This window comes from Budorcas taxicolor, chromosome 5, assembly GCF_023091745.1.
Source record: "Budorcas taxicolor isolate Tak-1 chromosome 5, Takin1.1, whole genome shotgun sequence".
Classification (NCBI taxonomy): Eukaryota; Metazoa; Chordata; class Mammalia; order Artiodactyla; family Bovidae; genus Budorcas; species Budorcas taxicolor.
In genome coordinates this window covers 54327885-54616242 of record NC_068914.1, presented here as the reverse complement: position 1 = coordinate 54616242, position 288358 = coordinate 54327885, and the positions used below count along the sequence as shown (strand labels likewise).

General features: G+C 38.1%; 1 protein-coding gene and 1 long non-coding RNA gene across 2 annotated transcripts; one reads left to right on the top strand and one right to left on the bottom strand.

The window, feature by feature from the left end:
* Positions 1 to 46000: 46000 nt before the first annotated feature.
* LOC128047356 (uncharacterized) lies at positions 46001 to 65430 on the bottom strand. The gene is made up of 3 exons (XR_008199337.1): positions 65392 to 65430; positions 46148 to 46200; positions 46001 to 46057 (listed from the first exon to the last, which is right to left on the bottom strand). It is a non-coding gene; the product is annotated as an uncharacterized LOC128047356 (long non-coding RNA).
* Positions 65431 to 72485: 7055 nt separating this feature from the next.
* Positions 72486 to 239236, top strand: PPP1R12A (protein phosphatase 1 regulatory subunit 12A). Its single transcript, XM_052639588.1, has 25 exons — positions 72486 to 72859; positions 133252 to 133382; positions 155268 to 155386; positions 164566 to 164725; positions 169388 to 169532; positions 170849 to 170923; positions 171954 to 172042; positions 172209 to 172366; positions 178966 to 179093; positions 185734 to 185949; positions 187163 to 187257; positions 189757 to 189861; positions 190738 to 190905; positions 191302 to 191478; positions 208093 to 208183; positions 209257 to 209451; positions 209693 to 209861; positions 211611 to 211732; positions 214788 to 214853; positions 222036 to 222052; positions 223296 to 223431; positions 225706 to 225810; positions 231607 to 231654; positions 234584 to 234634; positions 237090 to 239236. Exons 1-25 carry the CDS (start codon positions 72623 to 72625, stop codon positions 237174 to 237176), a joined length of 3090 nt encoding a protein of 1029 aa, XP_052495548.1. The 5' UTR covers positions 72486 to 72622; the 3' UTR covers positions 237177 to 239236.
* The last annotated feature ends 49122 nt before the right edge of the window (positions 239237 to 288358 follow it).

Sequence of the window (288358 nt, the reverse complement as noted above, 5' to 3'; positions counted from 1 at the left end):
GGAGTGGGTAGCCTTTCCCTTTTCCGGGGTATCTTCCCAACCCAGGAATCGACCGAACCCAGGTCTCCCGCATTGTAGGCGGATTACCAGCTCAGATACAGCAGAGCCACGAGGGAAGTTAAGAAGTACCATCAGATAAAATTCAAAATGTGTGGGATAGCTTTATATCTCATCAAAGAAACTGCTGAGAGCAAGTAGATTGATGTTTTCTCAGAAGAAACACGACTTGCTTAAAAAGACACTGAAGAAAATACAGATTTTCTTTACATAAGGTTTTCTTTTCATTAGAATGTTACATACAGAAAGCAATTTTTCTTTCCCTTCCTCCTTCTTTTTCTGTTTTTCTCCTTCCTGGATTCATATTAAAATAATCAGATATAGAGTACTTATTTATGCCAGGAACTTTCACATATATATTATCCAACTTAAGCTATACATCAATTACATGAAATAGATATTACCCTTAATATAAAAATGAGGAAATTGAGACTCAGAGAAATTGACTACCTAGCTCAGGATCACATCACTAAGTCACAATCACACTATGGTACGGGCTTGTTAGAAACTTCCAGGAAGCCATATATCTCTGCCCCAGCCTAAAACAGGTGATCTACTATGTAGCTTTCGGTGAGAGTATCAAACACTGCAACCCCATCAGTCATCAGTCAGTTCAGTCGCTCAGTCATGTCTGACTCTTTGTGACCCCATGAACCGCAGCATGCCAGGCCTCCCTGTCCATCACCAGCTCCTGGAGTTTACTCAAACTCATGTTCATTGAGTCAGTGATGCCATCTCATCCTCTGTCGTCCCCTTCTCCTACCAACTTCAATCTTTCCCAGCATCAGGGTCTTTTCCAATGGGTCAGTTCTTCACATCAGCTGGACAAAGTATTGGAGTTTCTACTTCAACATTAGTCTTTCCAGTGAATATTCAGGACTGATTTCCTTTAGAATGGACTGGTTGGATCTCCTCGCAGTCCAAGGGACTCTCAAGAGTCTTCTCCAACACCACAGTTCAAAAGCATCAGTTCTTCAGCACTCAGCTTTCTTTATAGGCCAACTCTCGAATCCATACATGACTATTGGAAAAACAATAGCCTTGACTAGATGGACCTTTGTTGGTGAAGTAATGTCTCTGCTTTTTAATATGCTGTCTAGGTTGGTCAAAACTTTTCTTTCAAGGAGTAAGTGTCTTTTAATTTCATGGCTGCAGTCGCCATCTGCAGTGATTTTGGAGACTGAAAAAATAAAGTCAGCCACTGTTTCCACTTTTTCCCCATCGATTTCCCATGAAGTGATGGGACCGGATGCCATGATCTTCGTTTTCTGAATGTTGAGCTTTAAGCCAACTTTTTCACATTACTCTTTCACTTTCATCAAGAGGCTCTTTAATTCCTCTTCACTTTCTGCCATAAGGGTGGGGTCATCTGCATATCTGAGGTTATTGATATTTCTCCCAGCAATCTTGATTCCAGTTTGTGCTTCATCCAGCCCAGCGTTTCTCATGATGTACTCATAAGTTAAATAAACAGGGTGACAATATACAGCCTTGATGTACTCCTTTCCCTATTTGGAACCAGTCTGTTGTTCCATGTTCATTTCTAACTGTTGCTTCCTGACCTGCATACAGGTTTCTCAAGAGGCAGGTCAGGTGGTCTGACATTCCCATCCCTTTAAGAATTTTCCACAGTTTGCTGTGATCCACACAGTCAAAGGCTTTGGAATAGTCAATAAAGCAGAAATATATGTTTTTCTGGAACTCTCTTGCTTTTTCGATAATGCCATGGATTTTGGCAATTTGATCTCTGGTTCCTTTGCCTTTCTAAAACCAGCTTGCATAGGAATACCCAATCACTAGATCAGAGAAACTGATTTGAAGAGCAATTTTAGGACTTCATTGGTGGTCCAGTGGATAAGAACCCACCTGCCAATATAGGGAAAATGGATTTGGTCTCTGGTCCAGGAAAACTTCCACATGCCATGGGATAACTAAGCCTTGGCACCACGACTACTGAGCCTGTGCTCTCTGGAGCCCGTGCTCCACAGGAAAACCCACAGCAATGAGAAGTCCTTGCACCACAACTAGAGAAAATCCACGTGTAGCAAAGAAAACCCAGTGCAGCCGAAAATAAATAAAAAGAAAAAGTTGACGTTTCTCTCTTATCTGTCCCTCCCATTTTTTATTCTCCAGAAAAGTTACTGGTTTATGATATTCAAAAGATTCAGACCCATTCAACTAGATTTTATGTTGTCTGAGAGCACAGCCCATTCCTTATATTTCTTTTAAGTATATAATATGAGGAACTGCTCAAATGCATTGATAATATACATGTTTCTCTTTATAGTTTTTTGTAAACTTGTTGCTATGCTTCCATGGTAAAATGCAATAAGCATATTTCTGCACAGCTATTTGCTTCAGTCAGTTCACTTCAGTCACTCAGTCGTGTCCGACTCTTTGCAACCCCATGAATCGCAGCACACCAGGCCTCCCTGTCCATCACCAAGTCCCAGAGTTCCCCAAACTCAGGTCCATTGAGTCGGTGATGCCATCCAGCCATCTCACCCTCTGTCGTCCCCTTCTCCTCCTGCCCCCAATCCCTCCCAGCATCAGGGTCTTTTCCAATGAGTCAACTCTTCGCATCAGGTGGCCAAAGTATTGGAGTTTCAGCTTCAGGATCAGTCTTTCTAATGAACACCCAGGACTGATCTCCTTTAGGATGGACAGGCTGGATCTCCTTGCAGTCCAAGGGACTCTCAAGAGTCTTCTCCAACACCACAGCTCAAAAGCATCAATTTTTTGGCTCTCAGCTTTCTTCACAGTCCAGGTATCACATCCATACATGACCACTGGAAAAACCATAGCCTTGAGTAGACGGACCTTTGCTGGCAAAGTAATGTCTCTGCTTTTGAATATGCTATCTAAGTTGGTCATAACTTTCCTTCCAAGGAGTAAGCATCTTTTAATTTCATGGCTGCAGTCACCATCTGCAGAGATTTTAGAGCCCCCCAAAATAAAGTCTGACACTGTTTCCACTGTTTCCCCATCTATTTGCCATGAAGTGATGGGACCAGAGGCCATGATCTTCGTTTTCTGAATGTTGAGCTTTAAGCCAACTTTTTCACTCTCCTCTTTCACTTTCATCAAGAGGCTTTTTAGCTCCTCTTCACTTTCTGCCTTAAGGGTGGTGTCATCTTGCTTAATACCATTAGTAATGTTAATTAAAAGTCAGACTTCTAAAAATTAAAATAATAAAGAGCAATTTTAGACCACATGGCAGAGATTGCTTGCTGTCACTCAATATGAATTCATTTCTTCTCCCTTAGTAACAGAATCTCCAGTTTAGCTGGTCACAAAGTTGGTCAACATCCTTTGCACCCAACTATGACCAGCGTAAGCAAAACTTTTTATCTACCATATAGAAAGCGTCTTTAGAGGAAAGAATCATAGCTTCTTTCCTTATTACTTTTGCAGGATGGAAGGTAAATAGAATGTTGGAACCTGTACCTCCTTCTGAAAAAGAAGATACAGTGAATTCCTAACCCTCAGTCCCTGTGGATGATACTTTATTTGGAAATAAGGTATTTGCAGATGTAAACAAGTTAAAATAAGGTTGTTAGAGCAAGCCTTAATCTAATACAACTAGTAAGAGGAAACTCTGAACACAGACATAAAGGAATAACACCATGCAAAGACACCCTGACAGGCACAGCAGGAAGACAGCCCAGTGACAACAGAGGCACAAATCAGACTAACACATCTGCAAGCCAAGGGAAACCAGAGACTACCCACAAGCAGCAGAAGTGAGAAGAAGCAAAGAAGGATTCTTCACCATGTGCTTTGGAGAGAGCATAGCCATACTCCTTAATTTCACATTTTCAGCTTCCAGAAATGTTAGACAACGAACTTCCATAATTGTAAGACACCTAGGTCATGGCCTTTGTTACAGCAGCCCTAGGAAATGAATACCGCACTTAACCAGTCATCTTGGGTCATGAAATGGCTTGCTACGGACGTCAGAAAAGCAGGAAACAAGCCTAGAGTCTTGACGATTTCATACAATAGGGTCTGAGCTATCTGTCTCTGGATTTTTACATGAAAGAGAAACAACTTTCAATCTTGAAGCAACTATTCTTTTTGGAGTTCTTACTACTCACAGATGAACCTAATTCTGATATGAGCTACATACCTCTCCTTTAGAAAGATATTATAAATGACTGTGGTGCCTAATACTAGCGTTCATGGAATATTCTGCTTCTCCATAGATTTTCTCAGTGGAAATAATTGGAAGTATGATCAATCTAATTATAGATTCCAGCTTTATCAAGAAAGAGAGGAAAAATAAGGCAGTATTTTAAAATTGCTGGGAACTGGAGGCAAATGTCTCACGGTTGAAATCGGGTTATTCAGGTCAAATATGATAGTAGCATAGTATGGTGAATAAAAGAACAGACTGTGGCATCAAATAGTCTTGGAATCCAATTTTACCCCCTACCAGACAGCTAAGTGATTTTGAGTAAGTTATTTCACATCTCTACTCCTCAGTAATAATTAATAAGTAATAATTAATTATCCATTAATTCAATGATAAAAAGAGGTATATTAATGTATTGCTTAACTGAGGACAGACAGCATGAGTAAGAAGATAATGAACTTGCAGGATTGTTAAAGGGAATAAGTGAAAAATTCACCAGTTTGTTAAGGGGAATAAGTGAAAAGTTCAGCATGGCCACAGGACTGGAAAAGGTCAGTTTTCATTCCAATACCAAAGAAGGGCAATGCCAAAGAACATTCAAACTACTACACAATTGCACTCATTTCACGTGCTAGCAAGTTAATGCTCAAAATCCTTCAAGCTAGGCTTCAACAGTATGTGAACCAAGAACTTCCAGATGTACAAGCTGGATTTAGAAAAGGCAGAGGAACCAGAGATCAAATTGCCAACATCTGATGGCTCATCAAAAAAGCAAGAGAGTTCCAGAAAAACATCTGCTTCTGCTTCATTGACTACGCCAAAGCCTTTGACTGTGTGGATCACAACAAACCGTGGAAAATTCTTTAAGAGATGGGAATAGCTGACCACCTTACCTGTCTCCTGAGAAACCTGTATGCAGATCAAGAAACAACAGTTAGAACTGGACATGGCACAACGGACTGGTTCAAAACTGGGAAACGGGTACATCAAGTCTGTATATTGTCACCCTGCTTATTTAACTTCTATGCAGAGTACATCATGTGAAATAATGGGCTGGATGAAGCTCAAGCTGGAATCAAGATTGCTGGGAGAAATATCAATAACCTTAGATAGGCAGATGACACCACCCTAATGGCAGAAAGTGAAGAGGAACTAAAGAGCCTGTTGATGAAGGTGAAAGAGGCGAGTGAAAAAGCTGGTCTAAATCCAACATTCAAAATACGAAGATCATGACATCCAGTGCCATCACTTTGTGGCAAATAGATGGGGAAAAAAGTGGAAACAGTGACAGACTTTACTTTCTTGGGCTCCGAAATCACTGCAGATATTGACTACAGCCATGAAATTTAAAAATGCTTGCTCCTTGGAAGAAAAGCTATGACAAACCGAGACAGCATATTCAAAAGCAAAGATATCACTTTGCTGACAAAGGCCCATATAGTCAAAGCTGTGAATTTTCCAGCAGTCATGTATGAATGTGAGAGTTGGACCATAAAGAAGACTAAGAGCCAAGGAAGTGATGCTTTTGATCTGTGATGCTGGAGAAGGCTCTTGAGAGTCTCTTGGATAGCACGAAAATCAAACCAGTCAGTCCTAAAGAAAATCAACCATGAATATTCACTGAAAGGACTAACACTGAAGCTGAAGCTCCAACACTTTGGCCACCTGATAGAAAGAGCCAGCTCATTATAAAAGGCCCTGATGCTAGGAAAGATTGAAGGCAAGTGGAGAGGGGGGTGATAGAGGATAGGATGGTTGGATGGCATCATCGACTCAATGGACATGAGTTTGAGCAACGTCTGGGAGAAAGTGAAGGACAGGGAAACCTGGCTTGCTGCGGTCCATGCAGTCGCAGAGAGTCAGACACGACCAAGTGACTGAACAACACACATAATGTGCTTAACACGGTTACAAACATGTATTAATTTCCTTCCTACTACAAGGTTTTTGCACAAGTAATTCTATTTCCATAGATCCTGTCTTATTGAAATCAGATTCTGGTAAAAGTATACTCTGTATGATTAATTCACATTCATGCAATAACCTCAGCTCAGATCTCTTATCTTCAGAAATTCCTGCTTTGATCTCCTCTGCAACTAGGTCACATATAATTTGATGATTTTTAATCATAGCTGTTACTGAAATTTAATCTAGGATAATTATTTGGGTTATTATTTGACTGATTTCCTTCTGTAAATTCTAATTTCCAGAGTAGCACTACTTAAAGTATGGTCTACTGGCCAGTGCTGATCTGCAAATTATTTATTACTTATCCTCCAGGAGATAGAAATAGAAATTAAAATTAAGTATTAGAAACTTTTATAGCAATATGATGGATAATTGTGGCTTGTATTTTTCATATTTGACTTTTTGTCTTTCTAGTAATTCATTTTTATTATAATGTACAAAAGCATCTGTCCACGATTGACTTTTTAAATTTTTAAAGTCATCTTAGCAGAAACAACTAATAAAATGGTAACAGTAAAATTTTCCATAGCAATAATTACTTTAAATGCAAATGGATTAGATTCTCTAATCAAAAGATATAGCATGGAGGAATGAATAAATAAACAAGGCCCAACTACATGTTATCTATAAGAAATTCACCTTAGATTTAAGGATACACATAAGCTGAAAATGAAAAGATGGAAAACGATATTCCATGGAAATGGTAACCAAAAGAGAACACAGATTGAAAAAGATATTCCATTTAAAAATGATAACCAAAAGAGTCACAAGTGACAAAGGATATTATATACTGATAAAAGGATTGATCCACCAGGAAGATATAAGAATTATATATGCATTCCCATATCTTCCTGGTGGATCAATCCTTTTATGGTACGGGGAGGGAGGAGGGAGAGGGGTTCAGGATGGGGAACATGTGTATACCCATGGCGGACTCATATTGATGTATGGCAAAATCAATACAATACTGTAAAGTAATTAACCTCCAATTAAAATAAATAAATTTATATTAAAAAAAGAAATATATACGCATCCAAGGTCACAGCACCTGAACAATACGTACAAATGTCTACATAACTGAAGAAGAAATAAACATCAGTACAACAAAAGCAGAAGACTTCAATTTCCTACCTTCAGTAATGGAGGAGAACATCTGAACAGAAGATCAGTAAAGAAATAGAGGGCCTGGGGCTTCCCTGGTGACACAGCGGATAAGAATCACCTGGCAGTGCAAGGGACACGGGTTTGATCCCTGGTCCAGGAAGATTCCATGTGTCATGGAGCAACTGAGCCCATGCACCATGACTATGGAGCCTGAGTTCTAAAGCCTGCAAGCCACAGCTACGGAAGCCCACGCGCCCAGAGCCCACGCTCCGCAACGAGCAGTGACCACAATGGGCAGCCCATGCAATGCAACAAACAGGAGCCCCCACTCACTGCAAACCAGAGAAAGCCCACACACAGCAACAAAGACCCAGCACAACTGAAAATAAATAAGCCATTTTTTAAGAAGAAAGAAAGGGAAGGCCTGAAGAACACTACAGAGCAACCATATGCTAACAGATATATGTAGAACATTCTACCTGCAAGAGTAAAATGTATGTTCTCCTCAAGCACACACAGATCTTTCTCCAGGATAGCTCATATGTTAGATCGAAAAGCAAGCCTTAACAAAATGAAGATTGAAATCTCACCACAAAATATTTCAAATAAACAATCTACCTTGACATGTCAAGGAACTAGAAAAAGGAGGAACAAGCTAACTAGCAGAAGGAAGGGTACAACAAAGGTAAGAGCAAAAATAAATGAAATAGAAAATAAAAAAGCAATAGCAAGTATATTTAAAATGGATAACCAACAAGGACCTGCTGTATAATACAGGGAACTCTGCTCAATGTTATGTGGCAGTCTGGATGGGAGGGGAGTTTAGGGAAGAATGGAGACACATATTTGTATGGCTGAGCCATTTTGCTGTACACCTGAAACTATCACATTGTTAAGTAGCTATGCACCAATGTAAAATAAAAAGCTTTTTAAAATAAAAAAGAAAAACAACAGGAAAAAATAAGTGAAGCTAAGAGTTGTCTTTTTGAAAAAAATAAAGCTAGCAGCATTTGGCCAGTCTAAGAAAAAAAAGAAGTTCTAAATATTCAAATCAGAAATGAAAGAACAGGGACTTCCCTGGTGGTCTGGTGGTTGAGAACCCACCTTCCAATGGAGGGGGGACAGAATGCACTGCAGCTACTCAGCCTGCACGTTCTAGAGTCTGTGCTCCACTGGGGAAGCCTCTGTGTGCCACAACAAAGACTCAGCCAAAACATTTTTTTTTAATTTTCTTAAGGAATAAAAGAAGAGACACTGCAGCTGATGCCACAGAAACAAAGGATCATAAGAGACTATGATGCACAACTGTACGCCAACAAATGGGATAACCTAGAAGAAACGGGTAAATTCCTAAACACACACTATAAAAAATCACGAAGAAATAGAAGGTATGGATAAACCTCTAACCAATAAAGAGACTGAATCAATAATCCAAAAACTTCTCAAAAAACAAAAGTCCAGGACCAGATGGCTTCGCTAAAGAATTCTACCAAACATTTAAAGACAAAATTAACACCAATCCTCCTCTTTCAAAAAGCTGAAAAGGAGGGAACACTTCCAAACTCATTTTAAGAGGCCAGCATTACTCTGATACATAAGCCAGACAAAAACTCCCCAAGAAAACTACATGTCAATAGCCCTGATGTGTACAGGTGCAAAAACCCGCAGCAGACTTCTAACAAACCAAATTCAATAGCATAGTGAAATGATTATAAAGCATGACAAAGTGAGGTTTATTCCTGGGGCACAAGGATGTTTCAATATACAAAAACCAATTGATGGGATACAAAACATTAATAGAATAAAGAATGAAAATCATATGATCATCTCAATAGATGCAGAAAAAGCATCTGAAAAAAATCCAACAACTATTATGATAAAAACTCTTAATAAACTAGGTGTAGAAAAAAATGTACCTCATCATTATGACAAGCCCACACCAACATACTCAATGATGAAAAGCTGAAAGCTTATTCTTTAAGATCACAAACAAGATAAGGATGTCCACTCTCTGCCTTTTACTTAACACAGTATCAGAAGCCTTAGCCAGAGAAATTAGGCAAGAAATGGAAATGAAAGCCATTCTAATTAGAAAAGATGTAAATGTATTCATGTTTGCAAAAAATATGATCATGTATGTGCATGTATGCATTCTAAGTCGCTTCAGTCATGTCCAGTTCTTTGTAACCCTATGGACTATAGCCTGCCAGGCTCCTCTTTCCATGGGATTCTCCAGTCAAGAATACTGCAGTGGGTTGCTATGCCCTCCTCCAGGGGATCTTCGTGACCCAAGTACCAAACCCATGTCTCCTGCATCTCCTGCATTGGCAGGCTAGTTCTTTACTACTAGCGCCATGTGGGAAGACACATCTCATGTACAGAAAACCCTAGAGAGTCCATTTTTAAAAAAATTATTAGAAAGAGACATATCTATACTTATGGTTGATTCATGCTGTAGGTCAGAAGCCATCATAATATTGCAAAGCAATTATTTATTGCTCCAATTAAAAATAAATTTTAAAAAAGTTTAGAAGGAAAAAAGCTATTAGAACTAATAAGTTCAATAAAGTTGCAAGTTGCAAAATCAGTATACAAAAATCAGTCACATTTCTATAGACTAACAATGAACTATCTGAAAAGGAATATAGGAAAACAATCCTATTTATAATAGCAAGAAAAAGAATAACCTTAACTAAAGAGGTGAAAGACCTGTATACTGAAAATTATCAATACAAATCACTAATGAAAGAAGTTAATAAGATACAAACAAATGGAAAATATTCTGTATTCATTGACTGGAAGAATTAATATTGTTAAAATGTCCATACTACCTAAAATAATCTACAGATTCAAGGTACTATCAATATATCAGAGGCATTTTTTACAGAAATAGAAAAAGTAATCCTGAAATTTATATGAAACCACAAAAGACAATGAATAGGCAAACCAATATTGAGAAAGAAGAACAAAGTTGCAGAATCACAGTTCCTAATTTCAAAACATATTACAAAACTAGAATAATCAAAATAATTGGCACAATATCATTTTAATTAAAACATAAAATCAAAACAGAGTAGAAAGCCCAGAAATATATCTATGAATATGTGGTCAGTTAATATTTGACAAGGAATACACAATGGGAAAAAGACAGTTTCTTCAACAGAAAGTGTAGGGAAACTAGATATCCACATTCAAAAGAATGAAACTGGATCCGTACTTTACATACACAAATAGCAACTCAAAATAGATTAAAGGTTTAAACATAACACCCCAAACTGTAAAACGCCTAGAAGGAAACAGAGGGGGAAAGCCTCCCGACAAGGGCCTCGGAAATGATTTCATAGATATGACGCCAAAAGCACAAGCAACAAAAGCAAAAATAAACAAGTGATACTACATCAAACCAAGAAGTTTCTACACAGTAAAGGCAATAATTTCTTTGCCTTCCCTGATATGGTAGCTCAGTTGGTAAAGAGTCCACCTGCAATGCAGGAGACCCCAGTTCAATTCCTTGGTTGGGAAGTTCCCGTGGAGAAGGGATAGGCTACCCACTCCAGTATTCTTGGGCTTCCCTTGAAGCTCAGCTGGTAAAGAACCCACCTGCAATGCGGGAGACCTGGGTTCCATCCCTGGGTCCAGAAGATCCCCTGGAGAAGGGAAAGGCTACCCACTCCAGAATTCTGGCCTGGAGAATTCCACAGACTGTATAGCCCATAAGGTTGCAAAGAGTTGGACACGACTGAGCAACTTTCACTTCACTTCACTTTCACTTCACAAAGGCAATAATTAACAGGCAACCTATGGAATGGGAGAAAATATTAGCAAATCACATATCTGAAAAGTGGTTATTCTTTAAAATAACATGAGGAACTCCTACAACTCAATAGTTAAAAAAACAAACAAACTAATAACCCAATTTGAAAATGCACTAAAGGGCTTCCCTGGTGGCTCAGTGGTCAAGAATTCACCTGCCGATGCAGGAGACACAGGTCAGATCCCTGATGCAGAGCAACCAAGCCATGTGCCACAACTACTGAGCCTGGGCTCTAGAGCCCAGCGGCCCAGTGCTGAAGCCCAGGTGCCCTAGAGCCCCTGCCCCACAACAGGAGGGGCCACCTCAATGAGAAGCCCTCACACCACAACTAGAGCATGGCTCCTGCTCTCCACAACTGGAGAAAAGTCCCCGCTCCCCAAACTAGAGGAAAACCCACATACAGCAAGAACAAATAAATAATATATTTTTAAATGAACTGAAGACTTGAATAAACATTTCTGTAAAGAACACATACAAAAGGCCAATGGTATATGAAAAAATGTTCAACATCACTAATCATCAGAGAAATTCAAATCAAAACCACAATGGGATATCACCTCACACTTGTCAAGTTGACCATCATAAAAAAAACACACACACACAAAGATAAGAAGTATTGGTTAGAATACAGAGAAATTGGAACCCTTGTATGTTGCTGGTGGGAATGCAAACTGGTGCCACTGCTATGGAAAACAATAAGGAATATTTCCCTAAAAATTTAAAATAGAACTACCAAATAACCCAGCAGTTCCACTTGTAGGTATTAATTCAAAAGAATTTAAACTGGGACCTCTGAAAGATACTAGTGCTTTTATGTGTATTATAGCAATATTCAAAATAGCCAAAATGTGGAGATAACACAAGTATCAACCAGCAGAAGAATGGATAAAGAAAACGTGATATATATGCACAATAGAATAGTCTTTGACCTTAAAAAAAGGAAATTATGCAATATGCAATAGCATAAATGAACCTTGAAGACATTATACTAAGAAAAATAAGCCACGCACAGAAAGGTAAATATTGAATACTTCCACTAATATAAGGTATCTAAAATAATCAAATTCATAGAATCAAAGAGTGGAATGGTGGTTGTCAGGGTCTAGAGAGAGGGGGAAACGGGGAATTACTAATCAATTCCAGTCAAGAACGATAAAAAAGCTCTAGAGATCTGCTGTTCAACACTGCACCTGCAGTCAACAATAATACGCACTTAGAAACCGGTTAAAAGGGTAGATCTTATGTTAAGTGATCTCTTACTACAAACAAAATACAATCTATAGTAAAACTGGTCTTTGATTATAGACAGTTCAAGAAGCACTGTTCTGGACCAGGGATCAGCAAACTTTTCCTGTAAAGAGTGAAACAGTAAACGTGGGCTTTTCAGGCCTATCAGTCTCTGTTACAACTGCACAGCTTTGGAGTTACAGTATGACAGCAGCCATAGGTAGGACATAAGCAACGTGACTATGTTTCCAAAGCTTTATGTTCCAAAAAAAAAGATGGGCCAGACTTGATCCACAGGCTGCAGTCTGCCCACCCCTGTCGCAGCCGTGAACGTCCAGGGAACAGATGGCTCATTTGTTTTACTCTCCTTTTTCTCTTCAGTGTCGAAAACATCCCTTACATAATAGGTACTCAATAATTATACATCAAACAGATGAATAGCCTACTTTATGAAGCAGGTGCAAGCCTTGCTTGAACTGACATAGATGTCGTATGTCCAGGGCTATCCATGCCATGGCTGACAATGGTAAGAATGTTAGGTGACTTTGGTTAACTATGGATAAACAGATAAAACCCTCAGATACTCCAGGGATCAAATACAGTCTGGGAAGCAAAGGCAATCACCAGTTCCTTGAGAAAAGAAAGAAACAGGGTGTGGGCACTTGGTAGGGCTTTAAGGAAGCTGTGAAAGTTTGGGAAGCATGGTGCATGTGAGCTAGTCGTGTCTGACTCTCTGTGACCCCATGGACTGTAGCCCACCAGGCTCCACTGTCCATAGCATCTTTCAGGCAAGAATACTGGGGTGGGTTGCCATTTCCTACTACAGGGAGTTTTCCCAACCAAGGGATCAAACCTGCGTCTCCTGCGCTGGCAGGCAGATTCTTTACCACTGAGCCACCTGGGAAACTAAAAGTGGTGTGTGATGGCTACATCACTTAGCTGAGATTGGAGAGCATGAGTGAGTGGTGGCAATGACCCAGATGGCAGCAGTGTCCTCTAACAAGGCTCTCGACTTAGTGTTCCAGGTAGACTGCCTAGAAGGAAGACTACTGACTATCTCCTTGTCCTTTTCCTCTTTATAAACCTCTGATGATACCACAAGAGTGTGGTGGAGGAGATAAACATTCCAAGGCAGCTCTAAACACCTTGAGTAGACACCACAAGCAAGGCTTACCAACCCAAGTTGAAAAAATACAAGGACAAGAAGTTATCATTAAAATTAAACAGCAGCAGATGTGCCCAAGGAGTGTGTGAAGATCACATCTGGGGCAAGAGAACACTATTGGGAAGGGAATAACAATGCAACTAAACTGTATTATCCTCTTATTAATAGAATCCTCAGAAGTATAAATCATGGCTGTATTCAGCAGAAGAACTCAACGCTTCCAAATGTCCCATCTCCAAGTGTTGTGTCTGTCGCTCAGTGTCCGACTCTTGTGACCTCATGGACTACAGCCTGTTAGGCTCCCCTGTCCCTGGAGTTCTCCAGGCCAGAATCCTGGTAACTATTCCCTTCTCCAGGGGATCTTCCCAACCCAGGGGTCGAACCCAGGTCTCCTGCGTTACAGGCGGATTCTTTAGCACCTGAGCCACCAGGGAAGCCCCTAAATTGCTAAGGTTGGGTCCAAAATCCTCTGATGCTGCTGCTGCTGCTGCTGCTGCGTCACTTCAGTCGTGTCCGACTCTGTGCCACCCCAGAGATGGCAGCCCACCAGGCTCCCCGGTCCCTGGGATTCTCCAGGCAAGAACACTGGAGTGGGCTTTCATTTCCTTCTCAAACGTCCTTCATCATTTGGTTCCAACCTGCCTTTCTCATCACTTCATGCCAGAAGCCTCTTCCCCAGTATATACTGTTCCTAGAGCCACACCAGACCATTTATGCTTCCCCTCAACATGCCTCTTGCTCGACACCTTTGCTCTAGCTAGTCTCTTCCCCGCAAAGCCTTTCTCTTCCTCTTCATCCAACAAATTCTTAGCTTCCTTGGAGAACTAGACTGTGAAACCTTCATGGCTCACTTAACCAGACAGTTTGTTGCTCTTTCCACTGCTCTGCCATTACATTCTACCCCAATTATTTGTCTGCACATCTGCCTATATACTGAGACAAGGAGCTCCTTGAAAGCTAGATTTAATATATGCTGTTGCTTAAGCAGAACTGGCAAAAGTCAAACAGTCCATGATCTGCATTTAAAGCAATTATAGCTGTATTTTGTCCTGCATTCTCTCTTACTACATTGATTTTCCTTCCTGCAGTCATCCCTTCCCAGCTGAATCTTTCCTTTTGCTCTTCTCAGACCCAGACCCAGGAGTCAAATCTGTCTATGCAAGGTTGACAAGCTTATCTGTAAGAAGGGCCAAATAAATATTTCAATTGTATTTTAAAATTATTGAATGTGCAAGCCCACAAAGACATTTTATGGAACTTTTCAATCTCATGGGCGTTTTCAGGGAAGAGTATCTAATATATTCATCTAATGCACTTTTATTAGTTAATTTATATATAACTTATCAACATAATGTACTCTCAGTCATTATACCCCAAATTTAACACATTTCCTTCAGAGGCATAACAATCTATTTTTTCTCTATTAACAGGGTGTTGTTTTTGTCAACCGTAACTTGATACCTAACAATATTAGTTACACTGAATTTGCAGTTTCTTCAGAATAACATTTCCAAATGAACCAACAGAGTGCAAGAGCTTAGTGCCATCCATCCGCGGACTGCAGTGGAATCCAGTGTTTTCTTCCCTTCCTTCCATCTTTCCTCACTTCCTCCCTCCCTCTTTTCTCCCACTCCCGTCTTTCTCCCGCCCTTGGTTTTCCTCTTTCTTTCTTTTCCTTTCTTTCTTTCTTACTTTGTTGTGTCATGAAACAGTTTAACATCAAAACACTTTACTTTTATCCTGATTTAAAAATATATATTTTAAAGCTATTTGAGGTTACATGGAACACACTCAAAAGCTGTAGCACCAAAATGAAACAGTCTGGATTTTGCAGTTAATAAACATCCTTTTGACATTTTATTTCATAATAAGTCTTGAAAAAGCAGATTCATTCTTTCCAAATTTTTCTCACTTAAAACAGTTACCAAGGTACAAGTTTTCCTTTTGTGACCCCTCAAACAAAATGACAACTGTGACAAGCAATGCAAATTTTCAAATGGGCATGCTTGTTTAACAACTATTTCCTGAGCAAAATACTGTACTGAACATAGAGAAAGAAAAAAAAAAGTTTCATGTATCTTGAGAATCTACCAGATGTGGTCCAATTAACAGCAGAGTAATGAAGGTGAGGCGAGGATCTGGCGATAGACTCAACCTTGGGACAGGGACAGGCATTTGGAACTGACTCCGCCACAGATGTTGGGAAGAGATCCAGTGAGAGAACACCACTCGGTATCTGCAACACTGTAGCAAACAATAAGGGGTAGCCTAGGAAAGAGTCCCTCAGGTGGCCTTTACAGGGAAATAGGAGCACTTCTTACCATGAGGTGCCAAATGACTGGAGGGCGGTCCTCCAGGAGTTCACAGAAAGGCAAGTAAGTCATGTCAGCAGTACCCGTGAGGTCAGACAATTAACGTATTCATAATCTGTATTTCTAGATCCAAGCAAGAATAAGGCAAAGCATCAGATTTTCAGGGACAAGTTACATACAGTGGCACAGGCCCCACATAGCAAGGGGGTGGCCTATTAACAGAACTGAGGCACAAAGTCAGAAACCAGTTTAGGAGGAAAATCATGATGATGTATCACAGGACTGTTAAGGTTACTGTTCCCTCTCCTCAATATTGGTCCTGAAGTTCAGGATGAGGCTGAATAGACTTGGGGGTTCAAGGGCAATCAGCAGGGGGGAGGAAAGCACCTCAGAATCCAACAAACAAGGCTGAGAATTGGTCCCTGATGTTATGATTTTCACTGTAAGAACTGAGAGAGGAGCAGGGGAAATGGTCTCCAACAAGAAATGTGAGTTATTGTTCATGGAGGAAGTTCACGGATATCAAGTTGGCAAAAACGAAAACTGTCCTCTGCTGTGAGGTTTAACACAGTGCTGTTGTCTAATGAATAAAAAACAGGAAAATGATACAATTATTCATGTAAGATTTTAAGTATTGGACAGAATTAAAGCTTTCAGTATGTTGAAAGTTCTAAGTGCACTTTGAACTGATGATTGAGTCTCATGTTGAATACACTAATGAACTTTGCTCTCTCTTGGTTTCTTTCCCTCTCCCTCCCCCGCCTTCTCCTCTAGCTACTGAAATCTAAAATCCTAAAGCTATTAAATATATACTTATAGCTGATAGTATACATACAGAATGTGCTTCAAGAACTTGCAACCATTCTTTCCAGTATGCAGGGTCAATACAGCTAATTAGTGACATCAAGAAATTCTAGAAAGATAAAAAGATAAATGCTATTTGAGGTCAAATTCATGGCCATTGTCCATCTAGCTCAGGAGCAGAGAATGGGTTGATTCTATGACAGTGACCACCAAAGCCTAGGAACTGATACCAAAACCATCCTCAGCTTCCTTTTACAGCAGATAGGGATTTTCATCATAAGCCAATGGTATTTTTTCCAAAATCATGCCTTTACTGTGAGTTTAGACCCTTAAGAGGGTTTGTAAAATCCTTTCAGTGGATTGGGACTAGATTTTTAATTAAGCAGAAAAGAAAACAGAGCTGAAGCATGAAGAAGACAAGTAAGACAAGAAAGAAAACATATGTTATAGTTATGTGTGTGCATGTGTGTGTGTGCTGGGTCCCTACACAAATGCATTTTTTTCTATGGATTACATTTTTTAAAATACAGACATAGACTAGACAGGGATATAAATATATATAGCTATGTAAAAGATATAGCTGGCAAAGTCACCCAAAATACCACCATCAATCCCATGGAAGGCCACCGTATCCCCCATAATATTCATGAGTATCTACAAAAATACAATTATAATAAAAAATGACTACCTTTGACAAGGCCAGGGATAACTAAAAGTTAAAATTTAAAACAAAGAACAAGTCACTTAGTTTTGAAGACAAACTTCAAACTTAAGCTGAACTTCTCCAAACTTAATTTTCTCATCTTAAAAAAAAATGGAGATGATTTAAAGAATGTCTAAGATCTCAGAATACTTGATTCTATTCTATTCTTCTGTTCTGCCAATCCCAAATCTGAGCATTGTCATTCACTTTCCTCCAATAGTAATATTCAACATTTTTCATACAAAATAAGTATGATGACTTTCTTACTTCAAAGAAGTTTCTTTTTCCCTAAAGAATGAATTTTCATTCAACAAAGAAAATGTGGAAAAAAAAATCATTCTGAGGCTTAACATTTGAAACAAATGTTGAACATTTTTCTAAGCAGCATAAATTATGCAATTCTTTCAGAGAGATTTACTTTAAACTGTAAGATAAGAACAAGTTTACAAATTACAATATATGGGGTCTTCTCTTTTGACTTGTACCTTTGAGTTATGCAGGCTATACAAATGTTTCCTGATAAAATAGAAAGCCAATCAGTATAACACTGCAATGTCAGCCTGTGTGTTGGCAGAAATGCCCGTTGATATTTTGGAGTGGGGGTGAACACCGGAATTCCTTTTAAACAGAGTATCAGCTGCATAATTCTTCTCTGAGCTCACACCTACTTGCGCTGATCTTCCTTTTTCTCTGCCCAGGCGCAGAGGGGAAAGAGATCAGAACACAGTTCTTACACTCCCATTCTGCTCAACTCCAGTTCAAAGACAGAAAAGAAATCCAAGCAGGGTGTGGTTACACTTGTAGGATGTGCCTTTGGCCAGAGCCTGAGCATTGTTATCTCATCTGTTTTATCCACTCCCTGCGCTCTCCTATCTCTGATTCATTCCTTCTCAACCCTCTGAACCCTGAACAGAAAGGACTGCATTTTAGGACTAGAGCAGAGTGACGAGTATCATCTAAATCCCAAGTTCTTGCTATGGTCCATAACGTGCTCCACCATCAGGCGCCTGCGTGTCCTTGTGGCCTCCTCTCCTCCCTTGCACTGCCCTTCCTGTGAGCCTCAGACCCTTCCAGCATCCTCCTGCCACACATGCGGCTCCCTTAGCGTTCTGCACGGCCTGATTCAGATCTCTACCTCTGAATCCAGAACTTTCTGGGGCCCATCACTCTGGATCCCATATACCTTGCTCTATTTTTCTTCACAGCTCTTAAGTGCTTAGTTTGATATCTTCTGCTACAAAAACGGGCTTCTGGGTCACATGCACTTAAGTCAGAACCCTGTCTCTGCCTTTGCTCTGATCTTAAACAAATTACATAACCATATAACTTGGAATCCATTTCCTTACTGGTAAAAATAAGTCATTGTATTATTAAAATGGAATTACATGTAAAAGTTCTGAACTCAATGCCTTATTAATTTAGAACTCAAGTTTCATAACAGCAAATACTTCGTATGTATAAAGCTGTTCTTTATCACCCAGAACACCACCAGGAAGTAGTTTAAAGAATATCCCACTTTGAAGGAAGGAAAAAGGAGAGGGAGGGAAGGAGAGGGAAATACAGAGGAAGGAAGGAGAAAGAACGATTATGTAATCAATTTAAATTATGATTATTGTCATTCAATTTCTTCTACCAAAGTAGCTCTAAAATGTTTCTCTGAAAGAAGACATGCATGGTAAATGAATACAAACCTAACTTTTCCTAATGGACAAGACGTCCTCATCTTCCTTCTCACCATCTGATTCCTAAAGGCTATTCAATCCTTATTCCCAATGACATATGAAAATAAACAAATAAAGTAAAACATGAGAAATAACATACTGAAGCTCAAATAGCAGTGATACAGGTTAGACAGGCAATAGTTGAGACCCAGAGTCTAGACAGACCTGCTAAAATGAGATGGTCCACATAGCTGATAACCCATAGCTATAAAGGTTTCCAGACAAGAGAATGAATTCTTTGCAAGTTCTACATTAGGGACTCTGTGGCAGGCAAGAAAGCAAAGCTCAGAATCACAGGTATCTGTCAATAGGTAATGGGAAGAAGTCCAGATAGGCATGAAATCAGCATCATGGAAATCTTAACAGTGGTCCTCCAACTAAACGTGAGTTCCACGAGGTCAGGGACTTTCTCTTCCATATCCACACCACCTAACCAATTATTGGGTATTGTGCATCCTCAAAGATCATTTACGGAGTAAATAAATTATGAATCAATTAAGATTATTTTTCAATTGAAGGCAACTGCTCTAACTTCTTAAACAAAAAAATAATAATAATATAACTAAGCAAGCCAGCTTTAGGTCTGACTACAGAAGCAGGGCCCAAACATTAACATCAGTTTGTAGCCTCTTCATTATTTCCTTTGAATGACTTCATTCTCAAACTATCAACACTTCCTAGGGCTACATGTTTTGTAGACATGCATCAGGAAAATTCACACATATGAATGGGGTGGGCAGGGGATACAGAAAGCTAAGGGACAAACTTCGTAGGCAGCGGCGGTGGTGATTTAGTCACTAAGTCATGTCCGACTCCTGCGATCCCACGGACTGTAGCCTGTCAGGCTTCTCTGTTCATGGGATTCTCCAGGCAAGAATACTGGAGTGGGTTGCCATTTCCTTTTTCAGGGGATCTTCCTGACCCAGGAATCGAACCTGGGTGTCCTGCACTGCAGGCAGATGATTTACCAACTGAGCTATGTGGCAGGAGCATGCTGGAAGGGTCTGAGGCTCAGAAGGAGGGTGGAGCATGTTGCATTGTCTCCGCTTGGGACATATACCATTTTTGAGCCATTCACTGGAGCACTCGAGTTAAGGAAATGCAAAGCACTGATTTTCTGAAGCCTCTTAGAGGATAGCATACAGTATTCACAGTAACCACCTGTGCTGACAGAAAAGATTAGAAGGTAGGATTCACCAAAGGGAAATCTGGTTATGGTTATTGCTGAGAATCGGTGTGAATGAATCTGGGCTCCATAAACAATATATGTAACATTGAGGCAGTGGGACCAGGCATGAGGGTGCCACCTTGAATCAGGGTAGTTCTGCAGCAGGGACCCAAGAGAGAGGTCTAGAACAGGTTGCAGTCTCCGGGAGCACTGACTGGAGTAAGGCAGTGCTGGAGGTCTTGGAGTGAGACTTAGGTTAGCCACAGAAGTGTGACTCAGTCGGGAGCCAACCTGATTAAGAACCGTTACTAAAACTAACGGGAAAGGCAAGACTGCAGGTGTAGCTGAAGTGGGATTTGACGTCAAGCTCTCAAATGCTTCCCTTGAATGAGAATATGGTTGGCTTTGGTAAAGTTGAAAAGGTGGTAGCATTCATTGATAAATTAGAGTATGTGGGGTATTTCCACTCCAGTATTCTTGTATGGGGGCTTCCCTGGTAGCTCAGCTGGTAAAAAGTCCACCTGCAATGCAGGAGACCCTGGTTCACTTCCTGGGTTGGGAAGTTCCCCTGGAAAAGGGGTAGGCTACCAATGCCAGTATTCTTGGGCTTCCCTGGTGGCTCAGACAGTAAAGAATCTGCCTGCAATGCGGGAGACCTGAGTTTGATCCCTGGGTTGGGAAGATCCCCTGGAGGAGGGCATGGCAACCCACTCCAGTATTCTTGCCTGAAGAATCCCCAGGGACAGAGGAGCCTGGCGGGCTATAGACCATGGGGTTGCAAAGAGTTGGACACGACTAAGCACAGCACATGTTTCTGAATTAGTGAACAAAATTCTATTTTATTGGAATCTTCTCATTAGGCTACATGATTTACTTTAATCAGAGATTTGCAGATCCAGAGGCCTGAAGTTCAGTACGTGCAGATTATACATGTGACAATGGGAAAAAAAAAAACATTCCAAACTTGGGCTGTCTTCCATAATTATAATTATAGATAGCCTACTTTACACTGTCATTCTGAAGAAGACCCAGAATATCTCTCCATCAATTTGAAAACTCTATCATAATAGTGTAACTGCGTTACATTCATTGCTTAATCAATGAAAAGCTCTGGGTAAATAGTAACACAACATTCTTACCATGAGAAAACAACAAACTTTCTTCTGAATTTATGGATTGATAGACTTGGTTATATGTAATAATTTTGGCTCACCTACTTAAATGGTGCTTTGATTATGCAAGATAATAAAATTTTTAATCATGTTTCTAGGTTACCACATATGTTTATCTTTGTTTGGATTATGATATATGACCTGCTTTAACTATTCAGTCAAGAGACATTATGTTTATAAGTATGTGTTTACAGTAAAATTGCTTAGATGAATCTATAATAGGCTCTGATTCTAATACCTAGAATTTTTATTTAATGTGCCTTCTTCTTACTCTTCTTTGCAAAAACCTTCATTTAGGGGGAAAAAGTTATCATTTTAAAAAGGTAAAATTACCTGTTGATTTTTTACATTTTTATAATGTAACCAAATGGTTATATTAAAATGGTTACATTTTAAAATATAACCAAAACCTCTTTTTAAGGACTATTTTTGTCTTTCTTTTTTTTAAAAATGTATCATTTTAGAGAATATTGATCTTGTAATTCCAATGTATAATCCAGAAGTGATACTGATGAATCTGCTCAAGACATAGCCTTAGTGCTGTATGATGAAAAGACTATAGGTAATGGATGCTTTACAGAAACAAGTGATCTAAAGTTTAACCAAAAGCTCAAGGGCAAAAAAGAGGCACAAGTTAGGGATAATGTTATGTTCAGAAGCATACTGGTATACTTAAGAACTGACCAAATATGCAAAATGAACTGTCAAACCATTCCAAAAGGTTTAGAGCTTCGTTCTTGGAAAATAATACATTAAGCTATTTAATGATTTTTGTATTCTTCTGTATGTATGCATTATACTTTAATTTAAAAAGCTGACAATAATTTCACACCCTCTAACACATATAATTGTGTTTGAGCAAGTTTGAGCAAGTCCACTTGGACGGCAAGGAGATCAAACCAGTCCATCCTAAAGGAAATCAGTCCTGAATATTCATTGGAAGGACTGATACTGAAGCTGAAACTCCAATATTTTGGCCACCCGATGCAAAGAGCTGACTCACTGGAAAAGACCCTGATGCTGGGAAAGATTGAAGACCGGGGGAGAAGGGGACGACAGAGGATGAGATGGCATCACCGACTCAGTGGACATGAGTTTGAGAAAGCTCCGGGAGTTGGTGATGGACAGGGAGGCCTGGTGTGCTCCAGTCCATGGGGTCACAAAGAGTCAGGCATGACTGAGTGACTGAACTGAACTGAACACATATAATAGACACCTGATATGACCAATTCTAAACTATCAATACACAAAAAAATAAAACTCACTGTTATTTTATCTTTTTCTCAACATGCAGCTCTTAATTCACGGCAAGGACTGCCTGTTTCTACTAATGATTTATAATGTGCTAGCCATTCAGGTATGACCTAAATCAAATCCCTTATGATTAGACAGAGAAAGTGAGAAATAGATTTAAGGGACTAGATCTGATAGACAGAGTACCTGATGAGCTATGGACAGAGGTTTGTGACATTGTACAGGAGACAGGGATCAAGACCATACCCATGCAAAAGAAGTGCAAAAAAGCAAAATGGCTCTCTGAGGAGGCCTTACAAATAGCTGTGAAAAGAAAAGAAGTGAAAAGCAAAGGAGAAAAGGAAAGATATAAGCATCTGAATGCAGAATTCCCAAGAATAGCAAGGAGAGATAAGAAAACCTTCCTCAGCAATGAATTCAAAGAAATAGAGGAAAACAACAAAATGGGAAAGATTAGAGATCTCTTCAAGAATATTAGAGATACCAAGGGAACATTTCATGCAAAGATGGGCTCGAGGAAGGACAGAAATGGTATGGACATAACAGAAGCAGAAGATATTAGAAGAGGTGGTAAGAATACACAGAACAACTGTACAAAAAAGATCTTCATGACTCAGATAATCATGATGGTGTGATCACTCACCTAGAGCCCCACATCCTGGAATGACAAGTCAAGTGGGCCTTCGTTCGAGCATCAAAAAAGCAAGAGAGTTCCAGAAAAACATCCATTTTTGCTTTATTGACTATGACAAAGCCTTTGACTGTGTGGATCACAATAAACTGTGGAAAATTCTGAAAGAGATGGGAATACCAGACCACCTGACCTGCCTCTGAGAAACCTATATGCAGGTCAGGAAGCAACAGTTAGAACTGGACATGGAACAACAGACTGGTTCCAAATAGGAAAAGGAGTTATGTCAAGGCTGTATATTGTCACCCTGCTTATTTAACTTCTATGCAGAGTACATCATGAGAAACGCTGGGCTGGAAGAAGCACAAGCTGGAATCAAGATTGCCAGGAGAAATATCAATTAACCTCAGTCATGCAGATGACACCACCTTTATGGCAGAAAGTGAAGAGGAACTAAAAAGCCTCTTGATGTAAGTGAAAGAGGAGAGTGAAAAAGTTGGCTTAAAGCTCAACTTTCAGAAAACTAAAATCATGGCATCTGGTCCCATCAGTTCATGGCAAATAGATGGAGACACTTTGGAAACAGTGTCAGACTTTATTTTTCTGGGCTCCATAATCACTGCAGATGGTGACTGCAGCCATGAAATTAAAAGACCACTTACTCCTTGGAAGAAAAGTTATGACCAACCTAGATAGCATATTCAAAAGCAGAGACATTACTTTGCCAACAAAGGTCCATCTAGTCAAGGCTATGGTTTTTCCAGTGATCATCTATGGGTGTTAGAGTTGGACTATGAAGAAAGCTGAGCGCTGAAGAATTGATGCTTTTGAACTGTGGTGTTGGAGAAGACTCTTGAGAGTCCCTTGGTCAGCAAGGAGAGCCAACCAGTCCATCCTAAAGGAGATCAGTCCTGGGAGTTCATTGGAATGACTGATGTTGAAGCTGAAACTCCAGTACTTTTGCCACCTGATGTGAAGAGTTGACTCATTGGAAAAGACTCTTATGCTGGGAGGGATTGGGGGCAGGAGGAGAAGGGGACACAGAGGATGAGATGGTTGGATGGCATCACCGACTCGATGGACATGAGTTTGGGTGAACTCTGGGACTTGGTGATGGACAGGGAGGCCTGGCGTGCTGCAATTCATGGGGTCGCAGGGTCGGACATGACTGAGTGACTGAACTGAACTGACCTGAGCATGTATTAAAAGTTAAATGGAAATAATAACTGTAAAGTCAAGATTTCTGTCACTGTCAAATGGCCTGATCTAATAAGTTCTGCAAACTCTAGTCATTCAATGCTTACTGGACACCAGCACTGATATACTAGACTGATTATTACAGCTTTATCTGTAGAGATATGGACCCTGACCTTTCAGATTTTCAATTGCATAGTGACTTCCACCAAGGCATATACGTTACACAGTGCCTCTGGGTGTGTAAGCATATGTGTGCATGTAATGAGAAAGAGAGAGACAGAAGGCAGTTTTTCTCCCCAGTGAATCAGTGGTGTTGGGTCAGTAAAATTAACATTACTGTCTCACCCATTGAGTGGAAACAAGTTCACACGCCAATGGGTGTGTGTGTGTGTTGATACCTGGTGAAGCCTTCGTCCAAATATACAAATTATATTAGTTTTCCTAAATAATATTTAACAAATATTAAATAGTTGTGAGTCTTTTCATTATTTGTACAATAATATGTAATCATCTACATCTGGCATTCAATGTTTTATGCAGCAGAGAAAGCTGAGAATACCACAATTGAGGGTAAAGGGTCACAAACTGGGGTCTCACAGGAAAAATCTATTCAGCAGATAGATTTGTTTAACAAACTCTATTATTTTTAAAACTCCCAGTATTAAGCAATTTGGAGGTTTTGTAAAAAAAAATCTACATTAGAAGTTTGTCTCAACAAACAAAAGCTCTGGGAATACTGGATACTCACTATTACATGGCTTGAGCTATGTGCTGCTCGACGCTTCAGTTCAAGGTCGTCTCCATGCTATCCATAGCCCGCTTCATCCACATAGCCCTGCCTGGCTTCTGGAGACATGTGAGGCTGCAATCTTTGGTTTCCAGGGAGAGTCTAATTTATTTTGGTAAATTGCTTAATCCAAAATGTATCTTCTCTATTTCCTTCCCCCTATGGGCTCCTCCAGCCAAGAATACTGGACTGGGTGGTCATGCCCTCCTCTAGGGGATCTTCCCCACCCAGGCATCAAACCCATGTCTCCTGTGTCTCCTGTATTAAAGACACATTCTTTACCCACTGAGCCACCTGGGAAGCCCATAGTGGAGGGTATTGATACCTTAACTATTCTGTTCATTAGATTTCAAAATGATCCTTTGTAAGTGTCTTACAAAACTGTAAACAGAAACAAAACAAAATCCTTTTCATTGGTTATTTTTCAACCAACCAGTCAAGTATTTCTATTTAATCATATATAAATAGAAATAGGGTTATCATATTTTTAAAACATATAAGTTCAGATGTCCATATAATTATTTACCACTTTACTAGAAAAAGCAGTTCTTAACAACAGTTGACAATGTTATCTTCATATACAAAGTGTAGCATATTTCCATGAAGGTAGCCCAAAATCAAAGCACCCAGCCACCAGCTTGCGGGAGTATCTAGGTGTATTCATATATTCTGCCTTTTATATTATTAAACATGATTTAAAAAAATAAAAGCAAACTTTTGGGTTTTTTCTTAAAGCATGTAGGAGAAATTCTCAGTATTGAATGATGATGGGAAAACATAAAGAAAATATTTTTGCTACTGACATCCAGTATTATTATTATGTCCACTATAAAATTCCTATTTGTTTAAACACCAGATGCAGGGGAAAACCAATCATAAGAACATTTTACACACTGTCCATATTTACGGTAACTTTAAACTCAGAAACTTTATAAAACAGTCTACTGAAAGACAGATACAGTATTCAAGTTTTACCTTAAGGCGTTTTCCTAAGGCTGAGTTAGAAACAAGTTCTGCTATGGAAACACTGAGGCATCCTTAGCTAGTGTTGGTGGATGTAGCCTGCTATATTTAAAAATTAGGCAATTTTTGTCTCCTTATAAGGATGCAGGAGATTAACATCTAAATTTTTTAAAATAGCTTCAAGATCTATTTAATGTGCATAGAAAGAGAGCTACATGTTTACATGGTGATACAAATGTTTTAATAAAGTAATTTCACCAAATGAGGCATTTTAGAAATTAATATAAAAATTATAATAGCATTAAGTAAAACATTACCAACCTACCTTGAGACGTTATTATGTTCTTTCTCCACAAAGGTAAATTTGTGTGAAAAGAAAAGAAAAAAAACTCTTTGTACCAATTAAAGCTTTGAGAAAGAGTTTGAGAAATTTACCATTTATTGTCTACTACCTCTTACAAAGATGGTTCTACCACAAACGTTGAGCAGCCTTTAGCTGTTCGCCCAGGAATAGGAATGTGTGATGATTTACAATCCTCCCAATGCCCCATGCCACCTGTACTTGATGACTTAAATTGTGAGTAGGATGTTGACTGTAGCAAGAACAAGAATAATTTAGCAGGCTCTGTAGGGAACTGAATCTGTGACAGAACTCTACCCAGCTGAGTCCACAGGCTAAGGCTAGATAAAACTGCTTATCCGGATAGTATAGAATTTAAATTTTCCCTTCAGACCAGATCATCCCAGTCCTGCCATCTCTTCCACCATTCCACAATGTTTTTACTAGTAATTTTTTCTGAGTATAAAATAGGACAGGATCTTCTTTTTATACTCTGAGTCTGAAAACTCTGTCTTCAATCACATCAGGAGCTGTCTGCCCTTTGCTACAAATACATATGCCATTTCAACCTCTTCACCTTTGGTTAACATGGTTCACCCACTCATACCCACAGACCCAAACGTGGGAACACGCAGAAGCTGGAAAGACAGGTAATAATAAACGTCTGTTAGAGCTTTTTGCATAAACTCTGTCCTATGTTCCGCATTACCACCCTCTGAGCAAAGATTGTTATATTATTTTTTGTGGATCATAGTACGCAGAAGGTCTTTAAACAGATTTGCTGACTTAATAAAAGAAAATGGGGAATTTCATGCCTTAGAGTGGTTCCTAAATTTTAGTATGCCTAAGAAGTCACCTGGTGGAGTCGGGGAGGGGGGCAGTGGAGGGTGTTGCTAAAACACAGATTCTTAGGCTCGATCCTAAGAGTTTCTGACTCAGGAAGTCTGCGCGGGGCCCCCAAATCAGTCCTTTTACCCGGTCCCCAGGTGATGTTCCTGCTGCAAGTCTCAGCATTACACAGTGAGAACTATTACCTTAGATCATGAGGATGAATGACTACTAGACTCCAGGGTGCTCCATTCCGGTACGCATTAATCCCTTTCCACTACTAGCCTAGTTCTTGTTCTCACTATGATACAAATGCTACCTAGGACTTAACACACATGTGGCAAGACTATAAAATAAACTGATTTCTCCAAATCACACAAGAAAAATTGTTATCTTACAGTAGTGATGATGTATGCCAATCAGTGTTGGGGTGGGGGGTGGGGGGAGTTGGGGAGTGGCACAGTTTGAAAAGAGGGGAAACTGGAGGGTGTTTCTGGGACCAAACAGCCAGGGTGGAGCTGCCAGTGGCAAATATAGGGCAGTTCTGCTCAGAAGCTATGCTGCCTGGCAGCTTTAAAAGGGTGAGCCTGAAGTTTCTCCTTACCCAAAAACAGATGGAGCTGCTCTGCCATCTCCCCAATTCTCTGTGCTCTGAACCAAGGAAGGCCCTTAGCTTAAGCTCTCTCCATTCTATGGGGAAGGAAGAAATCATATTCTTCTTTACTATTTCGTCTAAGCTTTAATATAATTTAAGAGAAGTTGATTTTCAGTGCCATTCACTGAGCCCAAAATGCCATAGTGTAACAGCATCAACGAAAAAGGACCCAGTTAGAGGTCTAAAGAACATTTGAAAAATCGTGTTGGGGATTAATCTGCTTTCATTGCAAAGAAGGCAAGTGCACATTCAATGAGAACTTAATGTAGCAAGCAGCAAAAAGGGCTCAGTGGAAGTGAGCAATCAAAATGCCCGTATTTAGACAGAAACAGTGTCTTCTTTTATTTAGAAAAAGGTCTCCAATTCTAGGTAGAGCTCAATGTTTCTCAAATTAGAATTGCTGTCTCATGTAAGAAGTTGGAATTGTTCCTATGTATAACATTTTTAAAAATTCATTTATATTGGATAAAATGCCTAGACCAGCAGCTTCAGCAAGTTATGCATATAAAGGAAAAGGGTTTTCAATAAAATCTGAGGGAAGCCATCCCTGCTTAATCCGTCTTCAAGACTAAAAGGTCTTTCAGGCTTCTCTAATCAAACCCTTTGGTAGCTACACATTAAAAAATGGCCTTTTCCTAATTTGACCTGCCTTCTGGTGTCATTAGATTTGTTCTTTTTTTAATCCTCCTTTCTCCTGTAAAATGGAAATTGTATCTAAAAACTTAATATAGATCAAACACTTTTGACACAAACACTTCATGATACTTAACACTACAATCCTGTGACCACACCTGGAACCATGTAATTCAGTTTATCTGTCAGTGACACTAAGTTTGACAGCTGTGTTAATAGGTGATAGCTATGTTAATAGGTTAACAGGTGATCAGGGGTCTCCATTGCAAAGATAAGGTTTTCACTCTTTGCAAATAATTCACTGGAAGTAAGTTTTTATTCTCTGTGTAATTATGTTAGCAATTTGATACAGTCAAGGTTTATTTGTTTCTGTTTCCAATTTTAGAATTTTTTTTTAAATTAATTGTTTCTACTATATAAAATATGTATATGATTTAAAAGCTAAGTTAAATTGAAAAGCATACTTAGATTTCTAAGTCTCATCTCTCCTTTTCCCCTTCATTCCATTTCAGAATCACGCTATGAAAAACAACTATCATAGTTCTTTGTTTATATTACCTGTGTTTTGTTTTGCAAAAATAAACAAAATATATGCATGTTGATTTTTTCCCTTAACTATATATCACAGATCTCTTTCTCATTCTTTTTTTAAAGCTGTATAATAATTAAAATGGTGATATCACCACTAATTTATTAACCAACTAGTCACAGGTGTTGATTCCTAGAAAGATAATTTCTGGGCCAAAAGACAAATACAAATATAATTTTTCTGAGTAAGATTCTGTATTTTTTTTTTAAGTTTTCCAGAAAACTCTAAGAATCAATTAGGAACCAATAATCTACATATCAATAGCCATTTCAATCAAAGCAACAAGTTTTAACTTGAGACACAACTCTGAGCTGAGCATTATGGGAGAACACAAAAAGTAGTATTCTCTTGCCTTCAGTAAGTTTTTAAAAAGTAGCTGTCCTGCTCTAATCCCCTTACGGAGACAAAATTAACATGCAAGGGGAGCATTTAGATCATACCTCTCTCAGTGGTATCTCTCACTGCCAGAATTTTCACAATAGAAATTAGATACACAGTACTTGACAGTTTTTGCATTTGACTTCACTCAGTGCTAAGAGTTGTATTATTCTTACGAAGGAAAAGCTGTTCTCTGTTGCAGAGATTTTTTAACTTGGAAATGACCTATTAGTGGGCTATGAAATCAATTCAGCATGTGGTAAACAATACGAAATAGAATAGAATAGAAAGTATCAGAATGTATGAAAGGTAGTAAGAATGAATACTGTTTCTTGCAAACGTTTTATATGTAAGCACACACGTTCGTAAGAGTACATGTAAAATTAATATTCTTCAGGTGAACTGTAATTTTTAAAAATAGAGAAACACGACTCAACAGAAAAGGAACACCTGTTTTCTCTGAATACGAGCTGCTCAATTTTCATGTTTAATATTGATCATCACACACTGCCACAACCTAGTCTTAGGGTCTAAAAATATGGGACTGGTATTACATAATAGGATTTGTTCACTGATTTTCAATTTTGACAAAACAATTTACTCTTTTTAGCTTATAAAAACAAAATATATCTAAAGCAGAAATGAAAAACTGTTGACAAAATTTGCTCAGAAGCTAATTCTAGTTTGATCAGTTGAGTGCTTTAAACTTAAACTAGTTTCTGACATTCAAAAAATAGAAAATGTCATTTAAATTTTGGATTTCCAGCTTCTCAAGGGAAAAACAGATGATGTGGAAAGTCTGAGCCATCCAGAAAGTGCGTGAGATAGGTTCCCTGCTTCCCAGCTCACCACAGTCTCCCTGTTAAATCCCAGCTCTGAGGCTGTCACTCGCATTCACTGCCTTACTCTTCGTCTGCCCCCTTCATTCTATTCCCTACAAAATCTGACAGACACTTCAGTTTTCTACTCTGGACTTGCCTCAACTATAAAATGGAAATAACAACTGCACTTACCCCATACAGTTGTGAGAAATAAATATTTTAATTCATGAAAGGACTTAGAAACTGCCTCATAGATGCTATCCAGTATTACTGGAGTCAGGTTATAAGCATATTGAAATCTCAAAACTGATAATTTAGGCAAAAGTTCTTAGACTATGACCGTGATGTGAAGAAATTCTCACATTTCTGTGAGAAACTGTTAGGCCCAATGCTATGTAAATAAATTACTGAGAGGTTCTTTTCTAAATATAGACCAAAAATCATGGACAAAACCACCTGGAGTTCTCAGGTAGGACATTATTAATATCTGCTGCTATATATTTTCAAAGTGATGTTTCTACTTGCCCATCATCTTTTACACCATTTATCCACCCAACTATTGCCTAACAGTCACATTTGCTCAAATCTTTGTCTGCTCAAAGGTCGTGTTACTGCTTTTTCCTCTTCACACACTATCTCTGGGGCACCTGCCCCTATAGGACTGATATCATCTTCACTTGGGCTCTGAAAATCTTCAGAAAACAATTTATTCATCTCTACATTATCCAGCCCCAAAGTCTCCATCTGGGGATAGGAGATATCTGCACATGTTGCTTAAATTGAACTGAATTTACAGGGAACATGGCCTAATCAATTGAAAAATCCCTTCTAGCTGCAGCTTCCACAGCACAGAAGTTCTCATAATCTTTGTGTTCTTATATGAAATTAAATCACTATCATATGATGGCTGATTTTCCAGATTTAGCAAGTAAAAATACAGAATGTCCAGTTTGATTAGATTGTCAAATAGATAACAAAATTTTTGCTAGGACTGTTTCAAATGAAATGCTAGAGACATGCTGATGCCAAAGCATTCACTTATTTTTATTGAAAATTCAAATTTAATGAAGTCTCCTGTGTTTTATTTGGTAACCCTAACACGAAAGGCACTTTACCTTTGCTTACTCTTAACATTTACTAACTTATGCCATTTATGCATGTTCACTATTGTTTCAAGTATCTATCACAGGAAGTTTCAATAAATGCCTTTTACAGTGATAATCACCGGGCTTTCCTCTTGGATTTAGGTACTATCTAAACAAAGCCAAATATGCTATAAAATAAAGATAATAAATACCTGAGTAATTTTTTTTATTTATGGAAGATTTATATGCAAACTTGGTAGTTATTTCTATCTCAGTATTTCTAATAGAGCTTGTTGGTCAGCTGTGAGGTTTACTGTTCTCAGAACATGTTCTGTAACTTTTTAATGTGGGTTTTCATTCCCTAATGATATGGAGAAATAGTTGTACTCTAAGACACACTGGGGAACAGAACTGGAAACAGGGCATCAAAGCTCTAGCTGTATGACAACTTTGCAAGAATAAGGCCTGGCAAGAGACAGTGGCAAACATGATCATCACCTAATATGGGAACATAATTTCAATTCTTTCACATGATTTGGCTCCTGGCTACTCTGTAAACAAGTATAATGTACATGATCATGGATTCTCAGGCTTTTAGAAAGGAGATAAACTTATAGCTGTGTCTGCAGAATCCATTTAATTAGACATTTTAAAATATTTTATGAAAAAAAAAACAAAAGTTAATGCACGCTCTATAAAATACATGATACCACTTCACCCTACCATGACTTACATTCTTAGTATGCTGAATGTAAGTCACTAAAAGCCATTCAGATCATTTGGACCACAGCAAATTCAGTCACTCAAAACTCAGTATTCCAGTTACAAGTTAGGCTTCCATCGAGTCATACAAACAGGGAATCCCATGGTGGTCCAGTGGTTAGAACTTCGAGTTTTCACTGTCATGGGCCCTGATTCAATCCCTGGTCAGGGAACTAAGATCCTGAAAGCCACGTGGGGTGGCAAGAAAGAAAAAAGAAAAGAAAACTGTGGAACAATTTTTTTTCAAGTTACACATACAGAGTTTGTTTACATTATGGAGTGGACATCTCTAGTTTTATCAGTCCAATATTTTGTGTATCTTTTAGTAACAATACTCTGACTTTCCCTGGAAAGTCACCCTTCCTGTATGGTCAGTACATGTACCCCCAGTCACAGCTCTCAGTTCTAAGGAAGCATAAATGCCACAGAATTGATCCATCAGTGCACATCATCCTCCTGTCCATCATGAACTATTTAGAGATGAACATGGAACCCAAGCTAGGCCAATGGGATTCAAGTGTCCACTAAGTTTTAAGTCCAATGGATGAAAACAGATGCCCCCTAGGAAAAACACTATAAAATTTCAGAAAATTAGGAAAAAGGTTCTGGGAGGAAATATCTGGTCAAAAACAAAGGATCAAGAAATAGAATGACTTTGGACTTCTTCTCAGCTAACGTGGTCACTCAGCAGTAAAGAATTTTCCTGCCAATGAATGACACATGGGTTTGATCTCTGAGTTGGGAAGATCCCCTGGAGGAGGAAATAGCAACCCACTCTAGTATTCTTAGCTATGAAATCCCTGGACAGAGGAACCTGCAGGGCTACAGTCCATGGGGTTGCAAAGAGTCAGACATGATTTAGTGAGTAAACAACAACAAATGCTAACCTAGACACTACAAGATGTTGGGGCAACACCTTCAAAATTCTTTTAAAAAATTATTTTCAATGAAGAATGATATAGCATACCAAACTAATTAGTTGAGAGGGCAGAATACAGATATTTAAATAGGCAAGATATGAAAACTTTATCTTTTGTGCACTCTTCCTCAAGGAGCTATCAGAAGATGTGATCCTCCAAAATGAGGAAGATTTGGATGCAAACTTAGTAATTATTTCTATCTCAGCATTTCTAATAAAGATTGTTGGTCGGCTGCAAGGGTTATTGTTCTCAGAACATGTTCTGTAACTTTGTAATATGAGTTTTCATTCCCTAATGATATGGAGAAATAATTATACTCTAAGACAGTTTCTTGGGGATAAACCAAGAAACAGAAAGCCACAGCACGTTAAGAACAGATTCAAGATTCCAGTGAAGAAAAGCCCTAGAATGATAGTTGTCTTCCTCGTAGAGCTAACAAGTCCAGATTAGGGCAAGTCAGAAGACTCCAGGAGAGATTACGTCAGGAGCACAGAAATGAAAAGGACACTTAATCCATCAGAAGGTATCAAGAAGCTGAAAATTACAGAATATTTCATTTATCTAAAAGTACTGAGTTATTTGGATAACTGTTAGAGAACTGAAATTGAATTCATGAAAAAAACATTCTAGCTTGAATGACACAATGCCAATATTTAATAAAAGTGGCAATTTCATATACTTCAGCTTAGTAGAAAGCAAAGGGATCAAAAAGTATCTTCAGAGGAAAAGCTTGTGCAGAAAGGAAATGTAATACTAGATATTTTACAAACCTCAGTTATGACTAACATTTTCATAGTCATAATAATGTAAACAACGAATAGTGACTTAATTAGAATAAAAGTATAAGGATATTGCTAGACTCAGTATTCAGAAGGAAGTCCTGTGTGTAGTAAGTATGAAGAAGATAAAAAAAGAAATTAAATCTTCATCTTTTAAAATGACTAGTATATAAATAAAGCCTAAATCTGAAAAATCTGGAAGTAGCTATACAAGCTTGCTGCTACTGCTGCCAAGTCGCTTCAGTCGTGTCCGACTCTGTGCAACCCCAGACGGCAGCCCACCAGGCTCCCCCGTCCCTGGGATTCTCCAGGCAAGAACACTGGAGTGGGTTGCCATTTCCTTCTCCAATGCATGAAAGTGAAAGTGAAAGTGAAGTCGCTCAGTAGTGTCCGACTCCTAGCAACCCTGTGGACTGCAGCCTACCAGGCTCCTCCTTCCATGGGATTTTCCACGCAAGAGTACTGGAGTGGGTTGCCACTGCCTTCTCCCGTATACAAGCTTATTATTATATAAAGCTTGATATCCAAGGAATAAGATGAAAGAATTAAAAGTAATAGACAGCAGGCTGGCAATTTCAAATATTCAAGAAAGAGATAATGAATAAGGATTCTAAGACATAGGCTGAGAAAGTGGGGGGAAAGAGGGAATGAGAGAAATTACCAGGATTGTATAAATAGCTATTGGTGATTAATTAGAACCCCACATTTCTGGCTTGATCCATTAGATAGATGATGCAGTTACTCACTGAGTCAGGAATTAGGAAGAGTAAACCCTGGAGTAAGGGGATACAGTATGGGATATGTTACATCTGAGGAACATGGAGGACAAACAGATGTGAATATCATAAAAGCAATGAACATATGAGTCTAGTAACTCAAGAGTCCATCACAGTCCAGAGCAGCAGATATGACTCCATGCACTGTGACTGGCTTGAGGGCAGAGGGAAACCGACCTTACTGACATGAATCGCCAGCATCTAGCACAAATAGTGCCTAACATGTTTATTTATTCATGCATTCACTCAACAACAACAACAACAAAGTGTCATTTGAAATACCAAGGCTGGGGAAAATGGAAATGAGAGTAGGAAGTTGAGGGAGTTTATGTGAGAGAAATCAATAATATTTACTCAGTGAACAAGGAAGGCTGGTGGTTTTTTGGAAAGGAAGAGGGCAAGGAGCAAAGGAAGATGAAACACAAGAAAAGGGCTAAATTACATAAAGGATTTTGAATGCTGGAATAATCAGCGAAAAGAATGGAAGAAGCTGCCGGATAAGGTCTAAAGTCAGAATGTCAAGAAATACTGTGGGAGAAGCTGAAACTGGATGCCTTATTGTAGTAGGAACGATCCCCAAAGTTACTTTTCTCTAGTACTGCTCTCCTTTTCACCCAGAAGAATTACGCCTCCCTGTTCTGCCTTCTTTGAGGACTGTGCTCCTATAGTATTTATCAATATTTTATTATTATAATTGTCTGGTCTATCTACCAGGTGGCGCTAGTGATAAAGAATCTGCCTACCAATGAAGGCAGATGTGGGCGCTGAGTTGGATGCCTGGATGGGCAACATCCCCTGGAGGAGGAAATGGCAACCCACTCCAGTATTCTTGCCTGAAAAGTTCCACGGACAGAGGAGCCTGGCGGGCTAGAGTCCATGGGGCCAAGAAGAGTTGGACGAGACAGCATACACACTATCTACCCTTACACATCACTGTGTATTCCCGGCACCTGGCAGATGGCCTGCCACGTAGCGGGCACAATGTGTGTTCAATTGAACACCTAAATCGAGTGATTAACTCCTACATATCGTAAGCTGAAAAGCAAGCTAATGAAAAACGCTTGGTTTCACGGGAGTATAAAAGTGTGGTCGGGGGGAACCACTGAGGTTTGACACACAACAATTTATGAGACCGATGTAATTCCCAACGGGTAATCTTCGTTCGGCCTCTCCAAGGACCCCAACAAACACAATGAGCACACGTGAAGGCGCAGCCCTTCCCCCCACCGCTTGGCCAAGGACTTCGACAAGGGTGAGGGGTCTGCCGCGGGGAGCTCAGGTTGCAGACCTCTACCGGGCCGGGCGGTACGAGTGGGCCGTGGCCGAGGCCCGAAGGAGGCGGTGGTTGGGGCCCGCGCCGAGGGCGTCTCCCTCACACGTCTGCAGGGGCGCTCTCTACCTGCTGGAGCCGGGGACAGCGGGGCTGACGGCCTGCAGGGGGCCCCCGGCGGCGGCGCGCGGCGGCGACGTGCGTGCTGACGCCGCTCGGCCCGACCCCGTCGTCGCCGCGGCTTCCACGCCGCCCGCGGGCCGCCGGCCCCGCCCGTGCGGGTCGTCTGCCGGCGGACCTCCGGCGTTTACCACCGGGGCTTGCTGGCGACCACGGGGCCCCGCGCCGCAAGCTGGGCCACCTCTTAGCGGGGCCCCAGGCGGCGGGAGCCTCCATGTTCGTCGCGAGGGCCCGTCAACAAGCCTGTGACTTCGTCGCCGACCTGAGGGCCGCACACGCGCGGCCGGGCCTCCCCCTTTCTAGCACCTTCGGACCGTGCCCGCCCACCCCTGCGACCACACCGGGCCCCCAAGCCAGGTCGCGGGGGACACGCGCAAGCACAAAGGCCAGAAGGAAGGCTTTCCAGCCCGCACAATTCCCGGGCCAGATTGTAGGTGGCCTCCCCGCGCCCCTCTGCCTGGGCAGTTCTGGGCACAGCACCCGTGTCCAGCCTGAGGACCCACATGCCTGCAAGCCTGGCGGTCTCCTCACGACCCCTCAGGAGACTCTCCACGCCCGAGATGCTCCACCTGCAAGGAGTCTGGAGCCCCCTGCGCGCCTTCACTCAGTATGAACCCTCGACCATTTCTTTCCATATCTATTTCAAGATTTCGGAGGAACCCAAGTGCCCTCGCAAAAGGTTTTATTTTGCTAGTGGATGTGGCAGAGGAAATGAAACACCCAACATTTTTTTTCCCCCAGAGGGAAACTCAAATATCACTCTCCCGACCCCCGTCCCCGTCAACCCCAGCATTTTAAAATAAACGCATTAGGAGGTTTATTTGTTTTGTTTTTTTTTAAAGGGATAAACTTAAAAAAGCAAATACCCTTGTATTATGGATTGCTTTGAGCATGATTATGGAAAAATTAGATTAAAAGCAAAAGTTGCTATGTTGTTGCTTTTTGTTGTATGTATCTCTATACTTCCTCATGAGATAATCATCAGATTCTGTCACACTGTCCCTTTCTTGTGCAATGTCACCGTTAACTCAGCGAATGAGTTTCAAAAATAAAAATGGGGTTACAGCAGAACTGAAGTGCTGTAATCATTCAAAATGTTGGTGCCACTTCCCATGAACCATCTAAAACTATTTAAAGCTCTTATATGGATGGTCAGCTCCTCTGTCAAAATTTTCGACTCTTCTGTTAATTCAGGAGAGTAAACTAAGTATCTTAGGTGTTTATAAACATAATAGGAGATAGGATCTAATGAAATGGATTGATCCAAATCTGAAGACATTTTTTTTTTAAGTTTTGTAAATAAAATTCAAATTAAGTTTTTGAGGAGATTATCTGATAGGAAGAAGGGAAAAGAACACTTGGGGAGAAAATACCTATGCAAGGGCACCAAATTGTCCAAGTAAAGAGGAAGGATCGATTCGATTTAAAGTCACTGTTCAGGGACTTCCCTGGTGATCCAGTGATTAAGATTGCATGCTTCCACTGCAGGAAGGCAGAAGGTTCAATCCCTAGTCCAGGAAAAGATCACATATACAACCACCACCACCACAGGAAAAAAAAATAGGTAGGGCCCTCTGTGATTCTCTCCGTTCCAGACCTATCATTGTATTAAACTGTGGCTGGTTTAGCATGTCAGAGACCTAAACAGCTAGATTACCTTCAATCTCACACTTTTGTTACATGTGACCAGAACAAACGTGGGTGTAAGTGTTGGATGGTACTTTGGCCTAAGGCCATTTAAATCTAACTAGATTAGGAAAGTGGTTGCTCCCCTAAAATAATAGGTCAGAATATCATATTCCTCTGCATTGAGGTTAGGAGTCACAGTGCTGACTCTGTTTACCTTGCCTTGGTTTCTTTTACCTATTTCTGCCACAGGAAGTTTTTGGAGGGTGTTGAGTAGGATTTAACTTATATGCAGATTTAACTTATATGCAGAGTACACTATGAGAAATGCTGGGCTGGAAGAAGCACAAGCTGGAATCAAGATTGACGGGAGAAATATCAATAACCTCAGATATGCAGATAACACCACCCTTATGGCAGAAAGTGAAGAGGAACTAAAAAGCCTCTTGATAAAAGAGGAGAGCAAAAAAGTTGGCTTAAAGCTCAACATTCAGAAAACGAAGATCATGGCATCTGATCCCATCACTTCATGGCAAATAGATGGGGAAACAGTGGAAACAGTGTCAGACGTTATTTCTGGGGCTCCAAAATCACTGCAGGTGGTGATTGCAGCCATGAAATTAAAAGACGCTTGCTCCTTGGAAGGAAAGTTATGACCAACCTAGATAGCATATTCAAAAGCAAAGACATTACTTTGCCAACAAATGTCCGTCTAGTCAAGGCTATGGTTTTTCCAGTGGTCATGTACGGATGTGAGAGTTGGACTGAGAAGAAAGCTGAGAGCCAAAAAATTGATGCTTTTGAACTGTGTGGAGAAGATTCTCCAGAGTCCCTTGGACTGCAAGGAGATCCAACCAGTCCACTCTAAAGGAGAACAGTCCTGGGTGTTCTTTGGAAGGAATGATGCTAAAGCTGAAACTCCAATACTTTGGCCACCTCATAAGAAGAGTTGACTCATTGGAAAAGGCTCTGATGCTGGGAGGGATTGGGGGCAGGAGGAGAAGGGGATGACAGACGATGAGCTGGCTGGATGGCATTACCGACTCAATGGACATGAGTTTTGGGTAAACTCTGGGAGTTGGTGATGGACAGGGAGGCCTGGCGTGCTGCAGCTCATGGGGTTGCAAAGAATTGGACACAACTGAGCAACTGAACTGAACTGAACTGAGTAGGATTGGGGTAATTGTGCCCTAGCCAAACTACCTTAAAATTAACAAAATTTTTAAAAATAATAATTTCTAAATATTGGAATGCATTTTCCTAGGCATTGGTTTGGCTGTGTAATGTCCCTGAAATTCTTTCCTTATATGTTTATTTCCTCTGTAGTTTCAGTTCACTTCAGTCGCTCAGTTGTGTCTTGACTCTTTGCGACTCCATGAACCACAGCACGCCAGGCCTCCCTGTCCATCACCAACTCCCAGAGTTCACTCAAACTCCTGTGCATTTTGTCAGTGATGCCATCCAACCATCTCAGCCTCTGTCGTCCCCTTCTCTTCCTGCCCTCAATCTTTCCCAGCATCAGGGTCTTTTCAAATGAGTCAGCTCTTCGCATCAGGTGGCCAAAGTATTAGAGTTTCAGCTTCAACATCAGTCCTTCCAATGAACACCCAGGACTGATCTCCTTTAGGATGGACTGGTTGGATCTCCTTGCAGTCCAAGGGACTCTCAAGAGTCTTCTCCAACACCAAAATTCAAAAGCATCAATTCCTCTGTAGTTTAATATAAATACTAGTTTCTTTCAGAAAAAAAAAAGACTGTTTTCAGTCTACTTTATATTCCTAGGATATAACACAGAATGAGGCACATAGCAAGCAATCAAATGTTTGTTGAGAGGGACTATTTGTCCAGTGCCAGTTGTATAATTAGAATTTCTTTTGTTCTTGCAGAATTAGGAACAAAGCTGCACTGACCTCCTGCTATTTTGAAATGCTGACTATCATGGAAATTTTCCTGATCCACTTTGTTGGGATATCTCAGCCATAAGCGCTCTAGTTGATGTAAAAACTGTACCAAGTATCTTTTGTAAAATCTTGAGGTAGGGATCATGAGGCTATGGAAGGAATACCAAACTTGAAACATTCTCATATTGGCTCTACTACTTACCTATTGACTATGAGAAAGCTGTTTAATCTCTCAGAGGCCTTAATTTCCTCCTGTCTGTTGAGAGATTTGTATTAAATTATCTCCAAATTACTTCTCAACATTAACATCCACATTAAATTAATCTTTGTGTTCCTAAAACAATGCTGGATTCATAATATGAGCTTAATATTTATTCCTTAAATTAGATTGAAGTTCCCCAGGGTTTCTAGTACATTGCTTAATATTACTTTCAATGTTAAGGTTTTGCAGTTTTTGTTTTGTTTTGTTTTTTGGCGTGCAGCGTGTGGTATCTTAGTGCCCAACCAAGGATGGAACTGGCACCCTTGCTTTGGAAGCATGGAGTGTCAATCACTGCACTGCCAGGGAAGTCCCTCAATGTTAAGTTTTAAATTAACTAATTTATCTCAGAGAAAAGGTTATTTTCCCCACATTTTTCTTTACCCAGCTTATATTAAAAACACAGTGAAAAAAATCATTGTAAGTGAACCTGTACTTTAAAAAATCTGAGTTGACATATTTTGCCTTTAGTAAGTAAGGGATTCTCTTACAGTAGGGGTCTCCAGCCCCCAGAATCTAATGCTTGATGATCTGAGGTGGGACTGATGTCATAATAATAGAAATATTGTGCACAAGAAATGTAATGTACTTGACAGCTCATGCAGCTCAATACCAAAAAAAAAAACCCAATCAAAAAATGGGTAGAAAAAAAAAAGGGTAGAAGACCTAAACAGACATATCTCCAAAGAAGATATACAGATGACCGATAAACAAATAAACAGATGCTCAACATCACTCATTATTAGAGAAATGCAAATCAAAACTATAATAAGGTATCACTTCACACCGATCAGAATGGCCGTCATCAAAATATCTACAAACAATAAATGCTGGAGAGGAGGTGGAGAAAAGGGAGCCTTCTTGCACTGTTGGTGGGTATGTAAATTGATACAGCCACTATGGAGAATAGTATGGACCTTCCTTAAAAAATTAGGAATAAAACTACCACATGATCCAGCAATCCCACTACTGGTCATATACCATGAGAAAACAATAATTGTAAAAGACACATGTACCTCAATGTTCTTGCAGCACTACTTACAATAGCTATGACATGGAAGCAACCTAGATGTCCATCATCAGGTGAATGGATAAAGTTTTGGTACATATACACAATGGAATATTGCCACTGCTGCTGCTGCAGCTAAGTCGCTTCAGTTGTGTCCGACTGTGCGACCCCATAGACGGCAGCCCACCAGGCTTCTCTGTTCCTGGGATTCTCCAGGCAAGAACACGAGTGGGTTGCCATTTCCTTCTCCAATGCATGAAAGTGAAAAGTGAAAGTGAAGTCGCTCAGTCGTGTCCGACTCTTCAAGACCCCATGGACTGCAGCCTACCAGGCTCCTCCATCCATGGGATTTTCCAGGCAAGAGTACTGGAGTGGGTTGCCATTGCCTTCTCCACAGTGGAATATTACTCAGCCATAAAAAGGAATGCCACTCTGCTTATTTAACTTATATGCAGAGTCCATCATTAGAAACGCTCGGCCGGAGAAAGCACAAGCTGGAATCAAGATTGCCGGGAGAAATATCAATCACCTCAGATATGCAGATGACACCACTCTTATGGCAGAAAGTGAAGAACTATAAAGGTTATTTTCACTTGATGAAAGTGAAAGAGGAGAGTGAAAAAGTCAGCTTAAAGCTCAACATTCAGAAAACGAAGATCATGGCGTCCGGTCCCATCACTTCATGACAAACAGATGGGGAAACAGTGGCTGACTTTATTTTTCTGGGCTCCAAAATCACTGCAGATGGTGATTGCAGCCATAAAATTAAAAGATGCTTACTCCTTGGAAGGAAAGTTATGACCAGCCTAGACAGCATATTAAAAAGCAGAGATACTACTCTGTCAACAAAGGTCCGTCTAGTCAGGGCTATGGTTTTTCCAGTGGTCACATATGGATGTGAGAGTTGGAGTATAAAGAAGGCTGAGCACTGAAGAATTGATGTTTTTGAACAGTGGTGTTGGAGAAGATTCTTGAGAGTCCCTTGGACTGCAAGGAGATCCAACCAGTCCATCCTAAAGAAGATCAGTCCTGGGTGTTCATTGGAGGGACTGATGTTGAAGCTGAAACTCCAATACTTTGGCCCTCTGATGTGAAGAGCTGACTCATCTGAAAAGACCCTGATGCTGGGAAAGATTGAAGGCAGGAGGAGAAGGGGATGACAGAGGATGAGATGGCTGGATGGCATCACCGACTCGATGGACGTGAGTCTGAGTGAACTCTGGGAGTTGGTGATGGACAGGGAGGCCTGGCGTGCTGTGGTTCATGGGGTCGCAAAGAGTCGGACACTACTGAGTGACTGAACTGAAAAAGGAATGCATTTCAGTCAGTTCTAACGAGGTGGATGAACCTAGAGCCTGTTATGCAGAATGAAGTAAGTCAAAGTCAGAAAGAGAAAAACAAATATTGTATATTAATGCATGGGCTTCTGGGGTGGTGCTATTGGTAACGAACCAGCCTGCCAATGCAGGAGACATGAGATGCAGATTCCATCCCTGAGTCGGGAAGATCCCCTGGAGGATGGCATGGCAACCGACTCCAGTATTCTTGTCTGGAGAATCCCACTGGATAGAGGAGTCTGGTAGGCTACACTCCATAGGGTCACAAAGAGTCAGACAGGACTGAAGCGAGTTAGCATGCATATTTATGCATATGTTGAGTCTACTGATGAACCTATTTTCAGGGCAGGAATAGAGACACAGACGTAGAGAATAGACTCACAGACAAAGCAGAGGCTGGGGGCACAATTGAGAGAGTAGCATTGAAACATATACAATACCACATGTAAAACAGATAGCTAATGGGAAGCTGTGTTATACAGGGAGCTCAACAAGGTACTCTGTGACTACCTAGAGAGATGTGATGGGGTGGGAAGTGGAGGGGCAGTTCAAGAGGCAGGGGACTTATGTGCACTTATGACTGATTCATGTTGCTGCACGGCAGAAGCCAACACAGCACTGTAAAGCAATTATCCTCCAATTAAAAATAAATTCAAAAAGTAAATGTAACACACTTGAATTATCCCGAAACCATCCCCCACCCCAGTTCTTGGAAAAATTGCCTTCCATGAAACCGGTCCCTGGTGCCCAAAAGGTTGGGGACTGCTGCCTTAGACAATGAAATCTCACTGGGAGGAAACCTTTTAAATTACCTGTGCAGATACAGCAAGACGTTTCAATAGCACATAAAAACATCAACAATCTACAAGTGAAAAAGTGCTCATTTTTCATCTATAACAAAAGGTATTCCCCAAAGGACTCACTGAAAACTCTTCTTATAGTTTAATTATTAAATAAATTTTAAAGTTATGCAACTATCTTTGTTGCTGTTGTTCAGTCGCTAAGTTGTGTTCAATTCTTTGTGACCCTATGAATTGCAGCACACCAGGCTACTCTGTCCATCACCATCTCCCTGAGTTTGCTCAAACTCATGTCCATTGAGTCAGTAATACCATCCAACCATCTCATCCTCATGTCGCTCCCTTCCCCTCTTGCCCTCAATTTTTCCCAGCATCCGAGTCTCTTCCAATGAGTCAGCTCTTTGCATCAGGGGGCCAAAGTATTGGAGCTTCAGCTTCAGGATCAGTCCTTCCAATGAATATTCAGGGTTGATTTCCTTTAGGATTGAATGGTTAGATCTCCTTGCTGTCCAAGGGACTCTCAAGAGTCTTCTCCAACACCACAGTTCAAAACCGTCAATACTTCAGTGCTCAGGATTGGAGAGTTATGTCCAGTTCTCACATCCATACGTGACCACTGAAAAACCATAGCTTTGATTATAAGGATCTTTGTTGGCAAAGTGATGTCTCTGTTTTTTAAAACATTGTCTAGGTTTGACACAGCTGTTCTTCCAAGGAGCAAGCATCTTTTAATTTCATGGCTGCAGTCACCATCCACAGCGATTTTGGAGCCCAAGAAAATGAAATCTAACACGGTTTACACATTTTCCCCGTCTATATGCCATGAAGTGATAGGACCGGATGCCATGATCTTAGTCTTTCACATGTTTAGTTTTAAACCGGCTTTTTCACTCTCCTCTTGCACCTTCATCAAGAGGCTCTTTACTCCTCTTCACTTTCTGCCATTAGAGTGCTATCACCTGCATATCTCAGGTTGTTGATATTTCTCCTGGCAATCTTAATTTCAGCTTGTGATTCATCTAGCCTGGCATTTCACCTGATGTACTCGGCATAGAAGTTAAATAAGCAGAGTGACAACATACAGCCTTGACGCACTCCGTTCCCAATTTTTACCTGTCCATTTCATGTCCAGTTCTAACTGTTGCTTCTTGTCCTGCAAACATACAGGTTTGTTAGGAGGCAGGTAAAGTGGTCTAATATCCCCATCTCTTTAAGAATATTCCACAGTTTGTTGTGATCCACACCGTCAAAGGCTTTAGCATAGTCAATGAAGCAGAAGGAGATATTTTTCTGGATTTCTCTTGCTTTTTCTATGATACAATGGTTGTTGGCAATTTAATCTCTGGTTCCTCTGCCTTTTCTAAATCCAGCTTATACATCTGGAAGTTCTCAGTTCACATACTGCTGAAGTTTAACTTGAAGGATTTTGAGCAAAATCTTGCTGGCATGTGAAATTAATGCAATTGTACGATAACTTGAACATTCTTTGGCATTGCTTTTCTTTGGGAGTGGAATGAAAACTGATCTTTTCCAATCCTATGGCCACTGCTGAGTTTTCCAAATTTGCTTTACTTATTTATTCATTTTTATTGGAGTATAATTGCTTTACAATGTGGTGTTAGTTTCTGCCGTACAGCAAAGTGAATTAGCTATATGTATACATATATCCCCTCTCTTTTGGATTTCCTTCCCATTTAAGTCACCACAGAGCACACAGCAGAGTTCCCTTGTTATACAGTATGTTCTCATTAGTTATCTTATACATAGTGTAAATACTTTTTAAAAAATCTGTAATTCATGCTTTTTTACTAATTCAGGTTTTTTTCTAACAATAAAACTAGTGTGAATCTACATATTTATATTACTCAAAATTATGCAGAATACTACATGAATATGAAGTTAAGTGGTCATTGTTAATATTTTGAGGTTAAACACTCCTTTCAACAGCATTAATGAGTATCTGCTGGATGTAAAGCATCATTATGATTATGAAGAACTGAGATTTGTTTGACTAATTACCATATGACAGGCACCTTGAAGTATCCCATTTAACCCTCTCAACAGCCCTCAGATTATTATCATCTTCATATTTTTAATACTTAACGAGGTTGTTATATACCCCCAGAGAAAAGAGTGAAATTCAATATTAAGGTTGTCAAATATCAAAGCCCATATGTTCCTAAACATTATGCTCTATCAACTTAGTTAGATTACCTGTCTTACATAACATTTTCCAGGGGATTTCCAGGTGGCACTAGTGGTGTAGAACCCACCTCCAATTCAGGAAACATTAAGCGACCTGGGTTCGATCTCTGGGTCAGGAAAATCCCCTGGAGGAGGATATGGCAACCCACTCCAGGTATTCTTACCCAGAGAATGCCATGGACAGAGGAGCCTGGCGGACTACAGTCCATAAGGTTGCAAGCAGTCAAACACGACTGAAGCGACTTAGCCCGCATGCAAGGAAGTATAATACTTTTCAAGGATTCATGAATTTTTCTAACCATAAGTTTAATGAAAAACTTTCTCTAAAATTTAGCTAACTAGGTAGTCCCTTAAGGGTAAAATGTCAATATTTGCCCAAGATCCTTGAGTTACCAAAGAGAGGCTTTAATTTCTAATATGAATTTACCACATCTTCTGATACGTGATAACCAAACTACGAAGATAAAGAATCATTCTGTCACTGGTAGAGACATTACTAATGCTTAGCACAGCTGCTACCACAAAATCAACTTTGGTTTGGTATTTAACCTTGGCAGATATTGATATCAACACTTTGATGGTTAACAGTTTATTGAGTTTATCCAAAACTTTAGACCACAAAGATTATCAGAAGTTTCTTTACTAAGTAACAGTTTCGAAATACTTGGCAGTGGAGCGACTTAGAAGTACTTCGGAAATATAGTTGTACATCTTCATTATGGCTAAAAGATTAACAGTTCCAAATTAGCTAAACAATTGTTGTGTCCCCGTAGGCAGTAATATAGTCTGATGATGAATAAATAGGTACTCACTGATATACTTGAAGCTCAAACTTCTGTTATGCAATCCATTTCCAGGAATTTTCCTTTAAGAAAGATGAATGAAATATGTCCAACTGTGCATTTTTATGACTGAAAATTTACAAGACATGAAAATCATGAAAAGAAGGTTGATGAAATAAAGCACACAGAATGATAGTCATGTACAGTAGACCTACATTTGTTGATGTGGGAACATATCCATGATATATCACTATGAAAAGATAGGTACTAGATTTATGTATAAAGCAAAATAGCTTCTCTCGGAGTGAATGATCCTTGAGAATCACAGAGGAAACACCCTGGGATTTCCTCAATATGCTGTTGGTTACACAGGTCAGACCTTTGGGTGGTGGGTGTAAACTACACAGAAATATGAACCCAGGCAGTGAGAATCACTGAGGCCATTTTGGTGTCTGGCTCTCCACCGCACTTAGTTAACCAGTTGGACACTGTTAACTGAACTTTAAACTTCTGAAAAGCAAGTGATTGAACATAAGATGGCTTTTAAGAATAAATCTGTTTTCTTCAAAGTTTTAAAGAGGAGAATAACTAAGCTATATTGATGGTTATATTAGTAATATTCACTACCTTAACAGGAATATTACCAACCGAATGTGACTTTATCAGCATTTTTTTATTTTGGTTTTAACTTTGACAGTCTTAAAACTTAATTCATTTCTCTTTCCATTTTTTTTTTACCAATAGTAAATCTCACTCTTTTCCATGTACAGTTCTATAATTTTCGACAAATGTACACTAAAGAAAGGCAATGCCAAAGAATGCTCAAACTACTGCACAATTGCACTCATTTCACACACTAGTAAAGTAATACTCAAAATTCTCCAGGCTAGGCTTCAGCAATATGTGAACCTTGAACTTCCAGATGTTCAAGTTGGTTTTAGAAAGGGCAGAGGAACCAGAGATCAAATTGCCAACATCCGCTGGATCATCGATAAAGCAAGAGAATTCCAGAAAAACATCTATTTCTGCTTTATTGACTGTGTCAAAGCCTTTGACTGTGTGGATCACAATAAACTGTGGAAAATTCTGAAAGAGATGGGAATACCAGACCACCTGACCTGCCTCTTGAGAAACCTGTATGCAGGTCAGGAAGCAACAGTTAGAACTGGACATGGAACAACAGACTGGTTCCAAATAGGAAAAGGAGTATGTCAAGGCTGTATATTGTCACCCTGCTTATTTAACTTCTATGCAGAGTACATCATGAGAAACGCTGGGCTGGAAGAAGCACAAGCTGGAATCAAGATTGCCGGGAGAAATATCAGCAAGCTCAGGTATGCAGATAACACCACCCTAGTGGCAGAAAGTGAACAAGAACGAAAGAGCCTCTTGATGAAAGTAAAAGAAGAGAGTGAAAAAGTTGGCTTAAAGCTCAACGTTCAGAAAACGAAGATCATGGCATCCAGTCCCATCACTTAATGGCAAATAGACAGGGAAATATTGGAAACAGTAGCTGATTTTATTTTGGGGGGCTTCTAAATCACTGCAGATGGTCATTGCAGCCATGAAATTAAAAGACACTTACTTCTTGGAAGGAAAGGTATGACCAACCTGGACAGCATATTTAAAAAGCAGAGATATTACTTTGTCAACAAAGGTCCGTCTACTCAAGGCTATGATTTTTCCAGTAGTCATATATGGATGTGAGAGTTGAACTATAAAGAAAGCTGAGTGCCAAAGAATTGATGCTTTTGAACTGTGATGTTGGAGAAGACTCTTGAGAGTCCCTTGGACTGCAAGGAGATCCAACCAGTCCATCCTAAAGGAGATCAGTCCTGGGTGTTCATTGGAAGGACTGATGTTGAAGCTGAAGCTCCAATACTTTGGCCACCTGATGCAAAGAACTGATTCATTTGAGAAGACCCTGATGCTGGGAAAGATTGAGGGTGGGAGAAGAAGGGGACGACACAGGATGAGATAGTTGGATGCCATCACCGACTCAATGGACATGAGTTTGGGTAAACTCCGGGAGTTGGTGATGGACAGGGAGGCCTGGTGTGCTGTGGTTCATGGGGTCGCAAAGAGTCAGACATGACTGAGCAACTGAACTGCACTGAACTGATACTATTGTGTAACCACCACCATAATCCAAATAGAGAATAACTTCATCAATTCAAGATAGTAATACTCTCTTTTTCTCTTTTCTTCCTTTACCTAGGCAAGAAGAAATGTTTGTCTTCAGAATTAAGTCAATAACATACCAGAAATCTTTACAATAAACTATACTTTTATCTCTAGAAATGAGTTACACAGGGTTGAACTATGACAGAAGTGGTAGAGACAAAGCAAGCCTAAGAGAGTGCCACAGTAGAAACACTGAGTGGTTATACATGTACAACACCAATGCTAGAGGAACCAGTTTTCAAGCTTTCATCTCATATCTCAACTCATCTGATGGTGTACCCGTATTTCTTATACCTGAAGGATTAGAACACTGCAATGACTCTTATGCAAATAGCAGAGGAATGGTTATTCCTTATTAATTACCTTTATTATCCATTCCAGGGTTTCTTTTTAACCTATGATAATGAAAAGAGAAAATCAGCTACCTTCCCATATAGAAAAACCTTAGCATATTGCCTACTTGGATTTAATTAAAAAGAGATATTCTCATTTGTAATTTCATGTATTTCTATCTTATGTATCTACCCACCTACCTATGTATATATATGTGTGTGTGTGTGTGTGTGTGTGTGTGTGTATCTGGCAAATATAACCCTCACCCCTCTCAGTATATATTTCATATTTTCTTTTACAACCATTAAGTGTGAATGGAACACATACAAGCTTCTTTAGCTACTCAGATAACCCTGTGTGTGTATTAGTTGGTTAGCAGTATCCAACTCTTTGCAACCCCGTGGATGATAGCCCACCAGGCTCCTCTGTCCATGGAATTCTCCAGGCAAGAATACTGGAGTGCATAGCCACTCCTTTCTCCAGGGGATCTTCCCAACCTAGGGACTTAACCCAGGTCTCTCACATTGCAGGCAGATTCTCTACTGTCTGAGATGACAGGGAAGCCCAATCATGAAATAAGTATTAAACTGGTATGAAGAACATGTTATACAATTATGTCTATAAAAGTTAAAAATAAGATACAAGGAGATAAAATTTATAAGGATTAATGTGAAATAGAATTAAATTAAAATGAAATAATTTTAAAAATAAGAGAAATTATATATAACTCATATATATGATATACATATATTAGTATATGTGTATGTATGTATGAAAGTTTATGAATCAGAGGTTAAACATATGTACAAAGAGTGTAATAACACTGGAGATTTAAGTATAAGTCATATCATTTGGGAAATCTAGAAATATCTAAAACTCAAAAGACACAAGAAGAAAAAATAAGTCACTATGTTGATCACAACAAACCAAACTGAACAGGAAAAAAATGGAAAAATAGAGACTAGGGATAATGTGGAATATACTAAAAGAAAATGGAAAGCTGATTGGAGAAATTGTCAGGCTAAGAAATCCAGTGTCTATCACGTACCTGTCAAGGCAAGGCATCTCAGAAAAACTTTGTATCTCTCAGTCTCTCTACATTGTTCTGACCTAGCTCCAAATTTTTAAAAAATATTTACTTATTTGGCTGTACCAGGTCTTAGTTGTGGCATGAAGGATATTCAGTCTTTGATGCAGCCTGTGAACCTTCAGTTGCAGCATGTGAGATCTAGTTCCTGGACCAGGGATCAAACCCAGGCCCCCTGCGTAAGAACCTTGGAGTCTTAACCACTAGACCAGCAGGGAAGTCCCACATTCTTAAAGCAAACAAACACACAGACAAATAAACTGATGAGCTTAATTGAACATGGCTCATTTTTCAAGAAACTTTAATTGTTCACTCACTTCATGTTCAATTTTCTTTCCTAGACTATTACTCAGAGATGGTGTAATTTACTGATGTATAGTTACTAGGGATACGTGAAAATACATCCAGTGAACTGATCACTCTGAAAAGCAAATCTATTTAATAATGCAAGAGAACTTATCTTTTCCTAGGAAGTGTGATAAAAACTTTTAAGCAAAATTAGACTATCATTCATTACCTATTCAGAAAATCTCCTACACTCTTCCCATGTTTTATACCTCCCAGACAATGGTTAAGTTTATTTCTGGTCCCTCCTCTCCATTGTACGGTCTCAGCCCTGGAGAAGGCTGTCTCCAATGTCAGTCCAGTCCTGAAAAGCTCTTGCCTCCTCTGACCTACCCAGGTGTTTCGGAGGGTAAACAGTTTCTGGGCAAGGTAATGAATCTGTTACCCACCTCTGCTCTAGAATGTATAGATTCATTTCTTTACAGCTCCTTTTCCTATGCTCCAGAATCGAACTTCTATTTTTCTTCTAGAATGATCTTTCTGACCCAATATTTGATGATACTACTCCCTGCTAACATTTCTTCAGTGGCTGCCCAGCATCTGAAGCAAAAGTAGCAATTGTCAGCGGCCACGGGGGCCAGGCAGGTAACATAAGTGATATTTGAATAAAGCAGATCAATAGGGACTATTGCAGAGCACTGACAGCAGAGCCTGTCAAATTCAAGGAAATGTGGCCAGAATTCCCAAACCTTCAGAACAGGCTAGAAGTCCAGGTTCAGTTGTGAAACTTCTCAATTTTTAAATGTTGACAACTAATTCCACTTTTTAAAAACAGGGTAGGAGCCATCCCTTGTATAGTCTGTGGGCAATCAATCTGCCAACTCCGACCTGATAGGACAAAATCCAAACTCCTTAATATGGCATCTATGACTCTTCATGATCTATTTCCTTCCTACCTTTACAACTCTACCAATTCTTCCTGCCAAAAAAGCATGTAAGCTTCACCAGTTGTGAATTACATTCACTTCCAGGAGAAGTGTAGTTTTATTTGCCTTTGTGCTTTTTCTGTTTCTGTTCTTTTGGCGTCTACTCCCTAACTCACTGCATCTCCCCCTCAAATACTTGATTCAATTCCTCCTTGATTAATTGCGACAGTGAAGTGTCATCTCCTTCTAGAAGCCATCCCTATGCTATCCCTTCCTTCCCTTACCGCCTAGGATAGATGCCTTTACAGTAGGTTCCCAAAGGATGAAGTAGATCCAAGTCTACGTGGGAAACTGTTAGATTCCATTTTATAATGGTTAGGCCCAGGTATTTCATGTCAGTAAGCAATTGTATGGGCTTCCTTGGCGGCTCAGTGGTAAAGCAGCCACCTGACAACGCAGGAGAGGCAGGTTTGATCCGCGGGTTGCCCCTGGACAAGGAACTGGCAACTCACACCAGAATTCTTGCCTGGGAAGTCTCGTGGACAGAGGACCGCGTGGGGCTACAATCCAGGATATGACTTAGCAACTAAAACAACAATAAGCAATTGTATAAATAAGTATAGAACTTAGATGCATATCTGGCCTTGAGGTGGGGATCGGAGGAAAGAACTTAGATGAAACAAAAGAGGGCTACGGATAAAATCCTGTTAAAAGTAGTAAGAGAATTAAGAAGAAAACCAGAGGTGAACTGTGTAATGAAAGATGAGGGGAAATTTTCAAGAAGGAAGAAGTATTCATCATGGTCAAATACTGCAAAACGTTCACTGGACTTGGCAATGACATCAGCGGTCATTCTGAGAGGATCAGCTTTTAAGGAATGGCGATTGTGAAACCAAAAAAAAGTGAATTAACCAACGAAAAGAAAATGAGAAAGTTGAAACCATAAATAAATATTACTCTATCATGTTTTTGTTTTTATTTTTGTTTTTTTTTTGCGGATTGAAGAAGATCCATTAGAATTGTATATGGGAGACTTTTGGATGAAGAGCTACTGATTGGTTTATTTTTAGTACTTCTCAACAGGGGAGATAATGGCATTTTGAGAAGTGTAATTGTTGAGTGAAAAATTCCCTCACATTGCAAGTTATTTAGCATCCCTGCCACCTTCCTCCCCACCAAATCACAATGCTCCCCAGATATTTTGATAACCAAAAATATCCTCATTGCATTTCCAGATGCCTCTGGGACAGTGATATTGGCCCATTAGGGAATCCCAGCACAGTCTCCCCACAAAAGGCTCTTTTTCTCACAACAATTTTTTTTCTCAACATTTTAGTATGAGAAATTTCTAACAAAAAGTTGAAAGAATAGTAAAATAAACACTTACACACCCATTAGCTAGATTCAAAAACTGTTACCATCTTGTGTTTATTTTTTTATTTTGCCAAACCATTTGAAAGGAAGTTGTCAACATCATGACATTTTACACATGCATTTCCTTAAATTAAGGACAGATTTTGTAATCACATTATTACCACACATCTTAGAACACAAATAAAAAAATTATTAATATCAATCTAAAACCCAATCCATATTCAAATTTTCCCAACAATCAACTTCAACTTTTTTTTTCCAGATTAGAAACTAGTCAAATTTTACGTGTTTAATTTGGTTGTTACATTTCTCAGTCTCTTTCAATTTAAAATTTTTCACTTTAAAAATTTTTTACAACATTGATTTTTTTTTTAAGAGACCAAGCCAATTTTCCCATAGACTATTCTACATTTGGGTTTTTCTGATTAAATTTTTATGGTTAATTTAATATGTTCTTCTTGCCACCTTTTTTTTTTATAAAATGATATCTGATTTTAAATGGTTGATTAGACTCAAGCTATTCCTTTTTGGCAAAGATATATCATAGATAATACTGATCGTGAAGACCGTTCTATTATTTATGGTGCTATGTTTGATCACAGAATTGAGTTATTGATTGTTGTTGATTTAAGGGGATATATGTTTTACATTGAACAACTGAATAAATGAATGATATAAACTGATTTCTTTATAAATTGATTATAAGTGACAGCTAACAAACAAGAGGTATTTGAGTTCTGATATACAAATTCTAGAATAGCTAGTTATATATCTAATTGAGGGAAAGAAATTATTGAGTATTCTTCATAGTTTAAAATCTTATTTCACAGTGAGAATATAATAGTCTACTCGTTATTATCATTATGCCAGTGTTCAGAAACACATATTCTGATATCATTTGCTTATGAGAAGTGAATGTTTGAAATACTGAACTATGTCCTATGGGGAAAAGATATCTCTTGGTGGAACGAAAGTCCTGGAGAAGTGAAATATTATTAACAACTTTGAAATTCTTCTTTGATGATCTTCACACAATAGCTATAATGTTATTATCAGGCAGAGTTCTTTATTCCAGCACAGAAACTGACTCTAGTTTTATGCAAAAAAATCAATTTGTTAGGATATGGGATGGTTCACAAAATTAAAAAAAAAAAAGCTAAGAAAGCAAATAGTACAGGAACTGATGTAGATGATGACAAGAATACCGGACAGTCGCTTTGGGGCATAATCATCTGGACACATCAACTTTGCTAAGTGCTAGGAGAGCTAATCTGATTGGTTTAGATGGAGTTAAATCATTTTTCTATTGGTTACCTAGAATCTGAGCACCTTTTAATTGGGGACAATTCCCATTTTGTGAGTCTTGTTGAGAGAAAGGACCATGCCACCCACTAGAGAAGCTACATGGGGCTAGACATTCTCTCTTCCAGTTCTTCAGCAGTAAGTCTTGAGCACCTGAGCTAGGTTTAACTGAGCATTCAAACCAAGGACTTTGAATTTGGAGAAAATGTTGGTAAGTTTGTCTTCAGTAATGGTGGTAGGAGGATCAGCAGACCTTATCTGTAGAGGGCTAGATGGTAAATAGTTTAGACATTGCGTCTACATGTAATCTCTTCCCCATATTTGTCTTTGTTGGCTTAAAACCCTCAAAGATGTTAAGGTCCTTCTTAGGTTGCTGGCAGCCAGAGTTGCAGTCATTTATGTGCCGGCTTGACTGGGGCCAGGGGATCTGCTTACAAGGAGGCTCATTCATTTGGCTGGAGGCTTCAGTTCCTCACCAAGTGGACCTCTCCAAAATGCTGCCCAAGTGTATTTACACGATAGCCCAAGTCCCACAGAATGAGTGGTTCTAGCGAGTAATCAAGCAACCAAGATTGAAACCGCAGCGTCTTCTATTACGTAATCTTAAGAGTGACAGATCATTACTTGTGCTGAATGCTGTTGGTCAGTCAGAGCAACACAGGGATGTGAGAACACCATAGAAGGTGTGAATACCACAAGGAGAGGATCACTGGGCCCCACCTTGGAGGTTGTTTACCACAGTTGTCATAACAATTACTATCTGATGGTGGCACCAGCAATGTCATTCTATGAGAGTTTTCCTATAATGTGATCTTGACTACGTTTGTTATTATTGCCTGGCTTACATTTTCTTCCTCATTTTATGGGTTCATTCTCCAGCCTTCTTACTAATTCTGGAACCATTCAATATCTTTTCCATAAATGTCCTTTCTGCTTATGGAATTGTGGTGGGCAAAATTCTAAAATGCCCCCCAAAATTCTAAAATGTCTCTGGTATAAACCATTAACCATGTGTAATCCCCTCATCTTCAGTATTGAGAAGAACTGTGAATATGGTGGATGTCACTCTTGTGATTGTTATGTGAAAAAGGTGAAGGAATTTTGCAGGTATAATTAATGACCCAAATCAGTTAATTCTAAGTTAATCAAAAGCAGATTATCCTTTTGGTGGGAATGTAAAATGGTACAGATGCTATGGAGAACAATATGATGGTTGCTGAAAAATTTCAAAATAGAATTACCTTATCATCTAGCAATTCCACTTCTGACTATATACCCAAGGAATTTAAAACAGGTGCATGTGTATATCTATGATTTCAGCAAGATTATTCACAATAGCCAAAAGGTAGAAGCATCCCAAGTGTCCACAGATGAATAAACAAAATTTATGAAATCTCATTCAGCCTTAAAAAGAAGGCCTGGATACATGCTACAACGTGGATAAACCGTGAAGATACTGAAGTGAAATAAGTCAGTCACAAAAAGACAAAAACTGCATGATTCCTCTCAGATGAGATACTTGGAGTAGTAAAATTCATAAAGATGGAAAGTAGAAAAGTGGTTTCCTGGGGCTTGGGGGTGGGGTGGCTAGATTTACCGTGTAGTGTGTACAGAATTTCAGTTTTTCAGAATGAAAGACAGTGGATGGATGATGATGGTGGCTGCACTGCAGTGAGGAACACTTAGTGCTGCAAACTGTATGCTTGGAAAACGATTCGAACGGTAAATTTTACAGTATGTATATTCTAACCCAAAGAATTTTATTTTTATTTTTATTTATTTATTTATTTTGGCTGCCCTGGGTCTTCGTTGTTTTGCGAGGGCTTTACTCTTTCTGCCACGCGTGGGCTTCTCATGGCTGTGGCTTCTCCTGATGTGGAGCACAGGCTCTGGCACATGGCCTTCAGTAGCTGCAACGCGTGGACTCAGTAGTTGTGGCGCTCGGGCTCCGTGGCACATGGAAACTTCCCAGACCAGATACCGAACCCATGTGCCCCACATGAACAGGTGCATTCCTATCCACTGTGCCACCAGGGAAGTCCACAAGACATTTTTTAATTTAAAATTTTTAAATATGAAAAAATATTTTTTTTAAATAAAGGAGATGACCCTGAGTGGGCTTGAATTAATAGGGAAAGCTCTTTTACAGAGAGGGACTGGGCCCTCCCTAGAGGGAGGTTCTCCTGTGGCCTGGACACCATGTTGTGAGCTGTTTATGAAGGGGCCACATGGCAAGGACCTGAGGGTAGCCTCTGGTTGCTGAGAGCAGTTTCTGGCTGTCAGCAAGCAAGAAAATAAGGCCCTCCATTCTACAACTAAAGGAACTGAATGCTGCCAATGAGTAGCAAGCTTGGAAAAGGACCCCAAGCCTCAGTTGAGGGTACAAATAGCAACGACTCAATTTCAGCCTCAAAAATCCCGGAACAAAAATGTTCCAATTTCTGACCCACAGAAACTATGATTTTAAAATCTGTGTTGTATTAAGCCACTGAATTTGTTGTAATTTGTTGCAGAGCAATAAAAATTGAATACAAATAGGAAGTATCTTGTTTGTAACCAAGAGTCCTGACTGGTTCACATGTCTGCTCTTGGACAAGGAAAGATTCCAAGACTGTCCCATGAAATAAACAATCCTCTCTTCCAAGAAAACCTATGCATCACTATTAATAGAAGGGGAAAGGCATGCCAGACAGGTGAAATTAAAAAAGAGCTGTTCACTATACTGAGGGTGCATGTATGTGTATATATATATATATATATATATATATACACACATACATTTAACTTAGAAGTTAACTAGTTATCTACATATTCTTTTATATCTAGTTTCTCCCAATTTTAGTATTAATTTTTAACCACAAGTCTCCATCATCTTAACAGTGGTATTTCAAGTCTTCATTCACTTTTTATATTTAAGTTATGATGGTACAGTAGAAATAAATCTTCTCTGTAAATTCCAAGGAACTGTGAGGTCATTTAGTCTAGCCAAACACTTTTGACTAAAGCATAACTGAGGACAACCCAGTAGGATATGCCTAATGCTCCAAGATGCAATCAGAATGGACAAATGAGCAGAGGAAGAAAATAGCAGGACACACAGTCCTCATTATCCCATTAGCTTTCCTTTACAAGTCCAGCTGCCATTCAAATTAAGATTTCAAATAGAAAGAAAAGGCTTTGCCCAGTCTGGTCTAGATATCTGAGGGCTTTGGTGGCTTCATTGCCCTGATGCCTTTCCAGGATTTGAGAATTTTCTTTTAAAATGCAATAGATAGGTCACATTTTAAAGCCTTATTAGCTAAGATCTTAATTCTCAGTTTATGCCAATGATTGATCACACCTCTAATAGCAAGAATGAGTCACAGGATAAATGCTTGGGGAGGAGAGAAAAGTTCCAAAGATAAGCTTTCTTCCCATTTTATCTGGGCCTATTTGAGCTACTCTGAATAACTGTGTGACCCTTTAAAAAATCCCCACATTTTAATGATAGATACGCCCCTCCTTCTTTGTAGGTAAGACTTTCTGTGATAAAATTGTTTCTCCAGTTTGTATCCTGCTATGACTTTAATGATGTTTTTTGCTCTGATACTATGTAACTGTCCCTCTTTTAGCCTTTGTACATACAAAATTCCCACTCCCTTTGCTCCCTCCCCCTCCCCTTCACACACACACATCTGTTTGTGCCTGACCAATTCCTACTCTTCCTTAACGTGAGTTCAGGTATCACTGCCTTCTCAGATTTCCTTGACAAGCTGTGCCTGTTTGCTCCTCCCCTTACTCCCCACCCCCAATCCAAAGTACACTCTTCTGTGCTTCAATAGCACACACCACTTTATCTGTATCCCTTCCCTTTATCTGTATCCCTTCCTTTGCCTTGTAAGGTAATACGTTCATGCAGTGCTTATAACAGGAATGGGCCTTTGTAAATTCTAAGTATCAGCTCTTATTATTGTATTAAAATTACCTATTTCAGTATCAATTTCCTCTACTAAGGTATAAACTCCTTAACCTAAAGGGCAATGTCTTATTCGCTTTCTTTAACTTACTTCTTGGATTATAGCAGATGATAAAGAAATGTTCAGTGAAACGGAAGATGGTAAGAAACTATTATTTATAGAACCCTGTGTCAGGCAAGATTTCTAAAATAGTCCCTCAGAGATATTCCTGCTTTAATCCCTGGAACCTGTAGATAAGATATTATGAGTAGGTTCTATTATATGGTCAGTTGATCTTAAAATAGAGAGAATATCTAATCTTCGAAACCAACAGACACCTCTCTCAGGTTGACGACAGAGGGAAAGTCAAGGAGAGGAAGTGAATTACAAGGAGGAGTTGACACTGGCTGTCGGCCTTGAAGATGAAGGGGCCATGTGTAAGAAACAGAAGAGGCCACGAGGAGCTGAGAGGCGTTCCCCGTCCACCACAAGCAAGGAAGGGGGGACAGCAGTCCCGCAACTGAAAAATAACTGAGCTCCCAAGAGCCTCCAGCTAAGAGCCCAGCCCAGCTGATGCCTGGCTTTTGGTCTCCTGAGCCTAGAACCCAGCTGAGCCCACCTGGACTTCTGACTTATAGAACTGTGAGATAGTAAACTTAGGGGTTGTTATGTTTGTGGTAATTTCTTATGGCACCAATAGAAAATGAACTATATGTCAAGCTACATGCAAGACTCTTTATATGTGTATCTGGAATGAATCTCACAGACGCATTTTGCCCAAATTTCTATAAATAATTTAATTTCATCCTACACTCCTGGCCAGTAAGGAATTCTGTATCAGTCCTTCTGGTGACCTTTAACCTCAGCAGGGTGTGTGCCAAGTTTCTGAGATGATACTACATGTCCTACAGCCATGATTACACACAAGTTAACGCGGGAACATCTATCTGAGTCTGCATGATGCCTTCAGCTGGCTTCCTGACGCTGAAGTCCCAACTAGGGGAAGATTCACTGTTAAACTTCAGGGCCTCTCACTTGAATAGGTCCCTTCCAAGGAGGAGGTTCATGACATTGTACAGGAGACAGGAATCAAGATCATCCCCAAGAAAAAGAAATGCAAAAATGGAAAATGGCTGTCTGAGGAGGCCTTACAAATAGCTGTGAAAAGACTGGAAGCGAAAAGCAAAGGGGAAAAGGAAAGATACACCCATTTGAATGTAGAGTTCCAAAGAATAGCAAGGAGAGAAAAGAAAGCCTTCCTCAGTGATCAATGCAAAGAAATAGAGGAAAACAATAGAATAGGAAAGACTAGAGATCTCTTCAGGAGAAAGCAACGGCAACCCACTCCAGTACTCTTGCCTGGAAAATCCTATGGACGGAGGAGCCTGGTAGGCAGCAGTCCACGGGGTCACTAAGAGTTGGCGACTTCACTTTCGCTTTTCACTTTCATGCATTGGAGAAGGAAATGGCAACTTACTCCAGTGTTCTTGCCTGGAGAATCCCAGGGACTGGGGAGCCTGGTGGGCTGCTATCTCTGGGGTCGCACAGAGTCAGACACGACTGAAGCAACTTAGCAGCAGCAGAGATCTCCTCAAGAAAATTAGAGATACCAAGGGAACAATTCATTGCAAAATAAATGACAGAAATGGTAGGGACCTAACAGAAGCAGAAGATATTAAGAAGAGGCAGCAAGAATACACAGAAGAACTGTACAAAAAAGAGCTTCACGACCCAGATAATGACGATGGTGGGATCACGCACCTAGAGCCAGATATCCTGGGATGTGAAGTCAAGTGGGCCTTAGGAAGCATCACTATGAACAAAGCTAGTGGAGGTGATAGAATTCCAGTTGAGCTATTTCAAATCCTGAAAGATGATGCTGTGAAAGGGCTGCACTCAATATGCAAGCAAATTTGGAAAACTCAGCAGAGGCCACAGGACTGGAAAAGGTCAGTTTTCATTCCAATCCCAAAGGAAGGCAAGTCCAAAGAATGCTCAAACTACCACACAGTCACACTCATCTCACACACTAGTAAACTGATGCTTAAAATTCTCCAAGTCAGGCTTCAGCAACACGTGACTGTGAACTTCTAGATGTTCAAGATGACTTTAGAAAAGGCAGAGGAACCAGAGATCAAATTGCCAACATCCGTTGGATCATTGAAAAAGCAAGAGAGTTCAAAAAAAACGTGCCAAAGCCTTTGACAGTGTGGATCACAATAAACTGTGGAAAATTCTGAAAGAGATGGGAATACCAACCACCAGACCTGACTCTTGAGAAACCTATATGCAGGTCAGGAAGCAACAGTTAGAACTGGACATGGAATAACAGACTGATTCCAAATAGGGAAAAGAGTATGTCAAGGCTGTATATTGCCACCCTACTTATTTAACTCATATGCAGAGTACATCATGAGAAACACTGGGCTGGAGGAAGCATGAGCTGGATCAAGATTGCTGGGAGAAATATCAAGAACCTCAGATATGCAGATGACACCACCCTTATGGCAAAAAATGAAGAAGAACTAAAGAGACTCTTGATGAAAGTGAAAAAGCAGAGTGAGGAAGTTGGCTTAAAGCTCAACATTCAGAAAACTAAGATCATGGCATCTGGCCCCATCACTTCATGGCAAATAGATGGGGAAACAGTGGAAACAGTGACAGACTTTATTTTTTTGGGCTCCAAAATCACTGTAGATGGTGATTGCAGCCATGAAATTAACAAATGCTTACTCCTTGGAAGGAAAGTTATGACCAACCTAGACAGCATATTAAAAAGCACAGACATTACAAAGGTCTGTCTAGTCAAGGCTATGGTTTTTCCTGTGGTCACGTATGGATGTGAGAGTTGGACTGTGAAGAAAGCTGAGCGCCAAAGAAATGATGCTTTTGAACTGTGGTGTTGGAGAAGACTCTTGGGAGTCCCTTGAACTGCAAGGAGATCCAACCAGTCCATCCTAAAGGAGATCAGTCCTGGGTGTTCATTGGAAGGACTGATGCTGAAGCTGAAACTCCAGTACTTTTGCCACCATGCGAAGAGCTGAATCATTTGAAAAGACCCTGATACTGGGAAAGATTGAGGGGAGGAGGAGAAGGGGACGACAGAGAATAAGATGGTTGGATGGCATCACCAACTCAATGGACATGGGTTTGGGTGGACTCTGGGAATTGGTGAGGGACAGGGAGGCCTGGTGTGCTGACGTTCATGGGGTCGCAAAGAGTCGGACATGACTGAGCGACTGAACTGAACTGAATCTAATGTGAGTATTTGTAATTTTATAACCTTTTCCTTAAACAGGAATACCCAAGTTGCATAAATGTCGGGCACCACAAAACTGGACACTATCTCAGCTTAGAACTTTCCTTGTTAACTAATCAAAGCTAATTTTTCTTCCCTACCTCACATCCCCCTAACTGCCAGTAACTTAAGACAATTTTTATTTTCTCTCTTGTCCTCATTTGTTTCTTCACAATACTTAGCAGTAGCTAAATTGAAGCTTACTCCTTGGAAGAAAAGTTATGACCAACCTAGACAGCATATTGAAAAGCAGAGACATTACTTTGCCAACAAAGGTCCGTCTAGTCAAGGCTATGGTTTTTCCAGTGGTCATGTATGGATGTGAGAGTTGAACTGTGAAGAAAGCTGAGTGACGAAGAATTGATGCTTTTGAACTGTGGTGTTGGAGAAGACTCTTGAGAGTCCCTTGGACTGCAAGGAGGTCCAACCAGTCCATTCTAAAGGAAATCAGCCCTGGGTATTCTTTGGAAGGACTGATGTTAAAGCTGAAACTCCAATACTTTGGCCACCTCATGTGAAGAGTTGACTCCTTGGAAAAGACCCTGATGCTGGGAGGGATTGGGAGCAGGAGTAAAGGGGACGACAGAGGATGAGATGGCTGGATGGCATCATCGACTCGATGGACATGAGTTTGAGTGAACTCTGGGAGATGGTGATGGACAGGGAGGCCTAGTGTGCTGCGATTCATGGGGTTGCAAAGAGTCAGACACGACTGATCGACTGAACTAAACTGAACTGAAATTGATTTATTCATCTGAAATGTGTTCCTTTTTCCCTCCCTACTAGAATGCAAGTTAACTGAAGGCAGGCATATTGTTTTCTTCCTTCCTATATGCACAGAATGTAAAATGATGACAAATAATGTGTCAATATATATTAACTGATCAGCCTCTGGTCTATTAAACTGCATTCGGGCTGTCTTCATTTAGGCTGCTATAAGAAAAGAATAGCAAGGAGAGATAAGAAAGGCTTCCTAAGTTAACAATGCAAAGAAAGAGAGAAAAACAATAGAATGGGAAAGACTAGAGATCTCTTCAAGAAAATTAGAGATACCACGGGAACATTTCATGCAAAGATGGGGTCAATAAATGACAGAAATGGTAGGGACCTAACAGAAGTAGAAGATATCAAGAAGAGGTGGCAAGAATACAAAGAAGAACTGTACAAAAGATATTCACGACCTGGATAATATCGATGGTGTGTGATCACTAACTTAGAGCCAGACATCCCAGAATGTGAAGTCAAGTGGGCCTTAGGAAGCATCACTAGAAACAAAGCTAGTGGAGGTGATGGAATTCCAGGTGAGCTGTTTCAAATTCTAAAAGATGATGCTGTGAAAATGTAGCACTCAACATGCCAGCACATTTGGAAAACTCAGCAGGGGCCACAGGACTGGAAAAGGTCAGTTTTCATTCCAATCCCAAAGAAAGGCAATGCCAAAGAATGCTCAAACTACCACACAATCACACTCATCTCACACACTAGCAAAGTAATGCTCAGAATTTTCCAAGCTAGGCTTCCAGAGTGTATGAACCGAGAGCTTCTAGATGTTCAAGCTGGATTTAGAGAAGGCAGAAGAACTAGAGATCAAATTGCCAACATCTATTGGATCGCTGAAAAAGCAAGAGAGTTCCAGAAAAACATCTACTTCTGCTTTATTGACTATGCCAAAGCCTTTAACTGTGTGGATCACAATAAACTGTGGAAAATTCTGAAAGAGATGGGAATACCAGACCACCCGACCTGCCTCTTGAGAAAGGCAGGTCAGGATGTAACAGTTAGAACTGGACATGGAACAACAGACTGGTTCCAAATAGGGAAAGGGGTATGTCAAGGCTGTATATTGTCACCCTGCTTATTTAATGTATATGCAGAGTACATAATGAGAAACGCTGGGCTGGATGAAGCACAATCTGGAATCAAGATTGCTGGGAGAAATATCAATAACCACAGATATGCAGATGACACCACACTCAGAGGATGACATGGTTGGATGGCATCACCGACTCAATGGACGTGAGTTTGAGCAAGCTCTGGGAGGTAGTGATGGACAGAGAAGCATGGTGTACTGCAGTCCATGTGGTCACAAGAGTCAGACACGACTGAGTGACTGAACAACAACAACAATATGACCTACAGAATTTTGAGGGGACATAAGCATTCAGACCGCAGCACAGAACAAACCTCAGGCATGCCCACATTTGGGTAGTAGGAGTTCCAGGCTTAGGTTGACTGTGGCGTTCAGCCATTCACTCTGAAATCTTGTCACATTCTAGGGACACTTTCAGGGATCAGGGAGCATATCCCATTGCTCTAGAAGCCCAGTGACTTCTTTCTCATCCTTTTAGCTTAGGCATCACTGTTTATTCTCAATGAAATCTTTGTTTTCCACAGAAGCACCCAAAAGTGGTTGGGAGAATCCCTTTGCTTGATTCCTCTTTCTCCACCTAAATAGAACTAAATTACATAATATTAGGAAATAACAGTTTTTAGAAGTTGGAATAAAAGTAAATTTAGAAAATGTTCCTACTTGCATTGATCTATAATATATGCAGATGTAGTTTCAACAAATCCCCAGCCATCTAGTACACTACTTTAAACCAGATTCGTAAACCAGATTACTGGCTCTAAATGTTATTCAATAGACATTTGGGGTGGTCACTTCAAGCTAGGAAGGAAAGTGTTTTGAAAGCAACTTCTGCTTTCTTCCTTGCCACAAACATCCCCTGAGGCAAGGAAGCAGAGTTGCTATCATCTTAAATGTAGGGACAGAAAAGAGGCAAATACAAGAAAACAAAATCTCAATTTTTTTCTTTCTACTATATATTACTCATTTAATCTTAAAATAACCACGTGAAGCTGGTATCATTCCCACCTGCCGAAAGTGAGCAGAGTCTTTACTGGTGATGTTATCTGTTATCTGCACAAGTTTCTTCTCACTAATTTTACTCTGTCCTTTTTTTTACATTCTGGGCTCTGGGAAAATTTAGACGATTTTCCCAAGAATTCAGTCGAAGGACATTTCAATAAATCCTTCAGCTAAATGTTAGTGTTCCAAAATGGAGCTCACACATGTAAACATTCCTCCCAAATGTTGGAGCAACCGACATTATTACATTTTTGTGTTATTTTGCTAATAGAAAACTTGACTGTGAGCATAATATATTATATGGACTCTTTATTTATATATTGGCCATGACTCGCAGCATGTGGTATCTTAGTTCCCTGATCAGGGATCAAACCTGTGCCCTCTGCATTGAAGGCAGGGAGTCTTAACCACTACATTGTAGGGAAGTCCCATGGACTCTTGAGATAATGTAACAGAGAGAGTTGTAGAGAGAGAACAGAAAAAAAAACACAAAAAACTAAGGTTTGCTTGTGTGTAACTATTTAAATTTTATGATTTAATTAAAATGTCTTCAAGTTGATAATCAACAAGTAAATTCAAGAAGAACATCTACTTCTGCTTTATTGACTATGCCAAAACCTTTGATTGTGTAGATCACAACAAACTGTGGAAAATTTTTAGAGATGGGAATACCAGACCACCTGACCTGCCTCTGTAGAAATCTGTATGCAGGTCAGGAAGCAACAGTTAGAACTGGACATGAAACAACAGACTGGTTCCAAATAGGAAAGGGGTACGTCAAGGCTGTATATTGTCACCCTGCTTATTTAACTTATATGCAGAGTACATCATGAGAAATGTTGGGTTGGATGAAGCACAATCTGGAAGCAAGATTGCTGGGAGAAATATCAATCACCTCAGATATGCAGAAGACACAACACTGCAAAAAAAGCAAAGAAGAACTAAAGAGCCTCTTGATGAAAGTGAAAGAGAGCGAAAAAGTTGGCTTAAATCTCAACATTCAGAAAACGAAGATCATGGCATCCGGTCCCATCACTTCATGGCAAATAGATGTGGAAACAGTGACAGACTTTATTTTTGGGGGCTCCAAAATCACTACAGATGGTGACTGCAGGCTTGAAATTAAAAGATGCTTGCTTCTTGGAAGAAAAGTTATGACATACCTAGACAGCATATTAAAAAGCGGAGACGTTACTTTGCCAACCAAAGTCCGTCTAGTCAAAGCTATAGTTTCTCCAGGAGTCATGTATGCATGTGAGAGTTGGAGTATAAAGAAAGCTGAGCGCTGAAGAATTGATGCTTTTGAACTGTGGTACTGGAGAAGACTCTTGAGAGTCCCTTGAACTGCAGGGAGATTCAACCAGTCCATCCTTAAGGAAATCAGTCCTGAATATTCATTGGAAGGACTGATGATGAAGCTGAAACTCCAATACTTTGGCCACCTCATGTAAAGAGTTGACTCATTGGAAAAGAACCTGATGCTGGGGGGAATTGAAGGCAGGAGGAGAAGGGGACAACAGAGGATGAGATGGTTGGATGGCATCACTGACGCGATTTGTGCAAACTCAGGGAGTTGGTGATGGACGGGGAGGCCTGGTGTGCTGCAGTCCAGGGCATCACAAAGAGTCAGAGACGAGTGAGTGAGTGAACTGAACTGAGGGGATATCGGTAGTGTACTTACGTTTTGAAAAAGATAAGTAAAGATCCTCTACTGAAAATCTCCTCCATGTAACAACTAAAGACTCCAACATGACTGATGATTTGCTGCAACCAAGGAAAACATTCAGCAATTAATAAATACAGCATAATTGAACTTCTATTTCAATGTCTTATTTGCTTTAAATGAGCTGAACAGTATCTTCACAATCCAATCTACTTAAAGGCCATTAATAAATGAAAATATTTGCATTTCTTCAATTTCTTCCTCTGCTTAGATAAATTAAGCTCATTCAGCTATTAAGGTAATTTGAAGTGACTAGTGTTGTATTCCCACTCCAGTACTCTTGCCTGGAAAATTCCATGGATGGAGGATCCTGGTAGGCTGCAGTCCATGGGGTTGCTAACAGTTTGACATGACTGAGTGACTTCACTTTCACTTTTCACTTTCATGCACTGGCGAAGGAAATGGCAACCCACTCCGGTGTTCTTGCCTGGAGAATCCCAGGGCTGGGGGATCCTGGTGGACTGCTGTCTATGGGGTTGCACAGAGTTGGACACGACTGAAGTGACTTAGCAGCAGCAGCAGTGTTTTTTAAATTGTTTTTTAAATAAAAAGTTTTGCCTTTTCTTAAAAACAAAAATAAACAAATGGGGCATAATTAAACGTAAAAGCTTTTGCATAGCAAAGGAAACTATAAACAAGGTGAAAAGACAACCCTCAAAATGGGAGAAAATTATTGCAAACAATGCAACTGACAAAGAATTAATCTTCAAAATACACAAGCAGCTCATACAACTCAATATCAGAAATAAAAACAATGCAATCAAAAAAATGAGTGGAAGACCTAAAGAGATATTTCTCTGAAAAAGACATATAGATGGCCAATAAACACGTGAAAAGATGTTCAACGTCACTCATTATTAGAGAAATGCAAATCAAAACTACAAGGAGATATTACCTCACACCAGCCAGAATGGTTATCATGAAAAGTCTATACATACAAACTGACAAAAATTAAAGACAAAGATAAAATATTAAAAGCAACATGGAAAAAAGACAAATAAGGAAAATCCCATAAGGTTGTCAGCTGATTTCTCAACAGAAACTCAACAGGACATAAGAGAATGGCAGGATATATTCCATGTGATGAAAGGGAAGAAACTACAACCAAGAATACTCTACTCAGCAAGATTCTTGATTAGATTTGATGGAGAAATCAAATGCTTTACAGGAAGCAAGAGTTAAGAAAATTCAGTATCATGGGCTTCCCTGGTGGCTCAGCTGGTAAAGAATCTGCCTGCAATGTGGGAGACCTGGGTTTGATCCCTGGGTTGGGAAGATCCCCTGGAGAAGGGAAAGGCTACCCACTTCAGTATCCTGGACTGGAGAATTCAGTCCATGATGTTGCAAAGAGTTAGACACAATTAAGTGACTTTTAGTGGGGAAAACCATTCAGGTATGACCTAAATCAAATCCCTTTTGATTATACAGTGGAAGTGAGAAATAGATTTAAGGGACTAGATCTGATAGACTGCCTGATGAACTATGGACAGAGGTTTGTGACATTGTACAGGAGACAGGGATCAAGACCATCCCCATCCATGGAAAAGGAATGCAAAAAAGCAAAATGGCTGTCTGAGGAGGCCTTACAAATAGCTGTGAAAAGAAGAGAAGCAAAGGAGAAAAGGAAAGATATAAGCATCTGAATGGAGAGTTCCAAAGAATAGCAAGGAGAGATAAGAAAGCCTTCCTCAGCAATCAATGCTTTTTCTTCAAGGAAAAGTTATCACCAACCTAGATAGCATATTGAAACGCAGATATATTACTTTGCCAACAAAGGTCCGTCTAGTCAAGGCTATGGTTTTTCCAGTGGTCATGTATGGATGTGAGAGTGGACTGTGAAGAAAGCTGAGCGCCGAAGAATTGATGCTTTTGAACTGTGGTGTTAGAGATGACTCTTGAGAGTCCCTTGGAATGCAAGGAGATCCAACCAGTCCATCCTTGAGGAGATCAGTCCTGGGTGTTCATTGGAAGGACTGACGCTGAAGCTGAAACTCCAATACTTTGGCCACCTCATGCGAAGAGTTGACTCATTGGAAAAGACTCTGATGCTGGGAGGTTTTGGGGGCAGGAGGAGAAGGGGATGACAGAGGATGAGATGGCTGGATGGCATCACCGACTCAATGGACATGAGTTTGAGTGAACTCCAGGGGTTGATGATGGACAGGGAGGCCTGGCATGCTGCGATTCATGGGGTCACAAAGAGTCAGACAGGACCGAGGGACTGAACTGAAATGAACTGAACTGAACTGAAGCGACTTTCACTTTCACTTTTCAAACCAGTTTTACAACAAATGCTAAAGGGACTTCCCTGGGCAGAAAACACAAGAGAAGGAAAGACCTACAAAAAATCTACAAACAATAAATGCTGGAGAAAAGGGAAACGTGGAGAAAAGGGAAGCCTCTTGCACTGTTGGTGGCAATAGAAACTGATACAGCCAGTATGGAGAACAGTACGGCTATTCCTTTAAAAACTAGAAATAAAACTACCATATACCCTGAGAAAATCATAATCCAAAAACATACATATATCCCAATGTTTATGGCTTCACAGTTTATAATAGCCAAGGCACAGAAGCAATCTAGATGTCCACTGACAGATGAATGGGTAAAGAAGTTGTAGTACATAAATAAAATGGAATACTACTCAGCCATAAAAAGGAACAAATGAGAATCGGTTGAACTGAGATAGATGAACCTAGAGCTTGTTATACACAGTGAAGTCAGAAATAGGAAAACAAATACTGTTATTAATGCATATATATGGAATCTAGAAAAAAAGGTACTGATGAGCCTACTTGCAGGGCAGGAATAGAGACACAGATGTAGAGAATGGACACAGTGGGCAAAGCAGAGGGTGGAATGAATTTAGAAAGCAGCACTGACATACATACACTATCACATGTAAAATAGCTCATAAGAAGCTGTTATATAACACAGGGAGCCCAGCTTGGTGCTCAGTGATGACCTAGAGGGATGGGATGGGAAGTGAAGTAGGAGCGAAGCTCCAGAAGGTGGAGATATATATATATACAGTTGTGACTGATTCGAGAAACCAATACAACACTGTAAAGCAATTACCCTTCAATTAAAAATAAATAAAAAATTTTAAGTTTTCTCTTTTCTGGAGTTAGTGGTAGATCTTCATTCAGTTTAGTCGCTCAGTTGTGTCCAACTCTTTACAACCCCATGAACTGCAGCACACCAGGCCTCCCTGTCCATCACCAACTCCTGGAGTTCACTCAAACTCATGTCCATCGAGTCGGTGATGCCATCCAACCATCTCATCCTCTGTCATCCCCTTGTCCTCCAGCCTTCAATCTTTCCCAGCATCAGGGGCTTTTCAAATGAGTCAGTTCTTCACATCAGGTGGCCAAAGTATCGGAGTTTCAGCTTCATCATCAGTCCTTCCAATGAATGTTCAGGGCTGATTTCCTTTAGGATGAACTGGTTGGATCTCCTTGCAGTCCAAGGGACTCTCAAGAGTCTTCTCCAGCACATCACTTCAAAAGTATCAATTCTTTGGTGCTCAGCTTCTTTATAGTCCAACTCTCACATACATAAATGACTACCGGAAAAACCATAGCTTTGATTACACAGATCTTTGTTGGCAAAGTAATATCTCTGCTTTTTAATATGCTGTCTCGGTTGGTCATAGCTTTTCTTCCAAGAAGCAAGCTACTCTATCATTAATTCAAAACATTAAAAAAAAAAAAAAAACTACCTAAAAAGGCAAACAGGTGACAGTTTGACAGCACTTCCAATGAGATTAATACAGAACTTCGTGACCCTTATGAGCTGGAGAAGGAAAGGTAACTTCAGTGAAGTTTTCATGCCAGGTGGCTTTTTGTTTTGTTTTTGACCAATAGCCTTTGGGAACTGATACTTAACAATTCAGTTTATTAATAAACTGGTTTTACTTATTAATTTTACATTTTGAAGTTAAGTACCTGAATCAGAAATAACATATTTCCCACCAAACTCTTGCCCAAATCAAAACTTGAGATACCAATCTATATTCCAGGGTACTTTTAAGAGCTACCAAATAGACCATAACATTCTTGGGAAATAGTAAAGATAAGCTGTCAATTTTTCTAGGTAGACAGAAGATCTGACAAGGCAATCCTCAAATTCCTTTCTTTTAGTCTAAGAACTGTATTCTGGAGTTTTTTAAGTGGCTAGTGTTTTGTATTTTAGTGCTAGTCAAAGGTCTAATATTATCATTGGTGTATTTTAGGTCTGTTACACTCACTTTCTATTTCTACAATACTTTTGGAGGATATAGTATTATCCTTGTTTGGGTTCTATTACTATTATCTAGTAATTGCTGTTCAGAAAATTTGCTCTTATAGGCAGGTGGTTTCCTAATCACAGTTTATTCATTTTTATTTCTGGAAATGATGACCTGTAAGGTAGTCTTCTAGGGGCTTCCGTGGTGGCACAGTGGTAAAGAATCTGCCTGCCAATACAGGAGATGCCTATTCTATCCCTGGGAGAAGATTCTCTGGAGAAGGAAATGGCAAACCACTCCAGTATTTCTGGCTGAAAATCCCATGGACAGAGGAGCCTGGCAGGCTACAGTCCTTGGGGTCCCAAGTCAGACACCACAACTAAACAATAACAACAACGAATAGTCTACTGCAGAATAAATAGTCTACTCTGTAGACTGCTACAAATACTACTGGAGAACAGTCTACTGTAGTCTACTGGAGAATAAGAGAAGCTTAATTATTCATTTAAAAGTGGTGGCTCAGACCCTAAAGAAACCACCTGCAATGCAGGAGACACAAGTTTGATCCCTGGGAGAGAGGATCCAATGGAGAAGGAAATGGCTACACAGGACAGAGGAGCCTGGTGTACTACAGTCCATGGGTGGCAAACAGCGGGACACCACTGAGCAAATAAGCACGCATGCACTAACACACACACACACACACAGAGTTGTTCACAGTTGTATCTCCAGCATCTAGAACAATGCCTAACCCAGTACAAGTACATAATATTTGCTGAAGGACTCCTAATCCCACTGCTGAGGAAAATTAGGTAAGTCAATTAGTTCTTCAAGGACTCAGTCTAGATGATCCCTCAAGTTCCATTCAATGAAAAGCTTTTATGACTTTTCTTATTTTGGTCCAAATGCTCTAGAAAATGATGAAAACATTGTATTGTTTAGAAAAGTTATCAGTTGGGGATTACAAATACATGGCTCAAAACACACTAGTATAACATTCAGAAAACTAAGATCATGGCATCTGGTCCCATCACTTTATGGCAAATTGATGGGGAAACAGTGGAAACAGTGGCTGACTTTATTTTTTGGGCTCCAAAATCACTGTAGATGGTGACTGCAGCCATGAAATTAAAAGATGCTTACTCCTTGGAAGGAACGGTATGACCAACCTAGATAGCATGTTCAAAAACAGAGACATTACTTTGCCAACAAAGGTTCATCTAGTCAAGGCTATGGTTTTTCCAGTGGTCATGTATGGATGTGAGAGTTGGACTGTGAAGAGAGCTGAGCACCGAAGAATCGATGCTTTTGAACTGTGGTGTTGGAGAAGACTCTTGAGAGTCCCTTGGACTGCAAGGAGATCCAACCAGTCCATCCTTGAGGAGATCAGTCCTGGGTGTTCATTGGAAGGACTGATGCTAAAGCTGAAACTCCAATACTTCGGCCACCTCATGTGAAGAGTTGACTTTGGAAAAGCCTCTGATGCTGGGAGGGATTGAGGGCGGGAGGAGAAGGGGACGACAGAGGATGAAATGGCTGGATGGCATCACCGACTCGATGGACATGAGTTTGAGTGAACTCCGGGAGTTGGTGACGGACAGGGAGGCCTGGCGTGCCGTGATTCATGGGGTCGCAATGAGTCGGACACGACTGAGCGACTAAAATGAACTGAGCTGAACTGATGTGTGTTGCGGGGGAGGGTGTCATACATGACAAAGTTTAAAAGCCTTTTTTATGATTATGATAAAGTATTTTGAACACGTGACCTCAAAAGGTGGTTTAAGTATGTTGTTATCGTCATTACAACGCCAGCACCTAGAACAATGACTGGCTCATAGTAAGTATTCAATAAATACCGGTTAAATCATTTGCGTAATATTAACATTCCTTTTGAACTCTAGAAGCAGTTGGATCTTTACCCATTATTAGAAAGCAATGGAGCAGGAACCAGAAATCCCTTAAAAAGTCAGGACCAGTAGTAACAAGGCTGCGCTAAACTCAGAGATGGGGGAGACAGGATTGAAGAATTCCAGGGAAAGAAGACCCAAAATACGCGTGAGAGAAGAAAACAAATACCCCCCCCCCCAAAACACACATACACCCCAAAGCAAGAAAAAACAAGCATACGAAGAAAGATGTTTCTATAAGTGAAGGCTGGCAGAAAGCTACTGCAATTACAGCAGGTCAACCCTTGTCACCAGGCGGTCACCTTGGGCTGAGATCTGGCGTAACTACTACCAAAGACCTCGACACACAGACCCCGCTTTTAAAAGTTCATGTGAGTTCCTTGGAAAGGGAAATCACTAGTGCTTAATTCATGACCTGTCTGTCTAGCCTCCATTCCATTCAAACAGCGCAGCCAATAGGAAAATCCTCCGCCCTGAGGAAACGACTCGGCCTAGCCGAGACCGCCCAGGAAGCAGGTCTGTCCCGCAGGGCCGCACTATGGCCCGGCGGTTGGCCTCTGGAACCCCAGGAGCTCTCTGCGGGGCAGGACAACCTTCCTTCCCTGTCTCCGCCCTTCCAGGTCGGCCCCAGCCCCTGCAGACCAGGCGGCCCGGACCACACCCGCTTCCCTCCGGTGGCCTGGCCGCCCCCGCCGCAGCTCGCGGGGGCTCTCTTCCTGGGGCGGGCACAGGCCCAGAGCGCATGCGCACTGACCGAAGGGCGCCTCCCTGCCCGGATCTCGCGAAGTTACGTTAGATTGGCCGCCGGTGACGGGTGGCCGGGCCGGGCCGGGGGCGGGAGGGCTTCTGAGGTAGGAAGGGAGGTCCGTTCGGCCGGGCGCGCCGCCCCAGTGCTCTGTGGGATACTGGAAGTCTCGAGCGTCTCCTCCTGGTTCCCAGCCCTCCTCTGGCCGCACTCATAGAAACAGTCACACACCCCGTGCCTCCCCTCTCTTCCCTCTCCGCCTCCCCCTTCCCCCCCTCGCGATAAGAAGACCCGGCGGCAGGAGAGGGGATGAAGATGGCGGACGCGAAGCAGAAGCGGAACGAGCAGCTGAAGCGCTGGATCGGCTCCGAGACGGACCTCGAGCCTCCTGTGGTGAAGCGCCAGAAGACCAAGGTGAAGTTCGATGATGGCGCCGTCTTCCTGGCTGCTTGCTCCAGCGGCGACACGGACGAGGTTCTCAAGCTGCTGCACCGCGGCGCCGACATCAATTACGCCAATGTGGACGGACTCACTGCCCTGCACCAGGTCTGTGCGCCCCGCCGCCGCTTTCCCGACCCTGCGAGCCCTCGTCGGCCTCCCGCTCGGGCCTCTCCTCCGCTCCTGGTCTCGAGAGGCTGGGGGCGGCGGGAGACTCCCTGCCGCGGGGTGAGGGGGCGGCTTCCCGCGAAGGAGGGAGGGAAAGAGCTGGTGGAGGGAGGGCTCTAGGCTTGAGGCCCCCTTCAGACCGGTTGGTGGTGGAGTAAGGGAACGGGCGATTTCCGGGGCCGAGGGGAAACGGGCCTGTGGTCAGGTTGGGGCCCCAGGGCCATTTGTGGACGTGGGTCTGGGGTTTGGGGTCGAGATGGGGAGGGGTGTAGTGGGGTTGTGCCTGCGTCCCCGGCGTCGGTGATCTGCCAGGGGGACGGAGGATGCTGAAAATAACGACGAACAAGAGGCCCTAGGGACACTTGGGTAGAAGGACGTCTTTGGCTTGTTAGGTGGGCTTTGGATTTGTAGTAGTTTTTAGGACTTGATTACAAATGGTGATAATAATAATAGTAATCAAGTGCCCTAAGCCGAGTGCCCTGATCGGACGGTTTCCTGTTTTCTCTTTTATTACTCTTGGTCTCTGGGGAGGGGGAAACGGTGTAATTAGCTGATCTGCACCGGCTGAAAGGGAGAGTATGAAAGTGGGTAGTGTAAGGAAGCGTTCTAAAAGGGTTTGTCCACCGCGGGACCGGAACGTATGGAAGAGAGTCTTACTCCGAGTCGAGTTTGCCGCAGTGTCAGAGATCCTTTGGCCCCAGTTCCTGGAGTGTGTGTTGGGTTTAGAAAGAGAATAATAAATAACGAGGCAGTCTTTTCAAAGCCAGTTTCCAAGCTCTGGTTTTTCTTTGGAAGGGGGGGTGGGAAAAAAGAAAGCTGGTCACAAACTTTTCTCAAAATGGATGCTTTGTGCATGTTAAAGTTTTATAGTAGTCTGATTGGGATCTCTCAATGTTAGCCAAATAAGGAGAAACTATTGGCAATCCAGAGATAATGTTGCTTTGCCTTTAACAGGCCAAAAGCAACACAACCACGTAGAGTTCTGAATAAAAAGCAATTTTTCAGTGAGGGTGATAGGTGTCAAAACGTAAACTCTTTACATTTTCTTAGTGGGCAACTTGGAATGACTGGAAAACAACTTAAGAGCAATAGCTTCCCCTTACAATGAAAAAGACTTGTAAACTAAGTCAAATTTGCCTTGCTGATAGGTGGAAAGATCCTAGCTTTATTTCGATGAATACTGTAACAAAAACTTGTTTGGGAGGGTGAAACTTAGGCGTTGATATTTCATGCATAATACTTTGCTGCCTTTTTAAAAGAGGTGTGTGGTGGCATTTTTCCTTTTTACTGCTTCCTGTTTAGTGAATGATGACCGTTTTAAGTTTTATTTAATTCAATTCTCATATCAAACTTGGCTTATAGCCTTTGTTTACAAGTTGCCTGGATGAACTATAATGACTGACAAATTGCAGGACAAATCTGGAATTTAGCATGTGGCACCCAGTAAAAATACAGCATGGTCTTTAGCTTTATCTGTTCCATTAATTTAGCGTCTAATGTAAAACAAACTTTTTGTTTGACTGATTTATTTTAAGCTATAGCATAACTCTAGATTCTAAAAACATGATGTTGAAATGAAAGAAACTTTTGGTATTAGAAATGATGATTATATAAGGTGAATCTTTTCAAATTTCTCTCAAGTGTAGTTTACATGGTTTAGTATGAAATTAATTCAGAAAGATTAATAACAGTATGTTTTATTAAAATTGTTCTATAGAAATATAAAGTTATGACGGATGTTGAAGAACCCAGTTATATTGCCTTGGAGGAAGGCAATATATCTAGCAGGATTCTTAAGAGTTTTTTTATTTTCTCCTCTAAATTTGGACATGTTGCAAGAATTATCGGACTTACCAGTGTCTTCCTGATTAACTGAATTCAGTGGTTAGTTTGGCATTATATAGGTGTTGTCTTTATTAGATATTTTGTTTTAGCTGACAAAGGCTTAAGCAGAAGTTTCCAAGTTTATGCATAACTATTTGCATAATATCTTTTTGTAATATATGTATTTGCCCATTCCTTAACTCAGTGAAGCCAAAGTCTTAAAATATCAAGCATTAAAATTTTTACCATGTTTTCTACACCTTCATTTCTCTTTTATTAACTCTTGTACTTTTTTTGCCTTTCTGACAGAGAACAGGGAGTTCGCTTTGGGCAAATTCAGAACAACAGATAGTGAAAGGTGATAAATAAAATAAAAAAATAATCACAGGACAATTTTAACCTTAAAAATCTCTTGAATATTGATTGCTTTAAATACTTAAATTGTAAAAGCTAAAATTGACCCATTGATTTGTTAAATAGCCCTTGAATAATTTTTTTTTTTAATTTAACCTCTTGAAAGCGCGTAGAACAGCCAGAATGGTTTTTTACTAGATTGATTATTGGTTAGTCTTTTGGACTGTTCATTTACATTTTTGGTTCTGATCAATTGTCGTAAATTTCACTGCCAGGAGAAAAATTTTAGGAACTTTACAGCCCACAAATACACTTCTTAATTTAGTATTTTACTTCCATCTTAATGTGACTACCATATATTCAAAAATTTCTTTAATTGGTTGAGTGTTCTTTCTCATTAGAAGTTACAAAAGATAATCAGTTTCATCTTTTTAGGAGGGTATAAAAATAGGTCATTTATTAAAGCAGAAAACACAGTGTTTTCTACAAATTTCCTACCTTGGTCTCTGGAATAGCCCCCCTTTCCCTAAGCCCTTCAGTAGCTAGAAAACAGTACTGAAGTTACAATATAAACTGATTTTTTAGAACTGAGGTCTACAGTAGATTTTCATTTTTACTAGTGGGCAATACTCAGCTTTGATTTAAGACCTACCTGGTAGAGTTTTATACTATATGATCTGTATCTGTATTTCAGTATGCTTTATAAAGGTTTTAGGAGAGTAATAACAGTTTTCTGTAGAATGCTTTATTGCTGAATCTTATTGATAACTGCTGCTGCTAAGTCACTTCAGTCGTGTCCGACTCAGTGCGACCCCATCGATGGCAGCCCACCAGGCTCCCTCGTCCCTGGGATTCTCCAGGCAAAAACACTGGAGTGGGTTGCCATTTCCTTCTCCTATTGATACTGGTGTGTATCAAATATAACACTGAGATTTCTTCTGACAGTTTGAGTTTAGCCTTTTGATTTCTGCTTCCTCTGTATCTGTGACTTCCAAGTCAGTTTCCAGTTCAAACACTGCTGCAGAGCTCCAGCCCTTCATTTCTGTTTTTCGACTGATGAAACAGTGTTAAGTAAAATATTATTCAATATATTGTGATTTTATATTTGAAATATATCTTCAAGTAGAGATACAATAAATAGAGGTCCACCCCCTTTGCCATAGAATAGCAACTATTTATTTACATCAATATCAGGAATTTCTTTATATTCAACCTGAAATGAAATTTTTTCTTTCTTCACCAAGCCTATTCTCATTGATGCCTCTGTTGATGACAATCATGTCATTAATCTCTAGATTAAGCTTTAAACATCTGAATTATCCACTTATCCCCTTGCCTACATATACCCAATCAGTATTCATAACTGCCTTTTCATCAATTCTTGCCACTCCTATCATCAGTCTAGGCCATCCCTTTATTATCTTTATGCCTAGAGTACAGTAACAGCCTCCTTGCTTCCCCTGCCTCTTCTCGTGGTCGATCCAGTCCAGCGTTCATGCTGCTGCCACATTAATCTCCTCACAGCACCGTTTCAGTCCAGCCACTCCTCTCCGAAAGTGCAGATTGAAAGTGTTTCATTCTTTACTTATACCCCATGCATCTCCACTGTGTTACAGCTTTTGCTTTTTTTGTTACTTATGTATCTACGGTCTTGCCTTTTCCACCACTATACTGCTTCCCTCTTTGCCAGTCAAAATCGTGGTCATTCTTTAGGGTTCGACCGAGTTGCAATCCAGAAATGCTCTTTCTGTCCTTCGAGTTTGTGTAATACTGTTTGACTGGAGAGAGTCTCCTTTGGATACTCATTTTACCTTATGTCTTGCTTTTTTGCTGCTATTAAAATGTTTCTTACTGAGTAACATGTGTTTTAAATTTGGTCTTCCCTGTAGGCAACTGTAAGGACCCAATCTTCCACGGTTTTATACTTCCACATCCCGGCACATAGTAGGTGCTCAGTAAAGAATGATTAATTTTATCTTTTACCTCATATCATAGATAGGAAGTTTTATAGTTATTTGTGTGTCGTAAGGTGAATCATTCAAACACTCACACCCAGATACTTAGAGTATAATTCTAGCACATGGTTGAACTTGTCAACCTTCTCCACAGATACTTTTAATATCTTGAGATTTAAACTTTCTAAAGTATTAACCTTCTTCCTATTAAAAAAATACCCTAAACCAGTTTACCTGGAGATAGAAAAATATTCACTTTATCAATTAATTTGCTACCTTTATAAAGATCTGAACTAGGTCCTATGGCAGAATACTACAGAGTGGAATTAAATCCATGTTCTATGCTATTATAAAGAGTCTCTTGTTAGAGAATAGTGTAATTGTTATATATGAGAAATCTCTTTAAAACTGAATGTTAAGTTTATAATTGTTTAATTACTATTTTTTTGGTGGGGGATAGTAAGATCTTAGAAGAATGTATTGGATCTCTTATAAACAATACTAAAATCTGTGTTTAAAAAAGTACAGTATACTTTTTCTACATAACTTAAGTTGCTTATTGCTCTTCAGACCTTTTATTGAAAACATCCTAACCATAAAAAATAAAACCTAAACAAAACTAACCCTGAACTGGCCCCTCACTTCCTGCAAATAGATGGAAAACCCTAGCCATATATGGGGTACACTGGTAGATCACCAGTGCCCACAGCGCCGCTGCTATAATGCCTTCTCTGCAGCTGATGCTTTTGCACTTCCTGGCAACAGTTTTGTGGTCTGACTTTGCAGTGTCATAACCAAGACCATCTTTCATGTGCTTTCAGCTACAGTGTGACTGCAAGCTGTGACTGAGCATTTTCTAGTGCAGCTAGGTAGAAACATTAGGTGGAATAGAGGGAAAAAAGTTATTTTGATTATCTGTTTCTTACATCTTACAGTGCTGTTCACATAGGAGATGTACTTTAAAAACTGCCTAGTTAGATAATTAAGAAAAAATAGAGACCCTTAGAAGCCTTTGGCAGGAGGTAAGATGTAGAATATGGTTTTGTTCCTTCTGTAACATGTTACTTCTTGACATTTCCCAGAGTCGCTATTTTCTTTACCTTCCTGCCTGCTGAAAATTGTAGTTTTCACTCCACTTTTCTTTTGAAAGTTTCGGGGTGGTGGTGTGGGTGTGGGGGTGCTCCATAATCATGTTGGTAAATGCAGTATTGGCATATATCTCCTTGAAAAGTTTAAGATCTCCATCAGTCGTTTTGAGTTTCTTCTAAGTTGCAGTTGACTGTGTAGTGTTACATTATCTCAGTGTTGCGTTGAGAAGGCGGATTGGCTGGTGAACATTTGCTGAGGATTTGTTACTTGTGAAATACTATGATAGTTTTATAACCAAGATCTCACTTAATTCTCACAAGTCCTTTTTCTCTTGCTCAAGGTTACCAAGATAATAAATGGCAGAGCTTGGTTCTGGCACAGGTATATAAGAGCCTAGACTTATTTACCACTGTGCTGTGACTGCTTAGTGACTAAGTCGTGTCCGATTCTTTGCAGCCCCACGGATCGTAGCCCACCACGCTTCTCTGCCTGTGGGATTTCCCAGATAATAGTCCTGGGGTGGGTGGCCATTTCCTTCTCCAAGGGATCTTCCCAGCCCAGGGATAGAACCCTGGTCTTCTGCTTGGCAAGTGGGTTCTTTATCACTGAGCCATCAGGGAAGCGTTAACACTATGCTTCATGGCCTTTAAGTCTGAAGAAGAAAGTATTCTTAAATCTTTCAGTCATTATGGTTGATGATTAGTAATTGGAATTTTCTATGGTAATTAGCAGAGAATCAAATGAAACATGTATACACAGATATAATTTTTCTTCATCTACTTTTATTTTAGCTAGTCAAAACTTTTAAGAGCTTTCTGTGGTAAATGAAATGCAGTAATACTATATCTAAATTAGTTTCAAAATCTATCCTAAATTTTAGGAACTGCCAAGATTGTTTTTCACTGACCATTATGTGCATAATAGTGCTTTGGGAAGGTGCAAAGGAAGTTACAACAGCCACAGAACTCTTTTTAAAGAACAGAGTTTACTTAGTCTTTAAACATCTCAATTTTTCTTTGTCCTAATAGCAATTTATACTAATGCTCTAGGCATTTTTATATACTCATTTATAGTAAATGTTTCATACTACACATACAACTTTTTCAATGAAAAGATGCAAATTATAGGTAAACTGTTTATCAGTGATAATTAAAGGAGGAAAGCAAGCAAGCAAGCACTGACTTGTCACCACCATTTAGCTTAATCTTCTGAAATTTTCTATACAGTGATTATTGGTACTTAAAATTAGGACTTAAGACTTTACATGAAATGCTAGTAAAGTTACCTGAATTAACTTCTGAATTAGTAAAACTTTTAAATATTCATCATGTTTGATTTTAATCAGAAGCCTTTAGTTAGTAGGAATATTCAAGTCATAAGAATATTCTGTTCCTTAAATGATTTTGCAAAATTTAGCGAAATTATATTTCAGATCTTTCCTTGGAAAAGGCAATAGAATTTTCTTTTTTCTTGTTGATAATGAGTGAGAGCACCATTTGAAACATGATTTACTTGTTGCCTATCAAGTCATTGGTTCCCGGAATTTTACATTTCATTGACCAGTAAAATGGTTTTTGTTTTTATGACTGACAGAGGAGAACCTAATTTTTCTGTTGTTGTGTTAGGGCATTAAAAACAAACAGCTTTGTCACCTACTGTCATCATTTCATAAAAGAAATACTTTAACAAAATAAGGATTAGTATCCAAATAAAGGACAGTAGGGACTCATACATCAATCTGTAAGATTATTGCTATACTGAGAACACATGTGCTTGATACTCATTCATGAAGTAAGAGTAATTGAAGGTGAGCAGATTTCACAACTATTCCTGACGTTCTCCATTTGGTAGAAACGGGAGAGAGTACAGGTGGTGGCATACAGTGTCACAGGATGCAAGTGCCTTGTTCCTGATCACTTGAAAAGGAGCAAAAAAGGAGTTTATCTGAAGAGATTCAGGAGATGGGTGAAAGCTTTCTGTAGGAACCACTGGTTTCATATTTATATTTACGTAAGTGGCTGCATGTGTGATCAGTCTCTGGAATGTATTTCCCAGCTTATTTATATTAAGGCACAGCTCAAAGCATTGACCACTGGGGTGCACAGTAATTCTTTTCCCTTACTGTTTAAACCCTAAGTTTGGCACTTGCACACTACCTGCTGTTGTTAGTGTATCTTATCTCCAGACAGAATAGTGAATTCCTTCAGTTGGGAACTTTGATTAATTTTTCTGTAAATCCCCTTTGGTGTCTGCATTTTATTTTAGCGGGTACACGGTAAATGTTGATTTTTTAAAAAATGAACACAGTAGACTAATCTTGGGAAGACCATAGTTCATAGAGAACAAAATGATGACAATTTGTGTGAGTAAATATTAATAGCTAGCAAACATTAAAAATATTCTAATGAAAAAGTGTGTGAAAGTCACTCAATCATGTCCGACTCTTTGTGACCCCATGGACTGAAGACTATATAGTCCATGGAATTCGCCAGGCCAGAATACTGGACTGGGTAGCCTTTCCCTTCTCTAGGGGATCTTCCCAACTCAGGGATTGAACCCAGGTCTCGCACATTGCAGGCAGATTCTTTACCAGCTGAGCCATAAGGGAAGCTCAAGAATCCTGGAGTGGGTAGCTTATCCCTTCTCCAGCGATCTTCCCAACCCAGGGATTGAACCAGGGTCTCCTGTGTTGAGGCGGATTCTTTATACTGATGATTTACTTTATAATTACAGTGTAAAGGTAACCATTATTACAATCAGAACTTAGCAGGATCTTAGATTTTTTTCTTGCAACGAATGTGTTTCTGATTACCAATAAGTAGAATTTTGATCAGTTTATGTAACATACTTTAAGAAATGAATTTCTTTAAACAACTCACTCAGGGTTGATTTAGAAATGGAACCCCTAGCATATTGTCATTAGAAGCTAGTTCATATTTTCTAATGATTTTATTCACACTTTTCCCCTAAACAACGCTTTCACTTTGGATCCCTGTATGTCAGGATTTTTCTGACCTTATTAGTGTTTTGGTTGTTTATCTTTTCATTGTTCTGTTGGCTAACCACAAAAAGACAAAGTTGAGCTCTGTATTACTGCCCTAAGTTTGCTTGCTTGACTTGAATGTTCTTTCATGGGTGGAGACATTCCACATTGTCATGTGTTATTATATAGGCATTTTTCAAATTACATTCAATAGAAACCATGGAAAGAAATGAAGGCATTCCTCAGCTGTCAACTTTTGGGTAATCTATTTAAATGTATTATGTGCATTGAGGGAGATATTCCACAGGGAGAGAGCGTCACTGACTAAAAAGTGTTACTTTGACTTGATTATTAACTTGAGCTGAAAATACATGTTTAACATGTTGCCTAACAAAAGAAAATGATAAGATTGTAGAAAGTTTTTTTTTTTTTCTCTTTATTTTATTTTTTTACTTTACAATATTGTATTGGTTTTGCCATACATTGACATGAATCTGCCACGGGTGTTTGTGAGTTCCCAATCCTGAACCCCCCTCCCACCACCCTCCTCATATCATCTCTCTGGGTCATCCCAGTGCACCAGCCCCAAGCATCCTGTATCCTTTATCGAACCTAGACTGGCAGTTCGTTTCTTACATGATAGTATACATGTTTCAATGCCATTCTCCCAAATCCTCCCACCCTCTCCCTCTCCCACAGAATCCAAAAGTCTGTTCTGTACATCTGTGTCTCTTTTGCTGTCTTGCATACAGGGTTATCATTACCATTTTTCTAAATTCCTTATATATGCATTAGTATACTGTATTGGTGTTTTTCTTTCTGGCTTACTTCACTCTGTATAATCAGCTCCAGTTTCATCCACCTCATTAGAACTGATTCAGATCTATTCTTTTTAATGGCTGAGTAATACTCCATTGTGTATATGTACCACAGCTTTCTTACCCATTTGTCTGCTGATGGACATCTAGGTTGCTTCCGTGTCCTGGCTATTATAAACAGTGCTGCGATGAACATTGGGGTACACATGTCTCTTTCAACTCTGGTTTCCTCGGTGTGTATGCCCAGCAGTGGGATTGCTGGGTCATAAGGCAGTCCTATTTCCAGTTTTTTAAGGAATCTCCACATTGTTCTCCATAGTGGCTGCACTAGTTTGCATTCCCACCAACAGTGTAAGAGGGTTCCCTTTTCTTCACACCCTCTCCAGCATTTATTACTTGTGGACTTTTGGATTGCAGCCATTCTGACTGGTGTGAAATGGTACCTCATTGTGGTCTTGATTTGCATTTCTCTGATAATGAGTGATGTTGAGCATCTTTTCATGTGTTTGTTAGTCATCTGTATGTCTTCTTTGGAGAAATGTCTGTTTAGTTCTTTGGCCCATTTTTTGATTGGGTCATTTATTTTTCTGGAATTGAGCTTCAGGAGTTGCTTGTATATTTTTGAGATTAGTTGTTTGTCAGTTGCTTCATTTGCTATTATTTTCTCCCATTCAGAAGGCTGTCTTTTCACCTTGCTTATAGTTTCCTTTGTTGTGCAGAAGCTATTAATGTAAAAAGTTTATATCATTTTCTTGAATACTTGAATAGTGCGAAGGAGAAATTTAGCGAATTGATACCTTTTTAGAAGTTAACCATATGGGAAAGTATTGTTTCCTGGAATAACTGTTAAAACAAATACACACATCAGTTACCTTTACTTTGTAGTAAACAAACTAAAGTATATACATTTTATTAGCCTTCAGAATTATTTTAGATGGTTCTAAAATTAATCTAGTGTTTCTGCTTTTTGCTTGGAACATTTCTGAAACTTTTATATTGGAGCTTTAGCTCCAGAAGCTTCTTTTGAATATCCTGTGTGTTTACTTTTTAGGGGAGAGTTTGTGAATTTTGAAAATGATAGACATTGGAGACATGTCTGGTGATTAAAGTAGATCTGGGTAATCATGGTTACTAAATACTGTCAGTAATTGAATGGTATTTTCTAAAAAGGTTATTCTTAATTGGAACATGGTCATAAAGAGTCATCTTGGATTTAGTCAACTCTTAATTGCATTGTTTGAACTTTAGTATGCTTCAGAATTTCTTTATGATTAACTTTGTGTACTGTTTGTTTCTGTTCTAAATTTTGCATGAAACAAGTCAGTAGCTTACATAGCTCGTGAATTGACCATGTCTTTTTTTTAATGAATGTGTTTTCCACAAAAGATTTTGACGCTGCTGTTGCTAAATCATGACTGTGTATTTCATTATTGATTTTTCTCAAAGATATGTTCATTTGTACCATTTTTCTTAAAAGATTAGAACAGATGATATATGTTCCACAGTTTATATCCTTTCTAATTGCGTGAAATGATCTGCATAAAAATTTTGCCTCATATTCAAGTTTTTTCCCTTTCAGAATGTCTATTGCTATTTAACTCTTTCAGCCATCTTTTTTTTCTTTAAACACTAAAATGTCTTTAAATTTCTGATTTTTCTCATTGTGGTTGAGAAAAGCATTATCATGAAAATTACTCAAGTAACTGCCTTCTACTCTTGCTCTTTGTCTTCACCATCTCTTTTTTTGTTGTTAAACATGGCTTACTTTCAAGTTTGTTGTTTTATATGTATTTTATCTGAAACAAAAATTGAAGAAGAATAATTATTTAAGTAATTAAAGACTCATAGAAGAATATAAAAAAAGAACAATGCTATTCAAATTTTCAGGCATGGAGCTTAGCTAGCCCCCATTGAAAACTTCAGTAGACTCCCTTTATCTGTCTCTATCCAATATATAATTTTATAAAAGTGAGATATTTAATTTTCTGGTTTATAACCGTATAATAAATTATACATTTTTAGAAATAATTTTGTGATAACGAATATTAGGTCCACTGTGTGAATACACATGCACATTCCTAAAGTTTATTTTCCTAGTTGTCTGATGATGAATAGTGTGGTTTCAATTTCTCATGATAATGGTAGACATTATACTATATCTTACTCATGAAATTATATTGTTCAGACTGTTTCTTCGAGATTTTACTTGCAATTTTATGTTTTGCCCAAGATAGCATGCTGTTCTAATGCTTGTTTATTCACAAGATAGTTTTAGTAAAATCTCTAGTATATGCAGGCTTCCTAGGTGTCACAGTGGTAAAGAATCTACCCGCCAATGCAGGAGACGCGGATTTACTCCCTGGGTCAGAAAGATCCCTCGGAGTAGGAAATGGCAACCCCCTGTAGTATTCTTGTTTGGGAAATCCCATGGAAGAGGTGCCTGGCTAGCTACAGTCCTTGGGGTGGTAAAGAGTTGGCTGTGTCTTAGCGACTGAGCGCTGACACGCTCACTCTAGTATATTTAACACAGAAGACTAACCCTGAAAGTACTCCGGCTGACACGCATATTGCTTTCATAATGGGATGATGTCATCTTCCTTCTCTGAGGTACCTATACGAAAATCTGTTTTATTACTCTGTGTTAATAAAGTTTGTTTGGAAGTTGTTTGAAATATTACACAGTATTTGTATTTACTGATAAATGATGCTGTTATTCATGTAGTGATTAACTCATTCGTAAATTAATATGTAAATCATTATCTATCATCTGCCTAGCACAAGATCCCTCTCTGCATGTAGTGTATAATCAAGAGGAGGCGCCAAAAAATGTAGAATAGAGACCTAGGGTGAAAGGAATTCTTTTACTGGGAGGACTTAACTTAGAATATCAGGAAAGTCATCCCTGAGAAAGCTGTGTTTCAGTTACAAGGAACTTAACAAGTGGCTTGAATCTTTCTTGACCCTGTTCCATCCTCGTTTTCTGAATGCTCCTATTTGGCTTCCTTTTCTGGTCTCTTTCTTTCTTCTTAAATTTTCTGTACTTATTTGTTTATTTTGGCTGTGCTGGGTCTTCGTGGCTGCCCGTGGGCTTTCTCTGTCGCAGGGGTCTCTCTGGTTGAGGTGTGTGGGCCTCTTCGCGCGGTGACTCCTCTTGTGGAGCCCAGGCTCTGGACACGCTGGCTGCAGTAGTTGCGGCAGCTCAGGGGCTTACTTGCCCCGCAGCATGTGGAGTCTTTGACCAAGGTTTGAACCCACGTCCCCTGCACTGGCAGACGGCTTCTTACCAGTGAACCATGTTTTTTCTTTCTTGAAGAAAAATGTTCCAAAGTTTTCTTGCATTGTTTTGTTGTTTACTCGCTAAGTCGTGTCCAGCTCTTTGAGACCCCCATGGACTGTAGCCCCCCAGGCTCCTCTGTTCATGGGATTTTCCAGGCAAGAATACTGGAGTGGGTTGCCATTGCCTTCTCCAGGGGATCTTCCCGACCCAGGGATCAACTCCTCGTCTCCTGCATTGGCAGGCAAATTCTTTTACCATTGAACTACCTGGGAAACGCCGAAGTTCTCTGTGTGTCTCTATTTTTTCTTTTCCATATCATTCATTCTTATAGTTTCAGCTGTTCTGTTTATATGTTCTGTTTTCCTTTTTATGTAATATACATCTTATTTTTTACATCATCTGTCTTCCATTTACTAAACTACAATCTCAGGGTCTTGCGTTTTTTCCTTCCACTTCCAACATACAGTCAGTATCTTAACATGCACACCTGAAAAAAAATACTTCTAAACTCATCCTATCTTTTTATATATTCAGTTAACATAATTAAAGGCGTATTGCGTGTTTCACACTATTAAGAACTGGAAGGATATACTTTAAACAAAAGAGATACCAACACTACCCTCACAGAGTTCAGCATAAAGTGAAATTGCTTAGCCATCAGGAACATGCAGATCACAACCATGATGAGTACACTTCACACCTAATAGAATTACTATAATAAAGACAGCAGATAATAACAAGTGTGACCGGAGTATGGAGAAATCGCACTCCTCCTACCCTGCTGGTGGTAATGGAAGATGGTGCAGCAGAACAGTTGCCATGCAACCCAGCAGTTCTCCGCAGTATGTAATCAAGAGGACTGAGAACAAAATGTGTGTTTAATGTTCATGGATAATAGCCAAAAAGTGGAGCCAATACAAAATGTCTATCAGCCGATAAATAGATAAGTAAAATGTGGTGGTTTTGTTATTGAAATCAGTGGAATGTTATTGGTCAGTAAAAAGAAACTAAGTACTGATACTTGCTACAATATAGATGGATTTTAAAGACATTAAACTATGTAAAAGGCACTACTAACGAAAGACCACTTTCGTTATAGGTTTCCACTATATGAAATGTTCAGTATAGGTGAATACATAGAGACAGATGGTTGATTAGTGTTTGCCAGAGGCTGAAGGTATTGAGGGGAAATGGGGAAATATATGTCTTTTTCCCATATAACTGCTAATAGATATAGCATTTCTTTTTAGGGTGATAAAAATGTTCTAAAATTAATTGTGGTGATGGTTGCATAACTCTGAATATACCAAAACCTTTCAATTACACACTTGAAATCAGTTTAGTTCAGTTGCTCAGTGGTGTCCAACTCTTTGTGACCCCATGGATTGCAGCATGCCAGGCTTCCCTTTCCTTCAGTATCTCCCAGAGTTTGCTTGAACTCATGTCCATTGAGTCAGTGATGCCATCCAACCATCTCATCCTCTGTCTCCGCCTTCTCCCTCTACCCTCAGTCTTTCCCAGCATCATTTCCAGTGAGTCGACTCTTCTCATCAGGTTGTCCAGAGTATTAGAGGTTCACCATCAGTCCTTCCAGTGACTGTTTAGGATTGATTTCCTTTAGGATTGACTGGTTTGATCACCTTGCTGTCCAGAGGATTCTCAAAAGTCTTCTCTAACACCACAGTTCACAAGCATCAATTCTTTGGTGCTCAGCCTTCTTTATGGTTCAGCTCTCACATCTGTACATGACTACTGGAAAAACCACAGCTTTGACTACATGGACTTTTGTCAGCAAATTAATCTCTCTGCTTTTTAGTGTGCTGTCTAGGTTTGTCGTAGCTTTTCTTCTAAGGAGCAAGTTAATTTCATGGCTGCAGTCAACCGTCTGCAATGATTTTGGAGCCCAAGAAGATAAAGCCTGTCACTGACAATATAATTTCCCAGTTTTGAACTAGTCCATTGTTCTGTGTCTGGTTCTGACTGTTGCTTTTTGACCTGAATATAGATTTCTCAGGAGGCAGGTCAGTGAAGTGAAAGTGAAAGTTGCTCAATCGTGTCCGACTCTTTGGGACCCCGTGGACTATACAGTCCGTGGAATTCTCTAGGCCAAAATACTGGAGTGGGTAGCCTTTCCCTTCTCCTCCAGGGGATCTTCCCAACCCAGGGATCGAACCCAGGTATCCTATATAGCAGGCAGATTCTTTACCAGCTGAGCCACAAAGGAGGCAGTTAAGGTGGTCTGGTATTCCCATCTCTTTAGGAATTTTCCATAGCTGTTGTGATCAACAGAGTCAAAGGCTTTACCGTAGTCAATGAAGCAGATGTTTTTCTGGAATTCTCTTACTTTTTCTGTGATCCAGTGGGTGTTGGCAATTTGATCTCTGGTTCCACTGCCTTTTCTAAATCCAGCTTGAACATCTGGAAGTTCTCAGTTCACGCATTCTTGAAGCCCAGCTTGAAGGGTTTTGAGTATTACCTTGCTAGCATGTGAAATGAGCACAATTGCGTGGTAGTTTGAACATTCTTTGGCATTGCCCTTCTTTGGGATTGGAATGAAAACTGACCTTTTCCAGTCCTGTGGCCACTGCTGAGTTTTCCAAATTTGCTGGCATATTGAGTGCAGCACTTTAGCGGCAGCATCTTTTAGGATTTGAAATAGCTCAGCTGAAATTCCATCACCTCCACTAACTTTGTTCTTACATTTGAAATGGGTTGTTATATAATGTATGAATAAATTTATATTAAGCTGTTGTATTTTTTATGTATTTATCACTATTCACCACTAAAAATTGAGGCTGTAATTCTCTTCTACCAGTTCCCCAGGCCCAGCCTAGGCTTAGTATTCATCAGTCTAGTTATGATTACCTAGAAGATGGCCAGTTATTGTTATTGTCCCTGCCCTAACACAGCTTGCAGTGTATTAGATATAGGGATAAATATAAGGATATTATGGGACTTCCCTAGTGCCTCAGATGGTAAAGAATCTGCCTACACTGCAGTGACCTGGTTTCAGTCCTTGGGTTGGGAAGAGCCCCTGAAGAAGGGAATGGCAACCCACCCCAGTATTCTTGCCTGGAGAATTCCATGGACAGAGGAACCTGGCAGGCTACACTCCGCGGGGTCACAAAGAGTCAGACACGACTGAGCAACTAATGCTTTCACTTTTCATACAAGGAAATTACACATTAAATGAAATTATACATTAATGTCAGTTACGTGTAATGATATATAATGGTTGTAGTACATAGTGGTATGGAAGTTGATGAAGGCACATCTCACCTTGTTTTGGGGAAAGGGAAAACTTCCTGAAGAAAGTTATTTTTTTTTTAGCTGTTGAGTGATTAGTAAAAGTTAGCAAAGTTGTAAGAGAGAAGAGAGTACGGCAAACTATTTCAGAGAGAGGGACTAGTATGTGCAAAGAGCTGGAGGTATGTAGAGGCGTTGCAGGATTTTATCAGGTTAAATGAGAAAATCAGATTTTCTCTTTAAGAAGAGTCACTTTGGCTGCAGCGTGGAGAATGCAGCTGAAAAGAGGACAAGACTTGAGGCAGGGAAACTAGTTCAGAAACTTGAGTAGTCTTTGAGAGTTGAACTAGCTTAGTGGCAATCTAGTTGGAAAATAGTAGATGGACTCAGGACATATTCAAGAAATAGAATTGGTAGGAATTGGAAGTGGTTTGACTTGAGGGAATAGAAGCAAAGATGCGTGTGCACTTGGTTTCCAGTCTGGACAACTAGGTGAATGGAGTGCTTCTCACAGAGTGTATTCATTCAGTTAATGCTTACTTTGTGCTTATTCTATAGATCAGAGGCAGAGTATATTTGAATGCTATTTGGGGAGACAGGCAGTAAACAAGAAATTAAAGTCAAGTGTGAAATATATGCTAAAGGATATGTAGGATATTGAGAGGGGGGCTTGCTTACAAATAATACATAAAAAAAAATCGTTAAGAGAGTTTTTTTGTCTTAGTCTGTTTCCTTAGATGTGTCTATTTTCTTAGGTGTATTTGAGTAACAAACAAAAGTGAATTTACAAAGCCGCAGGGAAACCACAGGATAAGGATTCGTGGTTAGAGTTTTTTTTTTAGGGTTTTGGTGAACTATCCAAAAACACATGCGAAATTTTTTGTGTGCCTTTCACTTCAGAAGAATTAATCAAGAACTTTAAGTCAAATTTATTTTTATGATATTGTAGGAGAAGGTAGAGTGTGTATTTTCAGGGGTACAGGGAGAGCTAGAGCACAGAACTGTTGGAAAGCAATAAAGGAGTGGTAGTAGTAACAATCCAGAAGTCTTTTATTGCCTTAAATAATCACTGTGAAAATAAGGTCATAGGTTAAAATGAAAGATGAGAGTACTTTTTCTCAAAGTATGTTTGTTTTTGCTAAAATTGTACAGTTAAAAAATCATTGAACATTCTCTGGGAATTCCCTGGCAATCTAGTGGTTTGGACTCCAGACTTCATTGCAGGGATCATGGATTCGATTCCTGGTTGGGGAACTAAGTAGCTGCAAACCTTGCAGAGTGGCCAGAAAAGAAAAAAATGTCTCTCAACTTTTTTCAGTTTTTAGATTTACAAAGTTGTGTTCTCTGGAAAAATAAAAGTAAAATACTGTTTTTAAGCAAGAAACTTTTACATTGATACATTTTTTCTTTTTTGCTCAAAATATTTCTAGAGTTCCTTTGAGTATTTGTGACTTTTTTTTTGCATATTTAACTGTTTTTTTTTTTTTTTTAAGTTGCACAGTTAGTGAGAAAAGTAGCAGTTCTACAAAAAGATTATGTGGTTTATTTTGACCTGGAGCAGGCATCATTGGATTTGTTTTAGCTTAAATGAAATAGGAAATGGTTGAATGGTGGTTATATACTAAACCTCAACTCAAAATTACCGTGGCATTTACCCCCACACACACACACAGCTTTTTTTTTTTTTCCCTGGCCATGGCATGAGGCATTATCATGGCATTTACCCCTCCCCCCACGGCTCTTTTTTTTTTCCTGGCCGTGTCATGAGGCGGTTGGGCTCTTAGTTCCCTGACCAAGGTAGACCCTGGACTCCGTGCAGTGGGAGCATGGTGTCTTAGCCACGAGACTGCCAGGGACGTCCCTTTTCTGCCCTTTTTAACTTACCCTTGACATTTAAAGCCAGTCTTAGTGACGGAGGAAGATTATGTATATGTTTGTTTTGTGTGTGAGATTGACTGATGATATGTGAATTGTTCCCTTTTAAATACACTTAAGTGACAAAAAGTTGCAAGACAGTATGTATGATATGATTCCATTTGGGGGAAATATTTGCATAGAAAGTAAATCTTAATGGGTATCTCTGAGAGGGAATTATAGATATTTTGGATTATGCCATCTTTGAGTTGTTTACAACAAGCAGAAAAAAGTAATGAAGATGAATCTGGACTGGAGGAAAATGCCTAAATGGCCGCTTCCAGTAATGTATTGAGGATTCAGTATAGAGACATTGACACAATGAATATTAGTGTTTTAGTGTTCAGCCACTCAAGGAAGCTGCTATTGGTGGTTAAGTATTTCTGTATTATGCCAGTCTTTTCTCTGAACCTTTTATTTCATAAGGAAAGACTGATTATCATTAGGATGGTCACCTAGGGAGAGTTTTACACGTAAGAAAATGAATTAGGAGTTTAGTTGGATGTATTTTGAAGCTTTTGGCAAATAGACTACTGAGAAAATAATAAGCATAATTTCCAAAAAGGCAGATAGTTGGAGGTTTTGGTTTGTTTTAGAATATTTATTTGGCTGTGTTGGGTCTTAGTTGCAGCACAAGGGATCTTTCATTGCAGCGCAGACTGTAGTTGTGGCGCTTGTGCTGAGCAGTTATGGCACAACCATAGTTGCTCCACGGCATACGGGACCTTAGGTCGCCAACAAGAGATTGAAACCCAAGTCCCCTGCTTTGCAAGGCGGATCCTTAACTACTGGACCACCAGGGAGGGCCCATGGCAGATAGTCTTGAAGAACAAAGAGATTTTTAAAGCTAGAAAAGCAATTTTTATATGGTGAGCTCTTTTACCTTGTTTCATACGAATATGAAAACCACTTAATAATGAATATCTCTTTTAAGAATGAATTACAAAAATGTCTGCAAATCTCTAAGAATAGAATCAGGAATGTTGAAGCCTAGAGTTACATGGATTTTATGAAAGCATTTTTGAAGACAGTGAAAAGAGGGCTGTTAGGAGTTGTGAAATGGATCAAAACTGGGAAGAAGGAAATGAAATAGCTGGTGGTACAGCATTTAATTTACCTGTGCATTTGTTAGAAATGGTCTACTACTCTGTCTGGCAGAATTCTAGCATCCATTATTAAGTGGATAGTTTTACAAGAGGTTATGTTAATCACTGGATGCCAATTTGAGTTTTCTGAAAACAACTTTTATGTTGACCTATCTTCACTTCCTTTTTTTGGCAAGGTTAGCAAGTTCAAATGAGGGAAGTTTTGCAAATGTAGCTTGATTTTGCAGTACCGCACTTGGACAGGCTCTTGTTAGATCTTTGTGGTCAACGTGACAGAAATCTGACATGAATATTAGCAGGATTATATGGATTAACCGCTGGATGAACCACTGTATACTCGTCACTACTAGTCAGCCTGCTGATGAATCACTCAGCATCAATCCAGAGGGAAGACTAAAGTAGTGGTCCTTATGTTCTTGACCCTATCTCATTCAGCATTGAGTTCCTGAAGTAGTATTGGGTTGGCCAAAAAGTTTTCCTTTAAGATGGTATGGAAACACTCAAGTGAACTTTTCAGCTAACCCCAAATAGATAAAACTGTAGAAGCTGAGAGAGAACTCCAAAAAGTGTGAAATAGTAGGTTTTAAAAAATAAAATGAAAGGATAATGGGTATTAATTTACATTTCTGCATTAAAATATTGATAACTATAGGTTGGTAGAGACCGTCTTTGACAAACGTGAGAAAAAGGTTGCTTGAAAGTTTAAAAGCAAGCCTAGTGTCTGACCAGAGTATAATCATTTTAAAATGTACTAATTCAGTGTAAAGCTAAATTAGTATTTAGTCCAGATTTTTTAAAAAAATCTTGTTTCTTTACATTGTGAAATCACATCTGTAGAACTGTGTCTAGTCCTACAGGTTTTGATTTGTAGGCTGTTTCAGCAGCTCCTACCAATGACAGCTTTTTTTTCATTACTCAGCAGTTAAATGGGTTTGTATAACAAAATTATTTCTACAGAAAAAAAAAACCAAACAAACTATATTCCAGTCCTCTTGCTAAAGTTGTTAACAAATTTTTACATAGTTATAGACACACACCTGTAATTCTTTATATACCCTAGATTCCCCCTCCCTAAATCGTCAGCTCAACTATTTTCTTTTGAGTCCCTTGAAAAAACAAAGGGAGTAGTTTTCAAAACCACAAATCAATATTTAGCCTTGGTATTAGGAGAGCCACTAGCAGGAAAATGGTAGAAGGACCTCTTGCACGTATTAGAATTCTTTGTTTTAAGTAGGAAAAGTCCATTAGAACTAGCCTAAATAAAGTAATTCATTGTAAGATTATAGAGATATTTTATAGAATCTGAGCTTCTGGAATGAATTAGAGCCAAGAAGTCTATGCAACCCAGGAAGTCTTCTGTTCCTCATCATTGTTTCTAACAAATATTTATTCTTTTTTATAGCAAGCTAAGTTTCTTGTTTTCTCAATTCAGAAGGAAAAAAAAAAGGCTACCAACAATTCAGAGTTTATATCTGGTCAGGGTATCCAGAGAGATTGATCACCCTCTGAGTTTTAATTCTGGGTTCCCAGGAAAGGGATCAGTTGATCCACCTTTTAGGTTACTCATACATCATCTGAGGTCATCAACAGTAGCTGGTGGGGCTGATTCTCTCTGAACGAACATACTTACTCTGTCATTCTGACTAATGTATTATGAGAATATGAGGAAGACAAAGCTAGAATTGAGTCTTTATAGAAGCCAATACCGATTATTTCAAATATACAGTCTATAAAAGTGAAAAAGCATAAAAAATTTTAAATCGTAGATCAGCAGTTCTTAAACCTTTCTGTTTCAAAGCCCTTTTATACTCTTAAAATTTGAACAGACTACAGCTCACAGGGTACATTAAGCTGGGGAAATCTCAATTAGATGGATTATATCAATGTCAGCGTCATGGGTATAATATTACTGTATATTGCTTTCACAGAATTTTATCATTAAGGAAAACTGGGCCAGGAAATATCTGTTTCTTACAACTACCTGTGAATCTATAATTATCTCAATAAAATAATACTGATTTGTTGGTTACTATTATTTTTTGACTACTATTATTTTAATGTAAAAAAATAGGGAAGAACCCAAAGACCTTTTTGTTCATGTTGACTGTCTTCCAATATTTAACAAATTAGAAAGTAAAACTCAAAAATCTTTAAAATATTTATTTGTTTTAAAATAACTCATATATGCAGATATACTGGGTTGTCCAGAAAGTTCATGAATAACATGTTAATGGAAAATAAGCATTTTGAAAGTCAAAAAATTTAATGAAGAATGGCATTGTTTTACATTTTGCAATTTTTAATGTCTTGCTTAATAGAAGATAAATGGATTCTTGTAACTATTTCTGCATGTTGTATGTTGTGATTTCACCTATATAGCTTCTGGAAAATTCCACCATTACATTTGTGAGAGAATGAGAATGTTAACCTTGCCAGACTTCCTGTAAGGGTTTCACAGAGCCTGTGAGCTAAATAAATGAAAAGAAACACCAGGTTCATGGTTTGGAAGGTTGACTCTTATAAAGAAGTTAATTCTAAACCAATCACAGATTCAACACAAGCTGAACCAAAATCCCAGTTGTGTGTGAGAGAGAGAGAAATGACAGTCTGATCAATGAAAAAGGCCAAATATAGCCTGGTTAATCTTTAAAACAGAAAGGTGCGGGGGAAGGGACAGATTGGGAGTTTGGAATTGACATGTACATGCTGTTATATTTAAAATAGATAATCAACAAGGACATACTTGATAGCACAGGGAACTCTCTCAATACTGTGTAATAACCTAAATGGGAAAAGAATTTAAAAAAAAATAGATACATGTATTATATATAACTGAATCATTTTGCTGTATACTTGAAACTAATACAATACTGTTAATCAGCTTTACTCCAATATAAAATAAAAATTAAAAAAGAACAAAAAAGGTGAAAGGAGTTATTTACTCTGATGGAAAATAAATGGAACTCACTCAGCCTACCTATATGGAAAAACGGTTGACATCCTATACCTTACATCATACACAAAGATCAATTTGAGACAGATTATCGATCTAAATGTGAAATATGTAATAATATTGAAGAAGGTAACACATTAAGATGTCTTTGTAAACTTGAGGTAGGGAAATATGTTTAAACTGGACACAGAAATCATTAACCATAAAAGAAAAGACTGATTAATTGGAGTACATTACAATGAAGAATTTCTGTCCTTCCAAAGATAACATTAAGAGAAGTAAGCTTCAGAATGGGAAGATACTTGTCTCACATAGAGTTGACATAGAGCTTATCTTCAGGGATATGTATGTGTGTGTATATATGTGTGCTTAGTCACTCAGTTGTGTCTGACTCTTTGCAACCCCATGGACTGTAGCCCGCCAGGCTCCTCTGTCCATGGGAATTCTCCACAAGAATACTGGAGTGAGTTGCCATCCCTCCTCCAGGGGATCTTCCCAACTCAGGGATCAAACCCAGGTCTCCCACATTGCAGGCAGATTCTTTACGGTCTGAGCACTGGGGAAGCCTGGTGTTGCTGCTAAGTCGCTTCAGTCGTATCCGACTCTGTGACCCCATAGACGGCAGCCCACCAGGCTCCCCCGTCCCTGGGATTCTCTAGGCAAGAGCACTGGAGTGGGTTGGCATTTCCTTCTCCAATGCATGAAAGTGAAAAGTGAAAGTGAATTTGCTCAGTCATGTCCGACTCTTAGCGACCCCATGGACTGCAGCACACCAGGCTCCTCCATCCATGGGATTTTCCAGGCAAGAGTACTGGAGTGGGGTGCCATTGCCTTCTCCAGGGGATCGTCCCTACCCAGGGATCAAATCCAAATCTGCATTGCAGGCAGACTCTCTACCATCTGAGCTACCGGGGAAGCCTGTGCCTTTCATACTGAGAGCTCTCGGAATGCATTGGAGACTTAATTGCCTTAATGTAATCAGATTTGCATGGGGGAAGAGAGAAGAGGAAGTTCTACCAGCAGACCAGTTCCAGAGGCTATTGCAGTAGCTCAGACAAGAGATCTTTTCTCAGATGGCTCTTCAGTCGAACACTGGTATTTTTACAACATGTTTAAAGGCATACAAAGTGGGGGAGGGTATAACAATTCTATGGCTTGTATGTTTGAGATGATTCATAAACATGAGTAAGCTAGAATTTTTCACTGTCTTTAAAATGCGCTGAAGGAGGCGAGTGAGAGAGGAGCTAAACCCAAGTGATGGAAATGCAGTCAGGGTTTTGGGTCTGAAGGAGGTTCAGTTTTCAGAAATGGATAATAGTCTGTGAAGAAGGTTGCAAGAATGGATGATGGCAAGCCTAAAAGTGTGTACTTAGTGTATAAAATGGTAAAAAATTTGCCATACTGAAGTTAATGAATTAAAGTCTACTGGAGAATTAATTTCATAGTTATGAAAAATAGCAGCTTGGAAGCCATTTCAGTAGTTCGGCTCAGAGATTAAACTATTCCTTCTAGTCTCCCTTTAATGTTATTTGATACTGTAGGTTTCCTATTTACTGAGAAAGACTTGGGTTTTGGATCAGTATTTTGTAATTCTTATCTTCAGAATTCTGTGGTAAAGTTACAAAGTGATTTTTATTAGATATCATAAGAAGTTAGGAATTGATACATTTTTTTCTGCTTTCCCTTTTCAAGTCAGTAATACTAACTTTCTTAGCTATAGCTACATTCTCTGTTTTGATAGAGTTGCGTAAACTTAATACTAAATTGAGAAATGCTTAAATAATTTGAACTGATAGTATTCATCTTTTATAATGACTAACCCATGAAATTGAAGGTTTGTGGTTTTTTTTATTCATATGTTCTATTAATGCATTAACTTTTTTTTTTTCCCTTAGGAATGAAATTCTTAGTGAACAGCATGAAGTATTTTAATTTTATGTAGTTCTTACAAAGATCAGAAAAATGTTTTTTTAAGGACAAAGTAATTAGTGGAGATTATATTTTGAAATATACTTTGAAAGATTCATTTTAATTGTTATCATAGTTGTCTCATACAGTTCTTTTTCAGTTGGGTCTTATTGGCTAATTCACATAGGCCCTTTCCTCACACTCCAAAAACTCCTTTCTCCTCTCTTTAGTCCCACCCAAATGATAAATATGATTTGTTGTCAGTTTACAAAATGATTCCACCCTGTTCTATTTGAAAGCAATATGGCATTAAGTAGAAGCTATAGTTAGGGCATAGAACTTTTAGTTTGTAACAGGTTCTTATCAAAGGCATGAAAATTCATATCTTTCCATCTTTATAAGGACCTATCTCTGGGAATAATAGTAAACCCAAATAATTATGTTTAACTGTGGCTTAGCTCAGAGAGTAAAGCATCCGGCTGCAATGCAGGAGACCCTGGAGAAGGAAATGGCAGTCCACTCCAGTATTCTTGCCTGGAGAATTCTATGGACAGAGGAGCTTGGTGGGCGACAGTCCATGGGGTTGCAAAGAGTTGGATACGACTGAGTGACTAACACACACAGGTAATAGACACTGTTTTTAGGCACATGTATTGTCTCAGAATAGTCATATGAAGTAAATATGTTTATTCTTATTTTTGTATTACACCAGTGAAGAAAATGCGGAGAAGGCAATGGCACCCCACTCCAGTACTTTTGCCTGACGAATCCCATGGACGGAGGAGCCTGGTAGGCTGCAGTCCAGGGGTCGCTAAGAGTCGAACACGACTGAGCGACTTCATTTCCCTTTCATGCATTGGAGAAGGAAATGGCAACCCACTCCAGTGTTCTTGCCTGGAGAATCCCAGGGATGGGGGAGCCTGGTGGGCTGCCGTCTAAAGGGGTCACACAGAGTCGGACACGACTGAAGTGACTTAGCAGCAGCAGCAGCAGCAGCAGTGAAGAAAATGAGATACAGTTGTAGCTCTGAACCTGGGTGCTGGTGGTTTCAGTCACTAAGTCGTGTCCAACTCTTTGTGATCGCATGGACTGCAGCACTCCAGGCTTGTTCAAACTCAAGTCCATTGAGTTGATGATGTCATTCAACAGTCTCATCCTCTGTGGCTCCGTTTGCCTCAAACCCTCAGTCTTTCCAAGCATCAAGGTCTTTTCCAGTGAGTCAGCTCTTCTCATCAGGTGGCCAAAGTATTGGAGCTTCAGTTTCAGCATCAGTCCTTCCAGTGAATATTCAAGGTGGATTTCCTTTACAGTTAGTTTGATCTCCTTGCTATCCAAAGGACTCTTGAAGAGTCTTCCCCAGCACCACAACTTAAAAGCATCAATTCTTCAGCAGTCAGCCTTCTTTGTGATCCACCTCTCACATCTGTACATGACTGTTGGAAAAACCGTAGGGTGGTTTGACTCAACATTGTTCACAGTGTTACAGTGCCTCTGGGCTACTTGAATCATTACATTCTACCTCTTTTGGTATCCTGAAGACTACCTGGGGCTAATTATAGGTCAGTAGATAGGCTAGAGCCTGTCTGGTAGATCGTTATCTCCTAAAGCTGCACCAGTGGGGTATTCCAAGAAGCTCCCTATATACAGACAGGGAACACTAAGGTTTGCTCTTGCAGCTTATATGCACTACTGTCCTAGAGCTTGCTAGATACTATTAGACAAGAAATGTAAAACCCTGATTAATAGGGGTGTGGTTAGTTTTTGAATAATCAGTCTTTGGTTCTAAATACTTTATCTGAAATATGTAAACTCCTATAATGACTCAAATATAACACAAAGCTAACAGGTCAGTCCTGAATATTCAGTGGAAGGACTTAACGCTGAAGCTAAAACTCCAATACTTTGGCCACCTGATGCAAAGAACTGACTCATATGAAAAGGCCCTGATGCTGGGAAAGATTGAGGGCATTAGGAGAAGGGGACGACAGAGGGTGAGATGGCTGGATGGCATCACTGATAATGGCCATGAGTTTGAGTACACTCCGGGAGTTGGTGATAGACAGGGAGGCCTGGCATACTGCAGTCCATGGGGTCGCAAAGAGTAGGACATGACTGAGCGACTGAACTGAACAGGTCAGTAGTCTTATATTAATGTTTTACCATTCCATTGTGTTCTTTTAGATGTTCTCTTGTCAGAAGACATCATGTAAAAAGCCTTATTAAATGCTTTTATGTCATTTTCAGTTTACATATATGGTATCATATACCTGCTTTTCTGCTAGCTTCTGCTCTTCTATTAAATCATTTTTTCCATTACTAAAAGCTTGTTTGTTTTCATTGGATAATCTGATTCCAAGTTTAGAACTTCTGCGTTTTATAGGACTGTGTATGACAGAAAGATAAAAAATGAAAAGACTACAAGTAAAGCACTTACTAGTTTCAGTAGAAAGTTCAACTCCATCTGTTTTTTTCTATTATTAACTGTTGTCTGCCTGTTTTGGAATAAAAGTAAAACTAGCACCTGGTTTCAGAGAAGGCGATGGCACCCCGCTCCAGTACTCTTGCGTGGACAATCCCATGGACGGAGGAGCCTGGAAGGCTGCAGTCCATGGGGTCGCGAAGAGTCGGACACGACTTAGCGACTTCACTTTCACTTTTCACTTTCATGCATTGGAGAACACAATGGCAACCCACTCCAGTGTTCTTGCCTGGAAAATCCCAGCGACAGGGAGCCTGATGGGCTGCCATCTATGGGGTCGCACAGAGTTGGACACGACTGATGCGACTTAGCAGCAGCAGCAGCAGCACCTGGTTTACGTATGGCAGTTATCATCGATACTTACAGTACCACAAGCATTGTGCCCTTTGAAGGTTTGAAATAAATGCAATGCTTTGGATCATCATCCTGTTTTAAATAAAAGTAAATTTTAGGAAAGATTCCACTTTTCACTCTGCAAGACTCTATAAGATTTAACATTGATTAAAGAAATCTTTACATAGGAAAAATGAATTACGAGTTAGTATCCTGACTAAACATTTCCAGTCCCAGAAACCCATTTATATAAAGATATCTTCTATTCTTTTGGAAGTTTATGGTACCAAGCAGTCTGACTGCTCCTTAGGTTAATGGTGGAGATCATTCCATTTAAAATGCCATGAATCCCCATCCCTAATCTGGAAAGGTCCCACGTTCCCCAGGGCAAATAAGCCTGTGCACCACAACCATTGAGCCTGTGCTGTGGAGCCTGCAAGCTTCAACTACGGAAGCCAGTGTGCCCTAGAGCCTGTGCTCCGCAATAAGAGAGGCCCCTGCGGTGAGAAACCCGTGCACCGCAGTGAGAAACCCGTGCATCGCAGCTAGAAAGTAACACTCACTCTCCACAACCAGAGAAAGCCTGCTCACAGCAAGAGACCCAGTGCAGCCAAAATAAATTAACAACAAGAGTGTTAATAAAAAAATATTAGAATAATACAGAGGAGAAAATATGTTGAATTAGATAAGAGATTTCCTAGCTACAGTACCAAAAGCACAATCCATAAAAAAACAAATTGACAAATTGAACCTCATGATAATTGAAAATGTTTTTCAAAAGTCACTATTAAGAGAGTTAAAAGACAAGCCACAGACCGGGGGAAATTCTTTACAAAGCATATATCTCATAAAAGCCTTGTTTCCGGAATATTTTTTTTAACTCTAAAACTTCAAAAATGTGAAACAGCCTGATTTTTTTAAGTGGGCAAAAGATTTAAACAGACTCTTTAATAGCATATATATATGTGTGTGTGTGTGTGTGTATGTACATATATATATGAATACCTAAGAAGTATAAAAGATGCTCAATATCATTATTCATTAAGAAAATACAAATTAAAACCACAGTGATACAGCACTACACACTTTAATGGCTTAAATTCAAAAGATGGACTATACCAAGTATTGGTGAGGATATAGAGGAACTAGACCTCTCAGACATTGCTGATTGGAACGCGAAATGGTAACACCGCTTTGGAAAACAGTTTGATACCTTCTTAAAAAATGAAGGAGCTTCCTTACATCTACCTTTTGATCCAGCTGTTCTCCCCCTAGATATTTATTCAAGGGAAAAGAGCTATATCCCTACAAAAACTTGGTCAAGAGCGTTCGTAGCAGTTTTACTTGGGATAGCCAGAGCTGGGAATAATCCAGATGTCCATGCGTGCGTACTCCATTGTGTCTGACTCTTTGTGACCCTGTGGACTATAGCCCACCAGGCTTCTCTGTCCATGGGATTTTCCCAGCAAGAATACTGGTGTGGGTTGCCATTTCCTCCTCCAGGGGATGTTCCCTACCCAGGGATTGAACCCACATATCTTGTGTCTCCTGCATTGCCACCAGTGAAGCCTCATCCAAATGTCCATCAACAGGTAAATGGATACAAGAATTGTGGTGTATTTATACAATAGAATATACTTATCAGTAAAAAGGAATGAACTATTAATATATATATATAACATGTTGTTGTTCAGTTGCTCAGTCATGTCTGACTCTTTGTGACCCCATGAACTGCAGCACGGCAGGCTTCCCTGTCCTTCACTATCTCCCAGAGTTCGCTGAAACTCATGTCCATTGAGTCAGTGATGTCATCCAAGCATCTCATTCCCTGTTGCCCCCTTCTTTTGCTCTCAATCTTTCCTGGCATCAGGGTCTTTTCAAGTGAGTTGGCTCTTCTCATAAGGTGGCCAAAGTATTGGAGCTTCAGCATCAGTCCTTCCAGTGAATATTCAGGGTTGATTTCCATTATGATTGCTTTGATCACTTGGCTGTCCAGGGAATTCTCAAGAGTCTTTTCCAGCACCACAGTTGGAAAGCATCAATTCTTCGGCTCTCGGCCTTCTTTATAGTCCAACTCTCGCATCCATGACTACTGGAAAAACCACTGCTTTGACTTTATGGACCTTTGTTGGCAAAGTGGTGTCTCTCCTTTTTAATACACTGTCCAGGTTTGTCATAGCTATTCTTAATTTTGTGGCTGCAATCATGAATGAATCTCATAGTAATCATGCCATTAAGGAACCCAGACTTAAAAAATTTGTAATTATAGAAGCATACTGTGTTGTGGAATCTAAAAAGAAATGATACAAATGAACTTAGAAAACACAGACTCACAGACCTTAACAAGCTAACGGTTGAGAGGGGCAAGGTGTGGGGGTGATGAAGGGATAGTTGGAGAGCTTGGGATGGACATGTACACAGTGCTAAATTTTTTTAAATATAAATTCATTTATTTTAATTGGAGGCTAATTACAATATTGTATTGGTTTTGCCATACATCCACATGAATCCACCACGGGTATACACGTGTTCCCCATCCTGAACCCCCCTCCCTCCTCCCTCCCCGTACCATCCCCCTGGGCGCACCAGCCCCAAGCATCCAGTATCATGCATCGAACCTGGACTGGCAGTTCGTTTCATATATGATATTATACATGTTTCCATGCCATTCTCCCAAATCATCCCACTCTCTCCCTCTCCCACAGAGTCCAAAAGACTGTTCTATACATCTGTGTCTCTTTAGCTATCTCGCATACAGGGTTATCGTTGCCATCTTTCTAAATTCTATATATATGCATTAGTATTCTGTATTGGTGTTTATCTTTCTGGCTTATTTCACTCTGTATAATAGGCTCCAGTTTTATCCACCTCATTAGAACTGATTCAAATCTATTCTTTTTCATGGCTGAGTAATACTCCATTGTGTATATGTACCACAGCTTTCTTATCCATTCGTCTGCTGATGGACATCTAGGTTGCTTCCGTGTGCTGGCTATTATAAACAGTGCTGCGATGAACATTGGGGTACACATGTCTCTTTCAACTCTGGTTTCCTCAGTGTGTATGCCCAGCAGTGGGATTGCTGGGTCATAAGGCAGTTCTATTTCCAGTTTTTCAAGGAATCACCACAGTGTTCTCCATAATGGGCTGTACTAGTTTGCATTCCCACCAACAGTGTAAGAGCGTTCCCTTTTCTCCACACCCTCTCCAGCATTTATTACTTGTAGTCTTTTGGATCGCAGCCATTCTGACTGGCGTGAAATGGTACCTCACTGTGATTTTGATTTCCATTTCTCTGATAATGAGTGATGTTGAGCATCTTTTCAAGTGTTTGTTAGCCATCTGTATGTCTTCTTTGGAGAAATGTCTATTTAGTTCTTTGGCCCATTTTTTGATTGGGTCATTTATTTTTCTGGAATCCACCATCACCCTAGTGCTATATTGTAAATGGTGAACCGGCAAGGACCTACTGTATAGCACATGGAATTCTGCTCAATGTTATGTGGTAACCTCAATGGGAGGGGAGTTTGGGGCAGAATGAATACATGTATGTATATGGCTGAGTCGTTTTGCTGTTTATCTGAAACTTACAATATAGTTTGTTAATTGGCTATACCCCAATACAAAGATAAAAGTTTTAAAATATAAATAAAATGCCATGAACCCTTATAGATCACTATACCATAGAATATAGCAGTCTTCCAGTTGTAAAAAAAAATAGATTTAGGATGTTTATAATTGTAAGTTTTCATTATTCATAGCTCACTCATTCATTCATGCATTCATTCAGCCAGCAAGTATTTATTGTGTGCTTGCTTTGGCACTCATGTTTTGATAAGCACTTAAGGTATAAGAACTTTTTCAATGAAAGTGGAATGATTTCTTAAGCATAGATTCTCGGGACTGAATCTTCTGGATCAAAATGAAGGGATATATTTTTAAACTATTTACTGTAAGCCTAACCAAATTGCTCCCAAAGGGTTGCACCTGTCTGATAGCCCACTTGAAATGGAAGTCTATTATTTTACTCCAGCCTCACTTGTACTGTACACATTACCAGCCCCATTCAGTTGAGTTTAGTGGTACAGATAGTTTTTAGCATCTAAATATATTACAGATAAATTATATAAATTAAAAAAAAAATTAATGAAATCCTTTTCATAAGTATTTTAGTGATTTTTCAGTAGAAAATGCCTGATTCAAAACTCATCATTAAAAATACACACACAGGAGTTAGGAATGAAACAAAAACTTAAACAGATGTACAAACAAAATATGTTTAATTGGAAACATAGTTATAATACCACGTAACAAATTGCTAGTCAAATCTATCACTGCAAGTACAGGGAAGGTATTGATAGCTATACACTGGTACTGTCTTAGGGTTAAGTCTTTCCTGTGCCATTTCTTAGCTGTTCTTACATAGTTTCTCTGAGCTTGTTTCCTCTTTTGTAAATGTGGATAATGTAAGCTTGGAAAATGATTTTCCAGAAAGACAAGGAAGAAGATTTGGAATACACAGGTACTATGATGCCTCCCCTTCAGGTAAAAGGAAGATGAAAAGAAGAAAAACATTCTAGATTAGGATATTTGAGTAGTTTTTCTTTATGTACCTTCAGCACTCAACTGTTGTTACCGTTAGTGGATAATATTAAGCTCTTGTGGTACGGTATTTAGATTAACGGGCTTTTCAGTTTTACTTTTTACACAGATATTTACAAAGAAATTTGGAAAATGACCTGTAAAAATTGTTTGATGGCTTTTAAGTATAGCAAGCAGGAATATAATAGCTATCGTAAAACATGAATAAAATTAGTGAAGAAAGGTTATTTTGATAGCATGGCAGCTGGAAGAAAGATTAACCAAGCCATCTGTGAATTGAATTACAGCATAAGGTGTTAAAGTGGATTTTCAGATATGAATTTTTCTATTTTAAGTTTTAGAAATGTTTTTGTGTTTGTATTAAAGCTTGTGTGGTCTTGGTAGTCACTTCTAGTGAAGTAAAGATGCTCCCATGTGTCTTGAAGAATTAAATAGTAGTTCTTTTCGCACCTTGCTTTCTGGTTTACATCTCTACTACACACTTTTATTTGTCCCTTGTAAGTACCTAAGGCTATTTGCTTTTCAAAAAGATAGATATGAAGCTAGTGAAGTCTGCTTCTTGAGATCAGTAATGCCGAAGAAGCTGAAGTTGAATGGTACTATGAAGACCTACAAGATCTTCTAGAACTAACATCCAAAAAAGATGTCATTTTCATTATAGGGGACTGGAATGCAAAAATAGAAAGTCAAGAAACACCTGAGTAACAGGCAAATTTGGCCTTGGAGTACAAAATGAAACAGAGCAAAGGCTAACAGAGTTTTGTCAAGAGAATACACTGGTCATAGAAACACCCTCTTCCAACAACACAAGGAGAATCTACACACGGAGATCACCAGATGGTCAATATTGAAATCAGATTATTTTCTTTGCAGCCAAACATGGAGAAGCTCTGTACAGTCAGCCAAAATAGACCTGGAGCTGACTGTGGCTCAGATCATGAACTCCTTATTGCCAGATTCAGACTTGAATTGAAGAAAGTGGGGAAAACCACTAGACCATTCAGGTATGACCTAAGCCAAATCCCTTATGATTATACAGTGGAAGTGACAAATAGATTCAAGAAACTACATCTGATAGAGTGCCTGAAGAACTATGGATGGAGGTTTGTGACATTGTACAGGAGGCAGTCAGTGATCAAAACCATCTCTAAGAAAAAGAAAGGCAAAATGGCTGTCTGAGGAGGCATTAGAAATAGCTGTGAAAAGAAGAGAAGGGAAAAGCAAAGGAGAAAATGAACGATAGACCCATTTGAATGCAGAGTTCCGAAGAATAGCACGAGAGTCAAGAAAGCCTTCTTCAGTGATCAAAGAAATAGAGGAAACCGATAGAATGGGAAAGATGAGAGATCTCTTCAAGAAAATTAGAGATACCAAGGGAACATAACATGCAAAGATGGGCACAATAAAGGACAGATATGGTATGGATGTAACAGAAGCCGAAGATATTAAGAGAGGTGGCAAGAATACAAAGAAGAACTATACAAAGAAAGATCTTCATCAATAACCTTGATGGTGTGATCACTCACCTAGAGCCAGACATCCTGGCATGCGAAGTCAAGGGGGCCTTAAGAAGAATCACTATGAGCAAAGCTAGTGGAGGTGGTGGAATTTCACTTGAGCTATTTCAAATCCTAAAAGATGTTGGTATTAAAGTGCTGCAGTCAATATGCCAGCAAATTTGGAAAACTCTGCAGTGGCCACAGGACTGGAAAAGGTCAGTTTTCATTCCAATACCAAAGAAGGACAATGCCAAAGAATGTTCTAACTACCATACAATTGCACTCATCTCACATGCTAGCAAAGTAATGCTCAAAATTCTCCAAGCTAGGCTTCAACAGTATGTGAACTGAGAACTTCCAGATGTTCAAGCTGTATTTAGAAAAGGCAGAGGAACCAGAGATCAATTGCCAGCATCCACTGGATCATCGAAAAAGTAAGAGAGAGTTCCAGAAAAACATCTTCTTCTGCTTTATTGATCATGCCAAAGCCTTTTCTATGTAGATCACAACAAACTGGAAAATTCTGAAAGAGATGGGAATACCAGACCACCTGTCCTGCCTCTTGAGAAATCTGTATGTAGGTCAAGAAGCAACAGTTAGAACCAGACATGGAACAACAGATTGGTTCCAAATTGGGAAAGGAGTGTGTCAAGACTGTATATTGTCACCTTCCTTATTTAACTTCTATGCAGAGTACATCAGGCAAACTGCCAGGCTGGATGAATCACAAGCTGGAATCAAGATTGCTGAGAGAAATATCAATAACCTCACATATGCAGATGACACCACCCTTATGGCAGAAAGTGAAGAGGAACTGAAGAGCATCTTGATGAAAGTGAAAGAAGAGAGTGAAAGATTCAACATTCAGGAAACTAAGATCCTGGGATCTGGTCCGTTCACTTCATGGCAGATAGATGGGAAAATATCCATTTCTGCTTTATTGACTATTTCTACTTTATTGACTATGCCAGAGCCTTTGATTGTGTGGATCACAGTAAACTGTGGAAAATTCTTAAAGATATGGGAATACCAGACCACCTGACCTGCCTCTTGAGAAATTTGTATGCAGGTCAGGAAGCAACAGTTACAACTGGATGTGGAATAACAGACTGGTTCCAAATCAGGAAAGGAGTATGTCAAGGCTGTTTATTATCACTCCGGTTACTTAACTTATATGCAGAGTACATCGTGAGAAACGCTGGGCTAGATGAAGCACAAGTTGGAATCAAGATTGCCAGGAGAAGTATCAATAACCTCAGATATGTAGATGACACCACCCTTATGGCAGAAAGTGAAGAAGGACTAAAGAGCCTCTTGATGAAAGTGAAAGAGGAGAGTGAAAAAGTTGGCTTAAAGCTCAACATTCAGAAAACTAAGATCATGGCATCCAGTCCCATCACTTCATGGCAAATAGATGGGGAAACTGGAAACAGTGGCTTTATTTTTTGGGGCTCCCAAATCACTGCAGATGGTGACTGCAGCCATGAAATTAAAAGATGCTTAGTCCTTGAAAGGAAAGTTATGACCAGCCTAGATAGTATATTTAAAAGCAGAGACATTACTTTGCCAACAAAGGTCCGTTTAGTCAAGGCTATGGTTTTTCCAGTAGTCATGTATGGATGTGAGAGTTGGACTATAAAGAAAGTTGAGTGCCGAATAATTGATGCTTTTGAACTGTGGTATTGGAGAAGACTCCTGAGAGTCCCTTGGTCAGCAAGGAGCTCCAACTAGTCCATTCTGAAGGAGATCAGTCCTGGGTGTTCATTGGAAGGACTGATGCTGAAGCTAAAACTCCAATACTTTGGCCAGCTGATGCGAAGAGCTGATTCATTTGAAAAGACCCTGATGCTGGGAAATATTGAAGGCAGGGGGAGAAGGGGACAGTGGAGGATGAGATGGTTGGATGTCATCACCTACTCAATGGACATGAGTTTGGGTAAACTCTGGGAGTTGGTGATGGACAGGGAGGCCTGGTGTGCTGCAGTCCATGGGGTCACAAAGAGTTGGACATGACTGAACTGACTCTTAGGGTGTAATTATTCATTTGTTTGTTTGTTTGTTTATCCACCAGTGAAGCCGAAGCATTTATCTTAGTGCCTAGTGAATTCCTAGTAAATAATTATTGAATGATTTAAATTTAAAATTCAGTAGCTCCCATTTGGATTTGAATCCAGTTTTTACTTTGCTGCTTTTTCTTTTTCTCGCTTTTTTTTTCCTAACAAATTCATATAGTAAATAAATGTTATTATTACTATCTGCTAATATTTACCTTTGAGAGTGCTGTACAAATTGTCCTATGTTGTCCTTTTTTTGGGCAACACCTCCAAAAAGTGAGCAGCGAGTTAAAGCAAGCTTTCTCTTTTGCCTCTGCAAGAAAAATGAAAACATATGGTCACATGAAAACTCATATGCAGATTTTATAGTGACTTTATTTATAATCATTAAGAACTGGGAACAAATCAAATGCCCTTTAACTGTCATATCAGAATCCAAATGTGTTTTAGTTGTTCTTTGATAACTGTAAGACTTTTCCTGAAGAGGATCAGTTGCTCTAAAGAAAGATGACACTTAAAAGAATGATAACTAGTGAGTTTTTCCTGCAGAGATGACCTCTAGTTTTCTGGTTTACGTGATTAGAAATCTCAGGCAGTCACCTGCCAAGAAGCTTATCCTAACTTGCTCCTGATCTAGAGCCCTCTTGGGTGTCATCCTTGAACTCTTGCATATTTCTGTAACAGTTCTGTAATTGTTTATTTACTTGAGTGCCTCTTCCAGTGAAATATAAGTTCCTGAATTTTGTCTTTGTAGCCTGAGCACCTAGCATATTACATACTGATTACTAGAGATTCAGGCAGTGTTTAATGGTAAGCAGAATTCTCTTCACAATGACTCATTTCAAAGACTTCATCTTAGGACTTTGAATAGAAGTGGACATTTTGAAATTGCTCTCTTTGATTTATTTGGTGCATGGACATACAGGTTAAGTAATTAAGATTTTTAGTCCTATACTGTATCATTGATTGTCAACTTGATTTGGTACATCTGAGGAGGCTATTCAGGAGCCACCTTCTTTCTCTGAAGTTCAGAGTGTATGCTTCCCTAACTTGTATACTTAAAGAGAATTACCATTCCAGATCGTGTGAAGATACACTTTGAAAAATATTTAAAAATCCTAGGCAGAAGCTATTTATAAAAGGATATATTCATAGGTGTTAGGGTTTAAAGTTGTTAAAGCTGTGACTGTAAGAAGCTTTGTTGTTTTAAGTTCCCTGCCGTTAATTTAAAGGCAAATTTGTAGAAAGATGTATATGTATTTGTTCAGCAAATATTTGTATGCTTATTATCAGGTAGTCACAATTCTAGACACTAGGATACATCAGTGAACAAAGCAGAATAAGATTTCTTTGCTTGTGAAGTTTACATGGAGCTTATATTCTGTTTCTGTAAGTTTTTACATGTATGTGTCTAGATATGAAACTATTGTAGAACAAAACAGCGTAATCAATGGTGTTAGAGTTGTTAATATTTTAGTACAGGATTTTGATAAAATTGGAAGAAAATTACCAATCTTTGATTGTCTGTGGCCTCAATTTCACATATGTGTTTTCTGGATTTTTTTTTTTTTTTTAACATTACTTATCCAGAATGGGAAGGACAAATAAATTTTAATAATCAACTAAATTAAACTGATATTTATTGTCCCAGTGTATGCAGATCACTCTGCTGTAAACATTGTAAGGGGAAGGAAGCGAAAACAATTTATAACTTCTTGAAACGTGTGCAGTCCAGTAGGGGCAAGTCAGGTGCACATAATGACTAATGCACGGGATAAAGAAGAAAGGCACAAACGGCTATTTTCAAAAGAGGGGAATGTTAAACTAATCAGTGGCTAATGAAAGTAAAATTCAAATCATCAAATGTTGGTGAGAATGCAGAGCAATGGAAACTCTCCTTAATGGGTAGAGATATAAAGTGGTACGGTAGCTTTGGGAAAATGTTCATCAGTTTCTTAGAAAACATACACCTGCCCAGAAATTTTGTTCTTAGTGTTTGCCCAAGAGAAATGAAAACATATGTTCTTAGAAGACTTGTACCAGAATGTTCATAGCAGGTTTATTCTTAATAGTTGAAAACTGGAAACAGCCTAGGTGTTCATCAGTAGAGGAATGGATAAATTATTATATAACAAAACAAGGAAGTAGCCACTCAGCAGTAAAAAGGACAAACTACCAGTACCTAGTTACATGAATGCATCATAAAAACATTTTACTTAAAGAAGGCTTTCACATAAGAAGGACATACTCTAGGATTCCACTTACATGAAAATTTAAAATAGCTACATCTTACTTTTGGTGGCGGAAAAAAACAGTAGTGGTTGTTTTTGTGGAGGGGGAGCGGGAGTTAACTAGAAAGGGACATGAAGGAACTGTAGTCACGGCAGGTTCTAAATACTGATAGAGGTTTGGTTTGCACAGATTTATGCGTTAGTTAAAACAGTAAATGTGCATTTAAATTCCTTGCATTCCACAGTATGTAAATTTTGCATCGAAAGAAAACTAAACAAATATTAAACAAATGCTAAAGTATTTTGTTGTTGTTTAATCGCTAAGTCACATCGGACTCTTTGTGACCCCATGAACTGCAGCATGCCAGGCTTCCCTGTCCTTCATTATCTCTTGGACTTTGCTGAAAACTCATATCCATTGGGTCGGTGATGCCATCCAACCATCTTATCCTCTGTTGCCCTTCTTCTCCTGCCCTCAATTTTTCCCAATATCAGGGTCTTTTCCAGTGAGTCGAGTTTTCCCATCAGGTGGCCAAGTATTGGAGCTTTACCAACAGTCCTTCCAATGAATATTCAGGATTGAGTTCCTTGAGAATTGACTGGCTTAATATCCTTGCTGTCCAAGGAACTTGCAGGAGTCTTCTCCAGCACCACAATTCGAAAGCATCAATTCTTTGGCGCTCAGTCTTCTTTATGGTCCAACTCTCACATCTGAACATAACTGAGATATTTTAGGGAGGTAATTTACTGATTATCTATACTAATTGCTACAGTTTTACTTTTTTGGTGCTTTTTAAAGTAGCTAGGTTAATGGATGGATAAAGGGTAGTTAGCTATATGCCAAGCTAGTAGTAACATGTTAATAATATACTCTGTCTGATGTATACATAGATAATCACAGTAAGTGTCTTGCAACTTTGCTATATGTTTGAACATTTTTATAATAAAATGTAAAGGGAAAGAGTGGAATACTATATATGTGGAAGGTAGTATAAAGACATTTTTTTGTTTGATGTGGTTTTTAGGATGTAGAAGAATGGAAAGAAGTTTTGCTGGGGAGTGAGTGCAGTCTAGGCAGATACGCAGATAGCATTACCACTCAATGGACATGAGTTTGAGCAAACTCTGGGAGATAGTGAAGGACAGGGAAGCTTGGCGTTCTGCAGTCCAGGGGTTGCGAAGAGTCGGACACGACTTAGCAACTGAATAACAACAGTTTATAGAAGGAGGGAGCAGCATTAGAAGAAATGCCAGGATGAGAATTGAACTAGTGAGTAGTTCAGTTTGGCTGACGCATAGGGTAAAATTTTTGAAATACAAATATAGAAAAGTAGAAAGCGTTTGTGTAGTAAGTCATTAAGAATTAGTTTAGAAATGATGGGACGTTTCTGCTTCCAAACCAGAGAGAAGGAAGAAGGGGAAATGTGGGGATGAAAGAACTTTTAATGTGGAAAAGAGTGAGATCGTAGAAAATTGCCATGAACCATTTCCTTTTTCTTCATAGTGTAAAATTATAGCTCTTGGATGGCATTGCGGAGCAGTAGAATTTAATATCAGAGATCTTGAGACTGGAGGAGATTTGAAATGGTAAATACAATGTTAGGAATTTAGGAAAAAGAGAAGTATGTTATAGTGAACCAAATTGATATGGTTTCATAATTTTTCTAGCATTGCTTGACAGCATCTTTGTAAGATGGAAATGTATGCTATTATTCAGCCCTGGAGATTGGCAGGAAATCCTGGGGTGGTGAATGAATAATTGAAATAGAGCAGGCAAGTAAAGCCTATGAATGGTGAACTGGGAAGAACTGGAAGGAGTCAATAATCACAGCGAGGACCGAAAAAGAAGAGATTCAGTCAGAAGAGAGAGAAGGCTGTACAGTGGGGTACTGTATTTTTCTCTGAGAGTTTCAGAATTCTAAGGTCTTAGAGGTGACACATTTTGAATATGGTGGCATCATCTTCCATCTAATCCCATAAGCCAGAAATTTAGGAGACATTTTTAAGATACTTTTTCTCTTATTATGTCAATAAGAATGTCTAAATTGTGAAGATAATCTAAACTGTATGACCGTGGGTAGCTAGGAACACAGGTAGATAGAATGACTATCCTACAAGTGAATACTGCTTTTCCCCACTCCAGTACTCTAGCCTGGAAAATCCCACGGACAGAGGAGCCTGGTGGGCTACAGTCCATGGGGTCGCGAAGAGTCGGACACGACTGAGCGACTTCACCTTCACCACTTCTTAGTTTCAGTTGAAGACATTTGCATTTGTGTTGGTGTTGGTGCCAAATATAACAGAGTTAACTGTGAGCAACAAATGAGGAAAGACCAAGATGGACTTAGTGAAAATGTCATGTTTGCGATTGGATGGGGAATTGTAATTTCCCAGTCATCACAAACCCCTTTTACAAACTGAAGAAAAAAGTAGTGAGAAAATTTATAAATTTGTTTAGTTTTATTTATATACTAAGGCATGTATTAAGACCTAGGTTTATGCTAGCAGCTATTTAAATGATGGAAAAGTAATTTAGGAAAGATTTCGGGATTTTTTTTTCCCCCTTTTAGAGGGATCCCTTTATATTATTCATGTTTGATAAATACTATAGTACAGAATAAATTAAGTCTCCTTAGCCTGGTTTACAAGGTCAGCTACAGTCTCCTCTCTTATCTCTACTTAATTCTCCCTAATCACTGTCATTCCTTCTTGTTCTTTATAATCCTTTAGCAGTACCAAATGCTCTTTATCTGATATTCTGCTCCCTGACTTTTAAGAAAATAGTTTTAGCTGTCACTCTTTCTTTAAAGACATGTACTCATGGAGCTCTGACTCCTCCCTAGGCTATTCCTATCTTTGGAACTCCTACACAGTAAGGTACTTGCCTTAAACTGTTTATTCTTTGGCTTCCAGTTAAAACTATATATTTCATTTGGATCTGTATCAATCATGATTTATCTTTATATGCCCAGCACACTGTACCGGGTAAATGATATATGCTCACTAGTTATTGAAAAAGATCTGAACTGTGTAGTGGTGCTGGTGAAGTGAAGTGAAGTCGCTCAGTCGTGTCCGACTCTTTGCGACCCCGTGGACTATAGCCTACCAGGCTCCTCAATCCACGGAATTCTCCAGGCGAGAATACTGGAGTGGGTTGCCATTTCCTTCTCCAGGGGATCTTCCCGACCTAGGGATCAAACCTGGGTCTCCCGCATTACAGGCAGACGCTTTACTGTCTGAGCCACCGGGGGTAGTGGTGCTGGTAAAGGGTATTAAAGCCTAGAAGCTGTTTTTGGTCTTCCTAAAGATATTTCCTGGAAAAGGAAGTGTGTTATTATGATAAGACAGAACTTGGGGGGTGTACCTTATTTATATACTCTGTTATATATTATTTATGTAATCTGTTCTCTTATTAACATGAAACAGCTATCAGAAAAGATTTCATTTGTTCAGGCATGACTATTCCACTGAGCTTTACATACTGTTTCATTTAATGAACTTGTACTTTCCCTTTTTTCCTGAATTCTTGAAAATTAAATCACAAAGTAAGTTATCAGGGTGTCTTATTATTTTAAAGACATGAACATGCAGATGTAAGTAGAATATAGAAAATGTAAAAGTAAACTATCATCTGATGATCTTTGCTCGGTTTCTTAGGGTCACCACTGTCTTTTCCAGGAGCTCTGGCATGATCAGCACTAGCTGTGTCCCATGTTTGTTCTTTTAAATCACCCCATATGCAAAGGGCTTCCCTGGTGGCTCAGTGGTAAAGAATCTACGTACAGTGCAGGAGACGCAGGTTCAATCTCTGGGTAGGGAAGAGCTCCTGCGGAAGGGATGGCAACCCACTCCAGTATTCTTGAGTGGGAGATCCCAGACAGAGGAGCCTGACGGACTACAGCCCACGAGGTCGGAAAAAGAGTTGGACACGACTTGGCAACCAAGCAGCAAACAGCAGTGCAAAGAAAATTTGGCCAATAACATATATTAGCTTCTCTTTTTTCATCAGATGTCAGTTTTTATATTACTTGAATAGCCTTCTATGTAATTTCTCTAATCATTTTTCTCTTATTGGAAACTTTATGACTTAAATTGCTGGAAAATAAGCATGATTCATGGAAGTGGAACAGATGTTACGGAACCTACATGCTTAAGCACAAGTACTTTTATTTACTTAGAAGTCCTCACATAATTTCTACATACTCTTATTTTAGGCTCAGGTTTTTTTTTTTTTTTCTTTTTAATGTTTGGCAAATTAAGAGCTACAAATTAAGATGGAGACAGGATACTATCAGGTAGTTCCAGGAGGTGACAGATGGAAGCAAAATAGAAAGCAGAAAGCCTATTAAAAGCACATGATTCCCAGAAAGCACGTTAGGTATCATTTTAGCTGTATATACTATTGACTGGGCTAAAAGGACAATGTTATATAACATCAAGAGTTTAATAGTGGACACCATAATGAGTTAATAGAGAAAAATGAAATTCATTCTTTTGTATGTTTTTTAAATGAGAAAGGAACGTGTTAACAGACTTTAGGAGGATTTCCATCAAAAGTTGTTTTTTAAGGAATTTTCTGTGATTTATATATACTTTTTATATATTTTAACTTTGTGGATTTGATCATAATGGTTTACAGGAACACTTTTGGGATTATCTGTAAGAATATATTTAAATGAAACTAGAAGAAAAAATAACGGTAGAAGATAAATAGTCAACGATAGTTTAGTGCCTGTGTTTCATGTATTTAAAGGTTTTGACTGGATTTGACTGTTGCTTAGGCATTTCTGTCCGTGGGAATCCCAAAGCCTTATATGGTCAAGACTTAGCTTTTAGACTTTCAGTGAAATGCAAGGCACCACTCCAAAAAAGAAAAAAAAAAAAAATCTAGCTGGCCTTCACTTTGTCTTCAGTGCTCTCTTCTTGGCTGCCGTTATTACCACAGTAGCTAAATTACTGAGAACCTTATGTGCATTGGGACTCTCTCTTACACAAAAAAGGAATTCCTTTTGTGGCAGTAGTTTTAGGCTAGAATGCTAATGTTATTTTTAACAAAACATTACATGATATTGGTTATATAATTTGATTTTTCTAAAAGGAAAGTGAAAAGTAGTTTTGGTTTATTTTCTCTAACTATAGAGGAGGGAAGGAGATCATATCTGCATATGGAACAGTTAGGAAGTTCAGGTCTCACTAAAGGCGGGTGTTAGCTAAGTGAAGTGATTAATTACTTGGAGCCTTTCCTGCCTTGGAATTCCTGCTAACTGATAAGGTGAGAAAGGTGTAGCCATTCAAGAGCAGCAGTGGTAACAGCAGAGGGCTGCTAAAACAAAAGCTTATCTCTTAACCCTGGTATGATCATAATCGGCTCCAGTCATCTTTTTGGTTTGAAGAATGTTACTTTTCTGAGTGATCTGTATCACTCATTTGTACATTTAGCTGCAAAATAGTTTAATACTTTGGATTAATAGATACTAAAATTCTTAGTTACATTTGTCCTGTAGTAAAATGAGAAAGTATTATTCCCCCTAACATAAGAAGATTGCAAAATGTTTTGTAACTTATCTACTGTGGTAAGTCAGATATGACATGGAAAAACTGATTTCTGATATAGTCATCTGTTTTTTGTTGTTGTTTTTTTTTAGTACAGTCATCTGTGGGCTTCCCTGCTGTCTCAGTGGAAAAGAATCTGCCTGAAATGCAGGAGACCTGGGTTCGATCCCTGAGTCAGGAAGATCCACTGGAGAAGGGAATGGCTACCCGCTCCAATATTCTTGCCTGGGAAACCCCATGGACAGAGGAGCCTGGCAGGCTATAGTCTGTGGGGTCGCAAAGAGTCGGACATGACTGAGCGACTGAACTGAACTGAATTGAACTGAAACTGAATGCCTAAGTAGTCTAGATACTATCCTGTGAATACAAAATAGGGTCCTTGCTTTTAGAGCTCATAGTCTTGAAAGCAGGAAGAGAGGAAAATGAATGCAGAGGAGAATGGGTAGATAATTATAACACAATGTTTTAAGCATATTAGGACATTTGTGTTCACAGTGCTACAGAAAATGGAAGAAGGGAATAATTTAACTCTATCTACATGAACATAGGCTGGAAAAGTCAGAAATAAAGGATTAAAGTGGCTAATTTGAGGAGAAATCTATAAGGGTTTCCCTGGTAATTCCGCTGGTAAAGAATCCGTCTGCAGTGCAGGAGACTTCTGGTTCGATTCCTGGGTTGGGAAGATCCCCTGCAGAGGGGATAGGCTACCCACTCCAGTATTCATGGGCTTTCCTGCTGGCTCAGACAGTAATGAATCTGTTTGCAATGCAGGAGACCTAGGTTCAGTCCCTGAATTGGAAAGATCCCCCAAAGGAGGGAATGGCAACCCACTCCAGTATCCTTGCCTAGAGAATCCGCATGGACAGAAGAGCCTGATGGGCTACAGTCCACGGGGTCTCAGAGTCGGACACGAGTGAGCAGCTAAGCACAGCACAGCACACTGTAAGGCCTAGTAGTGCTCAGCCATTACTCGTGGGTTCCTGTTGTCTTCCTCACTATGGCAGTCCCAAGCTGCCATAGTTAATTCTTAAGATCTGAAAGAACTGAATTTTTATCAGTTTACTTTTCTTGGTAACTGGGCTCAACCCCTTCTTCCTGTGAACCTGCCTTTTTGTGATGGAGCAAGAGAGTGTGCTTTGTTAGGGTTTTAGCACTGTGTTTTGTTTTATCTAAAGATCCTTTAGCAGAATTTTGTAGCTTCTCTTTCTGACGGAGATGCCTATGTGTGTCAAAGTCTTTTAGGTAGCTGGAAAAGCTTCAAAAGGTGAAAATCTCATTTGCAATGTGTTGTTAGCCAAGTTAATTATTGATTGTCTAGTTTAGATAAAAACAACCAAAAACCTTCCAGAAGTTTCTTGATTCCATGCAGTTATTGGTGCATATAAAATTTTTCCCTTAAAGGTGAAAAGTAGTTTAAAATTGTGTATTTATTCATTATGGAATATCTGTGAGAGACTTGGAATTCACAGTACAGTGGTACACTTATTTATTATGTTACAGATACATTGTATATATGGTACAGTCGTTCCCACACTGGATTGTCTGCCTTAACTTGAACATAAAAATAGATTTTGGTGATAAAAATAGATGTCAGTGGGAAAAAAGAGATTTGCTGGCAAGTTCTGCTGTAAAGAAATCCGTTTAATCCATTGTTTCCTAAATTTAACTATTTTTAAGAACACTTTTACTAAAGACCATTTAAACCATTTCATGTTAGTAGTTTAATGGACATGGTTTGGAAAATAGTACAGTAAATTTTTTTAATGAATTGCTTTCAGAAGGGCTGTGTAGTGACTGTTTCAGAAGGCAAATTGAAAATTTAGGTGCTTTTATTTCTGCCTTTTTACTTTCTCTTTTGACTAGTACATGTAAAGGAATGTCAAAACTCTATAATCTGTAAATATAAAATACATATTTTTGCAGCAGTTTTGGGAAAGTGGTCAAATGAATTAATTATGCAATGGAAAATTCAGTTCCCTGATAGCTCAGTTGGTAAAGAATCTCCCTGCAATTCATGAGACCCTGGTTTGATTCCTGGGTCAGGAAGATCTGCTGGAGCAGGGATGAGCTACCCACCCCAGTACTCTTGGGCTTCTCTTGTGACTAAGATGGTAAAGAATCTGCCTACAGTGTGGGAGACCTGGGTTCGATCCCTGGTTTGGGGAGATCGCCTGGAGAAGGGAAAGGCTACTCAGTCCAGTATTCTGGCCTGGAGAGTTTCATGGACTGTAGAGTCCATGGGGTTGCAAAGAGTCGGACACAACTGATTGACTTTCACTTTCACTCAGTTGTGTCTGACTCTTTGTGACCCCATGGACTGCAGCACACCAGGCCTCCCTGTCCATCACCAACTCCCAGAGCTTACTCAAAATCATGTCTATCGAGGCGGTGATGACATCCAACCATCTCATCCTCTGTCGTCCCCTTCTCCTGCCTTCAGTGTTTCCCAGCATCAGAGTCTTTTCAAATTAGTCAGTTTTTCACATCAGGTGGCCACAGTATTAGAGCTTCGGCATCTGTCCTATGAATATTCACAACTAATTTTCTTTAGGATTGACTGATTTGATCTTGTAGTCCAAGGAACTCTCAAGAGTTCTCTCCAACACCACAGATCAAAAGCATCAATTCTTCGGCACTCAGCCTTGTTTACAGTCCAACTCTCACATCCGTAGATGACAACTGGAAAAACTATAGCTTTGACTAGACAGACTTTTGTTGGCAAAGTAATGTCTCTGCTTTTTAATATGCTGTCAAGGTTGGTTACAGCTATTCTTCCAAGGAGTAAGTGCCTTTTCATGGCTGCAGTTGCTATCTGCAGTGATTTTGGAGCCCCAAAATAAAGTCTGTCACTGTTTCCACTGTTTCCCCATCTATTTGCTATGAAGTGATGGGACCAAACGCCATGATCTTAGTTTTCTGAATGTTGAGTTTTAAGCCAACTTTTTCACTCTCCTCTTTCACTTTCACCAAGAGGCTTTTTAGTTCCTCTTCACTTTCTGCGATAAGGGTGGTGTCATCTGCATATCTGAGGTTATTGATATTTCTCCCAGCAGTTTTACTTCTAGCTGTGCTTCATCCAGCTCAGAGTTTCTCATGATGTACTCTGCATAAGTTAAATAAGCACGGTGGCAATATACAGCCTTGTCATACTCCTTTCCTGATTTGGAACCAGTCTGTTGTCGTTGAAACAGTCCAATTCTAACTGTGGCTTCTTGACTATCATACAGATTTCTCAAGAGGCAGGTCAGGAGGTCTGCTATTGTCATCTCTTTCAGAATTTTCCACAGTTCATTGTGATCCACATAGTCAAAGTTTTTGGCATAGTCAATAAAGCAGAAGTAGATGGTTTCTGGAACTCTCTTGCATTCTCAGTGATCCACCAGATGTTGGCAATTTGATCTCTGGTTCCTCTGCCTTTTCAAAATCTAGCTTGAACATCTGGAAGTTCATGGTTCACATACTGTTGAAGCCTGGCTTGGAGGATTTTGAGCATTTTTCTAGCGTGTGAGATGAGTGCATTTGTGCAATAGTTTGAGCATTCTTTGGCATTGCCTTTCTTTGGGATTGGAATGAAAACTGACCTTTTCCAGTCCTGTGGCCACTGCAGAGTTTTCCAAATATGCTGGCATATTGAGTGCAGCATTGTTAAAGCAACATCTTTTAGGATTTGAAATAGTTCAACTGGAATTCCATCACCTCCACTAGCTTTGTTCGTAGTGATAATTCGTAAGGCACACTTGACTTCGCATTCCAGAATGTCTGGCTCTACGTGAGTGATCACACCATCATGGTTATCTGGGTCATGAAGATCTTTTTTGTATAGGTCTTCTGTATAGTCTTGCCCCCTCTTCTTAGTATCTTCTACTTCTGTTAGGTCCATACCATTTCTGTCCTTTATCGAGCCCATCTTTGTATGAAATATTCCCTTGGTATCTCTAATTTTCTTGAAGAGCTCTCTAGTCTTTCCCATTCTATTGGTTTCCTCTATTTCTTTGCATTGATCATTGAGGAAGGCTTTCTTATCTCTCCTTGCTATTCTTTGGAACTCTGCATTCAAATAGGTATATTTTTCTTTTTCTCCTTTGCCTTTGGCTTCTCTTCTTTTCTCAGGTATTTGTAAGGCCTCTTCAGACAACCATTTTCCCTTTTTGTGTTTCTTTTTCTTGATAATGATCTTGATCACTGCTTCCTGTACAGTGTTTCGAACCTCCATCCATAGTTCTTCAAGTACTCTATCAGATCTAATCCCTTGAATCTATTTGTCACTTCCACCGTATAATCGTAAGGGATTTGATTTATGTGATACCTGAATGGTCTAGGTACCTGATGAACTGTGAAGAGAGATTTGTGACATTGTACAGGAGACAGGGATCAAGACCATCCCTATGGAAAAGAAATGCAAAAAAGCAAAATGGCTCTGAGGAGGCCTTACAAATAGCTGTGAGAAGAAGAGAAGCAAAAAGCAAAGGAGAAAAGGAAAGATAAGCATCTGAATGCAGAGTTCCAAAGACGAGCAAGGAGAGATAAGAAAGCCTTCCTCAGTGATCAATACAAAGAAATGGAGGCAAACAACAGAATGGGAAAAACTAGAGATCTCTTCAAAAAATTAGAGATACCAAGGGAACATTTCATGCAAAGATGGGCTCGATAAAGGACAGAAATGATATTGACCTAACAGAAGCAGAAGATATTAAGAGGTGGCAAGAATACACAGAAAACTCTACAAGAAGATCTTCATGACCCAGATAATGACAATAGTGTGATCACTCACCTAGAGCCAGACACCCTGGAATGTGAAGTCAAGTGGGCCTTAGAAAGCATCACTGCGAACAAAGCTAGTGAGGTGATGGAATTCCAGTAGAGCTGTTTCAAATCCTCAAAGATGATGCTTTGAAAGAGCTGCACTCAATATGCCAGCAAATTTGGAAAACTCAGCAGTGGCCACAGGACTGGAAAAGGTCAGTTTTTATTCCAATTCCAAAGACAGGCAATGCCAAAGAATGCTCAAACTACCACACAGTTGCACTCATCTCACATGCTAGTGAAGTAATGCTCAAAATTCTTCAAGCCAGGCTTCAGCAATACGTGAACCGTGAACTTCCAGATGTTTAAGCTGGTTTTAGAAAAGGCAGAGGAACCAGAGATCAAATTGCCAACATCCACTGGATCATGGAAAAAGCAAGAGAGTTCAGAAAAACATATACTTCTCCTTCATTGACTATGCCAAAGCCTTTGACTGTGTGGATCACAATAAACTGTGGAAAATTCTTCAAGAGATGGGAATACCAGACCAGCTGACCTGCCTCTTGAGAAACCTCAGGAAGCAGCAATTAGAACTGGGCATGGAACAACAGACTGGTTCCAAACAGGAAAAGGAGTATGTCAAGGCTGTATATTGCCACTCTGCTTATTTATCTATGCAGAGTATATCATGAGAAACGGTGGGCTGGAAGAAACACAATCTGGAATCAAGATTGCCGGGAGAAATATCAATCAGGTATGCAGACGACACCACCCTTATGGCAGAAAGTGAAGAGGAACTAAAAAGCCTCTTGATGAAAGTGAAAGAGGAGAGTGAAAAAGTTGGCTTAAAGCTCAGCATTCAGAAAACTAAGATTATGGCATCTGGTCCCATCACTTCATGGGAAATAGATGGAGAAACAGTGGAAATAGTGTCATACTTTTTTTGGGGGGGCTCCAAAATCACGGCAGATAGTGATTGCAGCCATGAAATTAAAAGACGCTTACTCCTTGGAAGGAAAGTTATGACCAACCTAGATAGCATGTTCAAAAACAGAGACGTTACTTTGCCAACAAAGGTCCATCTAGTCAAGGCTATGGTTTTTCCAGTGGTCATGTATGGATGTGAGAATTGGACTATAAAGAAAGCTGAGCGCCAAAGAATTGATGCTTTTGAACTGTGGTGCTGGAGAAGGCTCTTGAGAGTCCCCTGGACTGCAAGGAGATCCAACCAGTCCATTCTAAAGGAGATCAGTCCTGGGTGTTCACTGGAAGGACTAATGTTGAAGCTGAAACTCCAGTACTTTGGCCACCTGATACGAAGAGTTGACTCACTGGAAAAGACCTTGATGGGAGGGATTGGGGGCAGGAGGAGAAGGGGATGACAGAGGATGAGATGGCTGGATAGCGTCACCAGCTTGATGCATGTGAATTTGGGGAACTCTGGAAGTTGGTGATGGACAGGGAGGCCTGGCGTGCTGTGGTTCATGGGGTCGCAAAGAGTCGGACACGACTGAGCGACTGAACTGAACTGAACTGATGCTGAGATAATCCATGTTTAGTAGAATGAGTAGAATTTTAGATTAGAGAGGTTATTGTTTTTTAATTTTTACCTTATATATATGTTTCTGATTAGACTGAATTTATTTTTTTATTTTTTTATTTTTTTTAGACTGAATTTATTACAGGAAGAGGTTGGCTGCTTTTTAACTTTAGACTTGGAAATGTGCTATATACCCCCTTCCCCCCAAAAAAGTAATAATGGATGTTGATTATCCATTAAATAATTATCATTCATTTAGGGAGCTTTATTGTAGAATCTCTCTGTGAATCCTGTGACATACTTTAAATTAAAAGGACATATTGCGTATACTGTTTTAATTCAAAAGGATAAAATTGAGTTTTGCTTTCATTTTTGTCAAAATAAAAAAGCTGCGTACTGAAGTTACGGTTAAATTTTAGATAAATTTTAACCTAAATTTTCTTTGTAATTACGAAGTATTTGGCTATGAATAATACATTGCAGTAGGAGTTTTTTGAACCATGTTCCAGTTTTAGAAAGATTGTACTTATCATTAGGAAAGGTCCGGAATTCAGTACTCATCCATGTTTGCTCTTCTTTCCCCAGTGTTATTTTGTTAATTGTATTAATATTTCTACCTGGTTAGAATTTATAATAGTTGCATTATTTTTGATTCACTTTTAAGAGTTTTGACCATTTTTTCTTGATTTCTGAATTTATTTTAATTGTTTGGGTTTATTGCTAAATAGGGTTTATCATCTTACTTTTTGATCTCTTTTTTTTTTTTTTCCAATGTGTTGGTAAATAGCATCAAAATATGGGGCATTTCCTTTATTTTATCAACTTGCGTTTTCTTTCACACTGCTCTCTCTACCTGGATTTTTGCATACTTGCATACCTATGTAGTTTTTTTTTAAGTTTTTATTTTTTCTTCCCTTTTATTTGGTCTCCCCTTTCTTAAATACTCATAGCTCTGCAGGTTTGATACAGTCTTTTCTGATTACATTTTACATATGCTATTTGGTGCCTTGTTTATTTCTCTAGCTTCAGTTACCATGGATATCTGTGGTTCTTAATATAGTGTGTTTTTACAGTTAGATGGGGAACCAATTTAAAGTGGAAATTCCTGAGCAGCATTCTCAGAGATTCTGATTCCTCCTCTCTTTCTTCCAAATCTAGGTTCAGTACTCTAGTTAAGTCCATAGCATTTATCCTACCTATTGTTATTGTTTAGTTACCTTTCTTGCCTGCTGGACTTTATAAGCTCAGTGAATGGAGAAATCTGGTTTATATCCTTCCCCAGTGTAATCCTAACTGCTGGAATGGTGTCTGGCTATAGTGGGCACTTAATAAATATTTATTAAATTAATGAAGACTCCGGGCTATTTATTAGCCATATATTTTGCTGAGTACTGAAGAAAGCCATTAGTAAACAATGAGATAGCTGACTATGTGAATTCTTTGTTTTGTTTGGAAAGCCATAAGAATTTTACAGGCTTACTGTAGAGTTTCTGGAAATTAGCTCAATAACTGACTTCTGATGATTAACATTTGACATATAGAGGTATATTGCAGGGAAATTGCAGATTCGGTTCCAGGCCGCTGCAGTAAAATGAATATACACATATAGCAAGTCACATGAATTCTTGGGTTTCGTAATGCACATCATGGTTGTGTTTACACTATAGTGTAGTCTGTTAACTGTGGAATAGCACTGTGTCTTTAAAAAATTGTATATACTTTAATTAAAAAATAAATTTATTGCTCAAAAATGCTGTTGTGAGCCTTCAGTGAGTCATAGTGTTTTTGCAATATTAGCATCAAAGATAACTGATTATAGACTATCAGAACAAACAATAATGGGAAAATTATAAATATTGGGAGAACTACTGGAGCATGACACAGAGACACAGAGTGAGAAAAACAGCAGTAACAGACTTGCTTGACTCAGGATTGCCACGGGCTTTCAGTTTGTTAAAAAGAAAACATGCAGTATCTGCAGTGTAAAAGTATTTAGTGTCTTTGAAACACAATAAAACAAGGTATGTCTGTATTCTTCCAGAGTCTTGAATATCAGTTGCAAGAGTTGAATCATTATACATACTCCTTTGTAACCTATTGTTGTTAATTTAATTGAATAAAATAATATGTAAGAGCTTTTATTACTTCCCCTGAAACTATTTTCTTACTGGTATATATCCATTGATTAAACACCTTTAGGTCAGTGTGTGATTATGTCTGATACAGGTATTCAACAAAGAAAATAGGTACTTGTAGCTGTGTTTTATCTCCAGCATTCAGACAGTAATGAAACCTAGCAAAAGATTTTCTATAAAAAGTTTTCTTTAACTCATCTCTGCTCACATGCTGACTTTTCCTGTTTTAATGCTGTGCTGCTTTTAAATTGCTTACTGTTTTCCCTTATCTGCTTATCTTACTTTCCTAAGTATATTATAGGCATCCTGAGAACAGTACTCCATGATTATTTGTTTTAGTCCATTAAGAAAAATTTATTAAGTAGCACTGTTAAGTATTGTGGGGTATATAAGATAATTTCTGTTTTTAAAGGATAATAATCCAGTTGTGAGAATACATGGAAAGTAATAAAGACAGCATGTCTGATATAGTACTTAGTACAGTTTTATGTACGTGTACACACAGTAGGTCATAGACACCTACTCATTAAGGAGAGATTAGCATTTTTTTTATTCATTTTACATGTATTGTGTACTTGCTAAATGACAGGCAGTGTTCATAAAGGAATCGAAAAGAATATACTCTCTAGTGCTGGTCTTTGTATCCATCAAAATGAATGGCTCAATGCTTTATGTGTAGTAGGCAGTCAATGAAAGTTATGTGTCAAAGAATAATCCCAAAGTTTAACATTTTATATTCTTTCTTCCCTTGTGGCACTAGTGGTAAAGAACTCACCTGCCTATGCAGGAGACATAAGAGATGCAGGTTCACTCCCTCGGTTGGGAAAATCCCTTGGAGAAGGGCATGGCAACCCACTCCAGTATTCTTGCCTGAAGAATCCCATGAACAGAAGAGCATGGTGGGTTACAGTCCATAGGGTCCACAAAGAGTCTGGACATGACTGAAGTGATTTAGCACAGCATAGACAAGGATTCTAAACTCTAGAAGTGATATTTTTCCCTTATTAAGTCCTCTAATGAAAGTCTTTGGCATCTAAAGATCTAAGTTTAACTTACTGCTTTATAGATCTCAATAAAGGAAATAACACCTATGGAATAAGAATACATACAAGGTGTGTTTTTAAGAACCAAGTATGGTTCCAAGTTTTGGCATTCTCATTCAGATACTTAGTGTAATACGTGTTGGGTGTATGAATGAATGTTTAAGTAGTGCTTGGATTATAGTCAGCGCTCCTCTACATCCAAAGATTCAACCATTCAGGGTTGAAAATCGTTCACAGAAAAATTCCACAAAGTTCCAGAAAATTGAAATTGCCACAAGCTTTCAACTATTTATGTAGCATTTACATTGTATTTACAACCATTTACATTGTATTATGTATTTTAAGTAGCCTAGAGATGATTTAAAGTATACTGGAGGATGTGCACAGGTTATAATCAACTACTACCCTGATTTTATAGTAAGGACTTGAGCATCTGCAGATTTTGGTACCTGCAGGGGGTTCTGGAACCAGTCTCCCACAAATACCAATGGGTGACTATACTTTTGCCCTAGAAACTTTTTTGTCTTGTGGGAGGAGAGGTCTCAAAAAAAAATGTGCATTTTTGTTATAGTCCCTTTGCCTTGTCCAGTTCATTGAATCCACAAATATAAATTGGATCGTCTCCTTGTCAGGCATTGTATCTCCTATGGATATTGTATATACATAAGTCTGAATTTTTCTTTTTTCAAATGAAAAATTTCCCATCATTTAGCCATTGTGTCTAATCTGTTTTGAATTTATTCTTTCATTTTATAATTTGAATGTTATTTATGATAAGACTAGGCCTTTACTTTTACACCTATATCCTATCTGCTTATATAATAAGAAAGGCCAAAAAATAAAGTCATTTAACTAAAATGCAGTGCTGAACTTACTTTCATAATTAAATATAATAATTGAGCTACCCCAGTGTTCATTGCAGCAATAGTTACAGTAGCCAGGACGTGGAAGCAACTTAGATGTCCATTGACGGATGGGTAAAGAGGATGGGGTACATATATGCAAATGGAAAATTACTCAGCCATGAAGAGGAATGAATTTGAGTCAGTTGTAGTGAGGTAGATGAACCTAGAGCCTGTTACACAGAGTGAAGTGAGAAAGAGAAAAGCAAGTATTGTTTATTAATGCATATACATGAAGTCTAGAAAACTGGTACTGATGAACCTAGTAGAGAATGGACTGGGGAAGGTGGGGGTGGGACGAGTTGAGAAAATAGCGTTGACATATATATATACTATCATGTGTAAATAGTGGGAAGTTGCTGTATAACATATGGAGCCCAGCCTAGCACTCTGTGATGACCTGATGACCTTGGAGAGTGGGATGGTGAGGGGAGGGAGGCTCAAGAGGAGGGGATATATATAACTGTGACTGGTGTTGTATGGCAGAAACCAACACAACATTGTAAAGCAATTTTCTACCAATTAAAAAAAGTAAAGAATTAATCTTATTAGTTAAAAAATATAAAACAGGTGATCTCCTAAGATTGTATATGCTCAGTTGTCAGTCTCAATGCAAGACCAAGGTATTTATTTTTTATTGTTAAGGGAGTACTGCTTGGAGCTCTTCATTGTTTTTCTTGTATAAACTACATCTGTAATTCCTCCTTTGATATGTCCAAATTCAGTTTCCTTTAAAATAGAAAGTTTGTTTGGGTGTCTCCAGTTTACTTCCTCTTTATGAACACTCACTGATTTCTATATCACCCTGAATGCTTAGGCCTTGGACTATTTCCTGGTATATCTACAAATTTCTGTTCCCACCAGTTGAGCAGAACTAAGTTTTCCTTACTAAGAGCCATAAAGAGTTATTTCAAGGAAGTGGAAACTGTTTTAGAGGACTTCTGTATTCAGGTTAATTTGTCTTTTGCCTATCATAATTATGTCACTAATGATTAGATGCAAACTGTATTCACTTCATCTAATTATTATAATTATATATTTTTACCCAAGTTGTTGTATTACATTTATACAACCAAATCATTTCCTTTGTTTTACCCTCCTGCACTGTATGTAATTTGTTGGAAGGAGGTTTGAAATCCCAAAAATTTTCTTAGTGAATCTTTTAAAATTTAATCATCTTCATAGAAATATTGGTGGATAGGACTTATACCCAAAGTGGTACGACAAGGAATATTTGACAAGTCCCTATCATTTAACTTTATTTTGTCATTTATAAGGGATGAAATAGTAAGTTTTGGATTAGAATATAAAAAGAGAATAATTTAAATGGTGATGATTTAGCTTTCAGATTATGTGTTGATATAAACAGAATAGCACCTACTATTTGAAAAGTACTGCAGTAAGCAATTTATGTATTAATTCATATACCTCTCATAGTAAACTTTTGAAGTAGGTACTGTTATTGTCCTCATTTTCCAGAGGAATTTGTGGCATACAGGATGTTATGTATATAATTGACTCAACAACAACTAGCCTACTGGCAGAACTGGATTAATCCCAGTGTGGCTCTAGAGTCTGTACATTGAGCAAAACCACCTTCATGAAAAGGAATATAACATGTTAGAATTTATTTCAAATGCCTCTAATTTTGTAATTGTGATTTTACTTAATTGCATTACAGAGTTGCTAAATACATTTGTTTTTATCTCTTCTAGAAATGAAATGCAGTGATTTTCAACTCCCATGCCTAACCCATACATAATGTCTTTAAGGCATGGATTCTGTCTTTTTAGAGCCAATTTTGTGCAGCTATTTATAATTCAGTCCTTTTTTATTAGGTGTTTCAACTTTTTCCTAAAAATGAGTGGGAAACAAAGTTGTCCTTGTGCTAACTTGCTGAGAAAAATAAGTAGGCCCTGTTTTCAATAAAAACAGATGTTTTATGTACTTGAACTAGTTTTTTGAAATTGATTGTAGCTCAAGTTGACAAAGCTGCCTGTACCTGGAATTAAATGACAAAAGTGTCTTCACATAATCATCTGTTACTGGTAATAGCTTGGGATATGTAGAAAAACTTCAGATAAATCATGTCAGATAAGATTTTAGAAGTACAGTTGAGTCACTCTCTTTCTTTCCATGTATGACTTAATATACTGACCATATTTAGTCAACTGTTTAAAGTCAGCAAGTTCTGTATCTCTTAATGTGCTGCATGTGGTAGCTTTTGATTTTCTTAGCAACAATATTTTTATGGGCATGCCTGCCAGTTTCTTGTGTATGCTTTGTAAATGTTCAGGAGAATTCACTGAACAATTTACACCACAAACTTGAGATTCATTTATAATGTATGTCTTATAACAGTGTTTTAGCATTTAATTTATATTTAAACGTTTCAAAAACATGTAAAGAAAGGCAAAAGCGGATTTAATATTACCAGCTTTAGGTATTTTTGTTGATGTTTCTTACATTATGCTGACCTTAAACATTTAAAATCAAAATCAGCAACATTTCATTTATTGAGAAATAACTTTTTATGTTTTTTTCAAAGAGCTAGGGTAGTCACCTTCTCAAAATAGAGAAACTTTAAAAATTAGTCATTTGTTCTGAGACTCTTTTATCTTCGGTGTCAAAGAGTTACTCATAAGATGGCAAATAAGACCCTGTTCTGGATCCCGCCTTTATGTTACACATATGCCCCATATGTGACTCTGTTACTGGATCATCTGTTAAACTCGTGTGTAGAGCCTCCTCCAGGACATATTCCATGATGACAACCATTCTTCCTTTTCTTAGCTTTCATAATAAATATGCAGCCATATATTTATTATATTCCTTTTTATATTATTATTTACTTGTGTATTTGAATGCCATGCTACATGGTAAGCTTCTTGAGAATGCTCTTTAACTGACTGATTAAAATAACACAAATATCTTTGTCTTCCAGGAAGAATATAATGATTATAACTTAATCTTAACCTTTCTTTTAACTATTTTCATAGAAATCACTTCTCTACATTCTCTCCCTGAATGATTCCAAGTTCCATTATTTTAATTATTACCTTAATGCAGGTAATTCCCAAATTATATTTTCATCCCACATTTGTTTTTAAGCTCTAGATTTGCATATCCAGTTGGCCCCTGGAAATGCATGATTAGAAATTCAGCATATCCAAAGCTAAAATCATCTTTCTTCAACTTGTTTTTCAAACCTGTGGTGTTTATGTTCATGAATGACCTCCTCCTGTTCCTCATCCTTCGTATCCAATCTTTAATTAAGCCTTGTACGTTTTGTCCTAAATTTCTCTTTTAATATATATTCATTCTGAATAACTGTTGCTCAGGTCAGGCTCTTCCCTCTTCATACTGTTCCCAGTAATCTTCCTGAAATACTAATCTGATCATGTTAACCCTCTGCTTGTAAACTCTGAATAGCTTTTTCAAACATCATCTTCCTGAAACTTGACAGTGTTTTCCTCTACTTGCCCCTACTGCCTGAATTGAGCCACTATTACTGATATAAATATTCCAGGTTTTCTTGATGAGTAGAATAAAAAGCAGATCAAAAGCTACCTCTAATGTCAAATCCTGTCACCTGTGCCTTAATGTTTAGATCTTTTACCTGCAATATATTCAGACCTTTTAGCACCTAGCCTTATTCTGTTTCATAATTTACAGATATTATATACCTTTTGCATGACTTGCTGTTCTGTTATTCCATGCATTTTTTAAAATCATAGTGCCTTTACTCAGTGATGTTCTAGCTGAATTGAACAACTCCTATGCAATCTTCAAACTGTTGCTTAAATGTATATTCTTATGAGACCTATATGGACCATCTTAATCACAAGATCTTTTTATGTTCCCAAGGATATTTTAGTACTTCCTACCCACTGCTATTATACCCTTTTGTAATTGTTGTTCATGAGCTAGCATTCTATACTAAAGTGATCTTTTCTATTCTTTTGGCATTGGCATATGTACTTTTTAGCATATATAATTTGAAGAGTAGCCAGATACTTAAAAAGAATATGTGAGAATTTGGGTGGCAGGGAGAACTCATAATATTTAAAGGGTTATCAGTTAAAAAAGAGATTCCATTTGATACTTGGAACTGCAGGAGGCAGGAGATAGATAAAGGAAGACATGTTTTAACGTGTACAATTTATTTTTTTATACTATTTATTTTTAAAATTTGTTAATTTTTTAATTGAAGGATAATTGCTTTACAGAATTTTGTTGTTTTCTGTCATACATCAACTTGATAGCATGTACAATTTAGGAAAGGAGAAATGAAATGTTTTATACTGAAGATAATGCACAGTAGGTTTCTAATACATGCTAGTTCTTAATTTTTTTAGCTTTTAAAATTGAAGTATAATTTACATATAATAAAGTATACGGCATATAATTCAGTGAATTTTTACATTTGTACATGTCTATATAAAAATCAGAAAGCTGGGGAACATTTTCAGTCTTCCCAAAAGCTCCCTCATGCTCTTTCCATTGTTTCCCCACAGAGTTAACCATGATTCTGAGCTTTATAACTGGAGATTAGTTTTGCCTGGAAATTCACAGTTTGTATCCTTTGTGTCTGCCTTTTTTCACTCACATATAGTCTGAGAGGATTACATATGTTGTTGAAGGTAGCATTAGTTTGTTCTTTTTTCATTGATGTATAGGATTCTGTTACATGAGTAGAATCTCCCCATATGCACATACATCCCACCCCATTTATTTAACAGTACTATAACTTGAGTAGATATTGTCAAATGGTTTTCTAAAGGGGTTATATAAATTTTACACTTTTACCAGCAGTTTGGTATTTCTCCATATTACAACACAATAGATTTAATATTTTTAAGAACCAAGGCTTAGATTTTCTTTTTATGTAAGCATTGCCTATGATAAACATTTTGAAAATAAATAAAAATTTAAAGAATAAAAATTATTCATTGTCTCACAACCAGTGATAAGGACTATTAATTTTATTGTATATTCTTCTAATCCTTTGTGTCCTTTTTCAGTAAAATTATAATCAGGCAAACTATTTTACATCTTAATAAACTTATATGTTGTGAGCATTTCCCATATCTCTTTAATGTCTTATTTGAAATTTTCTCCATTTTTAAAAAAACAGTCATATTTGTATTAAACACATTTATCAGGTAGGGTTTTATATTTTTATAGCAGTGATAAACATCAGAGGACTGTTCTGGCGCCGATAGGAATTGAGAGGTTGAAAGAGAGAATAGAATTTAGTATCTTTTCCCAAGGAAAATTAATGATTAAACTTATAAATAGGTCTGTATTATTTAAGTAACTGTGAGTCATTAGCTATCTCAAATAACATTTTATAAGCTATTTCCTAATCGAGTAAAATTTGGATGTTTCTTCTCTTGTTATCAGACAGCTGCGATCCTCACATTTCTCCTACCCTTTAATCACTGCTCCTTGAAAAACACAATTCTTTTCCCAAGCAGTGTATTCTCAAACTTTATATGAATATTCCTTATATATTCATTTACCATTTGCTGTATGTACTATTTGGGCACTTTGGGATCTTGCCATCTTGTTCCAAATGGAAGAATCATAAATATATAAGAATGTAAATATGTCAGGGAATTTTAGAGATATGTAACCCATCAAATTCTTTCCTCCACCTGAAAGACAAAGCCCTGAAAGATTAAATTACTTGTTCCCAGCTACAGTATTTATGGCAGAGTCAGAACTGGAGCCTACATCCAACACCTGTCAGAATTTTCCTGCTTCAGGTGTGAAGTACTTTGTCCTTAGTACTTTTCTTGACACTAACTTTGTCTTTTTCCCCCAAGGAAGAAGCTACTAAAAGTATTTTTCTTTGTTTCTGTGATAGGTAAAGGAAAATTGTTTTACTTATACAGCAAACACTTAAGTGCCTGTGATGTGCTGTGCTTAGTCGCTCAGTCGTGTCCGACTCTATGTAACCCCATGAACTGTAGCCCACCAGGCTCCTCTGTCCATGGGGATTCTCCAAGACAAGAATACTGGAGTGGGTTACCATGCCCTCCTCCTAGGGATCTTCCCAACCCAGGAATCGAACCTAGGTCTCCTGGATTGCATGTGGATTCTTTACTAGCTAAGCTACCAGGAAAGCCCTATTTAGTGCCTAGAATGTATGATACCCTGTTTCAGAAACTGCAAACAGATGAGAAATAGTTGATGAAACAGGAACATCTGTCAACATGGTGTTAAGTGTGGAAGGAGCTTATTTTGGGGAATCTGAACATCTGTGATAGAATTTCAGCTCTGTCATTTCCTACCTCTGTGGCTTATTCAACCTACTTAATTAGTCTCTTTGAATCTTAGCTTTCTTGTTCATTTATTCATTTATGGAGCCCTTACCACATGCAGAGAACAATATAAAGTGCTGAGGATACAGCATTATGAAGGACTTCAAAGAAACTTGTTTCTGTGGTTTGTATATATTACTATTTACAATTTGTTGTTTAGTCGCTAAGTCGTGTCTGACTCTTTTGCGACCCCATGGACTATAGCCTACCAGGCCCCTCTGTCCATGGAATTCTCCAGGCAAGAATACTGGAGTGGGTTGCCTTTCTTTCTCTAGGGGCTCTTCCCGACCCAGGGATTGAACCCACGTCTCCTGCATTGACAGGCAGATTCTTTACCACTGAGCCACCAGGGAAGGACTTTATGTATTTATTAATTCATTTTAAACGAGTTAAAGCAGGGCTTTACCTCTGTTAAGTAAATGTCATTTTTAAAGTAACTAATTCGTTTTCTCCTGAAAACTTGAATTTATCATTAGTAATAAATACTTTTAGTTGTTTTGACAGACCTACTTTGCTCATTTTCAAGAAAGTTTCTGCCACAGCCCAAGCTAGACTAACTATAATTTGTCATTTAAGTAAAAATCATATTCCATTGTAGCCTGTATGGGGAAAAAATCTGAAAAAGAGTGGTTCTATGTATAACAGGTGCACTTTGCTGTACCCCTGAAATGAACACAACATTGTAAACATACCCCAACAAAATTATTTTAGAAAATGGTATTCTATGGAAAAAGTGGCTAGATCAGCTTGCAAATTATACAAGTATTTTTCTTCAGGGCAGTCATTATACTTGGAAGAAATCTTGATGCATGCTTCCTATCTTGTTTCACAAAATATTTAAAAGATGTATAGTTGAGTCAAAATTTAATATGATTTATAGTTTTTACTGCATTGTCAAGGACATACATAAGTAAGAATGGCTTGTGGGAAAAAATAAACCTGTGAGTGTATAGCTGTGAATACAGTGACAGTAGAGTGCCTTGGATTGTGCTTAGACACAAGCATGTTCATAACTAACACTTTTGCACCATCAAGTACACATGTCAACATAGTGTAAAGAGGAAATGCCATCTTAGTAGTAGTATAAAAATAGTTTTGATCTTGTCAACTCTCTGAAAGGATCCCTCTTCCCTAAACAGATCACATTTTGGGAACCACTGCTATAGAGTGTATTATTAGTACTTAATTATAATGTTTTGATTGTTTTCATGTTGGCATGTACTTGTTTTTGTCATGGGGTTGGCATAAGAAGTCTAGTTTTATATAGTATTGTTCTGTGTATCTAAGCAAGTGTTATTAAAATTTATAGTACCATTTACCTGCTTGATAGAAATACAGTCAAGATAGCAGCAGACTGCCTTTTAGAAAGTATTTGTTATGAAAGCTCCAGGATAGTAATTTTATTCTGTTGATGTGTATTGATTCAGAGTTTTTCTGATCCTGCTTTCTGTTCTGTTTTTAGGCTTGCATTGATGACAATGTCGATATGGTGAAGTTTCTGGTAGAAAATGGAGCGAATATTAACCAACCTGATAATGAAGGCTGGATACCTCTGCATGCAGCTGCTTCCTGTGGATACCTCGACATTGCAGAGTAAGCCAGTGCTGTGCTCATTTTCATCCAAACACTGTTTTAGAGACTTGAGATTTTATGGAAATTGTTATAGATAAATGAGAAAACTGTTATATTACCTTAATTGATGAAAATTATTCTTCCCAGGAAGGAGAATAAGTGGGTTGTGGGAATCCAGATATTGTCTCTTGGTGTGAGGTCATCTTCTTGTCTCCCTCCTGTCTTTGACTTTGATACTTGGAACTGATAAGAGTAATTCTCTTGAGTACATGTAGAGTATTGTCAGATGACTCAAGGTTAATATTAGGTTGGTGCGAAAGTAATTGTAGGTTTGCATTGTTGAATTTTGCTCTTTAATATTGGAATACATTCTTAAATAAATGTGGTTATACATCATTTTAATGCACATTTCTTGCTATATGTTTTTTTGCTAGTGACTTATTACTTGCTATTTATTTTATATTTATTTTAGACTAGGGAAATTATGTTAGACAAAAAGCAAATTTGAGCGATTTCTCTTTGGAACTTTCTAAGTTCCAAATGCATCGTAAAACAGTGGAGACAACTCACAGCATCAGCAATGCATTTGGCCCAGGAACTGCTAACCAATGTACAATGCAGTGGTGGTTCAAGAAGTTTTGCAAAGGAAATAATAGCCTTGAAGATAGGGAACACAGTGGCTGGTCATTGGAAGCTGACAACAACCAATTTGAGAGCAGTCACCAAAGCTGATCCTCTTACAACTACACAAAAAGTTGCCGAAGAATTCAGCATCAACAATTCTACAGTAATTTGGCATTTGAAGCAAATTCAGTTCAGTTCAGTCGTTCAGTTGTGTCTGACTCTTTGCGACCCTGTGGACTGTAGCACGCCAGGCTTCTCTGCCCATCACCAACTCCCTGAGCTTGCTCAAATCCATTGAGTCATTGATGCCTGCCATCCAGCCATCTCATCCCCTGTCATCCTCTTCTCCTCCTGCCTTCAGTCTTTCCCAGCATCAGGGTCTTTTCGAATGAGTCAGTTCTTCACATCAGGTGGCCAGAGTATTAGAGCTTCAGCTTAAAGCAAAGTGGAAAGGCAGAAAAGCTCAGTAAGCAGGTGCCTCATGAGCCAAACGCAAATGAAAAAAATCATCGTAATCCCCTACCATTGCAGCAAAAAAGAATAAAATACTTAGGAAAAACCTGCCTAAGGAGACAAAAGAGCTGTGTATAGAAAACTGTGAGACACTGATGAAAGAAATCAAAGATGACATAAACAGATAGAGAGATATTCCATGCTCTTGTGTTGGAAGAATCAATATTGTGAAAATGACTATAGTATCAAATTCTGTCTGCAAATTCATTGTTATCCCTATCAAATTACCAATAGCATTTTTCACAGAACTAGAACAAAAAATCTCACAATTCATATGGAAACACAGAAGACTCCCAAATAACCAAAGCAATCTTGAGAAAGAAGAATGGAGCTGGTGGAATCAACCTTTCTGATTCTAGACTATACTACAAAGCTACAGTCATCAAGACACACTGATCCTGGCACAAAAACAGAAATATAGACCAATGGAACAAGATAGAAAGCCCAGAGATAAACCCACACAGCTATGGCAAAAGAGGCAAGAATATACAATGGGGCAAAGATAAACTCTTCATTAAGTGGTGCTGGGAAAACTGGACAGCTACGTGTAAAAGAATGCCATACACAAAGATAAAGATGGAATAAAGACCTAAATGTAAGACCAGAAACTATAAAACTCTTAAGAGGAAAACTTAGAACAGTCTATGACATAAATCACAGCAAGATCTTCTATGACCAACTTCCTAGAGTAATGGAAATAAAAACGAAAATAAACAAGTGGGACCTAATTAAACGTAAAAGCTTTTGCACAGCAGAGGAAACTACAAACAAGGTGAAAAGACAACCCTCAGAATGGGAAAAAATAATAGCAAATGAAACAACTGACAAAAGATTAATTTCCAGAATATACAAGCAGCTCATACAATTCAATACTAGAAAAACAAACAATCAAATCAAAAAGTGGGCAAAAGATTTAAACAGACGTTTCTCCAAAGAAGACATGCAGATGGCTAATAAACACATGAAAAGTTGCTCAACATTGCTCATTATTAGAGAAATGCAGATCAAAACTACAATGAGATACCACCTCATACCAGTCAAAATGGCCATCATCAAAAAATGTACAAACAGTAAATACTGGAGAGGTATGGAGAAAAGGGAATACTCTTGCAGTGTTGTTGGGAATGTAAATTGATATAGCCACTATGGAGATCAGTATGGAGAGTCCTTAAAAAACTAGGAATAAAACTACCATATGGCAGAATAATCCCAGTGGTGGTGGTGGTGGTGGTGTTCAGTCACTAAAGCGTGTCTTAATCTCTGCAACCCCATGGACTGCAGCACACCAGGCTTCCCTGTCTATTACCAACTCCTGGAGCTTGCTCAAACTCATGTCCTTCAAGTTGGTGATGCCGTCCAACCGTCTCATCTTTTGATGTCCCTCTTTCCTGCCTTCAGTCTTTCCCAGAATCAGAGTCTTTTCCAGTGAGTCATTTCTTCACATCAGGTGGCTAGGTGGCTAAAGTATTGACTAGTTTGATCTCCTTGCAGTCCAAGGGACTCTATTTGCTCACATCAAAGCTTAGCAACTAAAAAGTATTGAATATGATAGTACTACTCTGAGAGTCCAGCTCTCACATCCATACATGACTACTGGAAAAACCATTTCCTTGACTAGACGGACCGTTGTTGGCAAAGTAATATCTCTGCTTTTTCCAGTAGTCATGTATGGATGTGAGAATTGGACTATAAAGAAAGCTGAGTGCCGAAGAATTGATGCTTTTGAACTGTGGTTTTGGAGAAGACTCTTGAGAGTCCCTTGGACTGCAAGGAGATCCAACCAGTCCATTCTAAAGGAGATCAGTCCTGGGTGTTCACTGGAAGGACTGATGTTGAAGCTGAAACTCCAGTACTTTGGCCACCTGATGCGAAGAGCTGACTCATTTGCAAAGACCCTGATACTGGGAAAGATTGAAGGTGAGAGGAGAAGGGGACGACAGAGGAGGAGATGGTTGGATGGCATCAGTGACTCAATGGACATGAGTTTGGGTAAACTCCGGGAGTTGATGATGGACAGGGAAGCCTAGCATGCTGCAGTCTTCGGGGTCGCAAAGAGTGGGACGCGACTGAGCGACTGAAGTGAACTGACTGACTGACTCTGGGAGTCTCTTTTAGTAATTCTTCATATTTTTCTTTCTTTGTTCATTTCATGCACGTGTATACCCCAGCCCATCCTCCCACCCTCCATCCCCTCAGCCATGTGTATTGGAGATACAGTATAGGAGTTGAAGGGAAAGGTAGTGTTTGGTGAAATGAAAAGTGCTTTAGGAGTTAGAAGAGCTGAACTATTTGAGTTTCATTACTGACTCTAATACTCAGTGCACAACATCTTTTGACAGTTTGTTTCCCCTTTCTGGGCTTTGATTTCTTTATGTATAAAACAAAGGAGTCTCCCTGCCATTGTAAGACAGTACTGGTTATTCATAATTTTAATCATGATTTTCAAGTTTTTTTTTCCTTTCTATTCTTTTCATGCTCAAGAAAAGGCTTGGATTTCATCTTCATGAAGAAAAATAGCTAATGTGTATTTATCTTCAGCTGTCCTTAAATATTTGGTATGTAGGCTCTGGAGTCAACTAATGTGAATTATGAATGCTTCCTCAGCCAATCTCTAAGGGTATGACCTTGGGCAAGTTGCTTAGTGTTAATAATCTTCAATTTTCTCCTCTATAGAAAGGGATTAATATTTTCTAGGTTTGTTGTGAGGGTTAACTGATGTAACCCACCAAGCAGAGTTCCTGAAATACTCCATATGTATTAACTTTTGACCATTATCTTATTTATCTTTTCTGGGAAAATGAAAACTCAATTTCTTTCTTCATATGTTTAATCCTTGTATTTCATTTTTTAATTCTGAGTTTGAAAAGAAAATAATTTTTCTGAACAATTTCCTCTTGTAGGCTTGGCTAATATCCACTGTGTCAGTTGGGATGATTTTAGATCCAGGTAATCCTCGCACACGACTGAGCGACTGAACAATAATAAATCGCATCAAACTTAAACTGACCTAAAAAGAAAGGGCACTAGTTGTGCATGATAAGACATTAGAGATAGTAGAGCAAAGAATGGAAGGTCACGGTTCAGTTTCCAGACAGTTAAGAATTTCACATCTGGTCTCTAGCCCGGCAGGAACCTAGTGAGTAGATGAGAGGTGGCTCTTTATATTCTCACTCGTAAGTCATCTCACTTTTTCCCCAAAGTAATTACTTTCAGCTTCTACTTTCATCTTTGTATGAAATGTTCCCTTGATATCTCTAATTTTCTTGAAGAGATCTCTAGTCTTTCCCATTCTGTTGTTTGCCTCCGTTTCTTTGTACTGATCACTGAGGAAGGCTTTCTTATCTATTCCTGGAATGTGAAGTCAAGTGGGCCTTAGGAAGCATCACTACAAACAAAGCTAGTGGAGGTAATGGAATTCCAGTTGAGCTATTTCAAATCCTAAAAGATGATGCTGTGAAAATGCTGCACTCAATATGCCAGGAAATTTGGAAAACTCAGCAGCAGTGGCCACAGGACTGGAAAGGTCAGTTTTCATTCCAATCCCAAGGAAAGGCAATGCCAAAGAATGCTGAAACTACTGCACAATTGCACTCATTTCACATGCTAGTAAAGTGATGCTCAAAATTCTCTAAGCCAGGCTTCAACAGTGCGTGAACCGTGAACTACCAGTTGTTCAAGCTGGTTTTAGAAAAGGCAGAGGAACCAGAGATCAAATTGCCAACATCCAATCAAGCATCAAAAAAACAAGTTCCAGAAAAAATATCTATTTCTGCTTTATAGACTATGCCAAAGCCTTTGACTGTGCAGATCACAGTAAACTGGAAAATTCTTACAGAGATGGGAATACCAGACCACCTGACCTGCCTCTTGAGAAATTTGAATGCCGGTCAAGAGGCAACAGTTAAAACCAGACATGGAACAACAGACTGGTTCCAAATCGGGAAAGGAGTATGTCAAGGCTGTATATTATCACCCTGCTTATTTAGCTTATATGCAGAGTAAGTACATCATGAGAAATGCCGGCCTGGATGAAGCACAAGCTGGAAGCAAAACTGCCGGGAGAAATATCAATAACCTCAGATATGCAGATGACACCACCCTTATGGCAGAAAGCGAAAAGAACTAAAGAGCCTCTTGATGAAAGTGAAAGAGGAGAGTGAAAACGTTGGCATAAAACTCAACATTCAGAAAACTAAGATCAGTGGCATCCGGTCCCCTCACTTCATGGCAAATAGATGGAGAAACAGTGGAAACAGTGACAGACTCTTTTTGGGGGGGCTCCCAAATCACTGAAGATGGTGACTGCAGCCATCAAATTAAAAGGCGCTTACTCCTTGGAAGAAAAGCTGTAACCAACCTTGACAGCATATTAAAAAGCAGAGACATTAGTTTTCCAACAAAGGTCTGTCTAGTCAAAGCTATAGTTTTTCCAGTAGTCATGTATGGATGTGAGAGTTTGACTATAAAGAAGGCTGACATTGATGCCTTTGAACTGTGGTGTTGGAGAAGACTCTTGAGAGTCCCTTGGACTGCAAGGAGATCTAACCACTCTATCCTAAAGGAAATCAGTCCTGAATATTCATTGGAAGGACTGATGCTGAAGCTGAAACTCCAATACTTTGGGCACCTGATTCCAAGAACTGACTCACTGGAAAAGACCCTGATGCTGGGAAAGATTGAAGGAGGGAGGAGAAGGGAGTGACAGACGATGAGGTAGTTGGATGGCATCACCGACTTAATGGACCTGAGTTTGAGCAAACTCTGGGAGTTGGTGATGGACAGGGAGGCCTGGCATGCTGCAGTTCATGGGGTCGCAAAGAGTCGGACACGACTGAGCGACTGAACTGAACTGAACTGAATTCACAGTGGTATGCTCTGAATCATGTCCCCATAAGATTCATATGTTAAAGGCCTAACCACAGAACATGGGAATGTGACTATATATAGAGAGCCTTTTAAGAGATGATGAGGCCCTTAGGGTGGGCCCTAATCCAATCTTGCTGTATCTTTTTGAGAGGAAATTTGCACACAAAAAATGGCATCAAGGGCTTGCACAGAGAAAAGACAGCATAAGGACACTGCTAGCAGGTGGCCGTCTGTAAGCTGAGAGACTCCTCAGGGGAGACCAATCCTGCCAGCACTTGATCTTGACCTTCTAGCCTCCAGAGCTATGAGAAAATGAGTTTCTGTTGTTTGATCCAGTTTGTCTGTGGGTATTTTGTTATGGTAATGCTAGCAGTCTAATACAGGCAGTATAAAATTCTCACTGTTGAATTAAGGTGTTCTTCCTTAAAAGTTACAGTTCGATGTCATTAGACTGTAGAGTAAGAGCAAAATTAAATATAATGACTTTAATACATACTTGAACGATTACGGAGTCCAAGAAAATGTGTTCAATTTAGTATTCCAGTCTAAGATGATCAGTTAATTATAACTAACCATTAACTATAACTGAATTATATATTTAAGTTATTATGTAAGAAGCATTGACGTAACCAAGAAATAATAATGAGTAAAAGAAAGAATAGATGAAAGAATAATTAGAAGAAAACTCAGTTCTTTTTTATAGCTGAAACATTTTTGTAAAGGAAACTTCATGTCTACTATTTGGTTACCACTAGTACAAGTTTTATACGAAATCAGGATATATTCTTTATTCTTTCCCTTTATAATACTGGTTTTCAAAATAGTGAGTTGGCTTACTTAACCTTCAGAAAGGACTAATTGATTTTGTGTGTGTATGTGTGATTTAAGTAACTTGAGCAGTGCGTGCATTTAAGCATACTTGATGTATTTCAGTGTATTGCAGTTATTATCCTTACTGATTAGCAAATTGTACCATCTTTGATCAACAAGAGTCTCTTCATGTTGGCTTCTAAGACCTTGGGATATGACCCAGTAAAGTGATTTTTTAAAATTCCATTCCTGTTTAGTAGTATAAAAATATTCCAGACACATCTTTTATGTTTCTGGAATTGCCATTTCTCTAAAGAAACCTGTCCCTTTTATACTGGATTGGTCATTCTTTGAAATTCAGCACCCACAGGGTATCTTTCTTTAACCTCTTCTGTTTTTTCTCTGTATTTTCTTTCTCCCTTCTTCATTGCCAAGAACTATAGAATTAAAATAATACATAGTTACTAATTTGCTGCATTATATATTACACATACATTAGACAGCTTATAACAGTACCACCAGTAATCATAAGTACTGAAAGCAGCTTGAAGTTTGGGATTTGGTTTTGGTTTTGTTTTTTGACAGGAGTGAGGAGGGTGACATTTCTTTTTGTCCTTATGGTATCCCAGTTGGAGTATACCATCGAATTATTGTGTGTGTTGAAGTCACTTGGAATGGTACTTTTCTGTGTGGCTATGACACTAACTATATATACCGTTATGTTAATTGTTTACTTCTGTTTTAGAGTTTGTTTTTTGTTTAATTTTGTTTGACAGTTTACATAAAATACCAGGTCTAATGGCAGTTACCACCCTATTTCCTATAGCTAACATTTTTAAATTTTGTTTTATCCCACTTTGTGTTTTAATGTGAGCATTATTCCCCCTTTGTAGATAAGTGAAAAATTATCATATACTATTTCTCCACTCTTCTTTTTTCACTTAACAGTCTCTCCTGGACACTACTATGTAGTGGGATATAGAGATATTTCTCATTGTTCTCTTTAAATTTAGTATTTCATACTCCATTGTACAGTGTCATTGTGGTTAATTCAGCTTGTCCTTCTTGATTGACCAACGAATGTTACTTTTTTGAATGACTATGACCTTTTCCTTGGCATTGTCTTTTTTTTTTTTTATTCTTGCAAATTGTAAGAATTTTTGTTTATGTGAAAAATAATTCATAGTGGAACAATAAAACTTAAATGATTTGTTTTATTGACATCTTGGTTATTGATATGATTATAATCTTTTAAATTTCATCACTATATTTTTTTAGGCTTCCACCACAGGTATTTAAGGAATGCTTTTATCTCAAGTAGCTCTAGGGTTTGCATTAAAATTTTCCAATAATAGAGAAAATTAGCCCTGTGTTAGGCTAGCATTATGTGGTTTCATAGCATATAGAATGAAATTGGTTAATTAGTGCATTTAATATATTTTCCTTCATGTTTGGAGTAGCTTTGAAGACATTGCTGTTGAAGATTTCATATCATCATAAAATAGGTGATGGCATTCAGTGACATTTTCATGGTCTTATATACAGCATGGAAAAAGTTTCACTAGCTTTGTCATTTGATCATTAAAGAATCAACTATTTAAGGATAGAACTTTTTAAAATACTGTGGTGGCTTATTTATATCATGTCTTTTCTTCTTCATTATAACCTTTATTTCATAAATATCCAGCGGAATCTTCAAGACTTCTCTTGGCTTATCTTTCAAGATATATTCAGTATCTAACTATTTCATCACCTCTTTCCTTTCTCCCTGATCCTGGACACTGTTGTTCTTCACTGGAATTATTGCAGTTGGAATCATTCTAGCCATAACCATCTTCTTCTCCCCCCATGTTTTCTGCACAGCAGCTAGAATGATCCTTGTAAGACATTGTAGGTGGAATAGCATCACATTTTATTCAAAGCTCTTCATCCTTCATTGGTTTATGATGCATTCAAAAAATGGGGTTCTGGTTGCTATGAGGCTATGGTGTGGCCCCCTGTTACATCTGTGATGTCATTTTCTCCATTCTTCCCCAGGGTCTCTTTTAGCCAAACTGGTCTTCTTGCTGAGCCTTTAAACAAACTAGGCATCTTGCTTCATAGTCTGCACCTGCTGGTTCACCTGTCTGGAATTCAGTAATGTTATTTGTGGTGAAAGAATCAGAAATTCTTACCAATTTAAGAACTATATGAACTGCATCACCACATCTATGAGAAGCATTATAATATTCCTGAGTTCAAGGTCAGGAATGAGACAACTCTTTTTATTTTAACTGCTAAGTAATTGCTATTAACTTTAGACAGACTACCAACTTCTCTGAACCTGTTTCCTCATCTATAAAGTGGAAATGTTAGTTAGCACTTACCCCTACTTTATAAGATTATTGTGAAGATTAGATGAGATCATATTTATAAAACACTTGGCACAATGAATAGCAATACAGTTAGCTGAATTTAATATCAGTATGGTTTAGCTGTATTTAATATTTAAATACAATAAAATATTTAATATCAGTACAGTTAGCTGAATTAGTTATTACTTGTATTACTATTTTTGGTCACTACTTTTAGTGAAAAATAGCTAAACTCTTGGTTTTCCTGGATTATTTAATAAAACTATAATCTGATTATTTGCCCTTAGGGCAGACCTAGCTCAAGGAGAGGAACAGGGAGAGGGAAGTAGTCATTTGTCATATTTACTTTGATATATGGTTATTTGAGCTCCAAGAAGAGTTGGCAAATCCATGCATTTCAGTTTACATATTTCTTAAGAATGATACATTGCTAGTGTAAACAGACCATGTGTTTTGATTAAACGTCTCAGAAGGTGAAATTGAATCTAAGAGCCTTTGAAAACACTATAAATTTTATTTATGAGGTATATTTGCCCCAAACTAATATTTTCATATATGCTTCGCTGGTGGCTTAGCAGTAAAGAATAATGCTTGAGACACAGGGTTCAGTCCTTGGATTGGGAAGATCCCCTGGAGAAGGAAATGGCAACCCATTCCAATATTCTTGCCTGGGAAATCTCATAGACAGAGAGCCTGGCAGGCTACAGTCTAGGGGTCACAAAAGAGTCAGATACGACTTAGTGACTAAACAGCAACGACAGTATTCTGATATACTTATTGCTGTTTTTTTTAACTACTCTATGAACATGTTCAGTTATTTCCGTTTCGCAATCAGAACTGGACCCTCATTCTCAAGACTCAAATTCTGATGTTCTTTCTGTTACATTATTACTGTCTCCTATATGGCAGCCCACTCCAGTGTTCTTGCCTGGAGAATCCCAGGGTCAGGGGAGCCTGGTGGGCTGCCGTCTATGGGGTCTCACAGAGTCGGACACAACTGAAGCGACTTAGCAGCAGCATAGTAGCGTTAGGGATTTTAAAAAGTAAAAATGATGGCAATTGCACCTAATCTTCAAGCTTACAGATACATATGAAGTCAGTACCAATACTAGGCAGAAGAAATGGACCAAGAGATGTTCAAGGAACATTGAGGAAGAAGTGATCAATTCTCTTTAGACCATTCAGAGAAAGATTCCAGGGAGGTGACATTATTAGATTAAACAATGGACAGGGTTTTTTTTTTTTTTAATTCGAGTATAATTGCTTTACAGTATTGAATTAGTTTCTGCTGTACAACAACATAAATCAGCTATATGTATATAGAATCAGATTATATATATACCCTCTCTCTTGTGAGCCTTTCTCCTACCACACCACCCTGCTTCACCCCTCTAGGTCATCATAGGGCACTGAGCTGAGCTCCTTGTGCTACACGGCAGCTTCCCCCTATCTAGAGTAGCAGAATTTTTGCCTCTGGGAATTGAGATCTATCTGAGAAAAGTCATATTCAGAAATGGGAAATAACACATGGTTAAAGCTCTTTTAACTAACATCCACTCTATTACTAACATTGGCCATTTCTTTGTTATAACATATTGAATGACTGCTATAAAGTTATTAATATTGACCATTGTAACACGTAGACTACTTCTACTAAGCTCACTTCTGTTTCCACTAGTTGAATTACAAGCCTACCAAAAGTTAGTTGTGTGTTTTCTGGCCTATTAATGTCTATTTCCCTTGTTCGTGATAATATAATTTAATGAGAGCACTCAAAACTGATGCAGTGTGTACAAAACAGAAAATTATTGCTAATGATTAACTTAACTATTTGGAAAAGCCTCAATAAAGGGAAAGTCCTGAAAATATAATTGCTCTTTAATTGGATGTGGGTGCAACAACTGAAAAATTGAAAGAAAAAAATATCTAGAAGGATTATATACTCAGATTGCATTTGTGTTGACTGCAAATGTTAGTTTCACTTTAAGACATTTTGATGTCTTAGTACATTAGGAGTATAATTTATGCAGGAAAGGGAACATGGATTTAAGTCATTGGAGACATTCTTAAGTATCGTCTGTGTTGAAATAAATGTCTTGCATTTATTTATTTTCACATATGTGATATATTTTACTATTACCTATTTTAATAATCTTTTCTGGTTAACCAAATCAGTGGTTGTCATGATTGACTTGGATAACAGGCTTCTTTGGAGCTGTATAGCATTCTCAGGAGAGGAACATTAGTGTTATATGGCGAGAGTAGCTAGTAAAACAGGAAGAGGGAACTGGGGCTGTAGCACAGAGGAAATTGTGTGCCTTGCTTGGAGGTGGGGCAGATCTGAAAGAAATTTGGAAAATAAAATTAAAAATGTTTGGTGTGATTGACTGGATCTAGGTAGTAAGGTGGGAAGAAAAATCAACAGTAATGATAGTGCTGGTAATAGCTAACATTGGCTGAGCACTTTGAGTCACTGCTCAGAGTCTTTTTAACTGTATATAATTTTGGTCATTCTGACAATTACGTGAAAATATATTGCTACCACTACCCTACGGCCCAGATGCACAATTCTAAAACCCCAAAACTCTGAAAAATGACCAGTTGCAAGATTGGTGCAGGCTCACTTGGCAGCAAACCATGACTAGACCTGAGGCGAGGCTGTTTATAGTCTTTGTTTCTCACCCACTTAAGCGTTAATTTATTTTTGCAAAAGTATCAATATGTTTGGTTATGGAGGATGGACTCAGACTCAGTAGGAGTGAGTTTGGAAAACTCAGTAGCTTTCCAAAATATGACAAGTTTTGAAATCTGTGCATAGATGAGTGATTGGCCCATATTGTAATTCTTATTTTATGGGTGAGGAAACAGAGAGAGAAATCACATACAGTAATTGGCAGAGCTAGGATTTAAACCTAGACTGTCTTGTCAAGTCTGCACTACACTGTTCTGCCTCCCCTTCCAGCCTTTGTAATTGGTAAAAGGACACCATTAAACTAAAATAAGAATTGATTGAGGGAAGCAGAGGAAAGCATATAGTATAATGTGGATTTAAATAGGCCTAGTTTGAGATGCCAATTGAAAAGATGCAATAAGAAACCAGGACTTTTGGGGGTATGTTTATAATGCGTATACTGAATTTCATCAAATCTGATTTCGTCGTTTTAACAGAGTATCATTATTTTATGTACCAACTTAAAAGGTTAAAAAAAAAAAACTACTGTAACACAGTGTGTGTGGTTTCTTGTTTTTAAGCACCTTGAGATGTTTTTTTCCCCCACATAGTGTCATTCTTTATGCAGTTGCCATGTCATGGATGCAGCGTTGCTAAAGAATGTTTTCTTGTTGCCTTTGGGATTTTCTTCTAAGCCACTGACATTAATAGCATCCTGCAGGTTTTGTTGGTGGTGCTTTCTTGACCTTATTACACGGTATCAACAAAAAATGTCAAACACCATCCAGGAAGGTATTTTTTAAGTTAATAATTAAGCTCAATAAATAAGGTATTAAAGGTATCAGTGCACATAAATCAGTTGAAGTGGAAACAGCAGGAATAGCTATGACTGGGCTACACAAAGACCGACAAAGACAGCCACGACAAAGACAGCCACGTTGAGTTCCTTATCCATTGTATGTATGAGTGTAAGTTCAATTGATTGTACGTTTTAGCAATATTAAAATCTGGGGGAATTTACATCTTAGAATTATTACACAATAAGTAGAATTTTTGCCTCTGGGCATTGGAAGATGCAGTAATAATGTAGGACAGCAGTACATGTAATTGGTTTTAATAAACAAGTATGCATCTTTAGTAGGCGTTAGCACACAATCAAAGAAGTATTGTCACTGCTCTGGGGAATAATTGAATCAATAGTGAAGACAGAACCTTTAGAATTTCCTATATTTAAAGGTACTCTGCAAAGAGAAGAGAGGAATGTAAATACTTGCACACATTTTGAATTTGTTTTTGTTTTGTTTTGACAATCCAGGTGCCTAGACAGTTGGAAAAGAGCCCACTTTCACAATAAATTCATTTCTCTCACACGTATTAGCCTGGTCTTCGCTATTGTATCTAGAGCATAACTGTGAAACCATGATGTCAGAAATTCAGCCAGGTGTATGGCAAGGTATCAGGACCACATTAATCCATGTTACTGGACTAATAACATGATTTACATATAAAAATAATACTTCCACCTGAGGGATTTTGACAAATTTATTTTTTTTAGATTGAAATAATTTCTGTTTATGGGAAAATAGACTATATATGCTTTTCCCTATTTTTCCTGCTAAGTACAACTAAAAACCCTGCATATTATATATAAGATAACAAAGACTCTGAAAAGTGTAAAGAAGTCAGAACAGCTTGGGATCTCAGGATTCAAGGAGTGACACAGGAGTGAGTTTTTGGCTTTTTGCCTCAGTGTGCCACACTTCGAACTGAGGAAACCGATAACCCAGAAACAATGGTGGCTGCACACTGCCCTCAAAGAGAGCCCCAACAAAGCATAACCCTTTTAGCCAAGTACTAGGAGAGAGACACCCTAAAACCTTTAAAAACAAAAACCTACTCTTTACTCCACCAAGCACCGCAGAAGGAAACCCATTTCCCACCCACACCCTCACTAGCACAGGCCAAGTAGGGAACATAGACTTCCAACATTACCAGGCTGGCACAAGGTGCCCTAGCAGCCCCTGTTGTCATGACGTTGGATTAGGTGAGATACAGAGCCCGCTGAGACTTCCATCCTCATCAGATGGTTAACTAGCCCTCCCCTCATTTGCACTGGAGACCATGTGGGAAGTCTGGATTTACACCCCCACCTGGTAGTAAAAAGGAGCACCTCCACCTCCCCACTTAGGTGAAGTCAGAAGAGGCGTGGTAGAGAGGTTATACTTCCGCCATTGCCCATCAGTAAAGAGGCCTAACTCTCCCCTTGTGTCAGTGGGAGCCACATAGGATACCTTCTCAGCCAGGAAGGTATCAGTGAAGGCTTGGTGGGGAACCAGAAGTAACAGGGAGTTGCTCCATCTCTAGTGTCAATGGAGGCTGAGTGGGGAACCTGAACTTCTACCCCTACCTTGTAATAATGAGATAGCCCCTTCCCATCTTTTCTGCTAGAGCAGGGCCAAAAACATCATCAGCAAACATATAAGATTTAATCATGATCTGGACTCTCATAGTGCTCAGAGTGTCCAAATTTTAAATGAAAATCAGTTGTCATAAGAAGGAAAATCTCAAATTGAATGAAAGAGACAGTGGAGACCAGCATTGAGATTACCAAGATATTAATCTTAAAATTATTTGACAAAGATTGTAAGAACATCTATCACAAAAATGCTTCAACAAGCAATTAAAAGTATGCTTGAAACAAATGAAAAAAAGTTGCAGCCAAAAAAAGTCTGCAAAGAAATATAAGATGAAGAATCAAATGGAAATTTTGGAATTGAAAAAATCTAATAACCGAAATAAATAACAGATAGGCTTAACAGCAGAATGGAGGGGATAGAAGAAAGAATTGGTGAGCCAAAAAACAGAACAATAGAAATGACCAAAATGGGCAACAGAGAGAAACTAGACTAAAATTAAATGAACAGAGCCTCAAGGGCCAGTGGGACTATACCAGAGAGCTCACATTTATGCCTTTGGAGTCCCAGAAGAAGAGAGAGGGCATGGCTGGAGAAGTGTTTAAAGAAATAATAAATAATAGCTAAAAACTTACTTAAACTTGGCAAAAGTATAAACCTACAGATTCAGGAAATTTAGCAAATTTGAAACAGGATAAACCTTTCAGTTCTGAAAGCTAAAGACTAAAAATTTGAAGCAATGAGAAAGAAATTACTGTAAGATTGGGGCGGGGGGGACTGAACTAAAACAGACGTGTCTTCAGAAACATGGAGACGAGAAAGATGTGGCGCAGCATTTGTCAAGTGCTGAGGGAAGAACTGTTAATTTAAAAAAACTCTCAGAAGTCCCAGGTCATAACTTTTGTTTGGATTATTGTTACAGTTATTTTCAGCTATTTTTTATTATGATAAAGAACTTTAAATATGAGATAGCAGAGTACATTCCCACTGAAGATGCACAAGGTTATTTATACTTATTTTATGATGTTGCTCAGAGACTTCAAAAGTAAATACCATTTATTTTTGAAGTTAATGTTCTACTTACCATCTTTGAAAAGTTCAGGTAGCTTAATTTTCGTAATTTCTGTCTCATTGGATGGTTTTGAGTAATTCATTTAAATTTTCAAGAAACAATTATTTAAGTCGTTTTCTGACTTTTGTGGTTTTTTTTAAATTGTGATAGAAATGTAATATTCAATTTTAATAATGTTAAGTATATTCTTTTTTTTTTTTTGCTACAAATTGCGATAGACTTTTTCATCTTGCAGTACTAAAATTCTACCTGGTAAACACTAATTTCCCCTCCTCACTCCCCTAGTTTCTTGGTAACTGCCTTCCTAGTTTCTTGATAACTGCTATTTTTATGATTTTGACAACTTTAGACATTTCATATGAGTAGAATCATACAGCGTTTGGCTTTTTGTGACTATTTTGCTTACTGTAATGATCTTGAGTTCATCTTTGTAACAGAACTTTTTTCTTAAGGCTACACTAACATTTCAATTTTTAAAAAATTCATGGATTGAGTACATGGAAAATCCACGTATTGGTTGAAACAGCCTCTTGATACTAGTTTTTCTCCAGTAAATAACAATGTACATTATTCAATTCTTGCTGATGAAATCTCTGTCTCTAATCACTGTGTTTTCATTAGCTTCTTTCTCAAGCAGTCTCTTCTGTAGTTTGGCTTTTGACAAAACTCAGAATCCAAGATAATTAATAGAATCCATCAGATTTGTCGTTCAAATTCAGTTGACACTGAATCATTCTAACCAAGATCGAATCCTACCCATCTAATATACCACATCCAAGTTGCATACATTAACTTAACAGTTTTACACTTTTTATTAGATTTTTAGATTAACACATAAGCAGTAATTTTGTATAAATACTTTGGATCATGTCTTGATTTTGAGGTTTATTAATTATCTAAAATTATTTAATTGACTTAAAACTGTTAGATGATCAAAAATCTCAGTAAACCTAGCAGTGAATCCACTGTTTTTCTCTCCAATAATATATAATGATTTTAATCATTCAGTAGGTGGCATCTCCTGGGCTTCCCTGTGGCTCAGGCAGTCAAGCATCCGCCAGTAATGTGGGAGATATGGGTTCGATCCCTGGGTTGGGAAGATCCCCTGGAGGAGGAAATGGCAACCCACTCCAGTATTCTTGCCTGGAGAGTCCCCATGGACAGAGGAGCCTGGCAGGCTACAGTCCATGGGGTCACAGAGTCAAACATGAGTGAGCAAGCCTGCCCCCTCTCTCTTTTATAAACCCTGAAGTATTCTAAAAAGTCACCTGTCTGAGAAACAGCCTAATATTCTGACTTCCACTTTGGGACTTCTGTGTGAAATCTTTGTGTTTTTGTTTTTTTCCCCCCTCAAGAAATCTTAAAATAAATATAGTGTGTTTTCCTAATCAGGAGTCCCATGAGCTGCTTATAATACCCAGCCTTTTTTTGTTCTGAAGGAAATCTAGCTGTCTGTTCTCAGTATCTCCAAGGGTCCCACAAAGTGAATTTCTGGTATTCCAGATCACTGTTATTTTGTTTCACATTATCTTAAACATTGCTTTCTGAATATGATGATTTCTCATGATGTGATAAAAGATAGAATTTTAACTTTCTTTTTAGACATCAACTCATTTAAACATAATGCAACCCTGTAAGTTATCTATAAACTAGGCTTCAAATGTTTTAAGTTAATGAATATCACACAGCTGTCAAGAAACTGAAGTGGGAACCATACCCAAAGTCTGCAGAATTTAAATGTTTATGCTCTTTTTTCTCACCAAACCAATCTTTGAATGATTTTTTCAGATTATTCATGGTAATAAATAAGAATGCCATGATGTGTATTGATTGATTGACATATCTCTTTTAAAACTTACATTTGCAAATAGTAGTTTGAGAGTGCTAGAGAGATTTGTGAATTGTATGAGTACATATTTATACCTAAACTTTTGGCTCAGGGATTGCTCCAGGACCTACTTCCGGCCAGCAGTTTTCAGAGCTTTACTCTTGTTAGTTTCTCTTAACATCCTTCCTGCTTATATAAATTTTAGATTGACTCTTTTTTGGCTTTGACCTGGTATCTCCTTGAGACCCTGCTTCCCTCTGCCACAAGCACTGCAGCCACTCTGAGGTCTTCCTTTTATTCTGTCTTTACATCTCGTGAATGATTTTTAATACCTAGGCTAAATATAGACGGCTCAACTGTAAAGAATCCACCTGCAATGCAGGAGTCACAGGAGACACAGGTTTGATCTCTGGGTCCGGAAGATCCCCTGGAGTAAGAAATGGCAACCCACTCCAGTATTCTTGCCTGGAGAATCCCATGGACAGAGGAGCCTAGGGGGCTACAGTCCATAGGGTCACAAATAGTTGGACACAGCTGAAGCGACTTAACACGCATACAAGCAAAATATAAGTGGTTTTATTTAAATATCTGATTGCTTGATTGAGATTTTGCCTAGCAGAATGCTTACATACTCTCCTGGAGCATAATAGTTACTATTGCACTAATATCTTTTTTTTTCCTCCAGATTTATTCATATATAGTATATAGATATTCTTCATTACTTTTCTTTTTTTATTGGAGGTAATTGCTTTACATTGTTGTGATCTCTGCCATACATCAACACGAATCAGTCATAATTATATTTATATATGTTTATATATGGGCTTCCCTGGTGGCTCAGAGAATCTGCCTGTATTGCGGGATACCCGGGTTCGATCCCTGGGTCAGGAAGATCCCCTGGAGAAGGAAATGGCAACCCACTCCAGTACACTTGCCTGGAAAATTCCGTGGGCTACAGTCCGTGGGGTCACAAAGAGCTGGACACGACTGAGCGACTTCACTTTCACATATATTTATATCCCCTCCCTCTTAAGCCTCCCTCCCTCTCCCCCCACCCCACCCCTCTAGATCATCACGAGCACCAAGCTGCGCTCCCTGTGTTCCACAGCAGTTTCCTGCTCGTTACCTGTTGACACATGATAGTATGTATATGCTATTCATCACTTTTATATTACGACTTTAAAGACTGTGGACAGAAACAGTTGCTTCAATTCACCTATGACTTCTGTTTGTAGACATCCTGCGAACATCATAAAAATGAAGCATTGCTTCATATAAGGAGAAATGCCTATAACATATTATTAAGTCTAAAAATACCAGGCTGCAAAATGGCATGGTAGCCACTTTTGTGGTCTGATATACATACACAAAATGAACTTGCTGAAGAAAACTAGGCTAACAAATGCCACTCCCTCCCCCCCCCCCACCCCCGGAAAAGTCCCACTAATACAAATATCTCCTAATGTGGGACTTCCCTGGTGGTCCACTGGTTAAGACTCCACGCTTCCAGTGCGGAGGGTGCGGGTTCAATCCCTAGTTGGGGACCTGAGACCCCAGGTGCCGTGAGGCATGGATGAAAAAACAAAGCAAAACCCTCCTAATGTTACCTCTGTTAACTTTTGGTATATAGTATTTCCTTCTTCTCTCTTTCTCTTTCTGTCTGTGTGTCTTATAAAAGTTATATCTCCACATAGATATTCATAGCTAGTTGGGAAAACCCTTCTTAAAGCAAAAGGTCGACAGACCTGACTTCATATAACCTTTAAACTTAACTCATAACAGAATACTGTCAGAAATATTTTTTGTAGTAGTGACAACATTTTATGTAGTGACAACATAGTAAATGTAGTGTAATGTAGTGTAGTGACAGCATACTTGCAACATGTCTATTAGAAGTAGGGAATAACTTCATTTTTTGTGAATCGTTAATTAGTATAGCCATCCATACACATTGAAAACTTCAGTTCATCATAGATACCTTCCTCGCCCTTGCTTCTTGTATCCACCTGATCTCTAGGGTCTCCTAGATATCTCTGGAATTTATCCATTTCCTCCATCAAATTCAGACTTCCAACATAATTTTTCTCTACTGCTGCAGTAGCTCATTAGCTGGTGTGCCTGCTTTCTTTCTCCATTCTATTTGTTTTCCATACTGTACAAAGTGGTCTTCTTGAAACACATAAATGATCATTTAAGGATCTTACGAAATAAACACTAACTTCGGGGTGTGCATGACAGAAACTGTGTAGAGACTGATTAATTCTTTTTCAGTTACTCCCAGGAAAATGAACCAGGCCCTTGTCTAGCCATAGTCCATAGGGTCTCAGAGTCAAACACTACTGAAGCCACTTAGCACAGACACAAGCACTTGTCTGGTCATACATGTTTCCTGTCACAGGGTTTTGGTTCTGGCACACACACTCCTTCCGTTACGTTTGCTGCTAGTATGTATTTATTCTTCAGGGAATCCTTTCCTGACCTTACTAAATGAAAGTTCTGTCAATTCCCTTATAGAGGTAAAAGTCTCTGTCATAAGGCATCAAAGTTTTACATTAATTTAGATAAATAATCTAGCTCTCTTTCTAGATTATAAAATCATTGAGGGGAAGCTCTGTATCTGTTTTTGTTTGCTATTATATTCCTGACATGTAACAGAGTGCTCGATACATAGTAGGCACTTGTCTTAGCTTTGACTGCTGTAAGAAAAATGCTATAAATTAGGAGGCTTGAACAGCAGGCATTTGTTTCTCACAGTTCTGGAGACTAGCGAGTTCAAGACACACAATTCTGTGTCTTGGGAGGGCTCCTTTCCTGGCTTGGAGGTGGCTGCCATCTTGCTGTGTACCCAATGTAGAGACAGTGAGCTCTATTATTTTCTTCTTTAAAAACATTAATCCCATCATGGATTCTCCAACCTCATGATCTGATCTATACCTAAATTACCTTCCCCAAATCCTGCCTCCTAATACCATGACGTTGGTAGTTTGGGGTTTCAACATGAATTTTGGAGGAACACAAAGTCATTCAACCTATAACATCCCATAAGTGCTTGTGGAATTAATGCAGACATTAAAAATAAAAGTGAAAGATGTAAATGGAAAGTTCACAAAAGGAGAAAATAACAAATGCTAGTAAATGTATCCAGATATTTTCAACCTCCTGTGTACTCAGGAAATAAAATGATGATAAGGTGCTTTATTCTCATCACATTGAGAAAAATTTTAAAGGTTGATAATGTCAAATGTCCATTTAAGAACACATCCTTTAGCAAGATAGTATTAAAAAAATTGATCCAGTCATATCATGAAATGTTTTTCAGCTATTAGAAGGCAAATGTTGCATTCTAGTGCATTTAAAGTAATCCCATTAATTTTGTTTTACATAAAGAACCTCAAAAGTAACTATGTATATTTGTTTATATACAAACATAAATTTATAGCAAAGATACTGGAAAGATTCTTGCCATGCTATTGATAGTGTTTATCTCTGAGAGGGAACATGACAATAAAAGAGGTATAGAGTTTTTTTCTTTTTTAAAAACTGTGGGCTTTTTTTTCTTATTCACTGTTTTTATACTGCATATATTGTCATGTAACCTATAAAAATAAATGAATAAGAGTAGATTGATTTAGGGATATGAGAAAAAAAGAACCATTCTTTACATAAAAGTAAAATCATGGATGCCAAAAGAACATGGTTTAGTCTGGAACTATAGTTCCATATTGTTGGAGTCTAAAATGTGGAAAGAAGAGTATGAGGCTGCAAAGAAGATAAAACCAGATCAATAAGGGTCATGTGTGTTTTCTCCTAGCATGGACAACCATTCAGAGAATCTTAAATTGAGAATTGACTCCAGTCATATCAAATAGATGATTCTGGAAGATGTGCAGTTGGTATAGTGAAAGAGATTCATAACCATTTTGTATCTGGATCCCTTGATCCCTTTGGCAGGTGTAATGACGCCTGTGAATCTGTTCTTAGTATTATATTTCAGATGCATAAAATAAAATAGTGCAAAGTATGTGTATTCTTCTTCAGTAACACATTAAAAAGACTGATGAGCATGAACAGTATTTTAAGATACCTGTACCAGCTGAATGACTTTCCGCATTATGTCCATGAGTCTCGGGTTAGGAGCTTTTGCTTATGGCATGAGACTGGGAGTGTGAAGATCAGTTAGGGAACCAGTCAATATGGAGATAATGAAAAATCTTAATGGAGACAGTCTGAAATAATCCTATGAAAGCTTTCATAATTGTTTTAAAATACTTGTAATATTTTTAAATGACAGTTTTGTATTAGTATTTGTACAGTATTAATATAGTATTGTGACTTCCCTGGTGGCTCAGATGGTAAAGCATCTGCCTACAACGTGGGAGACCTGGGTTTGATCCCCGGGTCGGGAAGATCTCTTGGAGAAGGAAATGGCAACCTGCTCCAGTATTCTCACCTGGAAAATCCCATGGACAGAGGAGACTCTTAGGCTGCAATCCATGGGGTCACAAAGAGTTGGACACGACTGAGTTTTTTGTATTAGTATTGTATTAGTGTATTCCTTACAGAAAAATTAGGAAATACGAAATTTTAAAAAGAAAAGAAAGCATGCTTTATGGTAGTTTAAAGCTTACATAATGCCTATGCTTTCTTTTGTTTTTATTACTGCTCTTGCATAGAAGCTTACGTCATTAGCTATTCATTTAGTCTTATTTCAACAATACCATCATTGCTTAACTCTCTTCCCTTTAATTCTGCAGGTTTTTGATTGGTCAGGGAGCACATGTAGGAGCTGTCAACAGTGAAGGAGACACACCTTTAGATATTGCTGAGGAGGAGGCAATGGAAGAGCTACTTCAGAATGAAGTTAATCGGCAAGGTAATGGAAACCAACCTAAATGGAAAGCATGTTTAAAACTGTCTTGTGTAAAGTACGATACTTGACTTTTTCAATAAATAATTGTTGACATTGAAGGACAGTTATAATTTGAGTGAAAAAAATCAGTTTACTTAGTAATATGTGGAGTAAGGTTCTACTTGAACAAGTGTATGATTAATTCTACACCTTTTTAATATTTTTTAAGTTGAAAGAAGTATATTGTAAGTGGTAGGATCAGGCATAAAGTTACCTGTCAATAAAAGCTTTGGAGATAAGTAAAACAGACAAAGAAGACAGAAAGTGTATGGGGTGAACAAGACAAATTTAAATAGAATGGTCAAGAAGTCCTCACTGATAAGGATGTATTTAAGCTAAGACCTTCTCTAGGCGGTGGAGTGAATCATGCAGGCCTGAGGAAAGAGCGCTGCATGCAGTGGGAGCAGTGAGTCCGCGGACGGGAGGGTGCCTGATGTTCCAGAGGAGCAGTGAACAAGCCTAGTGTGGCCGAAGCAGACAGAACGTGGAAGAGGCTGGGAGGACATGAGGTCCCAGAAGGAGCAGTGGACCACATCACACAAGCCCGTGTGGGCCATTGGAAGGATTTTAGCTTTTAATCTGAGTGAAATTGGGGGTCAGTGGAGAGACTGAGATTAGAGGAGTGACATGATCTGACTTACTGTAGAAAGGTTCTGTGGGGCTGCTGTGCAAGGGAAGGGCAACAGTAGGAGAATGGCGAGGGGAGAAGTGGGTGGCAGCAGACAAAGTGAGGAGAAAAGTGTGGGTTTAGATACATTATAAAGATTTGACCAAGAAGACCACTGCATGATTAAAAGTAGGGTGTGTAAGAAGGAGGCAGGGAGGATTCTAAGCTTTTTGGTTTTAGCAACTAGATGGGTGCTGTTTTTACGAGAGATGTGAATATTGTGGAAGAAGTAAGTTTTATAGGAAAAGGTTCAGGGGTTCATTTTTTAGACCTGTTAAGTTTGTTTTGCCTGCTAGATTTCCAGGCAGTTGAATATGTTAGTAGAGAGAGGTATAAGCTAGAGATATGAATTTGGGAGATGTCAATTTATGGTGATAGATGATTGCTTATGGATAGAATTTCTTTTAGGAGTGATGAGTGTTCCAACACTGATTGTGGTAATAGTTACACAACTCTGCAGATTTACTAAAAACCACTAAATTGTTTACTTTAAATTGTGTGAATTATATCTCAATAAATATAAAGCAGTTCCTCTTCTGGACACATAACCAAAGAATTAAAAGGAAAGTTTCAAAGAGACTTTTATATACCCATGTTTATTCACGATAACTAAAAGATGGAAGAAAACCAAATGTTCATCAATGGGTGGATGAATAACAATATATAATATATACTTACAGTGAAATACTGTTCAGCATTATGAAGGAAATTCTGACATATGCTGTAGCCTGGTTGAACCTTGAGAGCATTATGCTATGTGAAATAAGTCAGTCACAAAAAGACAGTTACTGTCTGATTCCACTTACATGAGGTACCTCAAGTACTGAAAATCATAGCGAAAGTGGAATGATGGTTGTCAGGATTTGGGAGGAGGTGGGAATGGGGATTTGCTGTTTAATTAGCATAGTGTTTCAGTTTTGCAAGATGAAAAGTGTTCTGAAGATTGAGCAACAATGTAAATGTACTTAACATTGCTGAGCTGTCTACTTAAAATGATTATTAAGATAGTAAATTTTATTACGTGTATTTTACTTCCGTTTTTAAAAACGTATATATAAATTACTGTGATTTCCACTGTAGTATTATGTTTAGGCAGTGATTGAATGAGTATTATCAGAAGAGAACTATGTTGTATAAGATATGGAGTATTTGTTTAGAGAGGGCTGAGTCTTGTGGAAGTGTGGTTCATTAAATAAAAGTAAAGAAATAGAAGCTAAGTGAAAAGAAATTTTTATTTCTTGGGATTGGGAAAATTCATAAGGACTACCTGGTTGCTTTGGGGCTTCCCAGGTGACACAGTGGTAAAGAATCCACCTGCCAATGCAAGGGACATGAGAGACTCGGGTGCAGTCCTGTGGTAGAGAATCCCCTGGAGTAGGAAATAGTATTCTTGCCTGGGAAATTCCATGGACAGAGGAGCCTAGTGGGCTATCATCCATGGGGTCACAAAGAGTTGAACATGACTCAACACACACACACTTCTGGCTCTTTAAAAAACAAATCTTGGGCACTAAAAACTGAGGAAATATTTAAATGCTTAAATAGAGCTGAAGCATTGTAACAAGTAGCTGAAGGTACCTGGAGTCCAGAAGAAGCAAGGTCCATGTTACAACAGTAGTCATAAACTAGAGCTTGGAGAAATCCACAGAAGAGCTTCTAACACTTCTATCCTAAGCACACAATTTTGGAGTAATGGGATAGTCAAGCCTTGAAGAAACTGGAAGAATGGATATAAAGCACCACAACCTAGAAAGAAAGAGTACCTTATCTGTCCATCTTGTCCTGATTAGTGCCCAGATAGATAGCAACTATGACCAGTGCATTTTCTTGGCAAAACTCTATTAGCCTTTGCCCTGCTTCATTCCGTATTCCAAGGCCAAATTTGCCTGTTACTCCAGGTATTTCTTGACTTCCTACTTTTGCATTCCAGTCCCCTATAATGAAAAGGACATCTTTTTTGGGTGTTTTTTCTAAAAGATCTTGTAGATCTTCATAGAACCGTTCAACTTCAGCTTCTTAAGCGTTACTGGTTGGGGCATAGACTTGGATTACTGTGATATTGAATGGTTTATCTTGGAAATGAACAGAGATCATTCTGTCGTTTTTGAGATTGCATCCAAATATTGCATTTTGGACTCTCTTGTTGACCATGATGGCTACTCCATGTCTTCTGAGGGATTCCTGCCCGCAGTAGTAGATATAATGATCATCTGAGTTAAATTCACCCATTCCAGTCCATTTTAGTTTGCTGATTCCTAGAATGTCGATGTTCACTCTTGCCATCTCCTGTTTGACCACTTCCAATTTGCTTTGATTCATGGACCTGACATTCCAGGTTCCTATGCAATATTGCTCTTTACAGCATCGGACCTTGCTTCTCTCACCAGTCACATCCACAACTGGGTATTGTTTTTGATTTGGCTCCATCCCTTCATTCTTTCTGGAGTTATTTCTCCACTCATCTCCAATAGCATATTGGGCACCTACTGACCTGGGGCATTCCTCTTTCAGTAATTCTGAAAGAGATGGGAATACCAGAGCACCTGACCTGTCTCTTGAGAAACCTATATGCAGGTCAGGAAGCAACAGTTAGAACTGGACATGGAACAACAGACTGGTTGCAGATAGGAAAAGGAGTACGTCAAGGCTGTATATTGTCACCCTGCTTATTTAACTTATATGCAGATGAGTTTCTCATCATGAGAAATGCTGGGCTGGAAGAAGCACAAGCTGGAATCAAGATTACCAGGAGAAATATCAATAACTTCAGATATGCAGATGCCACCACCCTTATGGCAGAAAATGAAGAGGAACTAAAAAGCCTCTTGATGAAAGTGAAAGAGGAGAGCGAAAAAGTTGTATTAAAGCTCAACATTCAGAAAACGAAGATCATGGCATCTGGTCCCATCACTTCATGGGAAATAGATGGGGAAACAGTGGAAACAGTGTCAGACTTTATTTTGGGGGGCTCTCAAATCCCTGCAGATGGTGACTGCAGCCATGAAATTAAAAGACACTTATTCCTTGGAAGAAAAGTTATGACCAACCTAGATAGTGTATTCAAAAGCAGAGACATTACTTTGCCAACAAAGGTCCATCTAGTCAAGGCTATGGTTTTTCCAGTGGTCATATATGGATGTGAGAGTCGGACTGTGAAGAAAGCTGAGCACCAAAAATTGATGCTTTTGAACTGTGGTGTTGGAGAAGACTCTTGAGAGTCCCTTGGACTGCAAGGAGAGCCAACCAGTCCATTCTGAAGGAGATCAGCCCTGGAATTTCTTTGGAAGGAATGATGCTGAAGCTGAAACTCCAGTACTTAGGCTACCTCATGGGAAGAGTTGACTCATTGGAAAAGACTGTGATGCTGGGAGGGATTGGGGGCAGGAGGAGAAGGGGACGACCGAGGATGAGATGGCTGGATGGCATCACAGACTCGATGGACGTGAGTCTGAGTGAACTCCGAGAGTTGGTGATGGACAGGGAGGCTGGCGTGCTGCGATTCATGGGGTGGCAAAGAGTCGGACACGACTGAGCGACTGAACTTAACTGAGATAGCAACTGGGAAAGGGACGGAGATGTACTGAAAACTTCTTGTCTTTAGTTTCTTTCTATACAAAGGAAACTGTTAGCAAGGCTGATTTTAGTTGTAATGATTCATTCGATTTTGACTAATGTGCTAGCATATTTGTTCTGAGTGCTGGGTATTTAAACAAAAAATGGAACAAACTTTGCTCTTGAGGATCTCACAGGGTGGTGAAAGTGACAGCTCCATAAACAGCTTTACAGTGCTGTGCGCTAACACATAGGCGGGAGCCGAACAATGGGGGCGAACAGGAAAGACTGACTGACTGCTCTCAGTCAGGAAGGGTCTGAGAAAGAGGACATTTGAGAGGGAGTTTGCTTGGCAGAGAAGAGGCATGGTGGACAAAAAAGGCATGTCAGAAGGGGGTATCAACAAGTGCAAAGAAAAGGGATCAGAAACATAGCAAATGCAGAGAATTCACTAGGATTGGAAGGGAGGAAGAAAATCAAGATGGAATTAGTATGAGATTGAGACTTAAAAAGATTAGACTAGCTGCCAGATAGTGGACATCTATTTTGTAGGCATTAGACAGATGTAACAAAGATCCCCAGCAGGAAATTAACCTGATTGGATTTAGTGTTTAGTAATAAAGCTGGTGGTAATCTGGAGGATGAACTCAAATGGGGAATACATGGTGGCATGCCTTCCCAGAGGAAGACCCTTCATTTAATCCAGGTGAGAGACCAGTAGGGCCAATGTAATTATATTTAAGGTGGAAAAGAGCAAAGAGCCAGGGTTGTTTTCAGAAAATATTAAGGTAAAATTAAAACAGCTTGGTGAGTAATTGAATATGGAGTTGAAGGAAGAATTGAGGCCAGCTAATTTGCCTCCTGAGATTTCCAGTTTAAGAAGTGATTATTGGGTGAATTCACGCAAAAAGGTGGAACAAAGCAGGAACAAATTTAGAACGTGCATGAGTTTGTTTTGAGATGTATTGAATTTGTGGTTGCTACAGCACATCTGAGTGGCACTGTTCAGTGCCATGTTGGAATCTAGGCAAGGTCAGGATGGAAAATATAAATCTGGAAAAATAATAGGTGAGAAATTCTGGAAAATAATATATAATATGACCCTGAATCTGAAATTGAAGCACTGATACTAAAAATAAAAGCTAACTCTTTTAAATATCTAAATACTAGTTATTGAGCAGAAGACTTTACATGAATTATTTCATTTCATCCTTATAGCAGTTCTACAAGGTTAATAGTGCTGTCTCTTCATTTTATAGATGAGAAAAGGAGGTTCAGAGATTTGCCCACGGTCAAACAGGCAGAAAGCGATGCTGTATGTAGTTCATTCCCAGTGTAACAGATGCCTTGAGCCCCACACTCTTCATCACAGTATCATACTGCATTCTATTAGGAATGTCTCCTAGAAATGTTTCCTAATGTTCATTCGTTCATGGGAATAATAAATGGGAATACATGATTTATATAACATAACTTTATTCCAAAGGAAAAAAGAGAGAGACATCTCTCTCTCTCTGTCAGTAGAGTTGAACAGTTTATAAAAGGAGCCTCCTAAATATATCACTAGTAATGACAAGATTTCTCAAATTATTTATCCTGATATGAAAGTTATTATTTAATATTTTTAAATTCTTTAATCATTCTTTTGGCTCTTGTTCTAATGTACATGATTAACAACTAGTCATGCTTAAGTAAATTTCCTTTGAAAGTAGTAATAATTGAATAGTAGCTGAAAGTATTTCTGATTTATTTTTAAAGTAATTTTCTTTACTTAGCTTGGAATACAAGTCAATTTTTGCACCTCTTATCTAACCAAATTCCAATTCAGTTTTATGTTTTCTTACCTAAGAGAATTGACTAACATTTTCTTATAAGCTAACATTTACTATTTCTTAATAGTAGTGACAGATGGTAAATAGTCTAGTCACTTTATTATCATACCCCATTTAGTTCAGTATACATTGTTTTCATTGTTTAAAAGTTTTGCAATTATAGGTAAACTAAAGACCAGTAGGTGAATTAAAGACCAGTAAAATGCTTTATAGGCTCTTTTCCCTGTTAGTCCACAAGGCAATAAAAGAGAAGCAGAATCATAGACTTTTAGAACTGATCATGATAATTAACACCTCAGTGCTTATTCCTCTTCTAAATACTTCACATATATTAATTAATTTAATCCTCAGAACAACATGATTATTCCTAACTTACAAATAAAGAAACTGAATGCTAGTGTGGATTGTGTCTTGCTCAAGATGATAGAGCTAGTAAGAGGCAGATCAGGGATTGAAACCAAGCAGTGTAGATTCAAATCTGTGTTCTTAACTCTTTATACTAATACTGAGAGAAGTTATGGCTGTCTGAAGGTTACTAGCCTAGTTCAAATACTGGAATTAGAAAACAAGTATTGTTCTCTCTCTATATATTGTTATATATATTTTATTTCTCTCTATATATATTCTATATATATATATATTTATATTGTCTGATAGGGTTTTAAAAAAATGTAATTGTCCATCGCTGTAATCATTGGTATTTTTTAAAAGATTTTAAAAGGAAGAAAAGTGTTGTTAGGTTTTTTGGTAACTGAATTTACTTAAACATAAGAAATTTCCCTTCATATATACTTAAATTTTAGACTTGAGTTGTTTGTTTATATATAATTTATATAAAGGCACAATTTGGTGGCAACAAAGGGTAATTGCTTTGTAATAAGGTAAAGATAGCATGAAATTAGATAAATCCAGAAGTAAGAAGTAGATATTTTATTTATTTCAAGTCCAGAGGAAATTTAGAATAATAAAAGATAGTAACAGTCAGGCTGTTCAAGATGGTAAAGAGAAAACGGATAAAGATAATAAATAGGTTCATGTTTTAAAAGACATAGTTAAAAAAAGCATAAGAAAATAAATCAGTCTGAGAAAAGCCTTTTAGTAGAAAGATTATTCTTAATGTATTACAGTTGCAGCCTTATAATTTCTTTTATGAATAACATTAGAAGACATCTTCAATAAGATGGGCTGATTATCTTTTGATAGGAAATTTATAATGTAAAATTGCTTTTTTGTAGAAATTGTGATGCTTTGTAAATAAAGATAATAGGTTTTATTTGTTGTATATTATATATATAATTGTTTTATAAAGTCAGTTTGGAAAGTCTTATTGTAGGTTTCTTTCATATGTGGTAATAAGATCTCTAGTTTCAAGATGACTTTAGCTGGTACTTTTGTAATCTTGGGATTTTAAAAATACTTTACCATTTTTGCCTACTTTTTTAAGATTGAGCTTCAGTTCAACAATTCAGTTGTGTCTTGAATAAATAAAGCAAGCAAGATAAGGATACATTCCAGGTAGAGGATAACAGCTTGCACAGTAGCACAGGCAAGTGATGTACTTGACCTATGTGAAGATCCCAGATGGTTGGAACACTGGGTGATGATAGAGGAGAAATACTAGAGATTAAAAATGCCTTGAGACCAAATCATAAATGGCTTTGTATGCTACACTTAAGAGCTTGAGCTTTGTCTTATAGGAGCTTAGCAATCATTGACAGGTTTTTATAGAAAAGTGAGGTGATCATATTTTAATATAGAAAAACCAGTCTTCTGATCATGTGGGGAATGACTCAGAAGGGACTGAGGTGAGTGAATTAAGGGCCAGGTGTAGTCATCAAAGTGTGAGACATAAGACATGAATTAAAATAGCATAAGGAGCCATTACAAAGACATTCTAGGAGATGGCAACTCAAAATCTGCCGGCTATTAGATGAGGGCTGGAGATAAGGTAAAGGGAGGGATTAAGGATGACCTCCAAGTTTCTGGGCAAGAGTTGGAACCTAAGGCTTTTCTGGTGGCTCAGCGTAAAGAACCCTCCTGCCAGTGCAGGAGACTCCGGTTCAAAACCTGGATCAGGAAGATGCCTGGGAGAAGGAACTGGCAACCCACTCCAGTATTCTTGCCTGGAAAATCCCATGGACCTAGGAGCCTGGGGGACTGCAGTCCTTGAGGTCGCAAAAGAGTGGGACACGACTTACCAACTAAACAGTATTCATTTAGTAAACATTTACTGATCCTTTTTACTTTAGATCAGGTACCCATCCAGATGATGGGGATAGAAGATAAAAAAGCAGTATCTTCACCTTTTAAAAAACTCTTAAAACTTATGATCTTCTAAAGTGTAAATGATGTGGTGTGTGCTGTTTTTTAAATAGCCAGCATTTGAAAACATAAGATAACATGAGATTACTGAAGAATTTCAGGATTAACTTTGCTCTTTTAATTTTTTTCTTAGAATTTGAGCTCTTTGAAGGTTCCCTTCTGAATTCCCCTCCTCTTATCACCTCAACCTAGCACAATGCTTCAAGCTTTTAAATGAATAAACATCTGTATAACTTATTATTAAAATTATAAAACAGATACTAACAGTATGAACAGTGTACCATGTTGGTTTGAAAATAACCTGTCTTAAGGCCTGTTAAATTTTATATGAAGACAGGACCTCCAAGTTGAAGTGTTTTAAAAAACATTTATGCCTACTAGGCTAGAGTTCAGAGAACTAGTCAAAGCAGGTGGATAGAAAACTGAGACTTAAATATAAAAGATTGTGTTTAAAAAATCTGTTTTTTAAACCAAAGGAAGATATACCTAGGGGAATGTTCAAATATTCGAAAACAAAAGGAATAAGCAGAAAAGGTTAAAAAAAAAAGCCAAAAAAAGTTGTAAGGACAAAAATTTAAATAGTCAATTAAAAATGCAAAAAAAAATCTACAGTATTCCTGCATTTCTTTAACCAGCATGTTCTAAACAGCCCAGTTTTCAAAAATATAATATCACTTTTAATTTTCACTTAAAATGATTGAGATAATTTTATTTCCATACAAAAACATTTTCTATAGAGGAAAAATAAAAAGTTATTTTTATTATATCAGGGGTTGATATAGAAGCAGCTCGAAAAGAAGAGGAACGAATAATGCTTAGAGATGCCAGACAGTGGTTAAATAGTGGTCATATAAGTGATGTCCGGCACGCAAAATCCGGAGGCACAGCGCTTCACGTCGCAGCCGCCAAGGGCTATACAGAGGTTTTAAAGTAAGTATTGCTTCTCACAGTTGTTTTTCTGCTTTGTTTTCTTTGTTTCATTTTTCCTTTTTTAAGATACCTGCTAACCTTATTTTGAAACAGTTTTTGAAAATTACTTAAATGTTGAATGTTATTGTTTTGTTTCTGAAGTTCTTTCATTCTCAAATTTTTATTATTCTGTTGTTTTTTTCCATTGCAGTTTTCTGATAAGTAAAATTTGTATCAAACAACCATTATGTGTTACCTTCTGGTCTGGTAAATTATTAGAGTCACTTTGAGGTTCCCAGATAGGTGAGCTCTGGATACAGAAACTAAGAACAATGTTATATATAATACATACTGTCAAATTCTGAGACCGTGATTCATACTGATTATTTACTTCCATATAATTTGTCTGATTTTTTTTTTTTTTTAAGATTTTCATTATGTGAGCACTGGAATTCAGAGAGCTATTAGCATAATATTAAACCATAGGCAACTTAGACTATACAGTAAGTCCCCTATATATGAACAAGTTCTGTTCCAAGAGTGCATTCATAACACCAATTTGTAAGTCCAACAGAGTTAGCCTAGGTACCCAACTAACACAACTGGTTATATAGTATTGTGCTTAATAGATTTATGATACCTTTCACACAAATACTACATAAAGGTGAGCAAGAAATAAAGAAAACATGTTTAATTTTATAGTACAATACCTTGAAAAGTATAGTACTACAACAGAGTAGCTGGCATACAAGGTGGGCATTGAATGGGCAGACAGAAAGAGTTGCTGACTGGAGGAGGGGGAGATGGTGGGAGATGGTAGTTGCCAGTGGTATCAGCAACAGGAGGCAGAGGACAAGCTGCAGTGCCACTCGTGTTTGATGTTGATGGCACAGGTTCTGGTTCTTCGCTGGGTTCAATTCTATCTGCCCTCTTGAAAAAATGACCCAGTGTAGTCTGGGTAGTAGCTCTTTTTCTCTTCTTGTAGATGTCACGGCAGCCTGGATGGCATTTTGAAAGGCTGCTGCAACCTTCCTGTCCTGTTCTACATTTGGGTCCTGTGACTCAAAAGCTATCTGTGCCTCCTCAGATGAAGAAACTCCCCTTGCCGTTTCCTGTGTCGTGAATCGCTTCTGTTCTTCAGTTAACTTCTTCCTCTTGTCTCTCTTCATCCTTTCTCTGGGCCTCCGATTCCATCTTTTCACCTCACTCCGCTCTCTAATTGCTGTCACTTCTGTTCCATTGTTACTGCTTGGTACTTCTGAGCAGTACCAGGTACATCAGTGCTGCTTTTACGCTTGCTTCTGGAATCCTAGGCTCGAAATACAGTACTGTACTACTGTACTGTATACAGTATTGAATGGCAGAAGTGCTCAAAAGCACAGCCGCTTGCAGTAGATGCGCACGCATGGCAGTGTACCCCAGACACATGAACCAGCTTCTGTGACTGGACATGTGAATACGTGTTCACATCTGTGAAAGTTCGAAACTTAAAGGTTTGTATACAGGGGACTTATTGACCAACAAATATCCTTAGGAAAAGCTCTTTTATGTCACTATAAATTTGTGTTTTGCTTTTTCTTATGCAATGCAAAGGTATTGGCAACTATGTAAAAAAAAGAATTCATTGCATAACTTTTGTTATATATATGTGAAAGCTAATAAGACTGGCCCTCAGCAAAATCTATTGCACCGTTTATGTTGTGTTTGTTCCACCTGAGCCTCTAATAGAAATCCGTCCTCCTTATTCTATCTCTTCAGTAAAAACAGTGAAGACGTTTAAGTGGGTCAGTTATTCCAGATTTCCTCCTATTTCAGTCTCCACTCATTTCAGGAACTTAAGCCTTCTCCTAGGATGGTACATTTAACTCTTAATTAGTTTCCTTGTCTCATCTGTTTCTCTCTAGTACAAAACTTTTCCAAACTTTCAAGGCCCGTTAGTGTGGGTCATGAAATGCACTTAGTGAATTGCAAACAGCATTTAAAAGAATTGAAAATATCACAGAGTATTACATATGGTAAAGATAATTTTGTTTCTTAAAATTCTTGTTTCTGTGAATGTATATATGGGTACCAGATTGCCCTGTTAAATGGATTTCTAGACTGCTTCCAAGTGGTGTTTGTAATTCAGTTTTACAGGCTCTTAACGTCCTTCGTTAAGATTCTTAGAAATTGTGATGAATTTTAAACTCTTCAACCTAGCACATAAGACCATCAGTCATCTGGCCATTGGTTTCTCTGTCAAGCTAAGCTGCTACCACTGATCCTCAGGCATTCATGAGTCCAACTACATATATCGTCTTTAAGTTCTGTCATGATGTCTTAAAGCATACTCTTACTTCTGTCTAGGTACCTTCATTCACCAACTCTTCAACTTGGAAGTAAATTCCTTTTGATCCTTTGACTCAGTTCAAGGCTCTTCAGTCTATGGGAAAAAAAGCTCAGCCTCATTCATAATAATTGCAGATAAAGCTGCAATGAATCATCATTTTCCATCTATCATACTGGCAAAGATCAAAATGCTTGGCACAGTGTCTGCAAAGTTGGGAAAAGGCACTCTCTTTTGTTATTGGTAGAACTAAAAATGACTGTTGAGCAAATTTTATCAAAGTAACAGTTATCCTTTTGTTTAGCAGCATTACCTCTGGGAATTTTTTTTACAGATATTCTTACTCTCCCTTAGGAAATAAGGTATGTGCTAGCAGTGTTGTTTATGACTGGAGTAGGATAATGATTGCCTAGATTATGATACATCCTTTCACTAGAATACTCTGTAATGATTAAAACACTACTTAATATATGAAAAGAACAATAGGATGTGTTGTGTCAACCCAAGAATAGAACTATGCCTCATTTGTGTTTTTATTTATTTTTAAATTTAAGTTGTATCTGTTTATATATGCCTAAAATCTCTCTGTAAGGATCTAATCAAAAATTGTAGTATGGTTATCTATGGGGAGGGGAAGCTGGTTGGCTAAAGGTCAGCAATGGGAAAGTGACTTTCCTATATAGTCATTTATTCTTTTTTAGTTTTGAAACTTGGGAGTGTATTACTTAGGAAAGAAAATATGAAATCAAAAATAAATAGAAGAGATCCATTTTTGATGTCAGCATCTCCCCCTTTATGCCCTCCCTGCAAACACACAGCCCCTTTCAGCTGACTCTTAGGCTTTTCAGCCCTGTACTTCTAAGGCAGCTTCACCGTAGAACCTGTCTGTGAGGGTTGATTGTTGTTTTACTTGACTTTTGTCCTCCATTAGAAGTTCCTTGAGTATAATAAATACCATCTTATATTTTTGGAGTATCTTTGCATGGCCTGGTATATAGAGAGCCTTATATTTGGGAGCAGGGAGGGGGGGATGTTTCTACCTTTCTCTCCACATAGACTCCCCAGTACTTAGAATACCACTCGGGGTATTTAACAGTATTATAGTTCATATTTCCTAATTGTGGATATATTTTTATTTTTCCCTATCTGATGATGTATGTGCTAGTGGCCATATTTTTTTAACTTAAAGCTTCAGACTTATATCTACTAGCCTGTTTTTTAGATCAGTGGCTTTTAAATGTTGATCTGCAATCAGATAACAGGCAGTGATGTGAGGTCATATGGAGGACTTATTAAAAATACAGATTGACAGGGCCCATCTCCCAAAATACTGATTAATTCAGTGGAACTTGGGTGGAGAATATAAACATATTCTTTAGATACTGTTAGGAAACAGGGAACTCAGTTCTTGAACATAAATAAATGACTATATGTTAGCTATCACTACCACCTCCTGTAGGTAAAAAGAAGCCCTTCTCAAGGTCAACATCTTGGAAAGTAAGGTAAAGGTTAACCAGATTTGAGTTATGAGGTATTTAGTGTTCGCCTTTGTGTGTGGGGCTGTGCTGTGTGCAGTTTATAGACCCATTCTTTGATCTCTATGAGCTTAATTTCTAAATAAAAGTTGATGTCAATATATAGTTAGAAGGGCATACTAACATTTATGCAACTTTTTGCATTGTATTAAAATGTATTCCTGTTTTCTAGCTTTGTTGATGATTAGAATATCTGCTTTCTACTGCTACAGAAAATAGACTCAACCCCTCAAAATATTTGTTTTGCTTTGTTTTGTTTCTAACAGATTGTCATTTTCCTGTGAAAAGTTCCAGTGGTAGATCATAAAGGTTCATGAAAGCTTTCACAAACCAGTTCCTTAACTGCAAAGCAACGATAACACTACAAATGTCTGTTTGATCCCAGTATATTTTGAGAACGTGTTCAGCCTGAGATGATGTATCATATGGAAGCCGTTTCCTACAATAAATCAGTTTAACATACAAATTGATCTAGTAGTTTTGAAAAATTATAGGCTTCCCTGTCAAAATTTCAGTTAGAAACATCTTAGTAAGAATCAGTGTCATCCCAAACCATAAGACACCGTCATTAAGAGGAATAATTATGAGGAATTGATTAAAACTGAATTCATTATTATGGCAATAACTCAAGATTCTCTATTCCAGTGTTTCCTGAGAATTACTTTCTTTTGCCCTAGTTAATTTGTTGAGGGGAGGAGAAATTTCAAAATATGAAAAGAAATATATTGCAAATTTTTGTTTAAGTGCATGGTATAGAGCTGTTGATTCTGTTCATTCATTTCTAGATTTTAATGATTATCTAATTCACTGTAATTTGTTTAGACTTTTAATACAGGCAGGCTATGATGTTAATATTAAAGATTATGATGGCTGGACACCTCTTCATGCTGCAGCTCATTGGGGTAAAGAAGAAGCATGTCGGATTTTAGTGGACAATCTATGTGATATGGAGATGGTCAACAAAGTGGTAGGCCTTTTAAATGTACCTTAAATATTTTAACTTTTAAAAATACAGTTTTAGTCTTTAAAATATTATGAGACTATAAATTATATAATTATGTTGTTTTTCATAATTGTCAATTGTTTATTCATTTTTATTATTAACTCTTTTCCAGCTACTTATGAGGTGATTTAGGCTCTTCCATTGATATTACATTTAAAAACTCATAAATTAAGAAAATTTTGCAAATGTATAAGATAGAATATATTCTAAGCAGTGAACTTTCTGGTGTTCTGGAAACTTGTACCAATAGGGTTATTATAAGGACTAAGCTGGCAACAGGAAAAATCCTTACTATTTTTTGCCACCAGCTCTTTAAAATTGTCTTTTCCACTGTGAATAAAAACAGACTGACAGATGTTTGTCTGGACCGATTTTTGAAACTAAGTCATACCTGTGGCTGGCTGAACTTTCAAGTATATTTGAAATGCATATATTTATTTTATTACTCTAGTAAGAATGTAATTAATTTTTATGGTGGTAAAATAGAAATAAGATTTCAAAAAAGGCAAACTTGGAGTTATTACATGACCCAGTCATTCTGCTTGTAGCTATTATACCCAAAAAATTAAAACAGATGCCCACACAAAAACTTATATACAAATGTCCATAGCAGTGTTATTCATTATATACCAGAAAAGCAAAAGCAGATGCAGGTGTCCATCAGCCGGTGAATAAATTATCAAACTATGGTGTACAATACAATGAAATAATATTCAGCAATTAAAAAAAGAATGAAATAGATATTTACTACAACATGGAAAAACCTTGAAAACAGTAGGTAAAGTAAAGGAAGCCAGTCACAGAGGACTATATACTGTATGATTCCTTTCATATGAAATGTGCAAAATAGGTATAGTAACAAGAATCTATAGTAACAGGGAGTACATTAGTGGTTGCCTCAGACTGGGCGAGCAAGGAGGAATGGTGAGAAGATTGCAGTGGGTGTGTCATTTATTTTGAGGACGATGAAAATGTTCTAAAACTGGTTGTGGTGATACTCGTGGATGTACTAAAAACCATTGGATTGCATAATTTAAATAGTTGACTTGTATGTGAACTATAGATCAGTAAAGCTGTTACCAAAAAAAGTAAGGGGATGTATATCAGTTGCTTCTTCCTCACATGGATTTTTCATTTATCTACTTCAAATCATTTGTACCATGTTTTGTACCTATTATAAAAAAAATTACCTAATTCTTTCTGTAGATTTATAGAGAATCACTGAGGGTGTAATTTATTGATAACTTTTTATCATCACCAACCCTTTGTTTTCTGTGTAGGGCCAGACAGCCTTTGATGTAGCAGATGAAGACATTTTAGGATATTTAGAAGAGTTACAAAAGAAACAAAATCTGGTACGTTTGATGGCTATCTAAAAATTGTCTCTATTAGTGAATTCCCTTATAACATTGAATTTCAGACAGTTGAAAAAGTGTTCTTACTATATTTTGTACTGTTTGGTTTTAAGGTATTCCCAGTAAACAAATTAAATGACAGTAAATAAGAATAAAGGAGTAGTGGTGGTATTTTTTTAGCCTTTTGTGTGGCCCTTTCCCCATTTCTGTAGCCTCCTCTTCCCAAAGGAATACTTAGATAATGTATGTGCATGTGAGCTCAGTTGCTAATCTGTGTCCAGTTCTGCGACCCCGTGGACTGTAGCCCACCAGGCTCCTCTGTCCATGGGATTCTCCAGGCAAGAATACTGGAGTGGGTTGCCATGCCCTCCTCCAGGGGAATTTTCCAACCTAGGGATTGAACCCCCTTCTCCTGCATTGTAGGTCGATTCTTTACCTACTGAGCCACCAGGGAAGCCCTGTATAATGTGTATGTTCTCAATAATGTTTTTGTGATTTCATAAGGAAGTTTGCTTAGAAGGTGGAGACTATAAAATCTCAGATTTCAAAAATAGCTTACCCTAGAAAAGCAAACAGTTACATAACTAGGAAGCAGTTGTTTAAGTATTATCAGACATCCTAAATGACTAATGGACTCTGGCTTTTTCAGTAAACTAAAGTTGGAGGGATCTTTAAAAAAAAAATCCAACTTAATCCTTTGTGGAGCACCTCCCTCCCCCTTTTTTTGGCTGCATAGTGTATCTTAGTTCCTCGACCAGGAATGGAACCTGTGCCTTCTGTATAGAAGGGTGGAATCTTAACCACAGGACAACCAGAGAAGTCTCCTTTGTGGAGATTGTTAACTGTCTAGTTCTTTTTTATTCTTTATCTGAGCCCTTTTCTTTTAGGTAAAATTTAAATCTTTGTTCTGTCTGTTTTGTTTTCATTTAGTGTTTGGGAAGCTACTTTGTTACTATTTTAAATTCTATATTTTGCTGATTGATATTATTTTAATAGTATTCTTATTTTTCTTTGCATAACTTTTATAAAGCTCCATAGTGAAAAACGGGAAAAGAAATCTCCACTAATTGAATCAACAGCTAATATGGATAATAATCAGTCACAGAAGACCTTTAAAAAGTAAGTAAAATATTAAAGTAGATTTGGTTTTTTTTTTAAATGAGTTGGCATTATAGCCACAGATATGGCTATTAGATTTTGTGGTTCTGAGAAAAATTAATACATTTATATTGTATTTTGACCTTTTGTTTTTATAAGTATTTTAAGGCTTTTTTTCCTTTTATAGTAAAGAGACATTGATTATTGAGCCTGAGAAAAATGCATCCCGTATTGAATCTCTGGAACAAGAAAAGGTTGATGATGAAGAAGAAGGAAAGAAAGATGAATCTAGTTGCTCTAGTGAAGAAGATGAGGAAGATGACTCAGAATCAGAAGCTGAAACAGGTAAAATGTGAAGGATAAAAGGATTTTTAGTGAAATTTTGATGAAGTGTAAAGTAAGATGAGGTCAGACTTTAATTTTGAAACTTTTCAGACTGACATGCTATTTAAGATACCTGCCAAGCCAGCAACAAGCCTGTAAATTACCTTTCAGGAGTGTTAGAATTTTAGGTATAGTTGTGATTTTATTGTTCTCTAATTATCTGGATACTCTTGATCACCTCTGTGTTTCACTGACCTATATTTTTAAGTTTGAAGAAGGTGAAGAGGCCTTGAAGACTTCCTTTGGGTGGTACAGATAGGGTTAGATGGGTTCCCAGCAATTCAAGAATGCTCCTGCTGCTTTCTGAAACCCAAGTACAGGAAGCTGGTTCCCAAGTATTTCCTGAGTAATAGAACGTTAGGACTGAGTCCCTAGAATTTTTCCTGTAGACGTGTGGGGAAATTTATTTTGTTTTGAGAAATTTTAAAGATATAGAAAAATATATTAAACATTCATACTCAGACTACCAAAACTAAGCAGCTATTGACTTTTACCTGTATTTGTTTCTAATTTTCTTTCAATAAAATAAAAACTGTTGTCTTCTTTAATCATCACCCTAGTGTACTTCTCTTTCATTTCTTTCCCAAATCACTATCATGAGTTTTTTCCTGAATCTCCTAATCCATTGTTATACTCTTATCTTACATTCAAAAATAATATATAGTAATTATAAGGTTGCTTTGTGTTTTATTTTCTACCCTAGAAATAGTTATGCAGCTTGTTTTTTTTACTTAAAAGTTTTGTTTCTATCTGTCTGTATCTTTTTAAATGGTATCTATCCCTTCAGTTGCTGTATAATATTCATTAAATACATTGACTACCTTTTTGATAAAAAATTAACCTAATTCCCAATGTTTTATTGTAAACAGTCCTGGAGCAGTCATTTTATAATTATCTCCCTGTGTATATGTCCAAGAGGTTCTCTTATAGATATACTGAAAAATTGGGTCATTGAGTCATATTTTCATTTTTCACAGATGCTGCCAGATTGTTTTACTATAACAATTTAAATCCTTTTTATTATCAAGGGTACAGTTTCTGCATTTTTTTCCTCTGGCTCACATTTTTATAAATTTTGTTTACTGAATTGCTTTTATTCTTTACTGCCTAATCACTCAAAACTTCTGAAGAGTTTGAGATTCCAGTATTGCCATCTTTGAGTTGTGTAACCTGGCATTTTGACATTTTAACATATTTACCAGAAATAGTATTTCATTTCCATTAAGATTTTTATCAATGCAAAACTGGCATCATAATCTCAGGACTAGTTTGCTGATCAAGTGGTAAACACAAAAGAGCCCTAGAACCCCTTGAACTCCGCCTGTTTCCTCTGGACCCAACAACAGCAGTTTTGAATCAGACTATTTTTACTCACTCAGCAAAATATTTTCTCTAAGAAAATGTGAGAATTTAAAGTTTACTAAATAAACATGTCAAGGAACATATTGTTAACTCAGTTTCCCATTAAAAACAAGATACTGCTAAATAGGCACAGGCTAGCTTTGTTGCCAGGTGCTTTGTTATGAATTTCTTTATTTTCTTGAACTTACTAGTACTAGTAAATTATTTTTTTTGGAAATACACGAAGCGTTTTTGAGGCAATAAATGGCTAGATTTTAGTCTCTAGGAATTTATTAATAATTATTTATTTATTGCTGTCACATTGCTGGTCAGGTAAGTCAGCATATCGTTTGCCTTGATGACACAGTAGTATAAGTAAAATTGGAAGTAGAACAACAGGTAGTCATTGAATATTCAAATTTATTTGTATAACATACTAATTAAAATATTTCTAATTATGAAAGCAAATTATATGAAAATCAGCATGTACAGTGTTCAAGAACATGAACTGATTTATGCATGTAATTGTGGATGTAAGTTATTTAATCTGATATCTCTGTGAAATCAGGGTAATAATACCTGCTTTACATGGATATTATATAATAATTACTCTAATAAATATTTTCATATATTATATAAAATTAAAGTATACTCAAATATGATTAATGTACATGTTTATCTAATAACACTTTAGTTAAGTTTGTTCAGTTCATTTGAAAGATAGATTGACACCATTGAAATTTAAATTGACTCAAATACAAGTAGGTAAAGTTCCAGAAAAACATCTATTTCTGCTTTCTTGACTATGCCAAAGCCTTTGACTGTGTGGATCACAATAAACTGTGGAAAGTTCTGAAAGAGATGGGAATACCAGACCACCTAACCTGCCTCTTGAGAAATCTGTATGCAGGCCAGGAAGCAACAGTTAGAACTGGACATGGAACAACAGACTGGTTCCAAATAGGAAAAGGGGTCCGTCAAGGCTGTATATTGTCACCCTGCTTATTTAACTTCTATGCAGAGTACATCATGAGAAACGGTGGGCTGGAAGAAGCACAAGCTGGAATCAAGATTGCCGGGAGAAATATCAATAACCTCAGATATGCAGTTGACACACCCCTGTAGCAGAAAGGGAAGAACTAAAGAGCCTCTTGATGAAAGTGAGAGGAGAGTGAAAAAGTTGGCTTAAAGCTCAACATTCAGAAAATGAAGATCATGGCATCTGGTCCCATCACTTCATGGGAAATAGATGGAGAAACAGTGGAAACAGTGTCAGACTTTATTCTTTTGGGCTCCAAAATCACTGCAGATGATGACTGCAGCCATGAAATTAAAAGACGCCTTACTCCTTGGAAGGAAAGTTATGACCAACCTAGATAGCATATTCAAAAGCAGAGACATTACTTTGACGACTAAGGTCCGTCTGGTCAAGGCTATGGTTTTTCCAGTAGTCATGTATGGATGTGAGAGTTGGACTGTAAAGAAAGCTGAGCACCGAAGAATTGATGCTTTTGAGCTGTGGTGTTGGAAAAGACTCTTGAGAGTCCCTTGGACTGCAAGGAGATCCAACCAGTCCATTCTGAAGGAGATCAGCCTTGGCATTTCTTTGGAAGGAATGATGCTGAAGCTGAAACTCCAGTACTTCGGCCACCTCATGTGAAGAGCTCACTCATTGGAAAAGACTCTGATGCTGGGAGGGATTGGGGGCAGGAGGAGAAGGGGACGACAGAGGATGAGATGGCTGTATGGCATCACTGACTCGATGGACATGAGTCTCAGTGAACTCCGGGAGTTGGTGATGGACAGGGAGGCCTGGCGTGCCACAATTCATGGGGTCGCAAAGAGTCGGACATGACTGAGCGACTGGACTGAACTGAAAGTTATTTTTATGTAGTTAATCTCCTCTCTGTGAGATATGCTTTGGCCCTTAGTCTCTAGTAAAATTTTCTTGTTGTTCAGTCTAAGTCATGTCCGTCTCTTTTTGACCTCATAGAGTGTAGTATATTAGGCTCTTCTGTCCTCTAGTAAAATATGTCATTACCAGTCAAACTACATGCACATGTGCACCAAGACTAGCACCCAGCTCTCCTTGCTCATATAGAAGAATTCAAGAACTGGAAGTCCAGATAGCTCAAAGATTTGTTACCTAATTTTTTCTTAATTGATCCCTTCTGTACAATTCACTGGGTTTCCCTGGTAGCTCAGTGGTAAAGAATCCGCTTGCCAGCTGATTTTTCCACAGCTTTCAGGTTCGGAAGCACTTCAAATGCTCAGGAGTCACAAAGAACTCTCATGAAAATGTGGTTTGATTCAAAGGAGCTTCCAAGCTGGAGGACAGGACAGGACGTATCCCGGTGTGGATTGTGGTGATGCTGCAGCATTCAGCACCAATCCCCAGGGATTCACCTGCCTCCCGGGGTGAATGCAGGTTGTTCGATGGCAGTAGATTAATCCGTCTTGCAGTGCCTTTCAGTCTGCTTAGGGTCAGGTTCCTGGAAAGAGCTGAGAGAGGAGCAGCTTGTTCCTTGTCTTATATAGTCCTGAAACTCCAGAGTTAAAAGCTACCACTGCCAGTTAAGATTTCTCAGAGGTCCAGCTCCTTGTCAGAAGCCTGAGGATGATTTGAGGAGAAAGGAGTAAGCCATATTTCTGCTCAACTCCGGTCTGAAGTTAAAGAGGTCTGAAGAAAGAACCAAGCATATACAGTGGAATCCAACTTGGAGGATATAAAAAATGAAATTTTCTTGTACAGCTTACCTGTTCAAATTAACATACAGTCAGTTCAGCCTTTCTAAATAGAATAAAAAAAAAACAATCTACTTGCCAAGCAGGAAACACAGGTTCGATCCCTGGGTCAGGAAGATCCCCAGAAGAAGGAAATGGCAACCCACTCCAGTATTGCCAGAAAAATCCCTGGGACAGAGGAGTCTGGCGGGTTACAGGCCACAGGGTCGCAGAGTCGGATGCGACTAAACAGCAACAACATACAAACTCTGAGGATTAGGCACTGCTAACTAGCAAATCTGACCTTTTGGTTGAAATTTCGTTGTCTATAGAATGGAAAGAATTAGACTAGGTTATCTGGATAGTTCTGTAATCTCTTCTATTCTGTAAATATGAATGAATCTATTCACTATCAAATTGTATTATGTTAGTTTCCAATTTGAAGTTTAAGTCACTCTGCTGAGTTTCTCAGAAAGCTAACTTTAAATGTTTCTCTTAAGTATTGTACTTGATAATTTTGTTCTTCCTGTTGCTAGTAGCTAGTTGTGCCAGGAAAATTTGACTCTATCTCAAGAATTAACCCATGTAAATGCTGTGTGGTTCCTTCTCTCTCACTCTTTTAATATCAACAAGGCTTTATCATACTTTATTTGGCAAGCTTGAGAAAGCAGTCATTTCCCTGTAGAGCTGCAGCTTGACCTGACAATTTCTAAACTGTTTCTTTTTTTCTTTTTGCAGGGTTGTTTCCTTGGGAAACTATTTTATGTTAAATAACTATTTTGCTGGATTTTCTTTTGTTAAATATTTACAAAACCAGTTTTAAATCAGTTTCATATAAATCAGATTGAAAATAGGGACTCAACAAAAAGTTTAATTTCCTTCCAAATGATTTATAAATTTTTGAGAGGTAGTTCAGAGAATGAGGAAAGCGAAGTACAGTTTTGCTTTTAGTTTTTTGTTTTTTATTTTTTCCTTTAGGACATGAAGTTTTTATTCTTCATTGAAGTCAAATGTATATAAAGGGCTTCAATAACATTGATAATGTTTACTTAAGTTGAATGATGGATACCTGGGGTTGGTTTCATTATTACTCGTAAACCAGCCATAAATGTTTGCATATCTGCATATACATTCTTTGATGTATTTATTTCAATAACATAAAACAAAATTTTAAACCTAGAGAAAATAGGACAAAACAAGAAAATGCAAAAAAATATGCTGAACTTCATTTCTCTTTCCAGACTATAAGCTTTATGCAGTTATTTTTTCTTTTCATTGACTGATAAATCTCTAGTGCCTAGGACAATGCTTGAGGTATTAGGCACTTAGTAAATATTCACTGAATTAATCTCTTCAGTTAGATGGATTGTTTCCCAGGAGGATGGTTTAATTAAGAATATACATGGTTTGTACTTAATTATGCTGAGTAGGCTTAGCTTCTGTTGAATGAAAAGAGATTTAACAATGAGAAAAAAAGCTTATTAGACTGAGTTTAGCTCATTCAGTTTATTTGAAAAGCTATGGTAATAGTGATTTTTAAATGTGTCAATTTGGCCTTGTCCTTTGATGTAGTTTGAGATTATGCTTTCAGCCCTATTAATATAAGGAAGAGAAATAGTATAATAAAAATGAATATCTCATAGAGCTTTAAAAGCAGTATATTTCTTCCCAAAAGTATAGAAAGATACCTGTTCTATCCCATTTTGAAACTAAAGGAATACTTTAAAGCTCAGTTAATTGACTTTTGACCATTTGAAAAGTAAACTTTGCTAGCTCATTTATAAATTATAGTTAATTTAAAGGTTTAAATTTATATGTGACTTGTGCTAAAGGCTAGTTTGATTTCTGTGTTCAAATAGTCTTTCAATTTTTGCTAGCATCATATTGATTTTTTTCTAGTATTTCAAAAATCTTTTTCTAAGTGATCAATTATTAGTTGGAAATTGTCTTGATACATCATGGGAAAAGATTTAACCTAATTCAGCTGATGTTGTACCCATTTAACTTTATACCTTTTAGGGGTGAGAAGGAATGCTCTTTGTGACATTTAAATGTAACTGTTTGACAGGAATGTAATTACCAACAAAGACCAGTTTAGATGCCTAGAACAAAGAAGAGCTAATAAGTTTTAGATAAGCAATATTGAATTTTTTGAAGTTACGTTGTATTCAAGCGTTCAGGTTTTAAAAATTAATTTAAATTTTTTAAAAAATTTTCCATAGTGTTAGAAGTACAAAAGTCAGATTTTATTTGTGCTTTTTATTCTTAAAAGTCTGGTTATGTGTCATGTTCTTATTTAACTCTCATACATATTAAGACATTTCTAGAAACTCCTTGAAAAATTCTCTTGTTAAAAGGGGTGATAGTGGGAAAAGAGTAAGTTAACAAAACCTTAAACAAAAATGCAGTATTAAATACTATTTTCAATACCTCTGAAACAGAACTCATCTAGAATCATGACTCTTAATGTTCTTTTTCTTTTTTTCCTCCTAAAGATAAGACAACAAAACCCATGGCTTCTGTAACTAATGCCAATACTTCTAGTACACAAGCAGCTCCTGTAGCTGTTACAACACCTACTGTGTCATCTGGTCAGCCAACACCTACATCACCTATTAAAAAGGTAAGACAAAATTGTGTTTGTTAAAAAATAAATGTATTCTGTGTAAGTACCATTTGAGTTAAAGCATGAAGACAGTTCTAAGTTTAAGGTTTTAGAATAAAAATACTTTTTCTTTATTTTACTGAGATTTCTGCTGAACCTGTTATATTCTTTTTTCAAATACTTTTTGCAGTTGATATTAGTTAATCGTTAAAAAAATAAAGAGCCCCCAAAATAAAGTTTTTCATATAAAAAACTACTGAGCATGGTAGTTTTTTTATTTCCTTTGACTTTTGAGAAGAGTTTTGTATCTTTCATTTCTATTGAGTAAAGGTACTTTTTGGTAATTTGATGTGTGTATAAGTTAAGCATGAAAAAAATTGCCACAGGTCACTAAGAGAACTGGAATCTTGATTTTCTAGTTCATTTTCAAAGCACCAGGTATGTCTGAACAAACCAAAGGTCAGCTGCTGACCCCACCTCTTGTTAGTTGTTGTGACTCTAGGCGAGTTACTGTCTTCCTTATGTGTTCTCCCTAAAAAGGACAAAACAAAAATGATAGTAAAGAGAGAAAATAAGTTATCATTGTTAAGTAGTAATTGAAAGAGCTTGGCTAGTGACTGAGTGTTCCCAAAATGTTAGTTTCATTTCTTCCTCTTCCTTATTTTATTCTCCGTTTATTTATTACCCTTCCTACTTTCCTTTCTCCACCAAACAGTGCTTTCCAACTTAGTGTGTTGATGTTCGAGACTTCTTTTCCCTGATGTTTCAGAACCCATACTTTTTTAAACCCAAATTAAAGATTAAAGGTTTTTCTGTGGGTTTTTTGTTTGTTTGTTTCTTTAATCTACTGGTCTTGTTTTAAAGGCTTCTCCCTACCAGCCCTTACCTGTCTTTTATGAGCAACCTCATTTCCCTCTCTATGTAACACACACTCACATACCTGTGTTTGTGCACGCACACACACATAGGCACTCACCCTTTTTTTTTTCTTTTCTCAGAACTGTTTAAGAATTGACTGCTTTCACTGTAACACAGTATTCCTGAATACTGGAGTATGTATTTAAGCACAAATGCATTATCCTTCATTACCAGAGTGAAATCAATATACTTAGAAAATTTGACATTGATATAAAACATTATTTATGCTAATATACAAACCATACTCAGAATTTTCCCAATTGTTCTCCTAGTAACACCTTTCTAGATTTTTCAAATCTAGATTTTTTTGCTTTTCAGATTTTTTTTTTAAATTTTTCAAAATTTTTTTGATTTTTCAAATTAAGGGTCCACTCACAAATTACACATTGTATTCATTTATCATGTCTCTGCCTTTGGACTTGTTTTGTTGCTTCTCTGACATTATTTGATTTGCATTGGTTTGAGGACTGATTTTAAATCCCCACAGTAGTTCTATCATATTGTCAGTTTTGCTAGTCTTTGGATTTGATACCAAGTGGCCACAGTTTGAGCCTTTTAAAATCATAAGCTAGAGAAAGGTCTGTACTATTATTAATAATCCTCTTGAAACTCTTCCAAAGGAAAGCAGTAGTGTGAATTTTTAGTGGTAGAAATAACATGAATTTCACTTGTGCAAAGAATATCAGGAGACTCTGACTAAATCATCTCACCTTCTATATTCTAGAACTGAGGGCTTCATAAATGCAGTTAGACACTATCTTCAAATGGCCATAATTTATATATGCTTTAAAATGAAATTCTCTAGAAGCAGTCTGTCTGCAAGATTTTTAAGATAGTCATCGTAACTGGAGTTACTATGAGCTGCTTTAACTAAAGGTTTATTTAATTATAGAATCCCATTGTACTTCTTCAGTGGATACTGAACTTTAACTCTTTTGATTTATTATCTGTTAGAACTGCAAATTTATCAAAAAGTTCCCATAAGCTCCATTCCCTTGGCATAGCTAGCCAAGAAGCCAGCTGTTAGTCTTTTGAGTATTTAGCTAAGCAGTCTCTTTCCTACTGTAGTCAAATAATTACACTAGGCTTCTTATCAATTATATTTTTCTCAAGCATAACCCTAGATTTATGGCAGTTTACTTCTCAGTTTATGCCAACTGCCCTCACTGAAAGCAGATACTTAATAGCTCTGTTAGATTAGTGGGCCAATTATCTCTTTGCTATAAAAGTTCTTATTTTATTCTTATCAATTATTAATCAGAATTGATTCTGATTCTTAATTAAGTTGACCTAATGACAGTTGTTTCTCTAATTTGTATATTTAGAAACTGCATTTTATTCTCAAGTTGAAGATTACTTTAAAGATTATCTTGTTTCAGTATTTGTTCGTAATGTTTTATGGCCAAGTTTTATTCCAAGTAATAAAGCCTTGTACAAAAGAATGTTAACGTTTTAAGATTTTCCCTGTAACTTAGACACCTAACAAATTTCCTTAGATGATTTCTCAATTTATAAATGTATCATAAAAGATTTTGTAATTAAGAGTTCTATTTTTAGGTTGCCACTCACTCCTCAACTTCTGTTTTTTAGACAAAGTTGTCTTAAGTTCTCTAGCTTCTTCCACCAGTGCATAAACCTTATATAAATAGACACACATACACATGACAACCCTGAAAGCTCTAAAACTATTAAATATCACTTATATTCTGTAATAACTCCTGATAACTATAGAGAAACATAGATGTATTCACTTTTAAAGTTCTTCTCTTCAGTTGTTAACTTGTCAGCTAAAACTGCAGAACTATTTCTGTAGCAGTGAGATCAAGCCTATAATTTTTGGATGTATTAACTGTAAAACCATTAGTTTGATCTTATGATTTAACTAAATAGTAAGTTTATTTCATTATTTAACTTAATAAGTTAAATAATGTGTGTTTTATATTAAAATTTTATCTTAACAGTAAGTTTATTGTTAGTTAATGTTTTAACTAACAGTAAGTTTAACTAACAATGTTTATATATATAACTCTGTAGTCAAAGTAAATGTTGTTGGAATCTCTAAAAAAAATTATCTATTCTGCTGTCTACACATACATTCCAGTACATGTAAACTATATTGTCTTTACTAGATGGTAAAAGTTTAGTTTTCTGGATTACATGTTCTTGCTACAATAAAAGACTGTGTGCTGTGGGTATGAAGTATACCAATAAAAGTGTTTAATTGTAAAACAGTGATTTTAAAATGGAAGAAATCATTTTTGATTTGAGATAGTGGAGTTAGAACATTTGTGATAGATCTTAAAGAACGTGTAGGTAGTATTTCAGCCTAACAGAGAAGAGTTTGTATAGTTTGTTGAAAGACAAGAGAAACGATGTGATCAAAGTAGGTATAATATAGAGTATTTTTTCAGGAAAAATGAGTTGTCAAGTTTGATTAATTTACAGGATACATATATGAAGTGAAACAGGAAAAGTAGAGCCAAACTCTGAAATGTTTTCATTCCTGTGGTAACGTTTTTGTGATCTGATAGATATAGAGAATCACAGATATTTGAACAAGACCATGAGAGAATTATTCTTTATAGAAAATTATTCTGACACTAATGTACAGGTGTGTTTGAAGGCGAGAGACTGACTGAGAGAAGGTTTATTAGAAAGTCATTGAAGTTTCCCAATATGATAAAGAATATAAATCAGAAGAGGGTAGTGGTCTTATATAAAGGAGAGGAGGAGGTTTAGAGACTTGTCGCTTAATTTATAATTGCAGGAAGATGACAAAGAAGAGGTCTAACATGACTTTCAAGTTGCAAATGCAGGGGATTGGGGCTTCCTCCACAGTCCAGGGGTTAAGACTCCCTGCTTCCACTGCAGGGACCATGGATTTGATCCCTGATCAGGGAACTAAAATCCCACATCCCACATGCCTGCACAATGTGGCCAAAATTTTTTTTTTTTAGGGATTGAATAGATTACTGATGCCCTTAACAGAAATAGGGAACCAAGGAAGAGTTGGTTTGGAAATAAAGGTGTTACACTTTATATATTGTTTCCGTTTCCAGTTTTCCTTATCTACAGTGCATTCTACAGGTGAATAGAAGTTCAGGACTGGGACATTAGGAGTGAGATTGAGTTGCAGAATAGCACAGTTGAGAATAAGCTGAACACAATGCATGAGGATATAAAGAAGACCCTACTCCCATCACTCAGAAGGAAATTCAAAGAGAAGATAGGATATGTGAGGACAGACTGTTGGAGTGCTTATGTTACAGGGCTATGACAAGGAAAGTTGCTACAACAATAGCAACAAGAAGACCAAGAATGGGGGTAGTCAGAAGAATAGGAAAATCAAAATAGTGTCCTGGTTATAAAAACAAAAAGAAAAATCTCAGGGAATAGGTATACTTGAGTTACTCAAAGAGGTTCATTTATATACCAGAAACAGAAAGATGCCTTTAAACAGATAACCAGTTCTTAAATTGAAGTTTATGTTAGAGAGAGGCGGTATATCAGTTTTAACAGTGCAACAAAATTTCTAACTTGATGATACTGCCTCATTTTTCTCAGCTCTAAAATGATAGTAAAGTTCTGTTTCATTGGGTGGTTGCAGGACTAAATGAGATAGCCCCTATGAAGCACTTCTTTTAGGCCTGACACAAGTGAACATTTGTTAAATGTTCGCTTCTGTTCTAACATTCAGCAAATATTATTTACTATTTTATCATGGAAGAGTAACATTTGTTTCTAGTTTGGGGAAGCTTCTAGGGGCAGTGAAGGATTAGCAAACCATAGTCTGTGGGCCAAACCTGGCCCACTACCTGTTTTTTGTAAAGTCTGCAAATTAGAATGCTTTTAATATTTTTAAATGATTAGCAGAGGCAGGGGAAGATTAAAGGAAAAAGAGTATTTTGTCACACAGATTCTAACTTCACTGCCCCTAAATAAAGTTTTATTGTAACACACTCACATTCATTCACTTGTATGTTACCTATGGCGGGTTTGTACTATAACAGCATAGATGAGTAGTTAAAGCCTAAAGTTTACAACTTGACCTTTCATAGAAAAAAAGTTTGCCAGCCTGTGTTCTCGAGTAGTGTGACATTAAACTCTGAAATCAGTAAGGAATCATCGCAGTGCCTATCATACTGAGTAAAATATTACAGAGCTTCCTGGACTTTCTCAGCCAAGGGAGACTTTAGTGTTTTACTGATTTTTTTTCACAGTGCCATTTGGCCCAAAGGAATACTTCTTTATTTCATTTATTAAGTAGTTACTACAAATAGTAATGGCAGTTTGTGCTGTGTCCAACAGATGTCACTGTACTTCACTTAAAATTTTAAAACATTCCATAGCACTCCTGTGATTTTGTTCTTGCATCTTGAATGCCTCAGTGCACATTTTGGAAATTGAGAAATGCTGTATGTCTTGAGTCTCTTTTCAACCCTATTGATAGGAATTAATTACTGGAAATACTAGAGATTTTTTTTTTGTCTAGAAAGTAGACCTCCAACATTATGGTGCTTTTAACAAGTTCTTTTAAACTTTCTGTTACGGTAAACCTGGGCTATAAATGTGAAAGAAAGGTTGTTTTGGGTTGTTTAATTGTTTAATTATCCATATCCTGTGCTTGTAGTAACTAGTTAGTTGCTCTGTTAACCGTCTATATTTAACTATGGTTGAATATTTAAACTCTGTAAGTGCAGTTGATGAAGTGAACTAGTTTAAAGATTATGGGTGTTTCATTTTTAAGGCTGTTGGAAAACTGAAATGAAATAAATATTTGTACAAAAATAGTTTCTAGTTGACATGTTTAATGTTTGGTAGAAAAATCCAATGGTACTTTTAAGGCTATGATATTTAAAATATTAATGAATTAAATATTATGATTAGATATATATTGATGATTACTTTGTTGATGATGTATGTAAAATTTCTTAACCCTAGTACAAAGTGAATAAAAACAAAATTCAAGTGCAGTAGTTAGTTCATCCATACTAGAATATTACCAGCTCTCTGTGCCTTTAACTGCCTAAGAAGTTTAGATTTTTTCGGATGCTCTTATACTAAAACTGGAACTTATTCCCAGTGACTCTTAAAGATTGGAGAGTTACCCAGTATCGGGGTTTTACTTTATTATAAAATTCTTTTAAAAAGGGAGAAAAATCTGTTTTGCTCATAACTTCCTTTTATATTTTCAAACTTTCAATCTGTGTCTCTTTACCTGTCTTATTTTAATTGGCTTTAGTATGATTTCATTGCTCCTATCATGCCTGTGGTGGAATCAGTAGATCCCGCATCGTGGAGGCAGGGCTTGCGCAAAACTGGCATTGTTCTTGTGCCCAGTAAGGGTGAAAAATCTATGGTGAGGCTTTTCCATGTGCAAGGATTTATATTAGGTTACAACATAACAAGTTTAATGTGAATATTGGTTTCAACGATGCATGGTTTTAAGTCATTATGGTGTGCTCATTTCTCTTCTCTGTATTCGCATCATAATCTTTCTGTGTGATACAAAGTGTGGCGTGTGTGTTCTTAAACCTAACATCTCGACAGGTAATATTTCTTTTTTCAGTTTTAGATCTTTACATTTTGACTAAGACATTAACCTGCTTAGTAAGTGTTTCTCCTGAAACTATTAACTGTAATTTTAAAGCATTTAATCTGTAAACTTCTCCTTTCCAGTTTAAGGACTGATCGGTCTTGACAATTTTTTTCCTTTTCCTGAAAAATAAAATAAAAACAGTTTCCAACTTCAGCTACAAAAATTTCTCCCAAAGAAGAAGAGAGAAAAGATGAGTCCCCTGCATCTTGGAGGTTAGGACTTAGAAAGACGGGCAGTTATGGTGCACTTGCAGAAATCACAGCATCTAAAGAAGCTCAGAAGGAAAAAGACACTGCAGGTGTCATGCGCTCAGCTTCAAGTCCCAGACTTTCCTCCTCTTTGGATAATAAAGAAAAGGTAATCTGTTTCACAATTTGGTTTCTATAAGAACTATAATGATTGGTTCTCTACTGTGTATCATTATTATACCTATATATCAACTTAATTCACGTGACTTAATGAATGATATGAAAATACAAATGTACCTGCCTTCAGCCAGTATATATGCAGAATATAATTATTGGGGAGATCAGATGTATTTACCAAAAACATAAATTATGAGACTACTCAATTACAGGAATCCTGTAAAATCTATCAAGTGATAAGCTAATTTTATTTATTAAGAAAGGTTTTCAAAATTTAGGAATGCATTTGTTCTAGACTGTGATTATACTCATAGGTTGCATTTATCCAATATCTACAATTTCTTTACCTACTTTTTCATCTGATACATCCCAGCTTTGTCCTAGTGAGCAATTTTAATAGCTGTATTTTGAAAGGCATTATTAAATAGCATTAAATACAGTGTACCACAGTTCATTCAAAGCTATCTTATATAATTGGATTATTTATTTTCCATTGTATTTTTAGTACTCAGATATTTTTCCATATAGTTTTCTTGTACTATATAAGAATGTTTATTTATATGTATTGAAATTCAGAAATGAATTATTCATAAAGTAATGTTAGGATTTTTATTCTGTATAAATTTATTGTCCTATTGTCTTCCAAGTACTTGACGGATACCATATAATGAGAATATAACAGATTCCATTAAATGGCATCTACACTCTTAGATTTGGATAAATAGAATTGAAATAATTTTTTGTTTTGTATGATGTTGTATTTTTAAAGCATAGAATATAAAAGTAGTGAATAGCTTATATAACGTAAATAATTAAGACTTACAATGAATCATATTTGAGAACTCTTCTCTCTGAAAGAAATAAGGATGTTTTGTCTTATAATACTATGTTACGGTAAATAATATGTTACAGAAATTTTAGAAACAGTCATTAAAATGGGGAGGAATTTTTCTTATGTTAAAATGATCTGATTCTAGATTAAGGGAGAAAAAAGAAAATTAATTTGAGCAGGCTGTCATTTAGTGCTTATAGTCCTTGAGTATTGATAGACATGTTTTAGAGTTTAGCTAGGAATGATGGAAATATTACCAAATAAACTGTGATGACTGTGTAATTATACATTGTTGCATACTTTTTCCATACTTTTAGCAGCACCTGTAATCATCGCACTGATTTTTCTCTCTTTTTTTCTCGCCGTTGTGTAGGAAAAAGATAGTAAAGGAACTAGGCTTGCATATGTTGCGCCTACAATACCGAGACGGCTCGCCAGTACATCTGACATTGAAGAGAAAGAGAACAGGTGGGCTCATTGCCATTTGCTTTATTTGTTTGTTTTTTTTACTATGAAATCTTTACTATCTAGTATGAGAGTTAAAATATGAGAGTTGAGTTGTTGTTATTACAAGGTATGTAGATTTCAGGAAGAAATGGAGGGTGTTCCTAATAGTAATAACACCAGGTACGTGGATCTGAGGAGGCACAGAATTTGGTATGTTCATGAAATAACAGTATAAATAAAGGCATTATGGTTGTATCAGAGGGAGAGGACAGTGGTGGCAGATGAGGTCACTGACTAGCGTATGCTTCTAAATATTTGGAACATAATGCAAAAGGAGAAGGAAGGGAGAAAAAGCCATTACTTAATCACTGACAACATTTTAGTGTGTTTCTTCACTTTTCAGCACATATAGAGTGAGAACTTTTTAATAATGATTGTAGTCATGCTATAGTATTCAGTTTGTGTCTTTTTCTTTCACCTGAGATCTCATAAGCAGTCTTACATGTTAGCATGTTGACTATGAGGGCTACTCCATATTTTCTAAGGGTTTCTTGGCCACACTAGTAGATAAAATGGTCATCTGAATTAAATTCGCCCATTCCAGTCCATTTTGGTTCACTGATTACTAAAATGTTGATGTTCACTCCTGGAGTCTGAAGTCAGGTGGGCCTTAGGAAGCATCACTACAAACAGAGCTAGTAGAGGTGATGAAATTCCAGCTGAGCCATTTCAAGTCTTAAAAGATGATGCTGTTAAAGTGCTGCACTCCTTATGTCAGAAAATTTGGAAAATTCAGCAGTGGCTACAGGACTGTAAAGATCAGTTTTCATTCCAATCCCAAAGAAAGGCAATGCCAAAGAATGCTCAAACTACCGCACAATTGCACTCATCTCACATGTTAGCAAATAAATGCTCAGAATTCTCCAAACCAGGCATCAACAGTAGTAAACTGAGAAATTCCAGATGTTCAGGCTGGATTTAGAAAAGGCAGAGGAACCAGAGATCAAACTGCCAGCATCCATTGGATAATCAAAAAAGCAAGAGTTCCAGGAAAACAACTACTTCTGCTTTATTGACTATGCCAAAGCCTGTGTGGATCACAACAAACTGTGGGAAATTCTTAAAGAGATGGGAATACCAGAACCACCTGACCTGCCTCCTGAGAAAGCTGTATGCAGGTCAAGAAGCAACAGTTAGAACTAGACATGAAACAACAGACTGGTTCCAGATTGGGAAAGGAGTATGTCAAGGCTCTGTATTGTCACCCTACTTATTGATTTAACTTCTATGCAGAGTACATCATTTGTAACGCTAGGCTGGATGAAGCACAAGCTGGAATCAAGATTGCTGGGAGAAATATCAATAACCTCAGATATGCCGATGACACCACCTTTATGGCCGAAAGCAAAGAGGAACTAAAGAGCCTCTTGTTGAAAGTGAAAGAGAAGAGGAGAGTGGAAAAAGTTGGCTTAACGCTCAACATTCAGAAACTGAGATCATGGCATCTGGTCCCATCATTTCATGGCAAATAGATGGGGAAACAGTGGAAACAGTGACAGACTTTATTTTGGGGTCTCCAAAATCACTGCAGATGGTGACTACAACCATGAAAGTAAAAGATGCTTACTTCTTGGAAGAAAAGCTATGACCAACGTAGACAGCATATTAAAAAGCAGAGACATCACTCTGCCAACAAAGGTCCATACAGTCAAAGCTATGGTTTTTCCAGTAGTCATCTATGGTTGTGAGAGTTGGACAATAAAAAAGGCTGCATGCTGAAAATTGATGCTTTCAAATTGTGGTGCTGGAGAAGATGCTTGAGAGTCCTTTGGACTGCACAAAGATCAATCCAGTCAGTAATCCTAAAGGAAGTCAGTCCTGAATATTCATTGGAAGGACTGATGCTAAAGCGAAAGCTCCAATACTTTGGCCACGTGATGTGAAGAACTGACTCCTTAGAAGAGACCCTGATGCTGGGAAAGATAGAAGGCAGGAGGAGAAGGGGATACAAAGAATGAGAAGATTGAATGACAGTACCAATTCATGGACATGAGTTTGAGCAAAGGAGTTGGTGATGGATAGGGAAGCCTGGCGTGCTGCAATCCGTGGGGTCACCGAGAGTTGGACACGACTAAGCGACTGAACTGAACTGATGTTAGCGTGTAATTCAACAAACATTGTTTTTCATCAATACATAGTATTTGTAGAGTAGATCTGCTGATATTAAAGTCACCATTCCCCCTGCCCAAACTATGGACACTGACATTATATAATATTTTGTCATCATAAATAAAACTTCTATAGACATTTCTATTTCCCCTCATAGGTAGAATTATTCCTTAGGTATAGAATCTTAGAACTGGAATCTTAGTGAATTACTTTCATTTCTTAATAAATATTCCAAAGTGTTTTTCTAAGGGATTTTACTAGTTTCTACTTCTACTATGTTTATTAATGTGCAGCTTCTTTAACTCTATTTTAAAAGTATCTGCCAGAATCTGAAGGATTTTTTTTCCACAGAGATTCTTCAAGTTTGCGAACAAGTAGTTCATATACGAGAAGAAAATGGGAAGATGATCTTAAAAAGAATAGCTCAATTAATGAAGGATCAACTTATCACAAAAGGTAATAATTCTTAAGTAACGTTCATGTATTCTTTTATTAAAATATGAGGCAGTTTGTTTGGAGCTCTCAATTTAATATTAAAAATGTGCCTTTATATATTTTTTGTTGTTTAAATAAAACTTCATTTAAAGACACAGAATATATATTTAACAACAGGTTGAAAATTTGCTCCTACTTATGCCTTCCTAATATGTATTTTTAAATTAAATATTTTGAAGTATCTTTTAGATTATATTGAAAAGGAACTCTATATAATTACATATAAGCCAATTATGTATTTGACTGGCATTTGAAATAGTCAGTAACTTGACTTATCTCATTTGGTGACTTGAGAAGTTTTTACTTGTGTTAGAACTCAGAATAGTAGAAATGCCATAAATTGGAATGTTGGTAATATCATATTGGAGAGGGAGTAGAAGATCTATGCATAATTTTTTTCTGCTAAAAGCAATCAAAAAGACTAAAAGATCAACAGATATAATACAGGCATGGGTCACTCCTAAGGCTGTGACCCATTGCTGAAACTTTTTTTTTTTTTTCAAAAATGTTAGTCCTAACTTCCCCTGAGTAAACCAAAGTGTTTTTCCAGGCATGTCCATATGACATAGAGCAATTCCAGAAACGTAAGCTGTCAGATCATCCTTAAATCTTGTCGGTGGGTGGGGGGTTAGTAAAATGATACACTACCAAATTAGTGAAATCATCTAGACTCTAGCAAGTTGTAGGTGCAACTCTTGGTGCTGGAGCCGGTGGTGTATTTAGGAACACAGTTTTTAAGATTTTTTTCCTAGCCTTGTGAATCTGTATAATGTATAGGCGTTGACTATAGAATACACCTACAGACACATCCTATATAGATATGACTCTTTCCTTTAGTTGCTCCTTTGGTAGAAGACAAGATGATTTGATTAGTTCTAGTGTTCCAAGCACCACATCAACACCAACAGTTACCTCTGCAGCTGGGCTTCAGAAAAGCCTGCTTTCCAGCACAAGCACTACTACAAAGATTACAACGGGTTCTTCCTCAGCAGGCACACAAAGCAGGTGAGTCACAGATACATTTTGTGTTCAGGCCTCCTGTGTGCTTATGTATGTGCATGCATTTTTGTGTAGAAGATTGTGGGGCTCTGGATTTTTTCAATGACCTGGTTAAAATTATTTACAAACAAAAATTGGTTCCAAAAGAGGCAATTATATGTCTGGGGAAAAAAATTAAGTTCCTGATTTAAGAACTTTTCCTTGAATTAAGCTTCTTAAAATGTAAATTTCTCTTTGACAGCTCTGGGTGAACTTTTTGGTTCATGGTTGAAAGATGTCTCATGTTGTGTTAAAAAAAAAAAATCCATCCCTGTAGTCACATGTTTTCAGCTGCTAGAAAGTGCTTTCATTGTTTAGCTGTTTTCCTTTTCTCTTTTTGTGTTGCTGCTTATGATGCTATAGTACCTCAAATCGTTTGTGGGCTGAGGATAGTACTGAAAAGGAAAAGGACAGTGTTCCTACGGCAGTGACCATTCCTGTTGCTCCAACTGTTGTTAATGCTGCAGCCTCTACCACAACCTTGACTACAACTACTGCTGGCACTGTCTCCTCCACTGCAGAGGTCAGGGAGAGACGCAGGTGTGTACAGGTCATAATAGCACTGCTGATATATCTTGCCCAATGATGTAAATTGTCTGTTTTGTTCTGTTTTTTAATCTTGGAAAGTTGATGTCCATCTTTTCAGTAGGTTTATACAATGAGATAACCTATGTCAGCTCAAAACTCTGTAAATTGATATAATTAGCAATTGTTAGCATTTAGGCTTCATAATCCACCTCTGACAGTTCTTGTTTAAAGGCACTGAGCCAGGCAGTTATCTTACTTAGCCATCTTAGTTTTAATGGTTGTTAGAATTCAAATTTTTGTAGTGAAGATCTAAATACGTACTCTAAACACATATCAAGCAAATCATACTCATAGAAAATTATAGATATAACATGAAAAAGACAAGTTTTTTATTCTTATCATTGTTTCCCCCTTCTACTTCATTGTTAAGAAATTTGATGCTTAACAGGTTCCTTTTTGTTGTTATATTTGAAATTTTCATTTTAAAATTCCCTTGTTGAAGAATGGCTTCTTAGGCATATGTGTAAGCCAAATGATTTTATATATGTTTAATACATTCTGGTATTTGAACATAGAAGACACTTGTAAAGTTTTTTAGAGAGTCTGTGAATTTTTTTTGTGTGCTAAAACATACTTAGAGCACTACTCTCTTCTTCCTGTTGCAGCCAATTGGTATGGAATCATAGATGTGGAAAGGAACTTACTATTATCTTTTATAATATCCTTTACAGAAGAAAACTGAGTTGCAACGATATTAAGTGACTTTTCCACTTTTATATGATTAGTGTGAGAGCTAAGGCTAGGCCCAAGATTACAGGAGAATCTGTGCAGGGTTCTTTCTGTCTGGTATATTGCTCGTTGTCCCTAGCTTTGAATTTGGTTTTACCTCTTGGGAAAGAATATTTTAGGAAACTAAATGTAACCTCTTTAAATATTTTATTCTTCCAGAATTAGCTACATAACTGATATTTTCCATAACTAAATTACTAACCAGATTAATCTGGTTTTATTTCTGACACATAGTATTCATATATAGACAGTCTTATATATCTTTTGTCTCTGATGCCTAGCAAAATGCATGGCTTACTGTAAAAGTGGTAGCATCTTTACAGTAAATTTGTAGTGATTATATGGAAAGTAACAAAATGTTAAATGTTTTGAAAATTTTTTTAGATGGAAATATTTCATTTCTGTTTTTATGGTGAAATTTAATGATACTTCAACAGCACTACAGGCACTTTGTGATTTGAATACCAGTACAGGTCATATCATATTTTTATGCTTGCTTAATTTTTCTCTAAATTAGTAAGTTTTAGGTTTGGGGGTGTTTTCAGTGAGACCACTTAGTCAATTAGAGGATCATAGGCATTCATTCTCTTCTAGTGAAAATAAATTTAAAGGCTTTGCTTTTTTTGAAAGGTAGTTAAAGGGGAAAAGGTTTAAGAATTCTTGATTTTTTTACTCCTTGTCTGCCTTAATCCTAAAACAAGAGTTCTCTGCGGGTCAGAATTTCTTCTGTAAAATCAGGTCTTTAATTCACAATTTTTGACTTCTAGAATCCTTTCTATTTCTAGCATTCCATACTTTAAAATTTTTTTCCAGTGACAATTAAAGCCAGTGACTATCTCCCCAAAATCATCAGTTCTTTCAGAACTAGTAAATTATGATTCTTAATCTCAGATTGCCTTTTTTTTTATGTTGTGGAAAAGTATTAAGTTTCAGCCTTTTAGAATTAATCCTGTAAGATTTTTTTTTTTAATCTAAGTGTGCCAGGTGTTAGTTATGGTATGCAGGATCTTCAGTTGCAGAACGTGGGATCTAGTTCCCTGACCAAGGTTTGAACCCCAGCCCCTCGGATTGAGAACAGGGAGTTTTAGCCACTGGACTACCAGGAAAGTCCCCAATCCTTTAAGATTTTAAAAACTGAGAATTAAATATTTAGCGATGTTGTTAAGACACAGCAGGTCCTATAGTGTAAGGAAAAAAATGTCTATTGACATTTTTCCTAGTCTATATTATAGAAAATTTGTCTTGTTTAAGTGATGTTTGCAGTAATATTAATGTTTGTGTTTTGTTTGATGTCAAATACTTGTTTGCAATTTTGACCTTGCTGTTTGTCTTCTTCTTTTTTGTTTTTTTTTTTTGGCCACTCAGCTTGTAAGATCTTAGTTCCCTGATCAGGGATTGAACCCTGGGCCCTCAGCAGTGAAAGCTCAAGAGTCCTCACCACTGGACTTCCAGGGAATTCCCCTGTTTTATGTTTTAATTAAATGTTATTATTAATTATTTCAAAATGTATATGGTTGAAAATTTTCCCCTGTATCGTATATATGATGATTTGAGGTTGCCATTCCCTTCTCTAGGGGATCTTCCCAACCAGGAATTAAACTCTAATCTTCTGCATTGCAGGCAGATTTGTCTGAGCCACCAGGGAAGCCCTGAATATTCTGTGGCTTAAAAAGATGTTAATACATTTATGCCATTTTTATATACCCTTACATATGCACTTTTAAATACTATGTAAAGTTACTGTGTACACTATTAAGTTCCACAGTGTTCTTGAGTTTTCTGGTTTTATTGATCAGGTTTAGGTGAGAATTTTCTGTTTTTATAAAATTTCCAGTTGATTAATTGGAGTGGGGAGGCATCAGGGAGAAGAGAGGAGAAGCTCGCTTTAAATAGATGAGTTCCCTAGTGGCCTAGAGGTTAGGATTCCTGACTTTCACTAATGGCCTGGATTCAGTCTCTGATGGAGGAACTGAGATCCCGCAAGCCTCGGGGAATAGCAAGATAGACAGACAGGTGGGGCATGATGAAAAATTATGTCATTGTTTAAGTATTTCTAATTCTCCATAGCCTTTTCAGACTGCAAAATACTACCTTACCAATAACTTCATATGTGTAGTATGAATTCCCATGGTTTCGTACAACTACTCATTTTTACCATTTTCCCTTGACTCAGCCAGCTCCCATTTATCTTCCCTCTGGAAGGAAAAATGCTGAGTGAGAAGCAAGGGTTGGTATTGCTTTTTAGAGATGTAATTTGGTGGACGAAAATATAAATATTATTGAAACAAACAAAAAAAAAGTGTTAGTTGCTCAGTTGTGTCTGACTCTCTGCAACCCCATGACCCCTCTGTCCATGGAATTCTCCAGGAAAGAATACTGGAGTGGGTAGCCATTCCCTTCTCCAGGGGATCTTCCATTGTAAATAAATATAAATGTCTCAGCCAGTAAATGTTAGGGAAAGAAATAATATACAGAATAATTGCCTTTACTGGGGGAAAAGTCCTTAATTTAGAAATAACCTTTGGATTGTTCAGAAAATAGTAGGCAATCTACGACTAGTAAGTAAAATTACATACCCTATGTAGTTACAAGGAAGAAATCCAGTATGACAGTATGATACAGTAATGTTTAAGGCAGCAATGAAATTTGGTATATTCTTCCATCTTTTTTGATGACTAGCTCTTTGGAATTAAAAACATACTAAAAACATGAATTTTCTATCTTCTCTGTGTTCTATTCGTAGAGGTCTGCTCTGTATAGACAGCTCAGGGAAGAAGAAAGGAACTAAATATCAGATGGGGACTATCAGATGTATAGGAAATATATTCAGTTCAGTTCAGTAGCTCAGTTGTGTCTGACTCTTCGCAACCCCATAAATGGCAGCACTCCAGGCCTCCCTTGTCCATCACCAACTCCTAGAGATGACTCAGACTCATTTCTTTCGACTCAGTGATGCCATCCAGCTATCTCATCCTCTGTCGTCCCCTTCTCCTCCTGCCCCCAATCCCTCCCAGCATCGGTTTTTTCCAGTGAGTCAACTCTTTGCATGAGGTGTCCAGAGTACTAGAGTTTCAGCCTTAGCATCAGTCCTTCCAATGAACACCCAGGACTGATCTCCTTTAGAATGGACTGGTTGGATCTCCTTGCAGTCCAAGGGACTCTCAAGAGTCTTCTCCAACACCACAGTTCAAAAGCATCAATTCTTCGGCACTCAGCTTTCTTCACAGTCCAACTCTCACATCTGTACATAACCACTGGAAGAAACATAGCCTTGACTAGATGGACCTTTGTTGGCAAAGTAATGTCTCTGCTTTTGAATATGCTATCTAGGTTGGTCATAACTTTCCTTCCAAGGAGTAAGCGTCTTTTAATTTCATGGCTGCAGTCACCATCTGCAGTGATTTTGGAGCCCCCCAAAATAGTCTGACACTGTTTCCACTGTTTCTCCATCTATTTCCCATGAAGTGATGGGACCAGATGCCATGATCTTAGTTTTCTGAACGTTGAGCTTTAAGCCAAACTTTTTCACTTTCATCAAGAGCCTTTTAGTTCTTTTTCACTTTCTGCCATTAGGATGGTGTCATCTGCATAGCTGAGGTTCTTGATATTTTTCTCCCAGCAATCTTGATTCCAGCTTGTGCTTCTTCCAGCCCAGCATTTCTCATGATGTACTCTGCATAGAAGTTAAATACGCAGGGTGACAATATACAGCCTTGACATACTCCTTTTCCTATTTGGACCTCAGGCATGGGGTATCTCGTCTCAGCCCAGGAAATATACATTACAAATTGATAGGCTAGGTTTTTATGCTAATTTAGAGCAAATGTTTGTATGGAAATTTTAACTGAACAGAGTTTACCTATCTTGCAGCTAGTAATTTTTATGCCCCTAACCTGCATATGATAAATAGGTTTATTAACTTTCACAGCAGCTTGAAAGTATTGAAAAAGAATCTAGGCTTCTTGGGAGAGAGTGTGATAGTTGATAGTAGTGTTTTCAGTGTGGGTAAAAGGGCATGCAAATTTCCCTGTTTTAAACTAAAAATGAAAAACTTTAACCATATAGAGTAGAAATCAGAATTTAGCCTTTTATGTTCATTTGACTTTTCAGAGCAGCTCATGAACTGCTGAAGTAATACAAACACCTGTCTAGCCTGGTATAAATTCTGTTTAACTAGATGTGCTATCACATTTAGGTTTCATCTCTTTCTGTTACTTTTTCTCCTCATCTGGTGGAAGTACAAAAAGCAGTAAATTGCATAGGACCAATAGGTACATGAATAAGTTGAATGGATGAAAAAAATAGCCATTGAACCATATTTTATAGGCTAATATTTCACAGAGCACTTTTATACATTTAATAGATGTCAGTCAGTTCACTCACTCAGTTGTGTCCGACTCTTTGTGACCCTATGGACTGTAGCACACCAGGCATCCCTGTCCGTCACCAACTCCTGGAGTTTACTCAAACTCATGTCCTTTGAGTCAGCGATGCCATCCAACCATCTCATCCTTTGTTGTCCCCTTCTCCTACCGCCTTCAATCTTTCCCAGCATTACGGTCTTTGCCAGTGAGTCAGTTCCTCACATCAGGTAGCCAAAATAATGGTGTTTCAGCTTCACTATCAGTCCTTCCAGTGAATCTTCAGGACTGATTTCCTTTAGGATGGGCTAGTTGGATCTCCTTGCAGTGCAAGGGACTTTGGAGAGTTTTCTCCAACACCACAGTTCAAAAGCATCAATTCTTTGATGCTCAGCTTTCTTTATAGTCCAGCTCTCACATCCATCCATGACTACTGGAAAAACCATAGCTTTGACTAGATGGCCCTTTGTTAGCAATATTGTCTTTGCTTTTTAATATGCTGTCTACGTTGGTCATAACTTTTCTTCCAAAGTGCAAGCGTCTTTTAATTTCATGGCTGCAGTCACCATCTGCAGTGGTTTTTTTTGAGCCCCCCAAAATAAAGGCTGTCACTGTTTGCACTGTTTCCCCATCTATTTGCCATGAAGTGATGGGACTGGATGCCATGATCTTAGTTTTCTGAATGTTGAGTTTTAAGCTGTTTTCACTCTCTTTTTTCTCTTTCATCAAGAGGCTCTTTAGTTCTTCTTTACTTCCTGCCATAAGGGTGGTGTCATCTGCAAATCTGAGGTTATTTATATTTCTCCTGGCAGTCTTGATTCCAGCTTGTGCTTCATCCAGCCCAGCATTTCTCGTGATGTACTCTGCATATAAGTTAAATAGCAGGGTGACAGTATACAGCCTTGATGTACCAGTCAGGGCTAGTACAATTTGGAACCAGTCTGTTGTTCCATGTCCAGTTCTAACTGTTGCTTCCTGACCTGCATACAGGTTTCTCAAGAGGCAGGTCAGGTAGTCTGGTATTCCCATCTCTTTCAGAATTTTCCACAGTTTATTGTGATGTGCAAAGTCAAAGGCTTTGGCGTAGTCAACAAAGCAGAAGTAGATGTTTTTCTGGAACTCTCTTGCTGTTTCCATGATCCACCAGATGTTGGCAATTTGTTCTCTGGTTCCTCTGCCTTTTCTAAATCCAGATTGAACATCTGGAAGTTCACGGTTCACGTACTTTTGAAGTCTGGTTTGGAAGATTTTGAGCATTACTTTACTAGCGTGTGAGATGAGTGGAATTGTGCAGTAGTGTGAGCATACTTTGACGTTGCCTTTCTGTGGGATTGGAATGAAAACTGACCTGTTCCAGTCCTGTAGCCATTGCTGAGTTTTCCAAATTTGCTGGCATAATGAGTGCAGCACTTGCACGCATCATCTTTTAGGATTTGAAATAAATCAACTAGAATTCCATCACCTCCATTAGCTTTGTTTGTAGTGATGGCACACTTGACTTCAGATTCCAGGCTGTCTGGCTGTAGATTGGTGATCACACCATCTTGTTTATCTGGGTCATGAAGATCTTTTTTGTATAGTTCTTCTGTATATTCTTGCCACCTCTTCTTAATATCTTCTGGTTGTGTTAGGTCCACATCATTTCTGTCCAGGGTAATCACCAATCTGATCACATGGACTACAGCCTTGTCTAACTCAATGAAATTATGAGCCATGCTCAGTAGGGCCACCCAAGATGGACGGGTCATGGTGGAGAGTTCTGACTAAACGTGGTCCACTGGAGAAGGAAATGGCAAACCACTTCAGTATTCTTGCCTTGAGAACTCCATGAACAGTATGAAAAGGCAGAAAGATAGGACGCTGAAAGATGAACTCCCCAGGTCAGTAGGTGCCCAATATGCTACTGGAGAACAGTGGAGAAATAACTCCAGAAAGAATGAAGAAACAGAACCAAAGCAAAAATAATACCCAGTTGTGGATGTGACTGGTGATAGAAGTAAATCTGATACTGTAAAGAACAGTATTGCATAGGGACCTGGAATGTTAGGTCCATGAATCAAGGCAAATTGGAAGTGGTCAAACAGGAGATGGCAAGAGTGAACATCAACATTTTAGGAATCAGTGAATTAAAAAGGACTGGAATGGGTGAATTTAACTCACATGACCATTATGTCTACTACTGTGGGCAAGAATCCTGTAGAAGAAATGCAGTAGCCATCATAGTCAACAAAAAAATCCAAAATGCAGTACTTGGATGCAGTCTCAAAAGTGACAGAATGATCTCTGTTCATTTCCACGGCAAACCATTCAGTATCACAGTAATCCAAGTCTGTGTCCCGAACAGTAATGAAGAAGCTGAAGTTTAATGGTTCTGAGAAAACCTACAAGACCTTCTAGAACTAACACCCAAAAAAGATGTCCTTTTCATTATAGGGGACTGGAATGCAAGAGTGAGTGGGAAGTCAAGAAACACCTGGAGTAGCAGGCAAATTTGGCTTTAAGGTACAGAATGAAGCAGGGCAAAGGCTAATAGGATTTTCCCAAGAGAATGCATTGGTCATAGCAAACACCCTCTTCCAACAACACAAGAGAAGACTCTACACATGGACATCACCAGATGGTCAATACTGAAATCAGATTGATTATATTTTTTGTAGCCAAAGATGGAGAAGCTCTATACAGTCAGCCAAAACAAGACCAGGAGCTGACTATGGCTCAGATCATTACTCCTTAATAGATGTACCTCAAAATTAAAAAAAAAGTTTTTTCTGTATAAATCATCTGGAGCAATGCTGCATTAAACATGGTTAAATAGGTTTCTTCCTCCAGTACCTTACAGACCTTTTAATATGTTGCTTACCCCTCTCTTAAAGAAGAGTTACCATGTATAGTATTTTGTACATTTATATAATCAATTCTAGAACAAACAATATAAAAATCATGTTCCAGAATTAATATTTGTTAAACTCGAATAATATTTATTTGATATCCTATTCTTGTCCCAGAAAATCACTGGAGTTTTTATAAAAATGAGAAAAGTATCTGTTATAACTGAATAAAAACCTTAAGACTCTAGAGAAGCAGTATGAAGACAGAAATTATAAAACAGGGGGGAGAAAGAGGAATATCAAGCTTTTGTGCATCATAGAAGGGAGAGAGGGCAGGTAGTCTCCTAGTTGTAATCATTTCTGTATTTGTGCATTGGTACAGATGAAGCCACATAAAATTTCAACTAAGAGAAAGTCTAAATAAGGAAATGGTAATAAACTAAATGTTTTATTTAGTGACTATTCCCTTGCCTTCCACTTTTAGAAAGACAGGGTTTTTTTTCAGTTAAAAAAATTTTTTTTTAAATTTTATTCTATGAACTTAAATCAGTACTAATATTTTCATAGAAACTGGATTTGGTAAGATAGCTCCTCAGTGAATTGCTTCCATATGATGCACTGTACCTAATTTATGGAGCTTCCCTGGTGGCTCAGATAGTTAAGAATATGTGTGTAATACAGGAGACCTGTGTTTGATCCCTGAGTCAGGACAAAACATGGTCCACTGGAGAAGGAAATGGCAAATGACTCCAATATTCTTGCTTCAAGAACCTCATGAGCTGCATGAAAAGGCAAAACGATATGACACCTGAAAATGAGTCCCCAGGTCAGAAGGTGTCTGATATGCTACTGGGAAAGAGCAGAGAAATAGCTCCAGAAAGAGGACTGGGTCAAAGCTGAAATGACGCATAGTTTTGAATGTGTCTGGTGGTGAAAGTAAAGTCTGATGCTATAAAGAATAAATTTGCATAGGAACCTGGAATGTTAGGTCCATGAATCAAGGTAAATTGGATGTGGTCAAGCAGGAGATGGCAAGCGTGAACTTCGATATTTTAGGAATCTGAAATAAAATGGTCAGGAATGGGCTAATTTAACTCAAATGACTATTATACCTACTATTGTGGGCAGGAATCAGAGTAGCTCGTAGCTTAAAAACAACAAAATGGTCTCGGTTCATTTTCAAGGCAAACCATTCACCATCACAGTAATCCAAGTCTATACCCCAAACCACTGATGCTGAAGAGCTGAAGTTGACCAGTTATATGAAGACCTACAAGACCGTCTAAGACTAACGCCAAATAGAGATGTCCTTTCATAATAGGAGATTGAAATGCAAAAGTATGAAGTCAGGAGATACCTGGAGTAATAGATAATTTTAGCCTTTGAGAACAAAAAGAAGCAGGGCAAAGGCTAACATGCTTTGCCAAGAAAACGCATTGGTCATAGCAAACACCCTCTTCCAACAACACAAAAGATGACTCTACACAGGGACATTACCAGATGGTCAGTACCAAAATCAGATTGATTAGTACAGTCAGTAAAAATAAGACCTGGAGCTGACCGTGGCTCAGATCATGAGCAATTGCAAAATTCAGGCTTAAATTGAAGAAAGTAGGGAAACCACTAAGGCATTTAGGTATGACCTAAATCAAATCCCTTATGATTATACAGTGGAGGAGACGAATAGATTGAAGAGATTAGATTTAATAGACAGAGTACCTGAATAACTACGGGTGAAGGTTGATAACTGTACAGGAGACAGTGATCCAAACCATCCCAAAGAAAAAGAAATGCAAAAAGGCCAAGTGCTTGTCTGAGGAGGCCTTACAACTACTGTGAAAAGAAAAAAGAAAGGCAAAGGAGATAGGAAAGATATATGCAACTGAATGCAGAGCTTCAGAAAATAGCAGGGGAGATAAGAAGGCCTTATGTGAACAATGCAAAGAGATAGATTAAAACAATAGAATGGGAAAGACTCGATATCTCTTCAAGAAAATTGGAGATACCAAAAGAATATTTCATGCAAGGGTGCACACAATAAAGGACAGAAACAGTAAGGACCTAAAAGAAGCAGAATAGATTAAGAAGAGGTGGCAAGAATAAACACACAGAAGAACTATACAAAACAGGTCTTAATTACCCAGATAACCATGACGATTGGTGGTGTGGTCACTCACCTAGAGCCAGACATCCTGGAATGCAAAGTCCAGTGGGCCTTAGGAAACATTAGTACAAACAATGCTAGTGGGAGTGATGGAATTCCAGCTGAGCTATTTCAGATCCTAAAAGATGATGCTATTAAATTGCTGTACTCAATATGCCAGCAAATTTGGAAAACTCAGCAGTGCCCCGGAACTGGAAAAGGTCAGTTTTCATTCCAATTCCAAAGAAAGGCCATGCCAAGAAATGTTCAAACTAACATGCAGTTGTGCTTATTTCACATGGTAGGTAGCTAATGCTCAGTGCTCCAAATCCTTCAAGCTAGGCTTTAGCAGTATGTGAACTAAGAACTTACAGATGTACAAGCTGGATTTAGAAAAGGCAGAGGAACCAGAGATCAAATTGGCAACATCCACTGGATCATGGAGAAAGCAAGAGAATTCCAAAAAAGTATACTTCTGCTTCATTGACTACACTAAAGCCTTTGACTGTGTGGATCACAACAAACTGGAAAATTCTTAAAAAGATGGGAATACCAGACCACCTTACCTGTTTCCTGAGAAACCTGTATGCCAGTCAAGAAGCAACAGTTAGAATTGGACATGGAACAACGGCCTGGTTCAAAACTGAGAAAGGAGTTTGTCAAGGCTGTATATTGTCTCCCTGCTTATTTAACTTATATGCAGAGTACATCATGAGAAACACTGGGCTGGATAAATCACACATTGTCATCAGGATTTCCAGGAGAAATATCAACAACCTCAGATATGACAGAAAGCAAAGAGGAACTAAAGAGCCTCTTGATGGTGAAAAAGAAGAGTGAAAAAACTGACTTAAAGCTCAACATTAAAAGGCCTAAGATCATGGTGTTCAATCCTATCACTTTATGGCAAATAGATGAGAAGGTGGAAACAATGGCAGATTTTATTTTCTTCGGCTCCAGCATCACTGAGGGTGGTGATTGCAGCCATGAAATTAAAAGATGCTGTTCCTTAGAAGGAAAGGCATGACAAATCTAGACAGCATATTAAAAAGCAGAGACATCACTTTGCCCACCAAGGTCCATGTTGTCAGAGCTATGGTTTTTCCAGTAGTCATGTACGGATGTGAGGGTTGGAACATAAAGAAGGCTGAGTGCCAAAGAATTGATGCTTTTGAATTGTGCTGGAGAAGACTCTCAGGAGTCCCCTGGACACAAAGATATCAAACCAGTCAATCCTAAAGGAAATCAACCTTGAATATTCATGGGAAGGACTGATGCTGAAGCTGAAGCTCCAATACTTTGGCCACCTGATCCGAAGAGCCGACTCATTGGAAAAGACCCTACTGCTGGGAAAGATTGAGGGCAGGAGAAGGGAACAACAAAGGATGAGATGGTTGGATGGCATCAACAACTCAGTGGACATGAATTTGAGCAAATTCCAGGGGGTAGTGAAGGACACGGAAGCCTCAGGTGCTGCAGTCCATGGGGTTGCAAAGAGTAGGACTCAGCTTCGTGACTGAACAACAACAATCTTACTGAAAAGTGTAGTCCTATATACTACTATGATAGCAAAAACACATAATCATTCAGGATGTTCTGGAAATCTAGAGGTAAAATACAATAGAAAATATGAAGTTAAAGGGGGGGAAACATATATCTATACGGTATAGTAGTTATTCAGCTGAATAGAGAACACAGGTGTTATTTTCTCAAAGCAGATGAGAAAAACAATTTAGGTCAAAATATAGAAGGGATTTTCATCCTTCTCTGTGTTAGTTGGATGACTCATTCAAGTAAAACACTCCCTTGAAAATTTCTTGACATATTTCCCTCTACAGCTTCTCTATAGTTAGAGTAGAAGCATAAAGATTCAGATCTCTAGAAGTAACTAACAATAAGTAAGAGTTAATTGATGAAACTGAAATAACTAGGATGTTGAGTGAGAAGAGACTGTGTCATCTTAGGGTTAGTTACCTAAGGAGACGAATCCTAAGAATAATGAATTTTGTAGTCCAGTTTTAGAGAGAGAAATTCAAAAAAATTCAAGAGTTTGAATGGTGAGAAAGATGCATTCATATGTATGAAAAAAAATTGTGAAGAAATTGTAATTAAGGTGTTTGATGATGTGTTTTACTCTTTGAACTTAGAGCTTTAAAAGAACAGATTTTTTTAAAAGGCCTGAAACAGAAAATTCTGAAGTTTGTCATGAATATGTGAATAATGTCAGGAAGGCTGAAGACCAGAATGAATTACAAATTGACAAAAAAAATTAAAGTTAACCCAGGAGGATTTTTTTTAAATAGCTTTTGGAGATAGAGGCATTATGATAGGTTATTGATAAACTTAATGATTCTGTCTTGTCTTTCTTATTTAACCCGTTAGTTCATTATTTACCTTTTGACATAGATAGCATGCTTTTGAAATTGTGCATTCCTGTGACAAGATGGAACATAGGCTTCAGTTCAGTTCAGTTCAGTTCAGTCCCTTAGTCATGTCTGACTCTTTGTGACCCCTAGAACCGCAGCACGCCAGGCCTCCCTGTCCCTCACCAACTCCCAGAGTTTACCCAAACCCATGTCCATTGAGTCAGTGATGCCATCCAACCATCTCATCCTCTGTCGTCCCCTTCCCCTTCAGCCCTCAATCTTTCCCAGCATCACGGGCTTCTCCAGTGAGTCAGTGCTTCACATCAGGTGGCCAAAGTATTGGTGTTTCCACTTCAACATCAGTCCTTCCAATGAACACCCAGGACTGATCTCCTTTAGAATGGACTGGTTGGATCTCCTTGCAGTCCAAGAGACTCTGAAGAGTCTTCTCAAACACCACAGTTCAAAAGCATCAATTCTTCGGCGCTCAGCTTCCTTATAGTCAACTCTCACATCCATATATGACCACTGGAAAAACCATAGCCTTGACTAGACGGACCTTAGTTGACAAAGTAATGTCTCTACTTTTGAATATGTTATCTAGGTTGGTCATAACTTTGCTTCCAAGGAGTAAGCGCCTTTTAATTTCATGGCTGCAGTCACCATCTGCAGTGATTTGGGAGCCCCCCAAAATAAAGTCTCACTATTTCCACTGTTTCCCCATCGATTTGCCATGAAGTGATGGGACCAGATGCCATGATCTTCGTTTTCTTTATGTTCAGCTTTAAACCAACTTTTTCACTCTCCTCTTTCACTTTCATCAAGAGGCTCTTTCATTCTTCTTCACTTTCTGCCATAAAGTTGGGGTCATCTGCATATCTGAGGTTATTGATATTTCTGCTGGCAGTCTTGATTCCAGCTTGTGTTTCATTCATCCAGCCCAGCGTTTCTCATGATGTACTCTGCATGGACGTTAAATAAGCAGGGTGACAATATACAACCCTGACATACTCTTTTTCCTATTTAGAACCAGTCTGTTGTTCCATGTCCAGTTCTAACTGTTGCTTCCTGACCTGCATACAGATTTCTCGAAAGGCAGGTCAGCTGGTCTAATATTCCCATCTCTTTCAGAATTTTCCACAGTTTGTTGTGATCCACACAGTCAAAGGCTTTGGCATAGTCAATAAAGCAAAATTAGATGTTTTTCTGGAACTCCGTTGCTTTTTCAATGATCCAGCAGATGTTGGCAATATAATCTCTGGTTCCTCTGCCTTTTCTAAAACCGGCTTGAACTTCTGGAAGTTCACTGTTCATGTATTGCTGAAGCCTGGCTTGGAGAATTTTGAGCATTACTTTACTAGCGTGTGAGATGAGTGCAATTGTGCTGTAGTTTGAGCATTCTTTGGCATTGCCTTTGTGATTGGAATGAAAACTGTCCTTTTCCAGTGCTGTGGCCATTGCTGAGTTTTCCAAATTTGCTAGCATATTGAGTGCAACACTTTCACAGCATCATCTTTCAGGATTTAAAATAGCTCAATTCCATCACCTCCACTAGCTTTGTTCATAGTGATGCTTCCTAAGGCCCACTTGACTTCGCATTCCAGGATGTCTGGCTCTAGGTGAGTGATCACACCATCAGGATTATCTAGGTCCTGAAGATCTTTTTTATATAGTTTTTCTCTGTATTCTTGCCACCTCTTCTTAATATCTTCTGCTTCTGTTAGGTCCCTACCATTTCTGTCTTTTATTGCTCCCGTCTTTGCATGACATGTTCCCTTGATATCTGTCATTTTCTTGAAGAGATCTCTAGTCTTTTCCATTCTGTTGTTTTCCTCTATTTCTTTGCACTGATCACTGGGGAAGGCTTTCTTATCTCTCGTTGTCATTCTTTGGAACTCTGCATTCAAATGGGTCTATCTTCCCTTTTCTCCTTTGCTTTTCACTTCTCTTCTTTTCACAGCTATGTGTAAAGCCTCCTCAGAGCCATTTTGCCTTTTTTTTTTTTTTTTTTTTTTACATTTTCTTCGGGATGATCTTGATCCTTGTCTCCTGTACAATGTCACGAACCTCCGTCCATATTTCATCAGTCACTCTGTCTATCAGATTTAGCCCCTTAAATGTATTTTTGACTCCACTGTATAAACATAAGGGATTCGATTTAGGTTATACCAGAATGGTGTAATGATTTTCCCCACTTTCTTCATTTTAAGTCTGAATTTGGCAATAAGGCGTTCATGATCTAAGCCACAGTCAGCTCCCGGTCTTGTTGTTCCTGACTGTACAGAGCTTCTCCATCTTTGGCTGCAAAGAATATAATCAGTCTGATTTCAGTGTTGAACATCTGGTGATGTCCATGTGTAGAGTCTTCTCTTGTGTTGTTGGAAGAGGATGTTTGCTATGACCAATGCGTTCTCTTGGCAAAACTCTTTTAGCCTTTGCCCTGCTTCATTCTGTACTCCAAGGCCAAATTTACCACTTGCTCCAGGTGTTTCTTGACTTCCTACTTTTGTATTCCAGTCCCCTGTATGAAAAGGACATCTTTTGGGGGTGTTAGTTCTCAAAGGTCTTGTAGGTCTTCACAGAACCATTCAACTTCAGCTTCTTCAGCATTACTGGTTGGGGCATAGGCTTGGATTACTGTGATATTGAATGGTTTGCCTTGGAAACAAACAGAGATCATTCTGTTGTTTTTGAGATTGCATCCAAGTACTGCATTTCAGACTCCTTTGTTGACTATGATGGCTACTCCATTTCTTCTAAGGCATTCCTGCCCACAGTAGTAAATATAATGGCCATCTGAGTTAAATTCACCCATTCAAGTCCATCTTAGTTCACTGATTCCTAGAATGTCGATGTTCACTCTTGCCATCTCCTGTTTGATCACTTCCAATTTGCCTTGATACATGGACCTAACATTCCAGGTTCCCATGCAGTATTGCTCTTTACAGCATCAGACCTTGCTTCTATCACCAGGCACATCCACAACTGGGTGTTGTCTTTGCTTTGGCTCCATCCCTTCATTCTTTCTGGAGTTATTTCTCCACTGATCTCCAGTAGCATATTGGGCACCTACTGACCTGGGGAGTTCATCTTTCAGGGTCCTATCTTTTTGCCTTTTCATACTGTTCATGGGGTTCTCATGAACAGTGAGAAGTGGTTTGCCATTCCCTTCTCCCGTGGACCACATTCTGTCAGAACTCTCCACCATGACCTGTCCACCTTGGGTGGCCCCACAGCGCATGGCTTAGTTTCATTGAGTTAGACAAGCTGTGGTCCATGTGATCAGATTGGCTAGTTGTCTGTGGTTGTGGTTTCAGTCCGTCTGCCCTCTGACGTCCTCTCAGCACCTGCTGTCTTCCTTGGGTTTCTCTTACCTTGAACCAGGGTATCTCTTCACGGCTTCTCCAGCAAAGAGCAGCTGCTGTTCCTTACCTTGGACGTGGGGTAGCTCCTCTTGGCCACCGCCCCGACCTTGGACGAGGGGTACCTCCTCTCAGCCACTCCTGCACCACGCAGCCACCGCTGCTAGGCTTAGATTTAAAATATAAAATCTAGTTAAAGATAGTACCAAATGTTATTTTCTGTATCAGAAAATCAGTGACCCAAGAGTAAGATGTTGATTTTAAAGGAGTTCATATATGACAACACTTGAATTTTTAGAGAACTTTAAATATGAACAAAAGTGTGATGTCTGCCCATAATATTTTTAGTCAGTGCAGGATGACAGTAGTTCAGGGAGTCGTGCTTCTTCACTAGTCATCTCACATCCTAACAAACTGCATTCAGTCCTAATGATGTTACCATAAAAAGACACTGACAGTCTAGAGTTTACCACATAACTTCACATATTATCTAGGATGATGTTGAAAGGGGCTAAGAGAAGTGATACTACAAGTTTGAGAAAACAAAACTGTGGATAGGAAAACCTTTAAAAAATATATGTTAATATGAGTAGTTACAGTCTAAAAAACTATCAAACTGCATTGTTGAATTTCAGAGTGGGTGTAATCATTTTCTGATAACTCTTTCTTAAAATCCATTAAAATGCTAAACTTAAATGTTTCATTTATGTACATTCATGTGTGATTACATTCATAGGTAAAGTATTTCCAACTGACGATTTTTTTTTATTACTGTAGATCATACCTCACTCCTGTTAGAGATGAAGAGTCTGAATCCCAAAGAAAAGCAAGATCTAGACAAGCAAGGCAGTCTAGAAGATCAACACAGGTATATTTAATGTGTGTAATACATTAAAGTTCAGAATTACGTTTCCCCTTTTCACCTTTCTGTGCAAATTTTGATCTCAGTTTATAGTTTGAATGAATCTTCAAGTATAGTAGTTGTTTTAGTAATCCTCCTGTAGCCTTTTAAATATGGCTGTGCTGTTAATATTACATTTTATCTAATTACATTTCATCTGATATTACATATGGCTACTACTGTTAAGGCATGTTTTGTATGCCTTTGTATATCTCTTTTGAGTATTTATGTTTCTATTCCTAATATAGTGTCTGATTCAGAGTATTTGATTAGTGTTAAAAATGAATCATATATGATGTCTTATAATTATTAAATAAATCTGCGTATTGGGAAGGGGTGGGAAATAAGCATTTTATGTTAGGTATTTCAAAAAGCTGATGTGGCAAGTATGAGAAAAATGTCAACTCCAGCTAATTATCATCTTCTTACCTCCTTGCCGTTCTGACTCTGTCTCTTATATCTCTTTCTATCTTCCCTTTTGTGCAGTACAGGGGCTCCAAAGTCCAGATTAAACTATTTGATCCTTACCATTAGTTACATTTCAAGTTAAACTGTATTTTGTAGGATCTTAACATGTTTTTTCTGTCTTTGTACCTTTACGTCTTGAAATTCAATCTATCCTTTTGGGGACTTAACCTTCAAAAATTACCACCCTACTGAAATCTTCTCTTTGTGCATCTACATATATAAAAACTCATAAATACATGTAACTTTAATATATAAAGAGTGTATATATTGGCTTTTCCTTCTTTCTTGCAACTTCTTACGAATATTTATATTCATACGGTCAGTTCCTGTGCTATTTTGTTAATTTCTTTAATAGACAATTTCTTGCATATATTTTATTTCTTTCCCAGTACATACTACTGTGCTTGCTCATGATGATTCTTCATAGAGTGAATATGACTTGCTAAGTAGAAATTCTGTTTAAATTTGCAGACCAGTTCTAAACATGCATATTTGACTTCTAATACATTCATATTTAATTTAATATATTTAATTTTTACCTTAATATTTAATATATCTTTTTTCGTGTGCAGGGGGTAACACTGACTGATCTTCAGGAAGCTGAAAAAACAATAGGGAGGAGTCGTTCCACCCGAACCAGAGAACAAGAAAATGAAGAAAAAGAGGAAAAAGAGAAACAGGATAAAGAAAAGCAGGAAGAAAAGAAGGAATCAGAAACATCTAGAGAAGATGAATATAAACAAAAGTACTCCAGAACATATGATGAGGTAATAGTATACCAGCAACACAACTAGGTCCTATGGCATGGGTAGTTCTTGTGATTCTCAAAATGCAAGAGGTTTATTTATTAACAAACCACATGCAAATTGCTCATAAGGATTTTAACTGGAAGTCTTAATTATCTTGACATGAGTAGAACACTTTTTTTTCTTTAAAATGAACTTAAATATTTTATGTTTTTATCTGTGTTTAATATTTCAAATGGGTGTTAATTTTCACATTTCACAGACTTATCAACGCTACAGACCAGTATCAACTTCAAGTTCAACCACTCCCTCCTCTTTACTTTCTACAATGAGCAGTTCACTTTATGCTTCAAGTCAATTAAACAGGCCAAATAGTCTTGTAGGTATAACTTCTGCTTACTCCAGAGGATTAACAAAGGAAAATGAAAGAGGTAAGAACGAAAATTTGAAAGCACTTCCTTTCCTTCAGATAATTCTTTGAGTTGGTCTTTCCTAATTAATATAGTTTAACAGAAAAGAACCAACATCCTAAACTGGGACTCATTCTACCTAACCAGAAAGAATATGATGGTTCAGAATGAGAAAAGTAGAAAATAAAAACAGAAAATTGTGTGATCTATCATTGATACGTGTATCTTTATTGCCTAAGACTTCAAAAATCTTTATGTAGATCAGCATAGAAAAGTTGGTATAGAAAAACTAGTGGGGTGATTATTTCTAAGAACAGTTTATTAATGTTTCAAGTCATTTCTTGCATATTATGTAGGTCACATCTTTTAACTGTTTATTGTGAAATTGTTTTAAACAAAAATAATTTAACATATATAAAGTCCTTGCCAAAAAAATTATTTCTATGCTTATTTCTTGAAAAATAGGTTTCTTTTTCAGCTGTATATTGGCATGTTGATGCTGTTAGCATTTCCTTTTATTGCATATAAACTTCCTATATAAACTCTAATTAACTCCTACTTTAAGAAATGGGTGCTAAATGTATTCCAATTGTAGGTATTTTATATTTTAAAAGGAAAGTCAAATAGTATTAATCATGATAATATCAGTAGTCCTATAGGAGTAAGCTTCAGAAAATTAAATTTTTTTCAACTGCAAGCTGGCTCTTTTGTTGGTCATTAAATATTTCAGTTCTTTAAACCTCTTGAGTGTGGGGCCTGTATAATGATTATAAAAATTTTGAGCCAACATTTAAATTAGGGATATTTGCATAAAAGTTCAAGTTTCTGTCTTCGTTTGAAAAGTTGGAAGATATGGCAACACTGGATCTGAATTCTCACATCGACAATTGATTAGAGCTGAGAAATGGCAGCGCGCCCCCCGCCCCCGCCCCGCCAACTCTTATATGACCTGGATGACAGCTGTTGGTTTTGGAGTTTGAGGCCTTTGCACTAAACTAATTCTAAAAAACATTAAACCCCTCTTAATACTAGAATTTTGGAGTTTCTTTTGCTGCTTTTTCTTCACAGAAGGAGACAAGGAGCCTTCTAATGACACAGGAGCCTTTTTTTTAGCATTACTTTGCTCCATATGTCTGCTTTTTAAAGCATATTCAGCGGTTCTAATATTCTTCTAGTATGTAAGTCTGAGGATATTTTAACTATCCCAGGAAGGGAACAGATTTGAAGACTTTACATTGATTTGTTTTTAATAAAAGATAATTTTTTCCCAAGGGGGGAAAAAGGTTTGCTCTGAGATACTAAAAGAAAATTCAGTGACTGGTGCATTGACTCTGCCGCTGCATGAGGACTGGAAATGGCAGAAGTAGAAACTGATAGGTGTGTGTGCCTACTAGCCGCTCCATTGTTACAGACTGGGCATGAGAACTGTTTTCCTGGCAGACACTAATAACTAGGGCCCCATTCTCTTCATAGGATTCATTTATTTTCTCTTCAGTAAATATTATTAAATGTGTCTTTTAAGCAAAATGTTTGTTTTAAGCACTAGAAAAATGAAGTAATTAAAATTCTTGATTTTCAAGAGTGTATCCAGTGGGAGACACAGACATGTTTAAACCAGGTGTTACAGGAGCACTGAGGGGGCAAAAATTATTTCTGATTAGAGAACTTTAGAAACTTTCACAGAGGTTGACTTAGAATTGTTATCATATTTACTTTGCAAATACTTTCAAGATGCATTGCTGCCATATGATTGATTTTAATCCTTAACAGAGGGAGAAAAGAAAGAAGAAGAAAAAGAGGGGGAAGATAAATCACAACCTAAATCAATCAGAGAACGAAGGCGACCAAGAGAGAAGAGAAGATCTACAGGAGTTTCGTTTTGGACACAAGATGTGAGAACCTATTAAAATATACCTACTTGATATATGCTTAATCTTTCTAGGAATGTACAATAATAATTTCTTAGATGCCTCAGATTATGTATTCTTCAGGTCACCACTATGTGTTTGAGCTAGTTATTTAAATGAAAGGAGTTTTTCTTTTTAAGAATAAACAACTACTCAGATTTCTGACATTACTTATAAGCAAGAGTACTGTCTCAGTATTGGAATAAAAAAATAATGGCTGCAATCTTATAAATTTTAATTTTTTCTTCTTCATCTCTATTTGCCTGATGTTGCTTTTCATTTGCAAGAGAAAGAAGAACTATGGGATAACACAGTTATGTGAAATTTATCCTATTTCAATACAACACATACCTCAGAAAGGCAAAACTAATTTAGTTTTCGGGGATTATTTTTTTGCAGAAACGTTTAAACATGAAGTATATCATCCCACCCCAGATATTCATTGTTAAGTTAAATCTCTACCACTTTCCCAACTCCCAATTATTTATATTTGAAGAAAATTTTAGTAATACTATATATGTAAAAATTTCAGTATGAATTTTCAAGAGATAAGGACTCCTTTTTAAAATATTAAATTTTTATTTTTTAAAAGTAACCATAAATATTATCTTTTAATGAGTGATCATAATACCATGATCATGTTTATTTTAAATAAATTGACAATAAATCCTTAATATTGAATAGACAGTCAGTTTTAATGTCCTCCTGACCCATATTGCCTGGAAAGACCTAATTGTCCACCTGCCCTCATGGGCATATCATCTGTCCATTTACACAGGCCTGTAGTCGTGGCTTAGTCGCTAAGTTATGTCCAACTCTTGTGACTCCATGGACTGTGGCCTGCCAGGCTCCTCTGTTCATGGGATTCTCCAGGCAGGAATACTGGGGTGGGTTGCCATTTCCTTCTCCAGGGGATCTTCCCAACCCAGGGATTGAACCCCAGTCTCTTTCATTGCAGACAGATTCTTTACCAGTTAGGCTTCCCTGGTGGCTCAGAGGTTAAAGCGTCTGCCTACAATGAAGGAGTCTGGGGTTCGGGGTTCGATCCCTGGGTTGGGAAGATCCCCTGGAGAAGGAAATGGCAAGCCACTCCAGTACTCTCACCTGGAGAATCCCGTGGATGGAGGAGGCTGGCGGGCTGCAGTCCACAAGGTCGCAGAGTCGGACAGGACTGAGCAACTTCGCTTTCACTTCCACTTTGACTCCTATTGCCATAAATGGTCTGTTGTAATTTTATTTTTTGCTGATTTGATTAGCATCCAAATAAGGACCATAAATTATTAGTTTTTTCTTTCAAGTCTCTTTTAAAAAATAAGTTACTCCTTCCATCTCTTTTTTTCTTACAATTATTTTTTAATGAACTGGGTTATATTCCTGAAGTATAGTTTAACACATTCATGTAGTTTTTTTGTGTTTCCTATAAATTGGTAATTTGAGGTGTAGAAATGATCAGATTCTGGTTCAGTATTCTCTTGGCAGGGTGTTTTTTTCCTTCATCAGGAAGTACGTGATGTCTGGTTGATCTTAATTGATTGCTCAGTAATATTTTAATAATAGTACTAAAGCCTATCATCTCAGCATCTTAGTAACTCTTACTACTTAAAAATTCTTACCTTTTTAATAACTTATATGTATTAGGTGTTTAATAAGCAAAGCTTTTTTATACAGTATTTATTTTTCCCCAGTTTTATTTGGACCAGCTCTCCCTTCAAAACTCTGCTTTCTAGAGTCATACACATAACTAGCATTATAATGATTGTTCCTGAGATCTGTATAGGCAGTAGTCATCTTTTTAATTTGACCTTGCATTGAATAGTGTTCTAATCAACCATCAGCACAGATATCCTTTCCTTTCCATAGCCTCGTGATTGAACCTTTATCAAACAGTATACAAAAATGGCTCTGTCAAAGAAAGGGTGGTGTATGGTTAGGCAAGTTATTACTAGGTTTCCTTTTTTTTTTTTAATTTTTGTCTTAGTTACCACTTTTCAAGACCGCTGAGCCTCCCCATTTTTAAAATTTTCAGTTCCTGTGTTCTTCTGTGAAACAGTAATGCATAAAGACAACCAGTTCATATTGTGGAATTAATACATTTATATTAATAAATAATGCTAGTAGTAGCAGCATGGATTGCTCCTGTTTACTTAGTAACTTCAAATACCATTTTTGCTAGAAACCACATGATAGGTTGTATAAAGATCCTCTATAATCCTTAGGCCAATTCTGTAAGGTTTTTATCCCCACTGTATGGATGAGGTAACTATGACTCAGAATTTTCTTTATTAAATTTACCCTAACTCACAGAGCTGAAAATAGCTGTTCCAGTCTGAAATTGGATGATTTAGTCTTAAAGCCTGTGGTATTTTTTTTAGTGAGCCTGAACCAGATGCGTTGATTGTGTAATTTCCCTTTTCTTTCAGTCGTTTAAGGTTTATTGAGTTTTCAAGCCTTTTAATAGAATATTCCCATTGGCTGAGAGTCTAGACTTTTAGCCTCCCAAGCCTTGTGTTTTCTATTTGGCGTGCTGTAAATTCCCAAGAAATTGCTAGATAGCTAAACTACCTAAACATAATAGGATCGTTATATAGATCTTAACAACCTTATAGAATAGAGCCTTTCTTACTTAAGATAATGTTTCCTATTTTTGCTGCCTCATTATATTTGGACAGCTAAATAGTATCTGTTTTGACTATTAAAGTACATGCAATAACATCACAATATAAAATTGAGTATCATACTTTCACATTAAACCTCCTGCATCCTCATTCCCAGTATGAATGTGTTTCTTAAATCAGAATGTTAGGTAGATGGTCTTTCTTCACTATATATGCTAACCTAATTAGATTGTACTGTGCAGATAGAACAGGCTTCCTGTAAATGGGGTAGAAAAATTCCCACTTAAAAACCAGTTTTCTTTTTGATCCATTTCCTGTTATGTTTTCCCAAGTTATTTTAAATTATAAAAGCCTTAATATGTTTAAGTATTAACTGTCTCAAAATTATCTTTACTTTTCTAAAATAAATTGATAATCTATTTTAGAGTGATGAAAATGAACAAGAACAACAATCTGATACAGAGGAGGGATCCAATAAGAAAGAAGTTCAGGTAATTAGCATTATTTTTTGTATTTAGAAATATTTGTATTTTTAAGGGTTACTTTTTACTTTTGTTTATATTTATTCATGTAAGACAATTACTGTACACTGTACCTGCACGCTGGGGATAGACCATCAATGGTTATCTGAAATCAGGTGTGGGGGACTGGAAAGGGGCACAAAGAGTATTTCAGAGACATAGGGAATGCTCTAGATCCTGATCGTAGAGGGTTTTTTGGGGTATACACAACCGTCAAAACTCATCAAACTGTATACTCTAAGTGGGTCTAGTTTATTGTATGTATGTTAGCCTTCAAAGTTGAAAAGAAAAAAACGAGAAAACAGGTTCCACTGCTATCCAAAAGTAGAATGTTCAGTAATCTTTTGTAAGCCACATAAGGCAAAGAGGGAATTACCTTACGACACATCTTGCTAACGGTTGCATGAGGTAAATTGAGATAAATTGCAGTGCACACAGTCAAAAGCTATGGCAGCTTAAACTGAGTGTAGTTCCCAGGAAGGAGCTTGGAGGTGCCCCTCTCACTCCTTAATGTGTTCTGCCTCGATAATGGCTTGTTGCCAAACACGCTGAATGCTAGTTTCACTTTCTGCCTTTAAGCAAGGGCTACCTGTTACACCTTTGACCAAAGAAAAGTATCTAAAGGCTATCCAGAAGTAGTGCATACCTTACCAGACCCAGATTTTGGTTTTGTAAACGGCAGGGTTATTTATATTCTGGAGAAGACAATAGGTCATTTTAACTTCTTTACGTTTGTTTAGAAATTTCGTGTCTCTAAACGACTTTTACATTCATTATCACTGCTGATCTTTCCATTAATCTTCAGGAAAAGGCTCCCTGCCTTCCAACCCCAGTACTGATTAAAGAAATTAAGGCAAGTTTGATTGACACGATTGCATAGCTATCAGATGGCCAAAGTTTCTTCCCACTAGTTTTTTCCCCTTCTGTTCTCTATTGTTTGCCTCTGCACAAAGCTGACATACATGGAAGAACTTTGTTTACATAGGAGTAGATTGTACAATATGAGTTAGTCTTAATGTTTTGAATTCAAGTGTCCAGCCTGAAACGGCATTCTGGTCATATTTTCTTCATTTTGACATTCCTCCGTAAAGCTGTTAAGATTACTTTTAGTTGTCGGGATCGACAATAATGTGAAGTGACCAGAAGTTGGTTCCCTGTGCTAGGTGACTGTGGACATTACTCTTAGGGCCAAGTTTGTGTATTTTGACCCAGAAGGTACCTTTATTTTATCTTTAGGTAGCCAGTCAAGTTGAAGAATCAGTTACTTCCAAGGGTGAATTTTTTTGCAGGCCAAGTTTTGTAATTTTCAAACCCTTTGCCTATCAGTTGTCAGCACTTCCCCATTCACCTATGTCTCTTCTTTATTATTTTCTGTAAGTTTGTCCATCACCTTCCTTGCCCAGTGATACCCTGTGAATTCTCATCTTTCAAGGTGAAACAGTGAACGGATAAGCAAGAGTGAGGGAATTAGTAAACCATCTCCAGCTGACTCTTCTTACCACCTTATCACACAGATCCCTGGTCCCACCAGGCTGGGGTAGGAGGGGAAAGATGTTCTAGCTTCCAAGTTTCTGGTTTTGAAGCATATTGATATATGTTATATTTAAGTTTTATTGTTAAAATTATATATGAGATGCATTGAGTAGAATATTGCTTTTATGAAAATAATTTCTTAGTTCCAAACAATTTAAATAGTTTTTGTTCATTTTAAATAGAGCATTATTTAGATCTTGCTTTGTGCTAGCATTTTTTCAGTTCCAAGCAACACAAAACCCAGCTTGAACTGGATTAAACAAAGATAATTTATTGTATGTCAATTATATTACACAACCCTCTATGTCAGCTTCATCCTCAGGCTGCTTTACAACATAGGACTGGAATTATAATCATTAGTTTAGGCCAGACAAGGCCCACCACTGAGATAGTTCAGCTGTTTTGCTGTGAATATGGGCTGCATACCACCTCACCTAAACTTAGTGACTGCTGTACCATGAGAGAAAAGGAGAATGGAAGTTAGGACAGCAGCTTATAGTGTCTTCTACAATAGACTAGAAAAGTGCTTCCACCAAATAGAGTTGCTCTCTTATGAAAATTTGTAGTGTCAGCCCTTGTTTTTCTGTGAAAAAATATGATCAACCCAATTCTGTGCATTTTTGAAATAGTGTTATCACTACCTCAGAAGTATTTTATAACAAAACTTTTACTCAGTTTATAGAATCCAAGTTCACCAAATTGAAAAAAATGACTCTGTAGCATATACTTTTTTGCTTCAAAGAAAAGTAAATTTTAAGTTAACCAGAAAGTTGTTAAATTTTTTGAATTGCCTTTGAAACTACTTCAGGATATAAATTTTTTAAAAATTAAGATAAAATTTGATCCAGAAAACTTGAATTACTTTATTATAGTGTGGTTTATTATTCCATAAATGGGGCTTCTGTTGCTTAGACTTTTATGATTTGCTTTCATTAAACAATAGGATGGTAAAACTGCTACTATGTGAAGAACATTAGTAATAAATCAAAAATTTAAATAAGAATGCATGGCAAGAAACTATGAAGAAAGTATTAATAGATTTGATTGTTTAAACAGGAAAAGTTAGAAAATTGCAAAAAAGACATCTTTATTAAAATTGAGACGCATTTGCTCACTTTAAATAGTGTAGCCCTCTTATAGCATTTGAAAGATCAATATTTGTACTATTTAAAAGACACAGTTAAAATTGGAAGCAGAATCCATGAAATTTATAAACATAACAAAAGAAGAAATATAAATGGCCAATAAGCTTAAAATACATTTACTCTTCACTAAGAACCAAAGACATAATAAATACCAAAGTGAAATTGACAAAGGTTAATAATGCTCAGGTTTGGAATGATTAGTTTTGAAATAGGCATTTTCATATAACACTTTGGGGCTATAATAAATTGATTTTCTTGAGAGATCAGTTGAGCAACACAAATCTGAAGCCTTCAGAAAAAGTTCATGCCTCTTTGCTTTTCAATTCCACTTCAAGAAATTTATTTCCAGTGAAGTGACTTACGTGTGCAAAAATAAGTCTAAAGTGTTAATAGCAGCATGGCTTTTGAAGCAAAATATTAAACTTTCAAAATCTCTGTTAGTTGGGAATAGATTAAATGTATTTGTATGGATAGATATTTATGTGTTCGCATAGATATGTATACAGAAAAGATAAACAGTAGTTATCTAGGGCATTTGAGAGATGGGGAATCATAGAGGAACTTTGTTATAGTATGGTATATGATCTTATGGTATTGTAATCAGAAAAACTTAAAGGATATTTTTACCTCAGAAAAACAATTTTAAAACACAGGGAGTCACAAGGACATTATGCTAAGTGACATAAACAGGTCACCAAAAAGCGCCTTTGGTGTGATTCCACGGGCTTCCCTGTTGGCTTGGACAGTAAAGAATCTGCCTGCAATGCTGGAGACCCAGGTTCGATCTCCCAGGGTAGGGAAGATCCCCTGGAAAGGGGAATGGCAGCCCACTCCAGCATTCTTGCCTGGAGAATTCCATGGAGAGAGGAGCCTGGTGGGCTATAGCCGATGGGGTCAAAAAGAGTCCAGCACAACTGTCAAGCTTGTGCTCTCACCAAAGTATTCAAACTCATCTGTAACAGAGTAGAATTGTGGTTGCCAGGAGCTGGGGGTAGGAGGGTACAGACTTTTGTTTCAGTTCAGTTCAGTTCATTTCGGTAGCTCAGTCATGTCCGACTCTGCGACCCCATGAATCACAGCACGCCAGGCCTCCTTGTCCATCACCAACTCCCGGAGTTCACCCGGACTTATGTGCATCGAGTCGGTGATGCCATCCAGCCATCTCATCCTCTGTCGTCCCCTTTTCCTCCTGCCCCCAATCCCTCCCATCATCAGGGTCTTTTCCAATGAGTCAACTCTTCACATGAGGTGGCCAAAGTATTGGAGTTTCAGAGATTTGTTTAGCGGGTATAAAATTACAGTTTTGCAAGATGAAAAAAGTTGTAGAGAGCTGTTATGTTACACAGCAGTGTGAATATAGTTAGCGCTACTGAACTATACTGTTTAAAGTGACTTAGATAGTTTTTTGTTTTATGTGCTTTTAACTAAAATTTTTAAAAAATAAAATACAACCAGGAATTCCCTGGCAGTCTAGTGGTTAGGACTCCAAACTGCCACTGCAGGGGGCATGAGTTCCACCCCTGCCAGGGGAGCTCAGATCCTGCATGCCACACAGCATGGCCAAAAACAGATACACATGTAACATAATCAGTAATAGCACCGTGACTTTTAAAGACAAAAGAACAGAATGTGAGTGATTTCTGTGACTACTGGAAGTTTTCATTCTTAAAATTAAGTTAAACCAGTGAACCAGAGTTCAAAATGAGGGGAGATGTGATGTTTTCATTGGATATGTATACATTTTATTTCACATGTGGATATTTTCGAGAATTTGAATAAATAGTATCTTTTTGTTTGCTTCTGCTTTCTTTCTTTGAGATATAATTGATATATAAAATATTGTGCATGTTATTATTCAGTATTTGTGTATTGTGAAATGTTTAGTACAGTAACCATCAATTACCACACATATACACATAGATAAAATTATCTTCGTGTGATCAGTTCAGTCGCTCAGTCGTGTCCGACTCTTTGCGACCCCATGGAATCGCAGCATGCCAAGCCTCCCTTTCCATCACCAACTCCCGGAGTTCCCTCAGACTCGCGTTCATCGATCGAGTCCGTGATGCCATCCAGCCATCTCATCCTCGGTCGTCCCCTTCTTCTCCTGCCCCCAATCCCTCCCAGCATCAGAGTCTTTTCCAATGAGTCAACTCTTTGCATGAGGTGGCCAAAGTACTGGAGTTTCAGCTTTAGCATCAGTCCTTCCAAAGAAATCCCAGGGTTGATCTCCTTCAGAATGGACTGGTTGGATCTCCTTGGAGTCCAAGGGACTCTCAAGAGTCTTCTCCAACACCACAGTTCAAAAGCATCAATTCTTCAGCGCTCAGCTTTCTTCACAGTCCAACTCTCACATCCATACATGACCACTGGAGAAACTATAACCTTGACTAGACAGACCTTAGTCGGCAAAGTAATGTCTCTGCTTTTCAATATGCTGTCTCGGTTGGTCATAACTTTTCTTCCAAGGAGTAAGCATCTTTTAATTTCATGTCTGCAGTCACCATCTGCAGTGATTTGGAACCCAAAAAAATAAAGTCTGACACTGTTTCCACTGTTTCTCCATCTATTTCCCATGGAGTGATGGGACCGGATGCCATGATCTTCGTTTTCTGAATGTTGAGCTTTAAGCCAACTTTTTCACTCTCCTCTTTTACTTTCATCAAGAGACTTTTTAGTTCCTCTTCACTTTCTGCCATAAGGGTGGTGTCATCTGCATATCTGAGGTTATTGATATTTCTCCCGGCAATCTTGATTCCAGCTTGTGTTTCTTCCAGTCTAGCGTTTCTCATGATGTACTCTGCATAGAAGTTAAATAAGCATGGTGACAATATACAACCTTGACGTACTCCTTTTCCTATTTAGAACCAGTCTGCTGTTCCATGCCCAGTTCTAACTGTTGCTTCCTGGCCTGCATACAGATTTCTCAGGGGGCAGGTTGAGTGGTCTGGTGTTCCCATCTCTTTCAGAATTTTCCAAAGTTTATTGTGATCCACACAGTCAAAGGCTTTGTCATAGTCAATAAAGCAGAAATAGATGTTTTTCTGGAACTCTCTTGGTTTTTCCATGATCCAGCAGATGTTGGCAATTTGATCACTGGTTCCCCTGCCTTTTCTAAACCCAGCTTAAACATCTGGAAGTTCACGGTTCATGTATTGCTGAAGCCTGGCTTGAAGAATTTTGAGCATTACTTTACTAGCGTGTGAGATGAGTGCAATTGTGCTGTAGTTTGAGCCTTCTTTGCATTGCCTTTCTTTGGGATTGGAATGAAAACTGACCTTTTCCAGTCCTGTGGCCACTGCTGAGTTTTCCAAATGTGCTGGCATATTGAGTGCAGCACTTTCACAGCATCATCTTTCAGGATTTGAAATAGCTCTACTGGAATTCCATCACCTCCACTAGCTTTGTTCATAGTGATGCTTTCTAAGGCCCACTTGACTTCCTGTGATAGGAACTTTGAAAATCTGTTCTTTCAGCTGCTTATGGATTTGAATTGTGAAAATTGAAATTTAACTTCAGAACTGTTAATTATTATAAAAGTAAAGCATTACATAAAATATGGGCACCAGTACCAAATTGGTTTTGCAAAGGAAACTTAAATAGACTTTTGTAAGACATTGTTAATCTGAATGAGGTTCAAACAGTTCCAAAGGAACCCCGTGATTTCAGAGCACATTTAAAGGTAAATATAATGGGAAAATTCAAATATCTAAAATTCAGGAATTAAGCCATTTCTGAATAGTTACTTTATTGAAAATTATAGATTCAATGTTTCAATAGAAAGAGCTAAAGATGCTAATCCCCAAAAAACGTCTTTGACTCCAATGAGACTATTTTATCCTATTAATCATTTCACCATTTACATTAAGAAGAGTTTTGGAACATCAGTATAGCATACCACTTCTTTGAGATAATTAATCATAATTTCTTACACCCTCATTGCTAAAGTTTGGAGGAATGTATAGCTGGATTTCCAGAAAATGAATTGTAAACGAAATGTGTATATACTGTTGTACGTTAAATACTTTAGTATTCATTTGTTGGTCTGTCCTGTTATTACCTCAAAAACAGAAAAGTGGGAAAGATAGTTACTTTGAGATGTCACATAATAAACATGCATTTTGTAATGTAAATATGTTACTTTCTCCTGCTAAGTGAATTGTAAGTAATGGATATGTGTCTTAGTCTTTCTTTTTTTCCCCTCCTAATTATAGCGTCATTTGTAGAAATTCACAAAATATGACTTTAAATTGGGAAATGTAATCGTATAGTATTGGACAAGTAGAAATTTACGGTGACTCTGTTCTAGAATTTATTTGTAAAACAACCGTATTGATGTTAAAGTGCATAGATTAAATATGTATTAGTTTATTAGTGTGAAAATAGTATTGAAGTTAAATTTTCTTGATTAATCAGTGAGTTACTTAAATGAAAGCATAAAAATTTAATTACCCTTATGTTTTTCTCTTTTTAGACGGATTCCATTTCTAGGTACGTTTTACCTTTTTTTTTTTTTTTTTATCTTTTTTTCATTTCATCCTTTCTAAAAATATGTTGTTAGATACTGATAAATTTTTTAAGTTGATAGAATTATTTTAGTAATAAAAAATCTGTAGATATTCAGATGACCTGATAAGTGTTGATAACTTTCTTCATCAGTGGCTTTACTTCTGGTTCAGTTGTCACAGTAAGTTGCTGGGAAAGATTTTTTTCTCAAATCTTTGCAACAGTGATAGTTTTCTTAAACTTCCTAAGTTACTTCAACATTGACCATCTCATTATTCACATTAGAAGCCAATGAAATTCACCAGAATTTATTTCATCGGGGACTCAGACTCTTCTCCCTTATCCCTGCTTCAGATTAAAAAAGAAAAAGCCAATGAAGACACTTTTAAAAAGTGTCATCTAGCTCAAATTGTTCAGTTTTTCAGAGAACCTCCACCAATATATTAATACTTGAATCTAATTTCTATTCCTCTTCTCTTAGCAATAATTGTTAACCAAAGCCTTGTAAAACCAAGGACATATTTTTATATTCTGATGATTCTTTTGAATTGAAATGTGGAGGCATTAGCATTTATCAGACAAAAACCAAATTCAGAACCAGATAATATTAAGATCCTCATCTTCAAAAGAGATACGTTCTTCTTCTTTAGGACAAACCTATTTCTGTTATCTCTCAGTATCTCTGAGGATTTGATTCTAGGAATTTACCCCACCCACCCAACTCAGTGGATTTCAAAATCCACAAATGTGCAAATCCCCTATATAAAATGGTATATTACTGTCTGTTTATTACTCTGGAAAGACTCTAGTTAGTTCATCATCTACAATGTTACTAATTTTAAAATACATTCATATGCCACTTACAGGAAAAGAACTACCAATTAAACTTTCATACACATCAGTTGTAAGCCCTGTTCTGATTTCAGAGATGTTAAAATATGAAAAAATATATATGATTTACAGTTGTTGAAATAATTTATCATGATGTAAAACCAGTTTTGACTTTCAGATATAGAGATTTTTGAACTTCCTTCTCAAACAACGGAAGTTAGTATTAAAAGTAACTTCCCATTTATTTATTACATATCATGAAAATTGTTTAGATAACCGATAAAGGAGAATATTATCTACTATTTTGGAATATCTACTTAAAATACTAGGATGCATGTTAATGTAACTTGTGAAAGCCTATATAATAAAGATTTTGACTCAAACTCATCTTTTGAAGATATGAAATCAGTTCTACATCAGCTAGTGATCGGTTTGATTCCTTGCTGGGTCGCTCCGGATCATACAGTTACTCAGAAGAAAGAAAACCTTACAGTAGCAGGCTAGAAAAGGATGATTCAACTGACTTTAAAAAGGTACTTGGGTTATTCAGTTATGTTTAATTAAAAATAATCTCTTTTTGAGATTTTTATGTTTGGATATTACTCCTGGAAACTCATAATTAAATCACTTTCTTAAATGACTTTAATTTTTCAGTTTTTGGCAGTTAATGGTAAGTAGAATATAAATATCTGTTTGTTTGCCTTTTTAAAGGAAAGGGGAAAGTAACCAGCACTACCTGAGCATTGAAGTTTCTCAGGCCGGTACTGTGGTTGAGCTGAAAGGGGACATTGAGTAGATTTGGAGTAGAGGGGGTAGGGTGCATGTGTGTGTGTGTGTGTGTGTAAGAGAGAGCTATCTTTTCTTTATTTGTTAACAGGAAGCAGCCAAACAAAGAATATGTCTTTTCCCAGGAGAATATAGTATTTCCTAGGTAACTGAAAACTTAGGATAGTTCAAGTGCTATTAAGGATGAAACTAATTAAGAAATAAGTCCTGGAAACAAAGCAATCTAGAGTTCTTAAGATCAAGATTCTTCATATTACAAACTTTGAATAAACCTAATGAAGTTAGTTAGAAGAAAAGGAAGGTTTGTAGTAATTGTACTTGTCCGAGATACTTGGCAGCTATCTTAATTGCCCATGAAAGTAAAATCAATAGAAGGAAGATAGAGGTCAGTTTATGTTAGGAATAAGATTCAGTCATTCATTCAGTAAAGAACTGAACGCTGAAGTATACTCGGTAGTGAAGTTCTACTTGCGGCCAGTGGAGATAGAGATACTGTCCCTGCTCTGATGAGTACCTTCCATGGAGTAGGCAGACAAACTTTATCATATAATCATACAAACCAATGGATAATTTCTAAATTTGAAACCATAATCCTGAAGTAAAGACACAATTTTATAAAAGTGTATAGCAAAGAAGTGACACGGTCTGAGGGTAGATTTCGTGTGGTACATACATATAATGGAATATTACTCAGCCATAAAAGGGAATGCATTTGAGTCCGTTTTAATGAGGTGGATGAACCTAGAGCCGATTATACAGAGTGAAATAAGTCAGAAAGAGAAAAACAGTTATTTCATGTTAAGCATTTATATATTTGGGGTCTAGAAAGATGGCACTGATGAAATTATTTGCAGGGCAGCAGTGGAGACACAGACACAGAGAACAGACTTCTGGACTCGGCGGGGCGGGGGGCAGGGCAGGAAGGAGAGGGTGGGACACAGGGAGAGAGAAACATGGAAGCTTACATTACCATATGTAAAATAGACAGCCAACGGGAATTTGCTGTGTGGCTCAGGAAACTCAAATCAGGGCTCTGTGACAACCTAGAGGGGTAGGACGGGGAGGGATGTGGGAGGGAAATTCAAGAGAGGGGACATTTATAACTATGGCTGATTCATGTTGATATTTGGTAGAAACTAACACAATTCTATAAGAAACTATCCTTCAATTAAAAAAAAAATTTTTTTAACAAAAGAAGTAAAACTTCAGCCAAGAACAGAAAGACAATTAGTAGTCAACTGGCAAAATGGGAGAAAAGATGTTTCAGATGGAATTGCAAGCACATAGACCAGCATGATGGTGGGAGGGTACATGATGTGTTTAAGTAATTAAATTTTTGGTATGGCTGGTAGAGATTGTTGTTTTGAAAATTTAACTCTTGCTGCTTTGTATAAAGTATTAGAGGAGGTCAAGAGAGCAATTCTAATAATGGAAATGTCTAGGTAAGAGATAAATGTAGCCATCTGTGGTTATAATATTAGAGATGAAGGAAAAATTAGTAGATTCAAGTGTTAAGAAAATATTCAAGAAATCGTTCACCTTCCTTTTAACTTTAGTAAAAATAATACAAGTATAATGATAAATGCCACTGATGCTCTATCTGAGTGTCAGAAATTAAAGAGGGAATGATAGGCAGAAAAGCTCACAGACCCCAAATAAAGATAACAGCGGCTCTTTATGACCTCAGCTGTGGTCGCTGCATAGATATGTGGTCCTGTTTATCAGATAACTGAGTTTTTTTTTAATGGAAACTGAAAAGTCATGATTTTCAGTTTAGTCATAAGTTTTAAATACTGGAACTAGTTTTTGAAGCATTTATGTGGGACAAACACGCCTGCATGACCAAAAGTTCCTGCCTTGAGACCACAAAGCATTTAAATATAATATATTTAATGTATTTAGTTAATGGCTCATATGTTACATCAATCTTCCTGCTTTAATATTGCAAAGTGATCACTGGGAAATCTTACAATAGTAAGAAAGCAGAAAAGTAATTTGTTTTTCTCCCCTAATTTGTATAGCTTTATGAACAAATTCTAGCTGAAAATGAAAAGCTGAAAGCACAGCTACATGATACAAATATGGAACTGACAGATCTTAAATTACAATTGGAAAAAGCCACCCAGGTTTGTACATTTTTTCTCTTTGTTACTCTAAAGGTAATGGTTGTCATTTATTCTATCTAAAAGTTGCATTGTAGTTTTCTCTTGTGTTCTGGATGTAAGTTTGGTTATTGATAATAGCTTATTTATTAATAAGGAATCAAGATAATACAGCTTATTGGTAACTTTTATTTTTTCTAATATAGAAGTATAGCTTTATGGTGGAACGTCGAAGTATTTTTAAGCCTTTTAATATCTATGTTGTAGTACATGAAGGATTTTAAATGCTTATTTCCAGCATACCAGATGTAGGAAAGCAGTAAAGGCATCTATACAGAATCTTGGGCTTCCCAGGTGGCTCAGAGGTAAAGAATCCACGTGTCAGTGCAGGAGAAGCAGGTTCAATCCCTGGGTCAGGAAGATCCCCTGGAGAAGAAAATGGCAACCCACTCCAGTATTCTTGCCTGGGAAGTCCCGTGGGCAGGGGAGCCCTGGCAGGCTACAGTCCATGGGATCACAGAAACAGTCAGACACAACTTGGCAAATAACAGCAATAATTACAGAGTCTTCTTAAAGCCATACACATTTTTTATAATGATTTTTATTCATTAAGAATGTTTACTGTTTAGTTTAAAAAAAAAACATAATAATTCTGAAAGAAGATAACAACCTGGCAGAGATAATTTCAGAAGTGAAAACTTGGATAGCCAAGCAGAACTAGGCCTTAGATCATACACATCCTAGCGTTGTATATACAGTCTAGGATGTGTATGATCTAAGAATTGTTTCCCAAGCTGTTCTTCCATAAAGCACTAGTTCTGGGAAATAGTAATAAGTACTGTCTCCTCTTCTTCCTCGTCTTCCTTCTGCTCCACTTCAAAACAAAAACAGAAAAGAGCTTTGTGACCCTTGTAACTGAGAAATACTGTATATTCAGTACCTTGGAGATTTAGCTGAGCTAATTTATATGTTAAAGGCTCTAAGGAGTCCTGTAAATTTTAAGGAAGTAAACTTGTTTAATGTTAAACATAAGACTTTCTAGCATAAACACATTTCTACAGTAAACTTTTAGAATCTAGTTTGAAAGCACTCATCTAGAATGGCATCTTCAGCTCTATAAATGAGACATTCTTTTCTTTTGACTAAAGACTCAGGTAATGAAGGTTTACTATGAAGATACACAGAGAAGTACTGCAGAACAAGAGCACATTTCCTAGTGAGGTGTCAGGAAAACTTGGAATGTCATACAAGTTTAAACTTGTTGGCTTATACTTAAGTCTCATGGGTAAACTGGAATGTCATCATTCTAGGTTGCATTAATAGCTTAGTGAGCCGCCACAAAATATCATAACTAGTTCCCTGAAAATAGCTTTAGTTCTAGACATCTGGTCATAATATTTTCTAAATAAAAATGCCCATTGTTCCCTGCTGTAGTATTCCGTCATTATGGTGACCCTGCTTACTGCCTTCTCTGTATGTTTCTCTGCTTTTCTGCCTACTCTGTTGCCACCTAATTCTTCCTATAAGTTTCTCATTGAAACTCTACAAGAGAGGAGAACTGATAGAATTAGCCAGTTACCATCAACATGGAGCAGTCTTGTTAGTGCCCATGGTTCTGTTTGTGTCCATTTCACAGGACACTGGACAACTCTTGCAAGCTGCCTTTGGGTCAAGTACCAATTTCTCTTCCCATTGACTGTGGTCAGAAAAATAAGTCACTGAATTAGAGTATGAGATATTGAGTAAATATTCAAAATTAATATCTTAGTTGGAACTTGTGTAAATGTCATTTCAAAACTTTAGGGGTACATGTAAAAATAAAAGTGACAGAATGTTTAACTTTTTGTTTGACTTTATTGAGTTATTTACCCTGAGTATTTAAGTCTACTGTGAATCTGTGTATTTTTTTAAGCATTTCTTTGATAACTATTTATGAATATATATAGTAGTGGAACTTTTGATAGTTGCATGGAATTTTTCCAAGGAAAACAATCATCTTATTAAGAATTAATCTTGACATAGTAGATTGTAGACAAAACTTTTTTTATAAAATTCAACAATCATTGGCTGATATGTTTAGTAAGCTAGGGAAAAACAGAATTGGAAATTCCCTAGTGGTCCAGTGGTTGAGCCTCCACACTTTCACTGCTATGGGCCCAGGTTCAATCACTGGTCAGGAAGCTAAGATCCTATAAGCTGCACACATGACCAAAAAAGATGGTCTCTTTCATAGTTTTCTGCCAAGGACTGTAGAATCATTGAATCCTGCTAAAGTTTTTTTTTTTACCTGAAAAATTAGCACATGAATCATAAAATTGCTCAACTGTCCCTATATGAAAAAAAATAAAATGATAATTTTCCATTTAACATTTTATTAATTTATATGTATTTGACACTGTTCCAACAATTTTTTATTTCTTTCAGTTGTTGTTTAATGTCTTTTTAACATTTTTCAATCTTTTTAGCATTTTACTATTCACTTGCACTTGTTTAAGTGGCACATTTAGCCTTTGTTTTGTTTTTCTAGCAATTAAAATATAAACTTAAAGACATCATAAGTATATCAGAATTGGCAGAAACAGTCTCATTTATAATTCTGAATTTGATTTTTAATAATAAGCAACTGAAATACCTAACATCTTTTTCCAGAAAGAGTAAGCACAAAAAAAACATGAAACATTTAAACAACAAACTAAGAATTCCCTGGAGGTCCAGCAGTTAGAACTCTGTGCTTGTATTACCAAGGGCCTGCGTTTGATCCCTGGTTGAGGAACTTAAGATCCCATAAGCTGGGCGGTGTTGGTCCCTCCCCCGCTAAAAATCATGAGGACTTCTCTGTCAATCCAATGGTTAGGACTGTGCTCTTCCACTGCAGTGGACACAGGTTCAACCCCTGGTCAGAGAGCTAAAATACCACATGCTGCATGGTGCAGCCAAAAGTCTATTTAGTTAAAATTTAAAATATATAAAAATAACTAAAACAACAGATTGGATCACCGAGATTGTTGTTGTTGTTCAGTCGTTAAGTCATGACCTTTAGACCCCATGGACTGCAGCACGCCAGGCTCCTCTGTCCTTCACTCTCTCCCAGAGTTTGCTCATTCATGTCCATTGAGTCGGTGATGCTATCTAACTATCTCATCCTGTGCTGCCCTCTTCTCCTTTGCCTTCAGTGTTTCTTGTATGTGTATCTTCAACAGTGAGTTGGCTCTTGGGGTCAGGTGCCCAAAGTGTTGGAGCTTCAGCTTCAACAGCAGTCCTTCCAGTGATTATTCAGGCTTGGTTTTCTTTATGATTGATTGGTTTGATCTTCTTGCTGTCCAGGGGACTCTGAGGAGTCTTCTCCAACACCAAGTACAAAAGCATTAATTCTTTGGCACTTAGCCTTCTCTCTGGTCCAACTCTCACTCCATACGTGAGCACTATAAAAACCGTAGCTTTGACTATATGGACTTTGTGGGCAAAGTGATGTCTCTGCTTTTTAATACGCTGTGTAGATTTGTCCTAGCTTTCCTTCCAAGGAGCAAATGTCTTTCGATTTCATGGCTGCAGTCACCACCCTCAGTGATTTTGGAGCCCAAGAAAATAATATCTGTCACTGTCCAACTTTCCTCATCTATTTGCCATGAAGTGATGAGACCAAATGCCATGGTTTTAGTTTTTTGAATGTTGAGTTTTAAGCTGTTTTTTCACTCTTTTCTTTCACCCTCATCAAGGGGCTCTTTAGTTCCTCTTCACTTTCTGCCATTAGAGTACTATCATCTGCATATCTAACATTGTTGATATTTCTTGTGGCAGTCTTAATTCCAGCTTGTTACTCATCCAGCACAGCATTTTGCTTGATGTACTCTGCATATAAGTTAAATAAGCAAAGTGACCATTTAAATTCCCAATTTACAGCCAGTCCATTGTTCCATGTCTGGTTCTAACTGTTGCTTTTGACTGGCTTCTCTGGTTTCTCGGGAGACAGATAAGATAGTCTGGTATTCCTGTTTTTTTAATGAATTTTCCACAGCTGCTTGTGATCCACACAGTCAAAGGCTTTCACATAGTCAGTTAAACTATTAGTAATTGCCCTCTGCTCTTCCCTAGTAGCATATTGGACATCTTCCGACCTGTGTGCATACGTAAGTGCTCAGTTGTGTCCAACTCTTTGCGACCCCACAGATTGTAGCCCACCAGGCTCCTCTGTTCGTGTGATTCTCCAGGCAAGAATATCAGAATGGGTTACCGTTTCCTTCTCCAGGAGATCTTCGTGACCCAGGGATCAAACCCATGTCTCCAGCATCTCCTGCACTGGCAAGTGGATTCTTTACCACTGAGCCACCTGGGAATCATTCTTCCAGCCTATGGAGGCTTATCTTCCAGTGTCATATCTTTTTTCTTTTCATACTGTTCGTGAGATTCTCACGGCAAGAATACTGGCGTGGTTTGCCATTCCCTTCTCCAGTGGACCATGTTTTGTCAAAACTCTTTACTATGACCCGTCCATCTTGAATGGCACTGCACAGCATGGTTCATAGCTTCATTGAGTTACACAAGCCCCTTCACCATGAAGGCTGTGATCCATGAAGGGGAGATGGCCATGATTAGATCTTAATTTATATACTATAACTATAAAAAAGAAATCTTGCAAGAAGGATCAAAGAGTAACTGCTTTACAAACCCTGACGGTACAAAAATATGAATGTTGAAAGGATTGACAGAAGAGAAAATTATATCAAGAAATGTTTTTGAATTGCCAAATTAATGAAGTTGTGCTTAATCACGATGAACTGTTTGTGTGTGTGTATATATATAGTTTTTTAAAGGATGTTTTGTGGTTAATGACCATAAAAGAGCATTCTTGTTTAGTAGTTAGCAAAAACTGTTCTTGGTAAATTTTTTAAACTGGTTATTCAGTACATTGGCTTCTGGGGAATGAACCTTTTGATGAATTCATTTTCAGTAAATTGAACAGGAATCCCAAGGGAAATGTATGAACAGAGGTCATTGTAAATAAAAACTAAGCACTTGCTTTTTTACTGTCCCTGTGCTCAGTACCCACATGCACAGCTCCCTGGTTTTGAGTGCAACATGTGGCTTAAAGCCCCAAAGGTCCTTTTCATCTCGAGATCTCTGTAGTTGACTGTATAGTACAGGAAGCAGAAAACAGAAAAATGAGACCTGAGCTTGCCAGGAAAAGAAAAGCTATGTAGCTGGGATTTCTTATGAGAGATATGATCCTTCTTACCAATTTTGGAACATGGATGATTAGAAAAGAAAACTTCAGAGAAAGAGCTAGCAAGACTAAGAGAGCCATGAAAGGGGAAGAGGCCAGTTTACAGGTCAGACTGCATGGGTGCAAAGGCACACAGTCTGATCCAATCTACATTTCAGTCAGGGTCCTGGAATCTGAGGCTGCGGGCTAGCCTCTCTTCACTGTGTGTAGACAGAGAGCGTGCGCATGGGAGGGAAGACTGGGGTGTTTTTGGCTTTGTGCCCAGTAGTCAACCATCCTTGCTCCTGGCTTAACTGTAAAGACTTGAGGCAAAATGATACATAGAGGATGTCTAAGCATTCCTCTAATAAATATTTGTTTTAATTTCGGTACAAATTTTGTTTTCTCTTTTCTTTACTCACACTGTATTATTACTCCTCCTGAATAGCATTACAAGAGCAGAGGAGCATGGCAGGCTACAGTCCATGGGGGCATAAGGAGTCAGACACCTGCGCACACACACATGCACACACACACACACAGACACAGTTACTATGATCCTCTCCCCTTCCCCATCTTTATTGCACTTACATCTCTTTATGTTTCTTACCTCCTTACAGAGACAAGAAAGATTTGCTGATAGGTCACTATTAGAAATGGAAAAAAGGGTAAGTGTTGATCTTAATGAATCATTTTCCCCCTTTATTTTTTGTATAAGCAATAATAGGTTTTCTTTAGTTTTGTTTTTATGGACGGTAGTTTTAATTAGTTTAAATTGATATTTATTAATTTGACTATGAATGTTTTCTAGCTTATCCTCTTTATAGAGTCTTACAGGGTAAAATTACCTTGTTAAATAAAATTTAATTTAATGTGTTATTCTTTTAATGGACCAAAAAACATATCTTAATTCTGAAACATACACACTACCATTTATCTCTCTCTGATTGTCTGTGTTGATATACTTAAAACACATTAATCATATATACAATTGGTTTAATTCTTTGCAAAAATAAAATACTTCCATTATTAAAGTTTTTTAAGGTATGGAGACCAAAATTTTGAATTCTTTTTAAAGTTAATTTAATATTTAATTTTGAGTTTAGATATTTAACTTAAGCAGGCTCTTTTAAACCAAAAAATTAGTATAAGAAAATCCTTTTACCATTTTATGTCTTTCTACAATTTCTTGTCTGGCTATGATATATTCACTTGTATTTTTCTCCCTTTATTATTACTATTATTGCTCAGGGATCTGGCAGTGGGCATAGGAATAACTCCACAAGTTTAGTCTGAACAGTTGAAGATGTATATAAATGATCAAAAGTAAATGGAAAAATGCTTAAAGAGTACCTGTAACACTACTGAGCAGTGGCTAGATTTTCAAGGTTTCAGCCACAGAAGAAGTTACATACTGTGGAGCTGTGATCTCTAGATCAAAGAGAGTCAAGAGTACTTGGTATATTTTCTTCCATTCCATTTCAAAAATAGCCAACTTACCTTTTTAAACCCCCTAAAAAGGAGAAAAGTGATATAAATGCAGAATCATAGACAAAAAGTTATCTATGTCATTTACTAAATTGTAATGTGTAATAACTACTAGTTTTATTATGATTTCATCAGGTTTTAGAAATCATTGTTCTAGGCTTTTTAAAAACCTATTGATCTAACTTGTAATTGCTAAATTTTAGCATCAATTATATTAAATGTAATGTTATACATCACAGTATAACTTATGGAATTTTATATCCAAGATATGTAGAAATAGTGAAGAAATGTTTTCAGTTCTCCTTTATCCATACTAATAGTTGGGGTGAATATGTAGAAATAGTGAAGAAATGTTTTCAGTTCTCCTTTATCCATACTAGTAGTTGGGGTGAAAGACATGGATTACCATATACTTAAAATATTATTTGTTTCTGAGATAGTCACATTTTTAAAGAATATCTAATTTTTTGTGAAAATGTGTTTTTTACAAAAATTTTAGCAAAAGATGAAAGTAAAATCTCCCTATCATGCAGAGATAAGTGATATTTTTCATCTAGGCTTATGCATTTAAATAATATACCCATGTTCATATTTTGATATTCCCACCTGACCTTCTTTTTCTGCCTGTCAAATGCAGATAAATTACAAAGCAGTCAGTCTACTCTCAGTTTTAACAGACGTTGGTAGTCATAGTACTGATAATAACTGCTAACTTTCATTTAGCGCTGTCTTACATACCAGGCAGGCACTGAGTTAAGCACTTTATATGCATTTTTTTCTCTTAACCATATTTTTAAATGGTAACAACTTTCTCAGATATAAGAAATTGCCTGCAACTTTACAGTTGGCAGTTTGACAATTCAGTATAGTGTTCTTGTCTTGCTTTACCACTAATTAGTTAAAATCTTGAAGACACATAGTAAAATTAAGGCTGATGAGGGTGTTCCCTGCAGCTGGAGGAGATTTTCTATTGCTGATATTGCACAAAGTTATGAGGATCAAATATTACATGTCCTGGTATTTTGAAAAGTGCGGTAGTTTTTATCAATGAGTTGTGGCTGTACTGTTAACTAGGAGAAAGTTCTTTTTATCAAAAATAACATTTTTGTCTTCCTAATAATGTTTAAACATGCTAATATAAGAGAAAAACACAATACTTACAAGCCTATGAATAGGATTCCATCTGTTTTTTAAAATCACATACCCTAAAAATGTTAACATTTACAGTAAATGTACTGCTTTACTAAGTATCAGCATTGATTATTAATCTGGGAAAGAATGTCTTGGAAATAGTGTCAATGTGATTAAACTAAATTTAAATGGTTTGTATCTGAAAGGTGACCGGCAAGAGTCAGTATCTTCTCGGCGGTATGACCTAACCAAAGTTTTAAGCACATTAATTACTGCTGCTTGCTTCTTGCATAACACCCTAGAATGCTTACTATTTAAGGGAGGATAAAAGTGCACACTGCAGTAATATACTGTATGTTGCCTTTGCCTGTCACTCTTTGAAACGAAGTGGTTTAAAATAAATGCTACAGTTGCTTCTTTATTAGATTCACTGCATTAATGCTACACAGAGTATAAAACTAAATACAAAGCTCTAAAGTCAACTGGACAAATGATGACTAGTAGACATTGTGGGTGGAGGGATAACCATCTTTTAGACTGTTTTGAACTTTTAAAATACACATACTTGAGTCACGTTTGCTTCTTGCTTTTTCTGCTTCTTATCACTGTAGAGTAATTGCATCTCTGTGTGTTTTTTTTTTTTTTTTTTCCTTTTCTGTGCAATCTTCAGTCTTGAGTAGCAGTTTACTCTATCCCTAGTTTTATGTAAACTAAAAACAGTTTGAACATGTTATGTGGCATTTTACCAGAAGGTCAAAGCTTTAAAGAAAGAGCTTATAGGAAGTAATAAAGTAATGATCTTCATATTTATTTCTCTCAAATTTTGGAGAGCTCTTTACACATCACTGGCATCACATCTTTTTCTACACTGCTCCTGATTTGATTGTTTATCCTAAAGTGTCACTGTTTCACAATTTAGAAGAAAATTTAGGAGTATAATAATTATATCAGTAACATTAATACCTTAAATTCATCTAGGAACGAAGAGCTCTAGAAAGAAGAATATCTGAAATGGAAGAAGAGCTGAAAGTAAGTAAACAGTGCTGCGGTGTAAACTCAGCTTTCACAGTGCTATAGACATTGTGTTCATGCATTGTTCCCAGAGTTGCTCATGCACTTCGTGAGTTATCTATGTCCTGTGCTTCTATTTCTTCCTAAAGTCAGGTTTTAGGTGAGCTAGAAAAGTATTTAAAACTCAAATTCTTTTGTTAATCTGTTTTTATGGCACTTTTGATGTTCAGGTATAGAATAAATAAGATGATATTGACTAAGATTTGGAATGTATCATTTATTCTTTACATTTCAAATATTCTGTTCCCTGGGGGGAAGATGGTAAATGGGGATCATGCAAAAATGTTCTTTGAAAATGAAGGATGTTAGAGTAGTGGACAGAGGTACAGTTTATTGAACTCTGCATCACCTGTGAAAATAGACTGGTTTTGAATATTGGAAGGTACATTCTTTGCAGGTAGAAAAGCATAATATAATTAATTGATTAGCTCTTATTACACTGGCTTGTATAAAATAATATTATAAATTAATGAACTAATGCAAAGGATATTATGCCCATAGAATTAGAATTTTAAGATTTAAATGTTTTTCTATTGAATTATTAACCAAATAAGAAACCATCTTATTGGAACATTATTGAATAGCTTTGGAGAAAATGTTTTTGGATTTTGTTTGTGTATTTCGTTTGCTAAGATTCTAGAACTGTGCTGTTTACTTATATAAATTTCATGGAATATTCTCTTAAGACTCTTAATTTTTTCTTCTTATATTTGTTGCCTATGATTCTTATATTTTCATTGTACTCCTCCACTTTCTTATTTTTTATTTTCTATTTCTTTATGTTCTGATTCCTGCAGAATCTGCACCAAATAAAGCAAATTCAAACTCTGAGAGAGTTAAATGAGCGACTGCTGACTGAGAATAGGGCCTTGACAAGAGTGGTAGCCAAGCGCTCAGGGTTCTGTAGGCAACTGCAGTCTGTGAATCTATAATTTATAGTTTCATCATTTCTTCTTAGTAGAGCCAGGCAGGTGTTCTTGTATTAGTAAGCGTGTCTTGAGCTCACTTTTACAAATTAATGCCATTGTGTCTGGAACTTGTCATGTAACTGTTTAATTGTGCATGGCTTCTCAGAATGTTAGAAAGTGTCACTAATTGTGTATTGTGACTGATAAGCTGCAGTAAACTAAGGGAATGATCTCAGCATTTAGATAAAAGACTTATCTGTACTTTTACAAAGCTTGTGTACATTTTTGGCTCTTAAAATGTTTTAGTACTTAAAAATATGACTTTAATTCTTTACTAGAAAATCAAACACAGTGTAACAGGAATTTTATATATAATTAATATATGTAGAAGCTGAAGATTAAACATAAATTATCTGCTTTTCAAAATAATGTCATTTAAGTCAGACCCATCTTAATTAATATTACTCAGTTCTCTATTCTAGAGGTTTCATAAAATATAGTAATCTGAAGTTTATCCTAATAGTATATTTTTATATATTTTATTATATTTTATATCCATACATTCAGAGCACAGGTTAAGAATTGATTGGTTCCACATAAAATTAAACTTCTCATGAAGATTTTGCATAAGATAGTTTTGCAGGTAGTTTTGCTTTTATCTAAACTGATAACCTAGTACATTTTGAAAGCTGAGGAAAGAGACCTAATTATCTTGGAAAGTATGTTTTAATGTCCAAAATATAAGCTATTCCATTTCCTATCAAATCTGGCAGAGCACATGTCATTTAAATCATTCTTAGTAGAAAACCCAATGAACTTACAGTATTTCCACCCCCTCCTTCACTTTGTCTATAAAAAAAATTTGATACGTTTTCAGGGTGTAAGGGTGTGTTTTTTTATTTACTCCAAACACTAGTAGTATTTTCTATGCTTGGATATTTTAAGAAATTCAGACTTATTACTTTGGCTTATAAATTATTTTAGTCTAATGAGAGTAGTAATTGCTTTATTATCATTTAATTGAGCACCTATCTTGGATCAAACATTATGTACAAGTCTGACTCCCTCAAAACTTCCCTAAATAATCAGGTTTTCTTGTGGAGTAACAGTGTGGATTGAGGTCTGACGAAACAAAGCAAAAGGCCTTAATTTAGGCTAACAGAAACTCTTAAAGGAATTCCCTTTAAGAGCCTGTCCTAACATAAAAACAGTCTTCCTTTCCTTGGCTGCTCTAATATGGTATGCTTGTGAGTCATGATGTCAAGTGATTCAGTACATTTCAGTTGATAACTTCGGGAGAATAAACCTTTCATCATTTATTAAACTAATTAGCTTCACAAATTGTGGGGAGGGGCCTCTTTCTTCCTGATATATGTTTTAGTCCTTAGAAGTATCTATAACTGACAAAGCTTGTTCATGTGTCTTGTGGCAAACATAACATTTAAAGAGGAACGCTGAATCTTATTATTGAATTCAAACGTTTTCTTCTGTTTTTCCTCTCACAGATGTTACCAGACCTGAAAGCGGACAACCAGAGGCTAAAAGACGAAAATGGGGCCTTGATCAGAGTTATAAGCAAACTTTCCAAATAAAAAAGCAGCAAGCAATGGAGTTGCACATGTTAGTAGCCCAGTGGACCATAATTGACCGTCACTGGAGACCTGGGAAGAAGCCTTGGAGACTGTCATTTTTGGATATCCTGCCAAATGCCCTCTTATCTAGGAGTTTTGTTTAATTTTCTGTTTTTTTTTTTTTTCTTGTATCAAGACCATTGTTTCATGTTAATGCAGCTGCTGAGAAGAATTTTTTTTATGACTGAGAAAACTTGTTTACAGCTCCAGCATATAAGGAAAGTGTTCAAGGCCAGATATGCCTCAGATATTTAACCAGTAAGCCTTAGTTGTACATAAATACTTTTGTGTCAACAAAAACTCAGCTCTCACAGAAGACAGTTATTCAGCATTTTTTTGATGTGCCACAGTTTCCAGTTTTTCAATATTTAATTTTATTTTATTTTGTTTTGTTTTTTGCTTTACATCTAAGTTTGGGTTTGTATCTTTTCCTTCTAACTCTTCATGTGGCAGACTTTCTGTCGTCTCACAGCTTTCTCACTTACAGAAAGGAACGCTTGCTCCTCTGCAATCATTGTCATATATTAGGCTAATGCTGTTGCCCCCACCTGGAACTGAATTGCTTGGTGGAACATTTGCTTTCACTGTTTGTGCAATATGCATTTATTCCTTTTATGAATGCTTTAAAGTCAATTGAGATTAGATTCTTTTAAGTCCTATTTTCTGCCTTCATTGGTCACTTTTTTGTTTTTGTTTGTTTTTTATTATTGTAGTATAAGATGTTAGGTTCTGTAATCTTCACATTCATTTTAGCAGGTACTGAGTGATGCTGTATATATAAATAAGTGTATTGTTTGATTTTTAGACCACCACATGGCATGCTTGACTATTATTTCAAATGTCTGTTAATGCAAAGTAGGCTACTCCATAATAGTGTTAAGAACAAAACTTACTAACAGTCATATAAAGACTTAAATTAACACATTATGTGGAGCCCTATCTTTACAAAAGTTTTCTACTGTAAAATGCTTTTACTTTTATTTGCAGTTTTCATTTGATAGTATCCAACCATAATTAAAGTTGCATAAGATAATTGCTTCACATTTCACGTACCTATATTTATCTGAGTGCTGTCTAAAACTGTTGTGCTAGCCAAAGTAATGCTCTGAAATCATTTGCAGACTTAACCCGTGAGTTCGTGTTAAATGCACTGTTATTGCCATGTGAAGAGGCATTGACTTTGATACCACCATCATGTTCAGACCATTTTATACATTTCAGTGGCCTTTTTTAAAAAAGAAAAGCAAAACCAAGTAAATAGTGAAGATGGCATTTGTTTGGACAAATAGCTTTTATATTTTCATTAAACCATGCAAAAAGTACTATATCTTTCTGGCACATAACTGTCTCCTTAACCACTGAACAGTTCAGCCATTTGAATAAATTGTACATTGTAAAGCTTATAGTAGCTAATTGTATTATTGATTGTATTGTATACTATATTAAATGTGAATTTGTACCCCTTCATTTTAAAAGGTCATTGTGTTCTACTGCCTATTTTAGATTACGTTGGGGTTGGGAAAGGGTGTTTTGGTAAGCAGGATTTTAAGTCCTCTCTTGATTGGTTTTATGAAGATATAAGGTTATGCTCTTACTACCAAGCTCAGGATTCTTGATTTTTAAAGGTACAAGGATAGTTGTGGGAATTTATTTTTGGTTACATTTGAACTGTATGAATGGTGGGTCTGAATATAGAGAATTTCCATGGTCTTAAGTGGACGTAAAACATACAGATAATTGATCAGTTTGGGTGACTGCAACATATTCTGGTTGCACAACAGTTAGGCATGCTAAGGATTATATTTGTGAAGTTTGGATGCCTGTGAAGAATGATTAAATACGTGTTTCTAATATTTTAGTGTTTTGTATTTAGGTTATTTATTCTTTGTATCTAAAACTGAACAGCTACTGTGCTATATTGATTTTATTGGTAGTATTGAGCAGACCTTGTTTCTGCATGAAACTAGTTGCAAAACCCACTATTTTGGAAATAAAAATGTATTTTGACATATACAAATAAAATGAATAAAACTATTTTAAATGTGTGAACTTTTACTGAAGACGTTTAAAACTTTGTTCTGATATTTAAATTCTGCATGGGTATCTTCACTAACTGCTTTACTTGGATTCCATTGGAATAACTTTTGAAATTGTAATATTGTGATAACTTGCACAACATTGTACATGCACATCTGTAAATTTAAGCTTAATTGCCATATTTATGCAATCTGTGTATCAATTTGAACAAATGTTTATATATTTTACATAAAGCTATCTGTGTGCAGAATCTGAGAACTAGTTTTTTTATAAGTGGGTAAAGAATAATGATGAAAGTGAGTTTCAAGATAGTAGCTTTGTAAGCATAAGACTTCATTTACCTAAGTATTTTGTGGCTTCTAAATTAAACCTGTGCTTTTTCTTAATTGCAGAGATAGACTTGGGAATACAGATAAAGATAATATTCCAGTGAAATGTAAAGTAGTAGATCATTCTCCAAACTAGAACTGTCCTAAATTTAACCGCAATCTAACTATACATCTGTAAGTAGATAAGAGACATCTCTGCTCTGGGAACTTTGGTAGAAGACTTGCAGTGGTAAAGCCTATGTTTAACAAATTAATACAGCAAGACTTTAATTCTCGTTTCCACAACCAGTACTTTCCCTGTGCATGCTTACAGAATAATAGATATTCCTGTTGTTTTTCCTGCATACAGAAAAGAATTTCACATGCAAATATGTCAAACCAAAAGCAAAACAGCTATAGAACTATCTAGGAGAGTATTCATATCAAAAGTAAAGTAGAAATTCACTAATTCAGTAGGCTGCTTTATTCTTTTGCTTAAGGGTTTATTAGCTCAGTTGCTCAGTCATGTCCGACTCTGTGACCCCATGGACTGCAGTACACCAGGCTTCCCTGTCCATCACCAACTCCCGAAGCTTGCTCAAACCCATGTCCATCAAGTCAGTGATGCCATCCAACCATCTCATCTCTGTCGTCCCCTTCTCCTCCTATTACCACTTAGTCTTTCCCAGCAAATCTGAAACAATCATGACTCCCAGTGTCAGCACTCAATGAGTGGCGTAAGAATCAAATATCCAGAGGTCAGATTGTTTCCAGACTAGTACATTGTATTTCCCATAAGAAATAACAGCCTTGTAGGTTGTCCTCCACTTTGTCATTATAAGCAGAATACAGAACTAACTCTCTGACCAGTTTTTAACAATCCATTAGTCATATCTTGCTAGAGAAAACCTTTGGTTGCAAAGATGAAAGCTGACTGATAAGCAGTCTTTTCTGTGATGTTCCATATTTTATACTGTGGGTGGTCTCTGTGTCAGGGAGTGCATATGAGAAATGTCCAAAAATGGTTGGGTGTAGAATGAAGTACTTTATTTTCCTATTAAGTATCTTTAAGTAGCTAAGTACGGTTCTTGACTTTCATTTTAGAAAGGGTCTCTGGGGTTATGTGCTATGAAACAACAGAGTGCTTTCTTTGGTGTCATGTTGCTGTTCCAAGCCCACCAGATGATCAGATTACAAAGTAATAAATTTAAAAACATAGGAGCCAGAAGTTTAAAATTCTATAATAAAATGACATAAGTAATTCTTACTACTGTAACTTAAAACTTTATTACAAGTTTTCTAAAGTTTATTAGAAGTAGGCATTTTTGAGCCAGGTTGTCCCAGCTTGTCATTGCGTAAATTTCAATAAACATACAGGTTATAGACATTAACTGTCTTTTAATTAATTTTAAAAAGCTGATGAGGAAAAGAAAGGGAAATGTGAGAAGAAATGAGCAGTCTTAGATTGTGTCCTGGATAATATTCAGTTTGTAGGACCTGTGTTTTGTCTTACAGGTCTAATGAGAATGGAAGTGGAAAAGAGAAGGATTTACCTTCTCTCCCCTTCCCCACACTCAAATTACTCTCATAGGTTTGTTTTGATACAGGTCTGTTTCAATGGGCTATCTAGTTTGATCTTTAAACAACAGGCTGGGTGGCTATCGGTGAGAAAGCTGAGATGTACAGATTACTAACTGGGTCAACATTCCAAGCCTAGTACAAAGCTAATCTCTTACCTAAATTTAGTAGTGGTGATCGTTTTTTCCCAAATTCCTCATCTAGGACTTTCCCCTCTGTATTGCTTAGTTTTATAGTTTTACATGTTGAGATGGTGTTTCTTGGGGTTTTTTTTTCTTCTACATTCTTCCTCTAATCCCCTAATCCCACATTCTTGATCCCACACCCATTAAATTTTTTTCTCCTTAGGACTTTACTAAACTATTCGCCCTATACTGAGATTCTTAAAAGGTTTAATGCTTTCAGTGCTTAAGCAACTAGTTGATTTCCTGGTGCAAATTCTAACTATGCCTAGCAGACCATCATAAATTTGTAAAGATTTTCATATATGTGCAAAAGATCTTTTGTAGCCTTAAAAAAATAGGTGTTTTAATTGGTGATGGGAGCTTAAATCTGGAATCTTTCTGGATAGGCAGCATTGGTAGTGCTATGGTTTTAGCAGCAGAGTTTTCTCCCTCAGTGTAAATGTGGAATACCAATATGTACAGCAGATAAAATTTGTATTCACATTAATTCAGAAATGACCCCACCCAGAAAGAAAGTACAGTTGGCCCTCTGCATCTGTAAGATTCAGAGGGCCAGCTGTACTATGTACTATTTGAGGAACTTGAGTATCCACAGATTTTGGTATCCATGGTGATCCTGGAGCCAGTCCCCCACAGACACTGAAGGACACCTGTACTCAAAACATACAACAGGTCTCAATAAGATGTGCGTGGCAGCAGCCTGACTCTAACTGGTTACTGTATAATACACCTTGCCTGCACTTGCTTTTATAATAAATGTGCAAAAAGTGTTCTAGCAATACACTAGTGTATGTGAATATGTTCAGAGCTAAGAAAATCAAGACCAAGTAGAGAGCATAAGAAGCTCCACACAAAAATGAGATAACTTGACAATATAACTTAGTATGTAAGTTCTCTCCAATATTTTACAATTCCCTCTGTGTCTAAGTGTATTGTTTTTTTAAATATGAGGAAAGCATTTTTAGAAAACGATATGAATCAAAATTTTGTGGGATCTGTAGAATGCTTTTGCAGAACTTGACTGTGGAAGGAGCTTTGGATTTGGTCAGATCTAGATTAAAACCTCAGCTACACCACTTTATAATTGTGTGACATTGGTCAGATTCACCTTTCAGGCCCCATTCTTCAGGTAAATGACATATCTGTATAAAGTGCCTTGAACAATTCATTGAGCTTAGTGGATTGATGCAGAACAAACATTACATTGAAGAAATTGTATTTATCACATGACTTAAAAATACTAATCTACTTTAGAATATAGTTTCTGCTAGGCTCATTTGAGAAATGTTGATAAATAGGATTTCCAAAGAATCTCTTTAGGATAAAAAATTAATAGGATTGTTTCTTCTTAGAATATATTAAAGCAAAATTTTGGATTAATTTACCCAGTTAACCATAAACACATTTTTTATTCTGGGATCAGTGAGGGAGAAATAAATGAGGTGGATTTTGGAGAACCTCCCAGAACCATTGGAAAGAAGGAAAAAGTACCATACACCTCTGTAACCATGCCACATCTGTCCTAACAGATTCCAGGAATACTGATTTTCGTGTGAATCTAATCCATCTGTGGACCCCATTCCTATTATCAAAAAAGGAGAAAGTGTCAAGGAGTTTATAGAAGTGCTATACAAAATGTATTTGCCATGGAAGAGATGGTTGGTAAGTATGGGCTAGTAAGTGTTTTAATGAATATGTAATATTTGTTACTCTAAATTTTAATTTTTCATTAAAATTCATAGTTGTTGAAATTCAGAATTATCAGTACTTTAGGATGCTTCTAAAGTCTGCATAATGCTTTTCAGAAGATATGAGGTCATCTGGGCCATTTATCAACCTACAAATCAAGACTAACCTTGTTGCATAATCTGTATAAGAGCTGTATAATCTCATCTGTGTCTGAAATTTAGAGTCCTGCCCATCTCATTCTTAACCTCTGATGTCTAGTACTTCCTTTACTGTAACCAGTAAAAAGCCAGAGGAGGGGAGCTAAATCTTAGTATTTTCAGTGTTCCAGATCCTATACATACCTTGTTTTTTTGGTTTTAAATTATTTTTAATCTGTTTATTTTATTCTACTATGAGCTTCATGAAAGGACAGAGTCTTTTTCATCTTTGTTCCCAGCCATTAATAACAGTGCCTGGCACATAGACATATTTGCTTGCTGTTTTTAAAAGGAAAGAGTAAATATGAATAATTGTGATATATGTATATTGTGGAGGAAAAATACTGACTGTCATCTAGACTTTTAAGAAAACTTTATAAGATGTTGAGTCCTGCAGACTTTATTTCAGTCATGCGACAAATTCTTACTAGCACTTCCATGCCAAACAGCCCTATGGGGTAGGAATACTCCCAGAAGCCAACAAGCAAAGATAAGACCTGCCTTGTGGAGGTTACTTTCAGGGAAGAGGGAGATGGAAAAGAAGCAGTTATACTATTTTAGAAGATAATAGCTACTGTGGAAAAAATAGAGCAAGGAAGGAGGGTGAGCTAGTCAGAGAAGGCTTCACTGAGAAGGTAACATTTGAGCCAAAACTGAAAGAAAGGGAAGACAAAAAACGGCAGGTGTTTGAGAGAAGAGCGTGTCCAGGCAGACGGAGCCACGTAAGCAAAGGCCTGCCTTGAGGTGCAGGTGCGCTTGAGTGTTTTGACAAACAGTAAGGCTAGTGTGGTTACACAGCCAAGTGAGCAAGAAGAGAGTAGTAGGAGAGGAAGTTGGAGAGGCATCTGAGAGCTGGATGAAGGGCGTAAACGTTTAGATGCGTTTTGACCATATGCTGTGCACCAGCCTTGCTGCTTCAAGAACTTGACTCTCTTTCTCTCTGTACCCTTTCCCAAGGATATTTTGTAGCTCTTTAAAGTCACATACTTCTGTAAAGTTAGTTTTTATAAGAGATAATAATTTGATTGTAAATTGGGAAGAATAATTATATTAGAAAATCTAGGCTAATTTTCCTAAGGGGAAACTTACTCATATGATGTAAGACATTGGCTAAAACTCCTTGACAACCAAGTTAGAAATGGAAGAAATGGACTATTACAAATATCATTACTGTGTAGGAAAAGTACATCAGTGGGCAAAATAAACATTTTGGATCACTTCTCAGGAATGAATTTTCTCATTGGTTTTATATACCCAATGTATATTGTCATTTGTCTCTGCTTTTTGGGATAGTATTTCTCTTCAAATGACCGTTTCTTTTTTATACTTTCAAAAGCACAATCTAGAATATAAGGTGTGCTTCCACAAAATGTGGCAATGTACTTTCAAGAGAGATCAAAGTACTTTAATCCAAGTATGAAGTATTCACTTATCTTTCTTGTCCCAGGAATGTCTCAGGAGTAGTTAGCTTTGTCATTTCACCACAACAGTGTTTTTCACACTGGAATCATCTAGAGAGCTCGTTCAGATGTGGCTTAGGCTCCGCTCTTGTTTCCTAATTTAATGTTTAGTGTCTGGGATAGAGCAAGTGAATTCGCATTTCCGTCAGGTTTGTGGGTAGTGCTGGCCCAGGGACCATATTTTGAGACCTTTACATTACAATATACGGTGTTCATCTTCTAAATGGAAATGGAGAATTCAAAAGTAAAATCCCTTGTGAGAAGATAACATGTAGATCTCCTATGTTAATGGTTAAAAGAAGTTCAAATATACCAAACCTTGAGTAACATCACTGATAGTCTAAAAATAGGAGATCATGTGTCCAATCGTACCATGCACACCTGTCTGGGGAGAAGGACACATGCAGACAAATTGAATCCAGAAATCAAATGGAAATGTAAAAGGATTTTGTATATATGAAACAAGCACCTAGATGACAAGCCCATACATTTGATCAGAAAAGGGGTAGCAAATCCCCTTACTTTGCCTTTTCTCTTCTTGCTAGAGACAGAAAATGCCTTCAGTTCCAGTTATGGGGAGGCAAATGTCCTAAAATCTCAATCTCTTATGGGGTTAAGTTAGGAAAGCAACACAACCACCTTCTCACCACTGAGGCCCATGCTGCTTACATTCCGTATAAGTACCATACACACTGCAGGGCTTGCTGTAGGGACTCAAGCTAGTCTAAAACTGTGCACCGTGTTTACTGCAGTCTTCAGTAACTAGAGACACCAAGGCTGCTACTTACTATAGCTAAACTGTTGGATTAGGGGAGCTGGACTTAACCAGTTCACATATATGTATACTCATTTTATCTATATCAGTAGATCATCATGAGATTAACACAAGACCAGCAGTGTCAGCATCACCTGGGAATTGATTAGAAATGCAGATTCTTGGGCTTTACCCCAAACTTACTGAACTGGAAACAAGATAGAGCCCACCAAGACCTCAAGGGATTATGATGCAAGAGAAAATTTAAGAGCTACTAGCCTGTAGGTCTGTAGGTTTCAAATCTAGATCACCTGGGCTGAAATGGAACTGAATGTTAAAAAAATTCTCTACCACTAGTAGGGAATGAAAAGGATTATCAGGGGGGAGAGAGAAATCTCTAGCTACATTGGAAGCAATTTGAAAAATACGAAGGAAGAGTTTACTTTTACTCTTGAAACTTGAATGAAGAGGTTCATAATTGTAAAATTAATCAGAGACTGAGCAGATTCACCTCGAAGAGTGCATCACCTTTAATATGTGCGTGTGTGCTAAATCCCTTCAGTCAAGTCTGACTCTGCAACGCTATGGACTGTAGCTTGCTAAGGTTCTCTGTCCATGGGATTCTTAAGGCAAGAATACTGGACTGGGTTGCCATGCACTCCTCCAGGGGATCTTCCCAACCCAAAATCATACTTACATCTGTCTTCTGCATTGGCAAGCAGGTTCTTTACTACTAGTGCCACTTGGGAAGCCCATCACCTTTAAAGGATCCCTACAAAAAGAACCCGTCAGGAGATTTTTGTTTGAGGGAAGAACAATACCCAGTTGTGGATGTGACTGGTGATAGAAGCAAGGGCCGGTCCTGTAAAGAGCAATATTGCATAGGAACCTGGAATGTCAGGTGCATGAATCAACACAAATTGGACGTGGTCAAACAGGAAATGGCAAGAGTGAACATGGACATTCTAGGAATCAGCGAACTAAAATGGACTGAAATGGGTGAGTTTAACTCAGATGACCGTTATATCTACTACTGTGGACAGGAAACCCTTAGAAGAAATGGACTAGCCATCATGGTCAACAAGAGTCTGAAATGGAGTACTTGGATACAATCTCAAAAACGACAGAATGATCTCTGTTTCCAAGGCAAACCATTCAATATCACAGGAATCCAAGTCTATGCTCCAACCAGTAACGCTGAAGAAGCTGAAATTGAATGGTTCTATGAAGACCTACAAGACCTTTGAGAACTAACACCCCCAAAAGATGTCCTTTTCATTATAGGGGACTGGAATGCAAAAGTAGGAAGTCAAGAAACACCTGGAGTAACAGGCAGATTTGGCCTTGGAGTACAGAATGAAGCAGGGCAAAAGCTAATAGAGTTTTGCCAAGAGAACACACCAGTCATAGCAAACACCCTCTTCCAACAACACAAGAGAAGACTCTACACATGGACATCACCAGATGTTCAACACTGAAATCAGATTGATTATATTCTTTGCAGCCAAAGATGGAGAAGCTCTATACAGTCAGCAAAAACAAGACCAGGAGCTGACTGTGGCTCAGCTCATGAAATCCTTATTGCCAAATTCAGACTTCAATTGAAGAAAATAGGGAAAACCGCTAGACCATTCAGGTATGACCTAAATCAAATCCCTTATGATTATACAGTGGAAGTGATAGAGTGCTTGATGAACTATGGACGGAGGTTTGTGATACTGTACAGGAGACAGGGAGCAAGATCATTCCCATGGAAAAGAAATGCAAAAAAGCCAAAGGCTGTCTGAGGAGGCCTTACAAATAGCTGTGAAAAGAAGAGAAGTGAAAAGCAAAGGAGAAAAGTAAAGATATTCCCATTTGAATGCAGAGTTCCAAAGAATAGCAAGGAGAGACAAGAAAGCCTTCCTCAGCGATCAATGCAAAGAAATAGAGGAAAACAACAGAATGGGAAAAACTAGAGATCTTTCCAAGGAAATTAGAGATACCAAGGGTACATTTCATGCAAAGATGGTCTCAATAAAGGACAGGAATGGTATGGACCTAACAGAAGCAGAAGATACTAAGAAGAGGTGGCAAGAAATACACAGAAGAACTCTACAAAAAAGATCTTCACTACCCAGATAATGACAATGGTGTGATCACTCACCTAGAGCCAGACATCCTGGAAGTGAAGTCAAGTGGGCCTTAGAAAGCATCACTACAAACGAAGCTAGTGGAGGTGATGGAATTCCAGTAGAGCTATTTCAAATCCTGAAAGATGATGCTTTGAAAGTGCTGCACTCAATATGCCAGCAAATTTAGAAAAGTCAGCAGTGGCCACAGGACTGGAAAAGGTCAGTTTTCATTCCAATCCCAAAGAAAGGCAATGCCAAAGAATGCTCAAACTACCACACAATTGCACTCATCTCACACGCTAGTAAAGTAATGCTCAAAATTCTCCAAGCCAGGCTTCAGCAATACATGAACCATGAATTTCCAGATGTTCAAGCTGGATTTAGAAAAGGCAGAGGAACCTGAGATCAAATTGCCAGCATCCACTGGATCATGGAAAAAGCAACAGTTCCAGAAAAACATCTATTTCTGCTTTATTGACTATGCCAAAGCCTTTGACTGTATGGATCACAATAAACTGTAGAAAATTCTTCAAGAGGTGGGAATACCAGACCAAGTGACCTGCCTCTTGAGAAATCTATATGCAGGTCAGTAAGCAACAGTTAGAACTGGACATGGAACAACAGACTCGTTCCAAATAGGAAAAGGAGTACATTAAGGCTATATATTGTCACCCTGCTTATTTAACTTTATGCAGAGTACATCATGAGAAACGCTGGGCTGGAAGAAGTACAAGCTGGAATCAAGATTGCTGGGAGAAATATCAATAACCTCAGATGTGCAGATGATACCACCTTTATGGCAGAACGTCAAGAGGAACTAAAAAGCCTCTTGATGAAAGTGAAAGAGGAGAGTGAAAAAGTTGGCTTTAAGTTCAACATTCAGAAAACGAAGATCATGGCATCTGGTCCCATCACTTCATGGGAAATAGATGGGGAAACAGTGTCAGACTTTATTTTGGGGGGCTCCAAAATCACTGCAGATGATGACTGCAGCCATGAAATTAAAAGGCAGTTACTCCTTGGAAGGAAAGTTAAGACCAACCTAGATAGCATATTCAAAAGACGAGACATTACTTTGCCGACTAAGGTCCATCTAGTCAAGGCTATGGTTTTTCCTGTGGTCATGTATGGATGTGAGAGTTGGACTGTGAAGAAAGCTGAGCACCGAAGAATTGATGCTTTTGAACTGTGGTGTTGGAAAAGACTCTTGAGAGTCCCTTGGACTGCAAGGAAATCCAACCAGTCCATCCTAAAGGTAATCAGTCCTGAGTGTTCATTGGAAGGACTGATGCTGAAACAAACTCCAATACTTTGGCCACCTGATGCAGAGTTGACTCATTGGAAAAGAACCCTGATGCTGGGAAGGATTGGGAGCAGGAGGAGAAGGGGATGACAGAGGATGAGATGGCTAGATGGCATCACCGACTCAATGGACATGAGTTTGAGTAGACTCTGGGAGTTGGTGATGGACAGGGAGGCCTGGCGTGCTGCGATTCATGGGGTCCCAAAGAGTCGGACATGACTGAGCAACTGAACTGAAGGTTATGCCATTAAAATGACTTTATTATTCAGTACTTAATCAAGTAAAAGTGATGTTTCTATCCATTAGAGGACTGCTGCATCTGGGTGAGATACAAGATCATTGAAGAAACTCCATTCCTGAGACCAGAGATACAGGGCTTGGCTGAGTCTGAGGCTCAAGCAGGACCACAGCTCTTCTAGCCTCTCATTGCCCACCCCACTTCTGAGCAAGCATCAAATAATAAGGACCAGGTAACTGGACCAGCCAACAGAAATGTGTGGTGGGGGAAGGAGCAAGAGCAAAGAAACATCCCTGTGAGGAAGAAATTAATAGAGGAGACTTAAGGTAGAAGCAGAACATTGAGGTAAAGTCTGTAGTAAACCAAGTCCAGTGAAACTTAAAACCAGTGGTAAATGTAGCACAATGAAAGACAAGCCCAGCTCAACTCCTCACTACGTTGACTCAACCTTCCATTGACCCAGCAAAATAATACCTGGTAATAAATATTGTGTCTCAATCTCTATGGCTCTACACATTATGTGCAGCAAGCAATCAATAAGAAAAAAAGCAAAAAAGGAGAGGGTGTGAAGAGAAGGAAACCCTTGTGCACTGTTGGTGGGAATGTAAATTGGTACAGCCATTATAGAGAACAGTATGGAGGTTCCTTAAAAAACTAAAAATAGAGCTACCCACTCTGCAGTCCCACTCCTGGGCATATAATCTCCGAGGAAAACGTTCTCTGAAAAGATACATGCACCCCAATGTTCATTCTCCATCCTTTTTCTCTCTGATCTTCAGTTTGGATATTTTCTCCTGATCTTTCTTCCAGTTCACAGACCCTTTTGCCATCTTCAGACTGGTGTTATGCTCATCCAGTGAATTTTTTATTTTAGACATTGTACTTTTCAGTTCTAGACTTTCATTTTAGTTCTTTTTCTTTGCGTGTTAGTTGCTCAATCAGGTGCAACTGTTTGCATCCCCATGTACTCTAACCTTGCCATGGAATTCTCCAGGCAAGAATACTGGAGTGGGTAGCCATCCTTTCTCCGGGGATCTTCCCAACCCAGGTGTCAAACGCAGGTCTCTCTTACTGCAGCAGACGCTTTACCGTTGAGTCCGTTTTTATTTTTTTCCTGAAATTCCACTTTCTGTTTATTCATTATGACTGCCTTTTTCTATTAAGTTTTTTGAAAATATCTATAATAAAGTCCTTGTCTGCTAATTCTAACATAGAGGTCATCCAGGGTCTGTTTCTGTTGACTACTTTTTTTCTTGATCCTGGGTCACATTTTCCTGTGTCCTTACATGTCTAATATATCTTTTTTAATTCTAGACATCATATGTAATACATGAGTTCATCTTCCTCTGAAAAGTTCTGGTTTCCATTCTAGCAGCTGAGTCACCAGCTGATGACTTCAAACTTGTGTGTGTGTGTGTTAGTCGCTCAGTCACGTCTAGCTCTTCGCGACCCCACGAACTGTAGCCTCCCAGGCTCCTCTATCCATGGGATTCTCCAGGCAAGAATACTGAAGTGGGTTTTCGTTCCCTTCTCTAGGAGATATTCCTGACCTAGGGATCACACCTGGGTGTCCCTCGCTGCAGGTGGATTTTTTACCATCTGAGCTACCAGGTAAGCCTTTTAAACTTGTGTAAGTTTACTTTATATCTGTGTGTGCTAGTTGCCCAGTCGTTTCTGACTCTTTGTGACCCTATGGACTGTAGCCCACCAGGCTTCTCTGTCCATGTGATTTTCCAAGCAAGAATACTGGAGTGGGTTGACTTTCCCTTCTCCAGGGGATCTTCCTGACCCAGGGATCGAACCCAGGTCTCCTGCATTGCAGGCAGGTTCTTTACCATTTGAGCCACCAAAGAAAACAGGAGTAAGCTACTGGTGGCTTTTTGAGGTGGACATATTGTGTACAAAATAATGTAGGAGAGAGGCTCATTCATTCATCCACTTGAATGTCTATTTAATGCAGTAATGCTCAACGCTTTGGAGGAACAGTGAAGAAGTTTGTAATAATTTACTATTAAAATACCTATTTCCATTTTACTCTTACTCATAGAACAGATCTTCAGTTCTAGGAAACAGTCTTTAGTTCAAAGGTGTGGCCTCAAGTTTTGATTACAAATTTAAAGTGTTTACCAAGCCCCTCAGACTTGGTAGGAGCTATGGTCTGTATTAGGTCCTTCAGGAGATGATTAGGTCATGAGGGTAAAGCTGTCACGAATAGGGCAGGTGCTTTTATAAAAGAGATCCTACAGAGCTCCCTGGCCCTTTCTGCCAGGTGAGGATATAGCAAGCCTATGACCTGGAAGACTGATCTTAGACTACCAGCCTCTACAACTGTGAGAAAGAAATTTCTATTCTTGATGACCCTGTGACATTTTATTATGGTCAGTTCAATTCAGTTGCTCAGTCTTGTCTGACTCTTGTGACCCCATGGACTGCAGCACACCAGGCCTCCCTGTCCATCACCAAATCCCAGAGCTTACTCAAACTCATGTCCATCAAGTTGGTGATGCCATCCAACCATCTCGTCCTCTGTCGTCCCCTTCTCCTCCCACATTCAATCCTTCCCAGCATCAGGGTCTTTTCCAATGAGTCGGTTGTTGTCATCAGGTGGCCAAAGTATTGGAGTTTCAGCATCAGTGCTTCTAATGAATATTTAGGACTGGTTTCCTTTACGATGGACTGGCTGGATCTCCTTGCTGTCCAAGTGACTTTCAAGAGCCTTCTCCAACACCACAGTTCAAAAGCATCAATTCTTCAGCGCTCAGCTTTCTTTATGGTCCAGTTCTCACATCCATACATGATTACTGGAAAATCCATAGCTTTGACTAAACGGACCTTTGTTGGCAAAGTAATGTCTCTGCTTTTTAATATACTGTCTAGGCTGGTCATAGCTTTTCTTCCAAGGAGCAAGTGTCTTTTAATTTCATGCCTGCAAGTCCTCATCTGCAGTGATTTTGGAGCCCTGAAAAATAAAGTCTCTCACTTCAGTTTCCATTGTTTCCCCATCTATTTGCCATGAAATGATAGGACTGGTTGCCACGATCTTAGTTTTCTGAATGTTGAGTTTTAAGCCAACTTTTTCACTCTCCTCTTTCACTTTCATCAAGAGGCTCTTTAGTTCTTCTTCACTTTCTGCCATTAGGATGGTGTCATCTGCATATCTGAGGTTATTGATATTTCTCCCAGCAATCTTGATTGCAGCTTGTGCTTCATCCAGCCCAGCATTTCTCATGATGTACTCTGCATAGAAGTTAAATAAGCAGGGTGACAATATACAGCCTTGACGTACTCCTTTTCCTATTTGGAACCAGTCTGTTGTTCCATGTCCAGTTGTGTTGTTGCTTGACCTGCATACATATTTCTCAGGAGGCAGGTAAGGTGGTCTGGTATTGCCATCTCTTTCAGAATTTTCTACGGTTTGTTGTGATCCACACAGTCAAAGGCTTTGGCCTAGTCAATAAAGCAAAAGTAGATATTTTTCTAGAACTCTCTTGCTTTTTCAGTGACCCAACAGATGTTGGCAATTTGATCTCTGGATCCTTTGCCTTTTCTAAATAGAGCTTGAACGTCTGGAAGTTCACGGTTCATGTACTATTGAAGCCTGGTTTGGAGAATTTTAAGCATTACTTTGGTAGCATGTGAGATGAGTGCAATTATGCAGTCTAGTTTGAACATATGGCATTGCCTTTCTTTGGGTTTGGAATGAAAACTGACCTTTTCCAGTCCTGTGGCCACTGCTGAGTTTTCCAAATTTGCTGGCATATTGAGTGTAGCGCTTTAACAGCAACATCTTTCAGGATTTGAAATCCTAAAATGGAATTTTAGAATTTGAAATTCCATCACCTCCACTAGATTTGTTTGCAGTGATGCTTCCTAAGGCCCCGTTGACTTCACATTCCAGGATGTCTGGCTCTCGGTGAGTGATCACACCAACCTGATTATCTGGGCCCTGAAGGTATTTTTCGTATAGTTCTCCTGTGTATTGTTGCCACCTCTTCTTAGTATCTTCTGCTTCTGTTAGGTCCATACCATTTCTGTCCTTTATTGAGCCCATCTTTGCATGAAATAATATAATGGTCACCTGAGTTAAATTCACCCATTCCAGTCCATTTTAGTTCACTGATTCCTAAAATGTCGATGTTCACTCTTGCTGTCCATGTCCTGTTTGACCACTTCCAATTTGCCTTGATTCATGGACCTAACACACCAGGTTCCTATGCAGTACTGTTCTTTACAGTATTGGACTTTACTCCCATCACCAGTCACATCCACAACTAGATGTTTTTGCTTTGGCTCTGTCTCTTCATTCTTTCTGGAGTTATGTCTCCACTGATTTCCAGTAGCATATTGGGCACCTACCGACCTGGGAGTTCATCTTTCAGTGTCCTGTTTTTGCCTTTTCATACTGTTCATGGAGTTCTCAAGGCAAGAATTCTGAAGTGGCTTGCCATTCCCTTTGCCTTCCCTTTATTATGGTAGCCCATGTAAACTAAGAGAGTAGGATTCAGACTCCAAACTCTGTCTGTTCTGTAGTGGGCAACAATTGAAACTCTACCCAGTATTTTCTAGCTGTTGCTTTCCTGGACATTTTTGAGACCATGTATGTGCAACTCAGAGGTCATCCAAGAATTTGAAAGAGGTTTGTGCACTGATTTTGATAGTCCCATCTTAATGGCTTTCATTTCTAAAATTTCCCCCCTGAATTTCCAACTGGTCTGTCAGCCCCGAATTCTGTCCTCTGATACCTCAAGCCAGTAAGGCTACAGCTAAATTTTTAGTTACTATCTACTCATTGCGGAATGCCCTCAGTGATCAATCTGTTGAAATGTGGATATCACCGAGTAATTTCCTTTTCTCCAGGGCTAAGTCTTCTCCAGTTTGTAACTGCTTTTGGTCATTCCAGTTATTTTATATATTTTGCCCAAAGCCCATAATTATTGGGATTTCCCTGGGGATGCAGTGGCTAAGACTCCAAGCTCCCAGTGCAGGGGCCTGGGTTCCATTCCCTGATCACGGAACTAGTTCCCACATGCAGAAATTAAGACCTGACTCAACCAAATAAATAAATTTTAAAGTTCAAAATTATTAGCCATAGGAAAGCTTTACCCAATATAAGCTACTCTGTCATGACTGGAAACAAAATCTTTATTACTTTTATGATTTAAAACTAAAAAAGGCTTGGAAAATAACAAATAAGTCTTGAACAAGTGGACCAAAACACAACATTTTATTTTAGGGAGTAGCTGTATAAGTAATATTTTCCCCTCTGTTTTCAAAATTTTCTGTAATATATTTTTAATTAAACTTTTTAAAAATAGAATTTTCATGGAGTGAGAAGCATCCCAGATAGTAGGAAGTATATAAAATAAAGTAAAAGGTGTGTTTATGTGAAGAACATGAGTCATTCTTTGGTCAGCTGTTGGGTGGAGATGGATTGGTTTTCCAAGGGTGTACTGGAGAAGCTTAAAGAAACCAGGAACTCTACCATATTCAAAGGCAATTAGGCTCAATTCATTGTTAAATGCCTGGGTTATAAACCTGTTGGATTACCTTTTATAGTAGAAGAACAACTGAACTGAATCTGCCATAGAAAACCTATTTTGTTTAAAATGTCCAAATAAGAAAGGCAGTGCCAAAGAATGCTCAAACTACCGCACAACTGCACGCGGCTCACACGCTAGTAAAGTAATGCTCAAAATTCTCCAAGCCAGGCTTCAGCAATACGTGAACCGTGAACTTCCAGATGTTCAAGCTGGTTTTAGAAAAGGCAGAGGAACCAGAGATCAAATTGCCAACATCCGCTGGATCATGGAAAAACCAAGAGAGTTCCAGAAAAACATCTATTTCTGCTTTATTGACTATGCCAAAGCCTTTGACTGTGTGGATCACAATAAACTGTAGAAAATTCTGAAAGAGATGGGAATACCAGACCACCTAACCTGCCTCTTGAGAAACCTATATGCAGGTCAGGAAGCAACAGTTAAAACTGGACATGGAACAACAGACTGGTTCCAAATAGGAAAAGGAGTATGTCAAGGCTGTATATTGTCACCCTGCTTATTTAACTTCTATGCAGAGTACATCATGAGAAACACTGGGTTGGAAGAAACACAAGCTGGAATCAAGATTGCTGAGAGAAATATCAAGAACCTCACATATGCAGATGACACCACCCTTATGGCAGAAAGTGAAGAGGAACTAAAAAGCCTCTTGATGAAAGTGAAAGAGGAGAGTGAAAAAGTTGGCTTAAATCTCAACATTCAGAAAACGAAGATCATGGCATCTGGTCCCATCACTTCATGGGAAATAGATGGGGAAACAGTGGAAACAGTGTCAGACTTTATTTTTTGGGGCTCCCAAATCACTGCAGATGGTGACTGCAGCCATGAAATTAAAAGATGCTTACTCCTTGGAAGGAAAGTTATGACCAACCTAGACAAAATATTCAAAAGCGGAGACATTACTTTGCCAACAAAGTCCGTCAAGGCTATGGTTTTTCCAGTGGTTGTGTATGGATGTGAGAGTTGGACTGAAGAAAGCTGAGCGCCGAAGAATTGATGCTTTTGAACTGTGGTGTTGGAGAAGACTCTTGAGAGTCCCTTGGACTGCAAGGAGATCCAACCAGTCCATTCTAAAGAAGATCAGTCCTGGGTGTTCTTTGGAAGGACTGATGCTAAAGCTGAAACTCCAGTACTTTGGCCACCTCGTGTGAAGAGTTGACTCATTGGAAAAGACTGATGCTGGAAGGGATTGAGGGCAGGAGGAGAAGGGGACAACAGAGGATGAGATGGCTGGATGGCATCACCCACTTGATGGATGTGAGTCTGAGTGAACTCCGTGAGTTGGTGATGGATAGGGAGGCCTGGTGTGCTGCGATTCATGGGGTGGCAAAGAGTCAGACAGGACTGAGCGACTGAACTGAACTGAACTGAAAATAATGAATGGGGCTTCTCTGGTGGTTCAGTGGTAAAGAATCTGCTTATCAGTGCAGGAGATACAGGAAATGTGAGTTTGATCCTTGGGTTGGGAAGATCCCCTCGAAAAGGAAATGGCAACCCACTCCAGTATTCTTGCCTGGGAAATCTCATGGACAGGGGAGCTTGATGGGCCCCCTCCATGGGGTTTCAAAAGTTATGAGATAATTTAGGGGCTCCACAACAACAACAAAATAATGAATCAAGTATACATATATAACTAATACGTATAGAAATCAGCAAGGGATATGGAAAATGGAGACAAGAAATTTGTAGAGTGATAAAATCTGGGGATGATTTTTAAAGGAGTAGATCTTACTGTCCCCACCATGACACACTTAATGGGTGAGTTTCACATTCACAGGGAATTCCTAGATGGTGGCCTCTGGCAAGGATCACATACTGGCGATCATCGGAAATTTCCTTTCAATCTTCAGTAAGATATTGCCCCTCCTTTTTCTCTCCCACTCTGGATAGTATATTAGAATTCAAGTAACTGAGAACATTATTTTCAAAAAAACTCTGATTCTACTGTAACTTATTAAATAATTAGAAGATTCCCTGGTGACTCAGACGGTAAAGAATCTGCCTGCAATGCAGGAAACCCGGGTTTGATCCCGGGGTCGGGAAGATCCCCTGGCAAAGGGAATGGCCACCCACTCCAGTATCTTGCTTGGAGAATTCCATGGATGGAAGAGTCTGGTGGGCTACAGTCCATGGGGTTGCAGAGTCAGACACAACTGAGCAACTAATGCTTTCACATTCACTTTCAATCTCTGCTCAAGCCCTTTTCCCCTATTTTAAATAGCACATTTCATTTGCATCACCTTCTCTTGGCTTTTAGTAGTAACCTTCTCACCTGGTATAACCTGTACTTCAATCTTAGTTATGGCATGCAGGATCTTTTCTTGCAGTATGTGGGATCTAGTTCCCTGACCAGGGATTGAACCTGTGACCCCTGCATGGTAGCACAGAGCCTTAGCCACTGGACTACCAGAGAAGTTCCCAGTCTCATGTTTTAAAGGAACTGATGTGATGCATGTATTCACTGGAAGGACTGATGCTGAAGTTGAAGCTCCAGTACTTTTGCCACCTAATGCAAAGAGCTGACTCACTAGAAAAGACTGATGAAAAGATGTATTGGAAAATGCTGGGCAAGATTGAGGGCAGAAGGAGAAGGGGACAAAGGAGGTTGAGATGGTTGGATGGCATCACTGACTCGATGGACATGAGTTTGAGCAAACTTCAAGAGATAGTGAAGGACAGGTAAAGCCTGGTGTGTTGCAGTTCATGGGGTCGCAAAGGGTTGGCACGACTTAGCAACTGAACAACATAGAAATGAACTCATTGACAGGTTTTGTAGGGGAAAGAGATTGCAAGAATCCTTAACTTTCTTCATTATCTCTTTCCACCATGCTTGTGTTTATATCATGAATGTGTGTTTCTTTGTCATCAGGAAGAAGATACACAACTCTCTAGTGTGTCCCAGTGAGGCAGCCTCCTCCCTAATTCAGCAGAGGAAACAAACGATGTGTGACTGGCATCAGGCACTGTGCCAGGTTTCATTCTTTGATCCGACTTTGATTTACCCTCTTTACACTCCATCCATGAAAAGAAAGTTGCATTCTCAGAACAGGCTTTGGACTTTCCAGGCCTTTGCCCACCGCGTACCTCGTTTCCTAGGCAGCTGTCACAACGCAGCTAAAATACACCTTTCTCAAGAAGCCTGGTGTTCTTTGGGTTCTCATGGCACCACTTTCTGCCTCTGCCACAGTAGTTATAATTGACCGTGAGTACATCAGTTCCTTCCACCAGACCATAAGTCAGTAACACATCTTATTTTTGTCTAAGGCCCTGAAATGAGTCATTCCTTCCCTTTACAGTTGTACAAGTTGAATCCATTCTAGAGGCTATTTTAAGCACGAAAGAATAATGTGTATGATATGCTAGGAGATAAAACCAGCTCAGTGACATAGGGAAAAAAAAAGATATTATTATAACAAAAAGAAGATACTCATCATTACAACAAAAAAGATACTCATCATTTTAACAAAAATATTATAGTAATATCTGTTTAGTGAAGCATTTTGTCGTTGATGAAATTTAATAAAAAGAAAGTTGTAGTGAACACCGTAGAATCACAGAGTTGGGTCTGGTCTTACGTAGCCTTTTGGTCATTGTCTCCTAATCAGGGAAAAGAATCCGTGGGCAAATAGGCTGGGATGTTAGAGAGCTGTGAGGGACGAGGGAAGAGCAAGGGAGGTGGGTGCTGGTAACTTACATCGCAGGTGTGAAAGGCGCTCCCTGTCCTCACAACTTCAGAGCCTCTGAGCACATGCTGGTGGGCGAAACTATGTGGCTTACCCCATCTTTCCTTTCCGTTGAGATCTGGGGGCTGGAACAACGTTTGGAAGCCCCTGTCCTCACTTGCACACATACCTCTTTCCCTGAGATAGAAGAAAGGAGGCTAAGAGGTGAACTGTAACCACCCTGAAGGCAAGTTCAGTAACTGCTCGGATTGTAGAAATGCACTCCTGTGTGTCTCCTGCGGCCCTGGCTAGAACGCGTGCATGAGGAACAACACCGCACACCCACACCTCGCCGTATTGTGAGACACATCTCGAACTGAGTGATCAAATGAACAACTGAATGAAACAGAATAACATTAGATGTAAACAGAGACAATAAAATGAATTTGAAAAAGCAAAGAACAATATTGAAGGACTTTTATGTTTTAAATGAGAGAAAACAGACATATTTAGTGACTTAATAACAGAAATATTAAGCAAGATTTAAATGGCAAAGCTATATAAGTAGTTATACTTAGGTACTATTTCTTACATATAACTAGTACTCAAAGTTTTTAAAAGTTTATTTAAGTTTTCCATTTATAATGTTACTTTAAATATTTCCAGATTTTTTAAGAAAGGGCTGAACTCGTCCTTTATCAATGTTCCAACCGTCTTTTTCCTTTTGCTTCATTCATTAATGAACTACTGCATTAAGACTGGATGCCTGTAGGCACAACTTATTAACATGATGAGAGTGTGTGAGTTTTAAATTGTTGAGGAGCCCTCATGTAGACACTACATCTCAATAGTGACATTTTCCCAGTTATGGTATGTTTATGTTTTGGATTTTGAACAGTAATAACATTGGAAGGCATAGTGAGTCTTAAATAGAATCCTTAAAAGTTTATACTCTGTATGTATTTTTACATCTTTGCAAATGTTAGTAAGAGCAAGAGTATTTTCTCAAATCTTAGTACATACAGTAATCTCTTTAGATGCCACTGGCTTTTCACGTTTGGTTGACTGAACCCGCAGTCTCCCACATTGCAGGTAGATTCTTTACCATCTGAGCCACAAAGGAAGTCCATTTGGTTGGACTTCCCAGGTGGCACTAGTGGTAAAGAACCCACCTGCCAGTGCAAGAGACATGAGAGACCCTGGTTCTGGTTTGATCCCTGGGTTGGGAAGATCCCCTGAAGGAGGGACTGTCAACTCACTCCAGTTTTCTTGCTTGGAGAATCCCCATCAACAGAGGAGCCTGGCAGGCTACAGTCCGTAGTATCACAAAGAGTCAGACACGATGGAAGCAACTTAAGCATGCTTGCAATCCTAAAAATAGAAGTACTCTTTTTGTAGCCTACATACGTATTTCTTTATTCTTTGAAAAGTTTCATGTTGGCTCTAAACTAAAAAATTTGTGACCTCAAGTTAAAATGGAACAAGTGAAATTCCCTATCTTGTAATTAGAAGATTTAAAAATATGTATCCCTAGGCACAAAACTTACTTGTTATAATTATATGTAATAATAGATTCTTAGGGCATTAAGAATTTTATGTGAGACTTATTAAAAACAGCTCGTGACTTCTTTGGCAGTTCAAGTCTGTGCTGCCAGTGAAACCAAAAGACCATGGGAAAGAATGCTCTGCTGAGTGCTTTACTAAATATTGTCTGGTATGTTTAGTCCCAAAGAAAAAAGAAATTAACATTTCTTAATCACCCATTGTATGCCAAGCATTATAAGCACCTTAACGTGTGTGTGTGTGGATTTAATCCTCTTAACAACCATAACAGGCTGTATGATTCCCACTTTACAGAAGAAGAAACTGAAGTCATGAGCTCACGGCATAAGCAACAAAGCCGGGATCGGACCAATAGCTGACTCCACGTCCGTTTCCTGTGACTTCAGGAAGTCTGCGTAAAAGACCTCATGTGCTTTCCTTTCAAAATCTATTTTGTTCCCACCTGTCTTCAACATTCAGTCTGAACTGTTTTTACTGCAAAAATCTGAAGGTATTCCAGTCGAGTTCAGAGCTTCAGTTAGTCAGTAGGTAACTTGCATAAAGAACTTAATATTACCTGACATGACTAATGAGTGCTGCCCATAAACTTCATCTCTGATCCAAGTCCTTGGAAAGGGGCTACATTTGCATGTTTTCTTAATCTCTTTTTAAATTGGTGGTGTGAAAATGTACTTCTACTCAATAGTTAAAACTATTGAATTACTAAAATAAATCAGAAACGATAGCATACGTTGTTCAGGTTGAAATTTTTGTTCAGCTTTGCACAGGTTGAAATTTTTAAGTGAGCATGTAACGATGTTTTCTAAATTTCTCCTGTAGTTAAACTTTTTTCAGCATTTTCTCAGACCTTTTTCACTTTTGCCCATGATGGTACCTCACCTCAGTTCCTTAAATGTTTTTCTCTTCTTTTTCTGTCACAGGTCCCATTTTTCTCAATGTCTGTTTTTGCATCCTTCTCAGATTCCCTCCACAGACTTGTTAACAATTTCCCTTATACTTGTCTACCCAGTATCTTTTACGTATTTGAGTATTTAGTCATCATTGTCATAATTGTTCTGAAAATAGCTTTGGTAAGTGGGCCAGCCCAGAGGACCAGCAATTTCTAAAGTTAATAACACCTTTAGCAAACAAATTATTTTATGATTCATTCCTTCTATGACCCCTCATAAAAGAAAGAAAATTGTTATACGGTGAGAATATAGAAGTAATTAAGCATTTTAAGTTTTCAACAGTTGTTGCAAGGGATTGGTTTGCTCAAATAATTGCTTTGATGTTAGGAAAAAATTATATCTCTTAAAGTATAAGTTTTCATTGAAAGAAATATATGCACATTAGAAAACGTCAAAGAGTTAAAACCTAATTGTAATCCTTATGATATTAGTCTTTAACATGGTCATAAGTTTTTTTTACACAGTAATATTTAGTAAAAGGTCTGAATTGCAGATTTTGTAAAAAAAAAAAAAAAAAAAAGAATGTTAGTACTTTTAAACTTGGCTATTAGTTTTACAGGAATCCTAAGGATCTGTACTAAGTAAGGATTCATTATTCTGACTTAAAAATTAGTTGTAATTAACAATCTGGGTTTGAAAATAATTAAGTAATTTGCTCTATCAAGAAAGAAAGTTTTTAATTAGCAGATATAAACTTTATAGCTAAACCAAAAACATCTCTTATTTTATATTTAGAAAAGCATTTTCACCTAAAACATCGTAGAGGTAAAGTGGCTGAGGCAGCTGGCAATGACTTTTAGTGCATTAATTAAAATAGCATTAACAAACGGGGGGACATAAAATGTCTTCTGAAGTACTAGTAATATCTATCACTTGAACCACTAGGTGGCACCAACAAGCTTTTTCCAAGTATGTACACTAACCGAAGTATGACACTCCTTGAATTCCACCCACCTACAAACAATATCCAATAGTACCATTACCAACATATCTATAAATTCAACCCATCCATTTAAAGAAAGCTGTATAAAGTTACGTCTACGTCTCTAGACAACAATAAATGTTACTACGTTAGCAAATTTATTACCTGCTTAAGCTATTTACACCATGATGGGGGGGGGTGGGCGGGCAGTGGCGGGGACTGGACTATGGGTCAACAGCCCTCGTTCTGTTCTCAGTTCCACCACCAACTATCTTCACATCTTGAATAAGTCACTAAACCTCTAAACCTCTCTGGTTACCAGTCTCCTAGTCAATAAAATGAAAGATTAGGACTAGAAGCATTGTTTTCGAAATGCCTTAAGTAAGAAACACTTTTACAAGATCCCTCAGAATTCTAATATGGAAAATAAATGAAAACAAGCTTGAGTGGGGAGGGAACAGGGGTGGAATGTTAGAAGGAGAAGGTTGTATAAGAAGCACTTACTACTCTGCTTCTCATCATTTTCCATGATGCCCAACCTGCAGTCCCTATGGTCCAGAAAAAAATACTCTGGAGACTAATGACTTAAGAAATTACTAATATCCCCCGTTCTAGAAGTCAGATTTCAGGTTTGCGGCTCTGTGAAAATTCTTAAATTTTTTTTCTCTTTATTTGCCACTTAGGATATAGGGCTTCCCTTGTGGCTCAGCTGGTAAAGAATCCGCCTGCAATGTGGGAGACCTGGGTTCCATCTCTGGGTTCGAAAGATCCCCTGGAAAAGGGTAAGGCTACCCACTCCAGTATTCTGGCCTGGAGAATTCCATGGACTGTATAGTCCATGGGGTTGCAAAGAGTCAGACACGCTCGAGAGACTTTTACTTCACTTCACTTTAGGAGGTAGTGCAGATATCATTTCTTCCATTTTACAGATGAGTAAACTAAAGCTGAGTAATTTAATGTCTTCCTAAAAATCACCTACACATAGGACCAGAATCCAGGATTTCTGATCCTTTTTTTTTTTTCCAATTAAATTTTTTACTTCCAGAAAATTACATATTCACATGCAGTTGTAAAACATAATGTAGAAATTCTATGTACCATTTACCCAATTTTCCCCAATGGTAATATTTTACACAATTATAGTACAACCAGGATACTGATATTAATACAGTTAAGATACAGATCAATTACAACAACATAAGAATCCCTCAACTGAGTAACATGGAAACTTACATTACCATATGTAAAATAGAGAGCCAATGGAAATTTTCCGATGACTCAAGGAACTCTAGAACTAGGGCTCTGTAATGACATAGAGGGGTGGGACGGGGAGGAAGGTGGGAGGGAGGTTCAAGAGGGGAGGGACATATGTATACCTATGGGTGATTGATGTTAATGTTTAACAGAAACTAACACAAATCTGTAAAGCAATTATCCTTCAATTAAAAAAATTAAAAAAAAAAGAATCCCTGCTCCTCCTACCCCCTACTTAGCCCCTGGGACTACTACTTTGTTCTCCATTTCTACAGTTTTATGAATTCGAAAATGATATATAGATGGAATCGTACAGTATATAAAGTTCTATGATTTACGTTTTCTGTCTTCATACTTCTCTGGAGATCTATCTAGATTGTTCACATATCCAGAGTTCACACTTTTTTATTGCTGAAGCATAGTCCATGATATGGATGTGCCAGCGATGGTTAGCTATTGACCCACTGAGGACACCCAGGTTCTTTTCAGTTCTGGGCTCTTATAAATCAAGCTGCTACGAGCATTTGTTTGCAGGTTTTGTGAGAACATAAGTTTTTATTTCTCTGGGATATATGCCCAGAAGCACAATTATTGGGCCATTATGTAGTTGCCTGTTTATTTTTTAAAGAAATTGCTATTTTCCAGAGAATGTGCCATTCTACATTCCTGCCAGCAATGTAGGAATGATCCAGTGTTCCCCTGTCCTCACCAGGATTTTCACCACTTCTTTTTATTTCAGCTTTTCTGACAGATAGTGATTTATTACTGTATTCTTAATTCGTATTTCCTTATTGTTGCTAATTTAGTCCAACACCTTTTCATGTGCTTATTTACTATTATTCTTTTCAATGAAATGTTGGCTATGTCTTTTGGTGATTTTCTAACTGGATTTTTTTCATATGTTAAGTTTTGAGAATTCTTTATGTCTTCTAAACACTAGTCTTTGTCTTTTCATCCTCTTAACAAGATCTTTTGTACAGTAAATTTTAAAATTTTGATGAAGTTCAATTCATCAGTTTTCCCTTTGATAGATCAGAGTTTTGGTGTCAAGTCTAAGAATACTTTGTTTCTAGATCTCAAAGATTTTCTTCTATGTTTTTGTCTAAAATTTTTATTTATTTATTTTTTAATTGAAGGATAATTGCTTTACAGAATTGTGTTGGTTTCTGCCTAATATTTTACATTTATGTCCATGATCCAGTTTGAGTTAACTTTTCGGGTATGATCTGAGATTAGGTTGAGATTCTTTTTTTTAATGAATGTCCAGTTGCTCTAGCACTGTTCTTTTTTTTTTTTTAAGGCTACCTTTCTTCCATTGAGTAACCCTTGTACCTTTGTCAAAAATCTGTTGTAGGTATTTATATGGGTCTTTCTCTGGACTCTCTAACCCATCCCACTGATCTCTGAATCTATCTTTCCATCAGTACCAGACTGTCTTGATTAAAGAAGCTATATAATAAATCTTGAAATTGAAAGTATTGATTCCTCTGACTTCAGTCTTTGCTTTTTCAACATTGTCTTAACTATTTTACTTCCTCTGTTTTTCTATATACATTTTAGAGTCATTTTGTTTGTATCTACAAAAATCTTACTGGAATTTGGATAGCAGTTACATTAACTTTGTATATCAAATCAGGGAGTATTGTCATCTTTACTGTGTTGATTCTTCCAACCCACAAAAACAGTATATTTCTCCATTTATTTAGATCTTTATTCCTTTTTTCGCTGGTATTTTGTAGTTTTCAGCATAGAAAACCTACCCATGTTTTGTGATATTTACACCTAAGTATTTCGGTTTTTTGAGTTACTGTTGTTGTTGTTCAGTTGCTAAGTCTTATTCAGTTCTTGGCGACCCCATGGGCTGCAGCCTGGCAGGTTCCCTGCCCTTCCCTATCTCCCAGAGTTTGCTCAAACTCATGTCCATTAAGTCAGTGATGCCATCTCGTCTTCTCTCACCGCTTTCCCTTCCTGCCCTCAATGTTTCCCAGCATTAGGGTTTTTTCAGTGAGTCAGCTCTACGTATCAGGTGGTCAAAGTATTGGAGCTTCAGCTTCAGCATAAGTCCTTCCAATGAATATTCAGGGTTGGTTTCCTTTAGGATTGACTGATTTGATCTCCTTGATGTCTAAGGGACTCTCAAGTCTTCTCCAGCACCACAGTTCAAAAGCATTGATTCTTCGGTGCTCAGCCTTCCCCTTTATGGTTGAACTCACATCCTTATATGCCTACTGGAAAAACCATAGCTTTGACTAGACGGACCTTTGTCGGCAAAGTGCTGTCTGCTTTTTAATATGCTGTCTAGGTTTGTCATAGCTTTTCTTCCAAGGAGTGAGCATCTTTTAATTTTGTGGCTGCAGTCACCACCCACAGTGATTTTGGAGCCCAAGAAAATAAAATCTGTTTCTGTTTCCATTTTGTCCCCTTCTATTTGCCATGGAGTGATTGTAGGGTTACTGTAGGGTAATATTATATTTTAATGTTGGTGTCCACATGTTAATTGCTGGTATATAGAAACAGAATCAGCTTTAATATGCTTACTTTGTATTATGCAACCTTGATAAATTCACTGATTTTAAGTTTTTTGTAGATTCTCCAGGATTTTCTATAGACAAATATGTCATTTGCAAATAGAAACAGTTTAATCTCTGCCTTTCTGATCAGTATGCCTTTTATTTCTTTTTCTTGCTGTACTGCACTGGCTAGAACCTTCTAGAGCTATGTTGGAGAAGAGTGGTGAGGGTAGACCTCCTTTCCTTATTCCTGATCCTAGGAGGAAAGCATTATCATTCACCATCAATTTCTGTTTTCTCTTTCCTGTCTTTCTATAGGTTGCTTAAACATTTTTTATATAATTCCATTTCTAGCTATGGGTCTACAAAATACCAGAGAAAAAAGGAATAAAGATCTAAATAAATGGAGAAATATACTGTTTTTGTCGGTTGGAAGAATCACTAAGAACCACTAAGCCACGAGAGAAGCTGCCAGTCCCAGATGCATGAGGCAAAAAGAAAACTCAGGGAATTTATCACCATGTCATTCCTGGGGTTCCAAAATTCCTAGCTGGTCTGCCTTCTTTTCTCCACCTTTCAGAGTCTCTTTATATTTGTTTTACAGAGCATGTGTGGACTGTTTAAGTATACTTAGCGAGGGAAGTAGGGACAAGTGTATCTCCTCCCTCTTGCCAGAAGTAGAAGTCTATTTTCTGTTCTTTTTATCTAATGCTTTGAGGCAATAATCTCTACCCTGCCATGGAAAATAATAATAGAGGTATCTTAAGTGTGCAATTAGTGTCAAATGCAGAAGAGATTGTTGTAACTTAAGGACACTCATGAATCAAGAAGGACTTGACTTCCCATCCTAATAAGTAAATGCTATTGCTACAATTTTTGAAACATTATCTACTGAAGAGCTCAAAAATAATTTATTGTGCCTTTAGTTTTTACCATGTGCCAGGCACTATGCTGGCTGTCTTACATGCAATTAATACTCTCAATATTCAAGTGCAGTAAAAATTATTACAGCTATCTATTTTACAGTTAAGGAAAGTGCAACTTAAAGACTGGAAGTAAATAAGCCAGGTCTTGCATTTAAGCTGGGCCTGTCTGAAACCAAATCCTGAACTTTAACTACTCTGTCATACTGACTCATTCCTTTGAAAGTCGAAGCAAATGCCTGTAGAAGGGACCTACAGGCACCATCTGTCTAATTCAGACCAAAACTAAACTGTTGCAGACTGACAGATATTGAAAAATATATGAGTACACAGTCATATTGGAAGCAACAAGTTCAGAGTAAGGTGTGGTGATACAAAACAAGAAATGAACAGAAACGTTTAATATAAAAGTGACGATCTTACTCCTATGTTGCTTGCTTTCATGTTCCTCAGTTTCTCTGTGCAAAGATGATGTGGGGAAAACATCATCTGTTCTTTAATTGAGTGTGATGTAAGATGTCCTAGCACCATGAATCACAAAACAATGAAATATTTTATGTGGCTTTAAAGCTTTTGAGCCTCAGGGGAGAACACATTCCTGGCCAATGAAGTCTTATAAAGTTGTGTATCAATTCTATCCTTTCAAGTTCTATAAAAGTACTTTTTCTATAACCATTAGTGTTGTCCTTTACATTAATCAAATACATCTCAATGATATCATCTTTCAATTTATTCTTTTTCTCTTTGCACAGATGGATTTTGATTAGTGTCTTTCTAAACAAATGCCTCTCACAATCTGAAGATTCAAGCTGAGTTGATCTTCTCTCATTTATGTTCTATCTGCTTTTCTCCAAATCTTCTGAGTTGATTTTAGCAAATATGCTTGCTTTTTCTTCCCCACCTTTTAAATTACATCACTTTTAGGAACATTCTGTTTGGAAGAACATTTCCTTAGAATTGAAGCTTATGAATGGCAGCACCACTGTGTCAGAGCTAAATGGAGATTTAAGGAAGGGAAGCAGAGCATGAGCTGTCCCTTCAGATAAATGGCACCACTCTCACTAGGCCCTGGCAATCCGTCTGTTGCCTCCTCTGGTGTAATAAACAACCAAATATGACTTTGTTTGGGCTTCCCTGGGGGCTCCGTGGTAAAGAACCTGCCTGCAAATGCAGGAGATGTGGGTTCCATCCCTGGGTTGGGAAGGTCCGCTCGAGAAGGAAATAGCAACTACGCCAGCATTCTTGCCTGGGAAATCCCATGAACGCAGGAGCCTGGTGGGCTACAGTCCATGGAATTGCAAAGAGTCAAACGTGAACATGACTGACTACACAACAACAACAACAAGCCTTTGTTTACCAGAAGACCTAACACAATTTTTGTTTCATTGTATTTTTTTTTCACATTTTGTCATATAGAACTCTATAACCAGACACTGTAATTTTTAAGATACGTTAAACAGTATTTGTAGTGTTTCTATGTGGTACTTATTTTGAAATTACAACATTGTTTACACATACAAATTATATGAAACTGAATGCATCTACAGAATTTATATTTCTAAAAATTCTAATTCACTCTAAAAAAATTAAACTATTACAGAATATTCAAGGATAACTTTGTAAAGTAAATGACATTTTAACCTTTTTTTTTGAATTGGTTAATTTTAGGAAACTGTAATAATATATGCAGGTCAGTAATGCACTCAGGTCAATGTAGTTAATTATTAATAGTAATAGCTAAATTGATTAAGCGTTTCATGAGTTTTCCTTTGAGTACTTTACATAAATAATTTTATTTACTTTTCACAACCACTATATGAATTAGGTACATCTTTTGCTCATTTTTCAGTTGAAAAAGATGATACTTAAATAAATTCACAAAGACAAATCCAGATCTGCTTGGCCCTAAAGCCTGATCTTCTCTAGTAAATACATAAAAATACTTAGGAACTCCAAATTCTTATTTGCTTTCACAGAAATGAATGCTAACATTATGGTTTCCTTTCTGGTTGATAGAAATAGCATCATGCATGTAGTAAAAAATTGGTTCCTATGAAAGCACATTTCTAAGCTCATTACACTTTTTTTTAATTTAATCTACTCAAAACACCAATGAAGTATAATTATTTTTCCCTTTTACAGGCAAAGACACTGAGGCAGAAGACAAAACCACACAGTAAGTGGCATAAACAGAATTCAATTAAATGAAGTCTGTCTTTAAATCCATATCTTAACAATATGCTGTTCAGCCCCTGACAGTTCTAATACAGAAAGGCCATCTTCATTTTGTTGAGTCTTTCAAAGCATTAACATGGCATGTACATATCTTTTATTTTAGAAATACTTGCCCTCAATTTTCCTTTTCTTTTTGCTATTAGGTTAAACCATATGAAATTGGTAATATTCAACTATTTACAAAATGGCCAAATATCCCATACTTTCTCAATATAACTCTTTCCCGTCCCTTGACTTCTTGATACTATGTCTTACTATTCAAACTTTTAACTCTGTAGACCATACATTTAGAAAAAGAAATTTGGGACTTGCTTCCCTGTGATACAGGCCTATGTCTTTCTGACCTGCTACCTTTTGAACACAGCTTTGTACATTTATTGTGATAATTATATCATACCCATAATGATGTTAGTGGTTTAGAGACTAATATCAGTTTTGGAGAAGGAAGGAGAAGGAAATGGCACCTGACTGCAGTATTCTTGGAAAATCCTGTGGACAGAGGAGCTGACGCATAACAGTTCATGGGATTTCAAAGAGTTGGACACAAATGAGCAACTGAGCACCCACGCATGCACCACTCGTAATGTTAGTGGTTTAAAAAATATCGAGCATGGTTTTCCTTGTTATTTGTCTGGGTTTGAAAGATAAAAATGAAGTTAGAAAAAATTTTCAAAGTAAGAGTCTCCTTTCAACACTTTTCAATCAACATGAACTAAGTACCCACACTTAGTACCCCTAGGTGCTGGCACTCTATGAGGCCCTGGGGTGTAGAAAGATAAAACATGGGGGGAAATCATCAACTTGGCCTACAAGAATTTAAAGGACTGCTTATATATTTAACTATCAAGTGTTCTTTGGAATTTTCTGGTTTCCAACATCTGTGCTTAGGGTGGAGTTGCTGCTGCTGCTGCTGCTAAGTCGCTTCAGTCGTGTCCGACCCTGTGCAGCCCCATAGATGGCAGCCCACCAGGCTCTGCTGTCCCCGGGATTCTCCATGCAAGAACACTGGAGTGGGTTGCCATTTCCTTCTCCAATGCATGAAAGTGAAAAGTGAAAGTGAAGTAGCTCAGTCGTGTCCAACTCTTAGCGACCCCATGGACTGCAGCCCACCAGGCTCCTCCGTCCATGGGATTTTCCAGGCTAGAGTACCGGAGTGGGATGTCATCGCCTTCTCCAGGGGAGAGTTACATATACATAAAAATCTGCCAGGAGCTATTGATCACTTCCTTTATTGTTAGTAACATTGCAAATTACCAATGATGATTTTTTTTTGAAACTGTGGTTGAGAGTTAAAGTAATTTGGTTGTAAATCTAGATTCCCTTTCTTGAATATGGAGGTGGCTGTCAATAAGGCACTTCAGGTTCTGTGATCTGGTGGTCAGGTGGTTAACAATCTTCCTGCCAATGCAGAAGACATAGGTTCAACCCTCGGTCCGGGAAGATCCCACATGCTGCCGAGGAGCTTAGCTGGGGTACCACAGCTACCGAGCCCACAGTCTAAAGCCCGGGCTCTGCAAGGAGAGAAGCCCGAGAGCAGCGATGAAGACCTGGGGCAGCCATAAATAGATAAACGTCCTTAGAATGTTCAAAAATGAAGTGAGGCTTCTGAGGAGCCGAATAGACACACACACACACACAAAGTCCTGTGGTCCTCCAGGTTACTCGGCCTCATAAACACGGGTTCAGGGGACACTGTAGACACAAGCAGTCCCAAGGTTCCATGGGACCCTGGGACCCTACACAATACTAGTGGACGTACAGTGGAGGCTGAGGAGGGACCAGTCCTTCCCTTTAACCTGTTCCCTCTTCCAAACTAGAGTGAAGGATATTTCGTAACATTCGCATCTCATGTTGTTTACTTAAATTTTATTATTATTATTGTTTTATTTGTGGCTATGCTGGGCCTTCATTGCTGTGTGGGCTGTCCTCTAGCTGTGGTATGTGGGCCTCTCCTTACAGTGGCTTCTCTTGCTGCAGAACACAAGCTCTATGGCTCATGCGCTTCCGTCGTTGTGGCTCCCGGGCTCTAGAGCACAGCCTCAATAATTGTGGGACACAGGCTTTGTTGCTATACAGTGTGTGAGATCTTCCCGGACCAGGCATTGAACCCATGTCTCTTGCATCTCCTGCACTGGCAGGTGGATTCTTTACCACTGAGCCACCAGGGAAGCCCTCTTGTTATTAATATTAAGGGTGGCTCTTTTTCAGTTGCGTATCATTTGGCAAATATGACTTATTCATTTGGCAAATATTTGCTAAGAGCCTGCTTGTGTGCCAGGACCAATGCTATGTTTTGAGGACATAAAATGACTAGAATATGGTTGTTGACCTTGAGGGGCTCACAGTCCCAAAGTACAAATAATTATAAATAGGATGAAGGCTAAGGCAGGGGACTGTGAGCCAACTGCTACAGAGGTTGGCTTTGAGAGATGCTTTGAGAGTGGGCAGCTAATTTATGAAGAATAAGTAGGTGTTTTCAAGTCAGAAAAGGGAGCAGCGGGAGCTACTACAGAAGGAGAGAATAAAATTGTTATATGCTACTTTGTATGGATCCGAACCTACTTTAAAAGGAATCAGAGACAAGATTCCATAGTGTGTTAGGTTATGCTAAGATTGGACTTTATCCTGAAGCAAACTAGAGAACAATGAAGGATTTTAATAGTATAATCATCAGATTTATATTTTGGAATACCATTTCTGTTTAACCTTAATGGTTAAGGAAGTCATTCAGGCTAGAATAGATAAGTTTCTAAAATGGAAAACAGGGCAAGAATTTAAGAGATTTGGGAAGTAGAAACACTAGCTGTTCTAGAAAATACATGGACACAATTCTATCTATAGAAAGAAGTCAATAGGATCAGCTACTATAATGTCATAACCAGTCTCCATACTTCTACTCTAGTTCTTCTAAAGTATATTTGCCATGCATCCACATATCATTTAAAACTGAAATTTCATGTCATTTCCCTACTCAAAACTGCAGTATTTCCCATCACCCTTAGAATAAAATCTGACTTTAACTCAGCCTACAAGGTCCTGTTTGGTCCGGGCTGCTTAGCTCGGTGACCTGATCTCTTCCTTCTCTCACTTGCCTGAAGTCAGATCTGCTCTCACACTGCACCCTACAACAGCACCCATCCTTCTCCCACCTCAGGACCTGTCCTTTTTGGTCTCTCTGCCTGGACTGTCCATCCTCCAGATCTTCTCATAGTGTTCTCCCCTCAGTCAAGTCTTTGTCAACTGTCACTGATCCAGTTAGGTATTCCCTAAACACCTGACCTAAAACATTCAGTGGCCTTTGCTGACCCCATCTTTCCCTTCAGCCTGCACTAATTAATACTACAACCTGAAATTATAGATTAAATTGTTGACCTCAGTAAAATTGTAAAGTAACAAAAGAAGGATTTAATCAGATTCTAAGATCCTTGCTTCAGCAGAATAAAGCAGAGGTCGGGCCACAAATATCAAATATGTTCAGGCTTTCTTCTCCAAATTGTGCCCTACAAACTCAGCATCTGTGAGTTTGTTAGAAATGCGGGATCTCAGACCGACCTACCCAATTAGAATCTGCACTTTTAACAAGATCCCTAAGTGATTAAAATCTGAGAAGCACTGATCTATAGCATTATTTTTCAAACTGCAGAGTTATAAGTTACAACCAGCACTATTTTAAATGAATAGAGAAGGGCAGGGGATAGTTTAGGAACAAAAAATAGGAGAATATAAAACATGTAGATCAATTAAGTATCATCTTAAGAAACTATGTGACATTAAGAAACCAAAACAGTTTCTAGATGGGGAGAGTTCAGGTTAACATTTACTAAGAAGGCAAGAAGAATTGAACTTCGTACTTCAAAAGGAGGTTTTGGTTTTATGAGGTGCTGGTCATATAAGCTGTTTATTTTTATTTCATCAAAGCCTGCAGGTGTTTGCATTCCAATTTACCATTGATAAAGGCTTACAGGGTAGCTTCTTTTTTAAAAAAATTAATTTTAAAAGGGTTTAGGAATTAATTCTGTGGGAGAATGAGAATTATAAATATTAGTTTTCCCAAACTTTCAAAAGTTAAGGATGATGCATAATATTACAATTTGTTGTATATTGTGTTTGTAAGCATTCCCTAAAGTATTAAAATTCAGCTAATTTGTGTAAATTGCAAAAGCAGAAACTGTGATGCTTGGTTAGTAGTATATTGTATTAGAATTCTTTTTGAGGTATATGTTATATGCATAGTAAACTATTCAGAAAAAGACTATATAGTTTAAACTTATACTATAATTTCATAATGTAAACTATATCTATTGCTATAGACTGTGGTCAAAATGCTTAGAAGCTGCTGATCCACAGGTTAGCTAAGAACCTGAGGTAAGACTAAATCCATGCCGGAAAGTGATACTATATTGTGACAATTGAATCAATCAGATCTTCTAAAGAGGCTTTGGAGAACGAAACCAAAGGGATTGTTTTGACAAACCTTTTCCAGGCTATTAAAATTGTCCTAGATTCATCTTATCACATGTAGAACAGTGCTTAAATTATTCAACTCTTTCCTCCCACCACTGCAAACTTGAAAAAAATCAAAGAGACTAAAACCTCTTAAAGTCAGCAATTTGGGGCTTTAGAAATGTCCTTACCTCAACATGCATGCTGTTAATGAGTAACAGATTTAGAGGGTTACAGTGCCTTTTGGGTATTTTAAAAGGAAGATGAAAAATAGAATAGCAAAAGATAGAATTAATTTTAACCATAATAATTGATAAAGATTCAGTACAAATCCAATTGTTAGTAATCCATAAATATAGGTTTCTAGTAATATGACATTTCGAAACTATTCATCATTAGCTTTTTCAAAAGCTAATGCATATTTAGGCTAAGGTTCCAAATAGGAAAAAGAGAACATCAAGGCTGTATTGTCATCCTACTTATTTAACTTATATGCAGAGGACATCATGAAAAATGCTGGGCTGGAAGAAGCATGGCTGGAAGATGCACAGCTGGAATCAAGATTGCCAGGAGAAATATCAATAACCTCAGATATGCAGACAACACCACCCTTATGGCAGAAAGTGAAGAGGAACTCAAAAGCCTCTTGATGAAAGTGAAAGAGGAGAGTGAAAAAGTTGGCTTAAATCTCAACATTCAGAAAACTAAGATCATGGCATCTGGTCCCATCACTTCATGGGAAATAGATGGGGAAACAGTAGAAATACTGTCAGACTTTATTTTGGGGGCTCCAAAATCGCTGCAGATGGTGATTGCAGCCATGAAATTAAAAGACGCTTACTCCTTGGAAGGAAAGTTATGACCAACCTAGATAGCATATTCAAAAGCAGAGACATTACTTTGCCAACAAAGGTCTGTCTAGTCAAGGCTATGGTTTTTCCAGTGGTCGTGTATGGATGTGAAAGTTGGACTGTGAAGAAAGCTGAGTGCCAAAGAATTGATGCTTTTGAACTGTGGTGTTGGAGAAGACCCTTGAGAGTCCCTTGGACTCCAAGGAGATCCAACCGGTCCATTCTGAATGAGATCAGTCCTGAGTGTTCATTGGAAGGACTGATGCTAAAGCTGAAACTCCAATACTCTGGCCACCTCATGCGAAGAGTTGACTCATTGGAAAAGACTCTGATGCCGGGAAGGATTGGGGGCAGGAGAAGAAGGGGACGACAGAGGATGAGATGGCTGGATGGCATCACCGACTCGATAGACATGAGTTTGAATGAACTCCAGGAGTTGGTGATGGACAGGGAGGCCTGGCGTGCTGTGATTCATGGGGTCGCAGAGTCGGACATGACTGAGCGACTGAACTGAACTGAACTGAAAGCCCTTCTTTTGTTCCATAGACATTGCAACATATTGCTAATATAAAACCACACAAGGTGCACTAATACTATTCAACAGATCGTTTTAAACATGTTATAATTAAGGCATGGTGGTAAATAGAGGTGAAAGCCTTTGCACCATCTCAAGGCAGTTTTTCTAGACAGGAATAGTTGAGTGTTGATAGATAAGACAAGCAGGGGCAAAATTTCCATACATTTGGGGAAAAAAAAAAGCCTCTAAATTAAGGCCAAGCTTTAACTAATTAGAGGTTAATGAGTTACTGTAATACCAGGTTATTTGGATCTCATACTCCCTTCCTATTCTTTTGTTTGGCAATTTAATTCTCTCCTGGTATATCCCTTAAAGAGCGAGCAATTTCAGAGCAAGGCTCTGAAGCTTCAATCAGTTACATTTTCTTCGGGGGCATTTTGCCTCTGGATAGAGCCTGTAATCCTTGAAGAGATTGATTTCATATAGTCCTGTATGTATAAAATTGTTAGAATAGTGTTGGGGTAATAAAAAAAGGGTGAAACATGCTAGAATGTTCTTATCAGCCCTATTTCTAATAGGCCCAAACTGGAAACTACTGAGCTGTTCATCAACAGTTGTCTAAATGCATCATGGTATATTCACTGCTTGACTATAAGCAACCATGAGAATCAATAATCTATAGCTACATGTCATAATATGGATGACTCTTACAAAAATAATGTTGAGCAAAAGTAGCCACGCACAAGGATTGTACCCTCTATGATTCCACTCAATGTGAAATATGAAACCAGGCAAAACCAATCTCTGGACCTCTATGAGAAAAAAGTCTAAGAAAGAGTAGGTATATGTCTAAGTGATATACTTTGCTTTACAGCAGAAGGTAACATAGCACTGTAAAGGAAATATACTCTAATAAAATTTTTTTTCCCCTCTGGAAGGGAAAAAAAAAAAAGAGTGAAACAAAGAGTAATCAGTGACCACACTGCCTATGGTAGGTACTCCATAAAGACTTGTCAATGAATGAATAAAAGAATAAATAAAAGTGGAAAAATCTCCAAAATCTATTTTAAAGCCAAGAAAGCAAGATGCAGTAGTAGTTTATTCCTTTATAGTAGTTTGTATATTTATATATATACATATACACACACACACATGCATTTGTGTATGTGTGCTGAGTCACTCAGTCATGTCTGACTTTTTGCAAGCCCATGGACTGTAGCCTGTCAGGCTCCCCTGTTCATGGAATTCTCCAGGCAGGAATGCTGGAGTGGGTAGCCATTCCCTTCTCCAGGGGGTCTTCCAGACCCAGGGATTGAACCTGGGTCTTCTGCACTGCAGGCAGATTCTTCACCATCTGAACCACTAGGGAAGCCCATCTGTGTATGTACATGTGCATATACTCACCTCTGCAGAGACGTTCTGGAAGGATATGCCGGAAGCTGTTACCAGAGGTAGTCCCTGCGAGCAGAAGGCAGAACTCTGTGGCTGGCCATCGTAAGTCAAAGGGAACTTGATTTGTCACATATTGCCTTTACAGTTTTTGAATACACACATGCATTATGTAGTAAAAAAAAATTTATTTTTAAAAATTGCTGATTTAAAGAACTGCCTGAGGAAAGCAGATGCTTCTGAAAGTGACAGAGAATTAACAGGCAGAGGCTCAAGAAGCAGAGAGGGGTGAGAATTCGAGAGGGAAAGTGGGAAAGGCCTCCTGTGCCTTTGGCCCTGTAGACTCAAGTGGTCCCATTCCTGGGCCTGTGTCCCCTCTGGCCCACATTTGTCTCCACTCCCAACCTTCCAGGAGCAGTAGCTTCTCCATTCCTTGGAGGCACTGACATTTCTGTACTTTTGCCTAAGTGGTTCCATCTACTGGAGTGCACAATTCCTCTCTTGTCTACTTAAAAAAATTTCCCATTCAGTCTTGTTGAAGCCATTCTCCTCAGTCTGTGCTTGCACAACTTGGTTGTTTTCAATTTTAAAATTTTTATCAGAGTATAGTTGATTTACAATGGTGTGTTAGTTTCTGCTATATAGCTAAGTGACACATAAACATATATCCAGTCTTTTAGATTCTTTTCTCATACAGGACTTTCTTGGTGGCTCAGATCGTAAAGAATCCACCTGCAAGGCAGGAGACCCAAGTTCAATCCCTGGGTCGGGAAGATCCCCTGGAGAAGGGAATGGTAACCCACTCCAGGATTCTCGCCTGGAGAATTCCATGGACAAAGGAGCCTGGTGGACTGCAGTCCATGGGGTCGAAAAGAGTCAGACATGACTGAGTGACTAACACTATAGGTTATTACAGAGTATTGAGTAGAGTTCCCTGTCTATACATACAGTAGGTCTGTATTAGTTTCATTTTAAAGTTTATTTGGCTGCACCAGGTCCTAGTTGCAGCATGTGTGATCTAGTTCCCTCAAAGTGAAAGAGTTAGTTGCTCAGTCCTGTCTGATTCTTCATTATCCAAGAATAATGAAGTAGCCATTCCCTCCTCCAAAGGATCTTCCAAACCTAGGGATCGAACCTGGCTCTCCTGCATTGGGAACATAGAGTCTTAACCACTGGACAACCAGAGAAGTCCCAGTAGGTTCTTATTAGTTTTATAACAACCCATTCTTATTTCTATTTAGAACTAAACATCATCTTTTTGTTTACAAGTCTTTTTATTCAGTCTTTTTTGCTATCTCTGTTTACCTATGTGTTTACACACCTGCAGGCTCCTTGAAGGCAGGAGGTGTCATTTGCCTTTGTACTCTATTGCTTAAACAGTAACTTGTATGGAACAAGCCTGATGCATAGGTAGGTATAACCTTCAAAATATTCATTGAGTGAATGACCGAATATAATCTTCTTCTTCATACAGCTTATATACTGACATTAAAATTAGGAGGAGCAATTTCTACTGGAAGATCTATTGAGTAGCCTTAGAAAATACTCATAATGAGTACACTAAAGTTATAGTAGAATGCCCACCAATAAAATTGCCTTAGGGGAATTAAGCTTTTAAGAAAAGCCATTAAATGGATTTTGCAGCAAATTCACCTGAAAGAGGCCTGACCAATAAAACGGGACTGTAACCAGATTAAAGTCATTAGCATATGCAAAGGAAGAATGTGTCCCTCAGACAAAGGGTGAGCAGCCCCTTTAGCAAACAAGACTAGGAATGCAAAGGTCCTGGGGAGAGCCATTCCGTTGTCTTCAGTTTGGCAGGACTCTCCTATTTGTGGAGATAAATGTCTAAGGCTCTCTAAGCAGAGGCCAGTAAACACCGAATTCCTCTAATTAACCCCTCCTGTTCATTTTTCCATACTTATCAAGTAAGCTTCCAGGCTGGCTTTCACTCCCATGTAGGTCTGCCTTCTTGAATACACACTGTTCACAATGACCTTCACATTCCTGGATTTCTGACCTTCACATTTTTCATTATAAATTGAGTTATTTGGCTCTTAGAAAATGTAGTCCAGGCAAGTGAGCTATGTTAATGTGACTGTGTGTCCCTGAGACATTAATAAGCTCTTTAAATGCTGACAAAATCAGAGTTCTGAATCTGCAAAGCTGGAGGATCAAAGGCTATGGCACAAACATCAAGGAATACATCCCCACCCCAAACTGTCCCCACCTCCCAAGTAAAGCTCTGGGAGACAGGCAGCTGACTTCCAGGGCAGCCTTAGGACAGCCATCCTGCCAGTGTGCCATCTGACAAATATTTATATGGAGAGTACCCGCTGTCTGCCAGACCCACGATGCAAGGACAGAGGTGGGAGGGGCTGTGCAGGGGCCTCACGATACGTGGTTTGTCTGGTCCACTTGTTCTTAGCCCTAAAATTCACTGATTATGAAGCCCTAATATTTTGATAAAATCAAAAGAAATCTTTCATAGAAAAATGCCCAAAAAACGAGCTGGTCAAGTTATTTTATTGAAAATTAATTCCTTTGACATATAAGGATGGACTGTGGAATCAGATAGATCCATGCTGAATACTTGGTTTTATCATGTATTAGCTGTGTGATACTGGTAAGTTACTTAATCTCTAATGCCTCAATTCTCTGATCTGTGAAAGGGATGTAATTTAATATTTAAAGGGTTAAATTAGACACTGTATATGAATTAATAGCCTGGTGCTTAGGTTGTGGTAAGCAATAAATAACTGCTATAAGCATTATAATGCAAAATGTTATCTTAATTTAAGTTAAACCTAGGCATCTGCAAAATATAAGGCAATCTTAGCTTTACTCAATAGTGAATTCCAGTGAAAGGCTCCTTTGATCTGAATAAGAAGTCATGTTGTGTCATCTATGTCATCCATTTAATTTCGATTTCTTTTAATGGCAAAAAGCTGTTTAAATTCATGTCTCCTCATCACCACTGTGAATCAATGGAACCATCTTGGGTGAGGTATACATTATTGAAGCTTTCTATAGGCCAAAAAGGATGATGCATTCATGTTTAATTTTAAAGTGATCTAAGTAAAAGTAACATTCAAAAGAATCTTATGGTATTTTGGGTTACTGAACATTTCTACTTGCAGAGAAACTAACAAGACTTTGAGCTTCAAACCACAGGAAGTCCGTCCTCTTCACTGGAAAGTTCACACTGTTGTTTGCTTTCTGTCTTTCTGTCCTTACTTCCTCACATGACAGTTGAGCTGTCAGAGTTGATGGGGTTTCTCAGGTAATGCTCTATGCAGGACCTCGGATCAAAAGATTTATTTAGTGTCACGGTCAAACATACCTATGATGTAACAAAACTAGGAACGCACACCTCTCAGTTAAGTTGTTTCTCTCTCTTCTTCTCTGTCTCTGTGGAGCACATCTACAACTTATGCATGAAGTTCAATCACATACTTTACAATTTATTCTTTGGAAAGTCAGTGGACTAAGTAAAATAGAGAAAAGTTTCCTTTTCTGATCTCTTTTCTAGTTAAAATTTCTTGAAAAGGCTTTCACATCAGGACCGGGCTCTGTGAAAGACTTCCACAGCAGCAAAGTCTCATTTAGGAACCGCTGGCACAGCCCAATTCCTGTTGATGCTGAGAGCATTGAGTTATGATAGTGCATGGGGTGTCTTTAGCAAAGAAGACCAACCAGGAGTGTTACTGAGCTGAGGTGCTCCATCGGTACCCAGAAACCAAAATATTCCAGTCACATAAAGTTTTCCAGGACAAAGACATTTTTTCACCATTTGGAAAATGACAAGGGCTTGCCAAGTCTCCAAAAGGGGGTCAGAAAAACTGGAATATGTGTTCACTGACACCACTGTATGAAAAAAAAAAAGAACAATAATGGAAGATCTGGTTAAAATGAGAGGCATCAGTGGTTTCATCTGGTTGTTTGCCTGTTGAAGGAAAGTGGTTTAGGAGCCAGTTGAAGAATCTGTTTCCAGATATTAGAAGAAAGATCCACGATTCTAAAGGGAAACATGACTTTTGATATTGGCGTGACTTCAGTTTTCTTCCTTTGCCTTAAGCCGTAAACCATTTCAAATATTTCTAGGGTGCATGGCTTCATCAAAGTTTCTAGAATTTGATGTCTTCTTTTGCTTGGCAAAAAAGGGGACATTTTAAGGTCATCCTAAGACATGTCAAAGAAAGTGAAAAGTGAAGTCGCTCAGTCATGTCCGACTCTTTACCACCCGGTGGACTGTAGCCCACCCAGCTCCTCTGTCCATGGGATTCTCCAGGCAAGAATACTGGAGTGGGTTGCCATTTCCTTCGTCAGGGGATCTTCCTGACCCAGGGATCGAACCCAGGTCTCCCGCATTGCAGGCAGACGCTTTAACCTATAAGCCACCACGAAGCCAAGTTCAATTTTGTTAAAGTTTCAGACTTTTAAAACCAAAACTTTTTGCATGAAACTTTATACTACACAAGTTCAAGCATTTTTCCTTTAAAAATTACTTTAAATTCCAGCATATTTCAAATATACAAAAGTCTAGCAAATGATATAACAAATAATCTAGGTAGCCTCTACACTGAGATTTAACAAATGATAATGCATTTTTCTTAGATCTGTTTCCTTTTTAAAGAAATAATACGTAAGTAACAGTAACATTACAGCTCCTATACCTTTTCCTTCCATCTGTCTTCAGAAGTATTAATAACTAATAAGCTGAATATGGTATATTTGCATTTGAAGGACCTAAGCTACTCCATTTTGTTAATGGAAAAACTCCATTTTGTAAGGTTCCAGGAAAAGAGCCTTTGAAAATCCAAGAGCCTTTGGAAATCCCCTGACCTCACCCCACCACCCTCGAGCCAATCCGACCCCAGACCAAAATCTCCTGACAACGTTCAGGAACTCGTGGTCTACCTAGGTAATGGGAACCAATCAGAACCCGTGGCCAGCCCGGGAAATAAGAACCAATCAGAACCCGTGGCCAGCCCGGGAGATAAGAACCAATCAGAAACCAACACCTAACCCTTCCACAGAAGGTAACCAATTAGACGTCTCCCAACCCAGAAACTGCCGTTTTTCAAATTTCTCTCTCGAGAATACCCTATATAAGCAATGAAACCCAGAGCTCAGGGCTCCTCCCTATAGCTGCTGTGTCAGTATCGGTGGGAGCCCCAGCTCAAGCTTGGTAATAAAAACTCTCTTGCTTTTGCATCGGATATCGGCTCCCTGGTGGTCGCTGGGAGATTTCGCGACTTGGGCACAACACATTTATATTACAAAAGTATACATCTGTCAACAGTATGGAAATTTATGTGACTAGTGTCATACTGTACATCTCCTCCTCCTCCTATTTTGCTGCACTGCACTGCTTGGGTGATCTTAGTTTCCTGCCCAGGTATTAGGCAGTGAAAGTGGAATCCTAGCGACTGGACGCACTAGAGTGCCAGGGAATCCCCTACATATCCATTTGAAACTAGTTTGAGATGATGTTTCTGAAATCATATAAATGTTCCATTGTGCTACTAAACTGTAATTTCTATATCCACTTTCCTACTAACTGCAAGTAACTTTTCCGTTTTCTCACTGTTATAATTAGCGCTGCAGTGAACACGTATGTCCGTGTGCCCTCTGCTCGTGTCCTCGTCTCTGTAGGGCACATGCCGAAGAGTGCAACTGCTAGGTTGTCGGGAAATCCCATTTTCGTCTTGATCAGGTAAGAGAGGAAACGCTGTGTTCCTTTCTTTGAACACATCTGACTCCAAATGTGTGCAGGGGTTTCCCACACTAACCAGTTGTCCCACTCTCTGGACACCAACTGGATGCCCTGCAGTTCAGTTATAACACTAACTAGCCAGTCTGCACAGAGCCCAGGGGTTAATGGCCCAGTCCCACAGACTGCAACAGGGAAAGAAGATGACTGTTCCAAGACTTTTGACTGTGAACATGAACAGAGAAAAAGGACATTGACCAGATTAGATTCTAGAGTCAATGAAAGTTTTTTCTTTAAGAGAGGGACAGTAGGAAAAACAATGACTGCCAAGAATTCCAGGCCCTAAACCCCAGAACTTGTGAACATATTAAAAAAGTATATGGCAAAAAGAGATTTGATGTTGAAGATGGAGTTAAGATTGCTAGTCAACTGATTTTAAAATAGATTATCCAGGTGGTCCAAATATAGTCTCAAGGATCCTTACAGGTGGAAAAGAGAGGCAGGAGAGTCATGGGGAGATGTGACAGTGGAAGGCAGGCACAGAGAAGGGTCATTGCTTGCTTTGAAGATGACCAAGCGCCAAGGAATGTGGGCGGCCTCTAGAGGCTGGAAGGGGCAAGGAGATGGATTCTTCCAGAGAGCATCCAGAAAGGAATGCAGCACTGCCAGTTCCTTCATTTTAACTCAGAAAGACCCATTCCCTGTAAGGCATCTACAGAACTGTAAGATGATAAAATCATGTTGTTGAAGATGTCAAGTCTGTGGAAGCTTGTTATAGCAGTGAGTAGAAAACAGATACAGAGGGGATTAATATAGAGCGCATTTGTATGTTGGAGGGAATTATTTAAAAGAAGAAATTGATTATGCATGAGAGGAGACTTTAATTGCAGGAGCGAAGCCCTCGAAAGGGGAAAGATACAGATGGCAGGACTGCCTTTGAAAGGAGCTGAGAACTTCATCTAAAAGTAAGGAGGCTTGGAGTAGATCCAGATGGTGGGTAGAGGTGTCGTAGCAAGGTCCTACTTAGTAGGTCCCACTTTAGTCAATGAATGGAAAGGCAAGTTCATCGACTGAGAGCAAGCGGGGGTTGAGGAGGTTTTGGAGGCTTAAGGGACTGATGTGAACTACTCATTCTGCAGCACAGGAGAACAAACTTACTAAGACTATAGGACTGCCAGACAGTATGTGCTGCCTGCTTCCCCGGTTGAGGCTACGATTACACAATGCATCCCAGGTGGCTCAATGGTAAAGAATCCACCTGCCATTGCAAGAGACGTGGATTCGATCCGTGGGTTGGGAAGATCCCTTGGAGTAGGAAATGGCAACCCACTCCAGTTTTTGTGCCTGGAGAATCCCATGGACAGAGGAGCCTGGCGGACTATGGTCCACAGGACTGCAAAAGAGTCGGACACCACTTAGTGACTGAGCAGCACACATAGGAAGGATGCCACCGTATTTTTCATTTAACCTTATTTTAGCTGAGCAGGTGTAGGCACAGAAGAGGCTAATAATGACCAGCTTTAAAATCTAAGCTGAGTAAGGAAGTTAGCACAAGAAAAAGGCGTATCGGATAATGAAAAACTGGCAGGATCAACAGATTAAAAATTGGCTGGAGTGGGGGGTACCAGATTAAGGGGTAGGAAGAATGGTTGAAAAATGGGACGTTTACACTGACAGTTTGGAGGTGCACTGACTGCTGATGACATAACTGTGGGAATGGCTAGCTACAGAAGAGTAAAAAGAGAATGAGGTTGGAAGTGAGGAGCTCAAGCATCTGAGAAGCCCGGATATTGGATAAGCTTTGTACCTGTTATCACTAAGAGCTGACATAAGTAGGAGAAAAAGATAGTCAGCCAGGAGCAGAGGTCCTTAGTAAGTCAGAGTGACTGGGAAGTTAGTTGATGAAAGCAGCAAGGAGGTTGCTCTTTGTAGGAGGCGGCAAGTCTGATGGCATTAAATTCAGTCCGTGGGAAATAGCTCTAATCATCAGGGGTGTAAAATTAGCAGAAGATTCTGCTTTCACTGACATCCAGTCAAAACAGAAGTTCTCTTCTATTAGTAATATATTCCATAATTCAAGGTGTGAAATGATATATTATTTTATTTTTTGATGCAAATAGTACAAATAGAATTTATCAGAGCTCCAGCATTTATGGTGCACAAATCTATGTATTTGTGTACTGCAAATAGAGGATACATGTGTGAAGCCAGATATTTTATGCATTAACTCATAATCAATCATAAAAATGTAGATAAACAGGATTTTAGAAATATGTCTAGTGAATAATTTAGGTTGTTTTTCTGGGTTTTTGTGATGTTTATGGCACTTTTCAATTTGTTAAAATTTACAATTTTAAAAATTGTTCATTCTAAACATTTATTTTTTTAATCTTTTTTTTTTTCTTAAAAAAGGTGCCCTAAGTTTTATAAGCTTCAGACACAACAAAACCTAGATCTTCCCCAAATAGGCCACAAATCTTGCCTAAGGTTTAACAGCAGTCAGTAGAAAAAGGGAATATTTTCTAGCTATAAAACACATAGTTTTACTATGGTTAAAAATGTAACAAAGGGAAATTCAACTATTCTTAGTATTAATGTCAGACATTTTTTCCTGGGAACATTATGTGATGCAATTTTCATAAACAGCCTCCAGAAAACAGTACATTTCATAGAGCTCTTCCCAATACTGTCACTCAATAGGGACTTAAGATGTACTTCAGACAGGGTGAGACTAAGAGGCAGAGGTCTCTACTTGTTTAGCCTCATCACAGATCAGATGTGAAAGTATCTAGAAATCTGCAAATTGCATACATTAGACTGTTAAACGTAACAGACTGAACACACTTATCATTACTATTCCCTCAAGTAACTTCACTAAAATGAAAGAAAAGTGATAAACCAGTAACAACCAAGAGGATGGGAAATGAGAGCAAGGTTTTGGAAGATGGAAGATGGAAAACAGACGTTAGCAGAGAAGAAAAAGGTGAATTCTAACCACCTTCAAGAGACCAAGTCAGCAAGGATTCCTTTATGTCCTAAAGAAGAAAGCTGAGAAAGTAGAGGCAGCAGCATATACTTCAGAAACAGAAGAAAGAATGGGAATGAAAAAAAAAAAGGATTGGCTAAAAATCGACATAAAGGACAGTTAGATTCTCAAATCCTCGCTGTAAGGCCTAATAACAAGGAGGCTGTCTTTCGAATTACAAATGTAGGGAACTTGAACACAGCAGGCATTCAACATAGGGACTGCGTGAAATCTGCATATTGAGTTTTGAGACTCCCGCAGTCCCTTCTCTTTACCTGGCACTTGAAACAGCTGACAACCAGTGTCACAGACAGAAACAGTTTCTTTCTGGGAAACTGATGTGGCCAGGAGGAAACGCCAAAGATGCTGACAATTGACACATGCCTCCACCTGGCATGTGGGTCCACCTGGGTCCAAGTACCAACTCCCAGAATGGGGACCATCAGTCAACAAATTCTGCCTTTTGAGAAGAGCATCCAGTCAACTTTTCAATGCTTCAGCCTAAAATATGAATGAACAGGGACTTTCCTGGTGGTCCAGAGGTTAAGACTCTGCCCTTCCACTACAGGGGGCACAGGTCTGATCCCTGGTCAGGGAATTAAGGTCCTGCAGGCCACGCAGAGTGGCCAGTAAATAAATAAAATATGAATGAATAGCAGACTGATAAGGTGAAAACAGGAAAATGAAAAATGAAGACTGAAATAATCAAGAAGATGAAAGGGAACGTATAGATAAGAGACACAGTGCAGGACCAGCAGAAGAAAAGGTAAAGGAATTTCCTTAGAGAAAAGATACTGAATGTGATACAAGAACAGGATAATATGGAAGAAGAACATTTAGAGACTAAGAAACAGATCACAGAAAAAATGGTGGCAGAAACAGAAAATTCAATAGGAAGTCTGGCAAATAAGAGACCAAATAGCCCTGAAAACAGAATAACATGCCAAACAGACAGAAACTAGAAAAGACAAATAGTTACTAGGGAACACTGAGAAATTCAGCATCTATTTAGCAGGGGTTCCAGAAAGAGAATAGAGGAAATGGAAGGGAAGAATTACCAAAGATATAAAAAAAGGAAATCTCCCAGCTGAAGGCCAGAGGGTGGATTTAGAGGGCCCACTGAGTGCTTAACATGTAATGAAAGAAGATAAACCATGGCAAACCTTTAAGATAATTAAGAAGGTGGGTTAGAAGTTCCAAAACTTTAGAGAGAAAAGACAAAGGAATCTGAATGCCATTGGTTTTCTGGCAACTCTAACTCTGGAAACTAGAAGACAATATAGTGATGCCGTCAAAATTATAAAGGAAAATGGTTTCCAACCTAGAGTTCTAAGCCCCACCAAACTATTAACCAAGTGTGAAGACAAAGGAAAAACAGTTTTCAACATACACAGTCTCCAAGGATGTGCAATCTGATCTCCAGAGTATACTGAAGGAGTACTCAAGTAAAATAAGGGAAAAGAGGACAATATGGAATTGAAGAAACAAGGAGTTCTGTGTAGGAAATGATTCCCAGGATGTCAGGCAAGTATAATCCCAGGATAAGCACAGAGCAGTGAACTTCAGAAGTCAGTCCAGGGTAGAGTAGGGGGTGGAGAGCTCCAGGAGAGATCCCTCCCAGAAAACGAGAACCGAGAACCGACGGATCATCTGATATGATTAACTGCATTGCGAGGAAGAAAGTTTGGGACTGACATATAGGAAATACTTGACAAAGTCACAGCTGGGGGTGGAGGCAACTCCTGGTAGGTCTCTAGAGGACAGAAGCCAAGGATGCTGCTAAACATCCTGCAATGGACAGGACGACACCCCCAAAGAACTATCCAGTCCCAAAGGTCCACAGTGCTGCAGGTGAGAAAACAGGCCTGGAGTCTTTGAGGATTATTTCATCAGAATGCTGTACATAAAGATTGATGACATGCAAGCATGGCAATTTAGAACTGACGCAGCTAAATATTTTGATGCAATGATGGAAGCAGTCTGGATGTGAAATATATCTTTGGGAATATTGAGAATGGTAAGGTAAAGACAAAAGATATAATAAACAATAATAATATACAGTGCTTTGTACTTCAATAATCGCTTTCATCCATGATTCCTAGGGTACTTTATAGACTAATAATAACTACTCTGGTACTCACATACTACCTTTTATCTAAGGAGCTCAGGCACTTTCACAGCACTCTCACAATGTAGGAAGTATTATTATCCCCATTTTGTATGTAAGTAAACAGAGGCACAAAAGTTAAACAACTTTCCCAAAGTCACATGGTCAATAGCAGCCAACATTCCTGACTCCGGGCTTGTTAATACTAAGAGAACTGGTCTAAGAGATGCAGTGATAAATTATGTGGCAGAGTGTTATCCTAGTTCATTCAGGATCTATTGTTTTCAAGTTAATAATGTGTATTTAGTAACTTATCTTTTTGGTCTGTGTCTCCCCTCACCTTTAGAAACCCAGGACTCTGTTCAATATCCTATTAATAAAAGAGACTATATTACAGAGTGTTTTCCTTGACCAAGCAATGCTCAATTCTTAACTTAAAAATATATGCAGTTATTACTGGCTTTATAGTAAAGAAAGCTGAGTTTCAGAGAATTTAAAGAACATGCCCAAGACTGCTCAGCTGTTTTATGTTTGAATTCAGGTACATTATATCCTCTTGCCACTATATCCTGCAGTCCCTCCAAGAGAAAATCCTCTGGGAAGTTACAAAGCATATTAACGTGAACTTATTTAATGCCCAAACCTCCTCCCTCCTGCCCTCCTGGCCTTAAAACTCAGAAAACAGAGCAATGAATCATTAATTGAGGAGTTTCAAGTGGCGCACTCAGGTTGGTACCAGCCAGACTCAGCCTTTTAAACCGATTCCCGAGGAAGGCCTTTAATTTTTTAAAGGGTTTTTCCAGAACTCAATCCGGGTTATCCACATGTTCACTCCCAGCAGACAGACCAAAGAGGAGAACGGGATGTCTTTCCCCTCTGACAAACAGCATGTGAATCACTGTGTCCTGTCCTTATTCCTGGGCAGGCCCACGCGGAGGGCTCACCACCATGTGCCACCTGGGCAAAACAGGTAGTACTAAGTAGGAAGAAAGATTTACGTTAGGTAAGAATGTGACTCAGTGCTCGTACACTTGATAGTGATGTGCCCTGGCACTACTCTGATACAGTGCAGTCTGCCTCCTCAGCTGCCTGACAGTGGAAGTTTAGCCTACCCTGATCCAGAAATCTGAGATGATCTGCATCTGAAGATAAGATTTATCCTATGGCACGTTAACGGCACAAGAATAGAGACAATCACCGCCCCAGCTCATATCAAATCAGCCTCAAAGCAGCTTTAGGACTTTGGGAGGAAGCTTTGCTGCTAAATTCACTATCTGTGAAGAGGAGGTGTAGAGTCAGAGTTAAGAGGAAACTCCAATTTGATTGGGCTCTCCGATACAATATATTTTAAAATGAGTTTAACATTTTGTTCCTGCAAACCTAAGATAATAGTAAAGCCTTGATAATACACTGACAATTGAAGCCCCTCCTTTCAACCGACCCTCTCACCTGAGACCACAGACAGAGAAGGAGGGGACCTTGGTTTCAGTTCTTCCTACCCTCCTGCCTGCCACCCTAGTGCATCTGAAAAGGAGGCAGCGGCGAGGAAAAGAGAGGTGAGAGTCTTTTCCCATCCTGGCTAGTCAGGCCCTAAATCATCACCAGTTGATTGCCTTTTTCCCTTCAGCCAGCAGCATTTGAGACTCTTCCCTGGA

Bases quoted from the DNA above. Each gene is read 5' to 3' on its own strand.
- PPP1R12A (XM_052639588.1), top strand. From the start codon at position 72,623: ATGAAGATGGCGGACGCGAAGCAGAAGCGGAACGAGCAGCTGAAGCGC. The intron at 172,043-172,208 runs GTAAGTAAAATA...TTCCTTTTATAG, and splicing joins TCACAGAAGACCTTTAAAAA to TAAAGAGACATTGATTATTG. The intron at 211,733-214,787 runs GTGAGAACCTAT...AATCTATTTTAG, and splicing joins TTTCGTTTTGGACACAAGAT to AGTGATGAAAATGAACAAGA.